The following is a 238898-nucleotide window of genomic DNA, read 5'->3' on the forward strand; positions in this document are numbered from 1 at the left end:
TCTCAGCCTCCACACCTCTCAAATTTAACCCCAGCCTTCAGCAAAAGCCAATCCCACTCCCTCCAGCCACAGGTATCAGACCTAAAGGGTTAAAAAAATGTTGCTTTCCAGCCAGGAGAATACAAACTATCCCTTGCTTTTTCCAGCAAATTTATAAAACCCACTTACAATATGAATATGGAGATGGTCAGAATTGCACGGGCTAAAGGCAAATCTGAAAAGATTCATTCTCTATTACAATTCAAGCCTTGATTTTGTAACCTTAGGGAGCAGAGTCCCTGAGACTCTACTGGGCTGTGGCAGGATGCCTGAGTTGACAACACTGTGACCTGACAGAAGCCAGAATCTGACATACTTTAATTCTTCAAGGAAAAACAGCATCAACACGGTTTTGAGGAAGGAGGGAGATGAGATGGGAAATCCAGCCCTAATGGAAAGGCCTGGGATGTTGCCAATATTTTACATTCTTCGTGACACAGTTAGCTGCTGGCTGCATTGCCTGATGTGATTAGTCCAAGAAAAAATTGGCCACTGCCTTCCCAGCCCAGTGCTGTCCAGATGCTTCTTGCCTCATTCTCTGCCCACAGCCAGAATCTCTGCAGTCACCAGAAGCCCTGCAAGCCCCCAGGGACCCATCCAGGAAGTGCATTATTCCTTTCCCCTGCATTTGGTGATATTATCTGGAAAAGCACTGGCACGATTTCAGTCCAGATCCGATTGACACAGATACCAAGAGGGGAAAAGGAAAGAACATTCCTAGAGGAAATGAAAAGGTCTAACATGTAGTTTAGTTACAGAATAGACCTGCTAAATGCTTGCATATCACTGCACAGCCTATCTGGCCACTTAAAGAGCAAAGAAATTCCTCCCCATCCCCAGCTCGTCACAAACCTGGCACCAGGTTCATACAAACTTTCTTCTGAGTCAGCATGGTCCAGCAAGTGCAAAACCTCTGCACAGCTAACCTTGCATATGTTTCCACCTTGCTTATGTAAAGTGACTACTGATAAACCCATAAAAATCTGGGATGTGAAGCACAAATAACTGGATGAGACCATCCCAGGGCTCTGCTGGAGCAGCTGCACTGTGCACACCAAATGTAGAGCAGCTCCTTACCATTGAAAGCTGAGAATCAAGCCACAGAACCACACTAATTTCTCCTAAACCCTCTTCCCTGGGCTGGCTGAGGAATGCCCACTGCCAGCACTGACCTCACTGTGCTGCTCTGGGGGCTGGAGTTTGCATGGCCAGGGTGACCCAAAGCGAGAATAGATCCTCCAAATGGCAGTGATGCTATAAACAGGGATGCTGTCTTGGCTTGCCTCTTCAGTAGCTGTGCAAATAATTTCTGGGCAGCAGAAGTGTAAGTAAATAGAGGAGAAGCACACGAGAGGATCCATTTCTCTAATTTACTCAAGTCACTGAGAAGCACCAGGGCAATTTTTAAAAACTGTTCACCACTTGGGAGGTTAAAGTCTGTCAGTTTCTAAAAAATTTATTATTTCTAGCTGTAATTATAAATCTGAGTAAGAGACTATCTAGAAAAGCAGATCCATTTAGCCTCTGTAGCAAAAGTGTATTGGGGACTCAGAGCACATACTGGGGACTCAGAGGAACAGCATTATTGTATTCTTCATAATTGAGACCTTCCCCAGATATCCAAGCCCACAAGACAAAAAATGCAAAAAAATATCATCCAGAATCTGGCCCAGAGAAACAAGTTTCCTTCATATGCACAGCGCTGGCACAAGAAGAATTCTTGTTTGCTGAATACTTGTGAAAAACACTGCTCATTTTTCATGTCTCTGAGCAATTTCATCAAGTTGGCCTCAGAAGCCCATGTTGCAAAAAGCAAGACCCTTTCAGGCAGGCAGAATTCCCTGATGCAGGCTCAAGCAATACCCTGCTTCAGCCTTTATTACATCATTTTGTTGATTTGCAAGCTGGTAAACACAGACCCATCTTCAGGCTCCTGTGTAGTTTAACCATTTGTCACATCAGTGATGTCGGAGCTGGGATGGGCTAAGGATACAGGGGACATGTAGAGAGGAGTTACAGCCACAAAGGTGACAACTGTTAGGTCAATAATTAGCATCAGTTGCCATCAGAGCTTGTAAGCAAGACCCAAGCAGGGAGGAAAATGTTGTGCCAGCATCCCCACTGGGTTTGTGGCTGGTCACTGGGACTCTCCAGCTTCCAGCCACCTGGAGGGACTAGTGAAGGCTCTTGGAGCCATTGCAAATTGTGAGTTCAGAGCAGGGCCTGCACATCTGGCAACAGGAGCTCCATCATTTTCCTTGCCAAACGAATCCCAGAGAATTTGCTTAGACCTAATCCACAAACCTGTCTTGGAAAACAGAGCAAAAGACAACACCACAATGAAAACTCATGTTTCTTGTACTGGAAAAGCACTTTATTCCCAAAACACAGATCTAAACACAGCCTGCACTGGCTGCTAAAGAAAACCTCCCTCAGTTGATTCACCAGCTGATGTGCACATTTGCTTGTTTGAGAAAAAGCATTTTTCATGCTGTCACACACTTGTGAGGGATTTCCAGCACGCAGTTACCCTGCCTAAGAGATGGACTCCAGGACACAGTTATGCTCCTGCCACTTCAGGGGTGATGTTTTTCCCCACACCTTGAAAAACTCTGTTCTGCCACCACATGACACAGCTCAGAATCGGAGCTGGGCAGAGGCTTTTCCAGGGGCCCAGGCACACTCTGGCCACATCCCCCTGCTGCCTGACTAAACAGAGGAGATTAACAGCAGCACTCCTGGCATGGCCCTCTCTGGAGTTTCAACAAGCACCTAATGAATATCTCACTGAATCTTGGAAAAAACACTCTGGAGTCGCCTTCATGAACTGCAATCTTCCATCTTGGTGGTCTCCTGACGAGATCCAGCTGTGAAGGTGCTGCTCCCCTGCAGCCAGCCCTGTCCCCAGCACCTCTTCCCTCTGCCAACAGAGCAGCACCAGGCAGGAGGTTTGCAGAGAAACCAGGAGTTCCAAAGCGTAATCCCGAACAGATGGCAGCTGTAGCCGTGCAGCCTCAGAAGGGCACTTTTAAAAGTAAATAGCAACAAATGTTTTGGTGTGTAATGCGTTGAAATCTTGATCTCACACAGAGCTTATTTTCTTTTTTTTCCTCTCCCAGCAGTGGCAAATGGCTGAGGACAAATGCTGCTGAAAAGAATGGAGAAAGAAAAAACCTCAATCAATTAAATGTTTTAGAAACAATTGTGTTTCAAAATCAACAAGAAGAATTCATGAAAATCAATCCTAATTCAAGAGGGCTGTACTGATTTGTTCATCTTTCCCTTTCCCTGCCTAAGCAACCAAAGCAATAAAAATGATAGCTCCATCTCGGGCAAGGAAGCAATTGAAACTTCAAAAACATTCAACATCAGCTGATGAAGCTTGATGCAGTCTCCATGGCCTGAAAGCTAAATATTCTGCAAGAGAAGCAATGTACCAGGCAGATGAGTGGGAGTTTCAGATAACTCCTACCCCTTCAGCTTGCTTCTCCCAATAAAGCCAAGCAAACCAAGGTAAGATTGTCCTGTCACAGGGGAAAAGCAAAAGTGTCTGTATCAGCAAAGGCACTGCACAGACTGGAGCTGCCTCAGTTGCTCTTTGCCAGTAGGAAACAACAGCTCTGCTCTCACATGGTGCCCACCCAGGGCCACCACCACGGGGACATCAACAGGGAAGATCTCCTGGCAAGCAGAATTTGCAAAGCAGATCCTGATGCACCTTCCTGAAATGCCACAGCCATGGGAACATGGGCAGCATGCCGCAGACCTGCAGCTCTTCATTTCATCATGCCAAGTGGTCCCAGAAGAAGCACCCCTTGGGAAACCCAAAGAGGAGGCCTTGGGCACCTCCTGCTCCCTGGATCTGGCCCCAGAGCAGTGTCACATGAGAAAGAACATTTTTCAGGCTGTCACACAGGCATGGAGGGAGGCTGGGGGATCACTACCAAGCGTGCTGATATTGCTCCAAATAATGACAGTTTTCCCAGAATCTCCCACTCAAACGCAGAGTGGGGGAACACATCCCCCTGCCAGGATCTGCTCTGCTCTAGCTGAAGTCACACAGGCGTAATTCTTGCAGCACCCAGCCTTGTGCAAATAAACCGTGTCCAACCACCCTCAGAGAGCTTCCTGGCAGTGCAGAGAGCAGCAAAGCCAGAGCAGGGCACCCCTACCCACGGGCTCACGTCACCTCACCTTGGCACCACCAACAGCAGACACTGAGTTTTGTCTTGAGACAAGCAAACGCAGACTCAAGTGTGGGTTAAAAGGTATTTGGAAGATAAAACTTCCTGATCAGCAAGGACATGCTCCCAAAGGAGGGTTTCTCTTTAACAGGCACTGACAGCACCCTGTGTCATTGCATGGCAAGATCTGAAATAGTTACTCACAGTGGAGACTGTTTATCTGTGACTCACAGACATCTTCCCAGCTACCCCCATGCTCTCTAAAAGGGAGCAGGAATTTGAGCAAGAAAAATACCCTGGGAATAGCAGTGTGGAATGAAATGAAGAAAGGCAGTTAAGAGAGAAGGAGAAAAAATCCAGTTGACAAAACATCATAGACAGAAAAGAGGAAATGTAAAACATGGTCTTGAGAAGGCTCTCAGACACCTGAGATTTTTACAGGTTCAGATTTTCTTCAGATAAGGCTTTTTCACTTCTTTCTATAAAGTAATGAATTTTGTTAGACTTCCATCTGCCCCATACAATCACAAAAATTATTCAGACGCACTTCATCATTTTTCCTGTGCGTCTAGTGGAACAAGAGGGAGATTTTAGGAGGGAGACAGTAGGTACCTACATGTCCTGCTATGGTCATAACCCAAGGAATTTAGATACCACTTGATAACTCTATATACTTAAGGGTTCAGTGCCCTGTTCTCTTCCCTGCAATGTTCCCTGTTACTGCAACTTGAGCAAATGCTTGAGGACTTGGGATGCATTTATCCACAACACTGTAACAGAAATTGTGAAAAGGATTTTCAGAGAACAGAGCAGCCACTTTCCAGAGGGCATCCAGGATTTGGGGTCCTCTCCTCTTTGTGACCCTCCTGGTAGTAATGCACAGCCTAATTTCCTTTTTGTCTTATATTGCACAGGAAAACACACTGCAGTTTCACTGCAGTGGCTAAGCAGAGACCAGGACCCAAGAGTAAGGCGTGGGGCTGAACTTCTTACATGGAAAGAGAAAAAACAGGCAGAGATTTGTGCTTTACCAGCCCCTGCCTTGGACCAGCCCAGCAACACAAGCATGTGTTTGTGCTGCTGTTCAGTGCTGCCATCACCCAGCAACCAGGGAAGCCACTTGCTCATCAGAGAAGGCTCAGGATGGTGACCAAGTACCCCAAGAACCCCTTCTGGGCTCCTCCTGGAACAGTGTGATCAAGGGGTGCACCACTGTGCAGCCTTACCATGATTTGATCACTAGCAAAATCCTCTGGCTCATCTGGGCACACAGGAATGGAGGGTGAGCCCAGCAACCCACTCACCCAGCAGCCCAGCCACACTGCAAGCAGATTTTTCTCTCCTCAAATATATCCATTATAGCTCTTCATTTAGCTGGCATTCACTGAAACTGATTGCCTGTAGACTTGGTTAAGAGATTAAAACTGTATTTATTCCCAAGCCAGCCAGCCAGTATGACCCATTTGCTACAATGGATGGAGGAAATAAATGACCTCACTACTTTTTTACATCAAAACTGCCCAGGATATATCCTCAGTTCCTTGCTGGACTTTGGTTTGATTATTTTGTAATCACATGCTAAAGTAGACAGGGCTGATGTGTGTGGGAGGCACATTTTATTTGCTTGATAACACTTGTAGTGCTGAGCTGTCAGAGACCCCTCCTGAACCATCCTCCTCCTGCCAGGAGTACAGGTGGCTTTCCAAAAGGTGCCTCTGGTGTTCAGCTTGTGCAGGTCAGGGCTGCCCTGGGACAGAAGAGATCTACAGCTGTCACACCAAACCCTCTATGACCACTGATTATCATCAGAAAGAAAAAATAACTGCTAGGATCCTTTCTTTCTTAGCAAAAACACATTTTAATTCTACCTTGGCATCAGCCTGTTGAAGGCAGTGGACTTACACACAGCCAGAATTTTCTCTCTTCCAAACAACTTCCAGTTCTGCATCCAGGGTAAGTCCTACCACATTCATCTTCAGTACTTAAAAAAACCCTTCTCATTGACCTACTTTGTTCTTCATATCAAGCAAAGAGAAGGAGAGAGGGTAGAAAGAAATGCCATCCTTATGTGTATGCTAATGGATCATCTACTTTTTTCAAAGGTTAAAAAAAAAATCAACAAGATATTAATAACTTATATTTACAGACCTGTTCATCCCAAAAAAGAACACCAAACTATAGGACTACCTGTGTCTCATGTCACCTCCTGCTGCAAGGTGGAATTGGACAGGTGTTTAAAAATTTAGTGTAATTGTTTTCCAGCAGTAAATGAGGTGAAGAAAAGAATACAATGTTCCATGAATTTGAGAAATCAAGTGGCAGCCAGCTTAATACTCATGTGAACTATCAATGCAGGTTGCCAGAGATCCCACCCCAGCACCCAAACCTCCTGGAAACAATTGTGTTAGGACATCGGGAAACTCATGCAGCACATTTGAAAAACCCTTCTTGAGCCACAGAATAAGCATTTTCAGCCAATTTTTTGATCTTCTGGTCCAGGCAACAATGAAATATATCTCAGACAAGCTGGACTACTACAGAAATTGATTTCCTCATGCTGTGACAATGCATTTTTCAATGTTTTGGTCATTAATGTAGAAGTTTCTTGAGCTAGCCAGATGCTCAGTTTCTGACATCACCAAAATCAAGGGGAGTTTCACTGCTGCCTGGTGAAGCCATGAGAAACAGCCAACAGCAGCTCCCAGGGCAACACCCTGCTCTTGGCAATTTCATGGTGTTTGCTGGCCAAACTCAGTAGGAAAGGGTGGCACACCACAGCAGACTGAGGAGCTGCCCAGCCCAGCCTCCTCGATCCTCTCCATGGCCAGTGCAGGCTGCACCAGGAGGGAGGGAGCACTGCAGCCTCTCCTCCAGCACTCCTGCTCCTGGCACTGCCACCTGGGGACAGCTTTAGCCAGAGGCAGTCATTCTCTGTATTTAAAAACCTTTGATGGATCTTTTCTACAGGACTGTTTTCTTCTGCTTTTTGAACCTGGATCAGGTTTAGCATTCAGCCAATATTTTGATATTAAGTGAGTGCACTGATCCTCCAAATACAGAGTTTGCTTCAGGTACTGTTTCATTCTTGCCCGAGATGTCATTTCCCCCAACATGACCTTCTCAGAATACCACTGCCTGTTTTGCATGTGCAGAATTTGTTCTCCCACATCCCCTCCCAGTGAAAGCAAGTCCTTGTCTTAGGGCATTGTGAGGGATGCTCACGAAGGTTAGCTTCAGCCAAGGACAGGCAGACTGTAGGCTCTCTTCAAAATCAGAGGTGAGAGATGATTCCTGTTATTCATCCTCCAGAGTGTCTCTTTTCCTCCACTGATTACAGCCTCTGTCAGCTAAAGCCAGCCTTTGTGAATCACATCAGTACTTAGAATCAGGAAGCACTGCATAACATTGAAACAACACTTGGTAGACCCAATGCTTCTTTTCATATTTTAACAGATATTTCTGATAGAAAAACAATTATAATTCTGTAAAAAAAAAATAAAATACTTTTTTCAGATAAAAAGTGCAGGAGTTGTATGTAACTGATGGTATATTTGTACTTGGAGCTAGCTTCTGAGAGGTCTGAATCTTTTAAGTATACATTGATCTTTCCAGGGACTGAATTAGCATTCCTCAATAAGATCACTCATCAGGACTACTTGTGTGAATGAGACCTGCAAGGTTTCTGTATAGCATTTGTATAAAAACAGGAATGTTCCTGAAGTGCTGTAAATGGAACTGCTTTAATTGTCTATCCAAGTCCTGCATCTGATGGTAGTAGCTGAATGAAATGACACTTGCATGCAATCAGTTGCATGTCTGAGCTTGAATGCTTAATGCAGAAGATTAAGCTCAGTTTCACCAAGACCAAGCAATGACTGATTTTCCTACACAGAGTAATCAAGACCTTGCCTCTAACCAGCACTCCTGGATTGTGGCTGGAATAATTTAATTCCTACTAAATCATCACCCTTGATGTTGTGGAAATAGGAATAGTAAAGAGCTGATGGATCCTTGTCATCATCAAGTTCCAAGCCAGGGGCAGCTTCTCTGTCTCATTTTTGGCACCATTTCACCCTTGCCTGAAGGACAACATTGCATAGCTTCAGTTTTGTGGCTTTTCAAGGTTACTGGTGCACCTGCTGAACCACCCATGCTGTTCCATATTTCTTACTGGGGAAAGAGGATAGATGTTGGCTTCTTCCCTGCTTTCATTCCTGTTCCATTAGGTTCTCCCATCACCATCAGAGGACGAATATCTGCACTACCATACAAACAGAAATCTGATCAGATGAAGGGGAAGAAAATAGCCCATCATTATGTAAACCTGTCCCCAACAACAAAAATACCCATGAGGGAATCTGTACTGATTTCCTCTCAATGATCAGCAGCAAAAGAGTTAATAATTTCTATTCTGATTTTTTATTTGTAGGCCCACAAGTCTTTTAATTACTATGTGTCCCTAAACCATTAAAAAATGGAAAACATGGACACTGCAAAGACTCCTCAGAGCTGGGAGTTGAAAGTCATTGCAGAAAAGAGAGAGAAGATCACACCACATTAAGGGTTATTGACAAGTGCTTTCTCACTTTGAGTAACCATAACTTGGGACCCTTTGCAAACTTAGGTAATGTCCTGTTTAGGCCACACAATAAATGTCTTTTCACAATAAGCAGTAGAAACCTTTACTTAATATTTAAAAACACTTTATTGTGCAGAAACTGATGTGGATCCTCAGGAAATCATTGGTTTGAACCACAGTACTGAGCAGTGCTTCCATTCAGCTGCTGTCTTCTGGGACTGGTAGACAGACCAGCCCCAGGACCTCCTCCAGCCCTGGTACATGCAGTTCTCCTCAGCTTCCCCTGCAGATCTTCTCTCTGGCATTTGTCACTTTCCTCAGAATACATCCCGTTCTTGTCTCTGTGGCATGACAGACCTGAACAGAAACTTTCTAAGGTTAGTTCCAAGTACTTTGAAGACAAGCTGTTGTATCTCTCTGCCATGAAATGTGTTAACCCCATAAGCCCTAGCCCAAAAACTTCACCCAATTTCCAGACAGGAGCTGTCAGTGACTCCCAGGTACTGTAGTTATCATTGTCCACCAGACAGACATGAAAAACTAACAACAAAAGAAGGGTTTTCTGCATTTCTCTAGACTTCATCAGGCTGTCCAACTTACTTCTTGACACCAATTATATTGCAGGTCATATTATTATCAACAGATCACTTTTTTTTTTTTTTTTGACTCTTGGTGTCTCATTCTTGTCTTATAGCCAATTTTCTACACAACAAATCCACCCTAGACCATCTCTTCACTTAATAGTCATCTCTACTTCTGCAAATCGCTAGTCAAATTCTAAGGTGATTCCTCATTTGATTTGCTGGAGTAGAACATATTCGTGGGGTATGGAATGAGTAAGAGTGAAGTAAGGATATTTGCAATTTAACCTAGTATCTGTGCATTTCATTAATCCTTCCTCCATCAACCACTTAACCTTTATGGGCGTTCTTATTGCTTCTCATTGTATTGATTTCTGTCCATTTCTCCAATTTAGTGAGATCATGCAGTATTTTAAACCTGTCTTCCACTACATAACTAGGTTTAGCTGGGGGGTAATTGACATCAATTTAAAGAATGAAAAATTAAGCTGAATATCCAGGCAAAACTTCCTAATGGTGAGATCTGCTAGAATGCATCGCTATCTCTCCACGGGATTGGCGGCCGTTCCATTAGCATGTACATTAAAACCACACCGAAGGAATATAAGATTATAGATTGGACAGAGCAACCCTGAAGTAGGAGGGGAAAGATGAGCTGCAAAGCTTTGCAGCTTTCCTCCTATGATCACATCATTCTGGGCTTGCCCCACTCCCTCCTCATACCACCCACCAGTTCTCTGAGGATGTGCTGATCCTGCAATATCAACTAATTACAGGGATGGAACGAATGTGGTATTCCCTCCAATACCACTGCAACCTCTGGTGTGGTGGTGGGAGTGTCGTGGCAGCTCTGAAACTTTCTCAAGGTCCATGGAAGAGTTTTCTCACCCCTCTTTGCACCCTCCTGGCAAGATGTGGGAACAAACATTTCAGTAAGATCTGTTTCAATAAGAAAAGAAACAATGGTTTTACACTAGAAGAGGGTAGATTTAAATTAGATATAAGGAATAAATGCTTGCTTTTGAGGGGGGGTGAAACACTGCAGGCTCCCAGAGAGGTGATGAATGCTCCATTCCTGGAAACATTCAAGGCAAGACTGGGGATGGCTCTGAGCAACACGGCCCAGTTGAAGTTGTCCCTGCTCCCTGCGGAGGGGTTGGACTAGATGGCTTTGAAAGGTTCCTTCCACCCCAAACTGTTCTGTGATTCTAGGAGGAAGGCCAGAGCACTCTACAAGCCCTTGAGCTGGGTAGCAGAGCCCTGATGGTGATGTGTGCTGGAAGGCTCATCTGTCCCCAGTCTGGAAGCACCCAGGATAAGACAACACACGTGAGATCATAAAGCTGTCGTCTACCCTGCAATATCACTTTGGCACAGTCTTTTTCAATGGCACCCATTATTTCTGTTACCATCCTTCACTTCTTAAAGAAATTACTATCTGATTAACTTTCCTAGCACAATGTTTGAAAACTGATTGCAGAAAGAAGCGGGGTTTCGCTGAGGCACAAATCAGATACAGGAGAATGAAGACTTCTGCTTAAAATACACTGCTGACTCTTGGGTTTGGGAGAGAGCAGTCTGAGCAGAAACAGATGAGTTCTTTATGCACCTTGATGAAACAGTTTAATTGCAGGAATAGCCAGAAAGAAAGTTCCTCCTCTCCACCTTTAATGGAGAGGTTCTCTCATTTACAAGGGGAAAAAAAAGAAGCCTATTTTCATCTGAAGTTGTTACTACCAGCAACCAGTCCTCTTTTATTAAAAGAGGACTTCTGTCAGCTCCTGAAAAAGGGAAACATCTTTTTCAGCAACAAAACCCAATATATTTATCTCAAAAGCCAAGTAGGCTGGAATGCATTTTGTTTGGTGGAGGAGGCAACCTTTTTTCTTTCATGTTCATGAAATTCATCTGCCATGAATAAGCAGATTTTTAAAAAATTAAATTTCCCTCTAAGAAAATTTTGAAAGAAACGTTTCCACCAGCTCTGCTCAGTTAGCAGCAGGAAAAAAATGGCTCAGAAATGGCTCAGTTTCACAGCTGCTCCCCTGAATTTTTCTAAGAGCTGAGAGAGCAAGGAGAGACTTGCCAATTTCTGATTTTCCCTTAAGAAAGAAATTAGCAGATTATTGTGTAGCAATGGGGATATTCATGGGACAAAGGGCTGACTGCAGACTCCACACTGGTCAAGAAGAAGAGAAATCATTTTCTCCATGGCAGGAGACTCGGGCTACAAATTTGTCAGATAACGAGTAGCCAGAGGCTGATACAAAAGACTAATTCTCTTAGTAAAACCCTTGGAGAGTTTCCCAATATGAGTCCAAGGCTGGCAAGCTGCTGGAGGAGACGGGAAGAAAATGCAGCCATCTCATGAGGACACTGCCTCTGGATTTCTTCATTGTGTTTTTTCTATATGGCACTTTTCGTAATTCCCTCTGGCTAGAACCATTGCAATGAAACTTATTGATTGAAATTCTGATCCTATTGATTTTACACATGAGATTTGTGTGAATATGAAAGAGCAGGAACTGCTCTGTAACCACACCCATCTCCATTTATTCCCTGCTGAACACATGCTGTAGGCTTGCTTGTCCATCTCAGTCCCTGAACTTCCAGAAATAAATTACTCAAAATTCAAATACACTGCACCTGTTAACTCACAAATGTGTAGTAAATATCACTGGTCATTGAATACACTGAGTTACCTTATGCTTTCTTTTGTCTGCTTTTCTTTCATACCCCCTCTTTACCTCATTAACCTCATGTCCTGTTTTTCCCTTTTGTTTCAGAAGTCAGGAGGGAAAATGGGAAGAACATGCTCTGTGAGGAAGATGGAATGGGAAACAGCACTGGGAGGAGATGATGACTGCCTGAAAGGAAAGTGCCTGTGACTTCATGCTTCAAATACTCTAAGTGCTATCAGAAATTATATTTCTACCCCTAAGGAAATAGTCCTGGACATGGGATCTGGTGAACTCAGGAGAGCAGGTACGACAATCACAGAGGAGGCAGTGAGCAGAGGTCCCAAGTGGAAAACCCACACAGTGTAAGCACTGGTCACCCACACCCAACAGCATGAACAGCAGCCCCCTGCCTTCCCCAAGGCCTGTGGGGCAGCCCTGCATTTCCTTCCCACAGCACAGGGATTTCCTGTCAGGCCTCCTGTAGCTGGGTGCTTTTTGGCAGAGAGGTGGAGTGGCTTTTAGAGGCAAAATCAGCAGCCTCAGCATTCACATCTACTTCCGAACAACCAAACCTCCCTTTGCAGATTTCTTGTTTACTGAAATGGTGGGTGTCCTTTCCATGGATCAGGTAGCAATCCTTGATTATCCTCATTTTAGTTTGATGCATTTTACCTCACTTTGCTCAATACTTCTTTCCTCTCTAGATCTTTTTATAGCTAGATTGTCACATATCAATCAATGTTATGGATTAAAGTTGAGTATATTGTGACTTGTCCGGGCCTGTAGGAAAGCATTTTAAACAAAGTTCAATTTATTTTATTTTCCTTGTTGACACTTGTTTTCTTCTCTCTTTTCCAACCTTGTGAAATGGCAAAACCTGCCAGGAAAATTGTGGGACTTTAATTCACTAGAATTCTTAAATCATTGTTAGATGTAATGGAATGGTTATGAAAAGAAGGCAGGTCATCTGGTGAGGTCTGTGACCGCACTGCAGCACAAAAAACCCAAACCATCTGTTAATTACACTGATGGAAAACATAATCCAACATGGTGCTGAAACCTGATGCTTTGCACGGAGCATGTAAACGATTCACGTTGCAAGTGTTGATCAAAGTCCCTGAACAGTGCGGAGCTCCCAGAGGGCTCCTGGCAGGTCAGGTCACATCCATGGCGTTGTGGGGTGGGGGCAGGCACAGGTGTGGGTGCAGGAGCTGCGGGGACCCTCAGGGCACGTGGGGAGCCAGGGGCCCCACAGTGCCTGGGGCAGTGCCAGGGGAGCCCAGTGCCCACGGACACACACTGCTGTCACAGCCCCAGGTGACACACTGCTGTCACAGCCCCAGGTGACACACTGCTGTCACAGCCCCAAGCACTCTGCTCTGCACTGCACCATTCCTACAGAATCGTGGGATGGCCTGAGATGGAAGCGACCCACAAGGATCATCGAGTCCAACTCCCAGCCCTAAACAGGACATCCCCAAGAGTCACACAATGTGCCTGAGAGCCTTGACAAAATGCTTCCTGAAACCTGCCAGGTTTGGAGCTCTGATCACTGCCCTGGGGAGCTCTAGTGCTCAAGCACGCTCTGGGTGAAGAACCTTTTCCTAATACCCAGCCTAATTCTCCCGGGGCACAACTCCAAACGTTCCCTCGGGTCCTGTCACAGCAAGAAGAGATCGGTGCTGCCCCTGCACTGCCCCTCCCGAGGAAGCTGCAGCCCACCATGAGCTCTGCCCTCAGTCTCTTCTCCAGGCGAACAAGCCAAGTGCCCTCAGCCACTCCTCGTACGGCTTCCCCTTTACACCCTCCACCAAGGCAGACCCCAGCTCTGAGTCCCAGGGAACGGGGGGCAGCAGCCCAAGCCGCGGACTCTCCCGTCCGGGGACAGGCGAGGGGCCGGGCACCGGGGCCGCGACCCCCGCCCGTGCCGAGCGGGCGGCCCCGCCGCGGGCAGCGGGCGCGGGCCCGGGTGGGGCGGCCCCGAGCATGCGCGAGCCGCGCGCGTCACGGGCGAGGCCGGCGGGAGCGCGCAGCCAGGCGCGCCCCCGCGCTCCCTCCTCCCTCCCTCCCGCCCGCCCGCCCGCCCGCCGCCGCTCCCGCGCCTCCATTCGGCTCCGCCGCCGCCCGCCGAGGAGGGGACAGCGACAGTCGGGAGCACGGGAGAGGGACGCACCCTCCCCCGCCGCCAACCCGTTTCCTCCTCCTTCTCCTCCACCTCCTCCCCCGCCTCCGCCTCCGCCTCCCGGCCGGGAAGAGCTCGCCGTGCCCGCTGCAGCCCCGCTGGATGCACTGAGCGCTTGGGCGCGGGGAGAGAGGGGCAGGAGGGAGCCGGGAGCCCCGCCGCGGAGGCGCTGTGCTACCCGGAGCCTCACGGCCATTTGCTTTAATTCTTTTATTGCCCCCCGGCCGCCTCCTCCTCTCTGCCCGCGGGAGCCAGCCGAGGCGGCGGGGGCTGCATCCCCCCTCCCCCCCTTTTTTTTTTTTTCATTTTTTTTTTTAAATTTTCATCGCCGCCATGGGATGTACCCTGAGTGCTGAGGAAAGAGCCGCCCTGGAGCGGAGCAAGGCCATCGAGAAGAACCTGAAGGAGGACGGGATCAGCGCGGCCAAAGACGTGAAACTACTCCTGCTCGGTGAGAACCCGCCGGTCGCCCCCCATCGCCCCCCTCCTCCTCCTCTTCCCCCGTGCTTATCCCACCTCATCTCTCTTCCAACAGGAGCCGGAGAGTCGGGAAAAAGCACCATCGTGAAGCAAATGAAGTAAGTCCCGCGGGGGGAGCGAGCGAGCGGCGGTGCGGGGCGGGAGAGCGGGGCGGGGGCTCGCGGAGGTGAGCGAGGGCCGCGGGCGCCATGTTTACCTGAGGGGACCGCGCAGGCACAGCGCGGCGGGGCCGCCGCCGCTCCCGGCGCTGTCCAGGGCCCGCTGGTGCTGAAGCGGCGCCCCGCGGCCTCGCCCCCGGCGGCCGGGCAGGGAGGCCGGCAGCCCACCTTCCCCCTCGGCGCAGATGTCCCCGTGAAGCGAACCGCTGTCACTTAAGCTTAATGTCGGGGTGTTATCTGCCGGCTCTGCGGATTTAAATCAAGGCTCCCTATCGCTGAAAGCCCCTTTTATTGAGCTGGTACCTTCTTCTTTTAATTAATGAACGACGAGCTTGGCCATTCATCTCATTCAAACCTCTCCTGCTCTGGGATCCGAGTCTCCCTCTGGTACTCGGCGCTGCTCCTCGCTGGGGCTTCCCACACCCTTTTTTTTGTATTTAATTAGATGTAACTGTGTAATAAACAGCAGCGAAGAGCCCCACCGCAAGGTCTCTTCCAAGCATCCCCGTGGCTCGTGTAAATGCACCCCGTAGGAAAGCAGGTGCGGGGAATGTGGAGGTACCCCCGTGGTGCGACTATTCTCCCCCCTCCCATTAAAAAAAAAAAAATAAAAATACAATGAAATATCCCGTCCTCCCACCGCTACAAACATGACGGGCTGGTTGGAGGCGGGCGCCATCACGGAACGAGCCTGGGCGCTGGTTCAGGGTCTGGATTTCAGCTCGGAGCTGTTGCCGCTTTGAGATGCTGGTGGTTGCAGAGGGATCCGTGCCTGGGAGGGGCCCCCCGGGACCGGGGTTGCTTAGCGAGGGTCAGAGGCTCAGAGATGGGTGTGGATGGGACGCGGGGAGCGGGGCGCAGGTTCCGGCGCGGGGACCCGGGGCTGCGCGGGCCGACGGGCGGCTCCCGGCGCGGCGTTCAGGCGGTTCGTGCTGGACAGCGCCCGGCGGGGGCTCGAACCGCGCTCGGCTGCCTCCGGAGGGGCCGGGAGAAGCCTAAGGGGCTCCGGAATAAGCAGAGGGGCCCGTGCCCGTCGTAAGCTGCAGCCCTGAGCTCCCGTAGCCGCCCCGGGTGTGAGTGTGTGTGTGTGTGTGTGTGTGTGTGTGTGTGTGTGTGTGTGTGTGTGAATGTGGGTGTGCCTGTGTGTGAGTGTGTGCCTGTGTGTGTGTGAATGTGGGTGTGAGTGTGTCTGTGAGTGTGTGCCTGTGTGAGTGTGTGCCTGTGTGTGTGAATGTGGGTGTGAGTGTGTGTCTGTGAGTGTGTGCCTGTGTATGAGTGTGTGTGTGTGTGTGAATGTGGGTGTGAGTGTGTGTGTGTGAGTGTGTGCCTGTGTGTGTATAAGTGTGTGTGTGCCTGTGTGTACGAGTGTGTGCCTGTGTGTGTATGAGTGTGTGTGTGAGAGAGAGAGAGAGTGTGAGTGTGTGTGAATGTGGGTGTGCATGTGCGTGTGCATGTGCGTGTGCATGTGCGTGCACCACGGGGGCAGATCTGGGCCTTCAGCCCAGCTTCCTCCAGGCAGGGTGGCTGAGCAGGTGACCCGGATATTTCTGTATCAACTCCGTGGCCGCTGTGCCCACCCCTCGGGGGTTCAATGAAACCATCATCCCCGCCTGAGGCAGTGCTTTTCCCAAGGCGCTGCGGGGCTGGGAGGTCTCATTGTGAGGAGACTCGCCTCTAGTGCACAGTGGTGTCCGTGGCTTTTCCCACTGACGTTTATGTACCCTACTTCTGTAGAGGCTCTGATTATGCCCTTTCACTGTTTGAAAGGGGGCTTTTCCCCCTTTCACCCCCACAGTGGATTTGGGTCTGGGGTGGGGTAGGGTATGTTTGGTTTGCTCTTGTTTGTGTGCAGAAGGTGGATCGGGAGACATGTCGCTGCAGATGAACACCAATAAATTATTTAATCTCTAGGAATTGCTTCTGCAGAAGCTTGCTGGAATGGCGGGCGATGGGTTTTGGTTGAAGGGAAAGGCTGTAGGAGCTACAACAGCAGAGTGCACACATACAGCCCATAGGCAGGAGGGCTGGCAGCGGCCACACTGGCTACACAATAAGCATACAATCACTCTTGTTTTCCAAAGAGCAGAGCTCTTGTTTTTTGAAGCAAATCACAACAACATAATAACCTGTTTGGTGGACTAGATTGGTATATTGAGAACTGAAATATACCCATTTTGTGTGTGTGTGTATATATATGTATACATATATATATATATATACATGCATTTCATTAAAACTACTCAAAGTAAGGCATGCTAGGCTTGCAGCTTTGTACCTAATATGAAAACGTCAAGGAAGCTGCTATGGTGGAGATGGGCTTATAGTGCTGGAAATTGGGAGGCATCTGAGTGTGGAAACTCCAGTGAAGTGTGCGGAGGCTGGGGTGGGGACAGCGGTGTTGCTATGAGCACGGCAGCAGCATCTGGAGAGAGCGGCGCAGCCGCGGGCGCCGGGGAGAGCGATGTGCAGGCAGCAACGCGGGGAAACCAACACTGCTGAAAATTAATTTAAATACAATCTAGGCATTAGCATTTCACCTGGTCGAGCTCCATTAGACAGCCTTGCTGAGAACTGAATGAATTTTTAATAAAGATTAAATCGCATGTTCATTAGATTTTGATGAAAGAGTGCTATTTTTTTTTTAATACTGTATTATTGGTGTGCTTCTAGATAATAAATCTCATCCTCATGAATGGCTAAAGCAGCTTCACACTTGGATATTGCCTTGAAAACAAGCACAGGAATCTAGAGACAGATTGGAGAATGCTAAGACAAAGGAACAGAGAGCAGACATTGTTACATAGGACTAGAAGAGTTTACACACTGCCCAGTTAATCCTTGAAATGTTAGGTAGCAGGAGAAAAAGTAGAAATTACAGTAATTTGAGAGTGTAGCCAGGATGTAGATAAGGATTTGTAAATGTAATTCAGGATTTTTTAGTGAAATATTTGGAAATACCTTTTAGCTGGTGACTGGAGGGTTATCGATCAAAACAAGAGGTACTGGTGAATGACAGAGAGGTGGAACTGGAGTCTGGAATGTACATCTCAAACAGTGGCAACACAGGCTAGGAATGACACTTTTCTTAGCACCCGTGGTTGTTTTGACACCCTTCAGCCTTGCATTTTGACTACTCCGCCTGGCTGATTAATTTTGCTGTATTTTTTCACAACCAGTCCTGCAGTCCAGATACTTTTACCCATGCCTCAAAATGAAGGGTCAGAGCCAAGCTAGTCAGAGGAACTGTTCTGAAAGGCATGGTTGTGCCATGCAAGCCAATGAGACTCCAGAGTGTGCCACAGCATTCAGAATCAGGCTGTGTCCAGATTCTGTTTTCACTCAGCTTAATCTAAAAACCATCTGTAACCAAGCAAAGCTCAGGCTTTCCTTTAAAATCCAAGCTAGAAGGTGAGAGTTACTGGACAAGAGAAATTCATCTTCCACTCACAGCACCTATCTCAGTAAATTCACAGTGTAGGAGGGCAATGGATGTTAACATTTTTTAGATCTTATGTATTCAAATAAATGTCGAGCACATGCAGAATTTGGAATTTATAATCTTCTTTTTTGGAATACCTGGATTGTAGCATGAAATAGAGACTGATGTTATTCTAGGATATTTTTGTGGGGACTTAAAACTCTGGTGAATATGCTTGTTCATCAGAAGCCTCAGCAGAGCAGGACACCAAGCATATCTCCATCTCTTACTGCTTAGCAGGGCATTTCAATTTGTGACACGATCCAGTGGTGAGCAGGGCTGGACTGCTCGGGTGGGGACACCATCCGCTGCCATCAGCACCAGGCTTCCAGGGAATCCAGTGTTTAATGGTGCTTACGCAGAGAGGCTGAGTTAGCTGGCATGGCTTCAAAAACAACGTCCTGCCACCTACTCAGCAGCCACTGTTCTGGTTGGTGAGCCAGGGCAATATTTCACCTTCCCAAACGAGTGTTTAGCCATAGGTGTGGCACTCCAGAGGAGACATGGCTTCACTTGCCCACAGGAAAAATCTTGGGGCTTGGGTTTTGGTTTTGGATTTTGCTTTTGCAGAAGCAGTAGCTTCTGTCCCCTGCTGAGCTGGGCACAGAGATTGGGTCCAGCTCCCTTTCACAAGATGCCAGAGCTTCCAGCCCTGCATGTCCTCCAGAGCAGCTATGTGCCTCTTCACCAGAAGTGCTGGCAGTAATTCAGTTGATAGGATTCTCTGCTGTGCCAGTCATTTTCACAAAATGTTTTTTATGTTAAGTATGAGAAGGATGGAAATATACAATCAGGAGAAAAATACACTAGTGTACAGTGTTTATCTTGAAATATCTACTATCTTCTCCCCAGCAGCCATCAGTCCCAAAAGCCAGCTGATACATTGTTCTGACCTTTTTCAAAAAGCCCCTCAAAACAGCCCCAGGTTCTACTTGCTCTCTATGTAACCAAATTACTTATAATCTAATGAACTTCTTCAGTGAGAAGCAGTCCCCGCCCACTGGTTTTACAGCAATTTGATGCCAAATGCCGTTGAAATGAAATGATGTGTTGTGAACACCCACTTCAGTGCTCTTTGCTGCGTGTCTGTGTCTCAAATCCGTAGTGATTTCACACTTGCAGCCCCTTCCCCCAGGAATACTTCACCCCACAGGGGCTAACAGTGCAGAATTGCTTCGCCTCTGCAGCATCTTCCCAGGGACAGGGCTGCAAACTGTGTCTTCATGGTCTGTCCCACTCCCCAGCACAGCTCTTCTGCCCTCTGGCACTGGGTGCAGAGCCCCACTCGGCTCTGCTTCCATCTGGGAGCTGTTTGATCATGGTGGGAGCTGGCAACCCAGAGGCACAAACCTCACTGGAGCACCAGGTCGGGCCGAGCCATCCTCATCCTTACTTGTTTTCAACATCTCCTGCTGTTTTCCAGTATTTCTGTGATTTAAAGCCCAAAGAAGGGCAGCGACAGGCTGCACCTGGGCAGTATTTGAGCTGGGTTTCAATAACCAGGGGAAAGAGCTGCAGCCCAAGCAGGGGAAAGAGCTGCAGCCTTCCCAATGAAGTTGTGTCATTCTCCCAAGACCTGCCCCAGCGCTCTCTGCCATGGGTGTGGATTTGGCACCGTGCATGTGGCACACGGACTCAGCAGGAAGGAGGCTCTGGTGGGGCCGTTTTGGCAGTGGAACCTGCAGTGAAAGCAGCAGCAAACTGCCTGCTGGGGCAGCTCTGGATGTTGGGATGGCAGCTGGGCAGTGTGTTACCCACCCTGAGCAAGGCAGGGTCTCCTGCCAGGGTGTCAGAGATCATCCCAGTGGAGGCTGCTGTAGGAGGGGGCTCTCCCCTCACGGGAACTTTTTTTCCCCACCTTCACAGATGCTTTCTTGCATCTCTGAATGCTGTGGGTGTCATGTTCCACAATTTGCAGTGGCACGGCACAGGGAGATTGCTCCTGAAACAGGCAAGAATAAGAACTGGGAATAGAGGAGAGTAAGGCTGTTCATTGTGGCTTGTAGTTGCAAAGACTAATCATGTTTTCAGCATTTATTTCCTTCCTCTTGGATTTTTAATTGTGCCAAAACAGTAACAACCATAGTTCCTTCTTTTATATTTAAAGTGCTTGTTATTAGACTGAGAGAGATTTCAGAGAAAAGCAGTAACAATATTAGGAGGCAAGATGGAATACATTTTGAGTTTCTGTTTTTTCTTTTTCCTTGACAGTTCTTAATTTGTTTCTTGTTTTAGGGACTCATAAAAGTAAAAATATCTTTCAGTGACAACAGTGAACTGCATAGCTTCTCCTCTTCCAACCCAATTTTAAAACCTCAAAAGAAATTTGCCTGTCATATTCTGACATGACACATCTAGTCCTGTTGGAAATGTTTTAGCAATCTAATGAGATGAAAGCAGTTGTTTTAATGAGCTCAGAAGAAAGAGACAAATCTGCTGCACAAATGTAACCAGGGATCTGTTTTGTTTTATGGCTTGGCTAACCCAGAGGTTGTAAGAGACATTAGATTGACAAATGAATTAGGTAACAAATTAAAGAAGGTTGTGGTTTTCCTCTTCAGTCTGTCCTTTCCCATTTGTCTGGCATACAACTTCATACCTGATGTGAGTTCTCCAGGGTGCTTACCTGTGGAATATGGGGATGATAATCAAAATGGGTGAAGAATGAAAAAGAGACAAATAATGGAGGTCAAGGCACTGTATTGGCTCTTCCATTTGGTCTGGTCAAGAGAAAGAGTGAAATGAAGAAGTGCTTCACTGAGGGCCAAGGCAGAAGCAGGTTGCTGGAGAGTAAGAGCAGTCAGGAATGTCTCACACTCTCATAATTACCTAGTTTTCTTCAGTCCCCTTTCAGAGTTACAGCCTGTGTCTGCAAGTATCAAGCTCCCTTGAGGTGAGACATTCCTGAGATGTTTAAGAGTCTAGTCCTTTTTCCTGGTGCTACTGCAAATCTCCTGATATTTGGGGGTTTGTGTAGAGCCTGAAATTATTTCTGTGGAGCCTGAACTCAGATGATGACTGGATCAGCTCTGATTTCAGGTGGTCTTTGCTTAGATGTGTATTTTGCTTTTGAAAGAAAACTTCCAGCTCTCCTCACTTCAGAGAAAAGTTAAAAAATAAATTACCTTATTCTAGCCTGAGTACTCAAGAATTGAGTATTCCCAAAATGAAGGTTAGGAAATCAAATACATCTCAATTGCTTGGTTACTTTTGAAGCCTGATACTTTTAGCATTGGCTATATTGAAACCAGCAACCTCGCTTATTTCAAATCAATTTGAATGCTACTGACCCCAGATCCTCTCTTTGAGCTCACTGGACTTTGGGCCAAGTTCTTCCTACACTGAAGATGATATCTGTTCAATCTGTAGGTTTTATGAGATGTGATGAATTTCAAATGTTTCTGTGACACTTGGTGGGATCCTGGATGTTGCTAAGTTTCATTCACAAAACCAAAACCAGGAAACAAAAGGATCTGAAAGGCATTGGCACATTAAATCTACAGCCATTTTTCTTGCCTTAAAATTTTTTTCTCTTACTCACAGAGGGAAATACTAATGATTTGTGCCATGCATTTTCTAATGCTGAAGAAATGCTCTGCCTTATGTAAAAATCCCCCTAAACCATTAATTGAATCATTCTCATTTTATTTTTAAGACCATTCAGGAAAATGACAGATGTAAGGGAGGTTGGAGGATTACAGTCCTGATTATAAGATGCTCTTAGGAATCTGCCTAAAATCAGAAAAGGCAAAAGGCTGGAAAATGTTAGTGAGTAACACAAAGCAAAGGAACTGATGGTTTTCTAGTGCTGAGAAAAAATGAGAAAAAAGTATTTTAATCCAAAACTCAATTATTGTTCACTTACTGCGATATTAGAATAAAACTCTTGATGGAGGCATTTCTTAACTTACCAATAATAATGCTTACTCTCCCCATCTTTCACGTTAATTGAGAAAGAACTGAGCAGTGCCCTCAGAAGGGAGCCCAGGAAACTGTGTAGTAAGCTGACATCACTCTTTTTTCCCAACTGCTAATCAATAAAGTTTTTGACATTGAAAGGGAGGGACTGGCAGAGCTGAAATTACTTTGTTTTTCTTTATTCTTGGGCATGTCCTACTTTGCTTGGTCACCAAAAATTATTTCAGTTCATCAGCAAACCTTTTATCTGAGTATAAAATCTGTAAGCTTAAAACAAAGGAGCTGGAATACACCAGCTTGAGGGAGAGACAAGAGAGATGGGTAACACAGGGTCCTCCTGCAATATAAAGAGTTTGAGCCATGGTTGTTAATAACCCTCTTCTCCCCACCAGGCCCGTCTGTGGGGTCTTGTGTCCTCAGGAGCCAAAGACAGTTCATCATCTCTTCTGTTTGTTACGGGATAACTTGTGCAGTCTTTCAGCAGAAATTCTGCTGGTTCATGTTGCAGGAGCTGCTTATGGCAGAAGGCTGGGAGATGCTGATCCTAATAAGTGCTTTGGGGTATGATCTCTGACAAAGCTCAGAGCTCTTGACTGACTGTTTAGGATTGAGGTGTTCCAGGAGAGCAGGTTTCAGCAGGATCCAAAGCAGGTAGGAAATACAGGGTTTTATAACAAGGAAAGGGATTTTCTTCTCTTTGGCATGTGTCAGGCTACATAGTGTAGGAATGGGGGATCCATGTTTCCACTGGGAGGCCATGAGGGATGTCTTCAGTTGAGTGGTTTAGCAGCCTTTCACTTGTCCAAGAGAAAATATCCTCTTTAGAGAATTCATGACCCCAGTCTTACACCTTGGCAGCGAGGCTGGCAATGGACATTTTGTCTCTGTGCACGTCCCTCCTCTGAAACATAACCCCCCAAGTGCTTCAAACAGTCTGAAAGGCAGAGCAGTGACTCATGCTTTGAGATTCCAGCAACTTCAGACTTGTATTAAATTCTCTTGTCTACAAGAGCATAATCAACAGCAACTTGTACACACCATAACAGTCTGGTACTTGGAGTATTTCTACATCAGCTGGAAATCATTACAGAAGAGAATAAGATGAGAATGGGCCTCTATTGAGGAAAATATCACTTAAATGATAAAAATGTGTACTACCTCCTAGCAGAATTGGATGGTTTATCCTCACCCTCTTAGAGCTCATTGGAGTTAGTAGCTCCAGTTTTAAGGCATAAGGTAAAAGTGTATAGGAAAGGCTAAGTGCACAAAATGGACATTAGGCAGAATTCTCTAGGTAACAAATGAGAAGTTTTATAGGTGGATTTCTAGAGCTGTGAGTTTTAAATGTAACACAATCAGCTTGGCTTCTTAAGTAGTGCAGAAGTGAGTATTTGATTCAGTGCATTTTGGAAATCTGTTTTTATTTACTCACAGCCTCTTTGCATCTATGAGCAGTGTGAAAGGGTGTTACAGCAGGGGTGGTTACAGGGTGGTTTAGCTTGTTGCAAATAAATCAGCTCTTTCCACTGGCCAAAGATTTCTTACTGCAGTGCTCTTGGGAGAATAAGAAATTGGTCACTCATGGCCAGGCTGCTGCACTGATGCCCAGGTGATAGATGCTCCTTCCCAAGGTTAGGTGGGGACCCCATCTCACCTCCTGTAAGTTCTAAAATGGGCAGATTTGTGTCATTGGAATGTCTGTATCACCACAGACACTGCAGAGCCTTTATCATCACATTTTGTCAGTAACACCAGCACAAATCACTGGGATGAAAGAAAATTGTCATGATGAACATACACCTCAGAAAGTCATCACAGTGTTCATTAATCACCAGTCACTCTTTAGTGATTAATTATTTAGCCAAATTGGAAAAAATTTTCCACATGAATGAGGAGATGTTTACTTAATAAAGCAGAAAGCTCCTAGAAGCATGCCCTTGTTTTCCTCAATTTAGCAGTGTGATAAATTTATATCCTCCCGCTTTTACAGCTCAGGAAAAAAGCCATGGTGCTGTATCAACTTGTTGCTGTTGGTTTCTGTCCAGCCAGTTCTTCAACAAGAAACCTGATGCTGCTCAGTGTGTGCATTTAAGATGTTTAAATGGTAGATACATGAGCTGATGGTCATGGTTTGTTATCTGCATCTCTCTGCATGCCCTGAGCCCTTGTGAAACACTGGTAAGGAGGAACAGGAGAGTGTGGTGCCAAATCCCAGCTCCAGGGTTGGCATTTCTCCAGCACTGACTGATGGCATCAGGGTCACATTAGAAAAAGGGAAGGGCCCCCAATACCTTCATCCTGGCAACAGCCTTGTGCTTAATAAGAATTCCCCTGGAAGCATGTTGCTGGGACCAGCCGGATCTTATCTCTGCAGTGAGCTGGGATGTGCAGGACTGAGGAAAGCCAGTGTTGGCACTGGGGAATCCAGGTGCTGATAGCAAATCAAAATCTTGATATCTTCTGTGGTGATAGTGATATCTGTTCAGGGTCTTTCAGCATAGCTAATTATTGAAAGCATTCAACAACAACAAACATGTGAAGAGGAAAGAAACACTAAGAGAGCCCATAAATGGTAAAAAATTAGTGATCAGTAATTTTAATATGATTCAGTAAATAATTAAAAATCTAGCCTTAATTTTTCTATGTAAGTTTTAATTTATCTACTGTTTCAAGAAATCTCTTTATTTTAAATTAATATTTAACTGAACAAATTATAAAGTTTTTCCTACATGACAGAGCATGAAAATTGAATTATTACACTGGTACTTTTAGTTCTGATCAGTGAGATCAAATAGTACTAATTTCCCCATCTGTGATCAAACAAATAGGTGAGGCCTTCTGACATAAACATATATACAGTATACAGGATTAAATTTAAATTCTGATTTTATTCACTACTCCTTCATGGTCTTTGAAATAGGTTTTTGGAGTTTCCAGTAAAAAATTTGAAAAAAGTTCTTACAAAGTGTCCAGAACAATGATAAAGCAGCCAAAGCAGTATATTTAAATTCTAAGTAACTGGATAAATATACTGAGATTTTTAAAATAACCAAGATCATAACATTTTCAGTGGCTCCCTTACTAACTTGGGCATGCACTGGTGCAGCACAGAGCCTGTCTGAAGCTCTCAGACACATCCTGCTCAGTCTGTTCTGCAGGAGAATCCTCCTCATTCAGCAGAACGATTGTCTGGATCCTCCTGGAGATTCACTCCGTGCTTAACTCTCTGCTGTTGGTTTTCAGCAGCTGTGTGAGGACTGTGCAGCTCAGCACTGCTGCACTGAGGCCACAGGACTTACAGGCCTTCCAAATTAGAGCTGCAGCTGGTCTGAATGTGGTTAAGTTTAGGAGGTAGCTCACGTTTCATTCATGCTCAGACCTAAACCCCAGAATGAACAACTGAGTTTTCTAATGCTGTGCACATCAACATCAACGGGCTTGGACAGAACTGAGTTAACACCTGAGCCTTGCTGAAGACCATCATCTCTGCTTGTGCTGATTGCCACCCAGTTTTAGTGCCACTCTGTGTATCTAACCATTGTCCAAATATTATTCTGTTTCTTACTCCTTTTGGAAAATAAAAGATTGGGGAAAAAAAATTATTCTTGTGTTGTGGGCTTTTTCATGCCACATGCATTCCTCTTTTGCCACAGGAGTTCTCAGGTACCAGCTTTCAAATTTATTGCAGTTACAGTTCTTTGCCATGTTACTTGTATAAGGAGAAGGAAAAACCACTGGTTTTAGGAAGAGCAGGTTTAATTGTAGCATTTTATATGTGTTTAATGACTTCAAAAAATGAGGTTGTGTGAAATCATCTGGAACTAAATCTTCCTTTTCCCCCCTGCTTGGTGCTTACAAAGCAGCATCTGAAATGTCACATTCAGTTTTGTATCTCTTAAAATCAAGGGGTGAATCACTGATAAATTGGGCCCTCCAAGGTATTTGGGCTGGTGCACAGGTCTAGTAAAGGGGGGCTGAGGGAGCCAAAGAAGAGAAAGCTGAGGAAGACCTTGCTGCTCCTTTCCACCACCCAAAGAGAGCCAGAGAGAAGGTGAAGCCAGACTCTTAGAGATACACAGTGAAAGATGAGAGGCAACATAGAAGCATTTCATGGAAATATATATAAGGAAAGAATGCTTCATGGGGAGATTGATGCAAAAGTGGAACTGGACCCAGGAAAGGGGAGAGTCGTCATCTCTGAAGATTTTCAAAACTCAACAGGACAGGGACCTGTGTGACCTGGCCTGCGTGAGATGGTAGCTCTGCTCTGGACAGGGACCTCTACCCCAAGTTATTCAATGATTCATGATGAGAAAATCCAAATTAGTCTCCTTACTCAGTGTTCTTAATGGCAGTGTTGACTGAAGATCTGCCTCCAATTGGAAACCAGAGGGACAGTGTTGCACAGCACTAGCAGAATTTTCCCTGCAAGTGCATAAAGAGCCAGGCTTAGCTGGGACTGGTTGGTTATCATTCCCAATTCCCCTTCACACCACTTTGGTTTGTTTCTTTGCTTCTGAGTGTTGTCTTCTTGGATTTATTCCATACAGCATTTTATTGTCAGCCTTCTGAAATCCTAAGCTGGGGTTTGACTGACATCTTGTTTTGTTGGTGGTGTCTGTCCCTACCAGCTGTGGTGGTATGGTGGCACTTGTCTGGTGATGTATGGCAGTGCAGTGAACCAGAGTGTGGCACTGATATGAGTTAATGTAACTCAAAACAATACCCCAAAATCTCAGAAAGAAATGTCTGTCAAATGCTCCCTTAAGGCAGCAATGTACTGAAGGTTGAGATGTGGGCTTGTATTGAAGGATTCAGTCACTCCTGGCTAGTTCTGTGTGCTAGGGCTTAATTTTTGAGGGTAAATCAGTCACATTCAAGATTGAAAAGCAGTTTCTAAGTTCTTCTCTACCTTTAGGCATTTAAATGATGTTTTTTCCCAAACCAGCCTTATTTTCTCTATGAGTTCTTGTAAAAGAAATGCAAATCTCTCACTGGCTTGAAATGTCTGTTGTTTAAATAAATTTCCTGTGATGCATAACACAGTGAAAAGGAAAGTGTAGCCATTTGTTGCTGTTTCACTGTATTTAGACTATCTTTCATGCTTCTAGAGGTCAAACCCATTTAATCTGGTTATGCTATTTCAATCACATTTACATTTTTAATACAAAGCTCAGGTTTGCTTCACACTAGAATGATCACTTTGGTTTTGTAACAAGCTTTAGTCGTCCTGGGCTTTGGAGACTTCTCTCTTCTATTTTCCCTCAGTCTTAGACACAGTCTTTGTCATTTATAAGGTAACTTTCCTCTTGAGGTGCCAAAATGTTACAGAATCCTGATTACAGGAGTGCTGAACAACATTTTCAAATTCCATGCTACTGGGAGCAAATTTTGAAGCCTGCATTAAAAGCCTGTCATTGATGTGGTTACCCTAACCTTGATATTCAAGGTGGTTTGCATAGGTCGCTGCTGCCTTTTAAAGGGAGATAGAGAACTGCATCCTCACCCATCTCCCATTCAGACAGCGAGCTATCCCAGTGCTCCTCTGGCCTCACAAGGGCTCACCAGTTCACAGCTTCATTAGGACACCTTTGTGCTCTTACTGTAAATAAACTAGGCTAGAAGTCTTCCTTGTGAAAGATATTTGTCACATTCATAGCTTCTCAAAAGCTCCAGAAGGAACCTGCCCTATCCCTTTCCTCTGTAACTTTTGTGTTTCCTCTTTTCCTTACAAGAAGGATTCCCACTTAAACACCTTTTTCCCCAAAAGAAGATGCTATATGTTAAGCAACTTAGGAAAAACCAAGAAGGCACACCAGGCTGTTCAGTGTTCTTTGAAGCCCCACTTGCTTCTGAATTTGAACAATTCACTGCTCACATTGCCTTTTGCAGTAGTAACCTGGTGGCTTCATCTGTGTTCCTGCATTTCCATTCATTTCCCAAGGAAATAGAAAATAATAATAAATACTTGTTTTGTTTACTTGCTACATCACTTACAAACATGCAGGAGAGAAATGGCCAGCCTGGCAGAGGTTTAACACTACCAGGCAAGACAAGAATTAGTGCAGATAGTGAAAAAGAGGCAGAATGTGACAAAGCTTGATCTGTTGAAGCAAGAGTCAAACAGGCAATCATGATCAAGTTCAGGCTCTGGATAACAAAATGAGGTTGTTTGCTAAGCAGTCATCCAGAAGACTGGCAGCAGCTTGACACAACAATGCATGGACTGGACACTGACATCTTTATGTGAACCTTGCTCAAAGCAAGTGCCAAGAGTAAGAGGATCAGAGCTGTCAGAGCTGTTAAGAAGGGCAAAAGCTGCAGCAGAAATGGCAACTCCCCATTTGCAGTGCAGGATGCAACCATAAGAGATTGCCCACAAGAGAGATCCTAGCAAGCTCTCTTTCCATGCTAATATTCCAAGATTAACTTCCTAAATGGAGTTGAAGAAGCAGGACTCACTCTGCAAGCTAAAAGATACAATGATACAAAGTGCTTTGAGAGAAACTGTTTCAATTCAACTTTAGTTACAAGCAAGCTTTCTTTAATGTCTGATTTATTCTCTCCTAGAAGACCTCCTTAATACATATTATTGCAAGGAGTGCTCCTTACTGTAAGTGGAGAGACACTGAACCATTTGCTCAGAGCTCCTGCAGTATATCTCCAATAGCAGTGTGCTGAGTGTAAAAATAAATGCAAACCTACAGGTACAGAAGCAGATCTATCCAATTGCATACTCACACTAAATTATTAATGACTGAAGTGCTGTAGTTTTTCACTAAGTAGCAAAACATACCCTGAATATCTCTCAGGTTATGTCAGATCGACAGAGCGTCAGTGCCAAAGACAATGTCAACTTTTCAGTGATGGATCAAGTACCGTGCACAGGAGCAAGGAAGGTGAATATTCAAATGAGAATCTTGTTTCCTCTGATAACGAGCCAAGAATTCCACATTCAAGAACTCATTGATGGAAGTTGCCCTTGTCATAGACAAAACAGTAAACAGCTTCAGAATAATGAATTACAAGCAGAAATTATACCAGTGAGTGATGGAGTAGATCATGAAAAGGTCATTTTGTCCATCTCTGTCCTAATGCAGAATTCTATTAGATTACATATTCCTCAGTGTTCTGCATGGTTTATTCCTAAATGACTTAAAAACATGAGTATTTAAATTATTATATGAATTGTGTATCACTCAACTGCAGGGAGTTTTTGCATTAAAGAACTTTCTCCAATGGCCTGATAATTTTGTCTGAAACTTTCTCTTGCTTCTCTTAATCACTTCTCCACACAGAACAGCTTTTATCACTTTCAGTTGGAGTAGTAGGTATGACTGGTGAATCTCTGTGAGGAACTGTATCTTTTCTAGCCTTTGTATCAAAGTTTGGATGGAGGAGATGGTGTGTTTTCCTGTACTGCAGATTTCCAGTGCAAGAGAGACCATCCTCAACCAAAGACAGGAATTGTTGAGTCCCCACAATGAAAGGAAGTGGTTGGAGGAAGTGATGCCAGTTCAAGGTGGGAGATTTCACAGGTTACATCTCAGGTCCCTCCTAGTGAATTTGTGTCTAATAAAGTGGGCTCAAAGCTGAAAGAAAGATTATGCTGATGGCAAACAAATCAGAAGTGGAGAGGTTGTGGGTAGACTGCATTTGGAGTGCTGGCCTGCCAGGAGCTCCGGGCAATTTTTGGGCAATGTGGAGGAGAAATCTTGAAATAACTTTTTAATGCTACTGCAAAGTCCTGTTTGGCTGTGCTGACCCAGCAAAACAGAGGCTGTAAACCCAGACACAGCTTTTTGTCCACTGCAGTGACAACTGCATAGCTCTGCAGCCCTCCATGTCTTATCACATGTCTTTGAGAGGGCAGTGGATTTAATAAAGACACTGGTCTTTCTGAAAAGCAGACTTCAAGCTTCACAGAACAAGCACTGGTGTTATTTGGGCTCTTGGTGCTTTTCTAAAAGTAGAAGATGCCCAAGAACTCATATCTGCAGCTGGTGCTTGCCAGAAATGCTTGTATCATCTATATGGATGAGTGGAGAAAAGGGGGGAGAGAGGGGGGAAAGGCCTTGGAGGGGAAACAACTGAGGAGATACAAATGAAAATTCAATTAAACAGAAGAGAAGGAAAATTCAAAGTAGCATTGACGCCCTGCTCAAGGCTGCTGATGCATCTTGGTTTCATCTCTGAACCTAGTGAATGAAGGTGACAGTGAAGAAAATAAATTACCTCCCTGGAAGGAGCTGAATTAGATGACCAGGAAGATGAAAACATTCAAATACAGATATTTCTCTATGATATACCCAGGGCTTGTAACAAATTCAACCAGAACAATAGATCTTGGCCTTCTAACCATTCCAAAGCTTGTCCAATGTATGAGGTTTTTTGTTTGATTTGTTTGTTTGTTTATTGGTTTTGGTTTGGTTTTGGGGTTTTTTTAGATTTTTTTTTTGAAGGTCTCAATTTATTTGCCTACTGGAAGACTTGAAATGGACAATGAATGTAATCCCCTGTTGCCTTCCATCCTTTGTAGCCATCAGAATGATGCTAATTGGACATATTAAATTCAGAATGGTAGCATTTTGCACTGGTTTTACATTCTGTGCTCAGTTATGCTGGTGTGCAATATAGAAAGTCATCTATTGTGGTTGTTCTGGTTGCTACTGGTTTCCTGGTTTGTGGGAGAAGTGTCCAAATACTCCGTGTCATAAGCTGTTTTAGCAGAGAAGCTGAATGTTCTTTTCTCTTTTAAGATAAACTGCCATTCCTCCAGAATGTGGTCGTCATCAATTTATTTCAGCTTTATTTTGCTCTTTGCCAGCTGTGTGAGGAGCATGTTCAATATAACCAGTCATTCCAATAGCCTAATTTCTCCCCTAAGTATTTTGCTTCTTTCGGGTTGTCACCACAATCCCATTTTAAAGCCTGCTAATAGTAATTGAAAGCCATTTTAAGCTTGCATGTAGTATCAGAGTTTGAGCTGCATTTTATTTCTGTAAAACAGAAATAATAGTTAGCTATGACAGATACTAGGAAGCTAAACAACAGCCAAGGCTACCACGCTTTTGGAAACCTACATTGCTAAAAGAAACTCACAATCCAGAATCCAGTGAAATTAACATGAATCTTCCCTAGGACTTCAGTGGGATTCTGATCAGGTTCTGAGTGCAAAGTGGGACCAGCAGTGGCCAGATGGAGGTTAGGGACAAAATAAGCAGGAGCTCTGCCTTTGCAAAGAGGGCTCCTGGGCCTTCAGCCTGTGTTTAAGATGATAGTTATTGATCCTTCTACAGAAAGCAAAGGACAGTGGAAGTGAAAGGGTGCTGGCAGGGCGGGACTAAGCAGTGTTTAAACCAAGTAGTCCTCTCCACTACTTGGAAAAGGATACAGCTTTCTTGGGAAGGAGGAGTCAGCTGATTCTATCTGTTCAATTCCTCGTTCTTAATTATTTTGGCCGATATCATCTATGTGCTAAGTCAATCCCAATGAATGGCATTTGAAACATCCCAATCAAAGTCATTACATTATCACATTCAGGCCAGGCTTTAAGTAAAAGAGATTTGGCTTGTTCTTTACACTGCTTGGCCCCTTTCCCAAATCTACGGCCATTATAACAGAGGATTATCTGCACTGGAGGTTTTCTTCATTTCCATTAGGAGAAAAATTTCATTCAGTGCAGCAAGGGCAGCCTGAGATGGCAGGAGGAGATTGGCTCCATGCTGACGCCTTTGTTATCTGCTGAGCAGAGCCTGACACCCCCTGACACTGCCGGGGCCTTGGTGAGGGGCTGTTATTTATTTCAGTGTGTGGAACACATTGTGTTCTGAAAGGGAGGAGAATCAGCCCTTTATGAACAGGAGTCACTGGCATCATAGTCACCAAGCTGCAGGAGCTGGGCTTTGTTGATATAGTTGGTTTTCAGCAAGCGCCTTTGTTGGGCTTATCTTTTCTTTTAGTCTGCATCTCTTTGGTGGTGTTTAAGGTGGATCTAGACTCCCCTGTCTTTCCCAACCCCTCTGCCTTTTCTAACACAAAAACAAAGGGATAGGGACAGACTCAAATTTTTCAAGCTTACAGATCTCCACAAGGCCCCTTCGCTGAGATTCATAACTTCTTATCTAGACGTGCCATCTGTCCTGCCATGGTTGCCTTAGTTCAAGAGGTTCCTCCAGTCAGTTTGCAGACCATGAATGACCCTACTGCATTGATAGGCATTGCTTGCTGGTTTTCAAGACTGCACTACACCCTTACAAAAAGGGCTGCTGCTTGCTGGTTGACACCAAAGTGGTTTGACCTCTGCATCACACAGATGCTACATCCTTGTAGCACCCCCTGTGACATGTTTGCATTGAAGTGGATGCCAGCTGGTGTAGTGTCCTCATGTCTTCCTAGAGACTAGACACTGCACACATATGGTGGTGTGTTCCCCCCTCTGAGACATGCCATATGAACAAAAGACAAACTACTTTTGGAGCAGTGACCAGCCTACACTGAATTCACTTAAGAGTTGAGAAAACCAGGAGTTTGGTTTTGGCATTAAACAGTGAACCAGCAGCAGTGTAGGTATGGAAACCAGGAGGAGTTTTTCTCAGAGGTGTCACAGAAGCATTAACCTAGCTTTGCATGACACATTCATCATGCAATCGTCTCAACTTGGTTCTTCAGGGGCTTGATCTTCCCAGAAAAGTCTTGGAAATATAAACCAAGAAGTGAATGAAGGAAGATAAGTCTCAGACTCTGCTCTGGACCAGTGGCTTGTAGGGCAGTTCCTCCAAGACACAAGCCCATAAGGGAAGAACAGCTTTCTTTCTGCCAGATAAACAGACATCTGGTTCCAAGAGCCATCCAGTGGCTCTCTACGTGCAGCCACCTGCCCTTCCCTGTGCTGCCTCACATCCTTGCTGCAAGGCTCCAGGTGCAGCTGCTCTGCAGATCAGCTCTCAGGACCAAATGTGCCCTGCAAGCCTGCACCACACTTCAGTGTAGAGTCTGGCATGTGCCTTGTTTATGCTCAAGACTAAATTCAGGTTGCTATCTTGTTAGGGTGGCTGCTAAGGTAGATTCACAGGGCCAGGTGTCGTCAACCAGTCCACGAAGTATTCTGAGGTCTTCAGCTGGGAATAAATTTAAGCATGAGGAGAAGAATGCATAAGCATGGAGATGACTTTTAACTCTCTTTTTTATCCTAGAAACATGTTAACAGTAAAGCTGAAGGGGCAGTGGCCATAAGGAACAGCAGTAAAATGCTATTTGTTGCCCAAGATGGAAGTGTGACTTCAAACCCAAAATGAGAGAACTTACAACTGTAGATTTGTATTAAGATAACTGATTCAGACCTTGATGTCTCTGGGAACCTAGTAGATAAATATTTTGTGTCAGAGATAGCCAAACCAATTTAATCTGATATTGAACTTTCCATTTCCAGTTGATTTCTTACATTATGAATCTTTTAAGTAAATCTGTGGGTGCTGCAAAACGTGGACAAGCAGCTCTTATCACACCTGGGTTTTCAATGCCTGCACAGAACAAACTGGTAATGTCCTGCTCTGTTCCCACCTAGCTGACGTGTGGGAGTTCTGGACTTTGGTCAGTCCAGGAACAGGAAGGGAAGTCTGTCCCAAAGGGTAGAAGTGCACAGTCCTGCATGCAGGAGTCTGCTGCACACCTGCAGATGCAATCAGGCTGTGCAAGAACATATTCCACAGTCTAGGAAACCCAGATTGGGGTGCAGCAGCTCAGCAAATTCATGAAGTACCAAGGCAGATTTTATCCAATGGTGCTGTTTGATTATTCGTTGGTTTCGCTCTGATCAAATTTGCTTTGTTGCCACAATAGTAAACATGGTACATGTGAAGCTCAGGGCCATGAGCCTGTATAAAGGGATAAGATAATGGCTGTTGCTTGAGCCTTTTACTGTCCTTGTAGTTAGAACAGTTATTGGAAGGCACTAATCCCTTTCTGCTGATTATTGACTTTTGAATGAATCCTCATACACTCTCCAGCAGCAAAACTTGTGGGTTTTCAGGCTCACTAAAGCTCAATAGAACCAAGACCTTGTCATTTATTTTCACTGTTACTATTATTTTTCTATTTCAAAGCAGAGTTTTCTGCTGCGAATTTCCTACTGTTTGATCACAAAAGCAAGCAAGGGAAATTGTTATTTTTCATCCCAAAGCTTTTGTCCTTTTTACTTTTCTAATCCACGTGAGGCGGCTTTGCTGGTCATTAGCCGAGTCAGTAAAGCAAGCTTTCTTTGTTGGATGAGAGCAGGGAAACATCAAGTGTCTGGTTCCATGGCAGCAATTTGCTCTTGAAATAAAGCAAGCGTTGATAAGTTGCTACCCTCAGCTATATTTGTCCTAGTAAATAAACATCATCAGGATCTGAGCACAAATACAAGTTGTTTTGCTCTGTTTAACTATTCTGAGATTGAGTTGGGCTAACAGAATTTCCTCTGTATCAGATGGGCTTGTTCCATTGCAGGCTCGTTTTGCTGATGATGTGTTTCTGCACACCTAGCCAAGGATGGATTTTTTAATGCATTGATCAGCAGAGCAAATATGCCTGGAATGCATCCCATTAATGTAAAGCAAGCAGTACATGCTTTTGATGGGTTTGCTTTTTAGAGGCCAAGGTTTCTAGCAGTGGAATGATTTGCCTTTGCAGTGCCTGGGAATGGTGGATTTACTTAGATGAGAGGGTGCTGTGGTGTGCCAGCACTGGTCACGCAGGGGACATCACACCCTCAGTGCCCACACTGCCAAGCCAGCTGAAGGGCAGCAATTGATACGTGCTGGCTTAGGCAGGCCACAAAAAGCCCTTAGGATTTGTCATTGAGAGAAAGATTCAATTTTCCAGGATACTGATAAAAATGGTCATTAACCCTTTGGCAATGGCCTGTTCAGCTTCAAAGTGAAATTGCTCACTTGAACCTCACAAAATCAGGATTGTGCTTTCTTCCCTGACAGGCAGCAGGACCCAAAATAAAATAAAGCAGCAGCAGGAGACCAAGTGAAACACAGCACTGACATTTGTTCCACTTGGAGCAGTGGAGCCACCGCTAATTTGGGCTGGAAGATTGGAGCACGTGGCAAGAGATGGTTTGATGGTTTCAGTAAATAAACATATTGGGTCAGTCTGTAGCTGCAGGTGCCACACATTCTACAGTGAGGTGAATCACAGCAGAAATATGCAAATTCCACCCCTTTGCCATTACAAAATTTCCCATAGTCTTTTCTAGAAAATTCAAAGGGATTACACAGCTCCCAGACCCAATCCTAAAATTTCATGGGGCTTTCAGCTGCTTTGACATGCTGCAGGATTTGCAGTGTCCATCACTCTCCTCACCCACTTAAACAGACAGATATCCATACTCCAGCTGGCTGCCCCACCTGCTGTGCACCTGAGACCCAGAGAAAATGCTTTTCTTCACACTTCTGATTAGCAGTAATTAGATTAGGGAAGTTCACAGTGATGGAGGAAGGCTCTCCTCCATGGAGAACCATCCAGTGGAAGTTAGTAAGGGATCAGGACAGCTCTATTACAGTGATTTGCCTGAGCACAAGCAAGCTGTAACCTGAGCAAGATCCCATCACACTAGGAACTCTACATCCAGCACAGAGATGTGTGCTCTCACTGATTCTCCCTGCTCCTTTCAAACCTCTCAATCAATTCCAATCCTTGTGCATTGGAAATGGTGAGTTCAAGTTTCAGTGAGTTCTGTCTCAAAAGTGAGCATCAGTTTGGTTCCTCAGGGATGCCTGTCCCCAAGAGATGGAATGGGGAAGGTTTTTCTCCTCCACCACACCTTGTATAATTAGTCTAGGAGCTCAGTTCCTTTGAGGTATCCACCAGATTTGCTAAAATTGGCCAAGAAACTGAAACATTACTGAAACAGGAACAGGAGGATCATGCAGGAGCACATGGGTGGCCACGCAGCAGGTGATGCATGGAGAAAGAGCAGACTGAGAAACACTTTGGGAGAGTTCTCACCCAGGTTTCCTAAACCACTGGACAGATATTAAACCCAATTATTCTTAGGTAAGTAGAGATACTAAAGCCCCTCTGAAATCATTCTTCACTGAAGCATTTTTTACACAAGGAAAACTAATTCTGGGCTTATTAACAAGTGTCAATAAATAGAATCACGCGGATGAGCAGACACTGCTAATTGCCTGCTGTAGGATAGCTGGGGAAGCAGAAAGCAGGAGCTGAATCTCCTGCACACTCACTCACACCCACTCACACTCTCGCACACTCATACACATCTGCTCACACTTATGCACACCTGCTCACACTTGTGCACACCTGCTCACACTCGCTCACACTCATGCACACCCGCTCACATTCATGCACACCTGCTCACACTTGGGCACACTCATGCACACCCTCCCCCTCCATCTCCCTGAAAAACAACAGAAAAGCTCAGAACCCCCTTCTGGCAGGGGTCAGTTTTTTGCTGCTTTTAGCAGAGTTTCAGTATATTATTCTCCAATTTAGGCCAAATTGATTAGTGAAGCTGAAGATGGTTAAGATGCATGTCAGAAGGAAATTGGTCAGAAAATGGCTGTCGGGTGGGTGTGAGCAGCGCGGCGCAGTGTAACTCACAACGCTCTGGCACTCAGTGGGAAAGCAAAATTGGTCTAAGTGAGAATAACTTACACAGATTTGGGGCGGGGGTGGATGTAGAAGTACAAACTCTGAAAACGGCCTTTTCTGAGAGGAGAAAAAAAGGAGAGGCTGGGGAGAGATCTGTTTGTGGTGAGAAGCGGGTACCAGCCGCCAGGAACAAAGGGCCCTGTTTGCAGGATGTGCCCTGAGGAAAATGCAGATTTCTTCCAGTCTCCCAGAGCTTCCTCTTTCTCCTCGTGTCCTGGGAGCCACCCACCCTGCCAGCCCTGCACCCAAGCAGAGTGCAGAAGGATTCTTGGGGTTTGTTGATTAAAACAAAGCCACCAGCAGTGCTGGAGGTGACTGGCAGCCCCCAGCCCATGCAATTTGGGTTTGTAGTTTCCTAAGAAAGGAAGGGTTCTGTTCAGTGCTGATTACTTTGGGGTAAAGAAAAAAGAATTGCTGTAGTGACAGAAAAACACAGAGCTTAGATTTGTGTAGATGACGTATTAGGTCAGAGCTGGAACATGCTTTGATTTGTATTCCTGATGATTGTACACAGGCACTAATTGGCCAAAGAAGCAAGGGATCTTTGTAGTTTAATGAGGAAAATACTGTGTAATGTGATGATTATTTTCTAATAAAAAAGCAGAGGAACAGAATGGGAAAGAAAACCTGTGTGTGAATACAGACTGTAATTTTAATTAATATTTGCTTGCGCTAATCAGTTTCTCTGTTCTGCAACCAGCTGTTAGCCCTAAATGTGGCCTAATGTTATATAAATATTATAGAAATTAATATTTAATATTATTTTATGGTTAATATTATATAAATACTTCCTTTAATATGCTAGCATTTTGCCTATGCATACTTTTTACTCACATGTATAAGCTCATTTAAGCCAACAGGACTGGCAATACTAGATGGATAAATGAAAATAACACCCATCCAGAGCATTTTCCTTAGTGAATCTCAGAGCACTTCACTGGTGAAACTGTAGCATTTGAAAGAACAGGTTGGTGCTTCTCTGAGTTGGAAGGACTGTTTGTCATGGCCACTTATGTTCCCAGGAAATGTTCTTTGCTACCTTTGAGTCTTGGTGGAAATTATTCTGAATCACTGAGCTTTCACACTGCATAGTGCTGTGACACTGTGCTGGCCTGAGAGCCTCCTGGCTGGTTACCTGCTGGATTTTGAGTAGCAAAAAAAATCCCAATCCCTCTTGAAGCATAATCTAAGTAAATATTATTTGAAATGAAGAAGAATTAGGGTTGGTCATCTTTAAAACATAAAGGATTATTCATTTCAGTTTGACAGCCAACATTTTGGAGCAGTCAGTGAACATAACTGGACTTCTAGTGCAGTAAATAATTTTGGTAGTTATCAATTTTATCTCAGTGATTTGTTTCTTAAAAAAAAAAAAAGCTAATGTTAAGCTTCTGTGGCTGTACTCTCATAATTTCAGTTGACTATGCTCAAAAGTCACTGCAGGGTTCCCACTTCTTCTTGTAAGCCGTATGATACCTCCTGAATTTTCCTTAAAAACTCCTGGAGGCATATGCACTTCAATTTGAGAAACCTCAATTCTAGAGCTTGTTTTTTTTTTTAATAAAATCTCATCCTCCGTAGCAGCATAGAAGTTGACAGTGGACCCAAAAACCTTGAAAGAATTATGTGTGTTCATCATACTTTAATATAAGAGATTTGAGAAATGGAATTCTTAAATGCTTTAGAGCAGCAATTTCATATGAGTCATCTCTTTAAACACCTGAAAATCTGCAAAACATCTCATAATCAAGATTTTTTTTCTGACCTGTGTATATACCATAGCCAGTGACCATGGTGGTCTGGTTGTTATGTGTCATCCTGCCCTGAAAGTATTTTGCCTGGCACTGCCATGTGTCCTGGGGAGAAGGGCTCTGGTAATCCTGTTCAAGGCAAGAGATCTCTCTTTCTGACTCTTTGCCCTCTTGGTGTGGAAGTTGCAAAATTAATTTTTGACCCTAAAAATGAGCGATCCAGAGTCTGCACCCTCTCCAGGAACAGAGCTGTTGCATAAACACACACCATTTGCAGGCAGATGCTTTTTGAAATTGCTCTTTCAGAGTATGACTTCTTCCATGTAGCCCTTAAATTGTTAAAGTGGGAGTCATGCCTGCCAAAAAAACCCATTTTAAAAATGAAAGGAAGGGAAGGGGAGAAACTTCATCCCCTTTGCTGGCATTTCAAAAGAGGGCATTCCCTCTGAGACGCAGAGCCAGGGCCGGGGCTGCTTCACTGACAGAACGGGGCCAAGGTCCCCCTGCATTCTGTTCAACAAGGAGGCATTTTGTGGACAGAGCTGCAGAAGTGTTAATTATCCGGATTGGGCAAGAGCAGGAGCTGTTTATTGAGCCTTGCTGCTTTCCCGCCCGAGCAGGCTCTGGATCCCCAGTGGAACCATTCATCAGCCCTTTGACAATGACAGCGTGCTGCAGGGCTTTCAGAGCACAACAAGGATTTCCTCACAGCCCCGGGCCGCTGGAGCTGGCTCCCGGTACAGTACGGATCTGACAAAGGCAAGAGGAAAGAGAGTCGCTTGCTAACACGTATTTCTCTTTCTGTACTGTATTGCTTTCTCTCTCCTTCTCATAGCACTTCACACAAGATAGAGGAGTGATGTTGTTTGCATTTTACAGAGGGGAAACTGAGGCCCAGAAGAGGAAAGCAACTTGTACAAGCTTTTTCAGCCAGTGATGGTCAGAACAAGGAGCAGGAGCACTAGCCAAGTGCTAATTCCTTGGCAGAGCCATGCATTCATCCAGCTGTACTGAAAGCCACTGTATTTCCCTGCATTTGCACTGTGAGATACAGGCACTAATGCAAATACAGGGGGTAATGCAAATTTTTACACCCCTGTGTCATCATCTGTCAAGCTTCTACTTCCTCCTCCTTCACTACGTCATTTACTTTAGGGACAGGCTGCACATGCCAGTACAGTGTACTTTGGACACTATGTATATTCATACCAGCCAGGCTCCAGTTTCACTTTGCACAGGCTTTTCTCCAAGGAATTTTTGCTGCTGTTGTTGCAAAACATTTTAATTAATCAGGAATTTTAATTAATTGTACCCTGCTGAAAATGCCCAGACAAAAGCACAAATACATGGAGACAGTTGCTCAGGTCAGAGCAGCCCATCTTTGGTTAGCTATGTTTTCTCTGAGATCATGCAGTGTGATTACAGACACAGGCACAGGGAAAACTCTGAGTTCTGAATGGCACTTTAAAGTCTTAGAGAAATAGGGTGGTGTTTTTATCAAGGCAGGAAGCCTGTATTGAAGCTCTGATGGTGACACTGAGCTGGCATACTGCTTTGGGAAAGCTGCATCCCAAAAGGATTACAATGGCCTTTTTTCTAGTCCTCCAACTGCTTCAAACAATCATTTCACCGAAGCACTTCAAATGTTCTGTGTTTTCATAAAGCTGAAAATCAGGTCATTTCTAGACCAATTTCATGTGCAGTGAATGAATTAGCACAGCTGCTTATTTCCACCTTGGCTGAGCCCCTTCCTGGGGACATGTACACCTTGCAATATTACTGCTGACAGAGACCCCCTTGTTCAACATGTTTAAAAAAGAAAATAATTGCATTCTGGTCTTGGTATTTGTCATTTTGCTACAATGCCCAGTGAATTGTAGCACATTTTGTACTGAGGTAATTGGAGTTTATTTGTCCAGTGATACACAGGCCTGGACCAGCACTCAGTACACAAACTGATTCACCTTTCTGAGCCTAAATGTCATTTTCTACCCCCTTAAAATGATTTCATGCCTTGGTACACAGTCTAGACAACCCCCAGCACACCATGAATAATAGATCCCAAAAATCTGTAAAAGCTTTATTTATTTAAACAACTAAATATTTAGAATTTGTTCATATTTACCTTCCTTCCCCTGCAGTAAAAGGTCTCCAAAGGATTTCCACCTTGTAAACCTTCTCTGAGCCAGATTTTCAGCATGTTGTGTTTTTAAGGCCCACAAGTGAAGCAAACAGGATTTCACCCTTGGTGACTGCAGCCTTACCTCTTTCTGGAGAACCAGTGGCATGGATTGCATTTTTCATCACAGAAGTGCCTCTTTAAAAAGCTAATGACAAAGCCATGAAGTGAAAAATCCTGAAAATGTGTCTTTGCTCACAAAACCATCTAATTCCCCTGTTTTCTTCTAAATGCTCTCATGGGTCTCATGTGAACTAGTGCAGAGCATGGAGATCTGGGTTCTGCTCATGTATTTCCCACAGACTCTCTGCTGCTTTCACCATTTCCCCTCAGCACATGGTGTGTCCTCCTGGAGAGCAAGTCCATGTGCACAGGGAGCTGTGCCCTCTGGAATGTGGCAGCCTTTCAAGGCTGGTCTCAGGCCTAGGGATTTGTCAGCTTAGCAATAAGCAGATGTGAGATTCCAGTGACTCACTTGTAGAGCAGAGGGGACAGGTGAGAGGGGAGGAACCCCATCTCAGGGCTTTCTTCCTCTACAATAATTTTGTTTTCTCCTGAGCTCTGTGTTTGCTCATAGGCTCAGCTGGCCAGGGCAGCTGCATCCCTGGTTACATCTGAGAGCTTTGAGATGAACTTCAACAGGAGCAGGACCACAACCATTTTCTTGCACTGAGATGATTCCTTCTCTGCTGTTACTGATGTAAATCCACAGAGCTCCACAGATTTCAGCAGTGCTGCTTTGGAGGGTGAAAGCAAGGATGGCCATGTGCTGTAGCCTGGGGCTGATGGCTTACTCAAATTGATGAGCTCCTTGTGAAGATAGCTGTAAGTGACTCAGCTCTCAATCTGTTTAGACCAACTTCATGGACTAAGGTGGAAATTGAGCCTGAGTAAAGTTACTTCTCATCCCCCAGGTTATGCCTGGAAAGGTACACTTTGCCTGTGCACATTTCATTGTCATAAGTGGTACCTCAGTGTCCAACCCCCCTGGCTCAGAACTGCTCAGTTAATAATTTATATCCTCTGAAGGCAAGGCTGGGCACCTCAGGGTTTTACTGTGCTGAGAGATTGTTGTCCTGTTTCTGCAGACCACAGTTACTGCCTGGCATGCTTAGCTGAGCACATTCTTCCCAACACTGCCCAGGTGAGAGGTTTTACACCACCGGGGGAGAGGCAGCTTTGTCTGTGTGCTACACGGGCTCAGGCAGCAGCTGAGGCTGAGCTCACTCAGCCTTCTCCTCCGCTGTGTGCCATGGATCCAGGCAGAGAGGGAGCTGATTGTGTGTCAGCAACGGGATCCCTGGGAAAAGGTGTCTAACTGCAGGATTAGTCACAAGAGAAATTGCTGTGCTAAGCATTGAATAGCTCTTGGCTCTGCAGATCTTTAATTTCGTGGTGGAGACATAGGGGTGAGGCTGGAGCTGGTATTGTGATGAGCAGAAAGTGAGCAGGCAATTTGCCCAGGGCAATGGGCACAGGGAACAGCCCCTACCAGGTTCCTGCTTCCCTTTCCAAGCAGGTACTTTAAATGTTTATCATGCTGTTAGATAACAGAACTTACCTTCCATAGGCAGCACCAAGGGGAAATGCAAAGGATTTCCTTTGAAAAAGAAATGTCGTCCTGAAGAGCTGAGGAGAGGAAAGGAGACAACATGTTCTTGTTACAGGATCTGTTAGAGGTGCAGAGGAGGGAGACAAGAGGCTGGTTTGGGGTAGTGCAGACTGCAGATGTTCATGCACTGGCAGTGGGAGATAAGGAGAAGCATAAGCAGCAAACCAATTTCCCTGTGATCACCTCTTCTACCTGGCAGCCGAGCAAGCTGGGTTAGAGAGCAGACTGCAAGGCTCAAGGTGCCCCCCAGTCCTATACTTCTGGGGCGCCTGAGGCACAGAGCTCTTTTTTCTAAGGGAAGTGTTTTACATGTCCTGGGAATCCATGCTATGTGAACAATGATACCTTGATTTTCCTATGGTCACTTTTCCACTTCCCCTGTTGAATCTCCACTCATTGTCTCTTATACTATTTTCATGGGTTTTTGTAAACGATTGTTTTTGTTATTTTTCCCTGTACTTGATTTTTTTCCTCCTCTAAAACCATTTTTCTAGACATTTTGGGGCTTCTAATATGTTTCCTTCTGAAAAGATTTTTTTTCCCCCTTTCTTCCCCCCATCCTGTTTTCTTTAGCCCCAGGTTTTTGCAACTCTTACAGCTTTGTTATCCTCTCCCAGCCTTCCCGGGAGGGGGCTGGAGCATACATCCCACTTGCTTTCCAAATTTTGACGAGAGTGTTTTGGAGGATGAGTGACTGACAGACAAACACCAGCTCCAAATACTCTGAATGCTCTGTTACTAATAGCTTTACTCTTGTCAACACCGTAAGCAAAATAACCCTTGAAAGGGATAGGCCATATTTTTAGCCAACCTTAAACTCAGCTTCTAAAAAATAACTTTATGCTCAGCTGTCTGTCTCACTCCTTGGCTCCGTGTTCCCCAATCAGATATTTAGAGGATGGCTTTTCATGTTGGGGATGCATAATTAGACTCTTGGAAGCTTCAGGCACCTGGCAGTGCCACAGAAGTGGGGCTCTGAGGCTGACCCACAGCTTGTAGCTGAGTAGGAAGTAGCAGGCAGGAGATGCTTATCTGGGACTTTGCTGCATATTTGGTCCCATGGCTTGGACCTGCACAAAGGGACCAAACAGGGTGAAGTTTGAACCCAATCAAAACTAATTGCTGACAAAGCATCAGGTTTCTACTCCACCTGCAGTCACCACCAAATTTAAAGCTTGACTATTTCAGTATATCTTGAAGGAGTTAGCATTTAGAACAGCTTAGGGAAGATAAATAAGGATGTTTCTGTGCTGGCCTTGGATATGCTTGACCTTGCCTTCCTTCTCTCCTATTGGTTTTAAGACAAGCCAGATTAAGGAGTGATCTCTTTCAAACAGTCTTCAGTTTGTTAAGCTTGTAAACAACAGCAAGGGTGGAAACCATTGCAAGATGGATAAAGCTTAGAAATGCTGGCCAGGATTTCCTTGTGACGTGCTGTAAGGAATGTGTGCTAGTTAACAGGGCTAATTCACTTTGCAGGAGCTCCTTTCCTGATGCTCCGTGCATTTCCTTTTCCAGGCAGGTGCCTGAGGTCCCCCATTGCTTGCCAAGGCCACCACAGCCTTCCAAACACAGACCTGTGTGGGACATTCTTGGAAGCAAGGAGGGGAACCTACCCCTGGGAGAAGGGACAGGGGCTTGGTCTCTGTGTTCTGAACCTGGCTGTGAAAGCTCAGCATCGTTCCCCCATCCAGGCACCCCACACTACCTACCCTTGGATCAGCTGAGCTCCAAGCAGTGCTTTGACTTCCAGCCAAGCTGAGAGCAGTTCAGCTTGGCTCTGGCCTGTCTTCGTGCAGCACTTGGTGTCAACACATCCCTTGCTGAAGCGGGGCAGGATCAGAGGCAGCGCGCTCAGCAAGGGTTTTGTTCTCACTACTCTTTTAGGCTGGAAAGAAGCCAGGCATCATCTGGGTGGGAGAGGCTGGTTTGTTGCTGATCAGTTCAGGATTTTTTTTCCTCTGCTCTCTCACAAGGGATGCAAACCAAAGAGACTTTTGCAGTGGCAGCATTAGAGGCTGCTGTGTTTGAAGTGCTCTCATTCATTTGTGAGGGATGACTTGTTTATGGCAAAACAGCTCAGAAGCAATCATTAGAATAGAAATGGAAAGGTACACCTTTTTCTTTTATGGATTATCTGTAAAGCTTTGAGTACAGGGGGGAGAAAGCAAGACCACTAATTTAGACAAAGAGGGATTACAGAACTGACAAAGAGGGATTACAGAACTGAGTGTTTCTGTACCTGAACTTGGTAGTGAGAGGTGCCATCAAAAATTATCAAGCAGTCTATAAACAGCACCTTGTAAGACATAGTGTTGAGCATAGAGTGAGTGTACAGTGGGTTTGTAAGTGCCCACACTGTTTTTATGTGCTTTCAAACAGTGCTATTCAGTGTTCCCATTCATGTTTGGTGTAGTAGTATAAGAAGAGTACAACTCAGAATAAGATATAGCTCAGAAATACTGGGGAAGAGCTGCAAGCACTTCTGTGGACAGCAGGAGAAACAGTGCTGCTGAACCAGCACAGGAAAATCAATGAGGTAAAACTCAGAAACAAATATAAAGGTGCTTCATTTTAGAGGAAGAAACTACATTGTACCAGACTGCAACTGTGCTGCACCCAAATTTAGCCAAGTTCTTATGTGGGTACGGTCTGTACCAAGCAGGAGCCATCTGAAAATAGACTCAATGCTTTGGAGCCAAGAGCCCAGATCTAGGTGAATATAGCAAAGGAAACCCACCCTCACTGATTGTGGGAACTGTACCATTCCCTCTCTGTGAAATACCCTTTATTCACAGCTCTGCACAGGCACGGAGCAGAGCAGACACCCTTTCCCAAGCACACTCTGCTTTAAGGTGCCACAGCTGCACATCCACTCAGGAGGAGAATGGCAAAGCATGTCCACTGCTTATAGACAGACTGCTGGGAAGGCTTTTCTCTACAAACTGAGAGGCATCTTTTCTGCTAGCAGGGCTTTTGCTGTTCTTTTGGCAGTTTCAGCTGGATTTGGAAAATCCAGCCCAGCTGCAGACTTTAAGACATTGTTTTAGGACAAGACCTGTCAGGAGGAATGAGGCATTTTGATGGCGAGTCACTTAGGCGGTGACTGTCACATGTGCACAGGAGAGGCTATGTTTGCCTTTGTGCCTGCTGTCCTTTCTGTATCTGAAAAAAGCAGGAGCCAGTGCAGTGTTTTCCTTTGGCCATTCAGCATTGAGTGTACCAATAATAGCACAGTCACATAGTCAGAGTTTAGGGGAAGGGACTGTGTCCTCTTCACAAGGGACATGGCCCTAGCATGCTGGGGATGGTGCTGCTACTCACATAATGGACAGAATGTGATTGTCCTTAGCACTTTTCCCCAGTTCCCTTTGCCCTTGGCATAAAGCTTTGGTGCCCCTGCCATCTCTGTGTGGCATGGGAATGTAAATGTAAAAGGCAGGTCAGAATTCATATGCAAAACTTCTTCTAGTTTAAGAGGAAAGGTCAGAACAAGTTTTTCAACCTTCAAGAGTGATGGGGTGAGGGACAGCCAGGTTCTCTCTTGTTTATTTCTATTTCAGCCTTAGCCCATGGTGGTCACTGTCTCTAACTGGAATCCAGCCCTGCAGAATTAAGACATCTTCCTTCCCACAAATCAAGGAGAGATTGAAAAAAAGCACTTGGAGGATGGGGAGAGAGCTTTCAGGCTTCGCAGGTTGGATAGGTTCATGATGTGATGTAATTGATTGCATTGCAGGGAGTGCCTTGGGAAGCCCCATCACTCTTAAATTTTGCAGTGAACAAACCCCACACATGGCCACAAAAATACACATTTTCCTGTCTCACAGGACACCCGTCCTGTTTGTAGCACATGCCTGAGACAGGACATGTTGCCCTGACCAATAAAGAGAAGGAAGTTATATTGGAGGATGGTAGGGTAAATTTCTGTGCTAAAACTTAACTGACATCCATGCTGCAGACCCCCAGCCAAATTATTGGCTAAAGAACTGCCAGGTTGAGCAAATCGGTGGAACCAAGTTTGGATGCAGGTGTGAATGAGCATGAGACCTCAGAAGCCAAATGATGAAAGTTCACCCAGTCAAGACTTTGGCCATGGAGTTTCTTCAGTGGATTTTCACTCACCACAGGTTTTTTAATTTCTCTGACCGCTCTCAGGTTTTGTGCCTATTTTCTGTAAATCTCACATCTGTTCCCTCGCCGTTTTTTTCTTGAGCATTTTTTAAGCTTGCTGCAAATCCAACAGCCCTCAAGTTCATGTTGAACTTCTGAACCTACCCTGTTAAAGTGGGTGCTTAATCAGGGAGGACAAGTCAAGCCAGCTCTAATTCTGATGATAGCAATTGTGCTTTTGGAAAATAATTGACAAACATTCTGCATTTAGACAAAGCTTGTCTAAGGGAGAGAGAACGTTTGTATTCTGCAACCCTGGTCTGCAGAGAGCCTGTGTTCAAGTAGGACATTTTAATAACATCCTTCATAGACAAGTGTTTTGCTTGGAACCCTTTTTTCCTCCCTCCACTCAGACAATTGTCAGAGAAGGGACTCACAGGGAACAAAATGGAATTACATCTATTCAGAAAATTAGAACAGCCTGCATTTCTTTCTTTCTGTGCTGAATTCATTACTAGGGGGCTATAATCTGCATTTTTTTGCCTGAAGCACACTCCCACTCTTACCTCTTCACAGCAACGCTGCTATTCTCACAGATAAACAGGTCCTCCCTGAATGGATTATAGCTTTCAGCCAAAGGCAGGCTGATGACAAGGGAAAAACAAACAAATGCATTCCCAGGGCCTGATCCAACTCTTCGGAAAGAAACTAGAGACACTCAGAGATTTCAGCAGAGTTTCTATCCAGCACTTAACAGCCCCTTTGCTGATGACTAATTGCACAGGGCCCAGGAAATTAGTGTAGCAAGGACTCAGCGTTAAGTGCGTTGTGTCTTTCCATCACCTGGCCGGTAGCTCAGGGGACCGAGCCCCTGGTCCCCCACAGCCGCTCTGCCAGCCGGGTGCAGTGGGGCTCGGGCACGCTGCTTTCCGTGTGACAGATTCCCTCTGCTGCCGCAGGTCTGCAAGGTTTTGTGAAGCTCTGGGTTCCTGGGTGGGCAAACTGATAAAAGGAAGGATCCAAATTGCCATAGACAGCTCCTGAAGGGAGTGGGGTAGCAAGAGGTGAAATGAGCCGAAATTGACATTAATTAATATTCATGCCACGAGAAAGGAGAGTGAGTAAAATAAGGAAATGAGGGGCAACTGGAAGAAAAATAAGCCAGAAATACGTATGTTGAGTTAGGAAGACACAGGGAGGGAAGAAGAGAGGTCTGAATTGAATGATCAGGAAATTGAATGTTGGTTTGAGATGGAAATAGTCCTCTGAGATGACTCTGTTCCCCCAGCCCTGGTGGGGGGCCTGTCTGCCTTCTGCTCCCGCTCCGGTGGAGCTGTGTCGCTCTGTGCTGTTGGTACATCCTTCCATCCCGGCTGTTTAGCCAGCCAGGTTCCTTTTATTTCTCCCACTCAATTCTTGTGTGCTGCTGCAGCCAGGGACCAGTGCTTTCAGTAGTAATAGGCTCACTATTGCTTTGAATTAGGAGGACTTTTATCAGCCCACTGTTCCTGTAATTTACCGTGGTTTAGAGTGATAATGAGGATTTGGGTATGTAAAGAAACCCTAAAGTACACATGGAAATCAACACAAGGGAGTGCTACTCTGAGCCTTGGGCATTAGTGACTATGAATGGGTGAGTGAGTGCTTAGCACAGGAAACCAAAACAGGAGAGACAAAAGCCACACATAATCTTCCTGGGCCGGGAAATGCTGTTTATCTTATTTGTTTAAATGACTGGAGAACAGAAAGCTTTTCTTTCCTTTTGTTGCTCGGTAGCTGTGTTGCAGTTTAGCCTTAGCTGTGCACAGTTGCTTGCAAGGCTTTGGCAAGGAAGCCTTCCTGGGCCGGTCCTGTGTGGGACTGGGAGGTGGTCCCGGAGTCCTGGAGCCGTGGGCATGAGTCCATGGCCCCACCACAGAAACCAAAAGAATCGAAAGACTCATTTCAGTCCTATTATGTCTGTGGAACCACAACTGAAAAACAAGGGGAGGGGAAGTTCTTTAAGATTAATGTTATTTTTGGGTAAAAAATCCGAAATGCTTTCTTGTCAGGGATGGTTTGTAGCAGCAAATGTAATCTGTGGTCACAAATACTCCTGCCAGTGGATATGCACCCTTTGAGTGGACAGTGGCATAATTGCATGTGCAAGTGGGGTTGGAAGCACGCTGGTTTGCTACCAGATTCCACAGCAGTGCAAATCGTTTGTAACATTCTTGGTACTCAATTAGTGCCCCCCTCTATAATTTCAGAAGCCTCATTCTAAGCCAGGGGGAGGAAACACATCAGGCCTGTTATTTCTGCTGGCAGCACTGGTACTAAAAATAACTGTGTGAATGACATTGTGGAAACTGTTTTTGAGTTTGTCAATACATACATTTTGACTGGACAGCAGGAATTATTTCTAAGGGATTAAATGTGTTATGCTATGGATTATTATTCCTGGAGAATAGGTGAAAGCCTTATTGCCCAGGATCCTCTAAAGGAAGGATTTAGGAATGAAGAGGAGGGAACAATCTTGCATCATGCCCTGATATTCTGAGGGATTTGGGGGACTCTGAGAGGTATCAGTGAAGAACAGCAATAGAAGTTTCACTTCCATCAGCTGGATGAAAGAGCCTCAAGGCCAGTCTGTTTCCTGGGGTTTTCTCAGGGGACCTTTGACCCGGTCTCAGGCTCTTATTTGGGCATTAGTTGGAATAAATGTGATTTCCAGCTCTCCAGTTCCCAAGCAGAGACACCTGTGACAATCCTTCCCAAAGTGGGGATGGGCTCATCCCCCCCGCCTGCCTTCCCCAGCCGTGCCAGGGCAGCAGCAGCATTCAGCGTGAGTTATTCCATTTAACACTGTCAATTGATTGGTTAATGAGCCACTTGTTTGCCGAAGGTTACTCAGCACTATTGCCTCTGTTCATAGATTAGGTGCTGCTTTTTATCATGCATTTCTCCATGTTCTGTAGGTGGTTAATCTATTACATGGATATTAGTAAGCCACAATCACCCTGTTTAAAGAGGGCATTGTCAGGGCTATTAGATACTAAATCAGCACTTCTTTACCTATGTTTCCTAAGTTTAGATCACTGTTGTGTTGTTTTCTTCCTGCCCACATCCCCCAAAGGGCAGAGGTGCTCCCAGCTCATCTCCCCAGACCAACAGTAGTAAAGCTGGGAGCAGCTCCTCTTCATGGGGCTATGGGTGAGAGGAGGAAAGCCTGGCCAGAGAGGGAAGGGAAGGTCTGTGCTGTTGGAAAGCTTGAAAGCTTTGAGAGACAAGTGAGTTGTCCAAGCTTTCCTAGATAGGTTTTGGAAAAACAGAAGTGTACACCATCAAAATGGCTCATCATCCAAATACCAGCAGTGCACCCACTACGTGGGTGGGAAGAGAGAGTCAAAGAAGTCTATGCTCATTAAACCTCAGCCTCTCTGAGTCTAATCAAACCTCTCCAGAAGGCAGTAATCTTTTACACTGGAGACAGTAAAATAATACTAGAGATAAGCTTAAACTCTGATGATCAGATGTGGAATAAATTTATTACAGTGCAGATTTACCATATCTAGCTGGATGCTTTGTAAGATGGTTCAAACAGTCACTTTGAACTGCCTGGCATCTTCTCAGGTACTCTTGGGAGAGACTTACAGGCAAATTTGCAAATTAAATCAATAAGGAATTTTTCAATTGAAGATGAGGACATGGGGGATGACAAAGACTGATGAAAGCAGTAGGAGGAATATACTCATGTTCTGAGGTGTTTGCAGCAGCGGTCGCTTCCCAGCGTAATGGGCAAACACGTTTTTACATCTGTTTAAATGTGGCTCTGCTCTCAGCTATGGTGTCTCCTGGAAAGCCAGGGGTGGCTGAAGCAGAATGAGTCTGTACCCCCAGGGGCAGCTGTTTGCACCGTGGCATCTGCTGCCCCTGCGGGGTCTGGGGGCCAGCAGGCAGTGCCAGCAGGAGGGGCTGGGCTCCCATGGCTGCTTGGGCTCCCATGGCTGCTTGGGCTCCCATGGCTGCTTAGGAGCCCATGGCTGGTTGTGCTCCCATGGCTGCTTAGGAGCCCATGGCTGGTTGTGCTCCCATGGCTGCTTGGGCTCCCATGGCTGCTTGTGCTCCCATGGCTGGTTGGGCTCCCATGGCTGGTTTGGCTCCCATGGCTGGTTGGGCTCCATGGCTCGTTGGGCTCCATGGCTGGTTGGGCTCCCATGGCTGGTTGTGCTCCCATGGCTGGTTGGGCTCCCATGGCTGGTTTGGCTCCCATGGCTGGTTGGGCTCCGTGGCTGGTTGGGCTCCCATGGCTGCTTAGGAGCCCATGGCTGCTTAGGAGCCCATGGCTGCTTAGGAGCCCATGGCTGGTTGGGCTCCATGGCTGGCTGCTATCCCCAGAGGACTGGCTGCTGTCCCCAGAGGATCACTTGCCGGCAGTCTCTGCCTTGGTTCTTGGTAGTGCCAGGCTCCTGGGGCTCCCATTAACAAAGAATGGGCCTGAGAAGGAGAGCTTAAGTGCTGGCCTGGCTCTAAGCCAGGCTTTCAGCAGGGAGAGTCTGGCCAGGGTACCCCAGATATTTGATTCTTGATCACTCCTTTCTCTGCTGGCAGGAGCTGCTGTGCCAAGAGCTGACATGAAACTCTAGGAAAGTGCAGGGACCTGTGCCTTACCCAGAGAGGGTGTGAGAGGTGTGCCTGGGGCACAAGGGAACCCTACAGATCCCATCAGGGTGGCTGAGTCACCCAGGGATGCAGGGGAGCTGATGTGCTTTGTGCCAGTGGCCAGCCCTTGCTCTGCTGATTTTATAGGAATTCTCCTGGTTAGAGCCCTGTCCTTCTGTCCTGCTGACACCGGGAGGTCACAGGACAGCACTTGGATCTGGTTACACAGTGCCAGCTCACTCTGCAGAGCAAGGACAAATAATTATTTGTGGTCTTTTGGCAGTGGGTGCATTCATTGTGCCATATGTCTGTATTCTTCCTCTACTGGCAGCACCCACCTCCCAGTTCCACCCCGTGCCCCAGAGCCTCACATGACAGCTCTGACTGTCTGTCCCAGCTCAGAGAGACAGGAAATAGAGGGACACAGAGGGACACCAGAGCAAGTGTCCTCTGTGCCAGGAAATGCCATGAGACACTGAGGATGCCCAAGGTCTTCAAATCCTCTTTCAAACAGTATTGTGTTGGAATAGGTTGGCTGAAAAGCTTGGAAAAAGACTGGAAAAACCAGTTCCTTCATCTTTCTCACGGCAGTTTTTGTGGGAGACTCAGAGCTGATGTGGGGCCTTCCCCCATTGCTACAGGTAAGGTATGTCTGGGGGCATGTGCTGAGTCAGACCAGCCAAGGCCTTGTCCCCTCACTGGTATTTTCTCAACATCAGCTGCATCTGAGAACCACTGAAGGGTTATTTGCAGCCTTGTGGCAGGTGTCAGGGAAAAGCTGTAAAAGCTGTGCATTTGTCTTCCTTTCAGATAACCTGTTCTCTGAGTACAAGTGTAGAAGTTATGATTCAAATATATCCAAACGCATGTAATTAACCACAAGTGCAACACATCTCCTTCCTGCTGTGAAATCTTATTAGCAGTGTGGGCAGAATCCTAAAATACTGTATCTGCCAGGTTTCAGCTCAAAGTCTTCAGCTTGGGAAGCCTCAGTGAGCAGACCTGAGCAGGCAGGCTGGGAGAGCTCAGAGCCATGACCTGGCATTACTGAGCACAGGAGCCCCAAAGCAAGCTCTCACCACCCCTGTTTGGGGAGGTGCCTACCCCTGCTGTATCAGAGCCACACTTCAGCTGCAGGCAGACTTCCATGGGGCTCCTGTAAACACAGACAGCAGAAACTTTGCAGTCCCATTGTAAGAAATAGCAGAGTTAGACAGGCAAGGTTGGGGTTTCTGCTGCCTGCAGCAGCAGGAGTGACAGAGGCCAAACTGCTGCTCCTCCATCCACAACTTGTATCTCATCTACAGCAGACATCCTCATTTTGACTGCAAAATTTTCCAGTGATGGAGGATCCATTGCAGTCTTCAGGGATTTTTCCCAGCAGCCAGATACTCTCCCTTGGCCTGTGCTCTGTGGGGTGTGGTGTGGTGCTTGATTACATCCTCTAACAGAAAGGCAGCACATTGCAGAGCTGGGAACACCATGACTCAAAAATCTCTGAGCTGAGATTAGTGGAGGCTAATGTCAGCTTGGCAGCACACCCAGGGGCTTGTGGCAAGCACAGTGCTCAGAGATGGAGCCCCTGAGCTGTAATCGTGCCAGAGAAGATGGACAGGACACAAGGAATGGCATAATCGCTCTTTCCAGAATTGATTCCTTCTCAGCTTAACATGTTGAAACATCAAAAGTACTGAAAAACCCCCATCTGCCACCAGACCTAATCAAACACATCAATTATTGCTTCAGAAAGACAGTTGCTGCTAGATTTGATATCCCAAAAAAGCAAAGCTGCTTTAAAGCATCTTTTTATTTTAGCTGAGTGTTTTCATGACAGCACACAATTCCTAATGAGCACTAATACAACCAGGACACACAGAAAAATATGTCAACTGTGCAAAGATCAGCTCTAGACACAGAAGAGGAATTCTGAATCCCAGTGGATTTCAGTGGAAGGAGGGGCTTTGGAAGCCAGGTTTGTTGCATTAGGGTGAGGAACCAGGTACATTCTACTCATTCTTGATGTCTGGGTGAAATACACAGGGTTTGTCTTCTTATTGTGGGTTTTGGTGGTGGTAGTGGATTGTGAGGATGAAGTCCATGGGGCAATGAAGAGACTGTGCATGCCTCTTGTTTCCTTTGTTGTCCACAGAATATTTGGTTATGGAGAGCAACATCTGAAAAGGTTTTGAAAGGCAAAGTCACCTTGCAGCTATCAAAACACTTCAGATGAGGCAGATGGGAAACCAAAAATATTATTTAGGTTTGGGCAGTAAAACTGACATTGAACCCATTTGCTTCGTTTTTCAGGCTTTGATGATAGTTAATGACAGCTTACAGAAGTTGTAAGTGATCTAAAAAAGCCATAAAAAGCTGCTTTGTGTCCTTGTTCAGGGGATGAATTTAACAAAACCATTATGGGGCTTTAAAACACTATTTTGACTTTCTAGAACCAGCTGTGGGATGATCCAGCTGCAGTTGGATCCCCCTTGCATCTAAGAGAACATTTAAGAGGATTAATCCAAATAATTTTAATTCAACAAAATGACCTTATGTAACATTACCGAGGAATTAATGAGAATTCTCTCATGTGGGTCATCACCAGCCCAGTGGATTTTTTTTCCCTGAGGGATCTCATTGGTCTCAGGCAGAGTGTGGACAAAGTAGATTGAGTATGTAGCACATGCATGGGATGAGACAATAAGTCACTCGGAGCAGGAACACTTTTTCCTTCACTGAATTATTATTTGGGAATGCACAACAAAGAATGCAGCTGTCAGCCTCCTCTGGTGCTATTTGAAACCCTTTTGGCTCCAAGGCTTTTTCCACAGAAAAATGCAATCTCATCTAATGCAAATGCTGCTGCAGGAATCCGTGTAGTCCAGCTGTCTTTTTTTAATCGAAAAAAGTCCTGATCTAATTGTTTTTGACTGTGTTTCTTTGCTGTTCTTACTGAGCCGAGCAGGATGCATATTAAAACTAATTAGGTCCATGTAGGGTATTCAATATTTGATCTTAATATTAAAGGCCCCAGGAGAGGGTACATTATCAAAGTTAACTGACTGCAAATTTCAGTAAAACCAAACTATGCCAGTGGCCTGACATTGCATAAAACCCAAGTCTGTGCTGCTCCCAGCTTTGTGCAGGACATGGGGGTCAGGGGTAGCCTCTGCCTGTACCCTGCTTCCACCCTCTGCTTCCCATCTGGGCAGATCTGCCTCTCAGGAGCAGAAGAAACTGATTTGGAGCAGGAAAAAGAGGGTCTATCTGTGGCTTCTGTATTAGCTAGTGTGCTGGGTTTTTCTTCCCCTGGCCATACCCCTATAGTGCCATCCCCTATCTGTGCTGTAGGGGAAGGTCTGAGTTTGGGCTGGGGACTGAGCTGGGCACTGAATCCCTGCAGCTCCATGCTGGGAGTCAGATCCTGTGCCTGTGTACATCAGTGTTCCTTCCCCAGCTAGCCCATAGCCTGGCCCTCACCAGAACCAGCAGCTCCCAAGAAAGGAGGAGCTCATTTATGGACATGAACACTTGGGACCAAGATGGTGCATCTGGGTACTAGAACTCCTCTGGGGACCAGTGGCCAGAAATCTCTGCAGGAAAAAAACTTGTTCAGTTGCCTCAGGTGGGTTAAAGCACTGGTATGGTTGATTGTGCACAATCAGGCTTGGTGTGGGCAATGCTTATTGTCACAGGCAAGCCATGGGACAAGAGGAAATGGCCTCAAGTTGAACCTGGAGAGGTTTAGATTGGCAATTCAGGGGAATTGAAGGGGTTGTCAAGCACTGGAACAGGCTGCCCAGGGAAGTGGCAGTCACCATTCCTGGATGCATTTAAAAGATGTGTAGATGTAGATGTGACACTTAGGGACCTGGTTCATGGGTGGAGTTGGCAGTGCTAGGGTAAGGGTTGGATTTGATGATCTTTGAGGTGTTTTCCAACCTAAACAATTCTATGATTTTCCTGACTTTGTAGTGTTAAATTCCAAAGGATGACTACCTCCCTATTGTGTTGGGTAGAGTACTAGCACAGTAGCTGGCTTTGCTCTCCCTGCACAGCCTTGCCTTCTTTTGAAGTATCAGAACTGGTGTCTTTCATTCATCAACACTAATTAATTACTTTCAGGATGCAGTAGACTGTTTATGCTCTTGAAATTGTTTTATACACACACTTAAAAACAAAGTATTTCACTCCACTGCTTCCTGTTGAAAATGTAAATGCTGAAACAATCCTCACACTGCAGAGATGGGAAGGTCATCCGAAATGTGGGGTGCCAAAGCCAACCCAACACCCCAGTCCAGTGAAGGATACTTAGCAGGAACCTCAGCATGCAGTCCAGGAAATCATCTCTCATCTCAGCTACAGCATTCAACCAAAGCAGGGATCACCACTCGAGACAGCCCAAAGACAAAATTAGGCATTGATGCAGAACTCAATTAAAAAATAATAATAATAATTAAAAGAAAACTAAGAGCTACTTCCAAACAGCCACAGGGCTGCAGGAACACAGCACCATGTTCGGAGTGCTGTACATGTTTCTAGTTTAGAGCTATGTTATACTGGAAATGAAGAGTATTCTGCAAATATTTCATGCACCTGAAAACAATCTGAAATCAAAGGCTTTGGGGAAGATGCAGTATCTGACTCTTGCATGTCTGGAAGCTAATCATTGTTAGCTCAATAGCCACTTGTCTACAGACAAAAGTAAGATGGTAGCAATGTTGATTCTGAGCAGACACAAGAGAGTTTCTTATAACATCATCTTCAAGCTTTCTGGCCAGCAGTTAAGGTGCAGCAGCACATGGCTGGCTTTAAAGAGACTCCATGAAGGCAACAGAGGGACTTACAGGCATTAGGCAGAAACTGAAGTGCCTTAGAGGAGCAAGAATGCTTCTGCCTTGTACAGGTCTGTGAAACTTCTGCAATTGATTTGGGTAAGCTTGGCCATTTCCAGGGCTGTAGATTTTGGCAGCATTTCAATCGCCTGATGGATTTGCTTATTTTTTAACGTGAACCATCTGGTTAGTTAGAATAATATCTTTGCATGCAAGAAATACTTTGGTGGTAAGAATTCAGTTTTGAGTGACCCAAGGTACTTCCTCCAGAAAGGAGATTTTCCCCAGCTGGGTGTCTATCACAGGCCTTCATCAGTATTTCTTGGATCAGTGTTAAAAGTCCAGGTTGAAAAAATTATGCTTTTTAAAACGAGCTCCATTTGCAGTTTTTAGATGACCCTGGCTAAGGAAGTTGTTTTTCTTTTTTTTAAAAAAGGGCATGTAGGCAAACAGTCATCTTAATTTTCATCTCAGAGAATTTCTTGTGGGAATAGGATGTACAACATGTCATCCTAGCACAGCTGGGGGGAAGAAGAATGAGAGTTTAGAGAGATTTGCACCCTGTCATGGAGGTCTGAACTGTGCCTTTGCAGTCTTTGAACACAAGGTCATGGGCATCTGTGTTGATTTAGTTTAACATAATCCAGGAGTTTTTAATCGCATTTCAGGCTATTAAATGAGTGAGAAGAGAATCACTGGAATTTAGCTTCATAACTCCCCTGTAAACAAAGTTTTTTACCTCATATCAAGATAAAAATAAATTTAAAGTAGTTGATTAGCAGGAGATTTTCCATCAGAATTTGATCATCCTCCTCTCTACATATTAAAGATTGCAGAGTTTTCTTCAGAATTAGATTTTTTCTTTTAACTCAAGCTCTGCCTAGCCCCACCAGAATAACCTGCCTGATTCTGGGTAGGAGACAGGAAAGATTATTTTTGAAAGAAAAAAGAGGGAAGAAGGGAGGGGATAAAAGTCAGAAAGGTTTGCTGAGCAAAAATAGATTTTGTGATGTGTGTTTGTTCCAAGATTCCCCATCTAAAATCCACCTTGGATCAGTCTATACCATAAACATGAATGTACTGATGGGACTCAACAGCCTGAGCAAAAATGTGTCTGTGGACAAATTCTCTCTTGTCCCTGTAATGCCACCTCCCTTCTGCCATGGCCCTCCTTTTTACACAGCATTTTACACCCACCAGCATCATCTCACACCCTTTGCATTGTCCCACAGTGTCGTGTGGACTTGGAACTCTGCACAGATCTGAGCTTTCCTGAGGTGGAAGGAGATGCTGCTGGGGATTCAGAGCCACCCGGGCTGGAGGGAACCTGCAGGTGCCACCCAGGGTGGTGCCACTGCCAGCCCCAACCAGCTCAGTGCCCCAGAGCCCTGAGAGCTGAAACTCTTTGCCAAGGCACAGGGATCTGTAGGAAAGCCATGCAATGACCTTTAAATTCCTTAATTTGTCCAGGTGAAGGTGAGGAGCAGGTCTGCTTTTATAGGAACCAGACCGTTCATCTGTAAGGTATTTGCTTGCAATACACTTTGAGTGTAATAATCTCCTGGTGATTTCTTGCCTGGTTTTATTCAAATAAATCACTGTAATTGTAGGGATGTGCATTGATATGGGAAAACTTCATTCAGCTGGAAACATCTTGCTGATTAAAAGTAAATCATCTTAGGTAAAACAGAAACAGTATGGGTTTTATTTTTTCTGGTAGGCAGTTGGAAGTTTATAAGTATGTCTTTCACAGTGATGCAGACAGTTTGAAGCCACACAAAGGTCCCTGAATTTTGCAGGAAATATTTCAGAGGCATTGGCTTGAGGTTTTGGAGTGATGACAAAGGGCAGGAGATGAGACAAGGCTGTGTCAGTTGGGGCATGAGAACCTGAGTGTGAAGCTGTGAAAAGGATGAAGGCTGCTGAGCACTGGAAGCAAGAGGGGGGTGTCCACAAATCCCCACTGCTGAGCATGCCACTCCCTCCTTCTGGCACAGAAAGGACAAATTTAGGAAGGCTAAATGCCTTCAGGTCAGCCATATTTAAGGAAATTCTTAGTGCATACTTATAGGCGCCATCTCAGGAATACAAACACTTCTTGAGAGCTCTTGCAGGGCAGGTGAGGCACCAGAAGACAGGGAAAAAATGTAAACAGGGTGCCTCTCTCTAAATATAGAGGGAGAAAAGAGGAGTAAGAATTATAGACCAGTCAACTTCTAGAAGCTTTCAAGAGAATTGAACTATCAATCATGTAATTTGCAACCACCTAGAAGATAAAAAGGGAGATGAGTGACATACAGCATGGATTATACAAAATTAGGCATGTTAAACTAGTCTCATTTGATTTCTCAGCAGAAGTAGGAGAGCAATAGTGGGTGCCATATCTAGATTTTATGAAGGGTTTGTCAGAGTTCCACTGGATTTTTAAAAAGTGACCTGGAAAAATAGTGCAGATAAACCCATTACAGGTCTTACACAAAAATGGGTGAGTAGCATAACTCATTCCCAAAGTATACAGTTATCAGTGGCTTATGGTCAGAGCAGAGGACTCTGTCAGCCAGGAATCCTCTGGGGTCTGTGTCAATTTCTTTTTAAATTTTTATCAGTGAAGAATGGGTGGAAATACATCTTTACTTACCCCTGGCAGTGATATGGAGCTGATAGAGGTGCTTCAGCACATCAGAGGATAAACCTCACAGCTTCAAATGATCTTGGCAGACTGGAGATGTGAGGACTGGGTCTAGTCTGGGGCACTGTGTCTCAGAAAAGAAGAGGAGGACCTGCTTGAGAAGGTGTAGGGCAGTGTCAGTGTGTTGACTAAAGCTGGCTCAGGTTGGAAGGGCTGGAAAGAAAGCACCAGAATAGCTTGGCTGGAACTGATGGATGGGAATGACAATGACTGTGGCCTCTGCTCCAGGAAGTTTTCAGGATGATGGACAAGTATTTTCCTCAGGAGTGACCTGGGCAAAGTGGCTCCTTGCTGGAATCAGCCCCAGCTGAGCTGCAGCCCCAGTGCACTGGTGGGCTCTGCTCAGAGCACTGTCCCACAGCCACAGGGGCCGTGGTGTCAGCAGGGACAGGCACAGAATCATCTCTGGCTTTGCCCTCTTGGTGCAGTGGTTGTGGAGTGAAAGGCTGAAGGCACGTAAGTGCTTTGTTGAACACAAGCCAAAGCAAGTTGCCACGCAGAAAGCACCCTCTGTTTCCAAGTATTTCATTTATTTTGTAATTAAGCAATAATTGCTGAGGCACTGGGCACTTCTTCAGGATTAATGACTTGCTGGGGGATGGCAGAAGATCTGATCTGCAGTGCAACCATTTTCTCCAGCAAATACCTGCTTGTTACTGCCATTCTGAAACGAGTACAACAACACCACCTGCCAACATATGGGTTCTGCTGTTAGCAGCTGAGGGATGGGGAGCAGGCATTAATGGGTACCTTAGGCAATCAGGTTGCTTCAGTTGTCTCTCACCATTCCATTCAGAGCACAGTGTTTTATTAGTCACTTGGTGAATGAAATGGCTTTTTAATTGCTCAGAATCACTTTTTTAAATTACAGCACTTTATCCCCCCTCTACAGCCCCTGGGAATCCTCTTAAATCCCTTTTCTTCCTTTGCCCTGGAGAGAACCAGTTCTAGTGTGGCAAAGAGGAACCTGCCTGCAGCACTTTCCTTTGTAATTCGGACACTGGGAAAAATATATGCCATTTAGAAAACAGAGATTTCACATTTTTGGTGCTGAAAACACTCTGCTCCCATAATTTGCAGGTTGATTAAGTAGTAGCCTATTCTGCCTAAACCTGTAAAGACTTTACAGTCTTGGTGTACTGCTCACTTCTGTTAGCTCCTACATCTGTATGTTTTTAATGGTCAAGCTCACTACTGCACACAGACCACACTGCTTCTTGTGTGTTGTGGCACCAGGAGCTGGCTCAAGCCATGTCCTATAGCAAGATACCTCCCAGGAGTAGTGTTGGAGCTTTAAATGTCCTCTAGACAATAAAGCACAACAGCAGGTGAGAAGAAAGGTGTATCCCAAACAGGTGAGTGGCAGCATGAACGTTCCCAAAGCACTGTGGAAAAAGCTGCTACAGGATTGGAGCCGTCACACTGCCAGGCAAGCAAATGGAGAAACACTTGTGAAAAGCATAAAGGACAATAAACCAGTTCACAGTGTCCTAGCAGGCTTTGGAACAGGAGTCAGGGGGGATTTGCTCACTCAAATATTAGGTAATGTGCTCACTGCATGATTGATTAATCTATAGGTACTTCCCACAGCAGAACTTCCATACTGGCATCCACAGTGCTGCTTTCAGCCTCCATGGCTGCCTTCTAGAGAGATTTCACAGGAACAATCAGGGTGTTTTTTCTCTGCCCCCTTTAAAAGTGCCAGTTTTACTTCTGTGTTTGAATGACAGCAGCACTGGTGCCCAGCCACAATTGTGTTCACTGGGGGATCTCAGAGCCACTCTCCATCCCTTAATTCTGCCCCTTCAGCACAAGGATCCCTGTTACTCAATAGGGAACTTACTGGCTTGGAGTATTTAGAACTGAAAATGTCAGTAATCAACTTCATGACACAAAGCTAAAAATGGTTTAAACTCTGAAGAGGACCAGAAACCAAAACTCACCTCTTTCCCCATATAGGTGTTCAGCTCTCTTTTTGCCTTCTGGATTCCTGAGTTGATGCCTATCAGTAAAAGCCAGACACAAATCCAGCCCAAGCTGTGGGCATCACTCCCATCTCCTCCATCCTGACCAACAGCTGGACCAAACAAATTTCAGCAGCATCCTCTTGAGGCCATTACACTGCCCCTTGTGCCTGTTCCCACCCTTTCTTTCTCTCCCCTTATGTTTCCTTCTCTTAGTTGCTCAAAACCCAGCATTTAATCTTGCTCACCCCAAAATCCAGCCACAAGCCAACCATCCAGAAAAAAATGAATTATTCCTGGTGATGCTTTCATGAACTGCCTGCCTGCCTCCCATGGGACCCCTGCCCAGCTGTGCCTTGTGCTGTCATGCTCAGAGCTGGGAGGAAGAGCTGCTGTACATTCTCTCTTGAATTCAAACAGAATTGATGCAGATCCTTTCGCCTTGTGCCACCCATAACTCTTTGTGTTGACTGCTCCTTTTGGCAAAGAACACATTTCCCAGAAATTCAGCAACTTGTCTGGGTAACAGTAAATGATCCATGAGAACCAGTGCTGATACATGGCTCTGCTGCCCCACCTCCTTCCCATCACTCAGATGCCATTGTTCCAAACCTCACCACAATCACGGGATTCACAGGAAATAAAAGCTACAGAGTGCAAGATCTGCTGTTGCCCATAACTCCATTAAAATCAAAACAAGCTATTGAAATTTTTTGGGTAAATTGTCAAGTCTGGATTTACTAAGTCAGAAAGATTTTCATCCACCCCTGTTCTCCTCAGCTTAGGTGAGGGAAACCAGCAGCCCCCTGTGCTGTTTCCAGCACACCAGCACCTGGAGTTGTGCTGCTCTGCTAGAGGGTAGCCAAGAAGAGGGCTCTGCCTCAGATCAGTAGCTTAAAAATATCCTGATCACCAGGATTCAAATCAATTGATTCAAATCAATTGATTTGAATTATTGTCTGTCTGAGGCTGTCTTTGCTTGTAGTCATGTTTTTGCAGGACTCAGGGGTTGTTGAGCAGCTCCTCCCAGGAGCTCAGTGTTCAGTGTTGAGTAAGCAAGGGTTGAGGTGGGGACAGCAGAGAGTCACTTGTGCTAGAAAACCTTTCTGCGAGCTTCACATCAGGGCAAGGAGATCTCTGTTTTGGTCAGCATGTTTCTAGCAGCCTTGTTCTTGGTGTAGTCATCTGTTAATAACTCTGGGCTGGCATCCAGCCCCATTCTCCATCCCAGCACTGGATCTATTGCAAGCTCACAGTGTGAGCTAGTGCTCCCTCTCTCCCAGGGGATGCCAGCACTTGTCAGGACCTTTGATGTTGTGTATCTGATTTAGAAAAAAAAGGAATCAAAAATCCTGTTACAGAAAGGGTGCTAGGTTTTATCAGAGACCAGATCTGTTACTGAAGGACCCTCTGTTGTCCAGTGACATCTGAGGATGAGCAAACAAGGATTTCATTTTAGCTAAGCAGATCATCCTCTCTTCCAACATTTAAGACATAACTTATGTCTTCTCTGGGAAGAATTATTGTCAAACACAGTTAGTTCTGAAAATCCTAGTTGTTTTTTGAGACACATCCAGACTTAGTTCTGGAGTTACTTAGAGATGAGTAAATTACAGGGGTCAGTCTTTGACCTAAGCAAGGGACTGCAATAACTTGCTCCATCAAATAGTTCCTTTGCATAGTTTAATAGAGACCAATGCACAGAGCATCCAGCACACAGAGCTGGTAGGACTGTGGGTCACATTCCCACCTTGTTTGGGGAAGGAACATAACATAACATGCTTTGAAAGCAAAAAAAATCTCAGCAATTATTCTAAAGGAGAGAGAAGGAGGGGGGAGAAGGGTAAGTACTTTAAGTGCTTCATAACTAAGACACTTCCCTTCTCTGTGCCTGAGTCCCCACATCTATTTCAACTCTGGTTCCTTTTGTAAGGTACCTGAGAAGTTACTACTACTAAAAGGACTAGACAAGAACTAGAGGGTTTCTATCACTTGTTCCAGTGGTTAAGATTTGCTCTGATGGTCATTTGTCCGCGTTGAACATATTTCCATAGACCTTGACTGGGAAGGTAATGTAGGACCTGGAAGCCTCCCCCCTGTGACTGCTGAGCATGTGAACACGAGATGCTCCAGGCTTCAGCATTTGCAGTTCATTTGGGAAGGAGGTACCATATGCACCAACTGTGCACAAAACCTTCTTGATAGAGAGCAAAAGGGATGCTAATTCCAGCACTGGGCTCAGACACATTACTGGTGAACAACCAGAAAGGTTTAAAAAGAAATGCTGACTAAATTAAGCAAATCAAGCCAGCAGATGTGCTCTTCAGAAGAGCACAGCTGTCTTTTAAATGTCTCTCCCACTGAAATTACATTCTCAAGAGTTTTTTGTCCTTTGCATTTTCTTCAGGATCATCCATGAGGATGGCTTCTCTGGAGAAGACGTGAAGCAGTACAAGCCAGTGGTCTACAGCAACACTATCCAGTCCCTGGCAGCGATTGTCCGTGCCATGGACACCCTGGGCATCGAGTACGGAGACAAGGAGCGACGGGTGAGTCAAATCACCACTGCAGGGTACAGACACTCCAGACCACTTGCACAATCTCAGTGCCTTGGAGGGATAAGGAGGGAGGGGACATTTACATCACTGCTGTAATGTACAGATGTACATCACTGCCTCCTGCACATGCATTTTGTACAACAGAGACGCTATTGCACATGATGTGCCATTTGTACACTTGGGCTGGGAAGTGTAGCCCTGGGGACCACTGTGTCACAAAAGGCACAATCTCTCATGATCTGGCACTAGTCAGGCCAGGGAAGAAAAATAATCTGTTGTCTAGGGACAGCCTAGACAGATCTACTGACAGATTTGAGAAAACAGTCACAACATGTGTCCTGTGTCCTGTCTCCTGTGCATGTGCTGGACACACAGGCTGCATGGACTGATGGATCAGGGAGAAGTCTTGCTGCCATTCAAAGCCCTTCCACCAGCCTGCTAATGTAGAAAGCTTTTAGGATTAACTTCACTGGGGCTTGACTGGCTTCTACTCACACATCCCCCATTTAAGTGTACTCAGACAGCAATTTCAGTTGCAAACAAAGCGATGCATTACTTCAGCAAGGTTGGTATGGACAGGCTCTTAGGCAGCAGCATTGGCATCTGTCTTATCAGAACAGCTATGTGATCCTTGGCAGCCTTCTTGTACCACACACCTAGGCCAGCCTGTCCTTTTACAGTTGCTAGTCTGTGATTACTTTCACCAGCTCCCTATTTTTAAACAGTGGCTCCTCTGTGAGGTGCCCCTGCCAGCCTCTGTCTTGCATTTCTGGCTCAGACCAAGCCCACACAGAGGAACTCAGAACCCTAGAGTGGAGTCAAAACCACCCTTTTTGCATGTTGCAATCCCAGAGAAGGTAAAACTACTTCACTGGAAATAAAATAATTTCAAATTAAAGACCTGGTAAAGGCAAAGTACTATATGCCAGTGAGTTTGTCATGACTATTTTTGGGTAGCTATCAAATGACAGATGTACAACATACTCCAAACTCTTTATCTGAGTGTTGATAATAAAAGCATTCACTAGAAGGGATGCCAAATCCTGCTCTGGTGTTACTGTATGAGAAGATACCTTATTTCTCCCAATCACAAAGAGGTACTTTGATTTCTTTGCATCCAGGGATTTTCCCGTAGGAACTCTAAATCCTGGAGGCATTTCCATCCCAAATGTGGAGATGATGCCATAATGGAGTTCTTGTGAGCTTGCCGAGAACTAATGCTGATGGTTTCAAACTGAATGCATTAATCTGTTGATTACTCAGTGACTCAGCTCTCAGCAAGGCAACGTATCTCACTCAGCTAAAACCTATGCCTAGCAAAACAGAAACAACTCATTCTCCATGTCTGATAAACAGTCTGTGGCAGACAGCTTTAAAATGTAATTTTTTAAATTTTTTTTTTTAAACACCTAAAGTCCTAATTTGAGGAGGAAAAACTCATCAGTGCTTTAGTGCCAGGCCTGGCACAGTACAGGGGGTGGAGGAGGAGAGAGAGCTGTTATCAGGACTGCCAGGAACGAGAGGTGGAGTTCTGAGCTGAACAAAACGTTGTGTCCGTTCATATTCCTGTGGAAAAGATGCCAAATGTTCCTAGGGTCGTACAATAACTCAGGCTGGAGAGGAGCTCAGGAGGTGTCAAGCCCAACCCCTGCTCAGGTAAAGTCTAAGGTCAAACCAGGTTGCTCAGGGATCTACCTAGTTGGGTCTGAAATCATTCAAGGATGGAGACTTCACACCCTCTTTGGGCACCCTGCTCCACTGCTCTTACAGTCCCCATGATGAAAAGTTTCTCCTTATGTTGAGTGTGAACCACTGTTGTTTCAATTTATGCTTTATGGCAGTAAAGATCTTGTATGATGCTTTGCAAAGTAAAAAGTAAGTTTGATTAAGTTCTCTCCAGCCTTGTTTCCCCTAAGATGTAGTTCTGGAGGAACTACTCCTGTCTTCAAATGGTGTCATGCTGACTGTGTGAGACAAGCCTGCCACAAACCACTATAAACCAAACCACTGTCTGGGAGGGTGGTCCAGTGTATCTGTTCCCTTCATAGATGGCAGAAATATTTCTTCATCCGGCAGCAGACAAAGGAAAAAGAAACCAAGAGGAAAAGGGAAACTGAGGCAAGGAAACCTAGTCTCTCAGGCTGTGATCTTCCACTTGCTCCTTTCTCTTAGGCACAGAAAGTTGCTGGTATTAGTATGAAATAGTATTTATTTTAATCTTACAAAGAAGCACATGGCTTCTGCTGCCCTGCTTTTGTTATTAATGCACAGCTGCTAAAAAGAGAGGCCATTAAACAGGCGATTTGTTGAGTATTATGCTGCATGGTTCATCCCTTTTCAGGCAAAGCTTTTCTATTTTAAAAGTCATTCCTCAGCCAAGGGTTTCCAATGCAAATCTTTTAGTGGAGGATTTTCCCCTACTCATCACTTAAGCCCCCAAGAGAAGGGAGTTCAGGAAGGGGAGCCAAGGCTGTGGCTGATCCAGCCTGATTCAGCAGCAGGGAGGGAGGGGACTTGGGCCTAGGACAGGCTTTCCCCAGAGACCACTTGGCTATTATTGCTTCTCCCATCCCACTTTCTGGGAGATGAATCTGCACCCATATCCCTTCCAAATGGTACCTTGACCATGATCAAAGCAAAAAAAGCCCTCCCCTACTTAATAAATGCATGTTGTTATTGACAAGAAAATAACCAAATCCTCTCGCTGTTCTCATTTTTCTCTTGCCCATTATTGTACCTCCAGTATTTAGTCTAATAGAAGTGAAAAGACTGGGGGAAGACTAAACCCCCTTGCTTTTGGTGGTCAAAGCGAGATCAGTGTCGGAAATAGGACCTAAAAAGACAAAATAAATCACAGAAAGCATATGCTCCAGGTCTTGCTGACCTCTCTGCTGATAAGGACTTGTCCCCAGGTCGAGAACAAAACAGCCTAAGTGTCAGATTTCACTTTTCTGTGTGCTCCTTGTCCAGGGCAGTGGGTTTCCTTGCAGCTTTGCCCAGCTCACGAAAGGTTCATGGCCTGTGGGCAGCACCCAGGTCCTTGTTTCGTGACCTTCAGCAGGGGAGGCAGGAGCACATCCTGCCAGCTCACAGCACATTATCCCCGTGCACAGCATGGCAGGCCAGGCTGAAATTCCAGAAAAGCTGTGCAATTGCAAAGGCACAAATCCTTCACCTGTTACAAGAGGGCAGGCAGAAAAGGAGCAGTCAGTGAGGGGACAGGAGCCAGCTGCAGGAGAAGGGGCATCTGTGGGTGTTGCTCATCTCCAGGGCCACCACTGCCCTGGGTCTGGATCCCTGACAAGACAAGGGGTTACACACAGGAAGAGAGGCTGAGGCTTAGTCTCGCCTGCCTGCTCAGGACTCTCCAGCTGGTCTGTAGGGCACTGCTCAGTCCTTACCTTGATAATCAGATTAGCAGGCAGGAAAGAGTCAGGCTGTAACATGTAGCCTGTGGATTAAATGGTCCTCTAAAGTGCAAATGTATTAATAAAACAAGATCCTCACTGATTCCATTTCAGTGTACTCAGGCAGAGGAAATGGGAAATGGAGGTTTGAAACCAGGGATCTAGAAGTCAGTCCAAGTGTTTGGAAAGGATCAAGCAGGAAGGGCAGGGTAAGGATGGATTTTCATATCTCTGTCTGAAAATCTGGTTCTGAAGTCCGGCTTCAGAAACCCCAGCCAGAGGAAGCATAAGGTCTCTTCCTCTGTGGGTTAATGCTGACCCCAGAACCCACTTGGAAATGCAGACTTGCAATCCCACTTTGGTGAAATGCCAGAGCTGCAGCCAGGCTGGGGGGCCTGGGGAGGTGTCTTCAGGTTGGATTGGTCCCAGGCTACAATGGGCATCCTGCCCTGTGCAGGCTGGTATGAAAGCAGCTATAGAGCATGCTCATATTTTCATAAACCAGACAAAAACAGAGTGAAATTGTTCAGAAAGTACTCAACAGAGAATGCAAATATCAGTTGCATGGCTCAGATCCAAGTGTTTGAGGTGAGAGGTCACAGGTTTAGCACTTGGGGTCCAGAGGTGGCAGGCAGTGATCTTCACATTTTCCCCAATGTGAGCCTGGACATGTCTCTGCTTCAGCTATGAACGGGAAAACTAAAAAGCTGCTGAAATGTTAAAATATTTCTACTGGGATTTTTTTTTCTTTCAGACTTTGTAGAAAAATGTGTCTGTGGTGACTTCTGCTATGTATGGTCTGCAACTCCTGAACTGTGAGCCACACAAAGATGTGCTGGGACATTTTAAAATACTGGCTAGTAGCCTTGAAAAAAGCCCTTCTGTAGTGTAATTGAACAGCCCACCCGGGGCGGCTGGCAAAGAGGTCCGTGTCAAATCTGCTTCTGAACAGAGAGGTGCTTGTAGAAACCTGGTGCCGCCAGCCCCTTCCCCTCTGCACATGCCAAAAGGGGAATTTAGGAGCTGCCCTCTTCCTCTTGTTCTTGCTTGGCAGTGGCAGGAGCAAAGTCACAGCCGCTGTCACCTGCTGCCTTCCAGGCGCTGGAGGGGAGCAGTGTGGGGGAGGATCTCTCTTTCATAAGATCTGCTCTGCATATCTGGCTTTTTGTACTTGTCAGCTCAAGATATTGTGCTATTTGATTTGAGTCAGGTATCTGTTTAGACCAGCTGGCTCCTACTGTGAGTCCCCAACCCAAGATTTCTCAGAAATGCAAAAAGGCTGCTAATAACTTCAGGGAGGGCAGGTGAGGTTAATCAGGCACTGCTGTGCTGGTAGGAAGCCTCCCTTAGCTACCTGGGGGATCTAGGGGATGGACACAGGATTCCTGGGCTTGTGCTGCTTGACTGAGGATGCAGCATCCTTGCTGGTCTGCTGTTGTAAGTGATGGGAACTTAGGGCTGCTTTGTAGAAGAGCAGGGTGGAGTGCAAGAAAAGGGAAAGTGGAATAAAGAGGTGGCACTAGACATGCCATTTTTTACCTGGTGTCAGCATTTGTCTGGATATCCAGCTGCAGACAATGTCTTCTTGCAATAGCCACAGGTCACATATAATCATATTTGCTGTACTGTGTCAGACCCAGTACAAATTACCCAAGTAAGAGTCCAGGACAAATATTTCAGCCTGCCCTTCATAAAGGTCTGTCACTTTTCCATTAAGGCTGCAGCCATCTTTCTCACACACCTCCCTCTTGGTCCTTCTACAAGGCACATTTCAGTAGCCATTATTTGTGTTCCTGAGGGGTGGGGAACAAATAAAGGGCAGGGCATTTCTTGAGAGGTGGGAAACATGAAACAGAGAGGAAAGCACTTGTTATTGTCACAGCCTGCCTTGTTGCCAGGGAGATGGTTGGCTCATTCAAGAAACGCTTGTGGTTGCCAGCCAAGATGGCCAATGTATTTGGAATCTTTGCTGCAAAATGAGGGTGTGGGAGAAAGAGGGAGACAGCAAAGAACAAGGGAAAGCCCAGAGTAAGCTCTGCCTGCATGGTCACAGGGCATGACCCATACGCCTCATGGCATCATCTCTGGAGTCTCTCTAAACAAAGCAGCAGTTTCTTCATTCCACTAATATATTTTCCTCCTTTGAATACCCCTTGAGCCCCTGAAAAGACAAGATCTTTCCTAATAAATGATACCACTAAATTAACAGAGCACAAAGGCAGTTTATGATAGCACTTTGTGCCAGCTGAAAGAATTTGCAATGGTCTACTTCCATGCCTTTGCTCTGCTGCTTAGGGAGAGTCAAACTCTGTCATAACCAGAAGGGATCCCAGCCAAGTCAGCTGAGACCTGTGGCTGGACCTGGGACACCTTGCTTTGCAGCAGCAGCAGCAGCAGTACAGCCTGGCTCTGTGCTCCTGCAGAGCTGAAGTCGTGATCATCAAGTCTATACCATACAGTGATCTTCACACGGCAAAAAAGATCCCCCAGAACCAGTATCTGCTTTGCTGTACTCATGCTGCTAATAAAGATAGGGATCAGAAATGAGAAAAGGCTGCTGGAGTCATGGCTGCAAACGCATCATGGCCAGAAAATGTAGTAGTAATAGTAGAAACAGCTGGATGCTCTAGGCAAGCGACTGAACCTCATGGCCAGTGTGCACCAGAGGCTGTACCAGCAACCTTTCTTTCAGCAGAAGACTGTTAATCCCTCACAAGAGCTCTAAAAAGCCAAACTTCCTTAGGGAGGCCCAATGTACCAGTTTTAGTTAAAATTCCTAAAGAATGAAAGAGACCTCTTGAAATGGATCCAGAGGGAGCAGGGAGGTGGGCGGCAGTTGCGTAGCGCGTTGGAAACGCGCGTGGTGTGGAAGGAGGCCCGCTGGAAGGTGCCACCTTGCTGAGCAGGGATGTGCCAGCTCGATGTTTTTCACACTGGTCCTGTTTCAGGATGATATCCATGGTGTTGGCATGGCAACCCTCACTCTAAAGTAAACACTGGATCTGCTTTTTGGGTTCTTCTGGACGTGGATGGTGAATGGACAACAGTCAGGGGACAGGGTGGAGTAGAAGTTCACCTGGTCTTCCAGTCCCTCTGTGCAGTCAGAAATCTGTTCCTAAGAGAACACATTTCTGGGGAAAAAAAGTATTGTGAAGCACTTCAGCGTCATTTCTCAGGGAGCCAGATGAGAACAAGAGATGTGGTCACACCTTAAAATGCCACCAGATCTGTTTCTTTGCTGAACACTTGGCATCAGCCAGGCACTGTAGGCTGGTGATACTTGCTGTCCATGCTGCCTTCCGAATTCTGAGATGTGTCTTATAGCTAAATGTCCTACAAAACACTGACCAGAAAAGATTCCATCAATTAAAACCAGCCTTTTAGTTTTCTTTTGAAGAAAATCAGAAGATTAAGAGACATCTCAGGGGATCATTGATAAGAGAGAGACCACAGTCACCTCTTTCCAACTCCAAGCTCCAGACTGAGTCTAATCACATCTTTCACCACCTACGAAGGCTTTAAAGAAGACAGTGCCAGAGTATTCCCAGAGAAACACAGTGAGAGGACAAGGCAGCAGTCACTGGTGCTGGGAGAGGGAATTAAAGTCAGGGATGAGCTTGGACTCATAGTGCTTTCCCTCTTCTCTCCATGGCATCAGGAGAGATCAGGGCAGTTTGCACTTGAAGGACTACCCATCCCTTTGGGTATTAGATGAGTGTAGTGATAAGAGAGGTCTGAGGACATTTGTGTATGAGAGGATCAGTGAAAATAGAAAATACCCAAAGGGCAATTTTTAAATTATAGTAGTTGCCTTCCTCTTCAGCCCACCACCAGCGGAAAAGCATCTGTGATGAGTTCTCCTGGCGTTGTCTGCTCCTTGGGTGGTGGAAGACACAGCCTCTTCAGGTGCAAATGAATCTCTAGAGATGTTAGATTTTTCATGGTGCTTCTGCTGTCAACTGCCATTTCAGGCTTGATTTCTGAGGAATTAACAATCCTAGTCCTCCAAAGCATCCTTGAAAAGGATCCTCACCTCCTCTAAAACTGTCAAACACCCCTGTTCACCTGTGAAAATGCTGAACCCATGCCACAGGGGGATGAGACTTCCCTCCTCCTTGTGTGCAAGCTCTCTCTTTTAACTGAGAGAGGGATGTATTTTTCCTCCATGAGCTTTATGTGTTTGATACTGATTTTTTGGATGATGTAGGGAATATTTTTAGTTTGAAAAGAAGAAACCCCACCCATTCCTGTTCCTTGGAAGGGCTGCCTGCCTTCCCCTGTATTTGTTATACCTGAGATTTGTTATTCAAATTCAGCCACAGTTAGGGCTGTCAGGGCCATGGTGTGACAGGGAAAAGGCACAGAGGGGAGGGTGAAGCAGACATGGGACTGTAACATTTGTGGGAAATTAATGAGAGGTGGAGTGCTGCTTTCCATTCCCACAAGATAGTAATGGAAGATGGCTTCTCTGGAAACCCCTGGAAAGCACCAGAGTGAGACAGCACAAAAGGCAAACTGTTCAAAAATATTTGGAGCAGATGGAGCAGAGCCCTGAGAAGGGGCAAACCTTGTTCCTTGGAAAGGAAGCTCCTTGGAGCTCCTTCCTGGCAGCTCCTGGGTCTAGGGTCAGGAGAGAGATGGCTGCACACCCCATTCACTCCTTCTTGGTGGATGGCACAGCCAGGCCAAGGCAGAGTCCATCTTATGGAAGGGGCTCAGCACAGCCACTCCCTACAGAGCAGGTGGCAGTGGCCTTGCCCTGGGTGGCATCTGGTGTTGGTGAACACAGGCAGATACTGTCTGTCCTTCATGGAGGCACTGAAGTTAAACACTGGCATGGCAGAGGCTTCAAAGATGTGTTTCTGCCTTTCTGGGTGATCAGGCACTTGCTGAAGCCCTTCTAGAAAGTCACCACCATGTTTGAGACTGAAGTTCAGGTTGCATCTGGCCACAGCCTTGCACAGGCAGGATGCTGCCTTCAGGTATGATTGCAACTCAGCTCTCCAAGCAGCAATTGCAGATAACTATTAACTACTCAGCACATTTCAAATACATGTCAGTTATTAAGTAGATTTATTTCCATCTCTTCTGGGAAATGTTGGGAAGCACTGCTGAGTCATGCTGCTTACTCACCAGTTTTAGGAAAGCCATTAAAAGTATTTGTTTTCCACATGCCTTCTATGATGTTCCTATTATTTAAATGCTTCCAGATGTAAAATGAAAACATTTGTGTAGGGTATTCCTGGCCTTAAACAGATCTCTGATGTGTAACTCACAAAAAGGCATAAAACAAGGGATCTATCCCTTGGCTTTGTTGTATGGTGCTTATTCAGGGATGGTGGTGAGGGGTAACCTTTGCTCCAAAATGGCAGGAGCACAGGCAGGCTGGGCTTGACACAGCTTGGGATGGAGGAAGGAGAGTGTGAGCAGCTGCTTTGTTGTGCCCAAACACGTGGGAGAGGAGGGACAGGGAACATGGAACATGTTCCTTGCTTACAGCAGATGCTCACAAACTCAGGGCTGTTTTTATTCTGCCATGGTCTGCTCTGGCCAGAGACCCCAAAACAATGCAGCCCCCAAGGGACACGATGCCAGGTGCCCTCACAAGAGCAGCAGGTCCAAGGGGCACACTGAACCTGGGTTCACACACACCCTGCACTCTGTGAGAGCAGGTCTCACTGTCAGCTTCAGCAGGGAAGTGTGTGAAGGCCTTGCTGACAGCCCACTCCCTTCACACCCTGGAATGAACCCAGACAAGGCAACACACTGGAGCAGAGGAGCCATTTCATGGCCTGTGGCTGTGAAGTCCCATCCTTCCAAAAGGGAAATTTTGCTGAGCTGGACACAGAGCTCCCAGCTGATTGCTGCCCTTAGGGAACCTAAAATGTGCCCATGCTGTGCCCAAGCCCCACACCACCCAAGGGAAACCTGTCCCTCCAAAGGGAGCAGCTGCTTCTCGTGGGCTGGATCAGCTGAGAGTGGGATGGCTGCCTTCCCTCACAGAGAGACACAGTGGGGTGGTGGCACCTCAAACGTGTCTCTTGCACTGAATCAATCATGGGGATGGCAGAATGTCTGCCTGCCACACATGAGGACTTTATTACCCAAATACAGGTTTTACTGAGGCTATTAATCAGTATTGTGTACCTTGGTAATAACTGATTAAAGATACCACAAGGGAACTCATTTAACAGCTGCAATTACTGCTTTGACCTCAGTCTCACTCACTGAATCTGATGTGAGGGTGCCTGGCAGTGCAGCAGGGACCAGCCTCAGCCAGGGCTGCAAGAGCTCAGAGATGCCATTCACCCATGTCAGAATTGCTGTGGCAGGTGACTGGGCAGGAGTTCTTGGTGTTCCATTGAAGGGAAGGAAAGAATCAAGCTCTAAATGAAGGTTAGAAACAAGACAGCCTCAAGATCCTCTGTGAAACAGTGTCATTTTGCACCTTGGCAATGTTTAGTCTTGTGGTCAAAGTCAGAGAGAAAATGTGGAGGAAGAAAGTGCAGGATATGTGAATTAGCCTGTGTCTGGTTTAGGGTTTTTGATAGATAGTCACTGTGGGCCCCAGGACAGCTCATCCTTCCCCAGCAGAGACCCACATCTGCGTCACGTCACCCCGGAATGGCTCCAGGCAGCAGCACATCCCTTCCGAGTGTCAAAACCCACTCAGGAGCCAAAGCAAATCTCACCCACAGGCTTTGAACACATTTCTCCCTTTTTGCTGTGCTACTCGTTTTCCAGGGCTGTAGGAGTTTCTGGTTTGCCACACATTGTATCTGTGTTGACAGTGAGACTGTTGCTAGATACTTTTCCCTTACTAAGAAATAATTCCCTGAGGTTGGCTATGTATAATTAAGTCCTCATTTGCCTACAGATTGGTTTAAGACTAGATTAACTCCATTGATTAGAGGGGAATTACTCTAGATTTACACTGAGATCGTGGGAATGGAGACTCAAGTGACACACAGGAGCAATCCTACAGTAAATGCTCAGGGTAGCTACATGGTTGTCACCCACCTTTCTGTATTTGTCACCCACCCTTCTGTATTTGTCACCCTCCTTTCTGTATTTGGAACCTCCCTGTTTGTTCCTTTATGTGAAGGGAGGTACTAAGTCAATCTTACATGCTGAATACCCCTTACAGATGGTCAGTTGGGTATTCAGGTTGTATGGTCATGTGTTGAATACAACCAGTTACTCCTTAGCTGGTCTGGCAGTAGAACTGGAGCAAGACTGTCCTCCAGAGAAATTGCTCTGGTTCAATGAGATTTTACCAGTAGGGATGGGAGGGGACTGTTCTGCACAGAGCAAAAGAAGCACCCAGCAACGAGAGAGGATACAAAGAGAATTACATCTCTAAACCCTTTACATGTTTGGGAAGGAAAAAGGGTCCCATCCTGCTCTCTTCTAACTGCCAGCATCTGCTGTGCTCCAGAGGAGAAACCTCACTGCCCCGTGCTCCTCAGGAAGGGCACAGCAGGACACAGCCATGCTCACTCCCTTTGGATCACAGCTCAGCCCTGCTCCCACCCTGTCTCTGCCCGTGCCATCAAAGCCAAGCAGAAGGAGGCAGTGGCAGAGAAGGAGAATTTTCTGAGTCCAGGAAAGTGTTTGGCTTGCCAATTTTACTGTGTTTTTATTTAAAATTGTGAGAGCTTTTATTGCTTGTAGATGATATTACAGGCAATAAAAGATTTTTTTTCTGAGAAGAAAGAGATGCCAGTAGACACCATCCAGTGAGTTTGAGTTAGTTCTGTAAAGTTACAAATTAATTTCTTCCAAGTAAGGAGCAGGTCTCAAGTCTGTTTCTCCCTTCCACATGTCATCCCATTTGTGGAGTTTTTTTTTCTTTTCTGCAGGGCAGGTTTGCAACACAGCCTGTCTGGAGGTGCAGTGTGACATTGTGGATGCCAAAGATGGGAATTTTAAGCTAGTTTTTCCTCATCACCTCACCAGCACCTTAGCCAAAGGTCTCACAGCCATTTTTCCTCCAGCTTTTATTCTTTGTAATTGCTGTTATTGGTTCTATAAGCTTTGGAAAGCTTTTCTCTTGCAAGTTCCTCTGCCATGGACGTGTTTCTAACTGGTGATATCTGTGCTGTCCTCATTTGAGTTCCTTGGTTTTGAATAGGCTTTTGTCAACTCCAGCTGCCCTCAATGCACATTGCAGGCAGCTTCCACCAAGATGGACACCTTTTGCTAGCAAGTTCAAGTTCTGCATCTCATAGCTGCTGTGGCTTTTGAGTCTTCCCACACTCACTTCACTCATGAGATCCTTAACCCAGGAAATGGCACGAGGTTAAATCTGCTGCCTGCAGTTGGGGTGTGCATGCTGCTCTTGCAGCCTTCTTCATTTAATTTGCTCCAGAGGCAAAAGTCATACCAAGGCTGAAAAAACCATATTCAGCATTACAGTGGATTGTGAGCCAAGTTCAGGCAGGTCTTGTGACCAGTGAGTAGGCAAAAATCCTTATTTCTTCAACTTTCTCTTCAAGAACAGAACCTTGGGGAAGGCTCTAGGACGATTTGTAGTAGCATGTAAGGCTCTGCAGGGCTGAGCTTTTGGATTAGATGATCTTTATGTTGTTGCAGACCAAGTGTTGAGCATCTTCTATTTCTTGTTGGTGATGCAAGCAAAAAATTTACACTTTTGAAACAATCCCAACCCTGAAGCCCTGCACTGCATACCAGGAAGAGGAAGCCTGACCTCCAGCATGAGGACTCTGAGCAATTTCAGCATCAAGGCTCCCCAGGCCATGATGTTTGAGAAAATACATGTTTGAGAAGACACACCAGACCCAAACCACAGCTGTGCTTATTTCAGTCATCTATGCACAGCCATTGAATCAGCTGAAAAGCCACTTCTTGGGGTGACACCCCTTTTCTGGCTCTCCTCTTCCCATTCCTGAAAGAGCTGTAGGGTGCCAAGCCTGGCCTGCTCATGCAGTGTCTGGGCTCAGTGTCCCCCAGCTGCCTTTAACCACAACCAGTCCAGCCACCACAAGACACCTCTGACTGTCCTTCCCCAGGCACTGCAGCATGGCACAGCCAAGGAGTGAGCCATGCCCACCACATCCCAAAATACCAGAAAGCATGATCAACTGATACATTTGTAAAAAGACAAAAGATGATGAGGAGAGAGATGCTAATGGTAATTCACACAGGCAGCAGCAGCTCTGAGCTACCTTTTCACCACTAATCATCTGTCCCCTAAAATCCTGGGCAGGCAAGACTCCCTTCTGGGGGCACACTTCTTGCCAGCGCACATTTTCAGCTTCCTACCTCCTGGCAGATCCAAGAGCACAAAGGATGGAGTGAATAGGCTATTGCACTGTGTCCCTTTCTCCTTTGCCATCAATTTTGCAAAGAAAGAATGGACAGCAAATAAACAGTAAAGGCTGATGGGAAAGGGAAGCCTATCAGTCCACACTATCATTATCTGACTTGCCTTGAAATCCTCCAAGAGATTGCCAGAAATTAGTTCCAGTGCTCAAGAGTCTTCAGTGATCCTTTAGGAAGAGAAGTGAGCTCAGGAGCCAGCTCCACCACAAAGCATCAGCTTTCTGCACGCTAAATTCCAGATGTAAACAGATGTTTTCCCCAGCAGCCCATGCAAACCCTATTATACATGTCAGACAGTACCAGCACACCGTGCAGTTCTAAGCCCTTTTCCATAAGAAGCTGGAGGGAATTGTCTGGGATTGGAAAGAATGAGTCCAGCAAGTTCCTCAAGCCAGAAAAATCAGATTTCGCTTCATACTGATTATGCAGCTCCTAGTTCAGACCACGAGTTACTGATCAGTTTGCTACACTCAAACCACAAAAGAGGTTTAGTAGTGCCAGGGCAGTTTCCAGTTCATCCCTAATCTTCTCCACCAGCACTGAACTGCATTCTTCTCTTGGCTGTTCTGGAGAGGAGGGATCATCCATGGGCTAAAGAGTGGGGCCTCATCAGCTGAGCAGAGGCAACGTTGCCTTCACTCGGATCTTCCTCGCTGGACAGACAGCTCCTCTCCTTTGGGGGAGGAGCTGGGGTAAGTGTCACTGCTTCCTCTCAAGGCAAGTGGCAGGATTCAGGTGAGCTTTGCTCAAGTATCCTCTGCAAATGGCAGCCAAGCCCAGGCATGCCACAGGGAGACACCAACTTCATTTCTGTTTCCTCTCAGTTGGCCCAGAAAAGGAGACTGCTGATGAAAAGTGCCCATTAATGCCTGTGATAAAGGTGGTAGCACTCAGAGAATAAGCTCTTACAGAGCCATAGAGACTTGTGGGTTACCGTAGTTCTGGGCTTGAACCAGACATCTCAATGTTGTATGAAACAACTTGCTGAACCACCAGCATCTTTGTGCAGGCACAGAAAATCACAGCTGTAAATCCAGGGCAGCTGAAGCAGTGGCCAGCACCTAAATCGGAATGGACATATGCTAGGGGCAGTCAGAAATAAAGGGCTTGATGTGTGGAAGGAAAGGAGATCCAATTTCATGTGCAGGACCACCAGCAAAGATCCTTAGTTGTTTGTTTGCAGCTCTTACAGGAAAGAAAGGGGCGGTAGATTCTAGCTGAATGCTAAATAGAGTAGCAAGTAGTGGAGTCATAAACGTAGCATCTCTGTAACTGCAAAAGGTTGTTCTAAAGGTCAGATCTGCATGTACTCTCCTAGCTCTGTGAACAGCTATTCCTTTCATCCACAAGTTGAGCTTTTGGCTGGGACAGGCTGAAATAAACAGGGCTAAAGCTGTCCCATCCGTTATCGCTGGGAATGGCTTGGCTCCAAGAGCAGGCTTTGCCTCTTCAGATACAACGCACAACATGGCAGGGAGCAACCTGAGAGGGCAGATGGCTCATGTGGACCATCCTCACCACCAAGCCTTCATCCCTGGGCTTCAAAATGCTGCAGTGCCCCTCTGCGGAGAGAGGGCTCGGCCACTGTGCTCACTGCCAGCACACCCTGAGCTCAGACCTGCTGGGCAGCCCCCCTGTGAAAGCACAGGCAGGAGCCAGGAGCCTTTTGTTCTGTACACACTGCCCGAGGCTGTTTATCTGGAGTCGGGCTTCTTTTTCCACCCTCTAAGGTGAGATGTCAGGAAAGAAACACTGGCAGGCCTGCCTGCATGTTTTCTCTCTCTCATACCAAGTCAAAACCAAAGTGCCCCACAGTCCTGGCTGCACACACATACAGACTGACAGCCACTCTGCACAGAATAGCCAGACAAGGCTAGGGGTAATCTATCCCTGCTTTTCCCATGCTTTTATCAATGTCCTTCTGTTGTGATGGCAATAAGGCACTTTATTGGCAACTAAGAAACAAAACTAAAACCAGATCAGTTTACTAAATGTCAAACAGAGTTGGTGTGTCTCACAGAAATGATGCCAGGACACCAAGATGTCAGCACAGGGAATCCCTGGGCATTCATTCAGGAATAGAGGTCCTGTAGCAAACACACAGTGCCACAGGGGAAGGGGACAGTTCCTTTGGGACTGCCACCATCTCCAAAGCAGCCATCCTGCCTTCTTCACATATCAGTCCAGGGAAGCTGGAGCCAGCCAGCTCTGAGACACCTGTCTCAGCAAAGCCATTTCTATCTTAATGTGTAGATGGAGGAAGGCAGATACCTTTTCAGGCTGTGCTAAACCTCAGCAGCCTACACAGTGAGGTTCTGCTGCCACCACCATATCCAGGTGCTCCAGAGAGAAAGTCCTCAAACAGGTAATAGAGACATACCCATTATGAAGAGAGCCTTAGGTCCAGGAACCCTCTGTATCAACAACCCTCTCTAGCTGCTAGGCTGATACAGGTGCAGTAGGTTTAGAGATGATTCCTCAGTGAAAGCAGCTCATCTTCAAGCAAAAACTTTGCAAAATGAACCCCTTAGTCTCTACCCAGAAGAAAACATAAGCTGAAATACTTACTTTGGGCATGTGGAACCAGACAAAGTAATATTTGCTATCCTGGGAATCAGCTACCCAGGGCTAACCAGGGCTAACCAGAGCCATAAAGTGCTCTGGTTTCTGGTGAAAGAGCTGATCCTATAATACTCTTTTGCATTGCAGGTTTCAAGAAGCAACTTTTTGTTGGTCTATCTTGCCGTCCTATTTATAACCAGCTTACACAGAATAAAAAGTGCATAATTCACAGTGCTTTCTAATTAGATGTTGTAACTACAATCCTATTTCACGCCACTCTAATTTGTTCCATCACAGTATTTTTGAGTTTTGTATTAACCATATCATGCAGGGCAAATTCTTCAAGGGTTTGAAGCCAGCAATTATGCACCATTTTGATTTGTACATAAAGCTGTTGTGAGTCCACATGGCAACACCCCATCACAATGTGTGAAATGCCAAGATTAAAAGACACTGTTGAAGCTCTGTCCAAAGTCAGGACTCACTTGGTCCAAAGGCAACTCAGAGCAAGCTTGTCAAGCTAGAGGAGATTTTGCAATCCCAGTCACTTCTGACCTTTCTGAAAGGACTGAATTTTGAAGAGTCCATATTTGGTAGATCTCCAGACCAATCTACATCTAAGTTTGTGGCTGACATTTATATCTCTAAAAATGGAAATGGGCCTTTGCCACTTGAGCTTCAAGATTATTCATAGTAGAGGGAAAGATCTTGGGAGTAACTGGACTAAAGTAGTTAAGCAAGCATGATGGGATTAGCACAAGGCAGGATTAGACATTCCCCTTTAACACACTGGCATCTGGAATAGCAGAAGAGGTGTGGGCTGATTCTTTATAAATTGTAAGTGAATGTTTGTACCACTGTTCATCCTGTCTGTGCAGATCTGATAACCACTCTGGATCATTAGGAAACAAAGCAGGTAGTGAACACCAAAGACTTGTTAAATGCAGTGGCAAAATCAGCCACAGAAAGTTTTTCCATGCATGTTTTAACCTTAGATCTCTGGTTTGCTCTTTGCAAGTGTTTATTAAAAAAAAAAAAACACTTGGTATTTTCAGATGTTCTCAGCTATCTGTTTAGCTTAAGAGTTCCAACTTCAGAAAAACAACCATTTCTAAAAATGCTCTCTCTCTGCCTTTGCCTCCACCTATTTCTTAGAGACTGAAACCTTTGAAATCCTGCAGATGTGTGTTAATACAGCAAAACTGGTCTTGTCAGGCTTCTATGTTAAAGAGCAGCAGCTCCAGGTTCGGGCTTTCCTTAGCTGAGCTACTGGAAGGTGCCAAAGGAGTGTTTCTCCTTTTCCCCCCTCTTCTCCCAGCCCTCCCTGCCCCAGCCACACCAGGCACAAGCATCCCCATGCACAGGGCCAATCCTCAGCCTGAGCACATCCAGCTCCCTTGGAGTCTATCTGGCCCCAGGGCTTGTTTTGGTATTTTACAACAGAACAAATAGAGCAACATTTCATAACGTTCTAATGAGGCACATTGAGGAATGCCCAGGAGACAGAGACAATATCAGTGTTCCTTGGCACACAGAGAAAATCAAAGGCATTTGTTTGTTATCTGAAATGTCGATCTGTGTTCCTTTCAGTGGTGGGCAGACATTTTTATAGTGTAGGTTCCTGGAAATACTCAGATGTCACTGTCAGTGCGTTCTAAGAGCAGTATTTATTTTCAGATGTACCTATAAAAACTGAGACTGAAGCACGGAAATATTTAGAGCCATTACAGGATTATTAGGTTTTGAGTAGTGGTTTGCACTCTGTATGGCCCCAAAAAACCTAACATTTGTGGACCTGTTCCTCTTTCATTGAATAGGAATTCTATCGCTGACTTGAGAAAGCCCTAGTGAGAGAGGAGTCTTTGCTCAAGAAATTGCCCAGGTTAGAAATTGCCCAGCAGAGATCAGACTGAAAAGACACCAAATGCATCTGGCCAGGGCATTGAGGAAACACCATCTCTCCTGTTGGAGTGAACATTTGGGAGCAACTGGTTTGGATCTCTGCTTAGCATGTCAGGATTTAAACCAGTGCCATTAAGAGGCATCACTGCTGCTCATGGCACTGTGTTACAATAAAGCCCAGCTCACAGGAATGGGATCTGCCAGTGTCACAGTATGTCCCAAGAGCAGCCCCTTCCTGGGAGCTGGCAGGGGCCACATCTGACAGCCAAGGACAGCTCTCCAAACACTATCATCACCCTCCTGCCTGTCTTCTGTGTCGTGACAGTCGCTGAATTTCCATCTACAATCCTAACAGTGCCTTTAGAGGATCAGAGAATGACAGAATATCAGCAGGAAGGGACCCATAAAGCTCATCACATCCAACATCCTGCTCCTCACAGGACCACCTAAAACTAAATTATATTAATAAGAATATGCTGTTTATTCTGTCAAACTTGATACTTTTTTTAAAGTTTGGACCCTCATTAAACATTTCCCACTTCTCTAGCCTTACTAACCAGAGACATACCCCAAAGCCAAAATACTGATGGTAGAGGATTGTCTCTCCCTTGTCCACCTTTTCCTCTTTGGAGTCTATCTCAGGCCCGTGCTGGGACAGGAACTGGGACTAGTACTGGACACATTTGCTTGGAGGAGCTGACAGCAGGTGACCTCAGCTGGGTCACTTCAGCTTCAGGCTCAGAGGGCTCTTGAGATCTGCCCCTCAAGAAAGCAGCAGAGACAGCCTTGGCTCCATCTCCTCTCCCTCCCTGGCAGAGGGGCATTTGCCAGTCTGGGTAGCTGCTGTTACAGGTGAAATGGGAGCGTTTGCTGCCATCTCAAAGGGATGGGCACATCCAGTTAGGCTGATCAGAGAGAGGGAAGATTCAAAGCCCAGGGAGGCTGAGCTGATCTGAGCTACACTTCAGAACAACCAAAACCATTATCTTAAAACCCTTGGACAGCAAATGCTGCTGTTTTATTAAGAAGCCTGGCAATTAGAAGGTATTACTCCATTAAAGGAAGTACATCTCCTGCAAAAAAAAAACAAAAAAAAACATTCCTGAGCAAGTAATGCCATTTTGCTAATGCTGACCTTCTCATTTGGATCTGGGAAGCAAGTATGTTTATAATCTCACTGCTGAGAAACTTAATGTTATCCTGTACATTCTACCCACTCTGGAAGCCTGATTAAGCATAGGACAACAAGGATGTTTTTTCTTTTTAATAACAATTTTTCTGATTGTCATTATTTAAGAAAAAACAGAGATTAAATAGCCCCCCACCCTTCTCCCCTTCCCCATCAAAGCCAAAACTACCTCACTTAGGTCAGATAGGTTCATTGTGGTTTCTCCAATTAAAAAGCTATCATTCATCAGGATTGTGATTATCCATCCATCCATCAAGATTTTATCAGCCAAAAAGCTTGTAAAAATGAACGCTCTTCTGTTATTTTTGAGGACACGCAGGCTGTTCCACAAGATCAGCTCATGCCCACTATTTCAGAATGCCTCTGCAAGAGATTGAAAAAAAGGAAAAAAGTGGTTAAAAAAAGCAATTCAGACATTAACAATGTCATGGCAACAGCAAATTAGAGCCTCAAAAGCAGAGCTCAGCTTGAGAAGGTTTAGGGAGTCACTGCACTGCAGGACTGAATGAAATATTCAGCACATAAAAGAGGTCCCCAAATGTTTTTTGTATTTGGGATAATGACACCAAGCTGACTGCTATTTATGTATACTTTTGCCTCACCATCGATTCTTATTGCCACAAGAGATTTTAAAGTAGTATATTTGTCAGGTAATCGTGGATCTGTTCTGATTCTTGGGGAACTTTGGCATTTGCAAGTATAATCATAAACATCAGCTTTTCCTCAAGCAGAAAGTTACTGTTGTAGGAAAAATTGATAGGAGAAAAATTGATCATGTGGGGAAAAGTTACCCAGCAAGAGATTTTGCTTGTTGAGTAAGATGATTTAATGTGAGGTGACAGCCTGACCCGTAACCAATCGTGAGGTATGCAATCTCACTTTCCCTGTTTTCACCTAATGCTCTGCATGTGTGCAGGGAGACAAGAAACCTCTTCTGTTGTTTCTTTTCCCTCAACACCCTATGGCTTCTTCTCTAGGTTTTTTCCCCCATGAGGTCAATCATGTCAAGCTGTCCGAGTATCCAGTGACCATTCCCACCTCCCATAACCTTTGCTTTCCTGATCTTTACTCCAAGCTTCACTCTAGTGCTTCCTTTCTTAATTATATTAGCTACCCATGTCCAATACCAGTAACAGGATAAGATATGGGGGGGAAAAACCTGCATTGTAAAAAATGTGCTTTAGTTTTAATTTGGGTTTATGCCAGGCAGGCAGGAAAAGAAAAAGTCCAGCAGAGTATGCTCTGTACAACGAAGAAAACTCAGAAGTGAGACAGTATTCAATATTTATTTGTCTTGAGTTTGTATCTTTCTTTCTGCCTTTTGTCCTCCACATCTCTCAATTTTACCCTCACTTTTGCCTTTGCTGTACTACTTTGGGACTTGAAACGAGGTTTGAAGCACCTCAGGGATTTTTGTCCCTGTAAGTGGTCTCTCACAGAACACTCCATTTTGGTGCTCTACAGGATGAATGCTGATGTTTCCAAACTCATCTGCCTGATAATGGGTGGGAAAATCTCTGAGTATCTGAGGCTGTTGCAATATTTTCCCATTCAGTTGCCACATCCTGAGAATTCTCCTGCCTTCAAAGATGCTGGCTATCTTTTAGCTAAGTCTCTACTTCCTATTAGTCCTCTAAACTCTTGCAAGTTACTCCTCCAAACTCTCTCACGTTATTTCTCACAGTGCTGGAATCTTAAGGTTTTGAATGTGACCTTAAAGTTACATTTCATACGGTGCTTACCCAGGCATCCCGAGTCGTAGTGATGCCTTGTCAAGGCTGACCCAGAACTGAGGCCAGACAGAGTCAAAGAGCAAAGCAGGGATTTATTAAAAGGCCTCAATGGACACACTTTGGGCAGCACAAGAGCCCAGCCAGGGCTACACCCAAGATGAACCAAAATGGTCACAAAATGTACAACCGATCACGGGGTCTCTTACTTTTAGAAGTTCTGGTCCATTTGCATATTGGAGTTAATTGTCCAATTACAGCTTTAGGTTATGAAATCCCATCCTGCTTGTTTTTCTCTCTTCAGTCTACATTGTTTATGCTCTTGGGCCTGAAATTTGGATTGGTTGTTCTTGATCCCAAGCTAGAAAAGGAATTGTTTTGTCTAGCTACTCTGTGAAGAGAGCTCACCATCCCTTAATATGAAGCTCAGAACTCCACACTAAAGCAGTACAGAATCTGGAAAATATAAAAGCTAAAACCTGAGGCATCAGTAGGGGTCAGGGTAGTTTGGAGCTGTGAACTTTCGCAGTGTTTCAGTCCAAGTTCTGCATCCCAGTGACTCAGTACCAACAAGTAACATGCCTCACACCCTTCATACACAGGCACTGAAAGAGAGCAGCCTACTAGACTTTAAAAGTTACAAGCTTTTATGTCTTGCCAGCTGGGAACTTCTGACACCTGAATCCAAATCCACTGTCCTCTATATCCCTGGAAGGGCTGGGAAGCACTTAGGGTTTGGATCTCAGTCAGTTCCAGAGCTGGGTGGTAGCTTTAATGGTTTGTGCAATTAAGCTTAAGTGAGTGAAGAGGGCTTTCAGACTGTACCATGCCTGGAGTTAGGACACAGCAGCTTGAAATCTGCTGTTCCTGCACACTCCTTGTGGCACTTACCACTGGCACAGGGGGCACCACCCTGGGTTTGTCTGATGGAGAGGTTTTGTGGCTGGATCTGACCAGTGGGTGGCTGAACAGCCTTAGGGTGGCAATTCGGCTTCACATTTCCAGAGGGTGAGCGGGGAAACAGCACATACACAAAGCAGGATCTGAATAGTATAATTAAGAGCAAAAACAAGCTACAAAGAGGTAAAAAAAAGGTGTTTAGAAGTCAAAGTCAGAGGAATTCTCAAGGGTCAAACTTCCAAGTTTATGGTACAGTTTTCTATTTTCCACTTCTTTGGGAACCTTTAAAAAAAGCAATACAAGGGCTTAGATTTCACACTTCTTGGGTTTCCCTCTCCTCTGTGGCTGAGCTCCTGACTGCTCGCAGTTGCAGGAACCCTAAAACCAGAAGTTCCTCCTACACTGCTGCAACACCCAAGCAGTTGAGCCAGAGCCCAGAAAAGCCTTTATTGTGAATGTGATTGAGCTTATTTCTCTCCCAAAGAAAAGTGTCTTAAGCTTAGATTCTTAGTCTCAAAGCCATGACTTGGGTCCTTCTGTGCTCAGAGGACACAAAGCTACCTCCAGACAAACAGGTGGCTTGAGAGGAGCAGTCAGGTTCCACACAGAATTGACCAGGGGCAGATAACATGGGTAACCCTTAAAAATGGGCAGTTTTTCCTCTCCAGATTTAGAGGTGACTGTTTTAGAGCATCCATTGCATGCAGTTAGAAGCTAAAAGGGTTAGAAGAGAAGGATGAGAGTGAAGGGAAAGAGAAGACATCATGTGTATCTTGACAACTTTTAACTTGGTTGCCTATCAACAGCTTCATCTTAAAGAGAATAACTCTGCTGTTGGGAGCTTCAGAGCCCCTCTGCAGTCTGCTAATCTCCTGTTATTGCTTGTCAGAAGTCCCTTAAAGCAGAGTATGGATTTTCTAACAGAAGCCCTAAAGTGCTACATTTGAACATGATGTATCCTCTCCAGTGCATAGCGCCCTTGACTTATTGTAGACAACAACAGAGAGGTGCTTTCCTTGCATCTGCTCAGCCCTTCAGAATCCTGCTCTCCTCAGTCCCTCAGGGCAAGAGCCCCTCTGGTACAGCAGTCTGTCCATTTATGTGGCTCTGCTAACCATCAGCAGCAGATGAGAAGTACTGGCTGTGTAATCACCTGACAAAAAGTTTCTCCAGAGGCTGGGCCCAAAGCATTTTCCAGACCATCTTTAGGCTGAGCCTTGCTGTAGCTGCTCCTGGTTGTGATTCAGGGTCTTCTCCCCAGCCTGCCTGACTCTGATGTGTGCTCGCCCACAGACACGATTCCTGGATCCCACACCTCTCTGTCCAACCTGCTGCTACTGGAAACATCTGTCAGTCTGTTAACACTTGTTCATCTGCCTTTGCCACTGCCATTCCCTCAGTGAGCCTGCAGGGCTCTGGGAGCTGAGTTCAGTGCTTTGGCTCTGTGTGAGGTGTGTTTGTGTGGAGCTGCTGAGCCTGGCTGTGTGTGCCCCATGGAAATCAGGAGTGCTCCCCTGTGGATGTGCTGCCCACTGACCTTGGAGGGCTTATCTCTGCCAGGCTCCCCAGGAATGCATGAGGAATGAATGCTGCTTAGGCCATCACAGCAGTATGTTCCCCTGACATTTTCCTGGAAAAGCATGGCTGCTGTGTGAACTGCATGGGGGAAGAGCTGGCTCTGGGCAACGACACATCCCTGGTGCTGCCCAGAGTGTGATCATACACACATGACTCTGGAAAGTAATTTCCTTTCCCTCCACCACTTCTTCGTCATTGCTTGCAAACCACCTACTTCTCCATAGCTTTACATACCTTTTGAAAATTCCTCTCAGGCTAGATTTTCATCAGCACATTTGAGAAGAAAGGACTGCCAATCTCACAGTCACCCCTCGTGTATCTCAGAGCTACACAACCACCCTTTCTTTTCCTCCCACAATGCCTGGTACCAGCAGTGACCAGGGAACCTGAGCAGCCCAAGAGCTCTCCTTGCCCTACAGCATGGCTGTCACCCTTTGAGGATGCTGTGAACTGTTAAACCACTACAGAGCCCCTTCTCTTTGCCCATCTCTTGAAATGTAGTAGATGGACCACATTCTCTTCCCAGTAACATGTAGTTAACATCATCAATGTAATGCTGAAGGATGAAGCCACAGATTGCTTCCTATCCCCACAGCAAAACCACCCAGTGCTGCTTGAGGGTGCTCACAGTGACAGCACTTTTGCTGTCCAGCACTTTTGTAAGCTGCCTGTTGGATCAGTTAGCACAGAATTCCTGGTCTTTACAGCAGTAGGAGCTATTAATAAGGAATTATCTACAGATTTCTGTGTCTGCAGATGAATGTGTTCACAGCTCTGTAAGGCTTTAACCTTGACACAGTGGTTGGTTCTAGTGTGGAAATGACCACCAAGGCCAGCAGTGGCAGGTGGCCCTTGACACCTGGAGGTAGCCAGTCTCTTGGTCTTCTGTTACTGTTCAAGGATAAACTTTCCTTCATCTTGCTTTCTGACATAAACACACTCTGAATGATGGACAGGAAACTGATATTTTTGGACATTTTAATCATCAAAACAAATCAGAGCCATTTTTTCCTGCACATCCAAGTGATTGAATTTTAAAACGACTCCCCTTCCCCGAGATGGAAGGAGCTGAGCTAATGCCAGCACATGTACTCTATCCAATTTTATTTATTTCCCTGGAAGTAATTTTCTGTCTAAAAATGCAGATTTTTCAAAATCCACCATTTTCAGAGAAGGTGGTTCTGCAGTAATATTTGACAGTGAAAAGCTGAACAGAATAGTTTGAATATCTTATTTTTTCCTACATAACAATACCAATGCTTAGCTGATAAATGAAAGTGAAAGGAAAATTAAAATTTAAGGCAAAAGCACAGGAGGATATTTTGCCATTGCTGTAGTGCAAACATTTGATACTGCTGAAGTTGAATACTATCTAAACAGGGCATGGGGAGAAACACCTGCCAAAATCTGTTGGCACATTTGTTTTGCAAAAATCAGTGTAAGTTCTTGTCATGGCACTGAGAAGAAATCCCAGCATCCAGCTGGCTCTGATGGACATAGGATTGGCAAAGCCATACAAGACATCTCATGTCAAAAGAAAAAAAAGAATTAAGCCTGAATTAGTGTGAACATCATCTCTCCCTCCACACCTAAGTTGATGAGAGCGATGAGTGATCACCTTCTTTGCAAGTGTTGACTGCAGTTCCTTGAAGGGGCTGGTGGCACCCACGTAGGCAGGGTGAGAACAGCCCCTGCTCCCCTCCTCTGCAGGGGAGAGTCCTGCATGCAGCATGTGCTTGGCACTGCCTGTTCCTCCCAGGAAAGCAGATCCTTCATCTGGCACCTGAGCCTCTCGGAGCCGTGCTTCCCACCCAGCATCTGTCTCCTGCCCCTGCGGATGGGCGCGCTCCAGCCTGCATCTCACACATCCCTGCAGCCCGGGCTTGATGGAAGAAGGTATCACACAGACCCAGCAGGAGGGGGCTCCTGGGCTCTCATCCTCCTCTCCTGTATGTTAATGTGAGCAGAAGCAATATCACCACAGCCACTGAAGGCACAAACTGGGAGGGAGAGGAAACAGGACCCCTCCATCTTTTTCAGGGTTGGAGATGGGCACCTTGAATTTGGGAGATAGTGAACTAGAGGAGAAGGTGGAAAGTGTCAGTGAAGAGACAAGAAACATGGTTGGGAGAAAATATAGAATAATTAAACAAGGGCTGAAAGCAGGCATTTATTGTACTTCTGGAAATGCTTCCAAACTTGAAAGCATCTGAAATACAGGAAAAACTGAGTGTTGCTGTCATGGTCCCAGGAGAGAGGGACACAGTTTTAAAGTATGTGAACTTCAGAGAAATGCAGGCATCTGTTATGGCTACGAAGCCTATATTTTATTTTGTTTTTAATTGAAGGGATGTTTTGAATTTTTCTTACTAGCTGTTTAATTTATTCTCCAGTCTATTAGAAGTCAGCTCTTACTAAGGAATGGACCTTGAGAATAACTGAATGGGAAAACACTAATGAATCTCTGGCATCAGTCTCTCCCCTGGAAACATGGGACACAGTGCAGACCACAGGGACTTCAGAGCAGGGGAGACAACACCTGGTGGGGCACAAGGCATCTCTGCCGTGGCCACGTTACTGCCCACTCTCTGCCCAGGTACCTGGAAGATTCCCTGAGTGTGTCTTCCAGGAGGGAAAAAGCCTGGCATTTCTCTTCTGCATGAAATGCTGCCTGGTCCAGGGGCCCTCTGGGAGCGTGTGCCTGTGCTGAGACGTCAGTGACAGCTCTGTGAGCACAGTTCCTGTCTGTGCATGGCTGTCGCACCATCTTTGGTCTCTGAACATCTCTGTGATTTCTGCCGCTTCCTTTGACGATATAAATAATGTGTCTATTCTTAGCTCCACAGCAGTATATTCAAATCTTTATCTAAATTCTGCAGAATTTTCCATTTCAGATGTTTGGGCTTCCAGAGGCAGACTGCTACTTATCCCAGGCATGCCATTATTCCTTTGACACATGATCTGAAAATTCAATTATCAGACCAATTACTGATTTCACTGAAATTTACAAGGAAAACATTAAAGTTAGAGTAAAGTGAGAATTCACACTATACTGATCAGCAGAGAGACCAAAATTAAATTGTATTTTTAATAGCTTCATTCTGTTGCAATGCATGAGGAGTATCTGACTGTGCAAGCCCGTTGCCAGAAAACAAAATTCTGAACCCTGAACTCAGCAGAACTTTCAGCAGAACTCTGAAAGACATCTTTCACTCATCATAAAACCCAGTTCATGCTGTTCAAGCACCAGAGTGGGGCCAAGCCAGCGGTGTCAGAGGTCCCTTTCCAGCCAGCAGCACTGGGAGTGAGCACTTCATATGAATTATCCATGCAGCTGAACCTAAGTAAAAACAAGATGGGGTCCTAACCTTTGCTGCTAGAAAGGGCTGAACAGCATCACATGGAGGAGCAAAGCAACAAGAAAATAACTACTTCTTATCTGGAGCTGGATCAACAGCAAAATGATACGGCATTGTCATCCCATGGTAACCCAAGAGACCTGGGCTCTCCAGGCATCAGTCTTAGATGCCTTGCATCAGAACCAGGAGAGCAATGGCCATGATGGACATCTCTGAAATGCTACTGGGGGTTCATGTTTGTGAGGCACATGCTCCCAGAGGACACTTTTGCAGGGTAAAAAGGCTTTTGTCCCTTACAGCTACCTGTGAAATTGTTATAGGCAGATAAACATGTGCCCTCCAAAAGATTGGACTGACATCTTACAATAAAACACTTGCAACTTGCAGGTGTAAAAAAGAAAATTCATTTTAAACATTTGCTTGAGGAACAGATGAATCAGTAAAAAGTAAAGGATAGTGATGTCCATATCTACAGTTGCATCATCAATTAAATGACTGAAATCAGCTTAGAAACTCTGAGGTCTGCCAGCTGCTGGTTTACAAACATAGGAAGGTGTAGTGCCTGAATAAGGTCTCTGTTTGGACCTTGTGCCTTCTCCAAGTTCTTGCAGTACCCAGAACTAGGTTTCTTAACAGGTCTGAAGGTGAGCACTTGGGTGGGTTTGTGTACTGATGACACAAAACTGTTCAAAGAAAGTAGGGAATTTGCTAAAGAGGGTGGAAATGTTTGAATTCAGTAGGAGACATTAACGTCAGGGGAACACATGTCCTTCCACAACCATGAAGCTTTTCCCATCTGCACTGTGGCACTGTGCACACTCAGTGTCAGGGTACAGGGGCTCTCACTCCCCCAGTTTTCCCCACCTCCATGATATCTCTCCATCTTTCAGCATGACAATGAGTAAGGAAAAGCACAGAAATGCCTTTTAACCTTCAGTCTCCATCAAATCAGAATTTCCTGATGATGCATAATGCATAAGCACTTAGTGTGTTCCTTGTGAGGAGGGGTTAATGAGTGAAATGAATTGTGTTGTGCCAGGGCCTAATTCCTTTGGAAAGCTCCTCTCCCCTTCTAGAGCCTCTGGATTTATCTTTCTTAAATAAACACACTTCAGAAATCTTTTGGAGTGTAAATAAGTCAGGGCAGCAGCAAGAAAGCAATTGCCAGTGAATAATTTGTAGAGCTGCTTGCAGCTGGCCCATCCTCCTGGGGCCAGACCTGCTGGTTGGCAATGCCCTGCTTATACCTTGATGATCTTGGTACATAAGCTCCCTCATTTAAAGAGGTTTCCATGATCCCCACTCATTCTTTCCTCCACCCTCCCTCCCTTTTTGAGCTGTAATCGCCAAGACACCGTTGACTGCAAGTACTTCAAACAATAACCTTCTGAATGATTTAGCAATGCAGCTCCTTCAATAACAGGTTCCTCTTGGATGAAATACATTCATATTTATGTAGGACAGAGGTTTTGGAATGCTATTAAATTTACATGGTGAGCTGGCAGAACAGCTATCTTCATCTGATATGAAGAATGGAAAAACAGCCTCTTCACAATAGCAGGGAAATATTTACGAACACAGAAAATTCCTGCCAGTGGGCATTACCCCAGCTGGAGGATGAGGACCATTCACATTAAAATGGAAAAGCTTGTGAGGTTATGAGTCCATCAGGCTGGCCTGGAGCAGTGGGATGGGAAGTTTGCTGGAGTGTTACTTGTTTGACGAGGCCCTAATGGTGGAGCAGGCTTTGTACAGCTTCTCATAGAAATAAAGAAGAGAAAGAAAACTTGCTGGAGTGCAGTGAAAGCAGGTAAGATACCACATCACACAAACTCTGGTTTGGTTTTGGATAGGCAGTGAATGTAGCATGGCCAAAGGTGAGGAAACAGCACTCCCATGGAGCAAGCAAAGCTTTTTCCAGGGCACAGATGTCAGACAGAGAAGGGCACCAGCACCTGACACTGCAGCTCAGAAGGATGTTCCCTGCAAAACACCATTCCTTAGGAGTTTGTTATCCCTAATTCAGCAACATGCAGAGCTCACAGGTGAGTGTTGAAGGCAAGACTCACCACACCCATGACAATAAACAGAAACTGGGTTGACAAAATATTGCCTGCTGTATATCCCTTCAGCTAAGCCTCTAGAGAAAGGCCACAGGCTCATGTCTTGGGCCCTCAGCAGGCATTAACTGCAGATGTAGCCAGACCATGCCTAGCCCAGCCAGAGAGCAGAAGAGGTTCCCCTGGAGCCAAAGAATGAGCCAGAACACAGGTGACAAGGTGAATGAGCCAGAACACAGGTGAGGTCTGCAGTGGGAGATCGATCATGGGCTGTGATGGAAGGGAGAGTGGGTCCACAAGTGGCATGTCCCAAACTTCACCTCCCATATTAAGGCTGGGAGCAGAGCTGCTGGAAAGCTCCTGGGCCACCTTCACATCTCAGCAGGGCAAGGTCATCAAAGACCCACAGGTGCTGTGGATGAGTGATGTACGGGGTAGCCATGAGACAGGGTTCAGCATGAGCAGTCACAGGTCCATCAGGAGTGGCCTTGCTGAGCCCTCTGTGATATGGCACCAGCACCATTGCTGACACTGACCAGCCCCGTGTGTATTTGCAGTGTCTGGGTTTGGGGAGCACTGTGCTGCTCACCAGCTCAGCCCCATGACACTGCTCCCTGTCTCAGGAGTGCTGTGTCAGCAACATCACCAGCCTGGGATGGTTGCAATGGCAATGCTAAGGCTGCCCCCTCCTCCAGCAACTCTGGCCAAGCCAGGATCAGAGCACCCAAGCAAAGATTGCTCAGGCAGGCTCTCCAGTGAGGGAGGAAAGCATCAGAGGAGGGATGCAGGGCTGCTGAGCATACTGCATCCTTTTCCACCTCAGAGCTGTCCTGCTTCTCCCTTCAATGTGAAGGACCCCTTGTTGGCAGGAGAGATGTGACCCTGAGCAGCTGAGTGCCCATGACCTTTGAAGGGCCTGTGGCATTTTTTACAAGAGCAGAGAGGCATTTACAGCCACACTGTGGCCAGCCTCCAAAGCGTGCAGATTACTTTTTGTCTCCTTAAATATTCTTTGTGGTGTCCATCAGCCCTAGAAATGCCAAAAGCACTGGAGCAGCTCCAGCTGAAACAGATAACTTGGTGTTACTCATTTGGCAAAGCAGCATTTTCACCTCCCATCCTAAACTGTTGTGCGTAGTAAGCAGGCTGTTCAATAATCTCTACGTTTAACCTCAGCAGAGGCTGCCCCCCAGTCATTGTCACAGTGGTGGCTCTGTGGTAAATAAGCAGTTGGAAGGAAGAAGTAGTATGGAAATGTATGATCCCTTTATAAAACTCACTGGGCTGGAGGTGGCAAATAACTTCAGCGATTCCCAAATGGCCTCAAAACATAGCGGCTGCAGAGGCAAATTAGTCATTTTATGCTCTAAATACTTAATGTCAGTGCTAAAAATGAAGAGATGGAAGAATGTTGTGGAGAAGCAGATCAGGATGCGGCCAAAAACAAATCCCATGCTCATCTGGCGTGGAGCAGCAGCAGAACCAACGCAGCAGTGTGGGCTTGGCCCTGCCCAGACAGTTCTGTGAGCATCACTGACCAAGCAGCACTATGGATGGGAAACCCATACCCTGTTTCAAATATTGATACCGAAAACCAACAACCTCCTCCCATTTTTTACTGAGAAAATATTTGAGTTGCAGAGTTTGAAACAGAGGTCAGGAAGATGACTTCAAAGGTGCTGTCCACTGACAGGCCAAGGGACATGAAAGGCGCAGCGTGAGGCTTTTCTCCTTGTGTGGGAAATAAGGAGGGGAGAGATAGGAAGCTGGCACTGCAGAACAGAATTTAAGAAAAAATAAAGGACTAACAAGTACAGGCTGTGGTGTGCCTTGAGAGGGATCAATGCAGCAACGCAGGCTCACTGAGGCAGCAGTAATGTGGACCGGGAGCAGCAGAGCCCACAGCTCTCACCCCAGGACAGGCAGAACAGGAGCTGCTCAGAGCCCACCAGGCCAGCTGGTGGGTATTGTATCCACAGGCTTTGAGCTGGGAATGGGGCCTGGTACTTGGGCTCTTTTCCTTGTTTGATTAGCTCCTTTTCCTTTGGCAGCTGAAAAGACACTTGGCAGCACCAGGGCTTCACATCTTGTTGAGTTGAATAGGAGGGAGCAGGGTTTTGGCAGGGACAAAAGAACATACCACTGCTCCATCAATGGCCTCATTACTGAGTGCTGTGGCTCACAAGGAGTGGCAAGGAGAGAAGGAGAGCTTGCTTCTGGTAGGCAGACAAGGGTTGGAAATGCATTTCCAGCCTGACCTATTACTCTGAAGATATCAGCTCAAAGGCAGGTTGAAAGCTTGACAGGTTTTAGCTGTGGAGGAGATGTAAGCATGTATTGTCTATCCCTGGCTGAGGGTCTGGAAGCCAGCCTCAGTGTGTGTGTCTGTTGAGCCCAAGTCAATGAGCTAAGCCACCTGAAGCAGAAGGGTGGCACAGAAAATGAAGAGGCAGGCAGGTTTTTAGGAGGGGGTTAGAGTGCCCTGAGTGCTCAACAGATGCTTATCACCTGATCATGTTAGGACCAAGGGTAACAGGTGTATTGTCCCCTGTTCAGTCCTCTTGAAAAACCAAAACATGAGACATTTGCCAGCAAATACTCCAAAAAGGTATAATCCAGCCACCAGCTGGCTGTATTTTAGCTCTTATTCTACAAACTTATTATAGTATAAATCAATACTATTTATTCATTCAGACATAATGACAAGACTGTCCATGCAAATGCCATTAACAACCTGAGCAGATGCATTTTTAAAGACAACTGGGTGAGAATTTTTTACAACCCAATAATAATGTGTCCTGCAAAATCTATTTTCTCTATCATTATGTCCAAGCGATGGGATTTTCAGGAACATTCATTGTTCCCTGTTGCTAACAATTTACAGTCAAGCCCAGTGTGAATCAGGTTAGGTCAATACCAACTACCTTGGAAAATCCCAGCTCCTGTATTAATATTTTGAACTATTTTGTTGTACAGAGAGTACCACACCATTTATGTCATGTTTAAATGGGGCGAATGCCTTGAAAGTTGTCCAAGAGTATTTGCAAGTGAAAACTCAGCGTGATCTGTAGGAATCATTTCACGTAGAACTGAAGTTCAGCCATGTAGGGATGAAAGTTATGGCAGTGGAAGGTGATCCAGGAACATAGCAAAGGAGTTTAGGATAGAAAATTAGTAAGTGCACAATACTCTCAGTGGGTACTTGCAAGAAGGATGAATTGGGGACAAGAAGGTAAAATGCCTGTGGTGGTTTTGATACAAACACCCAAGTCCCATGCTCTCCCCATTCTTAAATCAAGTCTCATCCCTACTGGCCCATCCTTGAGCCCCAGGAGCTCCCTGTTGCCCAGGGTTTTCCCCACTGAATGTCCCCTGGGAAAAGGGGGGGAGCAGAATGCCTGGTCAGATTGGTCCCCTGCTTTTCCAGCAGCCTGTGCCTGCTGGGCCTGCACTGCAGGTACCCAGCTGCTCTCCAGGAGCCAGGGAGGGTGACACACCAGGGATCAGTGGTGACAGGCCAGCTCTATTGCCCTGCAGGCCGGCTTCCCATGGCAGCCCTCCAGCTCTGGGCAGAGCTATAGGGACCAAATTCCAGCCTTGCTTCTCCAGGGCAATTTTGGAGGAATTCCCTGAAGTTAAGCTAAATTTAAAACCATTTCAAGGAGGAGGAGTGAGAAGCAAACCTCATAATCTCAAAACTTGCTCAGACAGAGGCTCTGCTCTGCACACCAAGATGAATAATAAATAGCAGTCATCCATCCATCCATGCGGATGGATTGGCTCTGCCCACAGCAGACGGTGTGAAAAAAAAGTGTGAGGTGAGCATTTCCCATCAGCTCTCCCTCTGGGAACCTCTTGCCCACATGGTATTGACTGAGAGATGGAACAAAGAAAAAACATTAATTAAATAAAATGTTTTAAGATCAGGCAGGACATCAATGGCTGAGTTGTTCATCATCCCAAAGAGTCTCTGAGGAAGGGAGAGGGAGAGCTTGAGGCCAAGGCTGACTCCAGCCCAGGCCAGAGAGCTGCACTAACAAGCCCTAATGTCCTCTGTCCCTTCCTGGGGGAAGACCCCAGGGAAATGCCCTGGCTCTCTCCTCCCCTCGCTGTGTCAGGAGCCCCTTTCAGGCATGGTGGAGCTCCGTTGTGCTGCTGAGGAGCAGAGACCCAGCCTGGAGGAGCTCCTGACACAATGCCTGTCATGTTCCCAGGGCATCCGTGCCACCCCCTGGGACACAGAGGAAAAGCTCTGGCAGCTTTGGCATCATGATGCTCAGCTTTCAGCACTCCCCTGGGACACAGGGGAGAGGAGAGACAGGAGCAGTCTGGGCTGGCACGGGGGAGCCTCCCCCTCCCTGTCTGATATCAATCCCATAAATGATCCCAGGGGCATTTGACTGCAGCAGGCACTTACATAAGGGCAGCTTGCACATCAGAGCACCCTGGTGGAGCCCCAGACCTGCCTGCCCTCATCAGGGGAGGCTGGTGTCAGACAGGGGCCATGATGGGTGGGACGTGGGGGACACAGGGGTCTGTGCTTTCCCCATGCCTGATGCTCCGAGTCTGCTATCAGGGCAGCTGGCTCAAAAGGCTGTAAGAGCAAAGCCGTCCTTGCAGCCATAGTGAAAGGACTGCACACAGATATTAACACACTGCACAGCTCTGGAAACCTTGGGAAATGGGTGAAAACATGTTTCTTTCCTGGAAGAGCTGAGGGATGCTCTGGTGCTCTGGCACCTCCCACCTGCCTCACTGCCCTGGGCTGTGGAGGGAGGAGGCAGCTCTGGCAATGGGAAACTGGGGTGACCAAAATCAATAGTGAGCTGCAGCCCCGGCTGGGGAGCTCCTGGGACCGGGGAAGTCTCTGCCTTGGACAATAGATTATTTTTAACTAGCTCAAATCTTCAAACTCTGTAGCTTAAAAAGGGGGGGAAAGAAAAGAATAGCTGATTTGTGCAAGCTCGCCTGCTCCCATTAAGTCTGTGGAAGTGGTGCTCTGCATTTCAATGGGGGCAGGACTGAGCTTCTCATGAGATAAATTGCACCCTGTCCCTTTGCATGCTCTGTGCAGCTACTCCTGGCTTGTTTAGCTTCGCTCTTTCCTGGCCCCCCTACGAACACCCCTCCCTCTCTGAAACGCTCCCCAGCAGATTTTTTTGTTGTTGTTGTCATTTAGCTATTCATTTTCCATAGGCTGCCTTCATTCCCGTGGCCTTTTGCAGCTAGGAGACAAGATGTTGCCTTGGAAACAAAGCCCCTTAGATGTTTGGAGTCTCTGGGATTGCTCTGTCTGCTCCCAAGTACTTTTGGGTTATTTTTATTAACCGCACAAAGATGCAGCAGGCTCGTAGCCAAGGCAGAAAGTAGCCCTGGGAGGTGGAGGGAAGGCAAGAGCCTTACTGGCATCATTCACTCCTCTGGGGATGTTTTTCTGCGATGCACCATGGGCTGAATGCCTGCAAGAGAAATGGCATCTCCAGAGAGTGCTGCACAGGCAGGGCTGTTCCTGGGGCTGGGATGGCTGCAGGCAGGCAGAGCTGCAGTACTGCTGTGGAGAGGGGCTTGCCAGGAGAGAAAAAGCCAAAGCAACCAGGAGGGGAAAATAGAGACAAGTTAGGAATTGCAGAATTTGGATTTCTTGGGGCTTCTCACTTTCCAACTAACTGGCTGTGCCATGGAGGGACCCACTGTGCACTCTGCTGCTGAGATGGACATGGTGACTACAGATCTGGGCTGCTTATTTTAGAACAAATCAGATTTTTAGACCCATTAGGCAGCTGTGAAAATCTCTGCTCCCAGGTTTTATTGTCAGCTCTGCTCTGTGCTGCTGGGAGTCCAGGGCAGCACAACCAGACCCTAAACCTGAGCTGTGCTCCCAGCTGGATGGCTGGAGAATACTGGTTACTTCTGCCCCAAATCTGTCTGTGGGAGAAGTCTGACCCATTCTGCAAAGGGGCTCTGGGAGGCAGTCAGTGACTGTTATCACATCCCATTATCCACTGGCATCACTGCATGACACTGCCAAATCCCAGTCCCTCCATAGAGGACATTTTGGAGCAGGCTTTTTCTCCTTTTTCTGCAAAGACATAAAAAAAGAAACAAAACAAAACGAGATTAAAAGAAGCTCTCTAATCCCCGGATGGTAGTTGAAATATTTCCAATCCAGCCAAAGTATTCCATTAAAAACTGAATATAGACAATTTTCCAAGAAATACCCTGTGCAGTATTAGGCTTGTGCCTTGCTGCTCATGTCAGCACAGTCCTCTGCTCTGTACAGCCACCAGGGAGGGCTTCCCACTGCAGCAGCTGCAGGACTTGCAGAGCCAGGGGGGTGGCACAAAGAGAGAGGGAGCACAAAGGGGAAGGAAGGAATGCACTGCAATAGGATGAATGTGAGAGGCAGAGGGTGAGGAGTGGCAGTGCCACCCCCCAGAGATGAGCACCAGCAGCTCACAGTGACAGAGAGCCCCCACCATGGTGCTGAGAGGGTGCAACCATTTCCATGCTTGGCTACAGGCACTGGGGCCATCACCACTGTTCTGTGAGGGTTGAGGTGACCTGTAATGGCAGCAAAGGGTTTTAGGGGGGGATCCACCCTCTATCCTCTATTTATATCACACAGGTTTACACACAAGGGAGCAATTCCATTGTTTTGTGGCATTTTCCACCAGCTGAGCTTCACAGATGCCCAGGCTAGTAAGATGCTCTCAGATTTTCTTATCCCTTCTGGTGCATCCTCACCAGAGCAAGGAAGTCTGCCTCACCCTCACAAGTGTCATAAATGCTGGGTGCTCTTCCCCATTGTTGCTGATTTTTCTTGTCGTTACTACATGATGCCATGGTTACAGAGATGTAGGACTAACCCAGTGACAGCAGCTTATGAGCTTTTTTTGGGTTTGATATTTTTGATGTTATATTTGTGCCAGAAGAATAAATAATAAATATACACAACAGCATCAAAGATTTCTTCCAGCCCCCCCAGCCTATTTCTGCCTACCCTTGTTAAGCTGTTAGAAAGGTAGCTCTCTGCCAGCCACTTATCTTATGAACTATCCTGTCCTCTAATGATGCACCTGAGGTCCCATTTATCCATTTTGTCTGAAAAGAGCAGTTAATAAAAATAAAGTTCCTCTTAATATCCCTGAGAACAGCTTCTCCTGGAACAGCAACACTCACACTCAACCCAACAGATCCTTCCCCTCTGTCTTCCTCTCTTTCCCTTTCCCTCTTCTTCCTCTTCCACCCTCCCCCTATCAAAGGGTTGGGGAAATTTCTTGATGCTCTCGTAAGGAAAATATAGGACATTTTTTCTCTGCAGCAACCTGAAACAATGTGTAAGCAAATCTGTTAGTGTGTGACGTGCCTCAGCTCTGGTAAGGAGGAACTTGCTGGAGGTTAGTCTCTGTAATCCCTGCTGATCAAAGGAAGAACTCCTCCAAGCCTGTTACAAGCACCCAAGTCTTGATTTTGCTGGAAATACAGCAGCACAGGGGAGATTTAACTAAAAATCTGTCTTTCATCTGCTCTGAACTCTGTGGCTCCTCGACCAGTCACTGCTCAACCTCAGCCCCATCAGAGGCAACTTCCATTCACAGCAGAACCTCAGCCAAATGCTCCTCTACCCCCACCTCTGCTCCTCCCTGCAGAGAAGGGTTCACAGTCACCTGGAAATTAAGAGGGAGAGAAGCTAAACAAGGATTTTGTAGTAGTAAGAAGTCATAGGCAAAATTTTGCTAACCAGTCACTCGGTGAATGGCATCTTGTTCCAGTCTGTCCCCTTCACAATGTTAATATCACAGAATCCTAGAATGGTTTAGGTTGGAAGGGACCTTGATCATCTTATTCCAACCTCCCTGCCATGGGCAGGGACACCTCCCACTAGATAATGTTGCCTCAAGTCCCAACCAACCTGCCTTGAGCACTTTCAGGGACGGAGCACCCACGGCTTCTCCGGGCAATCTGTGCCAGCACCTCATCACCCTCACAGGGAAGAATTTCTTCTAATTTCTAATCTAAACCCGCCATGTGTCCATGTGAAGTCTTTCCCCCTTGTCTGGGGTCACCCTGCATCTCCATCATTGGTTCTGTTGCAGCCAGAGACCAAAAAGCAAGAAGCTACCACACCAGCTTGGGTATTTGCTTTGGGAACTGCTGCAAACCCCTTCATTGCCAGGAAAACTCAGCAGTGAGCATCTTGTAGGACATTTGGTGAAAGAGCACAGGACAAAAAACCAGAAAATTTGAGGTGGTGACAACTGAAATTAGAACAGAAAATAAGCTGAGAATGAAGGAGTCCTGATGAAAAAGTTCTTATTCTACTTATTAATAGAACTGGACAGAAATGCTTGATGGAATGGCTAAAAACAGTCTGAAATAAACCAAAATAATTTGTAAAATCTGGTCAAAATCTACAAATCCAGTTAAAATATATGACTCCAGTCAAATTCTACATGTAGTCATGGACAAGAGGAAATTATGTGAGAATTTTTCAAGAGGATTTTGCATTCCTGAAAGGACAAAGTAATTTGTTTTAATTTTCCCAACTTTCATTTAAACCCAAAATTTTTGTTTGAAATTTGATGTACTTCTAAAAAATAATACTGAGCACCTAAATAGCTCAAAATATTTTGATAGGACTTAAGGCAAATGCTTTGGCTGGATGTGAAATTAAATTTTTCAGAGGATTTTGGGTTCACAGGAGAATCCACGTTTCATCCAAGCTGATTTTTAACACCACCTAATTTTTCAGTTCTACTGCCAAGTGGAAGAATTGGTATTCTTTGGCTGCTGTGATGACTAATGCCACATCAGCAGTGCAAGAAATAATTTTGAGACCCCCCCCACATCAGGCACAAAGTTGAGTATGCACAGCAAACCCACTGACTGCGCTGTCAGTGGAGGGCAGTACAAAATCCCTACCCAGATAAGCCAGTTATGGGTTACAGAAGGAATTATGGGTTATGAGAAGAAAAGAGGCAACAGGGAGATGGAATTTATTAACAGGGTTGGGGTGAAGGGAGGGATTTTCCCTCTCCCTGTTTTCCTTTAGGTATATATCTTCAACAGAGATCACCAAGTAAAAAAGGACCGTAAAATGAAACAGGGCTCTTTCTGGTTGAAACACCATCTCTTTCTTTAGGGACAGATGAATGTAACCCACAGGCTTAGTCCCTCATCACAGAGGCACTGGTAAATCTGTGAGATTAATTGTAGAGTGGAGATTAGCACCCACCGTTCAGCATCAAGCTCTGAGCATTAAACTAATTACTAGATTCCAGCACTGCACAACCTCCCAGCAGGAAGGCACTGCCCTATAAACCATCATATACAAGTGGCATTTAGCCAGAGATGTTAAAAAATCTTTCTCCCAGGAATGCACCCACCACAGGAGCTGGTTTCCCTTTCTGCTCCAAAGACAAAGCCTGTTTTCCCCCTTTGTGGTGGGAAAGCTTGGGATGAAACTATGTCCCCTCTGCCCTGCTGCTTTTAACACAGTCACCCAGAGGAATGTTGGTGTGGAAAATCTTAAGAACGTTTCAGGAGTGGAAGATGTACAGGCTAAACCCATCAGTAACTCCCAAACCCAGAGTGGGTTCCCAGAGAATCACCACCACTCCCACTCTGTTCAGCCTCAGCCGTCCGCGTTGCAATGAATGGAAAATATCCATTTATTTTACAAATGCCAGGAGCCAGTGCAGCTCCCCCACCTGTGCTCCCACTGTGGCATCTCAGGCATTTCCCTGCCGTTTACTGCAGCACAAATACTCCAGTGCTGTTACATTTTATGGACTTCTACCCAGCAGAGGATATTAGGGAGAGGAGAAGGGCAGTAAGCTGCAAGGATTTTGCTCTCTCATCTTTCCATGTTTCCAGCCTGCTCCTCAGCACTGCGGCAGAGCTGTTCCCTGCAGAGCATGAAGCCATGCGGCTAATGTCCCCCATCTGTGACTCTCTGCCTCATCCCCTCCCTGGTGGGCAGTGCTGTCTGTGCCTGCATGGCCTGAAAGTCCTCAGTGAGGATGACATTTGGGCTTTCAGGTCCTGTACCCAGACCCTTTGCTCAGTGCTTGTAGGGCAGAGGGCCCATTAAAGTATCCTGTTCTTGAAGCGATGCTGGGGGAGCCTGCAGTGGCTCTTGGACTCTTGGGGATGCCCTCTTCTTGAAATAGAGAGGACTGGGATGGACAGAGTGCTGTTTTCTTTCCTGCCTTTGCAGCTAGTGGGTCAGGACCTATTTTGAGACCATTTAACACATGCTTTCTGGCTTCCCCATTCTTGCCTGGAAAAATCAGGTCAGCTACCCACCGCGTTTGTCTCGCCCAGCTCTGGAGCTACTCTGAGCTCCTCAAGCAGAGGGGAGGACCCTGCATTTCCTAGAAAAAAGGAAATTCAGGAAATAACTTGTCCTTGCAGGTTGAGTTCTGTATTGTTGGGTTGTGGGTTTTTCCCCTAATAGTGAATGCACCACTATTTTCTACAGGATGTGGAGCTATAGGAATTCTTACTGTGGTGGTGGGCAGCTGGCAGCCCAAGAGCTGAGTCTAGTCCATGCATTATCCAGTCTCTGCATTGCCAGATACTCACCAGTCCAAGCAAACCAGGAATATTATTTTATATGTGTTGAAGGGGAAGAAGGGGAAAAGAGGGTAATACCCACATAAGGGCTGGCAAATTTTATTTGATCAACTCAGTATCATCCAGAATGGGAATGAAGGTAGTACTGAACTCAGAGCAGTTGGCCTGCTGCAAGAATCATCATGATTTCCAATATCAGTCCTGCTCAATGTCTGCCCAAACAGGAAGCAGCAGACAGAAAAAAACAGCTATAACAAGGTTTCAGGCTAGAGATCCTAGACCACTTCCCAGACACACAGAACTGTTTGGCCAAGACAGTCAGAGGTGATGGTGCCATCTTGGCTCCAGAAGGATGCGAAAACCAGGGCTGTGCTAACTGCCAGCCGGACAGCACAAGCTCACGAGAAGATCTGGATGTCACTGTGGCTGCCTGGTTGTGTTTTCTGTACACAAGTCTGTCTGCTCCCAGACAGACAGCAGCCCTTCAGCACTGTATCCAAGTCAGCCAACCTTTTTGTGAGAGGTTTGCATGAGGGTGGATGGCTACTGTGACTCTGTGGAAAGCCAGCCATCTCTAACTTAACGTTTTAGGCTTAGCTTTGTTGTGTGATGCAGACTGCTAGAGAGCCCTATGCTGAGCTTTTGGGTAAACACCATTTCCCAGACCACTGGGGTCTCTGTCCAGAGTTTTGCATTTCCACCTCCAGCTAACAACAGTGAAGAGGGGAAGTTTGGGTGGAAGTTACCACCTCAAGGTAATCTCCAAAGGGATAGATATTAATAAGCCACTGGATAGATTTTTACCTGCTCAGTGCCTTCCAGGATCTCTCAGCAAGCCAAATGCCAAGCCAAGGTGGGAGGCCTCAATTAAATGTTCTGAGGGTAGATGGAAGGGTGCAGGAGGAAAGCTGCCTCTCCCACGATGCACAGCAGCTGCTTAATGCCAGACAGACTTCCACAGATTGAGAGGTCAGCTCTGAAACACAGATGTGTGAGAAAGAGAGGGAGAGTGAGGGGGAGAGTCATAGATGTAGCTATTTATTCAGTGTCTACAAAAACTTCTATGGACTTGGAGCTGGGCCCTGGAAATCTCTGGAAAAGACATATTTACCAGCCATGCTTTGTTTCCAGGATTTAATCAGGCTGAAAATCACTGGCTTTTGCTGCAATGCAACCACTCTTTGGCTGGAAGTGGGGTCCATATTTCTGAGACAGTCTGTAAGGAGAAGGGAGAGGTTTTCAGTTTGTGAGACACGTTCTGCCGTGAAGTTACAGGACATCATTTTTCACTGGAGCAGCAGAGGCAGACACTGCTGTGACCTGAGATCAGGATCTGGTCCCCCACAAGGGTTCCCTTCCAGGGATGTCCTTTTTGGATGCTGGATGGTGTCTAGACATCAGTTTGATTATCCCCAGGTTCATGACTCATGATGGCCACCATTATTCCCACGAGATTGCTTGCTGATGACTGGCACTGTGCTGATTTGCCTCGTACCACCAGCCAAACTGAAGTGCTTATAGTGCTCATCTTTTCCCCCACTGCATGGATTTTCTGAAATGTCTGAGAAGCAGCTCCTGGTACAACCACCCACCAGATGAAATTGCCCCAGGGTTAACCTTTGAGACAGGCTAAGTGACAAGTATCATTAATCAGAGCAAATAATAGCAAAAAAAAAATTATATTTACTGGGATTTAGTTCACCAAAAGGAAAGGACAGTGCAGTGTGGCACACCAGCTCATACCTCTGTTGGCTATAACACAGCACAGCTCTGTAAGGTTTAGCAGATTTGTACCACACAGCTTCACACAAGGTTTTGCCTCTCCCCCTTAAAATTCTCCTTCCAGAAAACTATTCCTTTTGGAAAAAAAATTAAAATAAAAAGTCTCCTAGTCTGTGTCCAGGCAACTTCAAAGGATCAGAGCTAGGATTTGCCCTGGGATAGTCAGAGATGGGTACCTGGGTCCTACTCCAGTCTGACCCTAGAACAGCCAGGGCAGCAGCAGCTTTGCTGGTACCTTTGTAGTGCAGCTCTGCTGGTATCTCTGTGAGCACCTGTCATGGGTGGTGGTGAGAAACAAGTAATTAGGGGTGCTCTATATCAGGGTGATGGAAAATAACCTGCTTGCAGAGACAAACACAACTGCCAGTAGTGTCAGACTGCAGGGAGGGGCCCCTCTCCCTTCCAGCCAGGTAACACATTAATTGGGCTGTGTGCCTGTTGCAAGTGAAGTCACAAGTTTGTATGCTGAGCACAGGCTGTGAGCTTGGTGACAGTGACAGATGGGAGACAATTAAATAACTGCAGTTATATCCAGGTTGGGGAGAGAGCAGATCCCCTTTTGAACTGGATTTGTGGTGCACAGGTATGCCCACAACCTGGGGTTAGCAATGACACGTGCCAACTGCCCACTGTGTTTACAAGCTTCTTGTTCACACCTGCCTGTGGATTTCAGACCCTGCCCTGGCCTTACAGAACCCTCTCCATTCCCCAACCAGAATGGAGGTCTGCTCTTTAGTAAAGCCTTGTTTGGTCTCCTGGCTTGATGTCTAAAGGCTGGATGTCTAATTTCACCTTAGCACAGTCTCTAAGCTCAGCTGTCTCCCCGAGCCATGCCCAGCCAGCTTTAATTCTCCTGTAGGTAGATAGAATCAGCATTCAGGAATGACACAAAGTGTCAAACCCCACTCACCATAATGAGCTTCCCAAGGCATTCAGCTCAGGTGTTAGGGTTTCACCTGCTATGGGAAGTGCAAGGCACTGGAGAGTGGCAGCAGGAGGTGTCAGAATGCTGCAGAGACAGGCTGGGATGCTCGTGCTGGGTAAGAACCAGCACAAAGGAGACCAGCCTGACCTCTCACCCTCCTCCCAGATGTTTTGTTCCAAGACAGAAGACAGAGCAGCTGGGAATGGCAGAGGCAGCAGTGGTGGAATGAGCCCTGCACCATTTTGTAGCTCCTTCCAGCAATGCCAGGGACCAAGCACTGCCTATTTTTAGCTGCCGAGGTAGCTGAAATACCACCGAGATGTTCATTAACAGCAGCCCTGTCGGGTGGGAACTGCAAGGCAGGGGAATGGGGGGCTGGTTTGCCTGTTTTGTTTTGCTTTATTTAATTGCTGGCTGCAGTACAGAGGCAGAGCATGGCAGGAGGCTCAGCTCCTCTCACCTCGGGAAAAGCAGGAGCAGCACACCCAGGGGAGGCAGGCATGGAAAAGTCAATCAGGCAGTATTTAAAAATCTACCTGCTGGGCCCAGGGGAAGTTGGAGATTTTAATGTCATTCCCAGCTTGAGACACAGCCTGGAGAGTGAGAAAAGAAAGGGGTATCTTCTCTTCTTGGATCCTTAATTGCTCGTTAAATCATCTAACAAATGCCTGAACTCCTGGATGGCCCCATGCTCCTTAAGAGAGGGACTTCAGCCTTGGCAGGGGGAAGGGGTATTTTTAAAAGTACTCATTGCACCTGCTTTTTCTGGATCTGTGAAACCAAGAGTTCAGTGGTTCACTCTGTAAAATAAAACTAAGTCTGGAATATTGTTACTACTGTTCAGCAGAAGCAATAAACTTTCCTTTGAGATCTTCCCCTGTTTCAGCCTGCTGACTCTGTCTGCCCTGCAGGCAGGTGTCCATGCTGTGGGAGGAGAGCCTCTCCTGTCCCCAAAAGGGACCTCCAGTAACTGCAGAGGAGCATGTACCAAAATAATCCCCTGCCCTACGTGCTCAGCCTCACTTCTGGCCCGACAGACTCACAGAAAACCACAGCCAGAATTGTCTGTGCCTGGTCACTCCCATTCTGCCTTGTCATTGCTGTTCATCTCTGTCTTCTGCTCAAAACCCCCCTGTGCTGGGTCTTACTCACAGGGAGCTGCCACAAGTCTCAGTAGTTGAAAAGGTGATGCAGCTATTTCCCAGCACAGAAAATATGATGTCTGTGCCATTGCCTCTGATGTTTTGCAAAAAAGCAGCCTGCAGTTAAATCCACAAAACTCAGAAGAAGCCCAGACCATGCAAGTGACAGCTGGAGAGCTTCAAATGTGCTTTGCCATGCAGACAGATGGACAGATCTGTGACTTATACCTGTAACCCCCTCCAGCAGTCAAGATAACACACAAAGGCATCTTTCTACCTGACTGGAAGCATGGATGCTTTTCCTGCATCACCCATACACAAATACTGGGGCCAAGGCAGACTGCAGCCATTAGCAGGTTTTAGGTCATTTAGAGTCTGTGAAAAGAGCAGAACTGCTGCTCCAGCAGGGCAGGCAAACCATACAGATGATTTATGAATATTCACTCAGCTCACAAAGCACTCCAGGGCAGAAAACAAGCTTTTGAAATTAACTGAACTCTTCAAGGTTCTTCGTTTGTCTTGGCTTTGAGGTGTGAGTCACCAATATTTTTTCTCCAAAATGAGCAGAGTCTGTACAGAGGGCTGGGAGGATTCCTGGGCACTAAAATACGATTTTAAGTGCCCTGTGAGAAAGATTTTATGTTCATAAAGCCTTCAAAGCATAGAGTCCACCCCATTAAGTTTTATGGGATACAATCCTGAGACATACAGTACTGAGACTTCTTCAGCCCATAAAGGCTGCATGTTCAGGGCACCTGAGGCTCTTTCATTGAGCACTAAAATCTCCAGCAGCTTCAGTCTCCAGTGCTTTCGGTTTGGTGCCCTGCAATTTTTCCACAGTTTCAGTGTTCAACAGAGAGGTTACAGATTCTGATCCTGACCATGCAGACCCTGCCATACACTTGTCATTCCCATCCATACAATAAGGTTATTGTGGTGCTCCTCACTTCTAATTGTCCCCAGCAAAGCATGAGCAGAGCCTGCACTCCCTTCTCGAGATTTGTGTTTCTGGTCTGCACTTGCTGGCTTAGATCAAACACCCTGGAAGGCAAAGATTTCCACCTGCATTTGGCCAAGAATGGGTTCAGTCTAGCACACAAGAGACAAAAGAGTAAAACAAGAAATCTTCACAAGTTTGCTGCACACACACAAGGAACAAGAGCTCCTCTTTTCCAGTTAATTATAGCAATAATAACTGGGTTTGTTTCAGCTAGTAGAAATATGAGATTTTCAAAGCAATGAAAGAAAATCTCTGCAGATTAGTCAACATCCCAAGAGTTTCAGGAGTCTGTGGGTGCTGTGGGAGTTTACTTCTTGCAGAGCAAGCAGAGGGGGTCATGAATTTTGGTGTCCTTCTACACAAACGAGTGAGGCATAAGCCACTGTAGACTATTACAGGAAGGCTGAACTCAGCTATTCCAAGGCTGTCTAGACATTCCCATCCTAAATCTGAGACATCTTCCAGACCCAAGTTGTGTCAGAGCACTATCCTCCAGAAAACATTGCTGTCCCAGTGAATCTCATTTTTTCTCACCAAAAAAGATTCCATCTGAAAATGGCCAGCTGGCCCTGCCCCCACTGCCATGCTCTGTAGCCGTGGGAGATTCCTCTCCCTCTGAGTCACAGAGCACCACAGCCAGACAAGGTGGTCTGCATTAACATGAATTAGCCCTCCTAGCAGGGGCTCATAGCAAAAAACAAGAATTTAGGAAAAGCAGTAAAGCAGCATCTGGAAAAAATTGTTTCTGGAGTCTTTCTGTAGTTCTTTCTGATACAAAGCCCCCACTTCAGCAAGTTTCCACTTCCAGTTAAAGCAAGGCGTTGCTGCTAACAATTTTAAATACCCTTGTACATGTATGAATTCCTATCTGTTCCCATGAAATTCCACACGTGCAGTGCAGACTGCTTTGTCTGGTGAATAGAAATATTTGTTGATATGAGGCAGATTGCACAAGCAATCTTTTTCCTTGTGATTTCCTTCCTCCATCCTCCTCTTGCCCTTTCAGGTGGATCACACAGTGTGGATGTTAAAGCCCCATCTTGAGAAACACGGCCTCTTTACTCCTGATGGTTTGGTGAACTGTTTGTGAAATCTCTGGCTCCAAATTCTGCCTGAAGCATCTATGTGAGCTCTTGTTGCTTTCCTCTGCAGGCTGATGCCAAGATGGTCTGCGATGTCGTAAGTCGGATGGAGGACACAGAGCCCTTCTCTCCAGAGCTGCTGTCAGCTATGATGAGGCTCTGGGCAGACTCTGGGATCCAGGAATGCTTCAACCGGTCCCGGGAATATCAGCTTAACGACTCAGCCCAATAGTGAGTATCCCTTCCATGGCCTTGCATGTTAAAAAGCTGCATTTGGATTTGGTAAAGTTTTAACTGAAGTGAATGATCTCATAGCAGTGGAGCTAAACGTGTCTCTGCTTACAGTGTGGATGTGTGTTGTGTCACAGGCCACTTCAAAGCACAAAGGATCAGGCAGGACATTCATGTCCTCTGTTGGCCAGGCTGGGGTCAGGTCTGTGACCCCAAGGCCAGGTTCCCAAACAGCTCCCAAATGTCTCAAGGTAGGTTCTTGCAAACATGGATCTAGTGAATTTAGGCAGATCAACCTGCAGGCACAGCAGATGGCTTCTTTGTCTGACTGAGAACAGAAGGATGTTCAGTGTCTCCCCAGTTTCAGTTCAGACCTGCTTGTAATGATAATTGATCCAATACATTTGCTTCCACCTAGGCCAAGAGACCAAAGGCTTTCATCCCATAATTTCAACCATAGCATCTGTTGCAGTCAGGCAAAATGCCCCTGGCCCTGGACTGTGTCTTGGGCAAGAGTCAGCCAAAAGTGGTAAAGTATAAACATAAGGACCAGGCAGGCAGAGAGAATTCATTTCCCCAGATGCACCCTTGGACCTTTTGGTAACCAGGGAAACAGAAACTTCCCAATGGTGTCAGGCAATGCTATGTCCATGCTTTTGGCTGTCACAATATCCCACATCAACAAGTTCAGCAGCTGTTTCCTGCACTTCTGGAGTTGTTATTGTGTTTGGATTGTGTTTGGATTGTTTGGCATCTCAGCTTGGGGTGTTCCTGGATATCAAACACACAGCCCAGGCACTGCTGTGGCTGCTGGTTTTGTTCTGTGTGGTGGGGCTGGTGCTCCCAGCTGCACCAGCTGCTGCCACCCAAGCTGGCAGGGCAGCTGGGGAGAGCAGCTCTTGAGGTGCTGCAGCAGAAGGCAAGTGATGAAACATCATTTGGCATTGATGGAAAACTGGATGGGAAGCCTGCAGATGTGTGGTGGTGACACAGCATCCCACCCAACCATGATCACACCTCAGAGATGATCCTGGAATTCTGCTGCCTTTTAATCAGTACTAGGTGGATGATGGTTTTAATCTGTATTTCATTGCCTCTAGCAGAAAAATAAGCTTTGTCTTGCCAGCAGCTTTTTCTCTTTTTTCTTCTTTTTTTCACAAAATAAGGGTATGATGGCATAAACATACCTTTAGAGATATAAATTATCTAAAATGCCAGTCCTAATTGCATTACACCTTTGTGAAAAAACCTTCAATTGTTTTAGAGCCAATTACCTTGAGGAAAGTATTTTGATTTTCCTTCCATGCAAGATAGCAGTTGAAAATAATAAGCAGAGCCCTCCCAATATGACCAGCTGCTGTGCAATTCATCAGCAAGAGCTCTGAAACCACAATCAGTTTCTAGACATCAACTGAAGAGCCTCTGTGCTGTAGTATTCACAGCAATTGCAATCTAGGGGTTGCAGCCCAGCCAAATGAATTCTGGTGTCTCTGACAAGATCTCCTGCATCCAGATGAGGATGGGTGGCCCTCTGTGCCAGGGCAGTGCTGTGATGCCTCTCTCTTAGCTACACTGTGAGCTGTGTTGTGGCTGGACACCTCTCTCTGGGCCAGGTTGGATGGGGAAGCTGGAGATAACAAAGTCCTTCTCATTTACAGCCCTGCTGCTGCTCAGGAGCCTCTGGTGGTTGCACCACTAGGAACAAAGATGTTGTCACATGGCAGGGCACAAAACACATCCTTCTGCACCTCTAGGCCTTGGTGCCATCACAGGACATGGTGGTGCAAGTGAGAGCTCAGATGGCACTTATTCACGCCCAGTGGACTCCCAGTGAAAAAAAAGCATATATTTTATTTAATTCTTCAATGCTTTGGGGTTGTTTACTTCTGCATGAGTGGAAGATTTGAGATAGTTTTATATTTTTTTCCCACCCTGGAAAAAGGCTTGTCTTTATATCACTTTATTGACAGTGATAATTTAAATCACTAACAACTACAAAATGTCTTTTCATTAGGTGTGAGAAAAATAAATTCCAGACAAGAACTGAATTCTAAGTTCCCCCAAGTCTGAAAAACAGTGACAGGCAGTGAGCTGCACTAGCATTTTATTTCAGGCTTCTCTTGGTTTTAAGCCTTAGGGACTGGCATTTTCCTGGCAGGAGGGAAGTTTCCTGCAGGAGTTGGAGATTGTGCTCCATAGCTGCTCAGCACGTGCCACAAGGCCTGAAGGCACCAGTGGCCAGGTCGTGTTGTGGCCAGCACAGGTGAGACCTTCAGGAGTGCTCTGGGCACTTCCCTTCACTCCAGGAACCACCCACCAAATGCCCTGAATGCTTTCAGAGCCTCCCCCTGCTGCTTGGCTATTTCTAAGGAGCCACCACCTGGGCTTCTCTGAGTCAGTGCTGCTGTTGTCTTTAATTGTTCTTCCAGTGCTTTACCTTGAGTTTTTTTAAATGGCTGGGACAACAGGCCTTCTGTTGCAGCCCCTGGGAGACCAAGTCACAGGCTAATCAACAGCCTGCAAGGGTCAGCAGCATGGCTCTTACCAGTCTGTCATCAATTTGACTGAAAATAAGTTTAATCTTTTGTGTTAGACTAAACAAGAAGTGAGTGTTAGCTCCCTCCTGGAGCCAGATGGGCCAGAGCACGTTGCTTTCTAGCCTCTGATACATGCAGACAAATATGGATTTCCTGCAAAGCTTTGTTTCTTTTGGGACCTAAAGTCAGCCAGTCCTTAGCAAGGATTTCGTAGTTGCTGCAAAGGAGCAGTAGAAAACAGCACTTTTACAAAGGAGGAAGAGGGAAGGTTCTGTAATGGACCCCCTGTGTCTTGGACTGCAAAAAGCAAAACCATAAGGAAGGCAAGACAAGGGAAGAGAGTAAGATGTAGCAATTGGTTTCATCTTTTTTTGTTACTGCATTTTTTTGTAGTTCCCTAAGGCAAATTTACGGGTGGGTTGCGTTCCACATTCCTAATATCTTGATTATGTTTTTATTCCTACTTAGGCTCCTCTTCCTTTCTTGTCTCTATGCCTAGGAGCTAAATCTACCTCTGATCATCAAAGAGTCTGGGCAATGCTGATGTCTTTTTCTTCTCCAGCCAGTTTCTGTCTGTGGAAGCACATCTGTGACCCACATTTTGCTTTCAAAATCAGCAAAACAGAGGTTTCCAGCTGGTTTCCTTAATCTCCTACTTTTGTTCAGATTTTAAAATTGTCTTGTGTTTCCTAGCCTCGAGTTCCTAACTAGGCTGGTCAGTGGAGTGCAGCACATAGGGCAAGTCTGATCTTAAGCACCCAGGGATGGGGACTGGCTTTGAGCAGCCTCCAAACTTCAGGAGGGAAATGGAGCAGACAGAGCATCCACACGAGCACTAATTTTCCCTGTGCATCTCCAAACAGGAACAGGCCCTGCAAGATGTGTAGGCAGAGACAGTTTGCAAGTACACAGACACAAAAAAGCCAGAACCTATCTCAAGTTCTTCTCCTCCTGCTTCCAAGTACTTTGAAAGATCATTTGATAATGCCAGGGCTGTGAAACTACCGAGAAAATGTAAAATATTTTAGGCCTGCATTCAACCCATCCATCTTCACACATATCAGAGGTGTCAGGGCTAGGAAGTTTGTTGCCTTTGGCTCCCTCCATCAGGAGCCAAGGAAGAGAGAGATGCCTCTGAGGAGGGGTACAGACCTTAGTGCTCAGTGGAGAAAGAGAAATGCAATTGTGTTTGTTGCTCTAGCACAGCTAACCACAGCACTGACATCTCAAGTCTGTGCCAAATACCGGACAACACTTTGGTTATTTCAACTTCAAGAATTGGTCTGGCAGTGCCTTACAGAAAAACGGCACCAGACTCAGAATAAAATACTGCAGTGCCTTCCTTCTCACCCCATCTTGTGTGGGACTGTTTTCTGATCTATTTTCTTGCAAGAGAATTGTCTTTTCACAACGCTATCACCTTCCCTACTGATTCTTACTGCATCCCACGTGCCAACACACACTTTGCATCAAAAAAGCAGTTAAGAAAGTAGAGCCAGATGTTGTTGTGATGTGGTGAATGGCTTCCAGATTGAGCCCTGACAAGGCAGCATTGGAACAGACTGCCCAGAGAGGCTGTAAAATCTCCATCCTTGGAAGTGCTCAACACTGAGCCACCTGAGCTAATTTTCAAACTGAATTTAACTTTGAAGTTGGTCCTGCTTTGAAAAGGGGGATGGGCCAGATGAACTCCAGAGCTCCAACCCACACTGGCACTCTTGGGTTTGTTCTTTTTCCCTTCACTCTTTCTCTGATAACACTGGGTTTAAAAGAGAGAAAGGGTCTTGGAGGTTTGCTGCAGTTTCCTGTGTCTAGTCAAGCAGGACCATGCAGCTCTATGATAATGTCCACATCCCACAAGTCCCATGGTCTAAACATTTACCTTGCTGGCTTCACCAGCAAGGCAAACATTTAAACCAAGGGACTCGTGGGACTTGGTCATTATGCAGGACTGTCAGGACATGATCCATTTTAATGAGCTGCAATTGTTTCTGGCACGCCCAGACTGAAGAAAGAAAAATTATAGGTCATGGTTTTTCATTAATATTCCCATCAGGTGTGTAGATTCCATTTTCCCATCACAGCTTTTGCATTAGAATATGGTTTTCTGCACACCCATCTTACTCGTGCCTGTCACTTGCGCTCCCTTGCATTTAATTGGAGGCAGTAGCAGCATAAATGGAACAATCCAATTAATTGGGATGACTTGCATTGCGCTGTTTATTGAACAATGCACCTTTGTGTCTTGGAGCCCAATAAAGCAGAAAGGAAAAATACATCACAAGTGTAGAGGTAGGTACATTTGTCTGAATTTATGGTTTAATTTACCCCAGTAAGTAAATATGCCCGCCAGCGCTGAATAATCAAGTTCCCCTACAACAAGAAAAACAAAACAGTCCATAAAGGCCGGAGCTGGTTGACTGGAATCACCAACCTTGCTCCATTCCCACAAATGAGATGCAAATCTATTTCCAGGGAGGGGCAGCTCTGCAATGTCTGCAGGTGCTGGTGCTGGCTCTGGAGTGGGGCTGTTTCTTGGCAGTGCAAGGTGAGGGAGACATGAGCAATCTGAGCTTCAGCCTGTTATAGTCTTGCAGGGCTTGGGCTTGGGAGAGGTCTTAGGTTTCCTTATTATCCTCATAAATTAAGGAATTGCTGTTATTATATGGCTTCACCTAGGGCTGACTGTGAGGTGGGAGAAGAGCACAATAGGAAAGACATTGTTTCATTGTTTTTTAAATCAGCTGGATGTTTCCAGCATCTCCCCCTAAGTCTTCATCCATCTGGAACACCCAATTTCGCTAAAATTGGATACAAACTCTCCAGGGGCTGCCTCTGTTGGCCCAAAGCAGAGTGGAGACCACATCAGATTATCTTGACAGTATGTGTTAAGTCACCTTTCTATCCCCCCAAACACTGACAGGAAAGCAGGAGGATTGAGCTTCTTTGGCAGAAAACTCCCAGGCAGAGAGGTCTGCAGGACTCTGCATAACACAGCCCCATCCTAAGATATTGGATCTCTTAATAGTGCCCATCCCACTTGGCCCCTCTCAGACCCCAGGGCAGAGCTCCCCAGACCCTCCCTCTTTTGGGGAACAGCTCTGAAGAGACACAGGAGGTACAGACTGCCCTGCAAGGAAGAGCAGAGAAGCTCCATAGGTGATTCATTCCTTGAGCACAAAGGCATAGCAGTACCTGCCACCTCCCTGCCATTTTTCATTCTGTGTTCCATCGTAACTGCGTTGTCTTTGGCCTCAGATTAGTAAAATCTTGACACCCTGAGTAAGTAAATTGGTATTTAATGAGACACAATTAAATGGGCTCATCAGATCAGGGCTGTCCCCATTTTGGCAAAGCTCACACCAAAAGGGTAGGAGCTGAGGTAGTTCACACTGCCTGGAGGAGGAGACACTGCAAGAGCTTGGAAATCATCTCTTCTCTTTTCACATTTTGCTTAGTGGTGAGGAGCAGCCAGCACCATCTATAAACACAGCACAGGGCATCCCCCCAAGGAAACCTGCTGAACCACAGTCCTGAACCCCAGATAATCTGTTCTCATCTCCAACTGACAGACCCAACAGGAATTTCTTCCTGCCTTGTGAAGGGCTGTGGGTGACAGATTTGGCGCAGAAAGATTTGACTTTTTTTGGCTGAGTATTTGTGTATTTTTAGGCTGAAATGTCCTTATGAAACCAGCTGGAGCTGGCAGGCTGCCACCAAGGGTTGAGGTTGGGTTTTTTTTGTTCCGTTCAGTTTGTTTTTTCCCTGCTGCCCCTATTGCTGGCTGCATCCTCCCTCTCCCACCCTTCCTCAGGCAGCACTCACACCCTGCAGTGAGCCCCTCACTGTGTCTCCCACCTTTCACCCCAAGCTCCTCATCACACCAGGGCGTGGCAGTGCTGGGATGCGGCTTCACAGCCAGGCAGTCCAGACTCTCCTGGGAGCTCACAGCTCCTGCTCCTCCTCCCCTGCAAAGCCAAGGAATCCAAGCTTCCCTCTCCCTTCTCTGCACCCTCAGGTTTGATGTACAGTGCACCTCCAGCTCCACCATCACACCCTGCCCTGCAAGACAAACAGCATCACTCACACAGGCTGAGGGCAGGAGATGGTGAGGGGTGCTGAGGGGTGCCCCAGAGAGGCTCTCAGGGTAACCATTGCTCCTAGAAGCTCCTTAGGGAATTGGATATCTCTAGTGAGGCATTTATCCCCCCGTGTGTGTGATTCCTGCTTTCTGCCAGCCAGTCAGGACCCAGCTCTGTGCACCTGGGGCTCTGAGCCCTGTCCCCCAGCATCGTCTGTGACCACGTGGGGACATGGGCTGCTCTCAGCCTCCTGACTCTGCAGTGTGTCTGCAGGAAAATCTGTCAGGAGCCCACCACGGCTCCTCACACGGCTGGCATCAGGGCTGGCACCATCTGTGAGGCTGGGAGGTGAGCCTGGCCCTGGCGTGTGCTTTCCCCATGTATTTGCTACCCATTTGAAATCCTTAAATGGCAAAGAATGGCAGGAATGTAGGGGTTTCTTTGGAGGCAGTCTCCAGGATGGAGCAAGCTGTCTTCCACACAGGTCTGCAGGCACCATGGTGAGATGCTGCACAGCTGCCTGTGCCCCCCCTCCCCGAGTCCTATCCCAGAAATCATCCCAGTTTGTAAGGAAAAGTTGAAAAAGGAATTTGCTGCAGTCCAGGGTAGCAGCACATTGGGAACTCTGGGGCAGAACTGCCTGCACCAGCCATGGGGTGAACAGCCCAGGAGGAGCCACTCCAGCCTAGGACAGGGCCCTGCTAAGCAGGACAGATCAGCTCTGTGTGCTCAGGATCCAGTTATCTTCCTTTCCTCGCCTTCACAGTTTTTGATTCTTCCATGGATCATCCCATTCTCCATCCTGTGCCCTGCTCAGGGCTCTGACACCACTGTGCCAGAGTGGTGCCATTCATCAGCCCCAGGGCGCAGGAGAGCTCCAAAGGCTTTTGAGTGACTGCCAGGAGTGTGCAACTGCTGCCACTCATCCCCCCAGTCCCTCCTGGGGACCAGACAGTGCACATACACACTCACCCTTCCCACTAGAAGAATGCAGCATCCCCATCCTCAGGTTAGGAGTTTTATCCAAAATCCAACTTTAAGGTTAGGAGTTAAATCCAAAACCAATCACAAGCCTAGCTAAAACTCCGTTTTTCAGAATATATTAAGAGAACCATTGGAAAATTGCTTTTATCTGCTGCTTCCTGAACCCTCTGGCTTGTACTTTAAAGTCTTTTGTCTGTGAACAGGAGAGCTGGAAAACCCTTTTTTATTTCCTTAAGCAAATAGCCCATCTAATATCCAGCCTTGAGGGGCTTGAGAGAACAAAAATGAAGGGAAAAAACCCAAGGATGTAGCAAACGTTGTGACAAGCTGTAAAATCAGCAGATCACAGGACTCAGCAATGATGGGTTTGAAACAGCAGATCTGTGCCCATGACGGGAGGGTGGCACAGCCTCTGTTGGGAAGGCAGAGCTCCCCAGCCCCCGTGGTGCTGTTGGCCAGCAGGCTGCAGCTCCTTGTCACGCTCCCGGTGGGGACAATGACACGGAGCTGTTGGTGGGGACAATGACACTGGGGCTGTTGATGGGGACAATGACACAGCGCTGTTGATGGGGACAATGACACTGGGGCTGTTGATGGGGACAATGACACAGGGCTGTTGATGGGGACAATGACACGGCGCGGTTGATGGGGACAATGACACGGAGCTGTTGGTGGGGACAATGACACTGGGGCTGTTGATGGGGACAGTGACATGGAGCTGTTGATGGGGACAATGACACGGCGCGGTTGATGGGGACAATGACACAGGGCTGTTGATGGGGACAATGACACGGAGCTGTTGGTGGGGACAATGACACAGGGCTGTTGATGGGGACAATGACACGGCGCGGTTGATGGGGACAATGACACTGGGCCTGTTGATGGGGACAATGACACTGGGGCTGTTGGTGGGGACAATGACACGGCGCGGTTGATGGGGACAATGACACTGGGGCTGTTGGTGGGGACAATGACACAGGGCTGTTGGTGGGGACAATGACACGGCGCGGTTGATGGGGACAATGACACTGGGGCTGTTGATGGGGACAATGACACGGCGCGGTTGATGGGGACAATGACACGGCGCGGTTGATGGGGACAATGACACTGGGGCTGTTGATGGGGACAATGACACAGGGCTGTTGATGAGCTGCTGGCCGAGAGCGGCGCAGCGAGGCAAGAGCTGCTGGGGCTGGGCAGGCAGAGCAGGGCTGGGGAGCCCTGGGACAGCAGAGTCCCAGCACCTGGACACCACGGTCCTGTGCGCTGGGATTCGCTCCGTGGAGCTGAGGGCACCGATGCTTTCACAGAATAATTGACACAACAGCTCTAATTAGCCCTGGAGCAAACAGCACTTTGTGTCTTGCTTATCCAGGCTGTGTGCATGGCTGGGATGCTGAGTGAGCCCCAGCCATGGAGCTGCAGCTTGGATGGGAAGAGGGGAAATGTGGGGTCCTTTCTCCAGGGCTCAGCAGCATGGGCACATGCTTGGCCATGGCCAGTGCCCTGTGTGTGGTGGGTAAAGGGAGTGTCCTGGGAGAAGCCTGGCACCAGGGGATTTAGGTGCAGGCTGTGCAGGCAGCAGGGGCTGTGCTTTTCTTTGGCATTTCAGTACAGCCCGGAGGACACCAGCTCTCCAGGGCTGGGTCAGTGCCAGGCGTGCCCTTCCTGCCTCCTCCCTCCCTTGGAAACCTGACAAGGGGTTTGTTGGTACCTGCTTTTCCCCAGAGCACTCACAGATGAGACTCTTGTTGATTTGGGCAGCAGAACTGGAGGCAGACAAATGTGATGCTGCCACAGCACTGCTCACGTGCCATTCCACCATACAAGCTGGGCATGAGCCCCATCAGCATAGGGGGCCTCATACACTGCAGACAGATTTTTGACCTTTTCCTATATTTTTTTTCTTTTTGCCTGTGCCACACACTAGTTGGGACTAGCTAGTGCTAGGTTCATATCAGTCCATACATCCACACCTTTTACACTAAAAATAACAGAGACTGTCTATGAACTATTGTTTCATCTTCCCCATGTATGTTCCTTGCCTTCAGACCTACAGACATATGATACAGATCCAAACCCAAAACTTCTGTATTCTCAGTCCACCCAGAAAACCCTGTAACCCCCCAGCCTGCCTCCCCGACTGCCCAGCTCAGGCTCTTAGGGTGCTCCTGCAGGCACACACTCACTCTGCTTGGTGGGCACAGGTTCTGGGCAGGGTTTCTCAGCTTGTTCATGACAGCAGAAGGAGGCTGGAGAACAGCAGAGTGAACACCCATCCTTGTGCCAAAATCCTCATGCTTACAACCTTCCCCACCTCCAATACATTTACTGCATTTGAATGCTTGAGTGCCTGGAGAAGGAACCTCCTCAAAGGTCCCTGGGCACCCTGAGACTCTCCAGAGACTGAATTTATTGGGGAAAAAAGAGGAGAAATTATTCTGAGCCTAGATTTTAGGCAGCACCTACTCCATGCTGCTGGGAGGGGAAGGAGGAGAACAGGGGAGAGGGAAGCCCGGCACAAACTGCACCATGCAGCTGCGCTGAGGAAGTGTCAGCTCTGGTTTTGGTGGTTAGTCCAAGACATTTTCTGGAGATTTACAATGCATTTTGTGTCCTTGTAACCCCCTCCTTGCTGGGCTACACTGTGACCCCAGTGCTGAGCAGCAGGTTTGCTGGGAAGCCAGGACTGAAAAGAAATTTAGTGCTCTAAAACTGCAAGCCTTGCCTATGAAACATCATGTGAGTAGTCAGTGTAGCTCTGAGGCTTTTACACCACTTTTAGTGATACAGATCAGCATTTCCCAGTCCCTCAGTATTGCTGTTGGTATGTGAGGTTTGGCAATAGCATAAGAACCATTTCCAAATCCTCCTTCAGGAAAACACCAGCCAGTACATCCTACTGAGCATCATTAATGTCACTTTAAACATTTGCAGTTGAACAGATCCATGCTCTTGCAGTGCCCAACATGAGAAATACTGCACCAGTGTGCTGTGCAGTGATGCCAAATATGCTAAGGGCAGGAACAGGAGAAAGAAAGAGACAGAGGTGGCTGATGCTAGTTAGCAGATGCTGAGAGCTGGGAATTGATAATGGAATCCAGGCAAAAACCTTTGCTCAAATTAAACTAATGTTAAAGCAGCAACTTCACATGAAGAAATCCCCAGAGGACCTTCTTGTTGAACAAAAATGCATAAACAAAGAAGTGACACAAATGCAGAAGTTACAAACAAATTCAGGAAAAAAGGCTGCACATTTCTGCTCAAGAGCCCAACTACCCATACCCTGCCCAAGAGCTCAACCACCCATACCCTGCCCAGGGACCACAGCTGGGGATGGAAGATCTCTTCCCCCACACATGGCAAAGAGCTGAACCTCCTGATCCACAGTCTCAATCCAGTCCCACCTGCACTCAGGGCTGGCAGTGCAAGGTGTAGATTAGCACCCTCTCTGAAGTCCCAGTCCCCAGCTGGGACTCCCTGGTGTGTCAGGGCCTCCCGTGGTGACAGCGGGGAGCAAACAGCTTTGCTGCACGGAAGGCGAGACCTCCTATAGGAATGGATAACTCACATCCACAGGGAAAGCCTGAAGAAAAATGGGACAGAATCCAGTTTCTTGCTTTACACATGCTCCTCCCCTGTGTTCCCAAAACTGCAGTGCCACATTACGCTCCTCTGTGGCTTTGGCTGCAGTCCCCCAGGTGCTCCCTTTGTTCCACAGTGTGACACATCACACTGGCTCCCTGCCTGTGCACACCAGGCCTGGGCACAGGGGCATGCCTGCTCCATGGTTCTCTGCAATGCTGCTGCTTCTTTTTCCTTACTTATGCCTAAAATCCCATCAGTCCAGTCCTCAGCCCTAGGGACAAGTGGGTCATGCAGTGAGCATGTGAAGAAGATCCCACAAGGAAAATATTTATGGGGAGGCAAGGGACAAGCAGCAGTGCAGATATGACCCAGATCCATCCTGCAGTCTTACCTTGTATGGAACCTAAGGAGGCATTCCTGGGAATCAGGAGGTTATTTCTATTTTCACTTTGCAGTGGGAGCCAGAAAACCTCTGTATTTTGAGAAGCTTCAAACATTGATTGGATACGGCTGATCCTTCCATCAGCTGGTGCAGTGCCACCAGATGAATAAATCTTGCATGCATCTGTAATTACTGCTTAGCTTGTGTTTAAGTGCTGTGTCATTGATCTGCAGAACTCTTCAAAATCCATAAGGGAATGCATGAAATTATATTGGATGGAGCAGAAAGGTACATGACAACATCCATTTTCAGCCTTGTTTGTTCGCCAAAAAAAAAAAAAAGAAGAAAGCATTTATTTATCTCCATTCAAATTCTTGGGTTAACTTGTGATTTAATCATCAATTGTAACACTGTTTTATCAGCTGCTCTTTATGTAGGGAATATATTTCTTTCTTGCAGTGGGCCTTAATAAAATACATTCAGTTTCTACCAGCCTTGCAGTACCTGCCCCTAGGTGAGCAAAATCTATATTAAAAGCATGGAAGAGTATTGCTTGAGGTTTCTAACCCTCAATATGGAAAGTTCTGGTAGTCAAAGCTTCTGACTGCATATTAGGGAACCCAAAGGGATTTCCAAGTGCCACCACAGACTTCCCATTGTGTCCTCAGGGAAATCATCTATCCCCTTGATACTTCCATTCCTCCTAAAGCAAGTGTGATTAATAGTATTTCCCTGCTCCAGTGGGAGGCTGGGAGGACACATCAATCCTGCTCAGCAAGAGCTGAGGTGCTGCAGCAGCTGGGAGCAGGGGCAATGCTTTGCTCACCAGCCCTCTGCTCGAGGTGCTCTCCTCCCCTCCTGCAGCCAAGAGGAAGCACACCAAAGGCATTTATTGGGAATAAAGCCCACCACGTCTGGAAGAACTGATGTTTTCCAGACCTAAAGTTTCTCTGGCCCAGCTCCATCCTCCCACTGGAAGTGAAGTGCTCCTGGGTCAATTCAAACTTCTCCCAGAAATAGGGAGGAACTCCTGCTCTGCCCACCTGGCTTACTGCAGCACCTTGGCCCAGGCTTGCTCCCAAGGGATGTGGCCACTGACAGGTCCGTGGGCAGGCAGCAGAGGCTGCTTCTGGCAGGGACATGTCCCCAGGGCACAGAGGAAAGTCAGCACAAGCTCAAGTGCAGACAGCTTTTCCCAGTCCTGTGGAGGGACATGCCTCTGAGGTGGTGTGCTCAGCTCATCTCCCACAAAGCCACAGCAGCTTTGTGGCTGGGCTGTTCCATACAGAGTATCCCAAATCAGTTTTGTCATGCAAAGGTCCCTGATGCATCTTGAGCTGAGCACAGGGATCAGCCCACTCCGGCAGAGGCCTGGGAGAACCCAAACCACTGTCTGGGGGACTGCAGGAGCCTAACCCCAGGAGTGGGTGTGTGACAGAAGACTGTGCTGATAGACCTCTGAGGTTGCTCGTGCCAGTAGAAGAGGGAGAAAGGAAAGATGGGGGTCCAGCAGGTGACAGCCATTCCTGGTGAGATCAATGGAGCTGTTTTGATATTCTATAAACAATCTCTGACAACGATTCACCTGAACATTTTCTAAAGGGATGAGAAACTCCATGAATTTTTCCTTACGTGTCTCTGCTTCTGGATCCAGCCTGGATTGAAACCAAACTGCTGCAATACCACAAGCAAAGCTGCTCTCGAAGGAGCCTCAGCCTGGCAGCTGCTGAGAAGGACCAGAAAGTCCATTTGCGTAGCACAGATTTTACACGCCCGAGAGATCTGCCCATGTCTGGGATAACTGAGATATTTTTAGAGTGCAGCCAAGGGTAAAATTTCCAGGTTTTGCTTTTGCTACCTATGAGTCACATCTGCCCATGGCAGAGCACTGGCTAATTTTGGTACCCATGGTTTTTGGCAGGGATGCTTAAATGACATTTGAAAGCAGAAATCCCCATAGCTTGCTAATAGATCAGGAAAATGGACAGATGAGAAGATCCAGAGATATGATTCCCACTCCATCACCAGCAATGCATCTTCCTCAGCAGGGTGAGTGGATAAATGGGGCCCCTGATTGAAGTCAGCTCCCGACAGACCTACCCCACTCCTCGTAATTGCACCATCATCCAGCCATGGGCATCCTCCAGCTACCTGATATGAGAACACAGATCTCATTAAGTGATGCTTTCCTTTGCAGCATTAGATCTAAATCCCTCACTGGTGCTATCCCTGCTGCAGACAGACACCAAGAACTACAAAACACTGCAGCTATATCTAATTATTTTCTTCCAGCTTAGAAATGGAGATGTTAATGCTGCTTCACCAACAAGTGTGTAAATAGATGTCCCAGGCCTTTGTGCACACCCCAGTGAATATCTCTGGCCAGCGGCTGATCAAAAGGTTAAACTCTGTGGGACTGGTTTCATTTGTGGTCCCAGCTGTCTGCTTTCCAGGGCTGGAGTAATTCGGAGTAATTAGCTCATTTGGCCTTGGGGCCAAATTGAATATCTGCTGTGCAATGCAAGGAGCATTGGGGCAAGCAATCCTTCATGCCTGTGCTGGTGTGCTCACTGAGGGCTGTGCATGCAGCAAACTGGGTTAGTTGATGTCTTTCCCCTGTTTGGGCTCAGCAGATGCTTGTGAATGCACCAGGGGCCCTGCTGCAGCACGGGGCCTGCATTCTCTGAGCAAGACTCCTTCCCAGAACAAGCCCTTCATTATCCCAAACTCCCTGGGGCTTATTTTTAGCCCCTCCTTTTCTTTCCTTCTTCTTTTTACAGTATAGAAAACCATCAGCTCCACTGTCAGCCAGCTTATAACAGCAGTCCTGGAGCAAAGAAAAAAAGCTTCAAACCCACTGACTGTGTTGCATAAAGGTTTAGGCACAGATCCTGCTCACTTTCAGGGTTCCAAGTCCCACCATTCCTCATCCCTTTTCCAGCTCAGCTACTGTCCTTCAGAGCTGGGTGTCAGAAGGAAGCAGAGCCTTACATAAAGCAGGAGCAAGGCTGGAGCTTTGAGCCTTCCTCTGCTTCAGCCCAAGTTTGATCAGTGCCTGCTGTGCAGAGGACACCCCTGTGCAGGGCCACCAGGAGAGAGGAGCTTGCACAGCCTGAGCCGTGCGTCATCCTGGGCTCGCACAGAGCCAGCCCCTGTCAAAATCCTCTGCTTATAAAACAAAGGTGCCTTGTGGCCAGCTAAACAACAATTTAAATCACAGACTTTATATAAAACAGTGGCACTGCCCAGATGAGGACACTGCTAAAAGGCATCACAGCACTGCTGGTGGGCTGTGGTCACCATATCTGCCCTGTGTAGCATCCCCAGGGGCCTGGTGTTACACTGCCTGGTTCTCCAAACAGCATCAGATTGAGGCACTGTAAAACAGGTGGTCACTTGTAGAACAAGGCAGCTATGCCTTCCTCCTTCCTCCATCTCAGAAAGGATTTGGGACATGAGGAAAACCCCTTTCTATATGACAAAAGGCTCCAAAGTGCCTCTGTTAAGCAATGTCTTGGTAGCAGAGAAAAGATGCTGCACAGTGGATGTTGTGGAGGTCTCAGAGATGTCTACAGAGAAAGTGGGAGATAGAAAGGAGAGAGAGGACAGCTGTTCCCATTCAAAAATTAACAAAGTTAAACTCTGACACGGCAGTTTAAAAACCGGAAAAAGGCAGTTTGTTCACAGACAAGGGTAGCTGAGCTTGGAAATTCCTTGCTGCAGATGTGGTTGATAGAAGCTTAAATTGCTGCAAAAAGTGCCTAGACAAATTTCTGGAAGAAAAATCATTGAGGGGTAATAAATATAAAGATATCACACTTTTCTTTGAAACTCTGTTATCCATATGAACTGCTGGAGGCTGGAAAAGCTGAATACTGCATGCTTGCCCTGTATTTGTACTTTTCTCTTAACATCTGCTCTTGGACACTAGCTAAGCTAGGTGAGTCATTGATCTGACCCAGACATGTTGTTTTTCTCTTTTGTAAGGGCTCTGATATATCAAAAAATACCTTTTTCATCCCCTCTTACATCCCATCCAATTTTCAAGCTTCAATGCAGAAAGATAAGCTCACATTTCCTTTCCCAGGACCCCAAAATCCTTTCTGGGTAAGTTTCTCATGCTTGCTTTTCCTCCAAGACCCACCTCACCCCCAGCCAGAGCTCTGTGATGACAAACTCAAACCATAACACAGTGGCCTTTGATTCCAGCAGTAAGGAGCAGAGACATGGCCAGAGCTGACCACCTGTGAGCAAAGCCAGCCAGCACTTGCACCTGGAGCCCCCTCATGTCCTCAAGTACCTTTGTTACACAGCTGCTATTTAGTGACTCTTCTCATCCACATGTGATGCTAAAAATTATTCTGGATCCAGTCATGCCTTGGAAAACTGCAAGTCTAAGTAGGACAGCTAAACGCCAACCTGCTTTTATTCACTCCTCCTGCCTATCATTAGTATTAATATCAACTTGTCAAGTTGATCTTGATGTACAAGCCCTGTGCAGCCTTGCTTCAGTGCAGGGCCAAAACCATAAAAAATGCATCAGAACGCAGCATCTTTTTTGTCAAGATTTGGCACCTTCCTTTAATAGCAGGGACCATCCTCCTCACTCCCCAGAGAACAGTAATGAAAACCCAGGGCATCCAGCAAGGCTCTTTAAGGAAAGTAACCCCAGTAATCCCTGAGCCTGGTGACCATCACTCCAGCTGTTAGCAGCCTGCAAGAAGCAGGCACCAGAAGTGACATCTCAATGGTTGGATTAAGTTAAGGGAAGGAAGCTGGAGAGTTTTCATGCTGGTGCCTCATCTGGTTGGACCTGAGATGAGATTTATCATGAGGAGCAGCAGCAAGATAGCAGGGCTTGCCATGTGATTCATGTGATTGCCATGGAGGCAGGATTGGTTGATGGACCACAGCCAGAAACACTTAACACATTACCCAAAGTCCAGGAGCAAATTCCCAAGACCTTCCTTTTCTAGGCTGGACTGAGAAAACACCAGACAATATTCTTACTCTCAGATGAGTTACTCATCCCCTAAGGCCTTTCCCTGCCTGCCATAACCCACATGGAAATGCCTCAGGAACAGTGTGTGCCACCTTCTGGCTCTTGCTAGGGGGAGAGGAGGGCTCTGCATGGTCTCTGCCCTCAGACAGGATTGATTCCTGGAGGGACACGATGCCACTGCTTGGCAACATTTCAAGCTTTTTATAACTGACAATTATTAAGACCTGTGACATCATATCTATGTGTGGTGGATTGGTGCTGGATTCTGAGAGTGGGCTGTGCTTGATTTTCCCCTTTCCCTCAAATATAATAGCAGATCTGACTGGACATAGTGTCTGCAGAAAAAACACCGTGGTTCCATGACCTCTGGGTACTTGCCCAGCACCAGCTGCCCTGGGCAGCCAAACCAGGCTGTATCACACATTCAGGCAGCAGTGCCCACGTGGTTTTGCTCTCTGGTAGGAGATAAACTACAAGAGTTTACTCTCTGTTGTAGAGCCACTACTGACACTCTCTAAATCCAGTGCTCATCCTCCTACCCTTACTCTACGGTCACTAAATATTAAATGGTTTTAATGCTAAATATACATTGAATTGTGTGTTCATCATTGAAAGAAAGGAAGAAGATAAGGTGGAAGATAAGATCAGATACAGGCAGCCTTCCATCCATGAGCAAGTGTTCAGATAGAGCCATCTTTACATAATTGCTTAGATTTAGATGACATGGAGCCTGCTCATGACAACCTTGATTAAAAACTCTGCATTTGCCAGGACAGAGTGTTGGAGCTGCCCCTTGAGTGCCTTAGTACACAGAGTCCAAAATAACCCAGCAGTGACTCAGCTGCGTGTGTTGACAAATGGGGATCTGCTTCCTCATCAAATACAACACAAGCCAACAAACCAAGGCTGGGGTATCCCACACACACATGGCCTTTCCTTCACAGAGGAGACATGGCCAGAACTCAGGACAGCTGGGATGGAGGAGCCCCTGGGAAGATGCTGCTGTCTCCAGGCTTGCTCCTGGAGCTGGAGCTCCAACTCCCACTCCCTGCAGAGCTGCCCCAGAGCAGGACCCAGCTGTGGCTGCTGCTGCACTGCAGCTCGTTGAGCATTGAGGATGTGAGTGTGGCATCAGCACGGTGTGAGCACCTTGGGTGTGCACAGGGACAGCTGGATGATGCAAAAAGATTGCCAAGGTGTCACCCTCACAGCAAGAGAAACCCAGCAGACCTTTAACCATCTTACTGCCGTTAAGCTCAGTAGATGTGAATGTCCGTCTGTGTAAGCTTTGCCACAGGTATCCAGCCTTGACCACAGCCTGCAACCTCAGCTGCACTTCTTCATCCAAGGAAGCAGCCAGTGGAGCTTTTGGCATAGGCAGCACAGTCCTGGGAGAAGGTTCCTGTGGTAGCCAAGAGCCTGAGGAGGGGTCCCTGTGCACGCACTGCACATAGGCTGCTGCTGCTGCTGAGCCATTCCCATGGGACACCTGGACAAAAGTTCCTTTTCTCCATGCAGTGCTGCTACCAGGTGCTTTTGGAAACAGCAAATGAAGGGGCAATACTACTGTGTATAGCTATTTGCTGTCAACTAGCCTGTATAGAGCTCCTGCCTTTCTTAGCCTCTGTTCAATGATCTCCTCTCCCTGTATTTGTGAATTGCCATTTCCTCTGCACTTTGCTTTTAGCAGCATAAAATAGTTGGGCTTCACCTCCCTGAGCATGGTATAGGGAGTGACTCAGAAACCTGCAATCTGCTTCAAAACAAAGCATTTAAAATAAAAGATATAAGCAGTAATGGAACTACTTGGCTCAGGAGCAGAAATGCTAGAGGGTTACTCATGCACTCACAGACCTTCTAACCTTCCTTCAGCTTTTTTTAACCCCTGCAAATCCAGGGCAAGGCAGGCTGCAAATAAGAGCTGATGTGTCATTTCAGATATGCTTCCACTCCAGTGTGCAAACCCTGGAGCTGGGCAATGGAAGAGCTCTGGTGCCAGCACCACTGACGTGGAAGGGGGAGCTGAGCTCTCACTCCATGGCCTCCAAAGTGCTCTTATTTCTGCTGGTTAAACAGATGCCAGCTTCTGAGGGGATTATGTGTCATAGAGCCTGTTGGCTGTGACAACTAATTATCTCTCACAACAGTTTGAGATTTTCAGCTCAAAGGGTGTACCAGCAGTGCTGCCATCCAGCACCATGTGTAGCAATTTGCCCCCACTTGGGTTTCCCTGTTCCCAAAGAGGTGGCACCCCCAAAGTACACCATCCTCCCCCAGCTCAGGCTCACACCAGCAGGTCCTTCCAAGCAGCACAGGCAGGGAGCACCAGCACTTCAGTGAAACCTCAGAGATACTTCCAGCAGGAACCCAGGAGAACAAGCAGCAGCTAAAATCAGCTCAGCATCCAAACAGCAGCCGGCTGATCCTCCCATTCCCACAGCTGGGTGTTAGTGTGGCAGCCATGCCATGGCACACTCCTCCAGCTGAGCTTCACAGGCTGCACACACCAACAGGGTCCAGCTCAGCTGCAGCCAAGTGCAGGGGGGGAAATATCTGCCACAGCCCAAGTCTCTTTCTAGGGTAGAGCAGCCAAAGATTTAAACAGGTTTAGAATGCAGCCTCAAGAGGAAAAGAAAATTTCCCCTCTTATAACTCGGCTTTTTAATATCACCTTGAAGTTCCTGAGGAGAGAAGAGAGCCTGAGTCTCTGAATACCAGCACTGCAGAGCTGCCTCAGTCTGCAGGGCCCTGTGAAGAGATGCAGCTGTCTCTTAAATAACAGCAGTTGACACCAGTTGTGAATAGATGAGTGATCGTGGCTTCAGCCGTCACAGCCCAGGATCTGATTTCAAATGAAGCCTCATTCATCCATCCAGTGCCCATCACAGGGTTATTAAAGGAGCATCTGTCACAAAACCACAATGCCTTTAAATGCTTGAAAAAGGGCACAACAAAAATAAGCCTGCTTAGCTTATATACTTTCCTCTGGGTGACGTGATTCTTAGAATTGTTTAGGAAAAATAAAGTATAAACATGATGGGTAGGAAAAATACATGATACGAGCAGGGTGAGGATTGTATTTGACCTTAGTGTAGAGTTTGGCTGTCTGTTTGTTGTTCCAGGCTTATGGGGTAGGCATGAGAGGCAGTGGCAGGGAGTTTTGTTGGGTAGCAGAGTGCACAGCCCCAGCTCTCAGGTGTCCTGCTCCAGAGCCCTGGCTCAGTGCACTCCCTCCAGGGCACAAATGGAAAGCCATTCCTGGTTTGGATGCAGCAGGGATATAATCTCCAGCAGCAGGTCAGGGCCAAGTTCAGGCCAAATGGGATGTGCTATGGCAAAGCAAATGAGGGGGGTTGGTTTGGTTACTCATCAGGACTAAATCCATGTTCTGTTTTTTAAAAAAATTGCATTTAGCTAAACTGATAGTCAAGCATAGACATCATGGCTGTCTTGAGTGAATGGCTCCAGCTCACACTATCTCACACCTCCTGCCCCACTGCCTCTCTGGGTGACATCCAGGCACAGGGATCAAAGGAAAAGATCACTGTTCATGCACAGACATGCTCTGTTATATTCACAATATATTGAAAGCATCTCAGAGCATTAGATTGATGCTCCTGGGGCCAGAGGTGGACATTTATGCCCTGTAATGCACATCAAACCCCTTTTAAGAGAAACTGGAGTGTCTGCATGCTGGCTTAATGGTGGTGAGAAAGACTGTGCTGTGTGACGCAGGTCTATGTTTATAATTCATATTAAATGGTAATCCAAATTCCTCTTTTCTTTATAAATTGTTTTTTAAATTGTCTTGAATGTGGATGGAAAACTGGATTGTGGTCATATGTGCAAAGATGTTGGGTTCCTCTACACAAACCTTTCATGCCAAAAGACAGGACTTCCTACCCCAAGTTTTAGCCTAGGGAGGCATTGCCTGTGTTCATCGATTTTAAGCTCAAAGCAGAATAAAGTTACATATTTTAAACTGTCCAACAATTTTAGAAAATTGAATATCCTCTCTGTTCCCCCAAAGCCCCAGTTTGTACTCCCAGATTATCACCATTTGAGTCCTGGATTCTCTCCAAGAGCTGCATCTCGTGCAGCCCCAGCCCTGTGCTGGGTTTTGAACTGAAGCAGTGACTCACCTGTGCAGATTCATCTCCCTTCATCTGAGCTGACTGAAAGCCAGGCCTGGCATGGCCCTGCCTCCCTTCCAGCACAGAGAGGCATGTCCAAAGAGGACTCGACCTGTGTGTTCTGGGAGCAAGACCTGTATGCTGCAGCCTCTTATCTGAATAAACCCTAGCAGAAAAAGGTTTTGTGTACAGAATCCAGCACAAAGGACTGATTGGGACCCTTGTTCCTCAGGGAATAAAAATAGCAAGTTAATATTAAAACTGTGCATTTTCACAGATTGCAGGCAGGACCCACAACACACCATGCTTAATTTCCTGCTTTCAGTTCCCTATCAGATTTTATGCTTAGCTTACTGAGGTTTGTTTTTCCCCAGAATAGGATATTTTTTTGCTTTAGCTACAATACATTCAGCCATGAAAAATGAGATTGAAAAAGATTAATAGGAAGCTGAAGGATCCATCTGAGATTGACAAAGATTAATGTGTGTCTTATTCTTAGCTGTTTTCTTTTTCTTTTCCCTTCTTCTCTTAGCTACCTAGACAGCTTAGATCGAATTGGAGCTGCAGACTACCAGCCCACGGAGCAGGATATCCTCCGAACCAGGGTCAAAACAACTGGCATCGTAGAAACCCATTTCACATTCAAAAACCTCCACTTCAGGTTAGTCTAAAATTGTACAGTAAATTTTCAGAACAACTATTTATCACAGGGTTTCCCCATAGTTCCTAAAGAAGAAGTTGTTAAATTGCTGCTTAATGCATGGACAGCTCCCACTGCAGAAGACACAGAAGACATTTTGGAGGGTCAACAATATGAAAAGTTTGGCAATCCTGTCTTAAAAGTCACTGCCTGTACGATAGAAGTTCATGGCAGCTTCTTCTAACCCAAACAACACCTCTTTGTTGGAATGTATAATACAAGACTGACCACCAAATCTGATCAAACCTCATAAATGTAAAAATATTTGGCCAGATCTTTTCCCTTAAGTGGGTCAGTCACATGTAGCTAACACAATACATTGACCCTCATGATGCCATCCAGTAGAGAGAAGAGGGCACAACGACAGAAAGCCACACACAAACAGTACTTAGAGCATATATAAGTCAAGAGTGTGTGGTCTCCACCTCCACTGACCCTTTGGGACCCAGCATGCTGCTCAGGCTCTCCCACAGGTCCCCACATCCCTGCTGTAGCTGCTCCTCCTGGCTCTCCTCGGCTGCAGGCTCTGGAGGAGAAGACCAAGCTAGCAGTGAAAGACCCGCTGCTCTGTGTTTGGAGCCTCCCAGGACCCAGGGGGTCAGAGAATGCCCAGAATGCTCAAGTTCCCTGGCAGCTAGGCAGGAGTGGGTGGTGATGATGCTCCCCTGTGCTGCAGGCTCTTCGATGTCGGGGGCCAGCGGTCAGAGCGCAAGAAGTGGATCCACTGCTTTGAGGATGTCACAGCGATCATCTTCTGCGTGGCGCTGAGCGGCTACGACCAGGTGCTCCATGAAGACGAAACCACGGTGAGTCTAAGTGGGTCCTGGAGGCCCCAGCAGCTCTGTGTGGGACACTGCACAGCCAGCAACTCCTCAGAGATCACCGAATGCTCCCTGGGGTGCTGCAGTAAAGTGCTTTTGTCCCCTTGCCTCTGAAATCCTGGGGAGAGCTCTCCTCCTTCACATTCCTTGGTACGAAGTCTGCATACCCAGGTAATGCTTCCTTACACTGGTAACGGCAGAGGGTTTGCTTCTCCTTTCTAGCCAACCTGTTCTCAAAATGCATTACAGGAACCTATAACTAGCAAGAGGATACAGCTGGGTGTATCCCTGTCTAAACAGGGAAGCAGTCAGGCCATGGTGCAGAGGTGCAGGACAGCAGTGCACGCCTGGAGCTCAGCCCAGGGATATAACCTACTTCTTCAGGCTACAGAAATTCGTTTTCCTTAGTGAGAATGGAACTGTTTAAGTCCTCAGGTAATTTGCTCTAGAAGAGATTTTATGAATTCCCACTGTGACATTAGGCTCAAAATACCATCTGGAAATAAAGCTGGTAAGAACCTGTGTGCTCCCTGGTATTAGAGTGCAATTAATACAAGTGAATTGAATATACAAAGCAGGATGCAGTAAGACTCATTGCTGTATTCTGACCATTCATTCAGTATGATGGGGATGCATGTTTTTGGAACTAATGACAACTGCTGTGGGCACCCAGTTACATTTGTCTAATGAAAAGGAATTGGAGGCCATACTCAGACTCAGTAATGATTTCATTGGTGCCCATCTGCAGCAGCAGCATGGAGTACTTGCTCCTGCCAGCTCTGTCTTTCTGAGGCTTTTTATTCTCCTGCTGGTGAAGATGTCAGGCTTGCAGAAAGCTGTGGATGAGGATGGAATCAAGGGAAACATTTGTCTTGTCCTAAAAAGACGAGGGGGACTGTGGTTTGTAGCCTCTGAGCCAGGTTTATGAGCTCTAGCAAACTCTTTGATGAAATCACCTGGTTGTTTGAATCATATTGATGCCAGAATTCTGGATGATATTAATATTACCAGTCACAGGACTGGTAACACATGAAGCTGTGTCAAGGAGAAGTTTAGGCTGGAAATTAGGAAAAGGTTCTTCACCCAGAGTGTGGTCAGGCACTGGAACAGGCTCACCAGGGAAGGGGTCACAGCACCAAGCCTGACAGAATTCAAGAAGCATTTTGACAATGCTCTCAGGCACATGGTGTGACTCTTGGGGTTGTTCTGTGCAGAACCAGGAGCTGGATTGGATGGTCCTTGTGATTCTGTGATCATGACTGTGTCTCCCTCCAGACTGACTGAGACACTCTACATCCTGTCATGTCACCTATTTATAATCCCCAGTTGTCTCCTCCTTCTGACCCTGGCCCTGATACGTTGAAGGATGCTCAGCCCAGTAGGATTTACTGGGAAGGAACCAAAATCTCCTGACATGATTTGAAAAATCCAGCCATTAGCTCAACACTATAGAGCTCTGCAGCTGGGCAGCAAAATCAGCCAGGAGACACAGAAGAACACAGAGGGAGAGGGAAGGTCCAGGAGCAGATATGAGTAGAGAGCAAGGTGCTCTGTAAGTATAGCTTGGATTGTGACACCCAAATTGTGAAGCCAAAGGCAGCTTTTAATCCAGGTCACCTTTGGGTGCCCAACTACACAAGTCAGAGCCTGTGATTCAAAGCCATGGAGCACAAAATGGAAAGGCCTGAATGCCAATGCCATTTTTTAAATGTCAGCCTTTACTCTGCTCCTCTGAACTGGAGGTTAAAGCATCTCTCCTGGGGAGAGCCCTGCCAGTGATTGTCCCTCACCCAGCACCACCCCAGAGCCAGCTCAGCCTGCCCCCTGAAGTGCCACACTGCAGAAACCAGGATTTATGCATCTCCAACTTTCCCTTTGCAGCAGGAGAGCAGCCTGGTGCAGCTCTGGCACAGCACTGACATTTGCTTGCTATTTCAGTCCCTGTTCGCAACACATTTTGGGGGATGCTGAGCAACAGGAGGGCAGAGGCAGCTGCTGCTCATTTACACATTCGGCGTAAACGGCGAAAGCATTCGGCATCACCGGCAGGACGCCCCTGCCTAACCCAAATAAACAGCCCTGAGCAAGGCCAGTGCACAGGAAAAAACAGTGGTGTTGGATCTTGCCTGCCCTATTGTATCCCCATCACAAATGGCAGGTGGAAAACGTGGCACCCACAGACCCTGGCCCCTCCCAGGTGATTTGAAGGGGAAGCAAACGCTTCCCCCAAGCATTTGCCCCCTCCTTGGCAATGTGGTGCCTCCCCAAAAGCCCAGCAGTAAAGCAGCAGCATCTCCTCCTCAGTCAGCTGATTTGCTGTCTGCATCCGTCACATCTGCCGGCTTGCATGACGTCAATCAGCTTCTATTGCTTCTCACTTGGAAAACACAAAGAGGAGGCAGCTGAGAAAGTGAGCTGGATGCTGCTCCTCCAGCTTCGTTTTTTAGAGACACTTACTACACTGGCAGCTGTGTTGAGCCACTGAAGGTTTGGGGGCTGTACAGATGTCTCCATGAGTATGAAAGGACTTGGAGAGAGCTTTCATTGCTGGCATGGAGCCATGAGAGGGAAAGAACCTGACTGCATATCAGGGTCCAAAAAACCCCTTCTAAATCGGGGTGCAGATAGAGAATGGCTTTTCCTCCTGCACTCAGCACACTGTTGTCAACGAGCACAAGATTTCACAGGTGCTTTTTGCACTTCTGTAAGTCAAACCACACTTCAGGTGGAGGAAACTGCATTTCTGATGCAGTCAGCATCACGTGGACCAGGACAGGCTCACCTTGGTAAGCTCCAGGTGGGACAAGTGTAGGGTCAGCTTGTGTCACCAAAAAGAGCTCACAAACAGGTTTATTGAGAATCCTTTCCAAACAGCTGGTTAAACAAGGCTGGGTGAAGCACTCTCTGACCTGTCGCTGCCCTTAAAATTCAAAACCAGCTCTATGCTTGTAACGTTGTTTTGTGGGTTATTGTGCTCTTTGTTTCAAAAGATTGAGCACTCATCCTCCAGCAGCAGCTAAAACAAGATCGTTGTGTTTGAAGCTGTCCCTACTTCTTAAGGGCAGGCAGTCTTTTATAAGGGATGTATTTTCTTTCTAATTCCCTGTCACAAAGAGCCACACAGCAGGAGTCGAGGAAAGCAAGTACTCCCCTATGTCCAGATCAGAAAGACATAAAGAAAATAAAGAAAACTTTCTGCATCTGTGATTTTTAGGCTCATACACCCATAAAGATCACACTTTTCACAGAAACTCTCAGTACTGCTGAATCCAACTTCTCCCGTTGCTTCCAACACCTTATGCTGCTGTTGGCAAATCTAAACTGTGTCCCTGTGTGCCCAGCTCCCAGGGGAGAGGAACAAGGCATGAGAGAGATTCAAGCAATGCCTTCATCAGTCCCATTGCTGCCAGCCACATCCCAAGCCAGAGCTCATGTGGCAAAACGGTACCCTCGGCCCAGCCCATCCAACACACAAGGCACTGCCCTCAAGGTATTACACCTGCCTGTGCCTTTACCAAGTCCTTCACAAGGACCTGCCAGGCTCTCTGCCATATTTGTACACAGTGGGAACATCCTGCTTTAACTGGCAGAACACCTCCCCTGGATTATGTCTTTGCATAACAAGGCTGTTTCGTCTCATTTGTGACTGATCTTTTTGTTTCATAAGCTGAAGTTACAGAAGGAAAAGCCTCAGCTCTGTAATCTGGGAAGAGAGAGGGACAGTCATATCACTCAGTAAAACTAGAGAAGATGATTCACAAAGGTAGATTTCCATTGTTCTTTCTAAACAGAATTCCTAATGGAATTTTTTTAAAAACAGCAATGGAATGGGACCTGCCATGGGAACTGAGACTATCCTCTGGTTTTTTACTTTACAAATTCAAAGGAGTCATGGCAAGAGAGGGAGATGTTGATGGTGCACATTGCTGCCTCTGAAGCTAAGATATTTAGGTCAACCATATCTAGGCAAGATATGCAAGCATTGTTTGTGTCCCTCTTGCTGAGGAGGGGATGGGTGGAAGGCTCTGTGCTGGTAACCCTTGGTGCATTAGTGTTGGCCTGCTGGTTTGGATCACACTGCATGACCTGGTTACTGTGCTCTCTCTGCTGTCATTGGACAAGGAAAATGGAATTTCAGTGCTCAGAAATTGCCTTAGGAGTGACAAAGCAAGCCAAAGTGGCTTGGACATCTTAGGAAATATAAGCAGGAGGGGGAATATGGAGTTGCTGTGCTTAGGAAAACCATCAGTGTCCTTACAGTTCATGAGACAGCTAGCACTTAATCACCAAGGAAAACAGAAAATATTGAATCAACCGGGTGTTGCAGAAAACACCAAGTCTCCTCCCATGCTCTGGTAAAAAAAAATATGGTTTTTGTAAGTGTGTTTCTGCCTGGGCAGGGTCTTGACTGCAGCATCCTTTCTCCCTCACACTGAGTGAAAAGCTGTTTGCTCTTCACATCAGTGATGGCTGTGCAATGACATCTGATCTCAGCTATGAGCAATTCTGTCTCTTGTCCTGTGCAGAAGTTAACTGGACTTTGAATGTGCATGGGTGAGTGGTTACTCCTATGTAACATGGTTGTTGGGGCTACTTTTCTTGTTGGGGTACGAAATATTTGCCGGTGTAAGGATTTAAAATACCGATTTTGAAATAGGAAGTGACATTAAGAAATCAATGTCTGAAGAGCTCTTCCCTTAATAAGAGACCCAACATAAAGTGAGAAAAAGCAGCATGATGGGTCCAAAAGCAGGTGAAATAATTTGTGCCACTTCACCTAAAAGTATGAGGAGCATAATCTTTAGTTCCTCCTAGCAGAATAGGCACATCTGGTCTATCACAGCAGAAAGGGGCTCCAGCCAAGTTCTAAGGGACTAAACTGATCTTCCACTGTGGATTTACTGGGAGGAGGGGTATTATATGGGGGATTTAACTTCTTATTCCTCCTTCAGCAGCAGTCTGTCCTTTTACATATGGTACCCAGACACTGCTTCCTCATCCTTGCCTCTGCACCTAGGTCTGCCTGAGCAGTTGCAGGGCTCCTACAAACATCTATTGAACCAGTAACAGTTGGGGAGGGAAAGGAAAGGGAGATAGTGAGGATACCTGATGCTAGCCAGCACCAGGACAGCTTGTGTCCATGCATGGGCTCCCAGAAGCCCTCCTGGAATGCAACACCATTTCCCATATGGCATCCAGGTATGACAACAGAAGCATCTGTGCCTGCTCACCAGAATATTGCTCTGCGCCTTTGCCACACACAGAAAGGAATTTATGTCTTTTGAATAATGTCATCTTTCGGCTTTGGAATAATGTCATCTTCTCTTTAGTGGTGGGGAAGGAAAAGGTGGATTTCAAGACCAAAAACATTACTCACCCAAATAAGGATGAGTTGGCAGATTAGTTCATTATGTTTACTTGTCTGACTGGCAAAGCTGGAGGGAAAATCAACATGTAGAGATCAGAAAGCCAGGTCAGACAGCCTTAGGAATCTTTGGACCTTGTTTCTGGAATCTGAAAGGAATAGAGGTCATTCAGTGTAACCCTCATGTTCTAGTGGGATGTATTGGTTTGTGCTGTGTGTGTATGATTCTGGGATTCTATATTCTGGTTACCACTGAACACTAATAGTCACTATTTGTTAGGAACTAATGCAAATTGATCAAACTGGATCAGAGAAGTAAGAGGACTTCTGTAGGATCCGTACTTAGTTGTACAACTGTAGAAAAGTTGGCTTCACTTAACCATGAAGCCCAGCTCAGAAGTCCTCAGCTTCTGTTTCTTAGACAAACCCAATGTCACCCATGGTGCTCCCCATGCCATGAAGAGCAGTTTCACCCTTCTGCTCTCCACCAGGGCTGTGCAGTGTGGTGGCCATGGCACGAGGCTGCCCAGGTGGCTAATGGCTGCTGTGCATGAGCTGTGGGTTTAGCCCACAAGCAGCATTCCCATGTTTCTCCACACTTTAATTTAAATCAGCAAGAATTATAAAAATGTTATTTAAAATGTTCTCTGAGAGACCTTGCTTTAAAAAATGGATAATTGTATTCACTTTCTGTTCCCCTGACCACGTTCCACTTCATTCTCTCCTCCCAAAGGCTTTGGGTATCCAAGGATCTCCTGTACAAAACCTTTGTACACCAGGTTTCCATGTGGTTACAATTTTGGCACTACAAGTAGCAAAGGGGAGCATTGCTCCAGGAGCTCCCACAGCAGCCAGCACCAAATGGGTTAGCAAAAGCCAGCCCACAGGCACAGGGTGATCCAGATAAGCAACGTGTTGCAACTGAGACCCAATGAGCAAATGCATTTTTACGTTTGTGTGTGATCGCGTCGTCCCCATGTGTCGATACAAATGGTGGGGAAATGTGTGGTCATTCAAGACAGGGCACAGCAAATCCCATGTGTCCTGTTTCACTGTGGGCTGAATCAGATGTTTCTTTCATCCATGGAGCTTCTTCTATCTATATAAAACTTTCCGTAGACGCTAAAGCATATCAATGACAAGAAATGTGTTAATCAGTGAAGTGCTGGGCTCAACTTTATGCCAGCACAGGTGTGAAATGGAGTGGGAGAGGGGTGAAGGCCCCCGGCTGACTCAGGTGCCACTCCACACTCCTAAATCCAGGGCTGGGGGGAACAGGACATGCTGCACCCACCCCAAAAACCCTCTCGTGCAGCCCTGTTCTCTCCAGTGTCCCTGTGGTGATGGCTGTAACTGGTTTCTTATGCACACTGGCGGGTTTGGGGAGTGCAGTCCCAAGGAGATCCCGCTGGAAAAGCCGAGGAGCCGGTCTGGTCTGTACCATGCTTTGCCTTTGATAATCCCTGACTCTTGGGTGTGCTTCATCCTCACCGCGCCTGCTCTCTGCGCTCCCCGGCTCCCGGCTGAGAGACGGCCACGCGACCGGCGTGCGCGCTCCGGCGTCGGCCTCGGCGCCAAACGTCGCCAGCCTCGGCACCTCCACAGCTTTTCCTCGGCCGTCTGACCTTATCTAGCCAAACAAAGGCCAAAAAATGAGCATTTGAGAGACCAACCAAATTTGGCAGGTATGAAGCTTCTCTTGAACCGAGAAAAAAAAAAAAAAAAAAAAGAAAAAACGAATTGGGAGTTGAAAGCAGCGGGGAACATGACACTTGGTTGACTTTGCCGTGAGCTCTTTCCACCACCATAAACCCCATGTGGCAGACTTTGCAACTCTCTAACTGGTCTGGTTTTTCCATTTCTCTTATCTCTCTCCTTTTCCGTGTCCTTTTTTGCATGACCTATAACCAAAAAGCTGCCTTCTCGTTGTGCGTACATTTGGATGTATGGCTCTTCTGCTAATCTTCTTCTAGAGGCATGAGCTAACACCAGTGGTAGCTGCCTGACTTATAGTCTGGTTGTTCTTAGATGTTCTTTGTTATGTTTTTCCTTTTTATACTATTTTCTCTTCCTTTTTCACTTTTTTCTTCTCTGTGAGACACTTTCTGTTGAGCCGTCTTCCAAGAGAACTAAAACCAAAACGTTTAAAAATTAAAAGCGCAACAACAGAAAACACTAAACAAAATAACAAAACCAGTCAAAGGTCACGGCAAGGTCATTTCCAAAATTATGTCACCTTGATGTCTGCTTCCAACTCTAGATTAATTCAAGGATCTACCAGTCCTTGGTTAATGTAACCAGTTGTGTGCCGCACACATTCAAGAAAGTGGAAAAAACATTTTAGAAAAATTATTGAAAACATTTTAGAAAATCTGCATGAGCTACACCAACACATAAATCTGATCAAAGGGCAAAAATAATTCTCCATCCATGCATGGTGCATGATGATTTCTATGAGCTGGGATCCTGTAAATTAATGTTATGCAAAATCAAAACAGCTCTGTATTGTTAAATGCCCTTAAGTTACTAATTGTATGTCAAATGTAATAGGGATTGTATCTGTGTATGTATATGTTCAGCTGTATGTATACATAAATTTATTATGTATATTGTAGATTTTCTTTTTTGTTGCTTTCCTCCTTAATTTAGTTGTTTTAGATTTCCCTACATGTTGAACATCCCTGGGTCGCTGGCCTTGGCCTGATGTGATCTTTCCTTTCTATTGCAGAACCGCATGCACGAGTCTCTGAAGCTTTTTGACAGCATCTGCAACAACAAGTGGTTCACAGATACATCTATCATCCTGTTTCTAAACAAGAAGGACATATTTGAGGAAAAAATTAAGAAATCTCCACTGAGTATCTGCTTTCCTGAGTACACAGGTAATGAGAAATGTGGCTGTACAGGAGTGCTTAGCAAAGGGACCACAGAGCTCTCCCCAGCCAGGCTGATGCTGTAGTGTATTGCAGGCAAGGAGGCTAAAGATGCAGGCTAGAGCTCCCTCCCATTGGTTTCACTACAGGTTTTACTTCAGTAAGTGCCAAAGCATCCCCCCCCACCATGGTCTATTTAAAGCAGGAGGATGACTTGACCACCACCAGGGTGGGCCACCACCACTGATTTGGGTGTGTGATCTACTCCTCATCAGTGGGTTTGATGCCAAGCCAGCACCTCCAGTTCTGGGGCCACTGTGCACTCCCCAAACCCGTGTGCACTGGTTCCCTGTGTCACACAGGATCATGAACCTTCTTGCAGGTCTCTCAGAAAGGTACAGTGAGTGTAACCATTATAAATGGGTGACAGGAGACCAACACACGGGTTTTGTTAGGTTAACCTCAGCTGGAGTACAGTTTTGTTCTTTCATATCCAACCATGCTCCCTTATGGCCACAGAAAGAATCCCTCTGCAGTTCCTGGCCACTTTCTCCACTTCCAGGCACTGTGGGCTGTAGAATTATCATGATCCTGGAAACATTCATGTCCAGGCTGGATGGGGCTCTCAGCAACCTGACCTGGTTGAAGATGTTCCTGCTCACAGCAGCGGGGTTAGATTAGATGACCTTTAAAGATCCCTTCCAACCCAAACCATTCTATAATTCCATGATCAGCCCTCCAGTATGCAGACAGGAGGTCTCACAGCTTGGCTGCTTCAGCTCAAGCAATACATTTTCATCACAGCAGTTGAAGAGTCCCCAGTTTAGCTCTCAGGTTTGCCGATCAAGTGTCTGGACATGAAAACACTTCCAGTTAAATGCAGGTAGAAAACAAAGTGTTTCATATTTGATCTTCCCACACCTGTTAACCTATAGTACAGGCAGAGGAGAGCCACAGTGAGCTGTGCCCTGAGCTTGGCTGGGGAGAAGGAGGCCTTGGTGATCTGTGGAGCTGAGAGCAGGAGCTCTGAGATGGGCAGTGTGCGAGAAGCCCCCGCTCCTGCTGCCTGCCTGGCATCTGACCCACTAATCATGGGAACACATCACCCATGCAAAGGCTGCAGCTGCACCCTGCTGCTTCCCTCTGCATCTCCCAGCTTCCACAAACCCTCATTACCATTCTGAGATGACACAAAAATAAACTTTCATCGTCATGAATTATTTAAACTCACCGGAGACATCCAGATGAATCAAGCCGACAGACAGAGAAGCCAATCTCTTTGTCAGGAAACACAGTTGTGAACCAGGAGCACCAGGAGTGTCACAGTTCTGGGCAGGCCAACAAATTATTAACCAGAGCTTCTTATCTCTGAGCACTTGATTTTTCACCGTGAATAGACAAAAGTGATCCCTCATTGCTGCTTTCGGCTGAATGGTCTGTGGCCATGGAGCTGAACAACTCCAGCTGAATTCAGAACATCTGCAGGCTTCCTCTCCAGGGAAGATTTTGGTGTTTGTCACACCAGCACATTTCAGCCATCTAGTCATCTGCTTGGTCCAGACAGAACCCACAGATTCCCAACATATTTGTCTGAAAAGATCTAATCATGGAAATTTCAGTCTTTACAGCTGAGCTCACAATAATGCCTACCCCAAATTTTCCTGGTTGCAAATTAGATTGCTGCTTTTGGATGGCTTGTAGAGCAGCTCATCACCATCTTCTTTATAGCAGTGCTTGTCTATACTGAATGGTTTCTGTCATGCCTCTTCCCTTCCCTTTTCTCAGTGAAGCAAACCTTCACCTCTCACTCTTTCCTGATCATATTTTGTGCACCTGGTTTTGTAGATCTTCACTGCTGTCTCCCAGAAACCTCAGTCTGAAATAACATTCTCATAGAAGCCCTGATGTCAGAGAGACAGAACAAGAAGGAATGTGATTTCATTTATTCCTTCCCAAGCTATCCCAGCCCAAGAGGGAAGTTCAGTGGGAGAGGCAGATATTCATACACATGCAGCTAAGCTCTTGGCTGATTAAACAGAGGGAAACAAAGCTTCTGTCTGGGGCACTTCAGCCACAGGTGAACCAAACCAATCTTCCCCAAGTCTCAGGGCACCCAAAAGGTGCTCTAAATTCCTTCAGGATGCTTTTCTGGAAGCTGGGAGTTCTCACAATACCAGAGACCCTCAATAGATCTCCTGTCTCTCTTGTGTCATCAGAGAGGGCAGGAAGTGTGACTGCTGAAGTCCTTTTACTGATCCAACAGGGATCTGAGGTGAGGAGTTATCTCACCCCCAGGTGTTCAGCAATGCTGTTATGAGTTAGCTGTGCTAACATTCAGCCCAGGCTTTAGACCCAAGCACACACTTCAGTCTGCTCACCCCTGCTTTGCTGGCCACAGCCCACAGGATGAAACCCTCATGGCCTCATGAAAAAGCAACATTATTAGAATGTTGCCCTAGAGTTAAAAAGAATTATTTTATAAAAGCCTATAAACTGAACAAGCAGACTTTCAACATCACAAGTAGGTTCCACAAAATGCTTTTAATGAAATGAAATTTCTGATGTCCATTAGTTCTGCTGACAGGGAATTATTAGAAGACTGCATCCACAAATTTGCATGCTGTTTTCTGGAGCACTATTTCCATCCCCTTAATTCACTCATGCTTTTAACTAATCCACAATACTTAGTAAAGCAGCAGCAGAATCCACAGCTTGATTTAAACCAAGCCAGCATTAGTGATTCCCTGCTCTCCTAGACAGAATCAAGCATCTAAATCCTCATGTGTTTGAACAACCAACTTCCTGTTCATAAAATAACCTCCTGCTTGTGCTCAGCATGTGGAACTGATTCTTTACACAGCTCTCCATGCAAGAATCTGCTCACAGAAAAAAACTTTGCTTCTCTTACTTCACACTTATTCTCAGGTCCCATAATCTTCAAGAATTTGTGTCTTTCCCTAGCAGTGCATGTGTGTGCAAGTGGGATTTCCCTGAGCAGCTGCCTTCCACCACAGCACATCTCCAGCCCCAGTAAGCTTCTCTCTAGCAAATAACAGCATTTCCCATCAGTAAAGCATCATGGAGAGAAAGGCACCCAAAAGCAGTGACAGTTTTACTGTTGTGGAGCCTTTTGGGGGTCAGGCAGTGCCTGGCAATGCTGGGAGCTGCACTCCAGGCCAGCCAGAGCCTTCATCAGCCTTAAGGAGGTACCCAAAAGGAGCCATGTGTGTGAGCAGGGTCACAGCTGGCCAGAGGAGAAAGGATCTACTCTTTTGCATGACTTCTTCTAAGCTTTTTTTACCATAAAATTTGAGGGTTAATCAGGTTTGGTACAGATATCTCTATATATCAAAACAAGAAACTCCTCACAGTGTGATTTTAGTCATGGCTGTAGCAGAGAGTACTGCAATCCTAATTCCTTTTAAAACAGGGACATTGTGTATCAGTCTTTTTGTTGGGATTTGGGTTTTTTTTTTTGAGAAAAGCCTGTTTTGCCCTGTAACAGAGGCTGGATCTTTTCATGTCCCTTTCTCTTAATGATTTAGGGAAAGGAGGGCACAGCTACCAATACTGCCCTCAATTCATGTTAACTCTTCCATCAAAAACTGAAGCTTTAATAAAAAAAATCTAAAAAAGGAAAAAAGCTAAGCCTTTTCCCTAGGTCAAGCACTTACTGCATTTCTTCTATTTTTTGTCACCACGATGTGGAATTTCTTCCATCATAGCCTGTTTAACACTCAGCTCCCTCATCTATTTCATCTCTATAAACAGCAACTCAGAATAAAAATACAGCTGAGCTGACAGTCAGGGAGCATCTCCTGCCTGGCAGCAATCCTGGCTGGTAGCAGTGCCCATCCCCGAGATGCAGAGAGGGCACCTGGGCTGCAGCAGCTCCCCACATCCCACAAGGGCTGTTTGCAGGCACCCTGCAGGCTCCAGGTGATGGGGTTGCTTTAATCCACCCTTTTTCCTTTCCCCTGGCTCTCTGCAGGCCCCAACGCTTTCACGGAGGCGGTGGCGTACATCCAGACCCAGTACGAGAGCAAGAACAAGTCGGCCAACAAGGAGATCTACACTCACATCACCTGCGCCACCGACACCAACAACATCCAGTTCGTGTTCGACGCCGTCACGGACGTCATCATCGCCAACAACCTGCGGGGGTGTGGACTCTACTGAAGGCCCTCCTCCTCCTCCTCCTCCTCCTCTCCTGGCACCGCCCGGAGCATCCTCCGCTCCTGCGGACAGGTCCTTCCTTTCCTTGGTTTTTCCTCCTCAGAAGATGACAAGGAAGAAATACATAATTCCCTCCTCCTGTCCCAGAAAACTCTGCAGCAAGTTCTGCTTTCCCCAGACCCATTTTATTTTATTTTGGTTCATTTTTTGGTTCATTCCCTTGCTGCCCCATTCTACTCCTCCGTTCCAATTCACAGTGTTGTGCAGGGAGCTAACGCATTTCCCACGAAGTGCATTTCAACTGCCAAAAGACAAAAATACTTCAGTTTTAAAGAGAGAAAAAAAATCAAAGCCTTAAAATACTGGTCAGGAACAGTGTAGTTTGGAACCAAAACTTTTATTTTGCCTTGAAAATTAAGGGATATTGTTCATTCTCCTGGTTATTTGCCTTTTTTTAAAAACACTATTCCTTTGGGAAGTGCTAAATACAACCTGATCATTTTGAGGGTACCTTACAGCTCCAGTTCTGACCCCAAAGCTGGAGGGTTTGGTGTTGAATGCAGCCACCATAGCTTGGATTTGTACATTCTCCTTTTTGCCAGACAGCTATTTGAACAAGTAAAACAGCCATATCGAGTTCTGCTGGTGTCTGAGTAACAGGGACACAGTAACAAAGCCTACTAAGCCTTGTCTAAAAGCATTCATTACTGGTAGCAGTTTTACCTCAAGTTTTTCAAAATTAATGATAAAATTTACCTAGTGGTTGCTGTAACCCATTTCTGAGGCACTTCCATGGAGGCCATGGAGGCACTGGGCTGGGACCCCTGGAGTGTAGGCAGTGAAGATGCCCCAGGAATGGTGTCCTGATGGAGATTCCACACTCAGTGGCATCCTGACAAGGAATCCAGCCTGGGGACCTTTCCCACAGCACCTCCCAGCCTTAGTGATTCAGCAGAGGTGGTGCTCCTGCAAACACATAGCATCACTTTCCAAACTTCAGCCTTGAAATGCTGGGGACTACAAAAAATATTTAGCCCTGGCTTCTTATAGGCAGAGTCTGATCATCAAGTGCCTGAGATGGGAAAGGTGCTTTGGGAAGGCTCCCTGTGTTTGGGCAGCAGCAAAGTGTGCAAGAACCTCGTGGCCCTTCACTGCTCCTTGGGCATCTGAACCCCTTGAGAAGCACAACGTGGTGCTCTGAGCCTCCTTGGCTGAGCACAAGCCAGTGGCTTTCCTGTGTCACCTCCTGCCTGAGCAGGGCTGGTGTCTCCAGTCAGGGCATCTCTTTACCAGGATTGAGATGGATGGTTAACACCGGCAAAGGACAGCAAGTGATGGAGTAGGAAGGAAAAGTGCAAGGGAAGGAAGAAGGAAGGGCATGGGAGAGAAGTGAGAAGGATGAGGGTAGTACCCAGCACAGCAAAACTGGGGGCTCAGAGAGGACAAATGCAGGTGGGCTGAGGTATGTGTGGCCACCACCAAGAACTCTGGGTGCTGCTGAGTCAAAGGCAGAAGGGGATGTGAGAGGTGGGGTGTCACCTCTGGGGACATGCAGGGACTCTTAGAAGTCCACCCCAAAAGCTTGTTAGTTGTCTGGGTGAGACAACCACCTCTGAGGTACCAATCAGGGCCCACCTCACCTGGGGGCAGGTGGGCAGTGCTGATCCATCCCTGCCTCTTCTCTGCCTCTTAAAAGTCCATTATCTTGAAAAACATGAATCTTTGCAGGCTGGCCAGAAGTTCAACTGTCCTCTCTTGGGAGCCTGATCTAGTAGTGGCTTTCAGGTCTCAGGAGGTCTCTTCAGGGCTGAGAGGGGCAAACAATATCTCTTCTCACTGTGCCCATTTAGGAGAGATGGTGTGAGAGCAGCCCAGAGCAGCACAGCTGAATGGGAGGGGCCAGGTGAGAGTCAGTGTGCAGGAGGCAGTGACAGGAACACATATGGTGGCACAGCAGGGAGAGGACAGGGGGAGAGGCTTAGGGAATGTTTTGGGAGACAAGCTGCAGAAGGGAGACGAGGCAGATTGAGACAGCAGGAAGGATGGGAAGAGAAGGGCACCTGGAAGCCAAAGGAGAGTCCCCATCAGGGGCTGTGCTCTGCCAGGGCAGTATTTGTGGGACATTTGTGACAAATCCCCAGCCAGGATGTGAGCAAGCAGGGAAGGCCTGCAGAGGAAAATGAGGTGTCTGTCACCCATCCAACCAGCTACAGCCCAGCATGGCTGGAAACTGCCAGTAACCCCTCGAGAGCATTAAATGATGCATTTACTATTGTGCAGCAAGGACCTGCTGCTGCTCTGCTGGGCACTAACAGCAATAACACAACTCCCTGCCTCCCCTGCTCTGGCACAAACCAGCACCCACCTTTCTCTTCACCATCTCAGCCTTAAAATGCCTCCAATGACATCAGCTCCTGCAAAGAGCTGGCCAAAACCAGGAGCTCCTCTGTGCTCCTCTCACGCCACAGCCCACCCACACATCTGTCTGAGCCCCAGCAGTAACATCCAGCATCCACGTGGGGGTTGTGTCAAATCAGGGCAGAAAAACCACACATTGGTTACATTTGGTACCTAAACTGTGTAACCACATGACCCAGAGTGATGATGGCTGGTGCTGGCAGGGACGCAGGTCTTTTATTAAGCTCTGTAAAAAGAGTTTGATCAGAAGCACTGGAGTTTTGGAGATGTTCTGTTCCCACCCCTTGCTGTGAATGTTTCAGCCAAGCAAATAAGTAACAGAAGCTGTTCCCAGGGAAGGCAGCACCACACCAAGACTTTGTGAGCTCCCAACATAAAGCACACAGGAATATTTTGGTAAAGACAATTTAAATTAACTCCAAACTCTGCCAAATGCAGTCAAGTGGCCAGTGCTGGCTCAGTGCACTTTTACTGCTCCCCAGGCTGGATTCAGGTAACCCATTCCCAGCTTTGCCAGCTGGAAGGTCCAAGCCCCCTCTGGTGCTCCAGCAGATCCCTGGTACATTGATGACCATCAACAGCTGGTGCCCCATGGGGAGAAAAGGGAGAAAAAGCAGAGGAAATGTTGCCACAAAGAGCCTCTTCTTTCATTTTCTTTGGCATATTGTGTGTCTAAAGCTTCATCTCAGCTGTTGCTGCTGACATTCCCTCCCTCACACCAGTGTCAAGAGGATTCACTGACAAATGCTGGAAGCAGCCTTTGGAAGATGAAATGCTTCCCGTGTTAAACACTACTATTTCTCCTGCTTGATGGCCATGTATAGATTTGTGTCTGCAGAGCGCCTGCCAAATCATTACTCATTGCTGGCTTCTGCATCCTCTGAAGCCCTTCCTGACAGATGTGCCTTCTGCAGGCAATCTTCTGCCCCATGCTTTTTCTAAACACCAGCAATTCTTGCAGCAGTTGCCTAAAAAGTACCTTGAAATACATTGCCTGCTTTCAAAAGCCTTTTCTTAACAGCCCCTTGTGCTTTGCAATTGCTGTGCTCTGAATCCAGACCCTTGGAGATCCAGAGCTCTGTTTCATTTGCAGTCTCCACATAGCAGGGATGGTGCAACTGGTACAGCTGCATCAGAAATCCTACCAGGGCATGGAGATTTTAAAAGCACAAAATGGAAACAGCTATGTATACACCCTCCTGCACTTCAAAGCTAATGTGGGAATTTGCAAAAAAAAAAAAAAAAATCCTTTTTTGGGATGCAGAAGGTTTTTAATGACTCAGGTCACTGTTCCAGCAGCAGAAGCATCCAAGGGGTGTCAGCACTGAAAGCAGCATTAGCAACTCATGATGAGCTTCAGACAGCAGCAAAAAGAAAGAAGGAAGCTCCCTGTTGGCTTGCTCCGTAGTCAATGAGAGGGTCGGTTGTGGAGCCATGAGACCACAAAAATGCAAATAGCTTCTTTATTTAAAAAACAATTTCAATGAAATAGAGGAAGCCACACAAGAAAAGTCTTGCAGCGCTGCCGGGCTGAGCTGCAGAGCTCCTTCGGAGAGTGCAGTAGCTGGGCTGGCTGGGAGAAGGAGCAATAACCATGCCCAGGGAAAGCACACACTGAAATACAGCGCCAGGCTGCCAAAGGCAGTTGTTCATCTTGCCCAGAGAAGCCGCTCACAGTCTGGTTTGCACGGGGGCCGGAGCAGCGCTGCGGGAGCGCCCGGCGGGGCCATCTGGCGCTGCCGGCTGCTGCTGAGCCCCTGCTCCCTGCCCGCCCTGCACGGCCACAGCCCCACCGCCTGCCCACAAACACTTCAACTACATCTCCCAGGAGCTTTGTACCGCAATTAGCTTCTTGCCTTCAGCCAGCTTTCCTGGATGGCCGGCCAGCCTGCCTCTCCCTCCATGGAGGGGACAGCAGCCCCAGGAGGAGCCTGCCGTGCCTCCTCTATCGATGTGATTTTGTTTCATAGGACGCTGAAAGTGTTAATGAGGGCGGTCTTTAATGTACATTGGAACATATCTGGTGGGTTTAATCTATCATGGCATGAGCCCAGTGCTTGCCTGCAAGGGAACAGACCTTGTTCTAAGTCCAGGAGTGCAGTCTCCAAGAGGTCAGGATGTGACATCTTCTATGTCCTTTTGCCAGAAATCCCCATGTGCCCAGCCTCACTGTGCAGCTCAGCAAGGCAGACATCGCCCCTGGGGGATTTCCAGTCAGTGCTGGGAAGGGGACCAACCCTGCACTGTTAGTTTGTGTGACATGTCCCAAGCCTTTTGTGGTCACAAAGTCTCCTGGAGCCAGGGAGAGTTGCTGAGTTCCTGGAAGAAGGCTGACCATCTGTCAAGTCAATTAGAGAAGCTTAGTTCCAGTATGCTTGGGTGTTTTCATGGTTTGTCTTCAGGCTTACCACCAAAAACTCCACCACCATTTCCAAGGAGACTAAAGCGCTCATTAGTGATCTGACACTGGACACGTCAAGGTCAGTAGAAATGGTGTTACTGAGCATCACCCTGGGCACCCAGACCCATCACTCACTTGCATCCCCAGTGCACACATGAGAAAGCAGAGACGTGGTCCAACTGGCACAAAATTGCAGACCACGGTCTCACCTCCACCTCCCTGCAGGAGAGAGCAGGCAAACAGACCCCAAGGCTACGAGACTGGAGGGTACTGTGTCATTTCTGAGCTCCAGCACTGACACGAGGTAATTGATGCTGACAGATATAGGTACATGACCTATATAGTTATACTGAGAATGTGGCTATGGGAAGGGACTTTGCACAGGACCACTCATGCCCCAACAAGCAGCCTGTGACATCTTTATTTGTGTGCAAACACAAGCAAGGGCAGCCCTTAAACACCAATGCCTTAGTGAGAGGAGGACCAAGGCCTCCAGCTGGCACCCTGCAGGCAGAGGGAAAGGGAGCTGGATTCAAGAAACAGCCCCAATTCCCCAGGAGGGCAGCTCTGTTCATGGACACTGGGTGCAGTAGGCACAGGGAGGAGAGACCAGGAGAGGAGGTAGAAGGGCTGGGAGCTGGCTGGATGCTCACTGCCCCGGGCCCTCTTCCACCCAGTGTCCTGGAAATTAAGACCCAGTCCTGACTGTAGTGCAGGCAAGCAGCTCCAGAGCTAAGGCTGCTGCTCCAGGTGGAGAGAAGAGATCATGGCAGGTAAAACACCATTTTCAGCAGTACCTGAGTCTCACCAGCTTTTCCAGTGCTGGACCAACCTGGTGGTGCTGGGCAAGCAGATAGGATTGTTTAAGCACCAGCCATGGCCCTGTTAATTAGCCCAGTCCCTAATTTGTGCTCCTCAGCCCTGTTCCCCCACCTCCTTTTTCCCACTTCAGCTCGACAAGGGAAGAGCGACCATCACCCTGCTGCCTCTGGGCTCCTGCTCCCCAGCACATTCCCAGAGGATCACCGGAGGCCGTCACCATTTTCCTTTAGCTGGTTCCCGCTGAATCATTTCTCCTGCATGTTTGATGGCCCAAACTGTATTAACTGTAATTTTGTACGAAGAGTGACTGTCCATTGGTTTAATAGAGCATTAGTTATTGTAATAATTTATTGGCTGTTGGTAATGTATTTATTAGTTACAAAATGTTAATAAAGTGCCAGCTCTTTTCTAGTGTGAGAGTGGTTTTATTGTGTCTCCCTTGAGCACGTCCAGTTTATCAAACTTGTTATTTTACATTATGGCTGCTCCACAAACACTTGCACAACACACAGCACCAGCTGTCTGCCAGAGCCTCATCCACCTGGAAATAAGGAATCTAAAAAGATATAACTAAAGGATACTTCATTTTATGTAAGTATTTGGCAGGATTTTTTTTCCTTTGCTCATCAGAGGCAGCAGCAGGGCAGAGGATCCATGCTGCCCCGCCCTTTCCTCCACCACATCAGTTACAAATCCTTCACAAGTCACAAGCTTTGCTTTTCCACTGTCTCTTTGTGTGAGCATAAAATCAGAAGACCCACTGATGGTTCAATTCAGTAAATGGTGTCTTCTCCTCCTTGCAGAAGCACAAAACATGGAGCATCCCTCCCTCCCTTTTAAACAATGCTTGAGCCAGTTTGTTCTTTTATGTTTAAACTAAAGATCTTCCATTATTTGAGGCATACTATAGAAGTAATGGACTTGAAGAAACCAAGAGAAAATCTTCGATAAACCTCAGCAAAGGAAAATGAACCATTGCTCCTATTGACTTCACCAAATTCCAGTGATGTGGCTTCAGCTGGACCCATCCTCAGACAGGAATTCCCACATGGCCCATCCTATGAATCAGACAGAACTACAGGTCAGCTTTGAGAAAAGCAAATGGCTGAGAGGGAAAGGATTTTGCTTTGTGTATTGATACTGGGTATTTTTAGAACTTTCTCCAGAACACCATCCTGCTCAGATTCTGCTGGGTGTTCAGAACCCTGAAGTCATCAGGGTTATTTTGTCCGAGTGGGAATTCCCATTTCCCTGGGCAGAAGCTTTATTTCAGCTGTTCTTCTATCAACACCATCACTTCTTTCTTTAAATAAATACATGTATAGGACAACAACAGAGATGAACAAGGAAAAGCCCATCCTGATACTCCCCATGAAAATCTCAAGACCCAGCAATTTTTGCAACAACCACAAGTCAAGAAGAACCACATCCTTTGGTGGCAGTTTCTGTTTTGCCTATGAATAAAGCCTTTTTTTATTTCAAGATAAGGATCAAATTGAAGTCCCAAGGCTTTGGAAAGCGCCTGCCTGGCATCCCCAGCTACTCTTTGTCAAGGAACCGACAGTGCAATCTCGAAGCCTTTCAAGATGAAATCAGACAGCTGCTAAATTTTGCATGCAAAAGCTACCGTTGAAGTGGAGCTAATAAAATGACTCACTAATAAAACATTCATGGAAAACTCCAAAATGTGTAATTGGGTCATCATTTCATTAGCAAACACACGTGTTCTCGCGGATTTTGGTGAGTCCAGAGCCCCCTTTGCTGTGCCTCCAAAAAAGGGGCTGTGGGGGGATGTTGTGGGGGGGTTTTGCTGCAGAAGGGTTCCCCACCCACTGCAGAGCCTTTCCAGGAGATTTCCACAAGGCTTTTGTGAGCAGCTGTGTCCCCATATGAGCTTGAGGCAGCCGAGCCAGATCTGGGGGGCTCAGCCAGCCCCCAGCAGGGGTCACAGGGAGGGGCAGCAGCTCCAGACTTCAGCAAGCCCTGGGCTTGCACCAGGAGCTTTGCACATTCAAGTAGAGAGGAGCTGGGTACAAACAAGGAAAGGGGCACAGGGGCTTCCTGAAATGTCCCTCAGAGCTGTCAGTGGACTAGCAGGAAATGGCTTTCTGGTGATTCTAAGAGCAAGTTAATGATGGAGAAAATGCCTGGGAGCTCTTGGAGAGCCAGATCTGTCCTGTCCAGTGGCACCTTCACACTAACAGTGAGTGCATGCACCTGCATGGGAACACCCTGCTCTGTGGGGCCCTGTGGCACCCAGTGGGACACAGGACAACCTCACCTCACCTCAGCTCCTCCTGTTCTGCTGTCTGGTCTCCACTTCTTAAGAAACTTTGGTAACATAGGGGGAAGATGACTGTTTATGGGTTTTGTCCACCTGTAAATGGAAAAAAAAGGAAAAAAAAACCCAACAAAACTACAGCTTTTAGAAATTTACTCTTATGCTCCTCCCAAAGCTTTTCCAAGCTTAAAGTCTCCCTGGAGCAGCCTGCAAGGCCAGAACTCTCAGGAGAGCTGGGAAGTGGGCTGGCAGAGGCACCTGTACTGGTTACCACCATGCAGGTTACCTCCTTGGGCCACACAGTCACCACGGGTATTTTCAAAGCTCAGCTGAAGATTTTTCCAGGGACAGGACCTGCCCCAGCCTCTGGGCAATACCTTGGCACTGGTCTCACTACAATGACACCACTCAGGGCCAAGTACCCTTCCAGGCAGGTCCATAGGGCCACCCTGGGATGGCCAAAGCCCCTTCCATCCCACTCTCCATGCCAGGTGTGCCCTGCCCTCCATGCTGGCTGATGCCGTCTGTCCATCCTTTATTTGGGCTCTCCAAAGGATGCTCCAGGGGCACCCAGACCCTGAAGAGAGACAGGGCCCCTTCCCTACTCCTTTGGTGATGCAGGGGAGGAGCAAATTACTTTCTTCTCCCCTCTTCCTTGAGGTTTCAAGTGTCTGCCCTGCTAGAGTGGCCCCACAGGGCTGTGGGGGAGGATCAGCTGCAGCCCCCCACCTGCCCTGGCCTCCAGCCCAAGAGGAGCACAATACTCCATTTCTTCCACCTTTGTAACCAGCTCAAATTTACCACTGTCTTGTTATAGAGATTTTTTTTTTTGCTTTCTAACCGTTTCAATTCACAAAAATGTTCTCCTCTCCTCTAACTCTGTCTTTGCCTTCCTCTCTCCCTTCTCTCCCTCTGTGCTCCCCTTTACAGAACCGCATGCACGAATCTCTCATGCTCTTCGACTCCATCTGTAACAACAAATTCTTCATCGATACCTCCATCATTCTCTTCCTCAACAAGAAAGACCTATTTGCTGAGAAGATCAAGAAGTCACCTCTGACCATCTGCTTCCCTGAGTACACAGGTAGGTCCTGAGGCTGACAAAGCACAGCTGCTGTGACACCCACCCTGCGCCACCGGGGCCGGGGGGACAGAGGGGACAGGGAGCCTTTGGGGGGTGTAGAAGCACTGCAAAAGCACCTTCAGAAGCTGTGATGCAGCTCCAGCACCTCACTCATGGGCTGGGGCTGTGTCCTGAGTGGGGCAGTTCTTGTGGCAAAGGTGCCCAAGCAGCTGGTGGGACAGAGAGGGGGTCAAGACAAATGGAGAGGAGATGAAATGAGCCTGGGCACAGGGAGCTGTGGAAAGAAGAAGATTTGGCAGGAGCTGACTGCCAAGCCACTGGAGCCATCCTGTTTGCTGGTGGCTCCTGGGAATCTCCTGGGAGAGGAGGAGCTAAGACTCGTGGTCCTCCAGGCAGCATCCTCCAGGAGTGCCTTCACGCTGGGTGTGGCTGGGGGAGGAAAGAAGCCCTTTACAGCAGGAATCTGTGGAACCTCAAGAGAATCATCCATTTTGTAGTGAAACCAACATGGCCTGGGGAAAAGGATAAATAACCAAGAAGATGGGCAAGAATAAATCCTTTGGAATTCTCTAAGGGAAAGAAAAAAAGCCAGTCTGAATTCAGACTCGAGCATCCCCTGCAGATACTGAGGTGTCTCTGAACTGTTCCACCCAGAGCACATCCATCCTGGATGCCAAACCCTGGGGACAAGGAAGTCCCCCAGCAAGATGGCACCCACTCCCCTACAGCATAAGTACACCAGCATTTCCACCAGAGGCATTGAGGCTTCTCCATCCCGAAGGCACCAGCACTTTCCTCACAGCCACCTGGTAGAACAATCCAGACTGTCCCACGTGCAGCTGTATGGCACAGCCAGGCCACTCCATGGAGGGGCACAGCCTGGTGGCACTGGCCCAGCCTCCCTCTCCTTCGGCCACCCACTGCATCAGGAATGAGGGGAACCAACGAGCTGGGAAAGGAAAATAAATCTCCAGATAATAGCAGCTCTTGCAAAGGCGATTTCAGAGGCGTAACTCAGCTTTGTGGCTTCCCGCGAGGGGCCAGCGCAGCCTCTCCCGCTGCCCTAAGCAGCTTAAGGCAATAATGCACATTTTTCGGCTCAAACATCTGGCGCCTCTCCAGCCCACCTTCCCAAAGCAAAAACTGGGAGGTTTCCCCGTCACAACACGTGTCCCCACACGGCTCCTGGGCCACCAGCACCACTCCAGTGCTGGGGTGAGGCCCCCAGCCAGCCCAGGCGGGGCACACAGGGGCTCAGCCCCACAAGGGGGTACAGTCGGTATCCATGGGTGATGTTGGGGTGGCCACCAGCTCTCCTGGCCATCCCTCCCCCTGTCTGGCCGAGGGGCCACCAGGCCATTGCCCCCCAGGCCAGGAGCACTGTGCGGGTGCCCCTGTACGGGGACATCCCTCGGGCCCAGCCCGGCTGGGCACAGCTGGGGGACCCTGCCTGCCCTGCCCTTCCCGGGGGAAAAGGGCAGAGGGCAGAGCAGCAACACCTGGGGAAGGAGGAGCCCTCCACAGGGCTTGGGTGTGATGTTTTCAGGGAAAATGGGGCAGAGGGGGGGCAGAAGGGTAATGGGGGTGGGAAGGAGGGATATGGGGGGGAAAACGGACCCTGCTAAGGGGTGAAGGGGAGGGTGGGTGAAAATGAATAATTTTTCCAGTGTCTGTTACAATGAAAGCTCCTCGAGAGCAGCGTGGGGCCGGGTGTGCCGGGAGGGAGGGAGGCGGCCCTCAGGCCTGACCCCGCTCTGCCCGCAGGTCCCAACACCTACGAGGATGCGGCCGCCTACATCCAAGCACAATTCGAGAGCAAAAACCGCTCCCCGAACAAGGAGATTTACTGCCACATGACGTGTGCCACAGACACGAACAACATCCAGGTGGTTTTTGACGCCGTCACCGACATCATCATTGCCAACAACCTGCGGGGCTGCGGCTTGTACTGACCCCGCGCGGCGCTCAGCGACTGCTTGGGTGGCGATCCCGCCGCCAGGAGAGAAAAGAAACATAAAAATAACGGGAAAAAAAACAACCCCAAAGCAACCACACACAGACACACAGACACACACACACGCGTGGGGAAAAAAAAAAAAAAAAAGAAACGAAAAAAACAGATTGAAGGAGAGAAAAAAAATGTCATCATAATCATGCGAGTTGGTAAATAAAAAGGCATAAGGAAAAATTATATATATACGTATATATATATATAAAAACAATCCACACCCACCTTTTTAGTTTGTTTTTTTGAACCGCCTTGTCCCACCAGGCTCCTCCCTCCGGCCCGCAGTGTCCCAGCCTGAGGGCACCCCCGGGCCGGGGGCTCTGCCCGGCCTCACCATCCCACAGCTCCCCCGTACCGGCAGGGAAAGGGGAAAGGGCAGCGCCCGGGGTCACTCCGGTTCTCCTCCCAGCAGTTATTTGACCATGGGCTGCTATTTTTTAATTATCATTATTATAATTCATTATTGTGGGTTGGCTTTTTAAATTATTATTATTTTGATTAATTTTTTTTTTTTTTCCCAGCATGGGCAAGGCCAGGCTGCACCTGCCCCTGCCTGTCCCAGCCCTGCTGCCACCTTCAGAAACAAAAAGATTTTTCTTTTTTTTCTTTTCTTTTTTTCTTTTCTTTTTTTTTTTTTTTTAAATAAGGAGGGAAAAAATTGGAAACTTCCTCCAGCCACGTGTCACAGCTAAAAAAGGAAATAACAAGCAGATCTTCTCCCATTTCCCACCCTGACTGTTCGGGGGGAAGGCTGCAGTGGGGCATCCTCCTCCTGCTCCCTTCCCAGGGTTTCAGGAGGCTTAGGTCGGATTTTCTGAATTCCCACCCCAGTTCAGGCCAAAGCCCTCACCAGCCAGAGCCGGTGGGTTTTTCCCATTTTTTCCCTCCTGGTTTAACAGCTCCCTGCTCCCGGTCACTGCTCACTCTCCAGATCCGTATCCAAAAGCACAGCTCAGCCCCCCAGCCACAGTCCCCCTCATCCCTCCTTCAGGGCCGACCAGGGACATCAGGGAGGGCTATACAAATATATATATATTTTGGTTTATTTTATTTTTTGTTTAGAGTATTTTTTTGTTTTCGTTTTGTTATTCTTTTTAACTCTTTCCAGTGAATGCTTTTTTGTGCTGCTTTTCTCTCCCCCTCTCCTGCCCCAGTCCTCTCTCCCTTTTAGTGAATGGTGTTTTCTCTCTCATGTGGGGATGTTTGTGCTGCAAAATAAGAAAAAAGGGGAAAAAAAAAAGAAAAAAAAACTTAAAAAAGCAAACTTAAAAAAAAAAGCAAGAATGAAAATAATTTAAAAATTTTAAAAAACACACACAAAACCACAAAAAAATAACTTAAAAAATAATAAAAAAACAAGAAAAATCGAATGTAGTGTTTACATTGAAGCCACTGTTTTCATGACCAATCCCTTGTCATTTCTACTTTGATTAGTAACCAGACGTCTTCACAGTTTCACTTTTACGAGTTACCTTTGCTGAAGAAGAGCAGTCACACCTGTTCAAAAGAAAATGAATAAATAAAGAGGAAACTTAAAAAAAGATATTATATATATATATATATAAAAAGCGCCAGGTCTTTCTAAGCCTTTCTATTACCAATCAGTGAGGTTTCTGTGATATATTACACACTGCCAATCTCTTTCTCTGACTAATGGAAAAATTCATGTGTAGCTCAATAAAGAGAATGTTTGTCTGTACCCCGGGCTCTCCCTCCCGCGCCTCCGCCTCCTTCTTTCCCCCACGCCTGCCTGCCTCCTTCCAAGAGAGGAAGAAAAAAATACCAAAAATCACATTTTGGGGGGATTTGCTGCTGGTAGCAGAGGGAGAAGGGAACTATGGATTGGTGCAAGTATAGAATTTGTGTAAATCTTAAGAAAGCCGTGTGTGGAAGCTCTCTGTTGCTTCCAAAGCAAAGGTCCCCTCAGGCAAGAAAATATTTTTATTTCTTTAGGGAATGCAAAGCTAATCACCAGGGTGAGTCCTTCATTTATGACAACACAAATCCCACAATATTCAAGTTTTTCCCCCTGAAAGTGGAAGGTTTTCCAAGAAAGTTGAGGTTTTCTCCCTGCTGCTCCGGGAGATTCAGGGTTTGTTTGGATTTTTGGGGGGGTTGGGTTTTTTTCCCAGTTTGGGTTTTTCCTGCACTCTCCTTCATCCCAGGTCCCCAGCTCCTGTGCCTGCCAGCACTGGTCACCATGACCACGGGTGGGACTCTTGGAGAGCCACCAGCCCCTGGGCACAGCGCTGGCACTGCCTGGCACGGGGCTGGCTCTGGGCACACCTGGCATCCCCTCCTGTACCACGGGAACGCTTCCAAACTCCATGGGAACACCTGGGATCGAGCCATAGGCAAGGCTAGGACACCTGGCATCCAGGACCTCCTGTGCCACCCCGCGTGTCCCCTGCCCAGCCCCGGGGAGGGAGAGCAGCAGCAGCAGCAGCAGCAGCTCCTGACCAACACGGCTTTTCCAAGGCTCCTGCTGTTTACAGCCACCAGAAGCGTATGCTGGCACTGGGAAAGTCGATCAGGCCTCTCCTCAGATGACCTCCCTTCCCAGGGAGGCAGAGCCAGCCAAGAGGCCAGCACTGGTCCTGTGCTCCTGTGCACAAACCAGCCTTTCACGGCTCAAGCGTGTCACTCTGCAGCGCTGCCGCAGGCAAAGGTGCCATCCAGCGGCTGGCCAGGGTCCACTCCTCAGGGAGCTGCCGGGAAACGTCAGGAGCGCAACAGAAGCCTGGAAAGAACAGCCCAAGTCTCTGAAACACCATAAAAAAACATGAGAAATCACACTACAGAAATTTACAATTTCCAACACTGATCAAGGTTTTATTTTTGTTTCGTTGGTTTTTTTTTTTAACAGTAAAAACAAAACAGCTGTGTTCAAAGCAAAACCAAAGATCTCAAAAAAATTTTTTGAGGTTTACTAATAGCATTGCAAGGTAAGGCTTCCCAAAGAGTTTTATTGAAATAAATTATTTTCACCTAAACATCGATGCAATTCCTCTCATTAAATTCACCTTCACCTAAAAACCAACAGTAAAAAAATTACCAACAATTCTAGATAATACTGAGCTCCTTCTAAAGGACAGGTGAAACTAGAACTCACTCTTCAGAAGTTTAAAAATTAAGTCACTGCCATGTAAAATTCAACTAGGTAAGCTAGCGGCGGCGGCGCCAAGGGGATCTCAAAAGTTCTTAAGAAAATCCAGGTTAGCAGGTTGGGCTGCAGCCAGCAAAGGTCCAGCTGCCCCCGTTCCTCCAGTCTTTCTGAATAAACTCAGGGTGAGGTTGTGGGGTAAAAAATGAAATAAAAAGCAAGATAATAGAGCGATCTCTGCACCTGTCCCATCCGTGTGGTGCTGGAGTCCAGGACAGGCAGGTTTTGACTCCCTCGGCTCATGGCAACACCGTAACCTCGCCTTAGGTCCCTCTTCTTCACTCCATCCCCCTCTGTCCCTCGCTTGTTCCTGGACATAAAGGCAAAGTGCAGCCCTGGGGATGAACAGAGCCAAACCTCTGCCAGTGCAGAAGAGCCCAGCAACAGTGAACTATTTTATGGGGGAATCAGCGCTTTGCTGCACAATTCATGAATTCAGGTTTTTCTGTGCTGTGTAGCCAGACAACTTCATCCAGTGTAAGAACCTCCCAGCGAGGCTCCCCCAGCCCTTCAAGCTGCCCTACGTAACACCTTGGCTGCTGAAGGAACAGGGACTGAGGAGCCTGCTGGTCTAACACAGGGCTTGCTGCAAGCCTCTAAGCTTCCTTCCCTCGGAGTAACTGGCCCTGGTCTCGAGCAGAACGTGCCCGTGCACTCCGTGACCTGCACCCACAGCTACCTCAGAACACACTTCCCCAGCCTCTGCTGTGCCGTCAGCCCCATAGCTCATGCCAGCTGCAGAAGTCATGCCCGTGGTTTAGAAATTGCCTTTTGTTGTGTAGAGGATCAACGTCACATAGAAAATATTACAAAAAAGGTTAATTTGTCAGCTGTCCAAACATTATTAGACCACATGCTTTATACAGCAGAGAGGCAGCCAGCTCACTCGGCAGCACAGCCAGCTGAACTCTGAAGAGACACTTTCTTGCTGGTATAGAAAGCGCAGGGTTTTTTGTATGTAATTTATTTATTCAACGTTGCTCACGAGGAGGAGGAGGAGGGGCAGCGAGCGCTAAGAGTTTTGCTGCATCTGAAGTCTCCGTTCGGCGGCGGCAGCGAGGGTCCTGCGGCGCAGGGTGGCGGCGTCGGCCGCCGCTCCCTCGGGCAAAGGCTTCTCTGTGCTCAGCTCCTCATCCGAGGTTTTGTTCAAGTAACGCCTGAGGGAGAAAAGAAAAGATGAGTGAGCAGAACCCACCTCGTTCTGGCTCTGAAAAAAGCACTGCTGCAGTCGGGAGGGCTGGAAGGCAAACCAGGAAGAAAATGCCTCAATAAAAGTGCACACAGGTTATGTGCTCCTAAAAAAGCCCACGTCACCTACAGCAGGCTCTGCAGAGTTGGCAGAAGCTCTTAGGTTTTGTGCAAGATCTTTGTGCCTGTGGGAAGGAGCCAGTTCTAAAGGTCAGGGCTGTCCTCAGCTCAGAGCCATTCACAGCAGGTGAGTTACTGACTCCCTCTGTTCCTGTTACTCCACTCCTCAGCCTCTGGCACTGCCTACCACAACAAGGCACTCCCTGATGGCAGCAGGTCAGCCAGTGACAGAAGGGGCACTAGGGGCTGCACACTGTAAGGCCAGAGGGCAAGGAAGTTGCTGCCACAGTTAAGGTCCCAGTGAATTTTTACACTTTGATGGCAAAAAAACAGTAGTTTGAAATTCAACAGCTCTTCAAATCAGTAAACCATAAAGTCAAAAATACTCTGTCTTCCTAAAAGACATTTTTTCAAACATCAAGGAAAACTTAAGTCTAAGAGCAAGTCTGTTTATAGGCTTATAAATGGTGCCACACCCCCAGGTATTTATAAGGCATTTCAGTGTGGAAAAGAGCAGCAGTAGCCTGACAACACCAAAGGACCCAGAACTCAGTGGGGTTGTTGTAGACCCTCTCAGGAGTGTCCCTGCAATACAAAGGAAGGGAAAACACTTGATAAAAACACTGCAGTTTTTTCTCCATCACTAAAGTGCTTTTCCTTTTCTGCTTAATCAGCAACTTGATGCTAATAAAGTCTACCAACGTAACTGGAATACCAGCAAAAAAGCTGAATTCTACCTGTAACAGCTATTACTGGTTGGGCTAAAAGGAACAGTTCAAGTTGGTCCCTCTCTATTCAGCAGTGCTGGCTGGCTGGTGCTGAGCTCCTTTGGTGAGATCTAGTAAGGGTCACCTGTCAGATCTGCACTGCTCTGGGCTCTAGCTGGAAAAAGTGGTGCCTGACAGGAATTTCAGCTGTAAGAGCACAGGCAGTGAGGGCTGACACCTGTGCCAGGAGCCAAACTAAAGACTGCTAAAGGACTCAGCCCAAGTAACCAGTTCTCAGTACATTCTTAGACTAAAGCCCACTGAAGCTGGAAAAATCAGCCTTTGGGTTCAAAGAGCTTTGATGAACTGCACAGGAAGCTGTGTGCATGTTGGGACACGTGATGCTATTTCTGAGTTGGGTTTAGCAGTACAGCATCCTGAGCCTGCTGGGGCAGATGTATTAATTCTCCTTACTGCTTTTCACATCAACCCAGGCCTCAGTGGTCCAAATCCATTTGAAATCCATTCTGTGGGACTGCACCTGAGTGGCCAGAGTGGAGTTTTAGGAAGGAACATACTTTCGAGCTTGTTGCAACAAGTCCTCCTTCCGCTGAACCAGCATTCGCTGCCTCTCATCGGCTGACTTGGAAAAGCGACTTCCCCTGGCCTCAAAATCTTCTGCTTCATTAGGTTCTGCTTCCATCTCGTTGAATTCCACCATTTCTTCCAGTCTAGAGTTCAGTTCAAGAGGCACTCTCTCAGTCTAAGAGAAAAGGAAATAAAGCATACATCTTTGCAAAATTTGGGCTTCTTGGCATCGAAACAAGAAGCTACAAAGAATTGTCGTTTTCTGAGGCACTGGAAGAAACCAGAGTCTCACCTGCTATACCCAATTCCTTCGGGTTCCTTTGAAAAACCCAGCCAAGAAACAGAACAAAGCTATTTCAAACCATGCTCAAAGATCCTGTATCCTATAACACTGTATCTTTTATGCCATGTTTGAAAGTAATGTCAAAGACAAACATTAATTACTCATAATTAATGCTCTCTGAAAATGGGGCATTTGAAAGTCAGATTCTGCAGCTGACTTGACAAATGATGCAACAGTAAAGAGTTGAAAAAGCAGAAATCCACATACTAAGGAAAGAATAACAAATGTATTTGCAAAGATAATTTGTGCTCAAGAAGGGAATTTATGAGGCTTCGGTTCACTGGGTTCTGCAGCACCCAAATCATCCTGGTTTAGACTGCTGGAGCAAGGCTGGCAACTGTCCCAAGCACAGTGTGCCAGGAGAGGAGCTGGTAGCCCCCACATGGCACCTCTCCCCCCTGACAGCCAGCTGATAACACTAACCCAGAAAGTGAGCTGCTGGAGGATGGTGTGGGTGCACAGCAGAGGGGAAACAGCACATCCTGATCACACCCTGCCACACACCATCAGATCAGCCCCCAATGCAGAGATGCAGAGCCACGGCCAGAGCCAGGAGTGGTGGCATCAAGAATCACCTCAGGGAAGCACTGAAGGCTGTAGCCATCATTTGGTATCCCAGAGGACAACTCAAGCCAGTGGGATGCTCCACAGCAGCTCCTACTGCCTGGTTTGGGGCCTTTGGCAGAGCAATGGCCGATTCCCTGAGACTGCTGCTCCAGCCCCAACAGCCCGGCCACGGCCATGGCAGCATCACAGTACAACACACAGGCTCAGGCAGCTGAGGTGCAAAACAGGTTGAGTCATGCCAAAGCCCTAGAGACAGGCCAGTAAGGCCATCTCCCCGACACAACGCCTTCAGAGAGCAAACACTGAGACAAATGTCACTTCCCATTAGGTAGGTGAGCCAAGCAGGAGTCCCAGAGCCCAAGTCAGCACAGTACAGACACTGCAACCTCAACACAAGTTTAGGTGTTCAGCCTCTCTTAGCAAAACCACCAGTGCTGCAATTTACCAAAGTGCACACAAATGCACTGGGATGACACAGGGGCAACCACTGGACTGCCTCAAAGCACTGCCACCTTCCTGAGGAGGGAGGGAGAGCCCCATGGAATGATCCCATGGATTGTGCTGGGGACCAAGATGACCTTGGCAGACCCAGTGGAACAGGTACAGAGCAACTCAATTGCTGCTCCCAATTCCCACAGAGGTGGGCAGGGAAAAGGGAAGCTCTTTTGGGGGAAGTAGTGAAGATGTTCAGACAAGATCACTCCTTTGTCCACCTGGGCCATTTGTATCAGAAGATGCAAGTTGGCTCACCTAAGGTTTGGGGTTTTTTCGTAAGGTTACAAAGATTCAAAACCCAAAAATGCTTGATCCAGACCAAGATTTTCATTCCTGCAGTTCTGTAGCTGCTTCCTCAGGCTCTTACCAAAGATCTGTACCATCATTACCACCTCTTCCTCAGCCTCAACTGCAGAATCAGACCAAATCAAAGGATCTTTTGTCTTGCAACCTGCTAACAAGGGAACTGCTACAGTTGCATTCCAGGTATTAACAGGTTGGCTCTTCAGGCCACTAAAGGCTGCAGAGAAAGTCACACCCCTCACAAATTTACTCAGCAAGTAGAAAGGGAGATTTATAAAACACAACCACTCAGGATGTCACTATTACAGTCAGGGAAAACAAAAGTGAAATGAGATCTTACTTTACTCACAGGGCAATTTTCTTTCCCTGCCACACTTTAGCTAGCACATGCTGCTTAGTAAAGGCCTTAGCAAAGAACAGCAAAACCCATTATTGTGCTTTGCATACAGAAGGGCTGTTATCTCTTGGTCCAGTTCATATCTCACTCCATTCCCACCAAAGCTCCCCGTGTCCTAAAGCGCTTCCTCCAGAACACAAAAGAATTCTTATACTCAAAAAGTAAATACTCCTCCTTTTAATGGAAGTGTTTGGAGATGTGTAGAATGGGAATGAGAAGAAAAAGGGGAAGAGCAAAGCTACCTGCTCTTCATATTCCACAGACAGGCATGGGCTGACCAGACATGAAAAGAGACATGATGATGTCTGTTCTTTGTACCATTTGAGAGCACTTTCCCTCAAGGAAGAAAAAGAAAAGCACACAGATAATCCTTTATAGGGCCACTATATTCATATCTGATTTATCTGCCTGACTGTGAAATGCAAGGAAGGCCTGCCACCAACCTGACCTGATTACAGAACCAAAGGCACCTACCAGTCCATGCAGCTTCTAATTGTGCTTTCTGCCCATTTTTATGCCAATTTACCTGTGTGACAGTTCCAGTATCCTCCTGATCAGTACTGTGCCTTTCCACAGGGTTGTTCACTGCAGGTCTAATGCTATCTGCACGCTGAAATGCAAACATTATGGGTTTAATACAGTGTGGGAAAGAGCAAAAAAACCTGAGCTCCTTAAACACATTCAAACTCTGCCCTCTGCAATGTCAGGCGTGGTGTTCAATTTAGAAACAGATAAGTTAGCAATAAACAGAATGCTCTTTGTTGAGAGAGAATTGTCTCTGCTTCCCCACACACAGACTCCAGATAACAGTACTATCTGATGTGCACAGAACCAGAATGCAATATTCTTATTAACAGAAACACTGTCCCCAGACTGCTTTACTGAAATCTGCTGGCACTAATTAAGAACAAGGCATCATTTTGCCAACTTTCTTCGCAAAAAATCTTCCTAAGTGGTACAATTCAATTATCTGTCAGCAGAGAAATCAACTGGAAATGTTCTAAAAGCTCTGCACAAGAGAGACTGGGAAGAGCTGCTTTAACTGAGCAAATATTTGTCTCTTGTCTAGCTAGGATATTTTCAATATATTTTGGTACATGACTGAATACACAGCATTTACAGAGATTTAAACAAAGGGAAAAACAAAATCCCACTGATTCACCAGTGCTTCAACTCATTTCATTCCCCTCACTCATTATTAGGAGGCTCAGTGCTGTGATAAGAAAGAAAGTAATTTTAGGTGCACAGTTTATGACTCACCTGTGTGGGGAAAGGCACCTGGATGCGCCCTTCCAGGATGTTGTCAGTGGTGATCTCCACAGAACGAGTTAGCTGCAGATCCTGCAGAACTAAATGATAAGGAACCTGAGGGAACATCTCCTGAATCTGATGGGCCTGGAGAAAGCAATACAGTCAGTATCAGCAGTAAATAGAAGTCAGTTGATAAGTATGTCAACAGAAGGAGATTAAAAATATTACCAGCTCAAAGATGCTGCTTATGATATGCAAACCCACAGAAAGAAAAGAGAAAGGAAACCCATGCTGAATGTGACTTACAGGGCAATATGCTGCCTCCACTGAAGTCAACACCCTGTAGCTCCTAGGGAGATACCACATGGCCCTGAACAGTGCCTGTAGATCCACAAAGGTTTCAAAAGCTTCCCAGCCCTCTTCTTATGACAGCCTTTTTAATAAAGGTCTATACAAAACTCACGGGTGACTGAAAGTTAGATCAACACTGGGAAGAAAAAAAACTATTTTGATTTTTGCCATATTGGTTCCAAAATGGTACCCATAAGGACAAGTGGAGTAAGTTTTAATAACCCACTCCCTCCAGCCACCCTCCCTACAAACCAGTTGAATAGGGTCTGAAAACTCAATTAAATTAAACTGTGTTGTCAGGGAACTGTTATGACTGAATTTCAAGTTAGTTAAATATTATCCAAATTAAATAAGTAAAGGTAAGAGGGAAGACAAATAATATGCTTCCAGAGTCCAACAACTAGATTTCATTTAATATTTAAATGTCCATTTGCAGTAATGCCCAAAGTCATGGGGGGGCAAAGGGGAATGAGAATGGCAATAAGAAAAGAAAGGTGGAAGGGGTTTTGAGAACAAAGCAAAAACTATGCACCAACTGACAGTGAGTTCCAACACAAGCAACTACTGCAAACATAACCCCCCACTGTATTAACCTATGACCAAACCAACTGATTTAGCATTTCAGCCTCTGGCTTTCCCCTCAAAATACTTCCCTAGGGTTTTTATTCACTAACACAAAGGAGAATGTCGTTTATTTTCTATTTAAAATGTATAACACTTTAATAATTTGCTAACCTTTAACCAGCTTTCCATTAAAGTAGACATTTTAATATAAGTTGCTACTCTACTTTTGATAATACACAATCCTAGCAAAATCATTACTCATCCTTAACAAAAGCCTATTTGTGTCACTGTGTCCAGTAAAAGAAAAATTAAACTGACCTCAGATTGAGAGTCCCTGCATATTTAACTAATAAATCATCTGCCAGCATCTTTTTGATCCCTCCCTGCCTCAAACACCCTAAAAATAGTGGCCTTGCCCTGCTGATGTTTAAACAGAAGTATAGGCTATGGGTGGGAAAGACCTAATATTCAGAAAATTCCATCACTTTCATGAGACACCTCACTGAACATTTATTACCATGGTATAGAACACAGTATCTTGATCAACTCAAAGGAAATAGCACTTCTCAAAAAAATGAAGTGTTTCATGAGGCCACATCCTTTTCTTTTTGTACTACATTAGACTTTTTATGGATGAATTCAACAAATATGGAATTTTATCCTCTACGCTTCTATCATCATCATGAAACCAGCAAAAGCTGAGGGTGCTAGAGAGCCCATCTCACACTGATAAGACACTGAAATTGCTATCTTGAAGCTTTGTGCTATTAAAGACTAAAAAACCAAATCAAAACCTATAGAATGGTTTGATCAGTTACTACTTGACCAACGGCTAAATTCTGTGGTTACAGACTCACACCCTTTGGTGCTGTAAGTTGTCACAGAAGTACTGAAAAAGAGCTGAAGAAGTTGCACTAAGCAAGCTGAGAAAAAGTCTGAACCCAAATATAGCCCTAATTTGACTGAAGTAAAGCTTCTCTCACTCAGAAAAACAGCTTTCATCTAGTGTCTAACCACTGTTTTGACTTCCTTCCCCTTTATGTTCTCCATTTCCATGTAACCCTTTCCCCTACACAACACAAACAGGAAGGCTGAGGTGCAGTCTCACCATAACATTGAGCTGGGAGTTGCTGGCTTGTGCAATTCCAAGGATGTTGGTTGTGTGCATCACTTCCACAGAAAAACTGGGCAGCCAGCTGGCAATTCGGGAGCCTGGGAGTAAGAAATCACCAAGAAAGTCAAGAAAGAGGATGAGAGTCTCAGCAGGCCAAGTACTTCTACATGTATTTAACATAAATCTTTATATTCCACAAGGTATGTGCAGGGAGTTCTGCAGTGCAATTTATCCCTAAGGTCTCCCAGACATGGAGATGGCTGGAGTGAATCAGTTCCTGCTCATACTCTCTTCAAAAACACTGTCATAGTGCTGTAACAATCTGGGGGCTGCAAAAGGATCAAGGAAGTAATACATCCTTGTTTTCTTTTTTAATGTTCCTATTCAAGTGAAAATTAAAATAATCCAGAGTCAAATCCAGCTCTGGAATATATGAATAAATCCAGCAATTTTACAAAAACAGGACAGCTTCTAAGAAATCTGAATCCAGGCCCAAAATGGGTCATCACCGAGAAATACTACTTCAAAGGGACACAGAGTAACTGAACAAAGGGACTGCTGCAATTGTGTGCTTCAGCTCAACAGAGTAGGGCACATGGGTGGCTCCCTCCTCCTTCTGTGCTGCCAATTAAATAAACTCAGGCTTTGCTCTATGCCACTTCTCCTTCTATCTCCATGGTAATACTGCAGGTCTCCAAGACACTGGAGAGCACTGGGGAGGACAAACATCAAAAATACTGTGTTATTCTAAATATAAATGTCTTTTGGAGACCTAAAGCACCCCACAAGTGGAAGCCATGCAGAAGCTATCAGCCAGTTTCCATGTACCTAGAAATTGTCTGACCCTTCTCTGCCCATGATTCTCCAATCTCCAAAGATTTCAAAACAAGCACAGATGAGGAACAGGTCACTGTGTAAGTTTGCAGTGAGCATTTCAACTGCCTCATGGGAGTTCCACAAGGGCAGAGCCCAAAGTTCAATATCTGCAGTACTGAAATCATCTGAGAAACACCAAGAGTGCCATCAAAATCTGGGAGACTGTCGAAAACAGCACTCACCAATACCAAAATTCTAAGAAAAATCTGGAAGACAAACAACATAAATTGCCTTTTTCAAAACAAGTTGTCTCCATACACAGAACTTCTTGTGGCCTGGAATCACATCTGCTTTGAGAGTACTTACAACACACTACTAAAAACCCCCAAATATTTTAAACTGTTGTGGCTACATGATTCCTTCTGAGACTAATCTTCTGCACCAAACCAAGCATTGCAAGTGTCTTGTAAACTGAGTGGCAAATGGACTTTTGACAACTACACATTAGCTAGGTGATAGAGGAAAGACTGACTTTTAGACTGCACCACAGAGGGCTTTTTTCCTCCTCTTTGACTGTTGTTGATTAACCATCACATGGTAGCAAAAAAAGACACAGGAATTTCCCATTCTGCTTGTCAACATGGCACACAATGAATAAATGGCAGTAACTGAAGCTGCTGACCACAACAAATCCAGAAAAGGGGAGCACTTGTACAAAATCTTTCAAGAAGTCTCCACAGCTCTGGGAAACCTCAGAGCTCTTGCAAAAGAGCCACTGGAAACACAGTGGTGTTGGACAAACACAGGCAGAGCATGGTTTGAGTTCCAGCTGAAGCATAGAGAGAGCTCCCTTCTAGAGAAGGCTGCTCCTGCTCCCCTGGTTCATGTGGGCACCAGCAGCAGGTGTCAGATGTGCTCAGCTCACCATCAAAGTGGAAGAAGTGATTGTGCTGGTTCAGGCGGGGTCTGCCTTCTGCTGCTGCCACAGGCACCAGGTTCTCATCCAGATTCTCCCTCTGGTGATCCTCCCTCACGTGGTGGCTGTCAGTGATATTCAGAGACATTCTGCAGGTAGGGCAAGATGTGTCTTGTTCCAGCCAGGACCTCAGGCACGAGCTGACAGGAAAACAGTAACACTGGGGTGAGCTTGCAGTGTTTTTCCAAAACACCACTGTCACCAGTACATCAGGCAGCTGCAGCATATTCTGTACACAACATCAACACATGGACTGCTCAGAGATACCCTTAATGAGCTTAATTCATCACATGGCCCTCCTGATGACTCTGGCATAGGTTTCCTATTACTTTCAGCTGAAAATACTCAAGTGTCTGCTTTTTTATAAATATGCATGCAGATTTATCACAAGCTTAAAACATTCTCCAAGCTTGCTGTCCTTCTAGCTCAGAACAAGCAAGTTTTGCCTGGAAGGGAAAAGAAATCAGCTCTTTTCTCTCACCATTCCCAAAAGAAAAAGGCAAAAACCAACTGGACACATAGTTAATGTATCCTGACACATTTTCATAGCAGTTCTGCCTGTGATGAGGCAATAGCACCTCCAGTGTTTTCAAACAGCTTTTCAAAATACCAATACCCAAACCACAAAAGTCAGTCCCACTCCAGCAACCTTCTACACACATATTTACTAATACTAACAATTCTGTGCCATTACAATCCTTCCTTAATTCTGAAATTTTCTGTCCTGCAGAAAGTGAGAAGTGTTTCAAATGCAGGCTGAAACACTCAAAGCAGTGCATGTTTTTTGATTCATGCTGATATACCCAGCTGCAGTATTTGTTCAAGTTAAACCTAGTTTTCAGTGTGGAAGAACTGAATTTCACAGGGCTGAACACTTCTCAATATTGTAACACATACTTCACATTTTGCAGGATGGTTTTTTTCCAAAAGTTCTCAAAACACTTTAGAAAGGTAAAGACATACAAAAAGATCAAATAAATCTGTTCCCAAAATTGTGTATTTGTAAACAAAATGAAGGCACAGATCACAGGTTTGGGTTGAGAAAGCAAGGGAAAAGCTCTAACTGCAGGACTATAGTGAAGTCAAGGATACAAGCATTCTGTTCAATTCCTGAAACTTTGCCAAAATGCTTTCCATCATCTTGCAATGGAGGGATACACAGTGATGGGTTTCCCAAAAACAACCAAAGCATCACAGCAAAAAACTGCCACCTTCCACCACCTTGGTCAGCAGCACAACCAGCATCCTGGCACTGGCAGTGCTGTCCAACATCACCTCCCTGACCACTGGAAACCCACCCTGCCCTCAACAACTCACACCTTGCAAAGGTGACTGGGGAAACACCCAGAGTTTCCCAAGCTGCCACCAGGCTGCTGCTCCTCCACAGCTCAAGAGCCAAGATGCTGGAATGGACACAACCCTGTGTGAGCTGCATCAGCACCAGAGCCCAAAAGCCAGCTGTGGTCACACCCTGGTCACCCACAGCACCTTGGGAGGAGGGCAAACAGCAGGTCAAGGCTGGCCACCTTTCAGAGCAACAACTCTTGAACTTGCCTGCTTCCTAGAAGGCAAAGGAGAGTTTCAACATGCCTAAAAGAGTCACACAACTACTCCCAATTAATTTCCTTAATATTTGGGCACAAGGCTGAGCTCAGCCACACAAATCTTCCCTGCCACCTTCTCTTCCACTCCACATAACTCATGTGGAAAAAAAATCCCACGTAATTGAGAATGGACACAGTGTTCAGCCTGTTGACAAAATCACCAGGCTTTTATGAGGAGAGAAACCACTCTCAGGTTGTAAATAGAGTTATTAGCTACATCTGATTTTATATGCAAGCCGTCCAGTGTAACATGTTCCCTCCCTAAAAGCACCAAGGAGTGTAACTCGATTCAGAACTGTAATTGCTTCAGAAGAAAAATACAAAAGGATCCTTTTAAATATAGAGAAAATGTCATTCTGAAGAGAAGACCCTGGGCTTCTCAAGTGCTCAGCAGGTGATTAAATATTCACATGATTCAGTAGCACTGGAAAAGGAGTTTCTGCTATGGAGGCACATTATCTCATTAGAGACTTCTTGGAACACAGATAAATATTTATGGCAAGGTTTGTCATAAATGACAACAAATTAGCACACAGATTACAACCTCTGGTTTGACAGTTACCAGAAAAGCAAAAAGCTATTTACAGAAAGTAACACCACAGGGACAATTTAACTGACCTGCATATTCATCACATGGCCCTCCAGAAACGCCTGTTTCTCATTTCATATTTAAGCACAGGCATGGAAGTGCAAGCACTGCTACAAAAGATCGAAGGAAAGTCACATCCAGCTCAGCACACTATGTCCATAAGCATATGCTACTATTCACTACTGAATGAGTGTAAGAAGGAGTGTATAGAGAGGTTCTTTGGCCAAAAGTCTCCCAGTTCTAACTACCAGCTCCTTAGGGACCGTATCTGCTGATTTGGTTAACCTCTTTTACAGCCCTGATGGACTCACTGCCCCTTGAAACCACAGATTCAGACCTGGCCTCCACAGCTGTCCTGGGGGATTCACCACCATGTGAGGATGCACTATATAAAAATACTCCCTGATTTCTCCTTAAAGGTGATACCTGGAAAGTATTTAAGGATTCAGCTCTAATTTTTCTTCTTCACCTGAAAATGAACACAACCTGCACACAACAAATCTACTGACCTGTGTTTGAGAAAGTCAACACTGGTTACCCACTAACTGACAAGGTTAGTTAGCTGACACACTTAGTTTGGGGGAAAACAAGTGCACCAGGTGGAACAACCCAAACATGAAAATGGCTGGAGTGAAAAAGACCTGTACTTTGTTGTCAGAAGCAGACCAAGAAAACCCAGGCAGCAAGCACCCATCAGCTCTGCTGTTAGTTACTTGTCATCCCACTGTGAATTTCAGCCATGCCCATCTCTCCCTTCCCTTCTCAGCTGGGTGCACCTCTCCAGCCTGCACACCTACTTGTGGAAGAGGTGGCCACAAGGGAGTTTCCGTGCAGACTGCATGGAGTCCCAGCAAATGGCACAGTCATCATTGTTCACTGCCAGCTCCTCTGGTGTTGCAACTGCAAACCTGCAAAGAAGAAACAGGAAAAGACAAAAGGAATGACTACACAAGCTCAGCATAGCCTCCTCTCTAGAGAATCCAGCAGTGAGAAAACCGTACCCCCCATGTTAACTTTTCATTAAGAGACCTATGCCAACAGATTTGTTATTTTTGATTTGTTATTTTTCAGGCTGCACTGCAAAGGAATACACACATACACATGCCTATGATGCCTTTTGCAGGCACTCTTTTGCACATCTCCTCATACATCCTAAGTGCATAAAGCTTTGACTTAGTACCTTCCAAGAGCCAATTATATGATCATTTTGTTGAGATCCTTAAATTATAATCTGTATAGATTTGGTTTATGTCATTTTTCTAAATGAATTTTAATAGCTTCACCCATTAAGCTGTCTGCTTGGGATCATAAGCATTTATGGTGACTAATTTTGGCCTCAAATTTTGCCATTCCCATTTGTCTTGACTTTTCTCCCTGTTTTTTTAAGCTACAGTGCCATGTAAGCAGTTACTATACAGTATCCAAACACAAACAATATAGAAATGAGTGGTGTAACAGCATTTCACAGCACTGCTGGTGTGGAATATATCTGAAGAACAAGCAAGTTATTCAGATAAGAAGTCTGTTACACATGCAACTCAAACACCTTTGTGAACAGCTCAAAGGGGTTCAGTGGCTGCATCTTACTGGAAAGAAACAATGCATTGTGGATGAACTTTATTATGCAGCTCTTAATGTAATATCACAGCCATTAAACAACTTCTCAAAAAAAAAAGCCCCAGGAATTTCTAGACAAGCCAGCATTCTCCACCTGGACTACAGCAGCAGGATTTAGCAGGCATCCCAACTTCTCCATATGACCTCACTAAAAGGGAATGGACTAAAGTACTGCCAAAGTACTCCTAGCTCCACTTTAGGTAAAGTCTTAAAGTTGGCTTCAGGTTTAGTAAATACACTGGTAAAGCTAGGCAGGGTTTAATTAATATTTTGATTTCAGTCAGTAAGTGAATGGCATGGCCTAATGAAATTAAGAGCATTGATTTCTATCACAGCCAAAGCCAGTATTTGACAGCTAAAACAGGCAGAGCTCTTCAAAGCTTCTGTCACCCAACAAAGGTAGTATGCAAAAAAATACAGAAGAAATACTGGTCAGAGGAGTTCATTCTTTTGCCACTTTATACATTACCAGTAATGCTGCCATTATACAAGTCAATCCTACCTATCTGTCAAACCCAGAAAGAGTCTCCCCACTAACAAATAAAATGGGTAAAAACACACTCCAAGTGTAGAGACTTAAGGTCAGGTTTGGAACATTGCATCTGTCCAGCTTACACCATGCCACTGTGTATCAAAGGAACATAAAAGAATCCCAAGTTCTTTCTCGGGATCCTCTCTACCAGATCTACATCAAGACTGCAGAGCAAGTGAGGGGCTGACCTGGCCTCCATGTTTCCAACCACACGCAGGTAGTTCTTGTGCCGCCGAATTCGCCGCTGCACCTCGTGGAACAGGTAGCGCAGCTGCATGAAAATCACCAGGCTGGCCATGGATAACCAGATATTGCCAAACAGCTTGGGAAAACCACAGAGCAGTCATTACAAACAAGCACCATGAGAAACAAGAAGCTGCATCAGGTCTTAAGAGACAAAGAAATCAAGAAACCAGCCCTGAAGAATTTCTCTTTTGTTGGGTCCATTCAGACCAACCACCCATGTTCAAAGGTACTACCACTCATTACCTCTTCACAAAGAAATTTGGTAGCACAGCATTTATAATGAGAATAAGCTGAATTCAGTCCTGTCCAGCTTAGCATCTCCTGCTGCCAATGAAATAATTCAGTCTGGTATTACTCAATAAAAAAAGCTAATTAAACACCTACTAAACAGATAATTACACACAGTAGTTAATACTCCTTAACAAAGTTATTTGTGATGACTTCAACTACACAGGAGGAAGTAACTTCTCTGTAATATCTGGTTTCCAAAATAAGCAAAAATGTGTATACCCAATGCCCTTTATTTTAAGGCCAGTCTATTTGTTCAGCATTATGTCCAGTATTTCATACCAGCATATGAATATGATGCATCAAATCCAGGGAAAGCAGGGTTAGCTCCATGACAAAATCAGTGTAGTAGACGTAAGTGCCCTTGCCCTCCCATGTTCCTTCATGGTTGAGATCCCAGAGATGAACTACATATCTGCAAGAGTGAGGAAATTAAAATTATTCCTTTTTGTTGTTGTTAAATAGCATCTCTATAATTCAAACTATTTTGTCCATTTTTCAAAAACTTCTAGATATGGATTCTTCACCTTTCCAAGGCCCTGTACCCACAGACTGTGCTCACTCAAGGGGGACTTCTTGTAATGTTACTGGTTTCAAACAGCAACATTTTAAAAAAGCAAAAACAGTCGATGCTTAGCCCACACTGGCACTACAGACACTGCCAGCTGATAGAAAAGATTTTAGCAGCATTTGCTAAAAACTGCTTCAGGTAATGGAAGTCAACCTTAGGACTATAGCAACTACAGAAGCACATTTTTCAGCACGTGAGGTGTTTCTTGGGTGAGTCACCAGAGCTCAGTGTCAGACCTGAAATGCTGACAGTGACCTGCACAAAGAGGCTCCTGCATTACACACCATGTCCCACATATGCACACAGAGGTGTGGTACAGATACACATGCATGGGACTTTTTCAAAGCAAACCTTCAAGAGACCAGGGCCTTAAAACAAACCCTGTAGAATGACATTAAGTAGCATCTATCAAACCTCATCCAGCAGCACCCATCCACTTTAATGCATGCCTCAAGCCATACCACCCACTAAGGCTATCCATGCATTTCAACCCCTATCTGTAAAAAGCACTCCTAAAATGCATTTCCATCTTTAAAAATCATTCTTAAAATGCTTCAACACGTATTTAATCCTCTGTACTATCCAACATATCTGCCAACTGTTTACTAGCTGGCTTTAAAAGAAATGTTCCTGTCCTGTAACTACTTAAACACCAGTACAACCTTTTATTCAAATAAAGGCTTCAGGATAAGACACACACATCACTCACATAAAACAAACAAAAAAGTCAATTGCAGAACTTGTGCTTAAAAAACAGCACAGGCTAAAGCTAACCACCTTTTTCATCTCATAGAATCCTGCAACAGTTTGGGTTTGAAGGGATCTTGAAGATCATCTCTTTCCAAACCCTTTGGCTGCCTCATGCAATCAGGCCATGACCACTTCCAGGATGGGGCATCCACATCTTCTCTGGGCAACCACTCACTGTGCCAGTGACTCACCAATCCCACAGGGAAGATTCTTTTTCCTAGCATCTAATCTAACCTTGTCCTCTGTCACATTTGAAGTCATTCCCTCATGCCATGCCCTTGTCCAAAGTCCCTCTCCAGCTCTCTTGGTGCCCCTTTAGGTACTGGATGGGGCTCTAAGGTTTCACCAGAGCTTTTCTTCTCCAGGATGAGCAACCCCAGCTCTCTCAGCCTGTCTCCATGGCAGGTGCTCCATTCCTCTGAAAATCTCTAAGGACTCTTCTAGACCCACTCCAGCAGGTCCACATCCTTGTCATGTTGGGAGCCCGAGGTGGACGCAGCACTCCAGGGGGAGTCCCAGCAGAACAGAGCAGAGGGGCAGAATCCCCTCCCTGACTGCTGCCCACACTGTGGGGATGCAGACCAGGATGTGGTTGACATTACTGGGCCGTGTCAAGCTTCTCATCTACCAACACCCCCAGGTCTCTCCTTAGGGCTGCTCTCAATCTCCAAACATGCATTTGCAATTCAATGAGGTAATTACCTACACCTCTTACATAAACATGCTATATGCACTACCATCCTGAACACACAGCCTGTAAAACAGAACTTACAGAACTTACCGTAAAATCACATGAGCAGTTCTGACTGTCACCAGCAGAGACTGCAAAAGAGGAAGAAAAACCCAAACATATTAACAACATTCTGGCAGGGACAGTGGTGCAGATGCAGGAGCTCAAGGGCTAAAACACAAAATTCATTTATTGCACCTTAACAACTCCCGTGAACCAATGGTCACTATGGGTGACTGTGTGCACAACATACCTGAGACAACCTTGAAGCTTATAACTAAATATGAAATAAATTGTTCCAAAGACACCATGCTTTTAAAGCAGCCACTAGTGTTGCTGTTGTTAAGTGACATTTTTTCCCAACTACAAAGGAGGTATTGCCTTTTTCAATTATTATCACTCAGCAAGTGTTGAGACCACAATCCCACCAACTACCTCTCTTTATCCCACTTCTTAAAAAAATAACTGGAAGAACTGAATAATAACAGAAATTTGAGGAAGATAATTTCAAATCTTCCCCCCCGCTTTGCTGAGATGTAAATGCTGCTAAAATAACTTCTCTCTTTAATCATACTTATGTTTCTAGGCTAAGTACACAGAAAAAAACCTGAGTCTATCAGAAGGTGTAAGATCAGAAGTGTAAAGACAAGTCACCAAAAAGGTAAACTACATTTCCCTGGGCTCTCATCATCTAAGAGAAGATGGCCCCATCACCTCTCTGTAATCCATCAAGCCCACAGTGCTCCATCTCTTATTCTATCCTCACAGTGAAAAACACCAGACATGCTTCCCCCAGAGACTGCCCACACCACCCTGTAGGTAGCAGGGGCCAAGTGACACCGAGATGCAGGGGATTTACAATGAGCAACTGAAACCACTTCTGTGAAACTGGTCTGGTGGCATGCCTTCTGCATAAGTACTGTGAACAGGACAGAAGAACTATCAAAACCACTAACTTCCCAAAGTAGCAATAAGCCAGTTAGTTTGAATAATTTTTTCCGTCTGTAAAAAAGCATTCCTAAAGTGCTTCTATGCCTATTTAACCCTTTGCAATACCCAACATATCTGCCAACTGTTTACTAGCTGGCTTTAAAAAAACCATGCAAAGATATACAGACTGGACACTGCTCGCTATACTGTAATTCTTGAACACCATAAATTAAGGCAAAAAAGATTAATGTTTACTCAAAAATACAGGCAAGTCCCTACTCAGCGCTCTCTGGGCATTTGCACATTTCACATCCACCCTCTGCAGCAAAAAAAAAATGCTGACAAGCAACAGAGAACAAGGGGAAGTTACCTAAAACACAAGAAAAACACCTATATTGCTTTATTGAAAACCCTGAGCTAAATCAATGTTTGCAGAAGAGAGATTAATAGCTTAATGTAACTTAATGTAATTCATTCACACTAATGGAATACACTTGGCAGGGTCCCTCTCGAGGAGCATCACACAAGCCACCACCAGAAAAATATTTCAGTCTCAAAGATTTATTGTTTTTTGCTAAGAGCTTGAAGTCTGCTATGAGGTGTCACTGCCAGTACTTGTACGGAAAGAAACCTAAATATTTTATTTCACTCACATAAGTTCTGGGTATTAAAATCAAGGAAATTACTCATGATTCCCCAATCCATACAGGGAATATTTAAAATGTTCAAAAATGGCAAGATATTATACAATCTCCTATGAGAAAAGATTAAACAGACTAGAATTCTTTTGCTTAGAAGGAAAGGCAGGAAAGAACAGGCAAAAGGATGATAAAATTACAAATTCTATGAAAAAGATTAAACGTTATTCCCTGCCTATGGCAGGGGGGTTGGAACTAGATGATCTTTAAGATCCCTTCCAACTGAAATCATTCTGTGATTATCAAACACAAGATTCAGAACAACTCAAAGAGGACATCTTTCATCTACAGAAAGACAAGTGAATGTGGAATTTGTTGCCTTTGGATATTACAGAGGCTGACATACAAACAAGTTCAATGAATGATCATACAGCTTTCCAGAGTACCTCTGGGACTATCAAACACAATGGGTTTGTACAGCCCTCAGCTCAGGAATGTTCTCAAACACCAGTGGCTGCAGTCACAGCTAGGAGACCTTACTTCTGCATTCCTCACACTTCCACTGACTGAGCCATTCCTTCATTAATCAGCACACAGAAAAGCTCCACTGAAATGAACAACTGGGCCCCCCTCTTGCAACCCCAAACACCCACACTACCACACAGCACAGCTCTGAGGAGGCAACACAGGCACCACAGCGCACCCTGATTAACCTACCCTGAGCTGGTGCAATGCTGATAATCCTTCTGCCAAACCAAGATAAGAGACATGACACCAAAGAGACCCCACCTTTCAGAGACACTGTTAAATCTTCCAATACCCTTCCACTGTTTCATTACAAATCTGGTCTTGCACATTCTCATATTCATGGAAAAATAAAGAGACATATTGATAACTGAACTCTGGTGTGACAAGCATCATATTCTCCTATTATCAGCTGTTTTCCTTCCTGCTCCCTAGCTCCAAGTATGAATTCACGATAGAAGAAGAAAAATAAATTGTACATGTTATTTGTTATCTGAACTAACAATGTGCTAACACAACATACTTGGATTGGATTCCTCTCCTTTGTTAAAGATTATCACTTCCTCAGGCAGAGTGCAACAACCCACCACAACATCAAAAACATACTGGTGCTCACTCCACAAACATACTGGTGTTTAGTGCACGGTGTTCAGGAGTGCACAAAAATGCTTTGCTCATCTCAGCTGAGACACAACTCGTTACACAAACATAAGCAAAAGCCATGAGTATGCCTTAAGGAAAGGATGTCTCACTCCTTTTGGGTAGAAATGAAATAGAAAATACAACTTCAGAGAAAGAGGCTGAAGTGCACATTAACTTTCATACACACTCTCTCCATCTCTCAGGTGCTGTTTCATCAACCCTTCTTGCAAGGCTCATGAAGCACAATCATTACTTTTTTCATAAGCTGTCATTTGATTTCAGGATCACCTTACAGGTCAACCCTCTCATTCTCTTCCTCAGACTAAGATTTTTTTCAGGGTTAAAGGCTAAAGAGAGAAAGCATGCCAACCTGGCAACTTCTGGAAAACAGGGGAGGATTTGTTTGTGTCTTCAAAGTTTCTTTCTTATGGGAATTAAAAGCAAGTCCATCCTATACTAGGATACCCCCAAGTGAGGGGTCAAAGGCAAAGCAGAACCCACAACACACGTGAAGGAAGTCTCACCTCTGCTGCCATGAAAGCCAATGTGTGCATGCCATGGGTGTAGCCAACAACTCCACAGACAACTGCTAATCCACAGCAGGACAGGAGCATGGCTATGAGCAGGGCCAGCACTCTGACGTGGCTGCTCATGGGTGTGGTAGGAGAAAAGGAAAGCTGCAACACAAATACATATATATGTGACAGTTTAAGTAAGTACTTCATCCACCCTGCCTTCCATTGTCACCTCACCAAACAAGACTTCATTCAGGAAAATCTTTTGCTTTCTAGCATAAAACCAATTTCACAATACAATGTCGTAATAAATCATGAAGAATAAAGCTAAACCCACACACTATCCCAAGGCCTCATTCATGTTACTGTCATTTACAGTCACATTTTAACAATCAGTTATTATTTTTTATTTACAATTACCATGATTATTTGAGCTGTTTAAATCACCTGTGCAAGAAAACCAGAGACACAGTAGCCTCTGCACCAAATCCACAGCATCTGCTTAGGATTTATATGCACTTTACAAAGACACCTAACCTAACACACAGTCTTCAAGTAACGTTTTGCCAATTTTTCACCAAGCAGCTGATCTGAATTTGTCCAGCTTGGTCTTCCATCCCATAGTTCTTCCACTGTCATTTACTTCTGGAAGAAAGAAATGTCTACCCAAAAAACCATTTAAGCTGCAGCTAGAGACCGCTGAACAGACTCTGCTGAAAACCAGTTGTCTCATTCAATAGCATGCAAAGTGTGCTGAATCTCTAAACTACTTTAACAGAGGGCTACACCTGGTCTGTCTAAATCAAAGGCAACCCAAGTGGATGTTGGTCCATCATCTTTCTTCCAGGGCAGGATGAGAAAGAACAGGACAAGGAAAGAAGGAGTTGCCCAAAGCTTCACTCTGGTCTGATTTACAAAGTCGATTCCCATGTTTTGTTTTTAAATGGGTTCTTTTTTAATTCTTTGCATCTGGTTCAGCTCCACATGCCCCATCTTCACAAGGCAAATCATATAAGTATCATTTGTCCAAGCAAAAAACAAGTATGCATGCTTTGAATGCAAAAATAATATAATAAGGATTTCTTCCCAAGTGAGCCATATTCTTTCACAGCTTTCTGAACAACACTAAAAATACCAGATGACTGCCTTGCTCACTGCTGTCTTAATTTTCCTAAGCCTAGCCAATGTAGTTTCAAGTTTAAGTGCTTAGCTACCCATGAATTAACAGGCCTTACTGGACATTATTAAAAAAACACCTGCAAAGCCCAGACCTACCAAAAAAAGATTCATGGATTCAATTCAGGTAAAACTTCTGTGCCAGGAGAGAGGAGCCTGGGAAAATGCAGGCCCATTATAGTTTAAAGGCCAAGATTTACTGTTTAAATTACAGTTTCTTCTTTCTTGCTTAGCCTTCATTTTCTGCATTTTTACCTAATTTATTCCTCGTATTAACAGAAAGTGGGATGTAGCTTAGAGAGAAAATTGCACAGTATATTGTAAAGACACTGGCAGTCAAAATTCAGTATATCTAAGTGAGTGTGAAACCTGAGCACAGAATCTGCAGAAACAGGCTCCACAGGCCAACCCTAAAGGGCACCAATCTAAGGGATGCTCTGTTGTTAAGATGCCTTTACTAAGGAGAGCTATGAAGCCATCTCATCCAGTTATGTAACAGTAATTACAGGGCACATATAAGGAGCAATTTATTACAGAAAATAAGTATCTTCAGCTCCATTTGTCTCATGGGAAAACTGAAGGAGTAAGATTGACATTGTACTTTAAAGCAAGTATTTGAAGCTAATGGGACGTGCACGTGTTCAGTACCGCAGGGTGTGGAAAAGGTCTAAATGATCTGTTTGTACCTTATCTGAGCCAGTGCCTGAGCCAGAAACAGAATCTGCATGCCCCAAAAGACAGCCCTTAATCAAAACTTACATATTCAAAGCGATCCTTGCAGAGCTGAACCATCAGATGGAGAAACACAAGTCCAGAGAACCAGAGGCACCACATCACTACTTCTTCCACTGTCTGAACATTCAGCACACCAAAAATGAAGATAAACTTGTAGAAAATGAAATTCCAGAATTTATCCTTGAGATGCTGTAATGGAAGAGACTCAAGTAAGAAACATATTAAAAATACCAGCAGACCTTACTGTCTATCTAGTTTCTTGCACCATGGCAGCATAACTGTGCTACACAGCACACAATGCAGTTTCCTGCTATATTCCTAAAACAGTGCTCAGCACAAAGCAAGTCTGATTTCAGTCTGATTCTTCATGCCCAAGCAACTCAGCTACCAGGCTGCAAACACACAGTCCTCTCTGCTGGAAGAGCTAGTAACAGTTAGTTATTCAAGATGCCCAAACTGCCTAGCACCTTGCTTCCAAAAATCTGCCCAAAAGTACAGATGATTAAGAAAAGATGATGAAGTCTATGCTTAAGAATCACAATGCCTAGAGTGGAGAGTGAAATAGATGAGCAATGAAAATAAAACCATTCCCACACACAAAAAGTAGGGAAGAAATAATATGATGTTCTCAAGCAGCAGACAGCAAGCCAGCTTGGAGGGGATTAAAAAATTTATGAAACAAAATGTTTTGTTAAAGTACACAATGAAATCACCAGGAGTTTAGTTAAGACAGGCCCTGAATTCCTTAATGATGCTGCTGTTTTGGGCTCGCCAGTATTAATAAGCAGCTTTCCTTTACATGACAAACTCCCTCTGTCCAAGCACAAGTGGATCCACACTGCTATTGCTTTTCACTTCAGTCTTTAAGGGGGCAGAGAACATCCTGGAAACCATCACCAGTTAAAATTCCACATCCTTATAGTCAACATGGACTGGAGAGAAAATCTGGCCCACTGCAGTTTGATAGTGTCTTGGTTTTAATACACTTAGAGCCTCTACAAGGTAAGAATTACAAACACAATAGGCTTTGAGAGCTCCACAGTTATTAATGAGGCTTTGTGTGCCTCAGTTCTGCATGTCAAAAATCATCATGGCATGATTCCTCCTAAAGAATGCTTTTTACAGACTTTTTTTAATATGTGAACACACTCCAAACCACTGCTCCTGCATTTACACAAGCAACTTATGCATTTGCCTTACTTTAAAAAAAAAATATATAGAGATACTATTCAAGGTCCTGCTGCTGCCTTCATCTTCTGCAGGATCCTGTTTTTAAAAACTCTGGGCTTTCACAGCTCCTTTGCTGAATTTTTACAACCATTCTCACATAGACAAGAGCAGGACTAAACAGCCTCAGTTTTCTGTCCTGCTACTTCCCTTCTCTGGGATTTTCTTGCCTACTCCCTCTTAAACCAGCAATGATAAACCATTCACTCAGTGTAGGAAAATGGAAAGCACTTCTCCAGCAGTCAAGGTAAAAAAGAAGAGGGAACTCAAAGCTGACAACTACAAAAAGCAATGGAGAAATGCTGCCAGGTGCAGGCAGGATAGAGAAGAAACACGTTACAAGTGTTTTGAAGTGAGGTATGCTTGTAAGAAATCTAACAGAGTTCATTAAAGACACAGGATTTTCAAGTTGACTGTAGGCTTATAAAGTACAATAAGAAAAATTCCCTTCAAAATAAACCAGAAGCTTGTGGCTGTGGATACAATAGCTAACCAAATGGTAAGACATATATTGTAAAAGTTTTTTCTTGTGCAGTTTCAGCAATTCCATACAGAAAATCACACCGTTTGCATATTTTACAGTTTCCTTGTCTGCTGTCTCACCTGCCTCTCACTGACACGAAGAGGACCAAACACCATATACTGGATTAGCTTAGCAACCAGCATCAGAAAACAGCAGGCAGTGTTCACTAGTACCTGGAAAGAAATAAAGCAGTCAGTGACAAATACTTTTGCCCTATTTAGAAGAAGGGAGAGAAGGGGAACCTAACAAAACCTGCCATTGTTCACAGAACAGTATTAGTTGCCTTTTCTTTTGATGAAATTTAAGCCTGGCCTCTTTCAAGACACATGAAGTAGCTGATAAGTCTTAGCTTTTTTTTTTTTTTTCTAGAAATACTAACACAGTTTGATACAGCAGTAAAGCCAACAAACTGCTCTACCTCTTCACAATAAATTATTTCATACAGATTAACAAATTTCACAAAAGAACATAAGGACAAAACTTAGAGATCACCAAGATGGTAATTTTGTTTAACATATGGCAGATAAGAAAAATCCAGTTTGAATCTGTTGTTACAGTAAGAGGATTCAGAGGTTGCCTCAAAACGTGCTGAACAGCACACACAGCTTCAGTAAAAACACTTCTTGAGGTTTCTTGGAAAACTTCTTAACAGCAAAGTAGCAAGAAGCAGAAGACATGGGACTGGGAAAACTGACATCTCACATTTGGCAAAGGCACTTGTAATTAACTTTTGACCTTAGCAGGACACTAAAAAGGTAGATGATGAAGAAGCTTTGACCTGTCATTTTCAATGGATGTAACTTCTCCAGGATTCTTAAGGCTGTGAGACCGTGTTTTAATAGGATGAATATGTCCGGTATATTAAAAAACAGCACCTCAGTCAAGCAAGTAAGTTGTGAAGCAGATGTCCAACTACTGCCACCTTTGAGTGACAGACAGATGAAAAGTTCAACAACAACAGCTCAGCAAGGTATCCAATATCCCCTTGTTGAGCCTTTATTTCAACTACAAATCAGTGAGCCAAAATTCATAAACCATTATGAAGTTTGGGTTTTAAAAGGTACAGAAAATTATTTTCTTTTTTTTTTTTCTTAAATGGTGATAGTGTTTCCTCTTACCTACAAGACTTTCAGTGCTATTTAAAAAAAAATAAAATAAATAAAGGCAGCAAGGCTTGGGCTCGAATACCGGACAGCCCCTTACACAGATTTTTGGCAGAGCAGGTCGGGCAGTGCTTGGCGAAGCTTAAGCCCAGCAAGCGCCTGGGTCCGCGACAAACGCTCCCAACAGCCTCTCCCAAAGCCCCGGGCAGGACGAGCGGGGGGCGCTCGGGAAGAGAAGCACGAGCCGCGGGCTGAACTCCGGGAGCTCGGCTCTAACGCTGCCCCACCGCCCCGGCCAGGCACGAAGGGAAGCGGCGGCGGAGGCGGCCCAGGGCGGGCAGGGGAAACCCAGCCGAGCCCCCTCTTCGTTCCGCGAGCAGTTTTCAAACAACAATAACGAAACACTCCCCGGAGCCGCCCACCGCCCCCCGGCCGCGGGGAGGTGCCGGCAGAGGCCGATCCCGCTGCCAGCCCCGCAGGCCGCGGGCCCGCAGGCCCCGCCGCCGCCCCGGGCTCACCCAGACGCAGAGGCTGTCCGAGAGCAGGTAGTAGGCGACGTCCAGGGCCCGCGGGCCGGCGCAGCGCTGAGGCTCGGCCGGCTCGGTGCCCGCCGCCCCGCAGGGCGCTTGGCTGAGAGCGCGGTAGGCGCTGAGGCCGGCGCCCAGCAGCGCCAGGGCGCTGAGCGCCGTGTAGGTGCGGAGGCTGGGCCAGGGGAAGCGCTCCAGGAACAGCAGCGGCATCGCGGAGCCCTCGCCACCGCCCGGCCCCGGCTCGGCGCGCTCCCCCGGCTTAACGCCCGCCCCGCCGCCCCTCCCCGGGGCCGGGCGAGCCGCCCCCGCTGGAGAAAGGAAAGAGACCGGGCCCGAACCCCCCGCCCCGGCTCCGGGCGCCGCGTCCGCCCGTCACCCCGCGCGCTGAGTCACGGCCGGGGCGGCGCTTCCACCGGCCCGGCCCTGCCCCGCACCCCCCCGCGCCCGGGACAGCGGCCGCACCGCCGGAGCCGCGCGTGGGCAATTAGAGGGGCCTCCGGGAGCCCCCCAAGCTACAGGCAAGGAGGCAGAGGAGAGCGCCTAGAGACTGCAGGAGCAGCGCCCTTCCACAGGCAGCCTGGAACAAGAATTAGTCTCAAACTACTGTGGAGTTAGGTGAGAGGTGCTCTTAAGTGCCAGGGCTCAAAAGCTGCACTCTGCTCCTTGTTCTTGCAGCACTTGACTTCCAGTATTCCATCTGCCCTTCCTTACTTCCACAGGCAAAAAGAGTTCTGTTTTCCACTGCCCTGCTAGCTTTATTTCCCCTTGCTGGCAGCTAAGAAACCGTACATTCTACTCACCATCTGTGTGGGCCTTCCATCCATAGGACAAAAGTGAACAGCCCTTGCACTACCTTTCCCAGCATTTTGCAGTACATTTGCCATACTGCACAGCTTCAATTTGACCAAAGCACCAAGCTGTCAGGATTGTTCTGTACATTGCTTCCCAGTGCAGATGGCAGCAGAGCCAAGCACTTTGGCAAGATTCAGTTCTCTTGGCAGCTGGCACTCTCCAACCCTGCCTTCATAAGAGGACAGTGCACAAGCAACAGTGCATCTTCTGATCAGAGGCAGAACTTGGAAACAAAGCTTTTAAAGACTCATTAAGCAAAATCATGGAAGACTAAAAGCATTGGGAAGTGTCACATCCAACTAGACTTTATGTTTAGCCAAGCATGTAAAAACCCCAGAATTAGAAAGATTGATGTTTACTGCCTACAAGAAACTGAAATGTTGGGGAAAAGCAAAAGTGTGGGTATCCCTTGCAGGATGAGACAGCACATGACAGCATAACATGGAACTACTTGCATGTGGCACTGGCTAAGTGTTTCAGCATGACCCAAATTCCATCCAATAGCTAAGGAAAAATATATAAAATTAACTTCACTTTCCCTATTTTAACTGTATCTCAGACCAGTCCAACAGAATTTTTGGGGTTGTTACTGTCTTAAGGGGACACTGAAGGAACAGATGCATGCTGCATCTCCTCCAAGCCCTGTACAAACAGATCAGTTCTGGTAAAAAAGGTAAAGGCTACACTTGCCTTTAAGTACTCATTCTCCCTCAAAAAAGCAGTTCTGGTCTCCAAGTTAATTAAGACTCAAAACAATATTGAACCCACTTAAGCTATTTCATTTCTCCCTGATCCCAGGGATATTCACTGCCCAGGGATAAAGATCACAGCATCTGAATGGGCCCTGAATGGCTTAGCTCCTAATTCCAAGATCATCTGTATTCCTGAAGAAAAGTAATAAAGTTTAAAATATGCATCCAAAAGTAAGAGACAATAAGGAAAAATAAAACAACTAATAAACAGAAGGGAAAAAAAAAACTTAAAAAAAACCTATAAAAACCACAACGAAACAAAACAACAAAAACCAAACCAAACCCAAGACAAACAGAATCTGAACCATATTGTTTAATGTTGTACAAAACAAAAAATTGGTGAGTATTACAATGAAAAGGGATTATAACACTGGTAGCCCATTGCCATCTCTCTAGCTAAACAGTTGAGATTCACTTCTCTGTTCATACCATAGAATGTTTAGTGGCCTTCAGGAAGAGAATGACTTAAAAAAATCCTTGTGTCACACATGTTCGTGTCTCTACAGTTCAAAGCTGTGCTCACAGAGACGGCTTCTTCTACTGGGGTCTTCAGGTACATAGGAATTCAGTTGTAAATAAAGTTGAACCTAAAATTAAAAGGATTATACCAAGTGAGGAGTTTTCAATCTTTTTTTAAAGGGCATTTTTGAATGAATAAGCAAATGTTTTGTTTCTGCTCTGGATAAGCCTCCACCTGACAGGACAAAAGTACATTTTTTAATAAGACAGCTTTACAGTATAGCAGTATATACATCATTTTTAACAGCCAATCCTACTCTAGCATTGTACAACTGTCTCTTATGGTTGCAGAAGAACTAATTATTAACATTTCATCTCCTAAAACAGGTTAATAGATACATAAATCACAGTGAGAGTTACATTCCTCCATCAGCAACTCTTTTGCAGCATTTCTGCTGCTAGGCCAACCTTACATGTTCCAAGGGGAACATACAGACACAGTGAAGAGAGAATTTTTTCCAGCTAAGTTTCATAAGTAATTGTGGAAGCAAGCATCCATCTCAGCTTCCAGATGCCCAGCCTTTGGATGTGTCTGTTGCACCACTACCCAACCTGCATAGCAGACAGTGTTTTGCTGGTATTCATATATACCTGCTGTCTTTAGAGGAGGGGAAGCCAAAATTTGGGCTAGAGAGAAAAATACTCAGCAGGAAACAAGAATATTATGGGCAACACCAGTGCTAACATTTCTCATCATAGTAGGCAGGCAACAGAACTACTTCCCTGAGGAAGAGCTGGCAGGCTGTGGAACTCCTGGCATGCCTGATCATTCTCTCAAGTAAGAGACCAGTGGGACTAGTGAGCTCTGGAGAGACGAGCCATAAGTCATTCCCAGGTGAGAAAGTCAAAGCACGTATACATTGCAACATAAAGGAAAAATATACAGCTGTCCCTACAGATATTTGTGTCAGAAAGATGCTACACTTCATTAACACCACTAGAGAGTGTAAAAAACCCACCACATTCAGCCAGCACAAAGCTGTGATAACATGCATACTAACTCAGTGCTTCAAACTCACATCCTGGCTTTAACTCTCCAGCTGTCCCCAACAGCTCCAAGAAGCTGTTCCTCAGTCTGTGCACAGCCTCATCCTCACTGTCTTCCATGTCTTCCTTAGCTACAACTGCTAGGTAGGACTTTGGTGCTAGCCAGTTGTGATCAGTGCCTCCAAAGTGTCCATCCAGCTCATCTGAAGCAGAATCTTTGGGACAGATGTCACCTTTTCAAGTTGGATTCTGTAGCACCTTGCCTTGCTCTGGTGTCCCACAGCAAACGTGTTCCCAAGAACCACCATACAAATACAACATACCTGCTCAAAAGTTGAGGAAGGCTGGAAATAATAGGTCCATATCCTGGTGCATTGTCATAGAGCTCAAACAATGGTGCAGCAACCAGCTTGTAATTTTTGGGGACTGCAAACAAAGCTAAAAACAAATACAACTTGATGAATCAGAAAAACCAGCACACATACAGCCAAGGTAACATCATCCCCCACAGACCTCAAAACAAGTTCACTACATGGAGCACTCAAGCAAGTTTATTGCTTTTCTAGTTAAATGTGGGATTCACATGCTGTACACAGACTGATGCAGGAGCAGGAATGAAAATTTACTAGGAACTCATGTTCAAAGGATCATCTACCTTCAAAACAGATACCAGCATTTAACTTTGTTAGTGATCAACCACAAACAACAGCAAGCATACACATCTTGGTATAAAATACTATAACAAACACAATCACAACTTTGTTTTCCTTGAGTGAAATGTAAGCATTTGAACATTGTACAAATACAACCCTTTGATGCAAACAAACACTTACCCTTTTCTTGAAGCTGGACCAAAAAAAGCTTTTTGTGTTCTTTTGGCTTTGTAATATGAGCTGGGATATATGGGTACTAGAAGAAAAATGGTAAAAACCAGTTGTACAGAGCTTTGAAAATATTGTGTAATCTTAAGTAAATAAATTATCAAGCCCTGTACAAGCTTTCAGTGTGTCATATATTGTTCTTTCATGGCATCAAATAAAAACCATTTTCTTAAGAAAGTATTTAAGAAAGAAATGCTGTTGCTGTCACAACTATTGACAGGCTCTGAAGTGGCAGCAATATCACAAGCAGTTAAAACAGCTGAATAAAACAGAAATGCATAAAAACAAATTAAGCAAGGATCTTCAATATTAAAGCCCTTAGAAACAGGGTAGTGAGACTAGGGCACCTGTTCCATAAGCAGTAGTGCCAGAGTCTCCATTGTGGCTACAAAAGGAATTTAAATGGTGCATATGTCTCAGCATAGAACTGGAAGCTACAACATCCAGTGGTTTCTCATCCATCAGGACAGGTGTGAGAAGGGAGACAGGAGTTTCCATTTTAAAAAAGTCTGTAGTTTCTCTTCAGAGATAGAAAGGAGATTAAATAGACAAAACCCAGAAAAACTAATTGCTCATGCTGCAGGTACTCAAGAAGCCCATGTGAAAGGTTGAAGGCTTTTAAAAGTACAGACAGAATTTGAGCAAAGGAGATGGAAGCCCACAGGAGCACTCACCTGAGGAGGTTCAAAGTTTGGTCTCCACCAGTTGCCAATGCAGTCATCAATCACCCAGTCTTGCTGAACACCATCCTGACGACCCAGTATCTATCAAACATCCAGTACTAATCAGACCCCGAACTACCTCAAGGAAACTGTTTTAGTAAGCACATACTGGAAGCACAAAGACTTGCTGTAATATGTGTCTGATGTAGTTCATAACTGCTCTGAGACAGCTTTCTATAGAATTGTAAAGTATTTTTGTATAAATTGAGATTTTTTAGTAAAAGCCTCACCTGATAGGACAAGGGCACTCTAGAAAGCTTTTCAAAATCTATGCTGTACTCAGCTGGATTGAGTCCTATCAGACCAATGGGAAGAATGAAATACATTTTTACATTATCTAGCAGAATTAATTTAGTTATTTGGAGAAAATGGTGCATTGGGAGGACCATCTCAAAGGCAAGTCCCCATCAGTTGTCCTCCAGAACATATCTTATTGCTCATCTCTACACTCACTTGCCTGAAGCCAGTCAGAAAGCAAAGCTGCAAATGAACACAGGACTTGAGCAGCAGGTAGGAGTCAGCCACACTCATGATGCAGATAAATGAAAACTTGACTGCTTTATTTGTTAACTACCTGAGAACATCACAAAAGCAACAAAATAACAACAGTGGTAAGAAAACTACTCTAATGCTTTAGCTTATTCTGGTAATTCTAAAAAAAATGCAACATTCTGCTACAGCAACATAATGAAAGCAAACAGACCTCTGTCATTAAGCGTTTGAGCCCTTCTACCTCATCTTCTCCTGGATTGAGTTCACCACCAGGTCTGTTAAAATAATCAGTGATGAAAGCCAAAGTTATTTTATTGCATTTACTAATCTTCATAGGCAAGTTCCAGTGTGCTTCCAGGCAGGAGTTACAAATTCACTTATGGCTCTTAAGTCAGAAGTTCCAGAACTAGCTTTGCTGAATTTGAAGACAGCAGCATAGCTTTCACCAAAACTGAATCTAAAATGGCTATTTATGTCCCTTAAAAATAACCACTGCATAAAATACTTTCAGTTCAGCAGGACAAACCATAACAATACACATGATAATAACTCAGACCCTTATAGGGTAAAGTTTTAACAATAATAACCAGAAGCTGAAGGGCTGTAAATACTGCCTGTATTTGTTCTTATCACAAAACCAGCACTCACTGAAGCATACAGAAAGCAGAAAATAAAACTAATGTGGAAAATGATGCAGGATTATTCATTTTCATTACAGTCATTACATCATTTTGCAAATCGTTTACAATCTTGCCTAGTTTGTCTGCAACAGCCCTTCAAATCAAGATGTCAAAAACTAATCTAGATGTAAAATTAAATTTAACACACACACAAAATTGAGAACAATATAAAATGTTAGAACAAGAACACAAGCATGTAACATGAGAAAAGTCAAGGCCATCTAGTTTAAAAAAGAAAATCAGAAAATCACCACCATCACTACAACCATATTCAATCACTAAAACTTCACCCTGGCTGTGATAACTATGAGGTGAACTGAAACAATTTTCTCAAATTTAAATGCCTACCCTTCTTGCTATCCCAGCTCAGCCATTAGTTTGTCAACAGGTATCATTCTGCATTTACAGGGGCTTAGTCCTTGGCCTCCACTTGCCCATTTTTATGGGCATAGCATAAGCTGCTGAAGCATAACAGCTTTCACAATGCAAGTACAACACACCAAATGCTGATAATGAGTTTTAAACAAGATTTTACTATAGTGATGCACTGTAACTAAGATTCCCAGTCAGTTCCAAACTAAATCATCCCCCTCACAAGCAGAGTCAAACACACTTTAGATTAAAACACCACCATTCAAAAAATACTTTCCAGACTAAGTCTTTACAAGCAATTAATCCCATTCAAAACACTGAGTAATTGGCCACAGTTTAACATCTAGCCCACATGTTCAGTGGTCTGTGACAATAAACTGAAGTTACACTTAGGAAACAGACACTTACAGCTTGAAAAAAGTTGTACCCAGCTGCAGTAAGAGCACGTGGGGCAGCCTGTGCTCATGCACAATCAGAACTCCTTCCACCGTCCGCCTCATGCCAATCTTGTCAAACTCCTCCCTCATGCGCTGGAACCGAGCTGCCACGGAACTGTCCTTCTCATACAGGGGCTCCTTTGTGCCAAACGTGTAATTGGTCAGAGGATACCTGTAAGGAGGAGAAAAAATGTTACTGCACAGCAAGGAATCTAACTTTAAATCCCCATGACACAGCGTCTAGCCTGAGGCAGACCCTTCACTGCTTGATGGGTAAGTCATAGTGCAGGGCTAAAATCTTTTTTTGTGGCTTATGAGGCCCCTGTCCCAGGGAGATCTGCACTATGGAACACAAAGCACAGACAGTCCTGTTGAGCTGCACTCTAGCCTGGTGCAGGCTCAAAAGAAGGAAAAGAAGCACAGAACCAACTGTCATTCAACAGCCACCCTCTTTGATCTCCACGCTGCAGGGAAATGCTCTGAAAGAGCTGGAAAAGAGGCTGGAGAAAAAGCTCTGCTGGCAAGGAAGGAAGCTGCACAGGACTGCAGGTTTTCTTCTGCAGATGTCATGAGAGCCTGAGAACTAAACTGTCAGAAGCGGTTTTGTTTTGAAGTGGGAAATCAGACACGTGGATCACAAAGGAGGAGAAATGCTGAGTTTCTGAGTACAGCGTTGGGAGCCTGGGGTAGGATCAAGAGCATGAGCAGATCCCTCTGTTGGGCTGGTGCAGGGCCCCTGCACTCCTGTGACACTGCAGCGGAAACTCAGCAATTTCTCCAGGTAAGAGGGACTGAAAACAGAAAGAAAGGAAAGTTTAGGCAAGAAATGGGTCAGTCCAAGACAGCACAGAGGGCAACAGCAGAGTGTTGTTGTACAATTAAATCCATGTAACAGACAGGTCTGATGGCAGGAGACCTGGAGGAAAGACAGAACCACCCAGCTAAATCAAGAGGGAGAAGAAAATGGTTCTGGGCAGAGCAGTGATGAGTTATCACCATGGTTTTACTGACCTGTGGCACAAAGCAACTGAATTAACAGAATGAATGACTGATGTTTTCCTTGAAATGCTTCTTGGCATGGAATCTTTCCCCAACCATGTCAAACTTTAGTAGCATACACTCTTCTCCCCTCAAATTCCTCCTCTTCCTCCAATTTACCTCATGTTTTACAGCCATTAAAATAACAAGCCAGTTATCATTGTCAGAGCCTTTTCTCATGTAGACAAGTGAGCCAAAACAACCAGCTTCCAAACCACAGGTTCATTTACTAACAAGCTCCCCTACTTACACTTATAGTTTAAAATCATCTACTTTTCTTTTTCCTTTCATTTCCATTTTTAGATACACAAATGGTTTTACTAATAACCTATTATGCTAACCCATACTATACTAATGTGGGTGCATTAGTCTGTCCATCAAAACCGTCAGCCTTGACTTAAAAAAAATGCTGCTGGTAACACAGCTTCATGATGAGTCTTTGCTTCAGAAACCCAGTGGAAATATTCCAATTTCTAAAGTTCATATTTGAACTTTCACATGACTCTGAATAAACTCAGTTACACCAAAAGAACACAAAAGTGTCAGTGATTAATAGCTAAAATTGAATATTGACTGTTGCAGCTAACATTTGCTGGTTTTTGCAACTTGACAGATGCACTTAGCAAACAACACATCCCAAATCCACCAGATTTACTGGAAGAAGTAAAAGTATATGACTTCTCATAAAAAATACATTAATACTTATTAGTAAGTAGTTTATATCTATGACGATTATCTATGGTAGGAAACACTCTGAATTTTAACTCCAACATCAGTACCAGACAATCCACAAACACCAGGCACATCCAGCCACATCCTACTGACTGCCCACGGTCAGCCCAAATCCCAGCGAGGCCAAGAAAAATCCCTGTCTCTCTGCCGCCTTTCTGGATGCCTAGGAGAGCACGAAAATGTCTGCGATGCTCACCACACCTGAACCTTGCCTGTGTTACCCGGGGTTCAAACCTCCCGAGCCAGACGCTGTTTCTAAGCACTAAAACACCGAATACTCCACACTCCCACCAAGGCCGGCAAGCCCTCGGTACCCTCCGTACCCTCGGTACCCTCAGCGCGGCTCAGCCCCCTGTGAGGGGGGCGGGCCCCCATCGGCACTCGGGCTCTGCTGCCGCTGTGCCCCAGCCCTCCAAAGGGCCGGGACCCTCCGGACCTCGCAGGGCGGGCACTGAGGGAAAACCCCGCCGAGCCGCTGAAGGAGCGGGGACGAGCTCGGCAGCGGGGCGGGACAGGAGGGGGCAGAGCCGGGCAGGCCCGAGGCGGCGCTCACAGGTTGATGGTCCTTTCCAGCGTGAGCGGCTTCGTCTGCTGGATGTACTTGTTCCCGAACTGGTTCACCCCGCGGGGCCAGCCGGTCTGCGAGCGGTTGGGCGGCACCACGGACATGGCGAGAAGCGGCGGGAACGGGCGACGGGAGCGATCAGTCACTTCTGAGCGGCGGGAGCGGCGTCCGCCATTAACACCCGCCCAGCCCTCAGCGCCGCGCGCCGCCTGCTGGGACCCGCCGCGCTCCGCCCCGCCTCTCCTCGCTTATTGGCCAACGGCTTCCCGTTCCGCCCGCGCGCGACCCGATTGGCCACCGCGGGCGAAGCGCGGGGACCGCAGGGAGCTGTAGTCCGGCCGGACGGTACCATGGCCACCAAGCGTCACGGAGCGGCAGCGCCGGCGGCCGCGAAGCGCGGGAGGCGCGAGGCGCGCGCGGAGCTTTGCGCGGCCCTCGGGGACGCGGCGCTGCGGGAGCGCGCGGGGGCGGCCTGGGCCCGCGGGGAGCGGCTCCGGCACGGTACGGCCCGGCCGGGCCCGCGGGGAGCGGCTCCGGCACCGGCACGGTACGGCGTGGCCCGGCTCCCCGCCCCTCACCGACGGCCTTTCCCTCGCAGATGCGGTGGTGCTGGAGCCGGTCCCGTTCCGGCACGGTGTCATTCCCGGTTTTCTGGCGGGCTCGGCTTTCGCGGAGGCGCTGCGGGATGAACTGCTGGGTCTCGACTTTCGCGGGCGGCGCAACGACCTCCTCTCGCTGTGGCAGGTGGGCTCGGGGCCGAGCTGAGCCGGGCCGGGCCGAGCTGCTCCCAGCCCAGCCACCCTAACCCCGTCCCTTATTCTCTTCCATGGGCCGCCGCAGTCCGAGGAGCTGGGGGCAAGCCCGGAGCCCCACGTCGCTGCCCTGAGGTAAAGCGTGGGCTCGGGGTTCTGCCCACAGGGAAGGCGATTGCGGGATGGGCCTGCGACGTGGTCGCCTTCTGCCCCATACTCCGGCCAAAAACCGGCCCTGGAGTGCTGAATCTGCTCTGTGCTTGCTATGGGCACTGAAGTCTGTTCAGCTTTCATCCATAGTCAGCTTTCCTGTCACCTCTGAAACGCTTCCCGGTGCACCTTCTGACTGGTTGCGTGCTTGCTGCTGGTTATTCCCAGCAGTGCTGTGAGCACTGGGCTGTTTTCCTGGCCAGCACCTATGTGATTCTACAGAAACACACTGTCGCTTACAGCAACAGCAGCTGTAACTGTTTAAACAGTTGGCAGGGAGACAATAAATTAGTTTAGTCTATGATTATATGTTTTATAACACAGGATGACACTTATTTGTGTGCTTATCTTCCCAGGCATGCTCTGTGTGAAGAATTCCAAGTGTGGCTTTCTGCTGTGACCCAGATAGAGCTGGAGCCAACTATTGACATATCCTGTGCTAAATATGAATATACTGGTCAGTCTATAAGTGATTCTTTCCCTAAAGCTTCTATGTATGTGTTGGGAATAAAATGTCTATAGAACAACTAATTTTATTCTAGTTCCAGAGGGTCCCAGAGGCTGTCAGCAGCAAAACAGTGTCTGAAAATGAACTACAAATGATGATAAAAGTGTTGCTGCTGTATACTGCCTGCACCTTCAGAGTGGCCTGATCTGTCAGTTGTAGTCCCACAGAAGTGAATCTTGCAGATCTCAGGCTGGTGATGCTGATGAGTGAAAATGCAGTTCTTGTAAAGAACATGTTTTTTCTTGTTACATCCTTGTGGGGACAAAACTGGGAAGCAGTTGTTGGAATGAATCATGCATGTACTGGAAAGATGCTACAGCAGCAAAACGTGTGTAATTGCAGATGTGTTGCTGTGCCACGATGATGAACTGGAAGGTCGGAGAATCGCCTTCATCCTGTACCTTGTCCCACCCTGGGAGAAAAGTGATGGGGGAACGTTGGATCTGTACAGCACAGATGGTAAAAGCTCCAAGCTCAGCCTCGGGTGGATGAAAAAATGAAGCTCATGTGCCCCTTGCAGCAATTCTCACCTCAGACAGTAGAAGGGAGATAAAGAGTTTGTCCTTTGCTCAGAGAAGTTGATGTATGAGTAAAGTGTGTCCCTTAGGGATGGGCTGTAGCAGACTTTGCAGACAGTACTAACAGGCAACAGCAGACAAACTTTTGGAAGGGTCAAGAGCAGAGGCAAGATGGAAGCAATACCACTGCTTAGAACTCCAGACTGATGACAATAACTTCCCTTTCCAGCAGCAGAACCACAGAATGGTTTGGGTTGGAAGGGATCTTAAAGCTCATCTTGTTCCAGCCTGCCTGCTCTAGGCAGGGACATGGTCTACTAGACCAGGATGCTGCAAAGCCCATTGAGCATTTCTAGGATGGGGCATCCATAGATTCTCTGGGCAACCTGTGCCAGTGCATCACTGCTCATAGTAAAGAATTCCTTTCTAATAGCTAATCTAAACACACCCTTTGTTTGAAGCCATTCCCCCTTGTTCTGTTATTCCATGCCCTTGTCTGTCCCAAGTCCTTCTACAGCACTCTTATGCCCAGGTGTCCCACCAGTCACAGAATCATGTTGTCAGAGAGAAGTCCCAGTTCATATCTTAACCAGAATATGTTTTCTTTCTCAGAACACTTCCAGCCACAGCAAATCACCAAGTCATTAGTGCCTTCATGGAACACCCTGGTTTTCTTTGAAGTGTCTCCAGTCTCTTTCCACCAGGCAAGGAGCTGTCTCTTGTTAATTTTTTAATCCTCATTGTTGTGGTTATTCATTCTGTGTGTTATTACAGTCCTGATGGGGAGGGAGAAGAACTGTGGGTAGAGTGGATACTTGTGCTAAGTGGTGTGTGCTAAAGAGAGGCCTTTAAGGACTTAAAGGAGGACAAGAACCAACAAAGCCAAATTTAAACCATCAGTCTAGCTGCATCATCCTGGGAAAGAAAAATTTCCATTTCTATTTTGTGTTACTATCCTGGCAAGCCACTGCTGTGAATTTAGCTCTCACTTGTTTGTTTGTTGGCTTGTTTTAAAATAGCTCACATTTTGATATGGTGGTCATGACTTTGCTCCAGAAGAGCTCCTCAGGCCATCCATCACCTTGCCAACAGTGCAAGGGCACTGTGCAGATCTGGCTGTACCCCCTCAGTGACACAGACACAGTGCAGTGCCCTGCAGCAGAAATGCTGATACAGTTAAGGAGTACTCTGTGAGACTTGTCAGGAAAAGGCCTGGGAACAGAATGAATAATTTGGGGATCTGCATGGCACAAACACCTGACTGAAATCTGACACTCCTGTGTACCTGAGAGTACCAGGGACTGTATCAAACAGGGCCAGAGAGCAGAAGGCTGGAAAGGAAGATAATCAGTGATATCACTGGGTTGGGCATGTCCTGACCTAGGCCACTTAGGGGGTTATTTTTGTGTCGTTTATCTCTTACAGATGTTAATTAAGAGCAGCATCTACTTGGTCACTGCCCTGATTGTTTTCAGATAGTGATTTACTCAAAGCTCTCAGAAGAAGAGAGAGAATGGATTCTCTGTGAGCTTGGAGTAAAAGCTTAGACTGGAATTCTGGAACCCTGCAATGGACTTCAGGACAATAGACCTCTCTCTGATAATCTGTCCTGGTCTAGGCCTGTCTGACATTTCTGTGTATGCAGTGGGCTCTCTGGAGCCAAGTCCATTTCCTGTCAGGAGTTTGCACGGTGCCTGTTCCAGCTGTCCCTGTGTGGCAGTGAGTGCCTGCTCCAGCTGTCCCTGTGTGGCAGTGAGTGCCTGTTCCAGCTGTCCCTGTGTGGCAGTGAGTGCCTGCTCCAGCTGTCCCTGTGTGGCAGTGAGTGCCTGCTCCAGCTGTCCCTGTGTGACAGTAGTGCTGTCCCTGTCATTGCAGGTGTCAGAAGTTCTGTCACAGAAGTGCCGCCTGTCCGTGAGTGGTTGGTTCCACGGCCCGTCCGTGGCCAGGCCTGCACGACACATTGAAGCCCCCTTGACCAGGAGCCCACACATCCCCTATGATGTGAGTAACAAGCATATCTACATTTCTGTCTCTTTCCTGTTCTTGTAATACCTGTTAGGGAATGCATCATTGCACTGGGGATGCTTTAATCTTTATCCCATTCTCCTTTTCATTTCCTGTTAATAAATTTGTATCCAGTTTCTTTCTTATGTATCTTTGTATGTTTTACATACCTACAGTAGTTCAGAGAATGTGGTGAATACCTGTGGTGCAGTGAACTCAGGCAGTGAAGTGTGTTTGTGTGTAGGAATCGAGCTCTGCTGCCAGCTCGGTAGGGGGAATTTGGGAATCTTCTTCACTTCTCAAAATTCAGTGTTCTTATCCATTTCCCTTCCAGCATGAAATATTGTATGAGTGGATCAATGAAGTTTATTTGGACTTGGACTCCCAAGCTCAAATTCAGGAGGAATTTGAGGAGCGATCAGAAATTCTCCTCAAAGACTTTCTTAAGGTGAGCCCAGTGGTTCACTTTGATGTGATCTGCCAGAGCTGGTCAGGGGCTGGCAGGTACCACATGGCATGAAGGCTGGGAAAGGGCTTGCTGGCACACCCATTAAAACAAAACACCTTCTAAGTTTCACACCTAAAGGAGAATGGACCAGGTGACCTCCAGAGGCCCTTTCCAACCTCAACCACTCTGATTCTGTGGAGTGATCCCCTCTGACTGCCTGTATGCTGCTGCATTGGGACTCAGCAGAAATAAAACATTTGTCTTCAACCTTGTTTTTTTGGGAGCTAAATGTTAACATTTCTGCATCTCTTCCTCCTAGAAAGAGAAATACCAACTACTATGTGAAGCATTGGAGAACAAAGAGATCCAGTGGAGTAGTCGGGGGCCAGCCAATAAAAGGTGGGGAATGACAGCACACTGCACCTGGTGATCAGGCTGAGTAGGAGCTGCCATGAGGCTGCACTGGTCAATGCTGTCCATCTAGATGTGGTCCTTGTTGGCTCTCCCACAAGGAGATATATCTGCTGTCTTTCAGACTCTATGAGGCAGCAGAGGAAGACAGCCTCCCAGACACCCTGAAGAAATTCCTGCAGCTGCTGCGCTCTGAGGCCTTATTTTTACTGCTTTCCAACTTCACTGGCCTAAAACTGCACTTCCTGGCTCCCTCTGATGAGGATGAAGATGCTGGGGAGGGACAAGCAGCAGACACCAGTGGGCACAGCAGTCCCAAACCTGAGCAGGAAGAGACTGAACAACCAGCTAATGGCGATTCCCATCAGCCACACCAGCCTGAGAGCACCCCTGAAGCACAGGACGGCGAGATGCAGAGCAGTGAGTAGAGCAGCAGCAGTGTGAAAGGATTCAACTTAATTCCCAGGGATTTTCATGGAACTAGGGTTTCACCTTGTGCTGCAACCAGCACAAGGCACCAGCACAAATGTGGGACTTGAAGCATTTTAGACTGATTATCTGAAATCAGTGATCATTGCAAAAGAATTTGGAGTAAATCAATGACTAATTTGAAGATACCATTTTGAACAGACATAAGTCCTAAGGGTGGGACTTTTGGGGGGACTGTTAATCTTTTGTCAATAGTTATGTGGTTTCTACATCCACATACCCCTGCTTCATATAAAGCATATTCTTTTATGAGATAATAAATCCAAAACAGAGATGTGAGCAGGTCAGAAGTAAAACAATTTTAGAATTAGAAAAGTGATACCTAAAACTAGCATTCAGCCTTTCAGAAAACACTGTCAGCCTAAACATTAGTTGAATTTAGTTGTCAGCAGTGACAACTATGAAAGATTAGATTAATTTTGGATTTTGATTGGTGATGTTTATTTAAAACTAGTGGCTCTGAAGTTTAAGGGTAGAATTTTTGAAAGTGCTCATCCTGCATGCACTATGTCAGACAAGTTACTGGACACTTGGTAATAAAAAAACCAAGTCCCACTGAAAAAATCCCACCAGAATAGTTACCAGGAGCAGAGGATGTATGGAGCAAATCTTGGTCCCACTCCTACACATTGTTCAAAGTACCTAACCTAGAGTCTCCTCTAGGAAAGATACTGGTATGTGATATGTGATTTTACCCTTTTTCACTGGGGCCAGCAGACAATTTCACAGTGGTGTGAGATCACTGAGCTCCTCACAGGCTTTGAGCTCAGCTGGTGTGGTTTCATGGCTCTCCCTGGGTGTTTGTGCCCTCTCCTAGGCTCGGGCACCCCTGTGTGTGCGGGGGAGCTGCGACGCTGGACCCACGGGCACTACACTCTGGTCCACGACTCTCAAGCCACAGAATTTGCTCTTGACCTCCTCTTCTTCTGTGGCTGTGAAGGTAAGTGGATGAAAGAGAGATGTCAGACTCTCCTTGTACAAGATTTACATAAAGGAATGACTTCTGAGTTCTCAGCAGTGCTAAAACAGCCAGAAAATCCCTGCTTTTTCTTATATAGAAGGTGTCTGTAGACTTTGTCCTAGTCCTCACTTCGGCATAAACCCTGTTTTCAGTAGTCCTCATGCAAAGGTTTGGGACTGTGGCCTTGGAATCATCTCTGGCCTTTCCCGCTTGCGCCAGGAGGTGGCGCTTGGGCAGAGGGAAAGGCTGAGCCTCCCAGACCTTTCCTGTGCTCAGCAATGGCTCTGGGCACGCTGGAGGGACAGGTGGCCACAACACCCAGGAGTGTTCCACCCCTTTTCACATCAGAATTATCACTACACCTCCAATACACAAAGCCCAGCTTTTTCAAAAGTTACTTTAGGCATACCTAGGCATTTTGGGTTGATTGCTAGTTAGATAGTGGTAAAAAATCTAACCACAAGCATTTTAGACCAGATGAGTCCAGAATGTACAGCTGATTGAAATCCTTTGGCATATCTGCTAGGGCAGAACCGTTCTACAGGTGAGGAGCAGTGCACCAAACAACTTTAAATAGCCCATCTACCATAAAAGGGAAATCCAGTACATTTGCTTCAAGTTGTTTCTGAACAGAAGAAAACAAATAGACTGGCAGGAGGTAAACACTTACCCTGTATCCAATAACTCTGAGGAGTGGGGTGAAAAAATGGCATCTCCTGGAAGGCTGCATGGAGCCTGGACAGCACTGAGGTTTCTAAGAATCTTTCTTTTCTATTTTAAGACTGGGATCCTGAATATGGTGGCTTTACTTCCTACATTGCTAAAGGTGAAGATGAAGAGGTAAGGACCTCAGATAAAATCAAATAAAGCTGTTTAGGGTGGAGAGACATAATTGCACTTTGTCATAATGCCAAGATAATGCTGAGAGTGCTCAGTAGTGCACTGGAGCCTCCTTGCCTCCTTTGCTGGGAGGAGCTCTGGCCTCAGCTTCAAGAGGCTGCTGTTTACCTAAAGCATGAGACCTGGGTCCTGAGAGTGCCTCACAGCACCTGCACCCAGGGCTGTTTGGGAAGCCTGCCTTGAAGGGACACAAGGCTGTAGCAGGGATAACACTTGTCCAGGGAAGTGCTGTTCACTGGGGTCCCATTCAGCATCAGTACTAGGACCGTGCTGAGCAGTCATACTAGAAAGAAGTCCAGAAGCCCTTAATGTATAACTGCTTCAGGTAAAGGGTATTAAAATGAAAATAGTGTCACAGATTATTTTCTAATGCTAGCCCTTTGTTCTAACTGATTTTTGAAACGGTTTTGTTTTTTCTTAAGAATTTTATCAAAGCAATTTTTGTGAAACTGATTTCCTTCCTTATCTTTGTATCCTCTAGCTGTTGACAGTGAATCCAGAGGACAACTGCTTGGCCTTAGTTTATAGAGACAAAGAAACGATGAAGTTTGTGAAATACATCAACCATCGAAGCTTGGCACGCCTGAACAAGCATCCAAACAAAACAGGATTTTGGGACTTTTCCTTTGTCTATTATGAGTGATGGTGTGGTGTGACCACTGTCACAGAGAACAGTGGTGGTGGGCAGGTTCCCACACAGACCTTCAGCTCTGACCTAAGCACAGACAAACTTTGCTCATGCAACTCCATCACACTGCATAATGTGGGGGCAGGTGGTTTTTTTAACTGCAAAAAGGGGAATTCAGTCTTCTCCTGAGTCCATTGTAACACACTCTCAACTGCTTTTAATGCTCTGTGGGTGAGGTTGTCACACAGCTGTCACCTTTCCAGCTGTTCGCTCGTGGGAGCAGCACAGTGGCATCTCTGACCCATCAGGGTGAGAACTACAACTGTCCATTGCCCCAGGCTGCTGACTGATTTTATTAAAAAAAAAAAAAAAAGGGAAATGGGTCAGTTAAATGTTTCATACACTGGTCAAGCAAGTTTTGTTAGAAAATGCCCAAGACATTTTCTGGGGCTTAACTGTGTTCCTGAGACAAAAATAAAGGAGCCGCCATGTGAAATATGAGGTTTTTCCAGCTGCACAACTCTGGAGTTGGGAAGGAAGACAGTGAGGCTATAAAGGCACTGGGAAGGACTTGGCACCATAACAAGGAACAGGACTTCATTGTGCTACATGCTGTACAGACAGACCTAGCTGCAGCCCTTTTTCCAAAGAAGTTACAGCTAAACAGCCAAGAAGAAACCTGCTCCTGCACAGTCTCCTTGGGTGGGTGTGCAGACAGCTCTGAGCTCCAGCCTCAGAACAGGGGCCAGGGACTGGGAGCAGGAATGAGGCAACTTACCTTTCACAGGCTTGGTGTCCACAGGTAGTAGGGAGGTCACCAAACAGCATGGCCTTGTGTCCTTTTTGTTATGTCCTGGGATCTCCTGGGTTTTAACATGGCTTCTGTCACTGGACATCAGCTCAGATGTTTTAGGCAGCAGCCAGCCAAGTCCTGTGGTAAACACTCCAAGAAAGGCAGTGAGTGTGGCCCTGCCCTGCACATTTTCAATACTGTGCATTGAGACAGACATGAGTACTCTGCACCCTTTCCTGAGCAGGTGGGATGTCCTGTGGCCATGTCTGCATGAAGATACAGGAGCAGCAACCTTCAGCTTCAATCCCAATACACAAAGTTCAAACAAGGAACCCCTGCCATTGCTTCCAAAGGGAAAGGTATCTCAGCCTCCACAGGAGCCAGAGCAAGGGGCCACTGCTGCCATTAGAGAGTGCTGTGCAGGACTCTCTAGTTCCAGTGTCAGTTCCATCCCAGATGATGAGCAGCTGCTCAGTTCTAGCTACTCCCTCATGCTCTGTTGGGCAGGAAGGATGGCTGGGAGGTGGTTGCCCCAAGCTGCTGTTGCAAGATCTTGTTCATACTCTGACTCATTTCCCAAAGCCAGCATCTCTGTGTGCTGCCAAAACTCTCTTACTTGGTTTTAATCTTCCTTTGCCACTTACAAAGACAGGGGATGAAGCTAGGAACAAATCCTGAAGTGAGGACAGAACCTTTTGCATCATGGTTTCTCAGGTACTTTTCTGCCTATTGGGGCAGCAGCTCTACGTGGGAAGAAAGCAGTTCTTATAGAAACAAGTTCTTGTTCTGAGCTCTCCCCTAGAACAAGACAAGTAATGGAGGTTTCAAAGAAAAAAAAAATTGGGTAGTTTGGAACAAAAGTGACAGACACCACAGCTATTCACAGCATAGTCTGCTAGGCAAAGTTGGGAGTAAATTAATTAACAAAACAAAGTTACTTTTTTGACTGCATTGTGAGCCTAACAATGTGCTTGGTAGATCTTGCAACATCCTTCCAGGAGATTGGGAAGAAGTCAGGCTCTTTAGAGCTTGCTGCTTTTTAATAATAAGTATTACACTAGAGGGCATACCAGCCTCTGCTTGAGCAAGCCCCTATCTACCTGATCACACAAGGAACCACCCTTCTTCCTCTGGTGACTCAGACGAAGTAATTTAAGAAGCCAAATTTGCAGTTAGCTTTCAAAGGTTTAAAAATGAACATGTCTCTGCTCTCCCACCCTTCTTGTTAGGTCCTAAAGCCACAGGCAGCCCCAGGCATGACTGGTGCTGCAGGTACAGAGGAAAGACTTCACTCATTAAAATTTCAAATGACATGAGCTACTGGAGGAAGAGGGGCCTTCATTTATACAGTGCCAGTAATGGGAGCTTTCTCTATAGATGCTCTTGCTGGATACCAATCTGTATTTACAATTAGGTGCAGCTGCTTTCAAAGTACATGCATTTTTCATTTGCCAAAGGTAAAAGTTGGTTTTACAGGAAAATAAATTACAAATATGTTTTCAGAAACTTAGGGGAAATCAGCCTAACCAAAGGTCTGGATGGCGAGTGAAGGACAGACCTCACTGCCAGGAGCAGACCAGAGCTGGGGGTGTAGTCCTGAAAATCAGACTGGTGGGAAAGCTGCTTTCTGATCAGAGCTGCTCTCTTATCATTAATGGAGGACATATGCTCTCTTATTAAATGGAGGACATAAATGTAAGCAAGCAAGCATTAGGATTTTGAACATAAAGAACAAGAGCTTGAAACAGTGGGAACAGGTACAGCAAGTGGCAGAAAGCCCAGCACTTATGCCAGGAGACTGTTCCATAATCAAGTCTCTGAGCTCACTTGCTTAGAACAGCATGGGTGGCTCACCACCCTTCTACCAAGCAGCTGGATTTGACTAACAACCACTTTCTTGAAAGGATTCAAATGAGCTCAGGCTGCAGATTCTGACTGACACAGGTCTGTGCTTTCAGCAGCAGAGTTCTCCGTATGGAAGGGGCCAAGGCAGTGGCGAGGGGCAGTTTTGGGAATAAAACATGTGAGAATTACATTCCCCATTCAACTGGTCACACCACACTCACCAGTGGCTCTGTAACAAAGGGTGTTGCTGGTTTTAATTCAGTACTGGCTCCTAAGAAAGACCAGTTAGAGGCCATGACTCCTCCTGACAGCCCCAGGAAGCCACCCAAGAACTTTGAGATGGGCCAACTCCTCCCTGCCCACATTGCTAACACCATTGTATGGTGGCAAGGGTGATGCTGATGCAGGAGCACTGGGGCCCAACCTCCATCCTGTGCAGGTTATTTTTAGCTTCTAAAAGAAATTAGCTTTGGCAAAGGTTCTAAAATACCTTTAGATCTGAGATAGAGCCTTACTGTAATATTTTAATCCAATTCTAAGAGATCACACAACTAAACAGGTTTGAGCCAGGAGCCAAGTCATTTTCCAATACCTTCTTTTGATCCCATTAAGTATTACTAGCTCTTCATGATTAGGCACCAAGCTTGGGTGTGTAGTTTGTTTTTGTTGTTCCTGAAATGCACCCTTGCCCACCTCAGTATCTTGCAGTTTTTCCAGCAGTAGCACAGTACCAGTAGCTAGAAGCAAAACCTTCTGCAATCCAGGTGTGGGGAGAGTGCTGGATATGAAACAGATCACTTCCTACCTGCACAGATCATGGAACTGGATATCTGTCAAAGATCTTCTGGCTTAAGAGCCAGCAAGATGTTATCTTTTGGTGGTTTTCATGCACTGCTCTGCAGTTTACCTAGAGAGCCACGCATCCCTGCGTGAAACCCCAGACTCTCCAGCACAGGAAGCTCAAGTGTAAATGAACCATGCAGCAGAAATCAGAGAAGTTGTTTGGGTTGGTTTTTTTCAACACGTAAATTTAGCAGTAAACATCTCCCCAACAAAATCAGAACAAAATCAGTCAAGCCAGTCTATGTTTTAATGGAAAAGACCAATGCCTTAACTACAAAATATATTTAAATACATAAATAAATTACTGTAATAAAAAATAACTGTTTGAACTTCTGTCTTACATAAATACCACATCTGCACTTAAACTCTGATGGTCTCTTCATGGAGTTTTGGTCTCTGTAATATTTCTCACCTGACAACTTAACTACAGCAATATCATTGTAATTACTTCACTCTGCAGTGGAGTAGGGGTCTGAATTAACTGCTTGTCACCCATTACCGGTTATCTGCTCAGTGCATGGAATCACTGCCTCTGCACAGCTGCTGCTCCTCTCCCTAAGAAGAAGCTGTTCCCACACGCATTATCCTGAACAGTGTGTTGAAGTTGCTGCTTCTTATTGCATCCCGACAAGCACTGATCACTTGTGTTTTAGGTTTGCCAACTGAAAGGAGGAAAAAAAAGGAAAAGAAAGGGAAAAAAACTCAGTTATAGAGTAAGAAACTGGTAAAAATACTTATTTGATCCAGGCTGAAAATTTTGGGGTTTCTTTCAAATGCTTTTTTAACACATGATGAATCACCACCTTTTTTCTAGTACATAAATAAAATCCTTTCTTTAAAGAAAAATCCCCTGTAGCTCTGTTTTATGAGAGTTTGTTGGAAGGGGAATGCTATAAACATACAAAAAAGTACCTCCCTCCCCGAAGACCTACAGGGCTAATAATGCAGATAAAACAGTCCTGCTTAAGATGGTAGTTGCTTTTTTTTTTAAAAAGCAGAATTATAATCTAAGAACTGAAGTAATTCTAGAAACATTTTTAAAGTAGTATGTTCAACAAAACTATCAATTTCTGCCTCATTCAAAAATGTGGAAATTATTTCAAATTGTTCTTTACAGAATTGTGATCCCAGAATATATGGGACACTCACAGTTGATTGTCACACATAACTGGCTATGACTAAAGAATGAAAAATTACTTCTACTGAGCTTCAGGCCAAAAAGCCTGAAGTCACTTAACTAACCCAGGTGACCTCTGGGACATATCTTATGTGCCTCTCTGGGGGTCTGAGACTCCCTACTTTCAAAAACACAGACTTACCACGTAACTGCCCAGCCCTTTGGATTGCTTGATTCACAGCTTTCAGATTATTCAACAGCTCTGTGTGATTGTTGCAACGAATTTTGTATTGATTTATTAAATCTCTGTTCAGGTCATACAGCTCACTGTAGCGTGTCTTCATGTTTTTCCTGGGGAACAATCAGTCCAGTTATTTGCATCTCTGAGGACAAGAAAGTCATTCCTGGTTTGTCAATATAAAGGTGTAGCAATACATGGTTGTGTTGGCTACCACAGTCACCTGCATCTCTGCCACATAGAAGACAACAGACTTGTCTAGACATGTTGGTTATACTCATTATTTTACTAAAAAAACCTGGACAGCCTATTTTTGCAGTTACTTTATCCACAAGGCAAAGTGGAGGCACCACTTTCCCCAGTGAAAGTACCACTGCCCTGCAGTAGTGGGCCTCTTTACTGCTGCTCTTCAGAGTAAAGCTCGAAATTAGCAGAAAACAGCAAATCAGTGTGAAAACCTGACACCAAAAATTTCTTTCTTGCTGTTCTCAAAATTTCACACACCACAGATAGCTTTTCCTGCCTTCTTCCCTTAATATATCTTTTCTAACATATCTCACCATCCTGAAGTAGATTCAAGCTGCTATACACTAAGCCCCTACCCTTGCCCTGTTGCCTTGCCCTGACTGGTTTCCTACCTAAAGAACATGACAAGGTTCAAGGAGAGCTCATGGTGAGACCACCAAAAGTACAATTCTACATCAAAAATTGTAACTAGGCAATCTTGTATCACACCAATGTTTTCCTGTGCCCTTTTCTTCCTGAAAAGCAAAGACTGGCCATTCTAAACCCCAAACACACAAACCAGGAAGCAACTGCTCACATGTCTCCCAAGAACCGGGCATCTTCTGCCTGAACCAGCATGCTGCGGATGAGGTTGGAGTGCTCAGCCATGTCAGCAGTGAGCCTCTCATTCACTGCATGATGCTCATCCACCTGTCCAGGGCAAACAACTCATGAGCAAGGGTCCTTGGCACCCTGGGCACACAGGGTTCAGGCTAAACCTCAGCCCAGCGCAATAGGAAATAACATCCCAACCTAACCAACCAGCATCCCTGACACTGCCCTCTTTCCCCTCACTCCCCACTGCTGGAGCAGCACCTTGGCCCTCACAAAGGGTGAGCAGACTGAGATACACATCTCACATGCTGACCCAAAACCAGAGCTCAGTCTCCCAGATAACATATTTACTTTATCCTAAACAACCAACTGATGGGTCCAAGGACCTGTTCTACAGAACAAAAACAGACAGAAAGTTGAGTGTCCCACAGAATATACAGCAAGCCATTGTGGGCTGATTTCCATAAAAAAGATAAATTAGTTTAGAGATCCTCTCATAAAAAAAAAAACCCTACTCAGAAATGTCCAAAGCCTCTTTACCTTCACCAATACTTTCCGCAGCTCCTCAAAGTAGGCAGGAAAATCTGCTTCCACCTGCAAATCCTCAATGGCCAGGAAAGAGGCCATTGACTGGATAATGTCACCAGCTAGATCAATATCATCTGTGTTGATAGAAATCTGTCAGAAAGGAAAGAAAGCACTTTAGCACTCTTCCATGCCACAACATCTGAAACTGCCCAGCAGTATTGCCTCTCCAACAGTTACTCATGCTCAAAGCAGGTCCTTTTATCAAGAGGGCATGGGCGAGCTCTACAGCTTTCAGTAAACAAGAACACACTGATTTCAAAGGGGCTTTTATTCAGGTTTGGGATAGAGAGGCATCTGTGCATATAGGGCCAGTTACAGGCAGAAGTTACAGGCAGCCTTTGTGCCTCACATTATGGCTCCCTGAAACCATTCTGTGAGAAAATAATTTGTCTCCTTCCTACAGATCCTCAGGCTAAGCAGTTCACTTCAGTAACAGGCCCTGGAATTTTACCCACCGACAGTAAACAGACACAGAAGTTTCCAAAAGCATGAGTACTTTCTCTGCCTGTTTAGTCATCCTTCACTTTTACTGCCTCCTCCTGGCAGTTTGGGTATTCTGGTTTTACTGGAATATCATTGAAGGGCTGCTCCACTTGTCCAGGGAGGTACTCACCTCTCCACCAGGCTTGATTTTGATGCAGAGCTGACCTGCATTACGAAGGGAAGTGAAGCAAACCTGAAAGGGAGCACTCTGGAACTCTGCATCCTCTGGCAGCAAGAAGCTCTGATTCAGCCACATAACGATCTTGCAAAAATAAAATTAAGAGCATCAGCCATCCCTTGTGTGTAAAGCCTGGGGAACCACACAATGTCCCTGCAAATAATGTGCACCAGAACACTCTGTTCAGGGCACCACGGAAATCTCATTTACTAAATTTCATCCCATAACCCCATGTCATGGACTTCTTAGAATGAGGACAACTGAATCCTTGCACTAAAGCTGAATATTTCTAAAATAATCAAATCCATCAATCAGAGACTGCTATGAAACTGAGCCACTACCTGAGCACTGTGCTGCCTTTTTCCTGTTCTCTGCTCATTTACAAAATTCAACACTCACTACAGGTCTCCTGCTATCAGCATGCACACAGCAAACAAGATAATATCTGAAACACCCTCTGATCTCAGGCCTTTAGTTCCTGCAGGAATGAATTCCTGATGCTTGGAGTGCCTGAACTGAGTCATCTTTTAAAGACAGAAAAAAGCAGGGCTGACTTGAAATACACAGACTCCAAAGGCCAGTAGTGCAGTTCACTGCATAATTTCTCCTTTCTATTGGGAATCTCAAGCTGACTGCAAACCCTCCATTTATGCAAGATTTGAAACCAGGAAGAAGAGCAGAAACTCACCCTTTGTGGCCTCTCATTCATGGTACAGTTAACAAAGCTCAGGGGCTCTGTGGCCGAGTCTGGGCTGCTCAGGGCATACATGGAAAAGCGAGGAAGCTGTCTTGTCAACTCAAACACATGGAACTGTGTGCTGGAAGCAACCCAACAGAAAAACAGAGAATTAATAACATAGCAAGGATTCACCTATTGCAATGGTTCCTGGTTCTTTTTTAGCTGAGGACTAACATCCACAGTTTTCAGGTACATAATCAGCTGCTTACTCCTTCTCCAGAAGAAACACTGAAACTTGGAAATTCCAGGCTTATCGCGAGGTTGTATGATTCCTCTCCATTGCTGTAATTTTCAATAATCCACTGAAGGATACTCTCTAGGCTAATACATTTACAATTTTACTATATGATTGGGTATTTTCTTTACAAGGTCAGTGAAGTCTTATTAAAAGCAATAATAAAGGCAAATAGAGAAAACAGAAAGGGAATTCAGTCCCATACAGTTTTTTTGCAGTGGGTGGCTAGCTCTCAAAATATGCCTCCCTATTCAGGGAAAGAATGCAGCCTCCTCAGGCACCAACAGCTCTGGCAGATGTGAGCAGGAAGAAAGTTGTTTTCAAGGGTATATGAAAAGATGTTTCATTTTCTATGGAGAGATTTCTATGGGAGATTGGAAAAATGTTGTATTGAAATCAAGCATGTGTTCCTTTCTATTTGCCCTGAAGCCAAATGGGTTCAGGAGTACTTTATAGCCTGAGAAACAAAGCTGTGGTCTCCAGGCTTGCTCAAGTACTTCATCCAGAGCAGCCACCATCCAGGGCCCAGCCCCTTAGGGATGACAGGACAGAGTCTCTGCATCTGTTGATTCCCTCAGTAAGGCATCTCCTGGAAAAATGTGTATTCCGTCCCTAAAAGCAGAACCAGAACACAACAGATCATGGTGACTCCAGAGCATTTAGACTTTGTCTGGAAAAGAACTCAGCACCACAGGTGCATCAATACTTTTAAGAAAGCATCCCAGCTCTCCTTTCATTAAGACAGAGAAATAGGACACACAGGAATTAACGGTGCACTTCCCATGGGACAAGCATGAAGCCACATTATTGCTGCTTCCTGGTCCCACAGTTTGGAGACCAGCAGAGATCACACCATCAACTCACCTGTTTCGGTACCCCACAAAGGCTTTGATGTGCAAATCCACAGGGACATCTTTGGGTGGAGTAAGGGGAACACGAACACAGCCTGAGAGGTTCTGGACACTGGGGTGGACCACATGGCTCTCTCCTTCAAATATGCCCTCAGCAAAGATCAGCACAGCACGGATGATTGTGTCTTAGCAACAGGAAGAAAAAGCAGTTCCCAAATTAAAAGCTATCCTCTGGCAACAAACCACCACTGTTTTCAGAATTAAGCATGTTCAACTCCTTACATCACTACTCTGAATCGTTAAAATATCCCAGGTGACCAGGACTATCTGGACCTGACTGCATCCTATGTATGCCTGGTGCAAGGTGAATTTACTGTCTTGGGGTAATTCCAGTTTTGCATGTAAAGCCAGCTGAGATCCAGCTGCATTCATGCAACACCCTCACTAATGCAGCTGTGGGTTGGTGTTTACAATCAACACAAGAAATGCTGCAGGGATCACCCTGCAGTTTTCATCCAAGGCTGGTTTCATCCAAGTTAAATGTTAATTGCCTCAGAAAATAACACATAATAAGAAACAAATTCCATCAAACTCCTCTCCCCTAAGACTCATCCAAGGAACAAAGCTTGATTCAAAACTCTTGAAAGGAAAGAAACCACAAAAGGGACGTTACAGACAATAAAGAGGAGACATTCAAATCACCAGCTAAATATAACTAAAAATTTGCATTGTTTTACATGAAGTGAATATCAATGGTTGCAGGTTACCACTCACCATTTGTGGTGGAAATACACAGCTCCACATGGGCAGACTGGCTGTCAGAGCCCAGATTAACTGAGAGGGCTGTCTGGAGTTGGGTGTTTGCTGGAATCAGACCTCTCTGCCCATCAGCTTCCTTCAACTGAGTGGTCAATTCAGCCTGTTACAAAACACATCATACCACCCATCAGTATCATAATTTCAAGTTTTTCATTCAAAAAAACCTAGAAAACATATACACAAGTCAGTTCTCTTTTCTTTCAGAGGAAGGTTGTATTACAACAATTCCCAGACACTTCCAACTAGCTACGAGTGGTGGCTGGATGAGGCATGGAGCTGTGGACACTTGGGCTACAACATGTTTGAGTGCTTCACTAGGGATGGACCTCAACTCTGTATGCAAACCTTTACTCAAAAAACACTTCACATATGTCAGTTTTAAACACAATCTTACAGAATTCCAAGCTTCTGCCATGGTGGTAATTTGCTGTTCAAAAGGTGAGTTTGCTCTTTCTTCAGACTATTTTTTGCAACGTTCACTATCAAGTGTGATTCCTACATGTTGGCAGTGCTCCCTGATCCTCTCACACAATCCCCTCAGACTCCCAAGATGGTTTATGTACTGAAAACTACAACTTTCAGTCATAAGCCAAAGCACAGGGCTGAAGAGAATCCAGTTCTAAGCACAACTTTGCTCTGGAAGAAGCAAAGACAGCATTATTAAAATACAAAAAGCAAGTCCTGGACTTGCACAGGGAGCAAGCCAAATGCAGAGGCAGGAGCCCCCAGCAGACAATCTCACTGCATCCTGACAAGCTACAGCTCTGACTTGTCTGGACTGCCCCACAACCGCTTCCCAGATTACTCTGGATTTATCCCAACACCAAGGTGTGGTTTGGCCCTACACACTATTTAAGCAGTACCTTTGCATTTTCCTCATAATTTTTCAATTCCAGCAGAAGATTTTGTTTCTTTTGACTAAGTTCTCGGATAAGATCCTGCTCAGCACTTGTATCCATTAGGTTCCCTTTCATTTCCTCCCCTCCTGGCAGATAGCCTCGGACTGTACAAAAACAAAACATAGTCCATTTCAGCAAAGACTTTAACAGCCTGCCCAGAACTTCAGTTTCTCTTACATGACTCCCTTGTACCACCTCTGCAGTTCTGGTCTTCAGCTAGTAGCATTCAGCTGAAAACCTGAGCATTGATTTAGACCCACAGTCTCTCGCTTTCTTGGTGACTGAGGCAAGAGAACCGCATATTTAAAAAAAAAAAAAAAAGGTGAATTTCCAACCTGTCTTTAAGCTGTACTCACCTGACCAGACAAGTGCAGCACCCAGTCCTTTTGCAAGAGGATTCCCACTGCAATCATTCTTTAAGGTGCTTAGGCAAGTTTACAATTATGCAAAATTAATAAAATGTGTTCCTGGATTTCTAGAGCTGGTCAGAGGAGTTGTTGCTGTCTGGAAGTGGCTGTAAGTCACTATTTATCAGCCAGTAAACAAGATTTACCCACATTAGCTTTTCCCCAAATCAAGGGATACTTCACTTCAAGGAGTCAGACTTGTTTCCCAGTAGCCCAGTGGAGCACAGAGTTATGGAAATACCTCTGTCAGTGGAGACAGAGGACCTGAACAGGTGATGAGACAACTTTCATTTTGCTCTAAGGCTGTGTACCCTGACTGCAGCTCTGACAATGAAAGCCAGGGACAAAAATCTTCTACCTGGGAAGAATATGCTGCCTGACTGCAAATGACTGCTGCCCTCTAAAAAGTTACCTGGAACTTGAAATCATTCAGCTTGCACACTGCCCTCCAATGAAAGGACACACTTTATTATTTCTGAGTGAATCATTCATTTAAAATGAGAGCAAGACAAAAACCACTGCAACACAGAACACCTCATGTGAAAGGATGCTGGTCCCAAACAGAACTCTAATAACACTCTCTATATAACCCCAGCCACACTAATTACTAAGGCCTGAAGGGATCCCCATCGTGCAAGGCTTGTCTAGAGTGGACACATCAGAAAAGGATGATCATGTTCATGATACCAACCTACACAACTCTGTAGGACAAGGTTATCCAGAACTGCTTACAATGCTCCCCTTCCATAAGCTTGGGAAAAAGGTTTATAGGCTGAAGCCGAAATGCAGCAAATCCCCACCGCCTGTGATTAAGACAGTCAGCAAAACACACTGCTATTTAACAAGGACAGGCTTTTGTTTCAAATGGGTTGTGCCAGACCTGCTTGTCTCAGGCCACTGACGCCAAGGAGTCGGATAATCACACCAGTGTCTTTCCTGGAGCCATCCCTGTAAATTCATACTGAGCTTATTTAAATCATCTGTGATCATATTTATTTCCACTCACAATAACAAGGTCTGACTTCTTGAATGCATGGTGGGATAAATCCACCACTTCTCCAGTCTCAGGATAGCATTTTCCAGGAAACAAAGCGCCGTTAACATCTAAAATTTCTAATATAAAAACTCTTCATCTGCAGAAGAAAACCAAAACACACACACCCTTAGTTCTTAAACACCTTTACCTACTTTAAAGCGGCCAAAGAATTAAAACACAGAAAAAAGATTTCCTATACATACATCTATTATAATGTAGCCTGAAGAACCAGAGTCTGTACTGAATATCATTATCTTTGCATTAGGATGGGGTTTCTTCCATTAGACAAATGAATTTTGATGGTTTCTTGGATCATAATGAAACACATGCTGATTCTCACAGAAAAGGCAATATTCAAAATCCTGTTTGCAGATAGCGTAACTCAAAATTCCCTCAACTGCACATAAAGCAAAGGGAATTTGGCACACAAAACGTTGGAACCAAAACCATGTTTAGCTAATCTGAGATGATGTGATGTGCCTGATATTGCTGTGTACTACATTAATATCATTAACAATGCTTCTACCTTCACCATCAACTGAGCAGCAGATTAGCTGGGTGCTCCCATCCATTCTGTAATCCCCCTCCACCAGTCCCGCAATCGAGGAAGCAAAGTTGTCCTTAAAGATGACCTCCCCAGTCCGGTCACTGCGTGCATCAACCTGGAAAAACAAAAAGTTCCAAGCCTCAGCATGAAGAGAAAAGCCAACTCCAAAACACGTGTCATGCTATACTCTGAGCTGTTAACTGAAAGCCAGCTCTGCTCACAGAACTGCAGGGGAAGCTGCAGCTCTGCTCATCCAAACACCGCACATGAAAAAAAGTATTACCAAGAAATGACCTCTAGGCAGACTCTAGAAGGAGCTAGAAGGAACTTCTCTTCAGAGATGCTTCCCTAAGTCACAAAACTAAAAAAGGAAGGAAATAAAAGGAACTGCAAATCTGCACTGGAAAGGTTATGCACATATGATGCAGGAATGATGGGACTAAACCAGAAATAACTTTAATGCAGTATTTACAACCTCTCCTCTCAGCTGCAGCTGTTGTGTGGTGAATTATTTTTATACAAAAATACCACAACCTTCAATTATCTTTCATTCGATAAGAAGGGTGAGGTGGGCTCAGTTCCATGCACTGTGTAATTTCCAAAGCACAGGTCACAGCATTACTCTTTCTAGGAGTTATGGATTGTTTCAGACCAACAAATTGGGTAGGGACTACCAGTGGAAAAGAACAGGAGCAAAGCAAGGAGATGTTCTCTGTTGCTGTGGAGCTCAGTAAAGAAGATGCAGGGCACACATTTATGGAGCAAAGAGGAAAGATCCTGGTTTATTCACCCATGTCTTTATACAGAGTTTTTAAAGAACATCCCCTGTCTATCCCCAACTGGGCAGTAACAAGTTGTTACCCTGTACTGATTGGTCACTCAATCTGCTGGTGTGTACGTGCAGAATGAGTTGTTTGTGACATACAGCTTTCATTTTCCTGCCTAACGGTGTAAAAATAGTTTATACAGGTGGCTAGAGTTTTTCACAGTCCTAGAGTTCTTTCTCAGGGAAAGCAGGCTGTTTTCTACAGTCCTAGAGTTCTTTCTCAAGGAAAACATGTTGTTTTTCACTGCTTCAGGACTCTGCTCTCATGAAGAGCTGTCAGCTTTCTCACGGATTCTGTCGGCTGAAGTCAGGATTCAGTTTGTAAGGCCTCTGGCCTGCTGTTTCACCACCACAGCTCTCTCTTTGACAATGTTACACATCTAATCCAATGTAAGTTACAACACATCAGGGCTCTGGACTGCCAGCTTGATATGAAGTTATTAAAGTGCTGCAGGCTAATGAGAGTAATAAGAGGTGTGAAGAAAAAAGCACAGCTTTACAGAAAAACCTGGCAAGCTGCATCCAGGAGAGATGTGGCAGTTAAAACAGTCATTTCTGGCAAAGGGGAATACCAAGGAACAGGCTTAAAAGACTAAAACTGAGCTGTATAGAATGCTCTACATAAAATGAAATAATGCTTGATTAATCCTGCCACAGTCAAGGCCGACGCTGCTCTCCTGTTACATAACTGCTTTGTCTTCCCAGTGGTTTGGGAACATTCAGAACACACTGCAGAGGATCATTCACATGTCCCCAAGACACACCTGAATAGAGACATTCAAGAACTCCAGGATGTGGCATATGATCTCTGCTGCCATGGAAACAACTTGCCACACCTCAGCAATTGACTCTGAGCTAAGCAGGGGAAGCAGCTTTTCTCTGATCTTGCATTTGGCACAAGACTCAGAAGCCAAACTAGGTTTATTGCAATAGATCTGCAGTGCTCAGGTTTCTAAGTCTTTTTTATTTTTTGGTTGTTGTTCATCAGATAACTTAACAGCCTTGTTCAAACACAGCCCCCATATCTACAGCTCCTCATTTTCTCCCTGTATAAACTCACCTTCCCATTAGACCAGCCAGTGATCAACTCACACACTCCATCAGAGTTCAGGTCAAATGCATGTATGCTCATTGCTTGGTTTTTTGACTGAGGGCAGAAAAGAAAGAACAAATTAAGCTTGGGTATGTTCTCTAAACTTCACATGCTTGCCACTTGAAAAACAATGGACTGTGAGACTACAGAGAGTACAGAAAGGAGTACAATTATGCCTCTTAACAGGAAGTTTCAGCATCACTAAGGTCACAGATACATGTGACATCTTAGCCCTTGCACTACTAATCGAGTACACTGCTTTTAAAGCACTTGATAGTTCCTTTAAATACATTTCCATCCAAGCAGATGATTAGAACTCACAAAAACAAAGTGTAAAAAACCAAATCCTCTAGGGAAAAAAAAAAGTATCAGGGCCTCAATATGGTCATAAAGTTAGACTACTGAGGACAACCATGAGCCTCTTCCTGCCACCTCTCAAGGAATCTTCTTATTACTATTAAATATACTGTTCTGTATTATATTAAGAATATCAAAATGAGCATCAGGAAAGGATCTTGGCAAACTGATTTGCTGGAGCAGGAAGTTGCTATTGATGAGAAAAATTAACCTTGAACATAGACAATGTAAGATTTCAGCTTCTGAAAAAGTTTATTGATTCAGCCAGAGGATTTTCTAACACTAACTCAAATGTCTCTTGCTAAGCTGAAGAATCCCTAGTTGTATGGTTGTATCCCTGTTGTTTAAACCACCACCAACAGCCCAAAAGTACTTCAGGAATTGACCTGGTATTTTATAAGAACCTATAAAAACAGGGAGATATTGTAAGAACAAAATTACATTAAGTTCTCTGCTCAGCAAAGTTCTCCTAAGGGTAACATCAGAATGACCTGGAATTAGATACCAAGTCTCCAGGCAGCCTTCAAGCTTGCAGTGATGATACTCCAACAATGGACTAACCTTAATCCTCCAGTAGCGCGCTGCCTTGTTGTAAACTCCAACAGTGCCGTTGGCGAGAGCGTAGCCAAAGCGACTGCCATACATGGGGCTAAGGGCAGTGATGGTCTGCAGGGGAAAGAAGGGAGACAGAGGACACAGGAGTGAGAACTTGTGCAACTTCAGCTAACAGGAACAGGCTATACATCTGTCATATGAGTCCTACATTGCTTAAGTGGTAAGTAAGCCTGTTGTAGGAAGCACTGAACTAATAACTTTTAAGAATCAGTCTGAAATCATGGAAGGCCTTGCAGGATTTCCTCACACAAGCTCTATTTCCAGTGTTAGGAGACACTTCAGCAAGGATTGCAGAACTGCCCTCAAACTGTGTACTTTGACCAACTATTTCCTACCACAGACAGCAAAACAACTGCTCATAGGATTCTTGTGGTCATCAGTGCTAACACACTAGCATTGAGAAACTACACACAATATTCCTTAAGCTTAAGGAGCTGATGATGCCAAAGGTTCAACTTGCCTGGGTTAGGAAAGCCCCGGAGATATTACTGGTAGAAAATCTTTGCCCAGTACTAGTAAGATAAAAATTAAAAACTGCCACAGTTGGACTTCTTTGGAACACAACTGAACACCAGGCTAGGTGTCCTGCCTGAACAAGCTCTGGAGAAAGACCTGAGAGTCATAACTTGGCCTGTTTCTCACTCCTTTTAAAACCCATTCCTCATTGAGCTAAGCTTCTCAGGGCTTGGAAATGCAGGTTTTTCCACACACTGAGACTAGAGATTTTAATTTCAGGAGGAACAATTGCAATCATCTGTCTGGTCTTCTGTACAACGTAGCACAGGAGACTTCCTTCAATTAAATTCTTCCCCAACATTTTATCTAAACTCATCTGACTGTGCCCCTTGGATGTTTTACCACAACACTTTGTTTCCAAACCCTTTATCCTTTCCTCTCACAATCTTCTGCTGAGTCTTTCCTAAGTATCAAACTAAATTACAAGCACCCAGTAAGGACAGAAGACCACAGCAACAGTCAGAAACTCAAAGGTAACAATAAACCCAAACCTATTGTCTATTTGTAAGAATCACAACAGTCTACAGCTTCAGCTTCACCAGAGTAAGGGATTAAACACAGAAAATGAAAACTACCCAGGACTTCCAAACCAAACATAATGTACAAAGACACTGGTCCCTGAATTTACCTTCCTAAAAAGAAAGGTTTAGGTTTGACTGTGTCCTTTTATGTTAGAACAGTAGAATCATAATAGGCCTCCTATGACTGCAGGTGTGAACTTAAAACAATTCTACTGAGGATCTGGAAATAAAGCACACTTGAGAGTGACCAACCTTTAGCATCCCTTTAACTAGAAATATCTAATGACCAGACTAGCCACTGCAGAGAGCAAGATATATTACAGGCCCAGTTCTAATTGTAGTGATAGCAACAACCTCCTTTTCTGGAAGAGTGCCTGGCTTTGTCTTTTATAGCTCCTCATAAGTGGTTTATTAGCTAAGCCTTTTAGTCCCATCTTGGGCAGCAGGGAGGCCTCAGATCTTAAAGGACAACGGCCTGTGACCTTACTCTACCTTGGGTCCAGAAGGGCTGTGAAGGACTGAGAACACTTTTAATGCAGTGATAAGGATATTTTACTCCCTTCCTAGAAACCAAAATCAGTGGGCATCTTCTCTCAGTTCTTATGCTAAACAGCAACTCCTACAGCTACTCCTATCCCTCTGTAAACATATCTGCCCCCATACCTTACTTTAGTCAACACAGCTCTTTTTATATAGCCAGTGTGTAACTCCAATTGCAACATAATCTTCCAGTTTTGCCTGGGCATTCCCCTTCTACCCTGCCATGCACTGTCTGGATGTACACACAGGGACAAGTTACATCGTCAAGATTGCATCAAAAATATTTGAGGAAAACTGCAGAAGACATCCTTTTACTCAGAGGACACTAAGAGCTTCAATCACAATGCAGCAACCTTAATCACCCTTGCACAGGCTCCTGACTGTCAGCCAGGAATAGGCACTTTTCTCAGTGGGGTGACGGATTTATAAATAAACAAAGCAAAAGCCGCCTTAATAATAAAAGACATTATTAAACTCAAACTTTCACAGTTCTAGCACAGTAGATACTGTGCCAAATAGTTAAGCAATTACTTAACTACACAATAAATCTGAACCAGAAAAGCTTTAGAGTACAACAACACTTTCAGCTCTGTCAGCAACTATAATAAACATTAGCCAGAAATAATTTACCTCTGTCTCTGACATTTCTGCCACAATCTCATCCTCCTTAAATACACGGATGTCAAAATCTTCAGAGCCAACAAGAAGCTGAAAAAAAAAAAAAGTGCTCCTTAAAAATAATTATTCAAGCTAAGGAAGCAAGCACCAGGATCCAGAGGATTAATTAATACACAAATTAATACTTTAAGTGTAGCAATGAAGAGGTTTTAACAGATCTATGACACGTTGCAAGTGTTGCACTGAAGATCCCTCATTAAAAAAAAAAACCAAACAAACGCACACAAAAAAACCCCAAGACAAACAAACAAACCAACCCAAATGAATCCAAGTATCAACCATCTCTGCTTCTCCAGCCTAAGTGGTGGCTGCCACTACTGCCAAGTAGAAGTAAAATCAGCTTTGTCTTGTTGTAAATGATTATACCAATAGGCATTGAATTGGGTCTTCTGCATCCTCACTCCTTAGTATTTCCTACATTTTAGTTCTTTTACTGTTTCTTAGTTCACCAGGTAGAAAGCATTAATTGGAAAGGAGCCCAGTGGAGAAGTTCATACTGAAGATCATGACAATTGTCAGGTTCTCTTTTGCAAATTGAGAAACCCAAGGAACAGATCTGCTCGGTGCCTTGTCCACAAAGTCACCCACCAAATCAATGAAAAACAGAATTACAAATCAAAGTCTGAAACCTGGTAGTACTTTTCCCCACTGAAACCCATGAGCCCTTCATCTTTACTTGGCAAAAGAGATACAAATCCATAACAAAGTTGGATTTTTAAAAATATTAAAGGCTTTTTTTCTTCCCAAGTAAAGATGCTTCAGATTATGTCAACCTAAATCATACCAAGCTAAGTCTACTGCAGCTATTGAAATTATTTGCAACAATTAACACATTTAAGAAGCACAGATTTCTTGGCCAAGTTGCAACCATCAGCAAAAGGCAACCAGAAAGCACACAATCCTGAAGCAATTACTGGTGATGCTGTGTTTTCCAGAGGTGCCTAGATTTTTTTTGTTAGTTTGATTCACCCCGTCCACCTCAGTGACTTCCATTCCACTGGACAGAAATTTGAGAGAGCAAGTCTAAGTTCTGCTCCACGAGTCTTCTGCCAGATGGCAGAAAGTAACCTTCATCAATCCAAAACTCCTGAGGAAGGCAGTGACAAGTTGTTCTGTTAGCTACTAAAAGTATATTCATGCAGTTTTTAAATCAGTATATTTTAAGTGTAAACTTGTTTTTACTGGGTGGAAAGAACAGAAATGAAGCTAACATAGTTATTTAGCAGGTAAGATACAAAGTGATAATTTAGGAAGTTTCTTCTTGCATTTTCTCAGAACTTTAGTTTTAAACCAGAGGCAGTTTCACAAAAGCCACAAATAAAAGTAAATAAATAAGAAAAACCCTTTAAAATCACCTAGATAATTAAGATCAAAAAGAACCTTGAAAACATCTCAGTAAATGCACGTTAGGGTAACTGGCTCAACAAGTTAGTCAGATATTGTATCCAGCTCTACTCAGCCCAAAGTAGCACCAACTGCCGAGAATGAACTTTTATTGAGAAGAAAAATATAGCAAAACCCACTTAAAAGCACAAGTGCAAACCATTTGCAATTAGTGTCATAGATCAGTTTCCTGGTTTCTAAATCCCTTGACACTGTCTCCAGTTTCTATAAACACCTCTCAGCACATTAAAAAAATACAAAGAGGAACTGTGCAGAAATTGATTTGAAAACTTGAAACCGTTTCACTTCCTAAAGATCCCAATCAAGCAGGGCCTGTATCAGTTTAGTGCTTATAAAAAACACATTAAAACTGTCAAGGCCCTTGACCCATCACTATTACATAGTCCAATTGGATATTCCAAATGAGGACTTTTCAGGAACTAAACAAAGAAGCTCAGGTAATTATGTTTCAAGTCTTAAGACAAATGACAAAAGTAAGTATTTTTAGCATAATGATTTAACTTCATATTGATTTGCATCTGGTATATACTAGGAAGCTATTACTCTTCTTAAAGATTCATATTCAGAAGCACAGTTGTTCATTTGGGATGAAGAAACATTTCCAAAAGAGAATGCCATACAAATTCAGAATTTCACCAATCTCTTTTAGCCTGTATGATCAGAATGGCAGCTGTTTCCTCTTGTTTGTCTCACACCATTATCAGCAGGTTTGTGTGTTACAAGTTATTGTCATTTTAAATCAGAAAAGCAAAGAGTATTCCATTTCCCCATGTCCCTGTAAGGAAACAGAAGGGCTGGACATGAAGACAGATTTCTCAATTTTACCAAGTGTAAGTGAAGCTCTTCAAAAGGATAGCTTTCTAAAAGTTCACTTTTATGTGTAAGCTTGCAAGTTGTTTCTGTGAAATTTAAAAAAGTTCATAAGCATATTCAAGAAATACCACTGAAATAGAGGCCTTGCCAACTGATGATCACAGGCATTTCATTGTATTGCTCTTGGCATAAAGAAAAATGAGAAATTTTAACTGGTGATGCGAGTCAGTTGTATTTGATAATCTAAGTTTTTTTATTATCATTTCACCACAAGAACAGCTGAAGTCATGTGTAAATGGTTACAAACCTCAGTTTTTCCATCATCATCAAAGTCACACAGTGCTAACGAACGAACGTTGTCCCCAGTAACCTGCAAAGAGAAGGACAGCACTCAGTGATGGCCATAGCTGTCAGAAGCTGAATTATTTTTATTATCTCAACTGCAACAGAACAATTGACACAATCAGTGTTCAAATAACATCTGAGTGCACTGAATACATGGCCAAAATACAGTTTAAGGCCTGAGATAATTTAAGAACAATCAACAACTAAATTAATAGTTATCATATTAAAAGAAAATCAAGATGATTTAGTGCCATTGAAAGAATCTTCTAATAACATCAAAACTATTATGCAGGGCCTTACCGTCCAAAAACGGTCATTGCCTTCATAATCAAAGCCCTGCAGGGCACAGTTTCCACCAATAATAGCAAGTGGAGGTGAAATATCTCCCAGCTTCCCAAGAACTATTGCATTGGCTCCATCAGAAACCTGCAGAGAAGCATTAAAGGAAAAAGAAACAGCAGACAAGAAGAATACATCAGACCACACAAGTGAAGAAGAGAGCTTCCGACATTATCACTGTCAGTTTAGCTGAGCTCTGAATGTCTATTATTTTTTTTAAGTTGGTCTTGCTAGGTGATGGGACATATGAATGCAATGTGTATCTGTATGTGTGAGTGTAAATTTTAATATATTAATTTTGAAATACTGCAGATATTCTAGAGACAAAACACTCTGAATGTAGCAGTAGGAAAAATGCATAGCACAGACACATAATTAGTTGACAAAGTAATGTAAAAGCTGTAATCTTTACAATTCAAAGAAACAGAAAATTATGGAGATAATAAAAGAAGCAGACATTTAAATCAACTTGCCTCTCTGTAAAACAAATCTGAGTTGTTGTACACATCATAAGCCAATAAATTAGTCTGTGTTCCAACCAGAAGACAATCATAACCTAGCTGAGGGTTCAGCACCCCTGAAGTCAGACAAGTGATCCCCTGATTAATGTTCAGAAGAGAAATGTCTGAATCTTGGTTACTTTGCACCATTCGGTTTGTGTTTATTCTCTGTCCTCGGGCATGAGGATTGTGAATAAAAACCTGTAGAAACAAAGATAAAAATATTAATACAACAATGTATCTGTTTGTATACAAACAGACTATTGTTTGGAAACAACTGTGATGAGGAGGAAGGCATTCACTCAGCCTAAATGAGGACTGCAGGTTTTACTGACAATATTTCTCACAGTTATTCTTTAAACTATACTAGGAAAAGGGAAATGGCAGGAAAAACAGTGCTCTGGCCAGTGGAGTTGCAACATCACTGTTTTGTTTGTTTCTGAAAATGACAACTGACAAGTCTTCGGAGTAAGGCAAAAATAGGAAACCAAAGGGAGCAACAACAAACTAAACAAATTACCTCCAGATGGTAGCAGTATTTGCAAAACATCCCAAACATTTAAGACAATTTACCTGGTACATATCTGTAACCTCCATCTGTAGGTGAGCAAGGTTAATTTTAAAAGGATGAATGATAAATATGGTTTTACTTTCACTGACCAATGCTCAGTCACTGCAATTGCCTGGAGCCAAGTCAGAGGCTCAACAGTTTGCTTTCTGGCTGTGCAGTCTGTCCCTCAGACAAGCCCTTGTTCTATGCTGTTCCTAAAGGTGCCAAAATCAAATTAATAACGCTGGGAAACATCACAGATGAACCCTCTTTGTATTTACAACCTAAGTGCCTCTGTGGGTTTATGCTTCAACCTATGCTTTATTAGGCAGGTTGTACTTAATCCTGTTTTGTTTATGTTTCCTACTCGAACAGAGCACACAGGATGCTCTCTGTTCCCGTCAGGCTGTTTGTGCATCACCCACAGAAACCTCAGCCCCGTTATCAGCACAGAGCTTGGTCTGTAACAGTGCCAAGGCTCACTGCTCTGACAACTGCACGACAAAACCTTTGGCTTCAAAGAATCCCGCTGTCTGCTAGAAAATGTGAGTTTCCGTGGCAACTTGGGTTTGTAAACTGGTTCAGGCTGGAAGAAGCCACAGAAGTCACCCAGTCCAACCTCCTGCTCCAACAGGGTCCCCCCCAGAGCGTGTTACTCCAGATTGTGTCTAGACAGCTTTTGAATTTCCCCAGGGCTGGAGACTCCTCAGCCTCTCTGGGCACCTCTGCTACTGCTCAATTTCGTCACCTGCTTTTTTGCAAGCTCCCTGCTGCAGCCGAGCGAGGCTTCGAGCACCGCGTCCCCGGGCCCCGCCGCGGGTCTGCGCAGGGCGAGGGGAACGAGCCCCCTGCCCCTGGCTCGGCTCAGCCCTGCCAGGGGAGCTGGCGGGGTTAGCGCGGCTTCCGCGGCGGCCGCCGGGGCTGCTCGGCCGGGCCAGGCCGCGCCGCAGCCGCCGAGGCTGCTCCTGCCCCGTTACCTTGCCCGCTTGCGTGGCGGCCGCCAGGCAGGGGTGCGTCCCGTCGTACCGGCCCAGCGCCACCATGCGGGGCAGGATCTTGTGGTTGAGCTTCAGCGTGAACACGGGCACCAACATGATGGGCGAGGGGCCGCGGGGCGGGGGGGGGGGGGGGGGCACGCCGGGGGAAGCCGGGCTTGGCCGGGCCGCGGGGCCGCCGCCGGACGCGGATCCGCCGGCACCGCACGCGCGCACGCGCAGGCGCCGCGTCAGCGGGAGGGGCGCGGCCCGAGGGGCGGCCGCGGGGGGGCGCTGTGGGGCCGGGAGGGGGCGGCGGCTGATCTGAGAGGGGAGCGCGGAGGGGACCGCGGGCAATGGGGGAGATGGGACCGGAGAGCAGGGCAGAGGGACTGGGGGAGCACGGCACAGGGACTGGGGGCAGTGGGGGAGATGGGGTAGGACTGCGGGGCAGCTGCAAAGGTCAGGGATCAACTGAAGTGTAGGACTGGAGGAGGTTCGGGGCTCTCACAGAGATACGGGGAGGTGCGGGCTGCAACTGGGGATATCAGAGTCCATCTGGGAGAGCTGGGGTAGGATTAGGGGGCCGGGGGGCAAATGCAGAGGTCAGAAGAGCTGAGAGGCAGTTTGGCATGTAGGGGACTGTTTGCAGAGGTGGGGGTGAGCTCGCTGTGTGGAACTAGGGGAGGTATTTGTACAGGTCAGGAGAACTGGGGGCCACCGGGGACAGGAGGATAGAAGTAATTGCTCTCCTGGGCAGTTGCAGTGGCCTCCAAGACCCGCACTGCCATCTCAGTCCCAGCTTCTCTGCAGGGTCAGCACCCAGCTGTGGCCAAGGGCTGTCCCCTCTCTGTCCCCAGAGCCCTCACTGTACCCTTTGCTGCCTGCCGGCTGCCGTGCACACCCTCACTCACACCTCGCCAGGAGTATCTCCAACTGAGAGATCTCCAAGGCAGTAAAACCCAACCCAGAGTTAAAATGTCCCATGAAGTCAAAAGCACAGCCTCAGAACATCATTACTGCTGCTTTGTGGGACTGTGTACTGGAACCTACAGAATCCAGCCATTGGGGCACTGGGAGGAGGTTGGAGATGAGAGAAACAGAGGGCAAATCCTCACAGAGCCACAGTGTAAACACTGATGCTGGTCGCCATCCTGGAGTGGATTTCGGTATACAGACCCTCATAGATCTCCCTGCAGTGCCCACTCCCTGCCTGGACACAGGCTGGATAGGGAAACCCTGGGTCAAGGTCATGACTTTAGAAATTCTTAAGTTATTTTAGGTTTAAGCAATATTTTAACATGATAACCCTCATGGGTGCTGTAAATAGACAGTGCTCTCTGATGGTGCCTGAATCCATCAGCTGCACTGGGACATTATCACCTCCATCCCAGCAAGAAGCAGGTTTGGGAGAGGATGCACTGGAAAAACAGCTCTTCCTTCCCTGCAAAGGCCACTGGTTTGAGGCACAGATCCATTTATTTCTAGGAGAGCTGGCAGACACATCCCAGTTGGCATTTCCTTGTGCATTGGCCAAGCTCTGGCCGGCAGCAACGTCCCTGCCCTGCATGCCAAGGAGGGCTCTAAAAAGCAGCACTCAAGCAGGGATCATGCCATTCTGAATGTGACGACCTCCTTTTCCTCCTCTTTAAATTGTTTTTACCAAGGTTCTCTGGCAGCTCTATCAATGTGCCATTATACTGGTGCATAGGGAGGCAGCAATCACGTGCAGCATTTTAAGGAGGGTGTTTTTTCCCCTCTGTGGCTCTGTTTGGGGTGAGCGTGGGTGTCAGTGCCAGCCGTGCAGTGGGTCCCCCCTCCCTCCTGCTGGTTTGGGTGCCAGAGCACAAAGGCAAAGCGCTGTCGTGAACTCAGGCACGCAATGGGGTGTTGCTCTAGGCCAGCAAACACTGCTGTCCTCACAGGGAAAATCGCAGAATTCTAGAATAGTTTGGCTTGGAAAGGGCATTAAAGATCATCCAGTTCCAACCCCCCGTGCCATGGGCGAGGACAAAAAACCCAGCTCCTCTCCCAGCAGTGCTGAGCATTGCTCTGCCAGGCTCTTCAAACCCAACCAAGCAAAATGGGGGGGAAACTGAGCTCATAGACCTTTTTAAGCTGGTAAAATTGTAAATAGATGGAAATTTCAACTTCTTGCTAAATATGTATGATTTGAGCTGTAAATATTATTTTGAATCACTAATTATGGTATTGGGTTTGGCACGTCTGCAACACAATTAAATTACAGCTGCCACTTTGAATCAGCTGGCTCTGAAACTCTTAATATTGAAATCGTGCCATTTAACACTCATTTCCCTTCGTTTGAAAGCCCATCATCTATAAAATTAAATTAAATGTATTTATAAATAAAATAATAAAATATAATAAAATTTATTTGCATCCAAAGGTACAGCATCCAGTCCTGAGTCCTGAGTAGTGCTCAGGACAGGGGTCCTTCCCTTTTACAACATTTACAAGGGGGGAAACCTCATAAAATCCTCACTAAGTCCCTGGGTTTCACTGCTGCACAGACAGGGCCTGCTTTGCAGCCAGGATTAGTATAACTGTAGTTGAGGGGCTATTCAGCTTCTTCACTAGAACACAGGTCTTAAAATCCAGCAAGAAATCATCACCATCCTCCTTCCTGGCTACTCTGCACAGGCTTGGCAAGGCAATGCTCTGTGACCAGTGTTTGCTCTGTTCTAGCTCCTACTTACTATAATTGATATACTATAATCATTTAATATAATATTGTTTAAGCCACTATGGTTTCATATAATACATATTATATAATAAAATATCATATAGTAAATTAGATAGATATGGATATATGTAGATATAGATACAGATTATATAATCAAACACACTTGGCACAGGCTGCTGGCTTTCTAGGCCGGTTGCATGGAGAAGCTGGACATGACAGCACAACAGGTATGAAGATTGTCACACACCCAGAGGATGTTTCTTTAAAAGACTTCAAATGTAACCAAAAATTCACTATGCCTTTATCTGCCTGGCAGAGGAACACTGAGGAGCTCTCAGATATTGAGTTTGAGAAAATGCTGGCAAAAATAACCATCCCCATCCTTCAAGGAGGGGGATAATATGGCTGGAGGGAGTGGGGAGGGATGAGCAATTGCATCTGCACATTTAAATACTCCTTAAAATGAAGAATGAGCCTGTCTGCAGGAGCTTTTCTCTTTCGCCATCCCAGGTTTGCTGCCCCAGCTGGAGCAGCATTTGTCCCCCCCATCCCATGCCCATTCCTGGGATGGGAGACACTTCTGGATGGGGGTGTAAAGAGCTGTTGTGCCAGATCCTGCCTCTACAGCCACTCTGCTCTCGGGGGAGGCAGGATCTGGCACAGAAGCTGCATGAATCATTCCCAAGATAGACAACAAGGATCTCTGGATCTCAGGAGCAGGGTTTAAAGACATCAAGGAAAATATCACATCCTTTTATTTCACACCTTTATACTGAGGGGGACGATGTTTTCTTTGCAAGCTCAGGCAAGTGTGTACTTGACATCCCAAGGAATTACTCATCCCCTCTACTCTTGGCTTCTAATTAGCAACTAAAGGGGAATATAATAATTAAATATGCCCAAGGTAACGATACTTGGAAACTTTGGGTCACGTTTCAGCCAGGGGGAGGCGGCGAGTAGTTGGAGCAGGTGAGTTTGAAGTCTGTGGGAACCTGAAAGACACAAAAGGGAAGGAAAGATGTAAGGGAAAAAAACAAAACCAAAGAAAAAAAAGAAAATCCAAACTGTACACTGGGAAAGCATTAGATTGGTGAATTAAAATGATGCCTAGAGTTAAGGTGATGCTTAAAGCCCGTCATGTGGTTGCCAGCAGTGTTGGGCAAAGTGGGGGACACCTGGCAAACCCCTTTCCCAGAAGAGCATGCAGGGATGCTGGGCAGCCCCTGACCCACTGGTTTTCTGCTCTCACAGGTGTGGGACAAGGTAAATCCAAGCATTTTTATTTCCCAGCCAAAGCTTGGTTGGTCCTCATCCCCTTCCTTCCCTTGGGGGCTGCAATTCAACCCTCGTTAGACCTCGAAGTAATTCCCATTAACATTTATGAGAATTTCATGATCAAAAGAAGAATCCGCCCTTTCATCTTCCAGACATGCCCCAACACACTACACCTGGTCCCAAAAGCCTGTCCTGCCAGGCAGGAGCTCTCACCTTGTGCTGGGGTCTCTCAGGATGCACACCCCAAAACTGGTGGGAATTTTGCAAGGTCAGTTCACCCTCCTGGACCCAGTTCATGGCATCAATTCAGCATTTCTTCCTTTCCCTTCTTCCTAAAAATCAGTAATTAGCGAATCCCCACCCTCTCCACACTGCTTTTTCAAGAAGAAGGTAATATTGATAGCTCCATCGCAGATAAGAAATAAGGAGCAAGAGCCAAGCCCTTGCCTGGAGCCATAGGATGAGCCGGCAGCTGAGCCCGGCTCATAATCCCGGCCTTGGGAGTCCCAGCCCTGGCGCAGCCGGCTGGGTCACAAGGCGGCTCCCAAAGAGCCCACATCAAAGGCAGCTGCCGGCTTGTGAAAGCGTCCCAGGATTGCACGCCGTGCAATTCCTGCTTAATGGAAATCTGCCCGTCCCCTTCCCACTGCCAGCGGGCCCGCGCTGAAGGTGCCTTCCTACAGTTACAGACGTGATGTGGGCCAGCAAGTCCCCAAGAAGGGCATTTCCCCAGGAAAATGGGACATGCCACGTCTTTGCTGATGGCTGATATTGGAGAAGCACTCGCTGGGATGTATTTTCCTAAAGCTGCAATCAAGGTGCAGGCAGGGAAGCAGGCATCTTCCCAGGAAGATGCAAGGAGGGAGAACAGACAATGAGCTTAGCTAATGTTTGCCACTGAGAGAAGAATGAGTCTTCCCAATTTTCTGGGAAAAAGAAAGAAGTCTCCACAGCCTGAGGTCACCCTACTGATCCGGTTTCACTCCCAAATGTTTCCAAGGCTTTGCCTATGCACATGGGGAGTGGTTGGGAATGGCTTCCCAGGGCAGACAAGGGGTGATTCACCTTCTTCCTCCTCTGCCAAAGGGCTGGCAAGCACCAGCAAAATAAAACTACGTCAGCACCTATTTCCCGTGTTTCAAACACTTGTTATCATCAGCAAACAATAACCTGAGATTCGGATCAAAGCTGAGCCTGCTTTCTAAGCAGCAATCACTCCTAGGGCTTCCTGCTGGCTTTCAGCACTTGCATGTGCTGGGTGTTTGGTGGGTGCTAAAATATTTTTTATTTTCTCTATTTGGGTTTAAAAGACTGGTCCCAGGTGGGCTGTGGTTCCCTGTACCTCCGGCAGCTGAGCCCTGGCCATCCAGGGCTCTCCTGCCCAGAGACCAACACCAAGAGGCAGCTGGAGCAGGCAGAGCTGAGCTGCCCTTGCTGCTGCTGTGGTGTCAGGTCCACCCCTGGGTACCCTGCATCAGCATCTCTGCCTGGCAAGTAAAAGGCAATGGTGAGGGGCAGGGGACCCCCAGGGACTGTCCCCCAGGGTCCTGGTGCTGTGCCCACATGGGGTTCATGGCTCCCTGCATCCCTGCCCACAGTCTGTACCCACCAAGCCACAGTGCTTTGCCAGCAGAGCCCCCCAGGTGCCTGGGATCTTGTATCTGGGTGAAGGAGGGGTCACCAAACCCATCACTGCTCCAGAGGGGATGATGAGCCCAGAGCAAGCGCTCTGGGGGACACGTGCCATGACGGGGGCTTGTAGTAGTCTGCAGGGTCCCCAGAAGGGGATGTGCTGGGTGGCTGCACCATGGGTAGCTGGAGGCTGATGCTGGTCCATTATGCACCTTGGTGTGCCCACAGGTGACTGGAGCCACGTGTCCTTCAGCAGAGAGCCAGGGCAGACCTGTGCCAGCTCACCTCCACGGGAGCTGGCTGCTGTGCCTCCCTCCTCGCCTGCCTGGCACCAGCCTTGAGTCACTGCCAGTCACCGGCACCAGCCCTGGCACCTTCCTGTGGCTTTCAGCAATCAGCTGGAGACACCTGAGGTGTCACAGGAACAGGTGCCTCTGCCACACTGTCCTGAAAGCTGTCAGCTTCCTTCTCTCCTTTCTAGGGATCCCTGTCCCTGGCATGCCAATGGTGATGCTCAGCCATCATCATCCTCCCTGTGAGCATCATCTCCGGCTCTGCCTGGAGCACTGGAGCATCACCTGCTGACTCACCCCTGTTAATCCACCTGGCAATCTCGGGGGAATTGCCTGGGGACAGAGCCAGGAATCCCACGCAGGGGACATGAGAGCCAAGGGGTAGAGCTCTGATATGGCAAGGGCTGGTGAATAAATTCTGCGCAGGGATCCTGCCTGTTTTGCTTGGCTCTGGGGAGCAGCATTAGGCCTATTTAAATGATGGAGACCCCCCAGGCAAATGGAGGACAGAGTCCAGAAGGCAAACTGAGGCTGGCAACACCTTGTCATGGGGGGTATTTAAACAGCAGGAAGGTGTCCCCAGCTCATCATTGTCATCACAATCACAGGTTGCTTCTGGAGGTGGTCTGATTGGTATGTGTCTGCCTGACAACCCACTATTCCAGTCCAATCCCAAATTAATTATAGAATGTATCCCAAATCAATTACAGAATAGACCAGGAGCAATGTATCTACCAGAGTCCTGACTCTCAGTCCTACATCACCTGGAAGATGATTTTTTCCTTTGTGTAGAAAGAGAGGAAAGAAACTAAAAAGGGCTGGGGTCTGACTTAGAACAGATGCTGGAGAGCTTTTCCTGCACCCTGTCCTATCATGGCAGAGATTGTTCTCTTCCCTTTGTGTGGGATCCACCTTCCTCCCCCTAGGCTAGAGGAGAGGGACCATTTTGGAGAAGCAACATGTCCCTGTATCCCTGGGCCACCACCAGCTGGGGATCGGGCAAATTTTTGCCTGAGTGGCCAAGGGTGCCAGGCAGTGGGGGAAGACACAACAGACGCAACAGTGATATTGCTGTTCACCATTGATCCATCACGACACAGCAGGAAGCATTTCCTTTGGCATATTACTGCACCACAGGAGGGCTTGATTATTTCAGCCAAGGAGCAGAGCAAATGCAAGATCCCAAGGAGATGCTGCCCCTCTGTCACTACACCATCACAGTACAGAGGGCCATAGCCAGGGTGGCAGGTAACCATTTGCACATGTGTTTCCCATGTTTGTGTTTCCCTGCTCCCACAGGAGCAATAACACTCTTGGCACATGCCTACTCCCTGGCACCGTCCCCTGCCATCACACCCCAGTGCATCAGAGCAGTGTGACATTCACATGGCCACAGGGCTGGCATGTCAGGGCACTGACAAGCTGCTCCAGGGTACAGGAGTTGAGGAAGGGGCCCATTGGCTCTGTCTTTCTTAGGCTTTTCCATACTGATTTCCCACACTGGTCTGGAGAGGCTGGAGGAGACGCTGAGTGCTGGCAATGTTCCCCATCAGGTCACCCAACAAGCTCCCAACAAGCCCAGACAGCTGAGTGGTAAAAATACTCCCCAGGCTGCTGTTTCGGCTGGATTAGCATGGACAAACTGCCTCAGCCAGGTACTGCGGGCAAAAGCTCAGCTGGGATAAAACCCCAAGGAAAAGGAGTCTCAGAGCAAGGGGCAGCTGGGATGGGATATCACTGACACCGAGGAGCACACAGAAACATAGGAATGAGGAGGAAGGATGCTCCACAGCTGACAATGCCTCTTGTACATGAAGCAGACTGTCCCCACACCAAAAATCTCAGCAAGCATCATTTTTATTTGCCTTCCCCCCCAAACCCTCACTGCGCTTCTGAGTGGGTGGGTAAAACCCGCTGGAGGAGTTGACCAGGGTGATGGCAGCTTGCCTGCCACCCTCCTCCCCTGCACACCCAGTTAATGACACACGGAAATTAATTCAGAAGAGTGGGATGGAGCACCCAGCTGGGAAGGAGACAGGGCCCCAAGGTGCCATGCACGGCGCCAAGGGGACGTGGGTGCCACTGTCCTGGGGCACTGGGAGGGCATGGCAGGCTCTGGCCAGGCCAGTCCAGCTTGTTGCTGCTCCTGCTTGCAGGGAGGGTGTAGGAACCAGAGGACAGGGTCTCAAGCAGGGACTGAATCCCTGTCAGCTCATGGTGCCAGCTCCCCATCACCCCACTGTGCTAGCTATGAGAGGAGGGGACCGAGATTTCCTAGCAGTGGTGGCACTTCCTGGATTAATGTATCCCCCAAATCAGATCGGTAGATTGATTTTGGCATCAATCAATCAATCAATCAATCAATCAAGGGCTGGACTGTGGGGGCTCCCTGGGTGCACCCCCTCATCCCCGTGGAGTGCAGCAGCACTCCTGAGACAGGTGTCATCTGTGTGATGAGATGTGGCCGTTCTCTGCACATCCCTTCCAACATCTCAGCAGAGAGCGGGGGTCCCCCCCAGCCCTGCCTGTGCCGGGGAGCCCCGGGTCACGCTGCGCCGCCCGGCAGTGAATCAGCAGCGCCCGGGGCAGGCGCCGGGCTGAGCCGTGCGCAGGCTGCAGGGGCGGAGGTTTTGCACTCGCTCTCGGCTGCCCAAGGATAAATAGGAGGCGGCTGCGAGTCCTGCCAAAGCTTCCTCCCGTCGCCCAGCGCGTCCGACAGCAGGCACCCAGCCCAGCCAGACATGGACTCTCAGGATTGCCCTTGTGCCACAGGTAAGGCAGCGTTTCCTTCCGTCCCGGGGGGCAGCGGGAGCCGCAGCATCCCGGCGGGAGCACCGACACTCCCGCCCGCCGGCCTCCTCCGCCATTCCCGGTGCTCTCTCTCGTACGGGCTGGGCCAGCAGCTGAAGTCCTCTCCCAGCACTGCGGTGTCACACTGGGAGCATCTCACTGGAAAGCGGCTGGGAATGCCGTGACTTCCCCTCTGAGCGAGGCTGAAGCATCAGAGGATGCTCGGAGGACAGGCAGTGCTGTTCCCCGCGGATCTCTGGGTTGTTGGTATCCCCTCCCACCACCTCTTCTCAACCTCTTTTTCTCCTTTTCTCCCTGTTTTAGGTGGCACCTGCACCTGTGGGGACAACTGTAAATGCAAAAACTGCAAATGCACATCGTGCAAAAAAGGTAAGAGGGATCCCTGAGCCTCCCGGGGCGGGGGGAGCAGAAACACTCAGAGGGTTTTCATTACACATCTGTGTATGCACTGAATCAAATCAGTCTTAGCATTGCCAGTGGCGAGTTTATTCCTCACATAAGGTTTTTTGTCCCCCAAAGCAGCACAGTGTGAATCCCACTCCCTCTCCAGGCAATACAAGTCACTCAGTACCACCTAAACCTGAGCATGCCCTCAATAGCACCTCAGGCTCAGCACAAGGGGATGCTGGGGAGGAAACTGGCACTGGGATTTCTTCTGGGTGCTCCTGATGCTGTCACCCACAGCAGAGGGACTGGAGGAATCCTAATGAACCCCCGGGGGTACCCCACTCTCCCCCTGCCTCTCCTGAGCCAGCCCTGCCTGCACAAACACCCTGGAAGCCACTGCCAGGAGCTGGGATGCTGCTAAAAGGGAACAACATGAATACATGGGAGGTCTCCAAAACAGTGAAACCTCCCGAGCCCCAGCCTGACTTCCTGAGAATGTCCTTAATTTTTTTTTTTTTTTTTGTCTCTCCCACAGGCTGCTGCTCCTGCTGCCCAGCTGGATGTGCTAAGTGTGCACAGGGCTGCGTCTGCAAGGGGCCCCCCTCCGCCAAGTGCAGCTGCTGCAAATAGGAGACCCCTGGCTGCACATCTGGGGGTGATGCACATCTGGGGGGGCCAAAGAAGAATAACCTTATTGTGTATGTTGGTTGTCTTTTTTTTATATATGTGTTCAGATTTCTTTAGTGTTTGTCACTTTGACGTGTAATAAGCTACCTAAATAAAGTGATATGTATATAAAGGTGCATGAGGAACTTGGCACTTGTGTTGGGTGCAGCAGTTTCCCTGGGGAGCGGGAGGACAGTGTGTGTGGGAGGTCATGGCAAAGAGCCTGTGTCTTGTTTTTGCTCCTGTCTTCTACTCTTGGCTCTGGTCTCCCTACCAGTAGTTCTCTTGTTTTAACACTTTCCCTACACAATAAGGGAATTTTCCACTCCCCACCACCCTCTTGTTACCCAGGGGCAAATCCCATGCTGTCTCCTCCAACCAGAGATCCTCGGGGCTAATGAGCAGCTCGTTATTACAAGCTTTCACTGTAATAAGCACCCCAGCCCTGCCCATTTCTAGGGGGAATGTTTCCACGGCAGGTGGGGTGGCAGAGAAACAGGTTTAGTTTTCCTCCTGGCAGTTTAGTTGAACTGGCTGGTAGAACCACATTGCTTATCCCCCTGCCACCTCTGCCAGTCTGGCTGGGTGCTCCTGGGTGCTCCGGTCACCTGGTGCTCAGGTGACCTGGTTCTCCACTGTGGGGTGCAGTGCACACAATGGGGTGTGATCCCCACAATAGGGTGCACTGCCTGCAATAGGGTCCAGTGCCTGTGATGGGACGTGATGCCCAAACCAGAGAGTGATGCCCATTGTGGTTTGCAATGCCCATACCAGGATTGCAGTGATGGGATGTGATGGGGTGCCATGCCTGGGATGGGGTGGCATGCCCACAATAGGATGGGATGCCTGTGCCAGGGTGCAAACCAACAATGGGATGTGATGCCTGTGTCAGGGTGTGATGCTCACTCTGCCCAAGCACAGCCATGCTGCTGCCAGAATGCTGTACCCAGGTGCCCTGTGCCACCCTGCTGCTTCCCAGAAACATGACAGGCTCTGCCTGTCCCCACACACCTCAAATGCAGGCATTCATGATCACTTTTTAGGTTAAAAACCTTTCCTGACCCGCCCAGTCACCACCACCAGGACTCAGCCAGGGATTTGGCACAGCCTACAGCACAGCACCCCTGCCCAGGGGCTGCTCAGGGTGCCAATCCCTACAGGACACCCCTTTGCTCCAGGAGGGCTCCTCCCTCAGGATATCCCCTGAGATGTCACCATCACCCCACACTTCTGGCAGGTGCAAAGGCCACCCCTATGTCAGCTGAATTTAGGCATGTGGCAGGCATGGAGCAATCACACTAAACTCCACGCTGCAAAGAGCAGGGTTATCTTATTTCTTCCAACCCAGAGAAATATAAGTGCCAACCAGACAAAAACATCACTGGTGAGCTCACAACAAGAGCGAAGGAGAGGTTGCTAATGGGATTTATCACCAAACATCTGGTTTAACCAGCAAAGCTCACAGAATCAGTCTGTCTTTGCTGGCCCCTGTGGGTTTGCAGTGGTCCTGCCCCATGGCTCCGTGCTGTGCCCATCCCTGTGCCCCATGACAGTATGATGGAGAGCAGCTGTCAGATGCTGTGCCCTGCCTTCAGGGGAAGTGGTGAGGAGAGGGGGAGGGTGGGCAGACAGAGGCTCCAGCATCCCCACTCTGAGCCCTGAGACCCGTGCTGGGCAGCTGCAGCTCTGCTGCTCACTTTATGATGCTATAAAATAGAGTTGGACATGGCACTCCTCTTACATGGGAACAGACTTGGGTTTAACTACTCCATACCCTGGCAAGTTGGAACATCAGCCATAATATAGTAGACCCCTCTGAGCTCTCCTCTCCCCACTGATGTCTGGCATGGCCTTTCAGCAAGCCTGTGGCTCAGGGGATACTCGTTCATTCCTCACTGTTCTGCTTGTGGGATGACCTCACTATTTAGTGGAAATGCTCAGATTGGGAAATCAGGCATTTTCCAGGCTCTTTTCCCATCACAGCTTCACATACAGTTCTGTGGGGATGCTGTGCTGCCTTTTCCTGCCCACAGTGACGTGGGGCCAGGACAAAGTGTCCCAGGATTCAGCACAGCCCCTCTATGTACGATATGCAGGATTCCTAGCAATCTGGGAATTCCCCTGCTTTCCCCGAAGCTTTGGCCCTGCACAGTCATCCCTCACCTTTGGAATGGCCCCGTGCAGGGGTGCACGATCCCATTTTGGCAGGTCAGGGCTCTCCTTTCCTCAAGCACGGGTGCAGCAGAGCCCGCCCTGCTGGAGGGGGGGCCCGCGGGTGCAGCACATTCCCGAAGCGCTGCGCTAGGGCTGTCCGGAAGGGAGGGAAGTTAATTCCCAACCCGTGTTTATGTGCAGTGACACCACACGTGCTCGGTTATTCCACCTCTCCTCCTTCCCGCTCAGCCAGTGGCGTGTGCAATGCCTGCTGGCTTCGCCTCACTGCTGCTGGCAAACATTGCCAGGGAAAAAAACAACTCCGTGCTTTTGCAAACAAGCACGAGCCGTTCCCTGGCACAACCACCCGGGTCACCGAGCCTCTCCTGGTCCTAGAGTCCGCTGGCTCAGGGCTCCACGGGGATGGACCCATCTGCAGCACCAGCTCTGAACGCAGGCTGGCCCCATCTGCGACACCACCAAGAGCAGGGGGTGCAGGCATGGGGGCAGCCTGGCCCTGGCCCAGCCACTGTTTGCCATGCTGGATGTTGAACTGGCCATGGGCACGTGCGAGGTGGTGGAAGCCCGCTGGCACATAAACCCTGTGACGAGGTGGAAAACTCAGAGGGATGAGAAAGTGATTCCAGCAGCTCCTAGCTGGCAGTGCCAAGCTACCACACTGCATCCCCATGCTCACCCGAGGGAAGTGCATGAAACTCTGTCAAGGGAGGTTTAGACTGGGTATTAGGAAAATATTCTTTCCCCAGAAGGTAGTTGGGCCCTGGAAGAGACTCTTCAAGGAAGTGGTCACTGCACCAAGCCAGCCTTAGGAAGTTTTTGGACAACACACTCAAGGACATGGGGCGCTTTTTGGAGTTGTCCTGTGCAGGTTCAGGAGCTGCATGCAATGATCCTTGTGGGTCTCTTCCAACTCAGGGTGTTCTGTGATTCACCCCTCCTGGGAGGCCATCTGAGCACTCCAGCCCCATGGGGGCTGCCCAGGGCCATCCCACTCTCCAGTGGGGTGCTGAAACAGTCTCATCCTCAGGGACAGCCCCGTGCACCCCACAGCCATCCCTGCGGTGGGGGCACCGCTGCACCACAGCGCTGGACACACGGGGCAGCGCCACGGGGCTGTGCCAGGCGTGCAGGACGCGGTGGCAGCGCCGTGCCAGTGCTGTCACCCCCACCGGGGACGGGGCTGCAGGTGGGACATCCCGGCCTCCCCGGACCGGGCTGGGAGCGGGGGTGGGGGATCGGGTCCGTGACCCGGGTAAGCACGGCACGGCACGGCACGGCTCCGTGGTGAGCACAGCACGGCCCCGGGTGAGCACGGCCCCGGGGTGCGCACTGCCCGCGAGTGAGCACGGCACGGCACCGCCCCCGGTGAGCACGGCCCGAGGGCGGGCATAGCCCCGGGGTGAGCACGGCCCCGGGGTGAGCACGGCCCCGGGGTGAGCACGGCCCGAGGGCGGGCATAGCCCCGGGGTGAGCACGGCCCCCGGTGAGCACGGCCCCGGGGTGAGCACGGCACGGCACGGCACCGCCCCCGGTGAGCACGGCCCCGGTGCCGGCGGCCCCGCTGCACCGTGCGCAGCGCCAGCACCGCCCCGCGTCCTGCCCCATAAATAGCGGGCGGCCGGCGCTGCCCTGCACCGCTGCCAGCCCCGCCGGACCGAGCCGAACGGAGCCGAGCTAGACTGAGCTAAACCGAGCCGAGCCGAGCCGAGCCATGGACCCCCAGGACTGCACGTGTGCCGCCGGTAAGTGCCCCGTCCTGTCCCGGCTGCCTCCCGCCTGACTCCCGGCTGCCCGACTCCCGGCTGATCCCGCTCTTCTTCCCTCGCTCTCCAGGTGACTCCTGCTCCTGCGCAGGGTCCTGCAAGTGCAAGAACTGCCGCTGCCGGAGCTGCCGCAAGAGTGAGTGGGGGGCTCAGGGAGGGGGGACCCGGCCTTGTTTTTGGGACATCCATGGGCACCTCTCTGCTCCATTGGGAAACTTCTTGTACTGTGGGACTCCCTGGGCACCTCGCTGCTCCATAGGGGAGCCCCTCCTTGCCCTGTGGGACTCCACGGACACCTTCCTGTTCTTCAAGGGAGCTCTTTCTTGCTCTGTCAGACCCAATGGGGACCTCCCAACTCTTACCCTGTAGACAACCCCTCTTGCCGTGTCAAACTCCGTATGGAGAGCCCATCACTCCCTCCCTTGCCCTGTAGGACCTTAATGGGATCCTTCCCTCTTCCCCTGGCCCATTGCAATGCACACGCACCCTCCCTTCTGGGGGCCTGCCCCCACCCTGTAGGACCGTCATGGAGACCTCCAGCCCATTGGGATCCTAATGGAGAAGTCCAGCCCATTGGGATCATCAGCCCTGCTCATTCAGAGGTGGTGTTTCCCACTCTCCATCGGGTCCCCCTGTCTCACAGAACCCCAATCCTTTCCACCTACCTCCTAACTCTTGTGTCCCCCCCAGGTTGCTGCTCCTGCTGCCCCGCGAGCTGCAGCAACTGCGCCAAGGGCTGCGTGTGCAAGGAGCCGACGAGCAGCAAGTGCAGCTGCTGCCACTGAGCCGCTCGCCTCTGCCTGTAAATAGTCGGCACGCTTCGGGGACGGGGGGTGGGGGGCACAGAAAAGCCTATTTTTTTGGTTTTGTTTTTCTTCTTTTGTATTTTCTGTACCAGTGGTGAAACTGGATGGAAATAAAGGAGTTTATCTGGAGGTATGAGTGCTGCTGTGGGGATGGGTTGGAGGCTGGGCATTTTCACTCCTTGGGACACCTGTGTGGGGAATTGTCAAATTGTCGCTGCAGGGTGGGAGAGGGCTGCTCACAAACATCCCTTGTCCTTCCCTAAGTGGGCCCTGCACCTTCCTTGAGGGATAAAAGGAGCTTCACAGGGCATGGGATGGACCTCATCCTACATGTGGGGTTGGTGTGGGCATCTTTAAGGTGCTGGTCTCCCAGGGAGGACAGGTGACACACCCAGAGGTGTGAGCAAACAATGGAAGGAGGGGCTCTAGTCCCTCCACCCTTTCCTTGGCTTCATGTCAGGTGCCTCTGCACCATGTTAGGGGCTTCCTTTGGGTGAAAGATGTTGTGGGAGCAAGCGAGGTGGGTGGGAGGGTGATGTGTGCTGGCAAGATGCCTGCCCTGAGCTGCTGCTGGAGAGCACTTGCATAAATTCTAGTGGGGACAAACTTCCCTTCCTCAAGAGCTCATGCTTTGCAAACCCCAATCCATTGCAGAGCAGATCCATCCCCAAAGGGACACTTTCCCTGCAGCCTTCCCATGCCAAATACCTGCAGCTACAGTGCCTGCACCACAGTTCCTGCTGTGGGTGAAACTTCCAAGCACACTTTTCCAGCTTGTTTTTGGGAAGAACCTTGCTTAAAGCTGCAAAGACCTCCAGGTGCAGGAGGGCAGGTAACCATAGCCATGAATGCAGTGCTTGGCTGTCTGGATTTGGGGTGGCTGCTGGGATGGGCGAGGGAGGGCTGTGGGAAGATGCATGGGATGTGTTTTGCTTCCGAAAGTCTCTGCCAAGTGGAAAAGTCACTTTTTATGCACCTGCCTGCCCATACATGTTTCCTGGGTGTGCCCTACCACAGATGTAAGTTCCCAGCCATGCTGCCCTCACCCACTTTGTGCCTCTTCGGGCAATGGGACAGCTTTGCCTGGCAGGAAAATCTCCTGCAAACCTTGGTGACAAGGCACCAGGGACAAGATAAATTTAAAACCCAGCAAAACTGGTCACTTAGGTACTCAGCTAGTCCTTTCTCTTGGGCTGGGTGGCACAAGGTGGGCTGTGTGCACAGTGGAGCATGGCAATACCAGTTCCCAGGGATGTTTCAGGCATCCAGGGATCTTTCAGGCATCCAGGATGATCCAGGCTCACCCTTTCCTCAAAGTCTGCCCAGCTTCAGCACATGGCTCTGCAGGGGGATGCCCAGACTGCTCAGCACCCAACTTTGCCAGTGAGAAAAGCAACACCTTGCTCAGCACCCATTTGCCTTTTAAATGTGCTACCTTATTGCATCAGTCTCTTTGCCTAGGCAGCCTCCCAGCGCTGCTTGTTGCAACAGAGGTGTAGAGCTGGAAATGGGTTTTAAGGGTCTGCCCTGCCCTAAATACATTTTAAAAACAATCCCATGGGAAGACACTTTGCTGGGAAAGAAGCCTGGCGTGGCTCTGCTGCTGGAGCCCTATGAAACAGGGCTGCGATCCCGGCCACTGCAGCGGAGGGGCTGCAGACTGAGCCCCCGGGGCCAGAGCCCGCATCCTGCGGCACCACAAACAACGCCGGGCGCGGATGGGGCTTCCCCTGGCAGGAAGCGCCGCAGGCATCAACCGCTCCCTGTTGTTCCCAGCAGCGTGCCAGGGTGGGACGTGGGCACACACACACTCCTGCACCCTGCTGCTGCCAGCCTGCCCTACCTGCTCCTGCTTCTGCCTGCATGCCCATCTGGCAGAGACCCTCAGCCCTGGTGCCCTTTCCTGCCTCCCAGGAGGGATTTGGGGCAAGGAAAGCCACAGGACCAGCGGAATGGGCTGGTCAGGGATGTATCCAGTGCCTGCCCTTGCAGGATATATCCAGTGCCTTCCCCCACAGGAACCTCTGTGCCTCTGTAGCTGCTCTCAGTGAGGTGGGTGGGGGCTTTCTGGTCTCCTCGAGAGTATTTTCTTTTTATTTTCTTTTTTTTAGAAAAGGTACCTTTTATTATGAAGCAGGAAGTGCTCTCAGCCTGTGGACAGCCCTGTATAGTGGGAGGGTGAGGGAAACCTTTGCTTGATCCAAGAAGACGCTGATGTGCTTTATCCAGCCCCGCCAAGAAAAGCCCAGCTCAGTTTGCCGAGGTGGTTTGAGGTGACCACGATCCCCCCCATGGCACCCAGGGGGTCCTGGGTGCACTCCCAGTCGAGCAGCCCTGCAGCTGCCATGGGGCTGCATTCAGTTCTGCTTTTTCTGGCTGTGTGTGAATCCCAGGGGGATGATGGATGTCGGTGACCCTGCGTGGCGCTGACGCCCACCATGTGCAGGAGGGACACGTGCCCGTGCAGAAAGGATGCGCGCCCTGTGCAGAGGAGGGATGCACTGTGTGCAGAGGAGACGACAGGAACCGCGTGACAGGAACCTCTGTGCCGAGGGGACAGCGTCCTGTGCCGAGGGGACAAACGCTGTGTGCAGAGGGGACAGGCGCTGTGTGCAGAAGGGACGTGCGCCCAGCGCAGAGAGCAAACACAGCTGGTGCAGAGGTGACAGGCGCGTGTGCACAGAGGAAATAACACCCTGCCCTCAGGGGACGTGCACCCGGGGCAGAGGGAAAACGTACCCAGTGCGAGGGGAAAATACAGAGTCATAGAATTCTTGGAAAGGTTGGAAAACCCCTCTAAGGTAATCGAGTTCAGCTGCTACCCCAGCGCTGCCAAGCTCACGCCTAAACCAAGTGACACATGTACATGTTTT

At 46.5% G+C, this 238898-nt stretch overlaps 6 protein-coding genes and 1 long non-coding RNA gene across 8 annotated transcripts; 3 read left to right on the top strand and 4 right to left on the bottom strand.

Moving 5' to 3' along the window:
- Positions 1–2386: 2386 nt before the first annotated feature.
- On the bottom strand, positions 2387–14899 carry LOC118691356 (uncharacterized). The gene is made up of 2 exons (XR_004980997.1): positions 14763–14899; positions 2387–3187 (listed from the first exon to the last, which is right to left on the bottom strand). It is a non-coding gene; the product is annotated as an uncharacterized LOC118691356 (long non-coding RNA).
- GNAO1 (G protein subunit alpha o1) lies at positions 14143–155411 on the top strand. Of its 2 annotated transcripts, none has more exons than XM_036390521.2 (8): positions 14143–14697; positions 14782–14824; positions 63133–63274; positions 107895–108055; positions 129296–129424; positions 130140–130269; positions 138378–138531; positions 142514–148753. In XM_036390521.2, exons 1-8 carry the CDS (start codon positions 14580–14582, stop codon positions 142699–142701), a joined length of 1065 nt encoding a protein of 354 aa, XP_036246414.1. In that variant the 5' UTR covers positions 14143–14579; the 3' UTR covers positions 142702–148753. The 2 variants fall into 2 exon arrangements, with proteins under 2 accessions (XP_036246414.1, XP_036246413.1); XM_036390520.2 differs by lacking the exons at positions 138378–138531; positions 142514–148753 and adding exons at positions 151551–151704; positions 153469–155411 and having other exon boundaries at positions 14155–14697.
- A 1105-nt stretch (positions 155412–156516) lies between these two features.
- Positions 156517–182446, bottom strand: AMFR (autocrine motility factor receptor). The gene is made up of 14 exons (XM_036390329.2): positions 182115–182446; positions 180574–180666; positions 178768–178932; positions 176842–176994; positions 173634–173674; positions 171814–171946; positions 171186–171319; positions 169646–169756; positions 166605–166795; positions 164858–164961; positions 162844–162978; positions 162110–162193; positions 159469–159653; positions 156517–158032 (listed from the first exon to the last, which is right to left on the bottom strand). The coding sequence occupies exons 1-14, from the start codon at positions 182334–182336 to the stop codon at positions 157888–157890; spliced, it is 1896 nt and encodes a 631-aa protein (XP_036246222.1). The 5' UTR covers positions 182337–182446; the 3' UTR covers positions 156517–157887.
- A 1579-nt stretch (positions 182447–184025) lies between these two features.
- NUDT21 (nudix hydrolase 21) lies at positions 184026–191357 on the bottom strand. The gene is made up of 7 exons (XM_036390344.2): positions 191144–191357; positions 188792–188992; positions 187543–187606; positions 186792–186881; positions 186070–186145; positions 185560–185674; positions 184026–184317 (listed from the first exon to the last, which is right to left on the bottom strand). The coding sequence occupies exons 1-7, from the start codon at positions 191257–191259 to the stop codon at positions 184296–184298; spliced, it is 684 nt and encodes a 227-aa protein (XP_036246237.1). The 5' UTR covers positions 191260–191357; the 3' UTR covers positions 184026–184295.
- A 148-nt stretch (positions 191358–191505) lies between these two features.
- Positions 191506–199480, top strand: OGFOD1 (2-oxoglutarate and iron dependent oxygenase domain containing 1). The gene is made up of 13 exons (XM_036390598.1): positions 191506–191656; positions 191754–191899; positions 191996–192042; positions 192474–192574; positions 192968–193084; positions 193756–193847; positions 195019–195144; positions 195482–195595; positions 195915–195994; positions 196131–196426; positions 197313–197435; positions 198238–198296; positions 198838–199480. Exons 1-13 carry the CDS (start codon positions 191506–191508, stop codon positions 198997–198999), a joined length of 1614 nt encoding a protein of 537 aa, XP_036246491.1. The 3' UTR covers positions 199000–199480.
- Positions 199481–202694: 3214 nt separating this feature from the next.
- BBS2 (Bardet-Biedl syndrome 2) lies at positions 202695–221694 on the bottom strand. Its single transcript, XM_036390445.2, has 17 exons — positions 221517–221694; positions 219963–220190; positions 219451–219576; positions 219113–219175; positions 216541–216618; positions 214280–214384; positions 213329–213415; positions 211422–211557; positions 209417–209556; positions 208509–208653; positions 207748–207919; positions 206598–206727; positions 205862–205993; positions 205201–205338; positions 204644–204756; positions 203785–203933; positions 202695–203127 (listed from the first exon to the last, which is right to left on the bottom strand). The coding sequence occupies exons 1-17, from the start codon at positions 221631–221633 to the stop codon at positions 203021–203023; spliced, it is 2166 nt and encodes a 721-aa protein (XP_036246338.1). The 5' UTR covers positions 221634–221694; the 3' UTR covers positions 202695–203020.
- Positions 221695–230046: 8352 nt separating this feature from the next.
- Positions 230047–231418, top strand: LOC118691187 (metallothionein-1). The gene is made up of 3 exons (XM_036390293.2): positions 230047–230189; positions 230532–230597; positions 231151–231418. The coding sequence occupies exons 1-3, from the start codon at positions 230159–230161 to the stop codon at positions 231243–231245; spliced, it is 192 nt and encodes a 63-aa protein (XP_036246186.1). The 5' UTR covers positions 230047–230158; the 3' UTR covers positions 231246–231418.
- Positions 231419–238898: the final 7480 nt, after the last annotated feature.

The sequence above is a fragment of the Molothrus ater genome, chromosome 12, assembly GCF_012460135.2.
Source record: "Molothrus ater isolate BHLD 08-10-18 breed brown headed cowbird chromosome 12, BPBGC_Mater_1.1, whole genome shotgun sequence".
Taxonomy (NCBI): domain Eukaryota; kingdom Metazoa; phylum Chordata; class Aves; order Passeriformes; family Icteridae; genus Molothrus; species Molothrus ater.

Coding starts and splice junctions, on each gene's coding strand:
- BBS2 (XM_036390445.2), bottom strand. CDS start 221,633: ATGTTGGTGCCCGTGTTCACGCTGAAGCTCAACCACAAGATCCTGCCC. Junction 211,558..213,328: donor CTGGCTGGTCTAATGGGAAG/GTGAGTTTATAC, acceptor TTGTTTTTCCAG/GTTGATGCACGCAGTGACCG. Junction 205,339..205,861: donor AAATCAAGCCTGGTGGAGAG/GTGAGTACCTCC, acceptor CCTTTCTGACAG/ATTTCTATCAACACAGATGA.
- GNAO1 (XM_036390521.2), top strand. CDS start 14,580: ATGGGATGTACCCTGAGTGCTGAGGAAAGAGCCGCCCTGGAGCGGAGC. Junction 63,275..107,894: donor ACGGAGACAAGGAGCGACGG/GTGAGTCAAATC, acceptor TTTCCTCTGCAG/GCTGATGCCAAGATGGTCTG. Junction 130,270..138,377: donor TCCATGAAGACGAAACCACG/GTGAGTCTAAGT, acceptor TTTCTATTGCAG/AACCGCATGCACGAGTCTCT.
- AMFR (XM_036390329.2), bottom strand. CDS start 182,336: ATGCCGCTGCTGTTCCTGGAGCGCTTCCCCTGGCCCAGCCTCCGCACC. Junction 178,933..180,573: donor TTCGTGTCAGTGAGAGGCAG/GTGAGACAGCAG, acceptor CTTCCATTACAG/CATCTCAAGGATAAATTCTG. Junction 164,962..166,604: donor TCACTTCTTCCACTTTGATG/GTGAGCTGAGCA, acceptor TCTTACTCCCAG/GCTCCCGAATTGCCAGCTGG.
- OGFOD1 (XM_036390598.1), top strand. CDS start 191,506: ATGGCCACCAAGCGTCACGGAGCGGCAGCGCCGGCGGCCGCGAAGCGC. Junction 191,900..191,995: donor ACCTCCTCTCGCTGTGGCAG/GTGGGCTCGGGG, acceptor GGGCCGCCGCAG/TCCGAGGAGCTGGGGGCAAG. Junction 195,995..196,130: donor CGGGGGCCAGCCAATAAAAG/GTGGGGAATGAC, acceptor GCTGTCTTTCAG/ACTCTATGAGGCAGCAGAGG.
- NUDT21 (XM_036390344.2), bottom strand. CDS start 191,259: ATGTCCGTGGTGCCGCCCAACCGCTCGCAGACCGGCTGGCCCCGCGGG. Junction 186,146..186,791: donor CAAACTTTGAACCTCCTCAG/GTGAGTGCTCCT, acceptor TTTTTCTTCTAG/TACCCATATATCCCAGCTCA. Junction 184,318..185,559: donor CTTCCTCAACTTTTGAGCAG/GTATGTTGTATT, acceptor TTTTAATTTTAG/GTTCAACTTTATTTACAACT.
- LOC118691187 (XM_036390293.2), top strand. CDS start 230,159: ATGGACTCTCAGGATTGCCCTTGTGCCACAG. Junction 230,190..230,531: donor GGATTGCCCTTGTGCCACAG/GTAAGGCAGCGT, acceptor TCCCTGTTTTAG/GTGGCACCTGCACCTGTGGG. Junction 230,598..231,150: donor ATGCACATCGTGCAAAAAAG/GTAAGAGGGATC, acceptor TCTCTCCCACAG/GCTGCTGCTCCTGCTGCCCA.